Below are 269,722 nucleotides of genomic sequence, written 5' to 3' on the forward strand. Positions count from 1 at the left end.
GTACCCTTATGGAACTATTTAAAAATTGATAAACAATTCATCTTTATTTCACCATTTCTTTCTCAGTCCTCAGTCCTGCAATCTAAAGTTATAGTTAACTTTGACTCCTGATGCACATTTTGCTCTTATGATGGATACATGGTATAAAATGCACTATACTACACTGATTCATTCTGCAGTTGTTGCAAGGGGGCCTGACACAGTGTGTTTGCTGTAGATGATGATAGCAACTGTGTTGGTCGGTCTGCCAGACCCATAGAGACAATCCCACAGTCTGTAGGATTTTTAAAGCAATTGTACTTCTTTTTCTGAGTCCTCTCCTCCTGCGCATCACCAGAAACCTGCAAGGTTTCAGAGGAATCCAAAAAGATCTGGACTCCTATAACATGCTGTGACATATCTAAAAGCAACCTATCAACTTTTTTTAAGGAATGTTGCGAGATGTGGATCGCCCTTTAGTGAGCTCATGAATAAATAACTGCTTTACGCTTAGCTTTGTGATAAAGCATCTTTTTTAAGTCAAATGATCGATCCACCCTCAGACAGAGGCCACTATCAATTACCGATCAATAACACTTAAACCCACAGCTCCAGGAATGTGAGTCGCGTTTGTGATTTAATTAGAATTCATAAAGAAAGCCAGTTACAGTAAGTCCCAAGAGCTCTGAAAGTCAGCTACATACAATTGCATTTGGCATGCAATACTGATTTTTACAGAAATACTCATTTTTAAGTAATTTGGACACACGAGAGATGGGTGTGTTTTGATGCATCTGATTCTATTTAGCAAATACTCCCCAGAAAACTGGTAACACTCAAGAATCAATAGAATTTTACTGTCTTGTACAATTTTATTGTAGCTCACTGCACTAGGTCCTGTCATCGATATCAAAGCTGGACTGGACATTGCAAAGTGAGTGAATGCTGCTTAAAAAGAAGAAGAAATCAGGTTCCAGTGAAGACACTTGTTTGGGATGTGTCGCGGGAGACTCCTGTGTCGTGCGTAGTAAAGACCCCGGAGAAGGACAACAGGGAAGACACAGCTGGAACGGGACGGGATGACAGACGGGGGGGGGGGGGGGGGGCGGTGACAGCAGGGATCCGGTGCTCGGGGGGGCGTGGAGAAGGTGAACGAGTCCGAAACAGTCCAAAGGCAAAATCAGGACGCGGTCCAAAATCCGAGGCCGGGAGGTCCATCCGAGACAAAGACGAGGAACAGGGGACTTGGAACCAGGAACACAGAAGATAAAACCATAACAGGGCCAGGCACTGTGAGCCCCGGCCTCAGGCGGTCCGGACGCCGGGGTGAAGCCTATGCCTCCGGGTCTCTCCTGGAACCACTGGTAGGCGGGCTTCCAGGCGTCCGTCTTCCCACGCTGGCCCCCCAGCTTCGGAGGCACGGGGTTTAAATAATACAGGGGAAACCAGGGCCAGGGGTGCGCAACAAAGCTAAAATAGAAAAGGGTGGGAGCGCCCTCTAGAGGAGGGATGACGACCGTGACAGGATGCAGACTGACAGCGGCAATGTCGTCTGTGCCCTGTGATAAGCTGACCGGATTTTCCCAGGGGGCAGTGCTCAGGTGGCCGAGCGCCCCCAGAATTAGTGATACACCACACTCCCCGGAGGGCTGCCAGGAGCCCAGGAACTGACGGTGCTCTCAGTGTCAGCTGCACCGGCCACAGGCCCCTGTGGGCTCTCCTCTCGGCGCAGTGCAAGTCCTGCTGTGGAACTGACCTGACGGTACAAAAACGGCAGCTCTCACTGGTCACCCGCACTGCCATGATTCCTCCCACGAGGCAACGCTGGAATGGGTCAGTCCCACACGGTGATTCCAGCAGACGGGAACAAACCAAGGAATTCAGATGACAAACAAAGACGAAATGGACAAATTTCCATGAGCAGCAGTACCAGCAGTCAACAAAAGCTTATCTTGATCTTGATTTAAAAGCAGCATTGGTACAATTAGTTTGGTTGAGTTCTGGGGGATGGCTCAGGTGGCCAGAGCATGCTCTCTGTGCTTGGTTAGGGTTTTCTGCATGCTGCCATTGTTTGGCATGTTTTCCTATATTTTGCTCCTCTGCGCCAATGATAATCTCATCAGGCTGCTTGTTTTCCCAGGGCCTGTGGTTCTGTTTGAGCAGTTCAGATGCATGGCTGGAGCGAAGCCAGTTGCTCCCGTTGGTGTGTGTGTGAGAAGCAAAGATTTGGAGTGTGAAGGTGAGCCTCAGCAGAAAGGAAATGAAGCAGATGTGAAAAGATATGGTGTGCAGTGTGAGAGATTTATAGGCGTATTATCCACAAAGCAAATCTTCTCTCCAGTGTTTATCAGCTCTGATGACCCAGCAGTGGAAAAAAAAAGAAGAGAGAGAAACACTCTATCTGGGAAACGTATATTGACCACAGGGGAAAACGGAGTCAATATTTATTCAATCAATCATTTTGAAGTTAGAATTACTCAGTCAGATTTTGCAAAGGAAAGACAGTTATTTACTTAAGTGTGCCCAAGAAATTGCTTTTACATTAGCACAAAACTCTCTCCTTTTCAAAAATTATTCCTGGCACATGGCTGATGGCATAATACTTCTCTGAAACAAAGAGCAATTAAATTACTGTTTAAGAGATGCAAACTTGACTCTGCTTCTCCTGCAACAAATGTGTGTCCTGGTAATTCCTGGTAAAGCTGGTAATTCATTCAGGCTTTATTTCTTCGAAGAGAGGAAGAGGAGTGTGTTTTTATGTATTATTACTTCAGAAGGATTCAGCAGTAAAGGCAGAAGCACTGTTATTATAGGACTGTTGACGAGCAGCTAAGAGAAACACAAGAACGAGATTCACAAACCACAAAGAGCTTGGTAAGAAGAAACACCAGGTTTTGCCTGTTGAGCCTTCTTCAGGTGTGAGGCAATTGTGACAACGCAGTGGTGAAACACACGCACACATGACCTTGAGCCCTGCTGGAGACCAGTCATATATCCACAGGGGTTTGTTTTTATTTCTTTATGGCCTGCGACATTATACGGCATAAAAGAGGGAGACGTCAGCATGTCTACCATCAGCATGTATATTAAATACAGGACCTCTCCTTTTGATTCAATCGAGGAATGAACTGCTCCAATGGCACAAGAGAAACATACTGTACTATTTTTGTACTTGTGAATTGCAAATATCTTTGCTACCTTTCTGTCGTTTTGTTATGAGAGTCCCTGTTACCTCTATGTGAAGAGGTCCATGTTGATCGCCAAACTTAAGATGACTGGTCTGTCCATTCATTAAGGACCCCGAGAAGTTACGTATCCAAATAGATTTTGCCACCTGGTGGCCTGGACTGCTGTCTCTGGTTCCATGCAAACTTAAAAACAACCGCTCTACCCAGAATTCCTCTCTGGCCTTCAGTTCAGCTGCAGCCCACATCTACGCTTCTCACTGAAAGTCTAGTGGCACATTATAGTGTCACCTGTCCTATTGGGCCATCAGACTGAGGGTGAAGGGCAAGGAGTTTAGATACCTCTTCTTCCCAGGTGTGGAAAACAGGTGTTTTAATTAACAGATGTTCGGGAAGAGGCCGAATTTCTAATCTCGCCGATGCCAGCTATCCTGTGCATAAATATCTGACTGGCTGAGCCCCCATCCCCTCCCCTCGGTGCTTCTTTCTCTCATTCCTCCCTCCATCCCATCTTCACCCTTGTAGCAGCTCCCTGGCTCATTCCCCATGAAGAGAAGGTGTCACGCCCTCTGCAGCCAGAGGGCGCTCCTTCTCTGTCCTGTCCCTAGTTTCCGGTCTGCTGTCCTTCCTGTCCCTCTCTTTCCCTTGGGCTATATATTTCCGGGTCTTGCACTCTGTCCTGGCTCAGCAGTGACGTTCGGATGTCCTGAGACCCGCCTAGCACCAGGGCGCCCCACGTCCTCTCCCTGAGGGCATAGGTTTCTATACGGCATTCCTGAACTCTTTGCACTAATGAGCCCGGGCCTTTTTCCCGTCTCGCCGCTACGCATATGGGTCTTTTCTGCTCTCCTGCTCCCCACGGTTAGTCCCTTTGGACGTCCGTGACAGAAGGGGAGTCCTGTCAGCCTCGTCGTAACAGGCACCCGGCCAGCCAAGTGAAGCAAAATTAACTCCAGTACATTCAATCCTCAATACATATCTTCTCTGCTTCTCATTAGGGTAGCTGGAAGCAATGAATCGAGAATTTGTGCGCATCCACTTCTCTACAAGACATTCACGCTAATGTCGACACATCATGAAGGAAACCCAGTTTGACATGGCTTTCTTCCTCTTACAACCCCTACATCTCTCAGCAGATTATAATGGTTTTCCCCAACTATATTTATGTGCATTTCACCGTCAGTGCCGAGAATCTGTCTAGCTCTGGGTTTTTCTGGTTTTATTTGAAAGTGTCATTCTCAGCAGGTACAGTACACATCCCTGATTTATGGCTTCTGCCTGGGCCACACAATAAAATATTCCAAGCACGAGAGACAGATCATAACCGTGAAGACCCTGGTGTTGCCGATGTGTGTGACACCGAATCATTAGAGATCTGCTTCTTCTCAGGCTGCGCTCCCAGATCCCTGCTGGGCTGCGTAGTGGAAGCGACCTTTAATTAAGTTTGTTTTGTTTAAAGCAGGTTGTCAATAAAGCCCTAATGTGGACCATCGAGGCTCTAACGTGTGACTCAGTGAGAACATTTAAATCCCTCCACTGTGTGCCTGACATCTGTTACAACATCCTGAGACAACACAAGCTCTCCCTCCGTCTCCTTCAGTTCCCAGCTTCTCTGTCTTTTTCTGCAAATACACGTGGAAATTCTGGATGGCGGATTCCTCTGCCAGACAGACCCTGCAGATCACAGATTTTTCTTTCATCCAGGTTTTGTTTATTTTTCTGTAGACAACAAGGTTCTCCTGCTAAATGTTTTAATCACGGTGAACACTGATCTGCAGTAAATTATTTGTCACACTTTTCCAAGTGCAGGTCACACCACTTGTTTTTCACTTTTATCAGATCCATGACACAGGTCCTAGTGGCTTGTAAAATACTTACACAGCTATACGAGACATGTTGCTCTGTTCTGATCTTTACACTCTGTAGTTCCTTCTTTCCACAGAAATGCAGTTTTATGGTGATCTTGACTGCAATTGTAGCCATTTTGTTTCAGTTCATCGTGACCGACATGTCGTAGCACAAAAAAAGGTTGACTTTTAGCTTTATGGATGTGCAGCGAGGAGCAAATGAGATTAACGATGAGGAACACCTGGCAACGAGCTGGTCACACCTGATGAACACGATTGATTGGTTGCTACCACAGCCCTTCGTTTTGGCCGCTCATTGAAGATTCTGATCAATGTAAATTAAGATTTGCTAAAAGACAAGCTTGGCTTCCTCTCAGCAAAAACTAAGCGGCATTAATAACAAAGTTCTTTTAAGAGTAGGAAACACTCATAGGGTTTTGAAGAAACTGAAAATGCAAACTTCCCTATACTGCAACTCCTGATTATGTCTAAGTTACCTGACTTTGGCCTAGTAGTGTGCAAGTACAGAGAGATAATGTTATCATTGTATAATAAGAAATTACTTTTATAAAATGTTGTGTATTTCTTTGCAGCCTGTAGTATTTTCTGGTTCTCATAAAACAAACTGAAAACATATGATAAAAATATATATATCATATATCAGTATGCCCTTATGCTTGTTCAGAAATATGCTTTAAATACTGCTTTAACAGGTATTAATACACTGTCCAAAGTTCAGATAGTTACCTGGCCTGTTGCTTAGCTGCATGAACCAGTTTAAGCTCATTCTGACTTGTAATCAATAGGAGAGACAGATAAAATGGGACAGAGGCTGCTTCTTTTCATCAGCACTGTTAACCGTGGATCAATCATTTTGACTGGTGGTTACATAAATGCATACAACAGCTTCTTCATTTCAGATCTGGACAGCTCAGATTGGGCATTGCTGGAAAGACAGAAAATAGAACTACTAGATAAATATATTACTCTATGTCATGAGTCCCAGGCATATACTGTACGACACAATACGATACAATCATCCTTTATTGTCCGACTGCTCTGAAATTTCTCAAAGCAGCCATGTTTTACACAAACGGAAACTTAAAAAACCTGCAATCAGTACAAGTAAATGTTAGATTACTAATAACCATTACATAACAGACATATACCCATTCCCAATCGCGTCACAACACCCTTACAGCAATCCCCACCACTGCGCCAGAACCCTGTAAATCTATTCCCCTGCAGTCACACTGAGTCCATATAAGCACACATCACCCACTGAGAGCACTTGCCCATGAACCAGCACTCATCTGTTGGTTGAGCAGTTCGATTGAATATGGGATCAAATAATTCCTCGTTTGGTTGAGTCTGCACGGAGGGAGTCTAAAACGTCTGTTTGAAGGGCACGAGCTGATATTCTTCCTGCAGAGCGTGAGAGGGATCACGAGGAGATACTAACAGCTCGTCTCCACACGTTCTCAATGAAAGCAGGGTGAAAGCTCTGCTCGAGTGGCTGCCCCACTGTCTCAGGAGGCTGGACAGCTTAGCCTTTTGCTGCAGAGAAACACTGTTATAGCAGACAGCTATACCATACTGCAAGACAGCCCATACCACAGGACTGATCAACATGGACAGTCTCACAGCTGGCACCAAAAACCCATTACCTGAGAAGAAAGGACATTTTCTGTAGTACTTTATTACAAATAAAGTCAACAGGTGCCTCTCAAGTCAGAGTGGCATCAATGTACCCCAGATGTTTAATGGGCTCATGATGAATGGTGACTGGGGAAGGTCATTCATCAGATTCAAGACCAAGGACAATTTCTCCTGTTTTTCTAGTACCTGAAACCAAGGATTGTGGTCACATCACACTGCCTGCACTATAATCTGATAAAGGTCAGGGTTATCATTATCATTCACCAGAGAAGCTACAGTCGAATCGTTTCAAAATGTGTTTGGATTGCTTCCCTGTAATAAAAACGTAAGGAAAATGATGTATTTGGAATTGAGTCTATATATACACACGGGTGTGAAAGAACTCCTGTTATTTAGCTGAATAAGTGATTTCCCCGACACTGAATTATACGGACTCACTGCAGTTAATGCCAAGCGATATTTCTTTGGCTCTGCCTTAGTATTTTGCACTTTCGCAACTTGAGAAAATAGCTTGTTCTTTCTATACAGGAATCCTAGTTCTACGCCGTATGCCGACTTTGACATTTCTGTTGAAACGACTAATTTAAGGAGCTCGTTTTTTAGAGCAAGAGAGAGGCTCTCCAGCACGGACTGATTCTGACCCCTTCACAACTGGATAACCGGATAAACTCGCAGCGCTGCGAGAAGACGGGGGCGAGGTGTACCCGTGACGCCAGATCTACCTGAGTGAAGGAGCAGAGCGCATCTTAGAGATCACAGGTGAGCAAGAGGCGAGGGTTCCGATCTAATACAGCATTGTGGAGAACCCAATACTTCACTTGTTTCTCGGTATTTGGAGAGCACGATCGGATAGTTTCACACGTTTTCCCACCCGATCCGAGATGCAGGCTGGTAAGTTTCACTCGTGCTAAGGTTTTCAGATTTTTAAAAGTATTTGTCCCGTTATCCTTGAAGAAAATTAAAATCACGATCAATCGTAATGGATTTTCGTTTTAAGGGTGCTTGAAACTGCTGTTAAAAAAACAATATTTTAAAACATTTAATTGAACGTTTAATTATTTAATTTTACCGGGCTAATCTTTGTTCATATGTAGAGTAATTCTGATTAATTTATTGATCGGACAAACGAAAAAGGACATCCGAAGCTGGACTTTCCAAGTCCTCTTGATCGAATGCATGCGCTAGATGTTATTCTGAAGGCGACATTCAAAGGCTGTGTTGAGAAAATAAAATCACCTTCTAGATACTCAAAACCCTGAATGATTTACAGTAAACGACAAGTACTCGTTTTCGAATATATGTATATAAACGGATGTCATTACCAACAACTGATGATCCGTTTATTTTGTATAACAAAGACAAAACACACACACTGAAACCATGCGCAGAGAATCTGTATGACCCGCGAAGTTTCTATTGTTAAAAACGAGAAACGAGAAACCAGGAATCCAGCTGTGACTTCTTGGATTAAAGGTTGTCTCATAAACGTATTATTTACGGATAGAAGCATTTTGCGACGGCAATGTTATCTTCTGGAGTTATTATCTAGCCGCAGATTGTCATAAGTAATTACGAGGGAATGATTAACGAACTTATCTTTTATTATTAAAATCGCTTCTGTGCCCGAATCGCTTCAGTATAATTTTTATAGAGCATTATTCTTCACGCAGAGAGGTTACTCTAAAGAGGAACTTTGCTCCACAGGTGACAGCGCTTTTAATGAAAGAGCGTTTGGGAACATTTGTTTTCATCCGAGATGTTTTAACAACACGGGTCTTCATCACGCCTATATGGAGTACAGCTATGCTAAGAAGCGGAAGAGTTTCTCAGACAGGTGGAAGGGAACGTTCATTATACTCTATTGAAGCAGGGTACAGAAAGTTTAACTTAAAAATGTTTTAACTCGATCGAATAAATCACTTGAAATAGTCCCAATTCCAATGACAAGAAACGAGATGTTATCCGAAAAAATAAACGCTGCTTTTTTTTTTCCTATTTGAGACCGAAGATGGAGATGATGAGGACGTCTATAATGCAGCCGTCGTCCTGTAAAGTCCTGTTATGTTGCTGGGTACTGAGCACCGTCTTCATCCTTCGCTCAGGTAAGGAAGTTTCGACCAATGTGATTTTATCCTGGAGATGATTTCAAGAATTAAGTGTTCATTCCTTAACGCAAATTAAAGATGGTAAAACCAGTTCATCGGAGGGTGTCTGATTTAAATATATATATATAACTGCGGTATGAGAAAGTTTAACCACCTTCTTCTGACCGTTTGTGACTGTAAGGTGCGCCCAGTCTCCGAGGGCAGAAGGTGGTCCTTTTCGGCCGGCAATGCAGCTACTGGGAGCTGAGAGGGAGCGTTTCTTTGCCGGCCTTAGACGTCTGCGTGGACTTGTGTCGCAAAATCAACACTAGGCAGTGGACCGCCTTCACGTACAATCGCCCACCCCAGCGCCTCTCGGAGGGCGCCCCGGAGCTGGGGCTGGCCGGGCACGGGCAGGCGCTGAGGCTGTGGCTGTTCGGCCGGGCCCTGGACGCGCCGGTCGACCTGCGCCCGTTCGCTTGGCACTCGGTTTGCCTCGCCTGGTCCGGCGTCGAGCAGAAGGTGTGGCTGTACGTCAACGGGAGCGGCGTGTTCAGCGCCGCCGTGCCCGACCGCCGCTCCCTGGCACCCCACGGCAGCCTGACCCTGGGGGTGGCCCACGGCCTCATCGGCGGCGAGATCGTCACGGAGGACGGCAACAACCTCATCGGGGAAATCTACTTTTTCCGCATGTGGGACAAACAGCGGAGCGCCCAGCAGGTCTCCAGCCAGATCTGCGCCGAGGGCAACGTGATTCGCTGGACATCCGAGTACTGGCACAATCACAGCTGCTCCCCTGTCCCAGATCTCAGTCTCCCGTGCGGTGAGGCCCGTGGCTCAGAGCCCCAGTCGCTGTGTCCCGCTGTTGTGTTCGTGGACAGACTCTTGCCCCAGTGTGCTGGAAGCTGCATGGATGTCAGTTTCGTGCTCCTCTTCTTTACTCCTCCCTCCCCCGGTGTCTCTGATCGTGCCACGCGAACCGTCATTAGGGAACTGGTGTCTGATTAATGCGTTATCGGCTTCGCTCATTTTCCACCGTAATTAACAACTGCCCTTCTTCTCTTCCTAAATCAGCGTCGGAAACGAATCCCTCACCCCCGCGGCAAACCACCGTCGGAGGTGCAGGTAAGACTTCAGACATTTCATTTCTTGCTACACCTCCCCTCCCAGTATGGTGACAATTCAAAAAGTCACTGGTGTCCAACTACACGCGCCCGTGGTTCTCGCGTTTTCTCATTTTAGCACTAAGCGTTTCTACGTTTTGGTTTAATGACTCGATTTTTCCCCCGTGTTCGTTTATTACAGCTAGCTCTTTCTATAGCATTAATATGAGTATTTACATCATGAGACGAGATGGTCAGTCTGCGGATGAAACAATCGCTAAGGACCTTGTATGTCTCTGGGTAAGAAGGTGTATTATTATTATTATTATTATTATTATTATTATTATTATTATTATTATAATCATACTCAGGCTCATACCTGAAGAAGGCTCCATGGCCGAAACGTTGTGTTTTCTTTCTTCTTTTTTTCAGCATGGAATAAACCTATTACCTATTAAACCTATTACTTGTTCCTTTGCAGCCTATGCATGCTGACGCAGCTACTCACCTGAATTATTATTATTATTGTTATTATTATTATTATTATTATTAATAATACTGTTATTTGTAAAATAATGTGTGAAATTGTCATACTTTCCACAGCTCACCACGTATTTTCCTGTCAACATAACTGTGCTGGCCATTTCAGTGTTTTCCCTGCAGCAAGGGTAAGGGAAGAAGTGCCATGCGTTCTCAACAACTTGCATTCTTTAACACAAGTTTCATTTTCGCCTGCATGACGTTCTGGCTCTAGTTGTTCGATTCCTCGTACATGATTTGACATTGATGGTATTTTATGCCATTTCGTGCCCGAGACGGTTGCGTATACATCCAAGCGAATGGGGTGAAGACATTGGCAACAATGCTGAGCCCCTGGGTTATGAGACAGAGCCATTTTTGCACCTTCATACAGACGACCATTCCCAGAGTGGTTACAGATGTATAGTTTCATGGCTACTTGTATTCACAGCTGAATCAGAAATTCTATAATATATATTTTTTTCCTCTTTGCATTCCCATTCTATTGAAGATTGACACCTCCAGTGACAGTTATTCAGGAGAAGGAAGGCAGAGAGGCCACCATGGTGAGTTCCTAGCAGAGACCTGATGCTACTCGTCACATTAGTGGTGTGAGCATGATGCGGTTCCGCGCGGGCTCGTGCCCCCTCCTCTTCGTCCCGCAACACCTGGGGCGCGAACCCGGGTCTCCGGTGTAACGCCACAGGGAACCAGCCGAGTGAGCTGAAGGGAGACCTCCCCCAGCCCAGGCGGCTGAGGTCCCTGCTACGCGCAGGGGGGGCGATGACGTCACCGTGCCCAAACTAGCTCCGCTACAGTGGCCGTTATAAAGATGTCTGTCCTGCTTTACCTCCCTTGCTACCGGCTAAGACAGACCAAGAGCTGGGTGGCTGGAGGCTTCTTCTCCTGCCTACTTATCAGTCAAGACTTCTTAGCACTGGAGCAACATTTATCACTGGTTTTCAACCAAACAAGGCTTCACTTTTGGCACGGTAATGTCATGGCTGTTGTAGTGCCTTTACCTTTTACCACGGCTATTTTGTTGGGTGGCTGTAGTTGAGCCTTTAGAGCCAGGCAATAGCTCAAAACACCCTGCAAAATAAGCTCTTGGAGAAAAAAGCACAAGCTGACTGTATGTCTTGCTCTGCTAAAACACAATCCACTGGAATAAACCGATGCAACATTGAAAAACAAATTTAAGCACTTTCTTTTTTTTCAGGCCAGAGAGATTAGGACTACTTCCCCAATAAAAGTAAGGTAAGATCCTTGAACTTCAGTCTCAACTGAAGTGATGTGCTTTCCTTTTCTATCTGGCAGTGTTATTCCTCATTTTATTTTTGTGTATCAGATACAGAAGGATTAAATTAGCTGATTACATTTAGTATAAATGAGCCATTATCCTTGTGTGCCAAAGAATATATTTACTCTTTAATGTAAGGCACATCATCAACCAGAGCTGCTAACATTTGTGGGGAGAAACCAAAGGTGGGAGGGATTGGTTTTGGAGGTTCAAGGACACCCAGAGGCACTCAGCATTCCTGGGTGGCCTACAGTTGGGAGATCACTTTTCCTAAGATGCAAAGAAAGAACCAGATGGGATAATCTAACTGAATGACCACTGTAAATGACCTTTTATTCATTTGTCATTACTGCCCCTGCTAGTTACGGTTGCTTCGTCTCTGTGAAGGTGATCCCCAGCTCTGAGGTGCTTCTAACTAAGGAGGAGGTTACACGGCTGCTCAGATATAACTTCACCCACAACGGTATCACTGTTGGGGCAGAGAGTGCCAACATCAGTGTCAAGTCTTCCGGTATGTGCAGCTGATCTGTTCCACCCCACTCACTTCCAGAAATGCGGAAATGAAGACGATTGCTATCTAATGTAACACACAACAGCTGACAGCTCTTTCCTTGTTCCCCGCAGACGAGAGTTCCCGTGTTACAGAAGCTTCTCCTATTGTATGCAGACTTGGAGCTACAACTGTTCCTCCAACAGTACATGCTACCGGAGGCACTGTGACATCAGGTTAACATCCATCCATTGTCTAACTGCTTCATCCAAAAGCAACAGGCACATGGCCATGAGGGAAATAAGCCTGGGTCACCAGTTATTCAAATTGGTTGACCTTTGGTTCTGGTTGGTGAGCTGTAGCTCATCCAGCTATGGTTTCTTACTGACCAGCCCTTCACTGTAGCAGCTCCTGATGCAGCTCCTGGTGCACAATCATCTAACTTGTGTGCTCTTTTTGTCATTATGTTTGGGTGTCATAGTGGTGTTTTATAGTTTATCGGGGAAAATAAATCTCGAGTCATCAGGTGCCTCTGATGACAGTTCAGTACTGGTTGAGTAATCGCCTTGGAAGATCACTGTCCACTCTGTAAAATATAGGGATGTAGGAGTTAAACATTAAGCAGAATGAATGGAAGAAAAATAGTAAAATGTGTTATACCAACCTTCTTTAGAGGAAGTGTAGCACATGTTGCTGACTCGTGTTGTGTTGTGCTGCCTTTGCACTTGTTATTGTGCTCTTGTGTCCTGACAGCCTCTAGACCTTCCACACCTACAACACAAGACGCCACCATGTCAGTTTCCACTGCTGTGATGAGCACCTCAACCCCAGGAAAGAACAGCGCCCCCACAGGTGAGGATGAGAAATGGGCAGGAGGGAAATCAGCCTGTGTTCGGGACAGTAATTCAGCTTTGTTGCTCTTTGGTTCTGCCGGATGAGCTGTTGGTGATCCAACAGCGGTTTCTTATTGACCAGCCCACTGCAGCAGCCCCTGGTGTGCAATCATCTAACTTGTGTGCTCTTTTTGTCGTTGCTTTTGAGTATCATAGTGGTGTTTTATAGTTTATCGGGGAAAATAAATCACGAGTCATCAGGTGCCTCTGATGACAGTTCAGTACTGGTTGAGTAATTGCCTTGGAAGATCACTGTCCACTCTGTAAAATATAGGGATGTAGGAGTTAAACATTAAGCAGAATGAATGGAAGAAAAATAGTAAAACGTGTTATACCAACCTTCTTTAGAGGAAGTGTAGCACATGTTGCTGACTCGTGTTGTGTTGTGCTGCCTTTGCACTTGTTATTGTGCTCGTGTGTCCTGACAGCCTCTAGACCTTCCACACCTACAACGCAAGACACCACCATGTCAGTTTCCACTGCTGTGATGAGCACCTCAACCCCAGGAAAGAACAGCGCCCCCACAGGTGAGGATGAGAAATGGGCAGGGGGGAAATCAGCCTGTGTCCAGGACATTCACATATTAATCACGTGGGATAAAAACACAGTATGTGTTACACAGTAAGTGTGAGCAACTGACGGCAGGTGATTTTTTTCTTGAAAACTGGTTGGATAACAACATCTTAAAAAATGGATCCACAACCATCTGAATTTGGGTGGTCTTTTTGCCATGGCTTTTGCAAACGGTACTTTATGGTTTAAACACAGCTAGAGAATCCTCTGTAAAGTGTCTGTAAGAAAAATCAATGTCAGCTGTAACGAGCACAGTTTATTGCTGTTACAATTGTTTTAGTAATCATATTAAGAGGACATGAAAGTAAAATGATATAACTTTATTATGTGGCCTATATTCAAACATCTAACACAGGAACGGGGGCACTAAGTGTCTTTATAGCTGGGCAGCTTTTTCAACATGTTCCTTTTACAGAAGCTACAGTAGAGACGTCCACTGCAATCCTGTCCACTTCACCTACCCCAGTCACAAGCCAGGCAGTATCCAGCCCCTGGGTACCTACTGACACAACCCCACTCCATTCACACAGGCCCGTCCCTAATGTTCAAGGTACGAGCAGCTGCTGATCAGCCCTCTGTCTCTCAGTGGGCTGCTCTGTACTTCACTGGCCCAGAGCAAGGGGCTCTGCCTCCTTAACTCAAAATCCCCCGCTTCTGCAGAATAGCCAGCTGTCCTTAGTCTGCGGTGCTCGGAAATGGACTTCGGTGTGTGTGAAAGTGGAAAATACAAAACAATCTGAAGCCAAAGCCTCACATTTCACTGCAGAAGCAAAGGTGTAAAAGGGTTTTAAGCGTCATGCATACCTTCTCATTTTGAAACCATGGAACTTGATTGTTATCCTCAGAGGAGCAGCGACTTCAGAAGCCAGCTGCTGTTTTATGGCAATGGCCTGCAGGGCGAGAAGAGGAGAGTGCATTGGCAGAGTGAAATGGATGTTCGGCATTCTTGGAAGATTTGTCGGCCCCAAGTCAGTCATATTTCACCGCTGCCGTCTGCAGGAACTCGTGCAATTTATTCTTTGTTGAGTTTTACTTTGGAAACGTGGTCCATAGACTGAGCACCGCTGTAGTTCTTTCAGTTCCAGAATAAATCGATTTCCTGTTGGAAACGCAATATGATCAAATTCAAGGCTCTCCCTGGGGTAGACGAAGCTCTGAGAACGAGAAACCGAGCTTCAGACTAAAGAGAAGGATGTTAAAGTGTTACTTTGTGACTTGTGTCCATTTATTGCAGTGACCTTCTATACAGTCAGCTTGAATGCCACGCTGAAAGACTCATCAGATAACCCAGAACCATTCATTTACGAATGGGTAAGGAGCAGAAATTAACCTCCCGCCAGTTAAGTAACAGCTTCATTTTACGACAGCTTAATTGCACTTGAAATGAATTGTTTCTTACAGCTTCTTAAAATCTTGCCGGGGGACGAAATGACAGCTTTCAATCTCAACGCTTCGCTCGCCCCCGTGAGGTAAGGCCAGTTGCATGAGTGATACTCACCGCACGGCTTCTCTCTGACTGGCCTGGGGCAGCTGCTCGGGGATGGAATTGCATGTTGCACACTGCTGTGCAAGAGGACATGAGGGGGGCGCAGGTCTGAAACCGTTTGATATGGGTGTGCAGAGTGCTGATAAGAATGTCGTCTGTGTAGCCGCCTCCACAGGTGAAACACAGACGGTTGTCTGGAGCTGATTTAAAGACATTGAAGTGAATTAGCCTTTATCGCCCCAAGGGAATTTGTCTTGCACATCAGAAACACACAGCATATATGACAATAACACAATACAACAGCAGTACAACACAATAGTACAAAACCACATTCAACAGCATGGCTCAATCAGAGCTCTTCCAATACCATGAGATTAAAAACAGCTAGCTGAAAATGTGTGTAAAACAACAACAACAACAACAACAACAACAACAACAACAACAACAACAACAACAACAACAACAATAATAATAAGATCCCTAACTCCAGAGAATCTTTCCATTGTTCAATAGCTGAATGCTTTGAGGTATGAAGAAAGTAAACGCTTTCTTATTCTATATGCAGGGGATCTGGTACCTTCTCCCAAAGGGTAGGAGAATGTGTTCTAAAAAGAGTGGATGAGGGAGGTCATCTAAGATTGTAAATGCAAGATTGATAATATGTCGCTCCGTTAGACATGTTATTGTGTCTAAGGATGCAGCAGTCATCTTGCCATCTTGTTCAACTTGCTTTTGTTTGCCTCTTAAAGCGTTTTTTCTTGTATTGAAACAGCGCTCAAACTGGGGCACTAGAAACACCGCATGAGACATGCAGAGGGTGTAAAGGAGTTTAGGAAAAAAAAAGTTTTCTTAAGAGCCGTTAACAGTGTTTCTTAAACGTAATGTGTTTTCCAGAATGTCACCTACTAACGCAGCCAGAGGAAAGAATTCTGTTGGCACGGTGAGTAGCATGGCCTTCAGTGTACCATGGGTAATCTGACAATGACAGTATGAAGCAGATTCTGGGAACAGTGGCCCTTCCCACAGGGAAAAAAACCCAGGAGCATCAGCTAAGAAACCTGAAGTATAAAATATGATGTATAAGAAGGTGGATATACACTAAGCAGCAATAAATACAAAGCCATTATTTTAAAAATCAGCTAAACCAAGTTACAGCGATGAAGTTAAAAATAATTAAACCTCTTAGATAGTGCTAGAATTATTGATGTTGCCTCCTACAAAATAAGAAATTCTAGTGTTCAAATTGTACAGTTTCTGGAGAGACATTCACATGCATGTTTAAATCTTACACATCCTGCAGTCTTCGGGGTGCAGAGGAGATTGCTCATTTTCTCTTTTGTTTGTCCTGCAGGTTGCTCTGCCCAGACAAACCAGGTATTGAATATAGAGTTCTGTGTTGAAGCTTGTGAGTGTGATCACGGAATTTAATGTACAGCTGTTTCAGTAACGCAGGCTACTTCAGTACAGCAGAGAAATAGTTAAAATTTCAGACAGTCAAATAAAACAAATATTACACCGATTCCTAAATCCCGGCTGATCTAAAGATATATTTATAAAAAAATCTCAGATACATCAGCATTAACAGCTTCAGGAAGCAGTGGGAAGGTGTGAGTAAGGGATGAACATAAGTCGTTATACAATTTGCTTGTCACTTTTACAGAATGTTTGACACCGATCGCAGTGGTTTGTGAAATATATACATTGCACTGTTCTGTTTTTTCACTCAGTGTAGTTCCTTTTTTCCCCAGAAATGCAGTCCTATGGCCAATATTGTACTGGAATCTGAGCCATTTTGTTTTAAGCTAGTTAGCCTTCATAGACCTGTCTGAAGTTGACTCTTAGCTTATGGATGCCAACCTTACGATGGCACAGAGGTTATCATTGCTGCCTTGCAGCACTAAGGCCCCAGGTACAATTGCTGGGGCGCTATCTGCATGGAGTTTGCATGTTGTGCTTGTGTATGTGTGTGAGTCTCTGCTTGGTGCTCCAGTTTCCTCCCACAGTCCAAAGACATACTGGTAGGTTCAATGGGAATAATGGTCGTGGTATGAGTGTGTGTGTGCACCCTATGGAAGACTGGCATCCCATCACGGATGTACCCTGCCATGTGCCTACTGCATGCTGGGATAGGCAGCAACTCTCTCTCGACCCTGAACTGGAGACAGCAGTCAGAAGATGAATGGATGTGTTGAGAAGAACAAATAATGATAATGATGAGGAACACCTAACAGTGACTCATTTACATAGTCATTGACTGATATGTCAGTGTGATAAGGTGGTGGATTAGCTACTGCAACACTTCATATTTGCTGTTCATGTGTAGTTTACCTTGAGCTGTTGTGATAGGCTGTCCGTTTTTGAGCAATGTCAATTAAATCATGCCTAATGTAAAGCTCGGTCTCTTCACATAGAGACTAAACTATAAAACATTGGTGAAGACTTTCAGCTACAGTAATTGTTGATGCACCTAACATCCATGTGTCACAATTCATGACTGAGATACAGAAATAATCCCGTCAGTATTGCGAGACCTTGCATCTTTCTTCTATACGCTTGTATTTTACTGCACATTGTGTCCACTCAACAGCTGTGCCTGCAGGTTCCAGCTGCAGGTGAACTCCACAGCAAATGTGAATGACACCAAGACACAGATTGAGCATCTGCTGCAAAAAAACTACACCAATGGTACTGGATCTGTGGAACCCGAGCCCAACAGCATCAATGTCTACCCCATTGGTATGTTACAGCACTCCCCCGTACTCACTCTCAGCACATTCTCCGGCTCTGTCAGTCTGGGCCTGGTGACAGTGTTTCTCTTGTTCTAGAACCTGGAAGATGCCCAGAACAGACCCAGCTGATGCACCAGGGGCAATTCCTATGGCCCGAGACCCAGGCCCGCTTCACAGCCAAACTGCAGTGTGAAAGGGACCCTGAAAATCAAGCCACGAGGAACTGGTGAGCGCTGCAATACTGGGTGTGTGGGTGGGGCCCGTGAGCCCCTCCCACCAGGGAGCCCCTCCCCCAATAAGCCCCACCCCAATTTCTTCACCTGCTCCTCCCCTCCACTTGTCCTACATTCATTTGTCTCCACTCTTAAAAGAGCTCCATTGCTGTTTTATGTGCAGCATCTGCGGCTTGGTTCACAGGCTCTAACTTGCAAGCACACCTCTGAATTCCTGAATTCCTACACTCAGCTCCGATAAGTGCCAAACTCACATTCCCCCAAAGCATGGCCTTCTGTCGTGGGACGTTCGAATGCTCTTGACAGGCCCTGGGGAAATGGCATCCCTATGACTCTGAGATCCTGAACCTCTAAGATCTTGACCCTCACACCCTGAATATCTGGCTGCTAAACCCACCACACCAAAGCCCTGCCCCCTGCTGAAGGGACTTTCATTCGCCATAATATTCACTGTCATCATCTAAATCATAAAAGTCTTGACAGATGCAGTTTAAACAAAGATTTAGTGTGCTTAGCTTTGATCCTGCATGTGTAGTGCTTAACGTGTGTGTGACTGATGCGTACCTGGCTCGGCACCAGCTGGAGATTTGCTGAGAGACGCAGAAGTGATCAGATGGCAATTAAGTGAGACCTGTTGCTCTGTACACAGTACTTTAATAACAACAGAGAGCTTAATTTATGACTTGTGCCTATTAATAGTAGGTAATTATTCCTTAATAAATGCTTTGTTTGGACAAGGGTCCCATATTTTATGTGAGATCTACCAATAAAAATATTACATGTAATGCAATTAGAGATAAAATTGAAATCTAGTAAACAAGTGATAAGACAATCAGTTTCCTTACAGTTTCATTAAAATAACACAAAGCAATTTATTGCTCTTCTAGTGATTTTGGTTTATGTAGCTTGTTTTTTTTTCTTGATTTACTCAACCGACCATAAACTGCCCTTCAAATTAAAATCTTTACTGGAGGTTAATGAATGAAAACGGCACATGTTTGGTGATTTCTAACACCAACAATTTTAGGTAAAAAATCTGTAATCCAATTTATCTGTTAGACAAATTAAATTTGAAATATTAACCTTTCATTGATTTGATTACTATAAAACAAAATGTGAAATACTTAATATGGAAGAAATGAACCAGCACCAGAGACTGGCATCAAGACGGGTTCTAGGTGGGACACTGGATGGGACACTGGTCCATTTCATGGCATGCACACATTGGAACATTGAGGAGATGCCAATTAAACTGGACAGCATGTGTTTGGACTGTGGCAGGAAAATCCTGCACAATCCCAAGTGGCCATAGGGAGAACATGCAAACTCCATGCAGAAAGCTCCTCTGTCTGAAATCAAACCCAGGACCCTAGAGCTATGAGGCAGCGGCTCTACCTGCCTTGTCCTCATGCTGTACTCATTCCCCAGCAGTGTGAAAGAGTGACAACATGGGCACTAGGGGAATCCAGTGATCAATCCTATGGCAGAATGGTATCAGACATCCGGTTTCCCAAGAACAGTTTTAGAGGTCATTCAGTAAACCATACCACCATAGTCCTTGATCGGGACACGTGAAGTTGTGTGTGCCTTGATGAATGTGTGAATTAGGATTCATTATGGTAAAGGAAACCAAGCAAAGACTTCACTTTTCTGCTTGCAAATTATCAGTAGGAATTTGGAAAACTAAAGTGCTACCCATTCAGATGCCTAGATATTTATCAACCGTGACTTGCTTTAACTTTCTTTCACTTAAACAGAAAGCCTGATGAATGTTATTGAAATTGAGCAGCATAATCAGTCATCACAGATATTAAAATAGGTGATGTCAGTATAGAGGAGGATATGAGTGTTGCTTATTGGCTTATTATCATTATATGGGTAATACTGATGGAGAAAAATAGGACCAGAATCTTAAAGGACTGCCTTAGTAAAAATCACTAATATTCATAAGATCAATGGAAAAAAAAACGATACTTCAAAATTAATAAATGGTGGCTCACACACAGCACACTTCAGTCTATTTCTCTCTGTTTTTCCTCTGTGTTCCATGAAGGGATTACAGTGTTGGTTGTGTGTTTCTCTGCAGTATGGTGAATGCTTTGACAAACCGTGCCCAGTGGGACAAGCCAGACCTGATGTCCTGTCCGACGCTGCATAAAACCATTGCTGACCTCAGCAATATCACCGTCACTGCCAGTGAGTACCTCTGCACAATTACGAGTGGGCGTTCCGGGGCTCCGCATGTGTGCCGGGGGAGTGTGAGGAGGTGGATCAAGCGACGTCTGGCAGAAGAAGGAAGGGCAGATCATGTTAAAAATGTGCGGTGCTCCATACTCAACCTCCATCTCTAAGCCCTCATTCAGAGATGATCTGGAATGGAGGCATCCATAACTGGTCCTCCAGAGCCACAGCAACTAATTCTTCTGTTCTAGCTGATTGCCCATCCCTGATCTAACTCTGTTGACTTTGCTAGAGTATCATTCATCTTAATCAGCACCACCCTGTGGATTCTTTCTGTGAAGATCTGTGATGGTGTTACTTAGGATATAATGGCTTGTGCACCAGTTGATTGCCATGGTCTGTGCACCTGCAATGCAATGCAAAATGCAGCACACAACCCTAACACAAGGTTTGCTTGCAGGAGATAGCTGGCCTTATCTGCAATACTGATAAAAACAACTGACTTACAATGGATTTGTAAGGTATCACTTTGCAGCCCCTAAACTGAAGTGTGACTGGGATGTTGGGGACCTCCATCCTGTTTTTCTGTGAGATAAGAGTTTTAACATGCTCATCCACCACGAGGACTAAACCTTCAAAGCCTAAAGATGTTCAGATTAAGGTATGTTAAAACATCTATGCATGTGTTTCCCCAGACAACTCTGAGGATCTGGCAGAACTGATCAAAAACCTGACCAGCGACCAGCTGTTTTTAAGCCACAACGAGCTGATCATTGTGTTTTCCAAGATGGCAGAGATCCTGGATGCTGGCAGTGTGACTCCACCCCTCGGGCAGACTATCATCGACATCCTCAACAAACTCCTGGGAACTGAGAGCAACCTGCAGCCCTTCACCAACGAGTGAGTGGGTCCGGCCTGGGAGACAGTGCATTCCCTCCCACTGAGACAGAGCTGTGCTTTGCGTTTCCACCATTCTTTGTGCAGTTCCTCCTCATTTTTATCCATCCATAATTTGAAAGGTGCTCATTCCAATGTGAGGTTGTGCCAACTTGGAACCTGTCCTGGAAGTACGACACGCTGGTGCATTACAGAGTACACACACACGCACGCACAAGCTCTCACACGCACTCACACACACGTACGCACTCTCACAGTCTCTCACAAGCACACAGGAACAATTTGAGGTGCGATTAACCCACCCTGCATGTCTTTGGAAGGTGAGCAGAATCTGGAGAGCCCGGAGAAATCCCCAACATAAGGACACTGTGAGGACATGCAAGCATGCAAAGGTTTTTTTTAAGAGTATTTTCAGTCTGTCTCGGAACACACCGCCTGTGAAGTGTGTGTTCTGCAGAGGCGTGCGGAAGTGAGTGAGCAGCAGGAGAGACTAGCGCGAGAGCTGAGCCGCAGGGGCCAGAACTCTTTAACCAGCCCTGTGTTTCCATCTCCCACTACGCCACAGCATCCTGAATGTCATGGAGAGTCTCGGGAACAGAATAGCCTTCCCAGGGAATCTCTTCAGCCTGACGTCCCCAAACCTGGCGCTCTCCGTCGTCGGCGTGGACCCCCGCAACTTCTCTGGCCTCGCATTTGGGGTGTCCTCCTTCTCGCAGGGCGTTAACCCACAGGTAACCTCACTCACAAGGGGAGAATACCAGGATCCCCCCCAAGTCTTGTCACCAACAGACAAATAAAAGCTGAATTCCTCGGGTCCAGTTTAACTACCGTGATGATCAATGTTATCTGGAAGTTAGGTGGATGCTGCACATTGGTGGTGGTGGAGGGGAGACCCCATTACCTGTAAAGCGCTTTGAGTGGAGTGTCCAGAAAAGCGCTATATAAGTGTAAGCAATTATTATTATTATTATTAATTATGTTCCACATGAGGGCACTGTACTGTGCATTGCTGTAATGTGGTGCATCTGCATCACTTAATGAGTTGTGTGTTTGCTTTTTGCTTCTAAGTGTCATAGAACCGAAAATGTACTTCTTCAGCCATGCAAGGTGTTGTGCAGTACACCATGTAGAATAAGATCCTGTTTAAATAAAACAGCAAATTAATAATATGTGACTAAAAAAGGGCAGTGACTAGAATCTCCAGTATTGAACTGGCACTTTGTGATGTGGAAATAGCTTTGCAGCTCCAGGGAACCCTGGACAATGACAGCATCCTGGAGAATGCAACAAGGCATCCTTTTTTTTAAATGGGAGTTGAACGGGTTGGAATTTTTAAAGGCTGGGGTGTTGCTTGCTCTGTGTGGGCAGATTGAGAGCTCCTGAGCGCCCCCCGCTGTTGCAGGCCTCCGCATGAGGACGTTGGACTGGGGTGATTATAAAGCCAGAGTGTTTTACACTCCCTAACAAGATGCCCATCGCTGCCAGCCACGCCTTTTCTTTCTGTGTGTGTCAACATCGGTGTGTGTGTTTTATTTGTTTGGTTGTTCTTGCAGGTTTTCATAAACCAGGGGCCTTCCAGCCATACTATAGCTTTCATCTCTCTGCCCTCCTCTCTGGAAAACCACTTCCCCCAGCACACAGAGCTCGCCAGATCCCGGGTGCAGTTCCAGTTCTATGGGAAAACCGAACTTTTCCAGGTACAGCCAGGGGGCAGTGCCCCCCCGCTCGCTCACTCTTGATAGGTTGCTTTGGTCAATTTTCCATAGTATATTTGCATTTTTACCGTAGTTTTGCTGTGGCATCCCATGGTATGAAGAAGCACAGTGAAGATATGTTAACACCACAGGAAGTGCAACTGTAGTTTCACAGTGTGACTGTAGGTACCGGGTTTTTCCCTTACTCTGCAGCGCCCCCTGGCAGTGAGGAGCACAGAGGAGCAGAGGACCTGGGGCTCAACTTGCACATTAGAGCACCAGGTCCCAGTTTCACAAACACAGTGACATCTGTCCAGGAAAGCTTTTGCTAACCGAGATTTCAGCAGTTCAGTGAGATCCTAATAAACGCGACAGAGAGATGAAATATCTATAAAGTGTTTCGAGCGACTGTCCTGGCTGAGGGAATGGCAGTCTAGTCGAGAGGCAGGGCTACTGCGAGCGGTGGGCTGGGGAGTTTGGGTGTAGACGAGGTGGGGGGATGTCTGAGAGGCACGCGGAGGGAAGTCCCGGGTGCGAGACTGATGTACTTAGGTCGAGCACAAATGTGAGAACTTAGGATCTAACCTTCCTCTCCAGTCCCTGCTATGAACTCACAAAAAAGTGCCAAATCCTACTTGCAGACCTCTCAGAGAACAGAAGAGAGAAGATCTCCTTGTCTTTCAGGACTCCATGAAGGAAAAGTCCCTGCTCACCTATGTGATATCCGGCAGCGTGACCAACGCCACCATCAGGAACCTGAGGGACCCAGTCACTGTGACGCTACACCATCTCAAACCCAACCGGGTGCGGCCCTCGTCTCCTCCAGGGAGTTCTGTCTGAACGGGTTGTTGAGTTAGAGCCGAGGCGCCGGCGTTTACCTGCGTTTTGTCTCTTTTCCTCCCCTCCACAGCTCGGCCAGCAGGTGCAGTGCGTCTTCTGGGATCTGCAGAAGAACGGTGAGCCCTGCAGTCTGCCCCACGGCCTGTCGTCTCCGGGTTGGCAGAACGGGTTGGCAGCTGCCTCCTCAAAGCCAAAGCGCGTACCTAAAGATCCCGCCATTGAATTGGAAGGGTTATTTGTCCAGACCAATGCGTTTTCTGCCTCGTTTGTGCGTGTTTGCTGGTTGAGGTGGGTTGCCAGTCCAGCCCTGTGAAGCCGCATGAGGGTGAGGCCTGGCAGAGGTTTCCTCCTGCTGACGAGCCTCTGTAAAGGGTGCTGCTGTGTGTTCCAGGTGGACAGGGAGGGTGGAGTCCTGAGGGTTGTGAGGTATATGGCACCAGTGTGAACCACACCACCTGTGTCTGCGACCACCTCACGCACTTCGGGGTGCTTCTGGTAAGACGCCTCCTTTTACAGCAGGGCAGCTCAAGAGCCCTGGGAGTCTTCTGTTTTTTTTTCCGTGGCGAACTACTGTATTCAACCGGTGGCTGAAATGGAGAAGCTGCTGCTTACGAGGATGAGTTGGAATCTGGAGGAAAGGGTTCCGCACTGCTGCGCAGTCTTGTGTGTGCATGCCGTAACGTGAAATTAAATGTCTACCACAGGCAAAGTGAACAGGAAAGGTGATTCAGGTGTTGCGATAGTTGGTCTTTCATTCTGCACTGGTGGTGGGAGCTGTGAAGAAGCCCATGTCTGACCTCAAGAAAAAGAAGTGGACTTGACTGACTTGCTCTTCAGTGGTGGGCTGTGATGTTTTCTCTGATGCAGGTCCCCTCCAGGTCCCCTGTGAATTCTGTGGATAACCGGATCCTCACCCTCATCACCTACGTGGGCTGTGGACTGTCTGCCTTGTTTCTGGGGATCAGCTTACTCACCTACACAGCCTTCGAGTGAGTATCCGGCTTAGAGGAGAACATTGCTTGTTTCATTGTCGTCATGGTTCTCATAAGAGTTACAATTCATTTGGCTTATAAGGTTCTGGACAATAGCGCACCTTTGCATACATAACAGAAGTGAAAAAATAGATAAAGCAGTATTGCACATTGAACGCTGCAGTGCAAAGATTGATCTAAGGATTTTGACAGTCACAGTGTCTCTAATAGATTAAGCTGTGTGCACACCTCATGGTCCTGTCACCCAGTGTATGGAATCCGGTCTGAACTGGGAGGTCTCTGGACTGCACTTGTGCGATAAATCCTTCTGGTGATCTGGATATGCTTTACATGTGCCAAGGAGAACCACTCCAAAACCAATTCTACAGGGAGACAGTGCAAATTACAAAGTTATACACTCATGCAGAGTTGTTTTAGGTGGCACACAAACTGATTGCTACCTTGATATTAAACTCATTTTAATATCAATTAAATTAGAGTTAACAATTACAATTAAAGTTTAAGTAGACACCCCAGTATGTAGAACATTGGAGTGGACTAATCTTGATGGAATAAAGTCGAGTATCAGTGCTTCTGCACAAGATGGACAGATTCCAGAGCTGGTTCGGTTGTGCCCCATATGTGGCTTGATTTTCCAGGACATTGAATTTCATCTGAGCCTCCAACCAAAGGAACTCCAGTGGAACTAATTGCAGAGATTAGAGGAGACATACAAGTAATCAATCCCTATTATTCCCTCAGCCTTGCTGCTAAACTCCTTCTTCTCTCTGTCCTCTCTCTGTTAGAAAACTGCGCAGGGACTATCCGTCGAAGATCCTGATGAATCTCTCTGCCGCCCTGCTGGGCTTGAACCTGGTGTTTTTGGTGGACTCCTGGCTGGCCTCCTTCAATCGCCGTGGCCTGTGCATCTCCGTGGCTGTCATCCTGCACTACTTCCTGTTGGCCTCCTTCACCTGGATGGGCCTGGAGGCTGTGCACATGTACTTCGCCCTGGTCAAGGTCTTCAACATCTATGTTCCCTGCTACATCCTCAAGTTCTGCTCTGCTGGGTGGGGTAAGCTAAGGAAAAACAGCAATAACACTAACAATGATAAAACATTTCCATAATCCAAACACCACAATCACCATTATTGCTATCAGTGTGATGTTCATCATCGAGATCGCTCTCACGATCACCTTCAAAGTGCTTCCCTGTTGTAAAGTAGATGCAATATTAGCTTTTGTCATATCAGGCTCAAAGGGTAGAGGCATGGCTCTCTTGACTTAGTGTAACACAGAGGTGGGCAGTCCTGGTCCCCAGAGGGCTAGGTTTTTATTCCAGCTCTGCTATTCACCTTCAATCAACTCATTATTAGCTTAATGGGGCCAATCTGATCATCTTCAGAAGGTACTTTGAGAGACCTAGAAGACCTGCAGACTTATCAGGCCTTTGGGAGCGGGATGGCCCAGCCCTGGTCTGAGGTGCTATAGAGATCACTGTGAGAGGCGCTGCTGCAACATTTCAGGACCAGACACTAAATCAGGACTGCACCATCACTGCCTTCCATGTAACAGATCAGCAGGTCTTTATCATAATTAAAGTATCCAGGATAAGGATCTGAATAAAGTCAAGCAACTGCTGCAGTGCAAACAGATTTTCAGGATGCATGCATGAGTTTTTAACTAGTGTATATTATATGAAAATGGTGCATCGTGAATTTTTACAAAAAAAATGTATATTCAAACAGCATATATATAAATGTGCTTTTCTGCCCTAGGGATTCCACTGCTGGTCATTGCCCTTGTATTGGCAATTAATAAAGACGCCTATGGCAGTGGACTCTATGCCAAGTCTCTCAGTCCATCGGAAGACTCCGAGGAATTGTTGTAAGTGATACGGATGCGCTGACAGATGTGAAGCCTGCGACAGTTTGTCACATTACCTTGCTCTCTGTTTAGAATCGGTTTGAAGTAAACAGGTCTGCTGTGAACTGCAGTCTTTTTTCATTTGAAGCAGGGCATAGCAGTGCCAAGGTTACGAGCTCCTACAAAACTAGATGTAATAAAGATTATGAAAACATAAGATGGAAAATTAAAAAGCTTCATTATGTACTCGGGACTTACAAGGAGTTTGGAACAATATTATTTTTTGGCAGACCTCCAAACAGTTTCAGATTTCAGCTGTAAATAGTGTTAGTGGGCCAGTGGGTGGTGCCTTTCCCTCTGGGCCAGAATTTCCAGTATGGCAACTGAGGACACTGTGCTGTAGGAGATCCTGGCCTTTGAATGAGACGTTAAACTGAAGTTCTGTAATGTAATGTTTCTTTATTAGCCCTGTACAATTTTTTGCATTAGGAATTCGTCTTTTCGCATACCCCAGCTTTTCTCCATGGAGACACAGACAGGGAGAGAAGCTGGGGGTCAGAGCACAGGGTCTGCCATTGTACAGTGCCCCTGGAGCAGGGTTAGGGTTAAGGGCCTTGCTCAGAGGCCCAACAGAATAGGATTCCTCTGCCGGCCGCGGGATTTGAACCGGCAACCTTCCAGTCACAGGTGCAGATCCTGAGCCACAGAGCCACCGCTCTGCCCCGTAAGTTCAGAGCGGCGCATCTGAGTCTTTGTTTAGCCCTGACTGCCTAGTAACTAAAGATCCCATGGCCCTGGAAGCAGGGGTATTCGCTCCACCAAAACGTCATTCTGCTCAAGAGTGCGTGTGTCCGTCCGGTCTGAGGGGTGGTGGCTTCTCCCGTTGTGCCTGGGAGCTCATTGCCCTGCGCTGGCGTGCCTCTCAGCTGCTGGGTGCAGAGCGACGTGGCGTTCTACGTGTCGGTGGTGGCCTTCTTCCTGCTGGTCCTGCTGTGCAACGTGGCCGTGTTCGTCGTGGTGCTGCTCCAGATCCGCAACGTGAAGGCCAAGCAGCCGGCGGGCTGCCGCGGCGGCCTCCTGCACGACCTCAAGAGCGTGGCCAGCATCACCTTCCTGCTGGGCCTCACCTGGGCCTTGGCCTTCCTGGCCTGGGGGCCGGCCAGGGTGCCCCTGCTCTACCTCTTCTCCATCTTCAACAGCCTGCAAGGTGAGAGCGCACCCCCCCCCCCGCGGGAGGACACCCCGCTCGTCCACAAAATATGCAACGAGTTTCCTTTCTGAAAAAAGCTGAAGATTACAAAGCGTCTTTCTGAGATGGTGCGCAGGCTTTCCTATCCATCTGTGTGGCTTCGTTCACGTCCTTTCAGCCCTCAAGAGAAACACTGATTCCTTCAGATCAGCTGGCAGAAGATGGCGTGTCGTCTGCTACCCCATCTGAGGCTCATTAGTCTGGTATCTGTTTGGTGCTGCAGTCACACTCTCTGGTGGCACGTCCGAGTCTTTGTCTCGGTTTCAATCCTGCTTTATCTTTTAATTGCCAGTACAGCCTTTGCTCAGCTCCTTTAATAATAATAATGATTGCTTACACTTATGTGGCGCTTTTTCTGGACACTCCACTCAAAGCGCTTTACAGGTCATGGGGATCCCCTCCACCACCAGTGTGCAGCCCCACCTGGATGATGCGACAGCAGCCATAGTGCGCCAGATTGCTCACCACACACCAGCTCTCAGTGGGGAGGAGAGCAGAGTAATGAAGCCGGTTCAGAGATGGGGATTATTGTTGACTTTATTGGCTATACTGTGCTGTGCAGTGCGCTCTCTTGCTCTGCCTGCAGTGACGTGTCTGTCCGCCTGCAGGGTTCTTCATCTTCGTCTTCCACTGCCTGATGAAGGACAGCGTGCGGAAGCAGTGGAGGATCCACCTGTGCTGTGGTCGATTCCGACTCGCCAGCACCTCAGGTATGGCGGGCTCAGGGGCGGGTTTCTGCCTTGGTGGAGCATGTGACGTCTGTGGCAGGCTGTTACCCAGCGCTGATAACACTTCTGCTCAGGTTTTCCAGCCCATGTTTTTACCGCCCTTTCCTTGCTCTTATTCTTCAAATTCTGGCTCACCACGCAGATCCCCTGGCAGTATGGAGAGAAACAGAATTACACCTAGTGAGTTATAATTTATATCCCACAAGCGTTTCAGCTCAGTGCCATCGCTGTGTCTGAAAGATGAGCGAACAACCAATGGCAGCAAAGACATCTCTTCCCGTTTTTAGTAAAATCGTCAGTTTTCCTTTCCTCCTCTTTTGTGTATCTGGTGATAAGGTTCTCTTAAGAGAATTGCATGAGCAGATCCACACAAACTGACATCCTGCCAGTGACTGCACTCGTACCCATCAAGCCCACCATCCTCGTTTGGTTCTGTTTTCCAGAGTGGAGCCAGTCGGGCACAAAGTCGAGAGAGAAACAGCTCGCCCATTCTCCTTCTGTCAAGTCGGCCAAGTCGGACAAATCCAACTCCACCAGCAGCACCTCCAACGAGTCGGACTTGGGGGGGAGGCTGGTCTCCACTCCAGGTAAGTGCACTGGCTCAGGAGCAGCACGTCACTGCCCTCTGCTCCAGTCTGTCTGTACCAGCGGGCCCCCAGAGACACGGGGAACACTTTCGTGTGCAGTCTAGTGTTGCAGAAATCAGCCCTCTAACACAGGGGCCAGTGGCCATGGGTCCTTCCTTCAGACTCATTGCGAGACTTTGCTCAAGCGCTTTCTTTAGGAATCTCAGTTATATGAGACAGTCAGTACTTGCGTTATCGTACATTAGTTCTGTGTGTGCCTTTGGCTTTCTGTTTAAACTGGAGGAGGTTGTTGACAGTGATGCATTGAAAAGAGACTCTCCTGTGTCAGGAAGAGCTGAGAAACGCTTGTGTGCTGCATGGTCATTTTCACCCACACGGCTCTGGAACTAGCTCGGACAGAATTCTTTCAGTGCTGTGTGGGTGGGCGAGGCACGTCACAGTATGTGCTGTGCAAAGAATCTAGACTTTGGAATAAAGTGACACAAATTGCTTCCTTCTCTGCTCTTTGTTTTCTCTGCTCCACCTGTAGACCTGGTGTACGAGAACACCCTGACGGTGCCCCAGGCTCACGGCCCTTCCTTTCACGACGTGCTGCGGGTGGGGCCCAGGGAGATGGAGGGGACCTACCAGGTGTGCTCCTGGCTGCCCAGAGAGAGGTCCTACTGAGGGCTCTCCGACTGGCAGCACACCTCCCAGATCCCAGGGCCTAGGTTTGCTTCCCACTCGGGACTCAACATTTCAAGCGGACGGGGTGCAGAGTCGATCCATGCAGTCAGGTCTCCAAGGGCCTGAATCTCAGGCTCTCAGGCGCTCCACTGTTTCTCCCACAATGATGCAAATTTCCCTCAACTGGGTAAAGGCCACCTGATGGACAAGGCTTGATTAGCAGGCAAGGCTCTCAGAAAACCCCCTAGGACGAGCTAGTGTACGAACTGACGAAGTGTGGTGCAGCAGGGAGGAGCCAGGCTTTTGATCGTGTGACTGTAGCGGTGCTTGACATCCGGGGCTCAGTTTTCACATTTTTGATCTTACAGAATGCAGAGTAAGTAATTCATCAGTTCCCTGCTCCCTTGCACTGCCATTGATACGTTTCTAGAAGTAATTATAAGGTGCAGCACTAACATTGAAGCCTCTGAGCAATGGGAGATGTTAGACGTTATGAATCTAAATTCTATAATGATAATTGCTTGTGACAATATAGAGCTTTCCATCCCTAAGGTTCCTGAGGTGATTTATGTAGCAAAGTACCAACTTTCTTCACCACTGGCATTCAGCGCCCACCAGGGAGAGATTCATGAGCCTCACTGCACAACAGTGAGAAATCACTTCGCCCATTGAATAACGGAGAACACTTCGGTATGCCTGAATGTGCAGGTGACACCTGTATCAACTCCCCTGTTCTTACAAAATATACCACAAGATCTTTAATGACCGGATCTTCTGGATCTCGGTATAACATGTTGCCTAAACGAAAGCACCTCCTGCCGCACAGCGCCCCCTAGTGACCATTCTGGAGCTTTGCTTTGGAAATGCTGATTTAGGGGGAAAAGCACCACCTACTGGTCCACCAACACCCCTTACAACAACAATCAGATTTTCCTTAGAGAGCTCCCCTCCCAGTTCTGATCAGGCCTAATCCTGCTTAACTTCTTAGATCTGACGAAATTAGGTTACAACATGGTAGGTACACATGCCACTTCCTGTCCCTCTTTTCTAGGGAGCAAATCCTGCACTGGCTTTTCCACCAGAGCAGTACTGGTACTAGACAAGCAAACACAGACATCAGAATAGACTAAAAATTAAAATAAAATAAGTACAGCAATACAAAATAAAATATATAGAGTTAGGTGTGTGCAAAATATGCTCATAGTCACGTTAAAACAATAAAATATGTGCAAAATACGCATAGGTATATACAGATTGAAAGTACCAGTGTATAAAAAGTACAATAGTGCAATATGCTGTCCATAGATAAGCAGATGAAGGGCTAACAGTCCTAGCCTAGGGTAGTGTTATGCACCCTGACAGCCGCCAGGAGGAAGGACCTGCAGAAATGTTCCCTTGAACACCATAACTCGAGCAGTCTGTTACTAAATTGAATGTGAGGTGTGGACAACCATGCCTGCACTGTCTACTCTTCGTTTTCATTCTCTCCCTGTCCGGTGAAACACGTACTCTTCCACAGTGCAGTCAGAAAAAACTTGGAGGAAGCATGACAAAAATGCATTTATTTTTTGCACAGCCCCAGCTGTCAAGCCCTGATGTGCACAGTTTGAAAAAAACGAAATCCACTTTCATTTTTAAATACCTTTCAAAGAAGATCACGATGTAAATCCTCAATGTTTTGTGAAATGAAGGCTGAAAATTACAAGCACAAAATAAAGAGAACCTTAGATCATTAGCTCATTTCACAGCCGGTAAAATGGAACAGTTTCCTCAACTACAGTAGACAAAAAAATCTGCATTGTTTGTATCCATATTGAAAATCGCTAGCGCTTGTTGTCTGTTGAGGTATACTACAATGGATCTGTACCACAAAATCTTGCTATGCATTCAGTAAATCCTATTAAATTCTAAAGAGTGATTTATTTTGGCAGTTATTTAGTAAAGGTTCTACTGCATGCTGCCCTGTGACATTTGTATAATAAAACCAAATATAATTATTAACGAGTTTTTTTCCCTATATGAATTTGTAATCTAATCATATTCCTTCAGAGTAACACCACAGCAGATAATACATCATAAAGACATTTCTTGAGGAATTGGAACCAGAATAAATTTGAAAAGACATGGTGGAGGACTGGAATGCTTCCTTTATGAAATGGCAGCAGTACAGTGGAATAGGGTGTTTTCTTCATAGTACAGTCAGAAGTTTCTCAAAGCAAAAGAAGCAGGTTTAATCTGATGAAAGATAACCTTTAAAGGGTCAAACAGCAGGATGTCACCTGGGACTTGAACCCAGAATCTTCCAGGCAGGAGGCCTGGATCCTAATCCCTCTCTACCTCCAGTCTTTACTGATGGCTTCTGTGCTGGAGGCTGTGATAGACCAGCGCACAATCCCAGTCCCAGATTTTATACTCTCTGACCCTGGTCCATTGAGCTGTTCTTCAACACAGAGTGTAAGATTATGATACAGCACAGTTTTAAGGGGCTTTGGAATGGAATCTTGAAGCTGGAATGACTTTGGAATGTTGAGTTAAAATCTGCTCTTTGCTGGAAGTGATTTCAGAGTCGTTCAAGCAGGGAGCTGTGTCAGCATATGGAGGCTGCAAAGGAACAGGGTTTATTCCCTGCTGAAAAGAGCCGAAAATATATGCAACGTTTCAGCTGCGGAGCCTTCTTCGGGTGTCAAGTAAATCCTCCTGCTACACAGGACGAATAACACTTTTGCCCTGAAAGTAAACTCTTTCTTTTGCATCACAAAATGCCAAACTGCTCACAAACCCTGGCGAAAACAGAACAACTGACTCCTCACTGGAAAAGGCAGCCTTCACCACTCTCAGAAATGTGGCGTGCATCGGCGTTGTTGTCAGCGATTGTCTTGATCAAATGTAGAACTAATTTAATAATACAATAATTAGAATGACATCTGCCCATAACTACAATCTCTCTCTGGGGGAGTGGGATATTTCGTGTTTGTGATATTATATATCGTGTGTTCGAAATATTTTGTGTTCATGTTTTGGTCAACCCATCTGCAGTGTACAGGTGTCGGGTCCCAGTCAGCTGCTCCTGCGTTGGAATGTGAAGTTTATGAGAAGAATGAAAAATGTCCACATGCAGCACATTGCGCCAGAGTGGAGAAATTCAGCACCATATGGCTGGCAGAAGGCAAATACATTACACAGTGTTCACAAAGCAAGAAGTTTCATGACGCTGGAAAGAAAATCACTTTCACTGATTTGTTCAGAGGATAGGAAGCAGAGGCTAAGTTAAATAAAAAGCACAGTTAATACTCTTGTGAGCTCAGCAAGTTGGCTGATTTTACAACTCTTTAATACAACTAGATCCTCCAGGCTGTGTGTGGAAACAGCGTTTTTGAGCCTGGGGCTACTTGTTTAATATAATTTAGAGCTCTTGAGCTGCCTCAAGAAGAAATCAAATCTGTAGTCAATTGTTCGGCAACTGGCGGACTGTATCTGTCTCACAGGGCACCGTGTAATGAAGGGAGTCTGTATAAGGAGTGTTGGGTTAAAAAGCCAGTTGTTTTTTGGATGGCACATGTGTTAAGATTCAATTTCTTAGCACTGCTGGGAATAACAAATGTCACTGTCTAAAAGCGATCTGAGTTAAATATCGGCTCACTGGGCCGGAGAAGTGGGCGTAGTTCAGTAAAGTGAAGGCATCTGAGCATGAAAGCCCCATTCTGATTGATTTTATTGTTTAGAATTCAGAGCCCGTCTGGAAGATGTCTGCTGAACATTGAAACAGACGGCAAAGCTTCGTCTGTGCCACCAAATGCTAATGGTGCTTTCACAATGAAAATGCCAGCTTCTCAACTAATGAACAAAGACTGATGAGATACGATGGCAGCTTAGTGGGTAGTGGGAGCTGTGTCAAGTTGTTTGCTCTTTTTCACTGCTTTGTCACTCAGTCAGACAAATGGGTTCCTCCTCTCCTTGATTATCTGTAGACGTGGATAAGTTGATGAGTTCCTTTCTGGCTATGAATGCTAAACTGCATGGTTCAGATTTCATTATGCTTCATTATGCTGTCTAATTAATTTAGTTTCCTATTATATGTGTTCCCTGTGGGCCATTATTTTTGCATATTTATACTGTAAGCTGTCATGTTAACAAACTACTAACATTAACTTTGCAAAACTATTGTCTGAAAATCTATTGTCTAAAAAAATAATTGGTGAATGCTGGAAGTCCACTGAGACACACCACAGTCATTCTGTAAATGAAAGATTGCCTCACTGTTTGAATCAAAGAGAATCTTTAAGGAAGTCAGATCCTGCAAGTCCAGAGTGTAATCTAGACAGGATACCAGGGTTAACACAAGTGTCGTGGGACATTAATACCCAAGAGCTCACACCTGGTATGGTGGCCCAGTGGTTAACACAGCTTCCTGGTAGTGCTGGGGCCCTGGTGGCCAAAACTGGGTTTAACATCTCCTCAGAACAACAGCGCTCCCTACAGGACATCACTCCCTACCCAGTCACCATATGGAGGGGGGCTGTAATTCTGGTCCTGACAGAAAAACGCAACCTACTGGCCCCCCAACACTCTGAGGACTCCAATCCAGGTACCTGACCAAGTCAGCCTTGTTTAGCTACTGTAATCTGATGAGCACTGCACGTCAGGTAACGTTGAGCTCTCTGGGGCTGTGCGTTTAGACGGTGTCATGTAAGGCAGGGGCTCACAAGCTGCGGTCGCCCCAGTGGGATAAACTTTTATGAGAAACGGACTCTTGTGTTTAGTGGCTGTGTGTTTTTCTAAACTCCTGCCTACAGCAGTAATTAAACAGCTGCCAGACCCTCCCCACCTACAGTACATGCTGTCCTGGGAGTGCCTGATATTTCATCACCTGAGATATATCTCTCCTGGCCTCAGCTTATCGATTCAAGGCGTTTCGGTGCCCCTGAGCGTAAATCGTTTCCTGTTGGCAGAGAACGCGCTTACAGATCAATGCGCTGTAAATCCTTCATTTTGTTCTACCTGCTCCTGCAACATCTCCTCTGGACCCTGCCGCTCTGATTCTATTTTGCCAGATCAATTCTTTTAAAAACCTGTCAGAAGATGGGGCTAATCGTGAAGTCCGCTTGCGGTACTTCTCGGGCGTTCCTTGGCATGTTCGCCCCTTCCCTGCGAGTACGAATGCGATTATAAAATCTAATTAGACATATTTAGAATGAGAGGGACTTCACTTTCAGGCCTTGCGTTAGTCATTAAGATTGATTTTCCGTCCCGTCGGTTCCTCCGGGCCGGCACGGAGGATTAATTGCTGTCACTCGACAGCCCCACGCATCTTGTACACTTAATAGCTCCCAATGAAGACTGGACAATATGCAGACTGTAAATCGAAAGATTACAACAGGAACCGAGGGAAGCACTCCATCAATTAAGACAATGACAATTTTAAAAAATGACACAGTACAGCCAGTCGGATTTATGCACTATGAAGCGCTTTCCCGCAACAGAACAACATCCCGTCTAGCGGCAGCTGGTAATCGGTTGATGAGCAAAGCACCACGATCGGGACAGGTACAGCACATGCAGATTGCAAGCGCTTCCTCTATAGACCCCTTCCCCATCTCCTTTAAAATGAACGATTCATACACAAGGTTCCCCAGGTGTCCTTAATTTAGGTCATTTCAGATCATCTCATTCATTTACAATCTTTATTTCCCGTCTGTTTTAATCTTGTCAGAAATACTCAACATCCGAGTTAGCGTATACAGTATGGGAAAGGGATGTACTATCTACATAAAAACAGCACAAGATGACCCAGTCCATGATCAGAAATTAATAAACTCGGTGGGTAGTTGAGTGCACAATTAGCGCTCGGCTTTTCGGCTCCTGAAGTGTGTGGTTCTGTGGAGCACATACTGAGATTCCTGGGATACCGGCAAAATCCAAGCCTGACTTCAGATTTGCTGGTGCACCAGCGCCAATCAGCTGTTAGCCCAGCTCTGTTTTACACTCTGTTCGCCACATGAAACACAGGACTGGAGGTGTTGTTAATTGCTCTGCATCTCGCACTCCGAATTCCGGCGCCGCAGTTTCTGCTCGGAGAGATGTACTGTGCTCCTCGCACCAGGTCAAACAAGGCACGGCGCGTCAGCTACAGCCTCTTTTAAGATGCGTTTCATGAATTCGTTGTCCTAAATTATGTTCAATCACCCTCATGGATTATTTCAACTTGACTTCGCTGATGGCCGGCAGCACAGCGCCCACTGTCCGCACCCCGGACAGAGACTCCGCGGATGAGGCACATCTGGGTCCGGCGGTGTTAATCCCCGTGCTGGCTGTGCACGGCGCGATTATCGCGATCGGCGTCGTGGGAAACGCCATTCTGATCAAAGTGTTTTTCACAGTCCGGACCATGCAGACGGTGCCCAACATCTTCATCGCCAGTCTGGCCGTGGGAGACCTGCTGCTGCTCGTGACCTGTGTGCCCGTGGACGCCACGCGCTATGTCGCCGATACCTGGCTGTTCGGCGAGGCCGGCTGCAAGGTCATCTCTTTCGTCCAGCTAACATCGGTCGGCGTGTCCGTATTTACACTGACCGTCCTCAGCGCAGACAGGTAAGGACTTCGCTCGCCTTATACGTCAAATATAGACCGTTGACAATTAACTAAAAGTATCTGTGCGAAGCCCATTGCCATTTTTTTTTCCTTTTTCCATTTAAAAAAGATATTCTACAACACATTCACATCCGTGAATGTTATTATTATTATTATTATTATTATTATTATTATCATCTGATGGATTTCGTGTAAAGAAGAGGAGTAAAAATGTGTTGAATCCCTCAGATAAAAAGGTAAAGACTAAAAATTCCCAGTTGTGTTTTAGCTTAGAATTCTACACACTTTTAAACGCCCTGACAAAAACACAAACAAGAAAAAATGGTCCGAACCCCTCAGTGTAGTTCATTGCATTCACAGCACTGTCTTTACTCAACTTTTCTACCCTTGTTCGCGGAGAAAACATCTTCACACTTCCTCGCTCTGCTCGACCTCTTCACCGAAATGAGGCAGAGCGGCGCCCCTTTCCATCTCTCCGCTTCCGCGATAATCACAGAAATAACAGACACCAGCAGACAGGCAGTAACTGGCGCTCATCTCAGCCGTCACCCCCGTCGGTTAGATCAAACTGTCATCCATCCACTTAATAACCTTTCAGCCCGACACGGCTCTACGGCTATAAACGATCATATCAGAAGTGTCATATTTCTCGTAGTATCACCAGAGAAACGCAATGGAGAGAAACGCGTGTATTCCTTTAACCTAAAGTATAAGAGAGAGGGGCACCATAGCCACGTTTCCCAGTAGCAATAAAAGAAGCCGGGTTCTGTACCCTGACATTGGAGGGATCAAATACCTGACCGTGGTTGTATTAGCAATATGCTCAAGTCACCAGACCCGCCCAGTTCATCCTCGTCAGAAGTACTGGACCCCTTCGTCATATTTACTGTGCAGCACCTTAAACGCATTTTTTACTTTACCTGCATATCTGCAGATCTGATGGCAGTCATTTCCCTGGAAAGTCCTCACTGCTCAAGGGCAATGCCCTCAGACTCAGAGGTTCGTCTCTCCTTTCCCCTCCACTGGCCTCTGCTGTACCGAATCAGTAGAACTGTCCATTGCACACATACACCTCGGTGACGCTCTGAATCCCAGACCTTCGGGACGGCTCAGAGTGAGCCAGAGAGGTCTGTGCAGAAACGTCGGGGTGAGATTTTCCAGGAGGACGCTCGTCTGGGGAAACTGGACTTCAGAATATATTTGATCCGGAATGGATGGTACTGTATATCCTCATATACTGACAGGAATATTGAACGATTGAAGTTTCTTTTTCCCTTGTGAAATCACACTCTGCCACTCTGCTCTGTGTTCTCCGTCGCTGCCTTCTCCCCGTGTGTCACAGATACCGGGCGATTGTCAGGCCCATGGACCTGCAGTGCTCCAACGCCGTGACGAGAACGTGTGCCAAGGCCGCCTGTATCTGGGGGGTCTCCATGCTGCTCGCCGTGCCCGAGGCCGTTTTCTCCGATCTGTACTCCTTCTCCGTGCCGGGAAGCAACGAGACCTTCGAGACCTGCGCGCCGTACCCCCTGTCGGAGAGGCCTCTGCAGGAGGCTCACTCGCTGCTCTGCTTCCTGGTTTTCTACCTGATCCCGCTGTGTGTCACCTCTGTCTATTACTGCCTGATCGCCAGGACGCTGCTGCGGAGCGCGGGCAACATGCCGGGCGAGGAGCACGAGCACATCCGCAAAAAGGTACGCGAGACGACGGCGGCGACAGACAGCTCACAGAGGGTCAGGAAGGGGTCAAATTCGGCAGCATCCATCCATCCATCCATCCATCCATCCATCCATTTTCCAACAGCCTCACCCAATTCAGGTTTGCAGGGGAGCTGGAGCCCATCCCAGCAAGCAACAGGTACAAGGCAGGGTACACCCTGGACGGGACGCCAGTCCATCACAGGGCACACACACACACCCAGACACTCACACCAGGGCCAATTTTCCCAGAAGCCAATTCATGCACCAGCGTGTCTTTGGACTGTGGGAGGAAACAGGAGCACCCACAGGAAACACGTGCAAACATGGAGAGGACATACGAACTCCATGCAGACAGCACCCCAGGAACTGACCCCAGGGCTCCAATGCTCACCACTACACCACTTTCCTGCACCACTGCTGCAGACCCTTGCAGTGATTTCTGAGGGAGGCTACGAGTAACTGAGCACTTCAAACTTAAAACAAAACACAGCACTGTGGGTTACCTTGATAAGATAAGATCACGTTATTGGCCATATACAATTTCTTGTCTTTTCACATACCCCAACTTGCTCTCCATGAGACACACAGACAGGGAGAGAAGCTGGGGGTCAGAGCGCAGGGTCAGACATTGTACAGCACCCCTGGAGCAGTTGGGGTCGAGGGCCTTGCTCAGGGGCCCAATGGAGTAGGATTCCTCTGCCGGCTGCGGGATACAAACCGGCGAACCTTCCAGCCACAGGCGCAGATCCTGTACCCTGAGCCACAGCGCCACCACAGCGCCACCACACCGCCCTATAAGCTGAAGGACTTGTGATTTTGGTCCTAGTAAAGTAACCTGCTCTTAGGTTTTTACAAAATTCTGAAAACACAAGAATAGATCAACTCGTAACAGATGCACACAAAAAAACCCACCAACCACAGATGGCAATACACAAGGAAGGAAAAAACATAAGCCAAGTGCAGTTTCAGGGTGTGTTAGTTTTCTGGCTGTAAGTAGATCTGCCAGCAAAAGATGTCAGGCAAGATTGGTAGTTCATTTGGAAACCATCACTGAGCAGGAGAAGTCGAGAGGTCATTGGCACAGTCACACCAGAAAGCACATCAATCGCCCAGAAGCACTGCATCACTGGGCACTCCTCAGACACATGAAGGCACAGGTACTGGTGACACCCTGTGCACCTGTGAAAAGGAGAGGGCTGGGAGCAGTCTATGGTGTTGCTTACACCTTATGTGCAAGTTTAGATTTGATTAGCTGGTGCGAAAAATTCCTAGAGGATGAGAAAGTTTCATCACAAACTGCTCTCCGGACATTGCAACCATCCAGTTTTTGGCTAGTTCGCTAAACCATAGATGAGAGAAGACTAGGTCCCCTGAAGTGGCTGTTGAAACAAGTAGATCAGCCACTGGATGGGAGCGAGAACAGTGTCCCATTGCACAAGAGCCGGCTACAGTCTTGACATACAGTACTTAGAACAGGAAACCCAGCAAGCGAGTAAGTTTTCCTGCAATCCTGAAATATCCATAGTCTTCAAATGATGTAAAAAGTAGTCACAATTAGTCGATATTTGGTAGTTAAGAGTGAACAGGTAAAGGGATGAGAACCAATCAGTATGAGGAAATAGTTTCAGGTTGGTGAAAGCTTATGACGTCTGGGGTTTCCTTGATCTCGGCTTCGGAGTCAAAACTCGGGAGCAGGGCAGGTCCCATCTGAAATGTTGCAGATCGAGGCACACTGGACTTTTCCATTCCTCTCCACTGCAAGTCTGTTTCACGACTAAACCTGTAGCTGTGGCAGCAGGGCCAAGAGGTTCATTTAGGCTCAAGTGAAGTTCAAGGTCCCAAAACAAAAGGCCAGGGCTGCACACCCAGACGTACTCAAATGCCTGTAAAACAGAAACACGAGTGCCTCCTTCAAACATCTTTTATCTCCCCAACACCCAGAGCTGTCTTCCTTGGGAATATTGATGAATTCTGGTTGTTGAGGCAGGAAGGAGGAAGGAAAGTAGAGAATGTCTTTTGTGTCAGCTCCGTGGGTGACGGACGTGTGGTGTTACAGATCGAGTCTCGGAGGCGCTTGGCCAAGACGGTTCTGGTGTTTGTGCTGCTGTTTGCCCTCTGCTGGCTCCCCAATCACATCCTGTACCTGTACCGCTCCTTCACCTACCACGCCAAAGTGGACACGTCCGCTGGCCACCTGCTGGCCACCTTCCTGTCGCGCGCTCTGGCCTTCAGCTCCTCCTGTGTCAACCCCTTCGCCCTCTACTGGCTCAGCCACTCCTTCCGGGAGCGCTTCAACCGACAGCTGTGCTGCCTCTGCCAGCGCCCTCTCAGCCCGCAGCGCTGCAGCCTGGGGCACAGCACCACCACGGCCACCAGGGGCTCTCTGCCCCACAGTGAGATTAGCTGCCAGCCGGGAAATGAAGTGGAGCAAGGCAGCGTGGGTACTAGCCGAGGCTCAGTTAGCCTCGTTTAGGTTTATATGTCGAGATGCATTGGACACCAGAACTCCCCAGTCACACACCCAGAAACGCACAGGAAGCAGTGTGATTAGGAGCTGACCTTGCGTAAAAGTCACAGCAGTATTGTTCATGCAGTTTCTCGAAATGCTTTACTGTTTTCGTGCAGTTTCAGAATACGTGTTCGCACAATACTGCTTCGGGTCCTGGAAGTGGCCATCGAGGAGTCTCAAGAGTCTAGGGACAATAGTCAGACATCGAGCTATCGGGTCAACATTTGCAGTTCTCCGGAGCTTCGTAGCAAAAAAGGAAATGCAGCGTTTGCTGAGTGGAAGGGGGTCCGAGACACATTGATCAGAGGAATCCCGTGGTTTACCCTGGTTAATGGAGGTCTTATTAAACGATTAAGGGTATTCAACGGTTGAGGAAAAGAGGATAAAAAAGGCAGACAGAGAGAGATGAGAGAGAGAAAAGGAGGTGGGAAAGACAGGCGTCCCAAGTCTCCCGGAAGTTCCGGGAGTGTCCCTGAAATCCATAATCCATAATCTCCTGGAAATCGCCCCCCCGCTCCCAAATGTTTCTGTTGGCGACACCCCTGATCTGAAAAATCATCAGCGAATCATCTGATTATATAATGTTTGAGCCATCTGAGAATCAGCTCAAAAACTGGTAAACGAGCCGCGTCCCTGCACAACGAAAGTTGGCAAAGAAAGTGAAATTCTTCAACTGGGCTGGAGAGTTATAGTATCTATAGTGTATTGCATATATATTATAGTCCCTATCAGTGAATTATTTAATTATATAGCTGTGAGTTTTGTTTCAAGGGGAGCTCCCCTGGTCTGCAAATATTCACGGGGGGGCAACCCCCCCATAGTTTTTCAGGGTTGGGATGTCTGGCCAGACACAGAGAGGAGAAGAGACATTGCCAGGTGGGAGGTTCTTGTATTTGAACTTTGTTAAGAGCTCTTGCCATTCTGTTGTTTTTAGGAAACTCTGATTTCCAGTATGGAGAACCCCTAGGTTAAAAACTGTCTCTCCTGATTACTGGATGCATTTTTAGAACAGGGAGATAGGATTCCATTCCTTTTCTAGCATTTTGTTTGGAGTAGATGGTAGTTTACCTCTTTTTTTGGCCTGTTAGGTGATATATAGGATTTAGGGTTTTCCGATTGGTCAGGATGTAGGCCTCTGATATGTTTGTAAATAGAGTGACTAGCATGTTGTATGTTTAGAGTGTATTGTCATTATTAATAAATTTATTTAACCCAGTGTGCCTGAATTATTACACTTGTCATCATAGCTGTGCCTGAGAACAAAGGTGCCTCTAATTATACCAACTGCTCTGGTATATTCTTGGCAAAATCTTTACATTTTTTGGGTTATGATTATTTATTTTAATGACTGATTAAAGGGCGGGCTCTATTTCTGTATTGCTCTATTTTCATAATCCTCCTTTTGTAACCATAACAAATAGGGTGATCTGAACTTTAAGTACTACACATACAAATATACACAGCACAAGCCTTTTGAATAATGTTTCAAAACAAGCATAAAAAAGCACAAATATTAATACTGCAAAGAGAAAATAACAATACAAATAACGGACCAAATGGCATCTCTAATTTATTTCTTAATGTACAATTGATATTTCTTCATTGTCGAAGGGCAGAATTAATAATACATTACTGTTATCACCATTATTTGAGGTATAGCTTTAGTCAAATGAAAGTTAAAAAAATGCCTTTCCTCCTGCCTGCCTCACTAATGTGCCTCAACAGTCTCTTGTCTTGGAGCATGCATTCCTCGTGTGATGTTTTTTCACTTGCAAAACAAATACCCCCCAACTACCAACGGCTTATATGTGTATTATATGCTGAATAAACAACTCATCAGAGCCAAACCGATCACAGTGCAAAAAAAATCTAGATCACCCTCTCTGAGAAAAGCTGCACCGCAACGGAATTGATCTTTTGCACATAAAACCCAGAATGTATGTCTCCGGACTCTGTTACGCAGGCCGGTCTTTGATGAAGTGTTTTGCGGCAGGAACCGCTTATTAGACACTGCAGCGCCCCCTGGCGGAATAATGGTGCAACTCGCAGCTGAAATACCTCCTCTGTGCTTCAAGGAAATTAAAAGGACAGCTTTTGAAATGCGAAGGCATTACTTTCCTCTTCTGCTGTTTTAAGCCTTATAGAACATACCGTGCAGCGATGAAAAAGAACAATATCTCACATCAACAATGAATTGTTATCCGAAAAATACGTCTTTAATAAAAATATTAATACTCGGACTAACATGAATTTGAACAATTTTATGTAAACGTATCTTACTTTGGAAGCATGACAGCAGTTTTTTTCATACACGGACGGAGATCGTTAGCATTCAGCGGTTCTACAAGTGAGGGAGACTAATATTTAAAAAAAATGAACTGATGACGTTTATTTAGAATATTAAAAATATACCTGAATAAGAACGCGTCACAGTGAGCACGTTGGACGATTTTTTTGTTAGTTTTAAAGCACTGTTCACTACGACATGACATTAACAGTTCTGTCTTCTACACCTGCATAACTGCGTCTTACTCGGAAACAGCTTTCTTAAGCTTTGCTTTCCTTCCTGTAAGGTCGACTGTAAACAGATACAAACTGAATTTGATATAAATGTAATTATAAATTATTCTTCACCTCCGATTAATTTAAACGACTGCAAAAGTACAAAATCAAGTAAAAGCTGTCCCAATGTACAAGATCTAGTGAATCTCACTTAACACGTACATTGTATATAGATCGACGAAGCCAACCAATGAGATATGCCTCATCTTCGACCTTAATAAAATACGTTTTTAATGCTTTGGCTAAAAGGCAAAGCTTTTTGTTACAGAATCTATTGAAAAACATCCTCAACTCTAACATGAACAAAGACATACAGTCTTTTTAGACGGCTCTCACTGTAGACATTAATTTCACGAGATGCTAAATACCAACGTCCCATGAGGATCTGAACTACTGACCCCCGTGCTACTCAATGCACTTTCTACAACGTTTCTGAACTGCACTACGGCATATTGAGAAAATAGGCAAACTGCACACACATTGTTAAGGCTAGCTTGTACTAAATATATTTTGTTAGCTTTCCTGACTAAAACTTCGCGTTACTAAATTTTAAATATCGATGGTGTTTTCCCGGAAGCGCTTCTCTTACCCCGGAAGTGCTTTCGGGAGGAGCGTGCCGTCTGGAGTAGATGTTGGCTAAGTGAGCGGTACTCAAGGTAAATAAGTACAATTCACATTTTTGTTGTTTTACCAGCAACGATTTCTTAATGTGAAAAGGCTTTATGAATGCCTTTAGGGATCAAAGAACCATACGACGCATTTTAAATAGTTTTCAGTTTGTGAGTTCGGATGTGAGATACTCAACGGAGTGCTCGATCAGAAAGTGGATTAGCCTAATGTTGTTACTATATTTATTTTTTCCCCCGCAGCAATAAAAATATCGATATGTTGAAACGCATTTCAGATATCCAAATTCTATTTTTTATACGATTAATTAGATATCGGTTGCGTTTTACACAGATAGCAATAACCTCCTCTTTTAATGATCACAGTTCCAGTATTCATTGTTAACAACATGCAGTCTTACTGTCACACGGTGCATGCAGAAGTACATATCGGTTGTGATCCACAGCGTTTTGGTTTGTAATGTGCAGTGTTCACCAAAAAAGGACGAGTTGCAAATGCGTTTGTGGGTCTTCGGAATTTCTGTCTACAATCCCCCTCGTGTCCACAGACATCGGCGTCGATGTCTTTTAAGTTCCTTTTGTCCTGAATTGGCGCACAGCGCAGCCACGACCTCAGGATATAAAACGAGCAGCCGCATCGCCCCTGTCGACGCGAGAATAGCCTTAGCCTGCTGTGGTCACGGCGTGCGGGTTCTGTGTCGCAGATGAGCGGGGAGTCCGGCGGGAACGAGGAGTTCCTGGAGCAGCTCCGGCTGCAGCAGCTGTACGGCCAGAGCCGCGAGGCCGGGAACGGAGACGACCCGTACACGTTCGTGGACCCCGAGGACGGGACCGTGTACGACTGGGATCAGGAGAAGAAGGCGTGGTTTCCCAAGGTGCGGCCCGGAGCCACACTGCACTAAGGAGCGCTGGGAGGGGTGAATCCTGCAGCGTTAGCAGTGCATAATGTGCTGTGGCCAGCCTGAAGCAGGCAGCCGGGTCTCTTGCTTGTGAACCCCACAGCCCTCCAACCTTGTAGCAAAGAAAATGGTGTACAACACGTGATGCAGACTCCGTATATGTGAAAAACTAAGGCTGCTGCTGGAAGAGGTGTGAGTGGGGCCAGCAGGGGGCGCTCATCCTGCAGTCTGTGTGGGTCCTAATGCCCCAGGATAGTGACGGGGACACTATACTGTAAACAGGCGCCGTCCTTCGGATGAGACCTAAAACCGAGGTCCTGACTCTCTGTGGTCATAAAAAATCCCAGGGCGTTTCTCGAAAAGAGTAGGGGTGTAACCCCGGCGTCCTGGCCAAATTCCCCATTGGCCCTTACCAATCATGGCCTCCTAATAATCCCCATCTATGAATTGGCTTCATTACTCTGCTCTCCTCCCCACTGATATCTGATGTGTGGTGAGTGTTTTGGTGCACTATGGCTGCCGTCACATCATCCAGGTGGGGCTGCACACTGGTGGTGGTGGAGGGGATCCCCATTACCTGTAAAGCGCTTTGAGGGGAGTGTCCAGAAAAGCGCTATATAAGTGTAAGCAATTATTACTATTATTATTATATTGTTCAGGCCTGTTGCGTTCTTTATTTCTTACATGCTACTCTAGCCCTGTTGTTAGATGATACATTGGGTTGTGATGGGGGGCAGCTTGTGTTACATTAACTGGCATTTGTTAACGTCGGCGTTTCGGGGAGTGATCTACACACTCTGACCTAGAAACCTGATTCCTCCCCGTCTGAACACTCTCGAACCGCTGCACATGTGATGTTTGCGTGCAGCTCACTCTGGTCTTCTTCCCCTGACCCCCCCCCCCCCCCCAACTGCCGTGCCCAGATAACCGAGGACTTCCTGGCGGCGTATCATGCCAACTACGGCTTTAACGAAGAAGGGACAGGCAAACCGTCGGTCTCGGAGGCGCCCGCAGCAGACCCTGTGGCCCAGAAGAGTGCTCCCCAGAAACCACAGGCGGAGGGCGCCGAGGTCACCCAGCCCAAGGAGGGCAAGCAGAAGGAGAAGCGCAAGGCAGACCCAGGTGAAGAGACGGGCTCGCTGATTTCACGTGTGTGCCGCCCCGTTAGAGCAGGGTTGGGCAGTCCTGGTCCTGGGAGGCCATGTGAGTCTGTAGCAAGTCTAGGTCTGTTTAAAAGAGCAGCACCTGAAGAGCCGGTAGCTGTTGTTCTGTTGGTCCCGCTAAATCCTCACAAACTGATTTAGGTCAGTAAGAGCTGAGTTGGTATCAAAGGCAGCGGACACCATGCCTCCAGGACTAAAACCATATTTTTATATATATCATTTCTTTGCAGGTTGGTTTAACATAGATCAAGAAAAGAACACCAATATTTACGTGTCGGGTAAGTGGTTTCTCATCGCAACAAGCTGTTGGTTAATTAATTGTTTAATATTGGTATACTAACAAACTGTTTCCAGACAGTGGTGATAGATTGTGAAATGGGTTTCTGGGTTAGCTGTCGCACAGCTATCCAGACTGATTTGCAGAGATTTATTTTAGCTACATCTTCCAAAATAGCAGGAAAGCACCTACAGTATATCCGTCTCAGACACATCAATGTCTTCTTAAACTGCCCTGTTTTCTGTTACATTCTTGTGCCTGAATTAATTCTGTCGGATTAATTGTTTTTAGAGCTGCAGTCACAGGAAGCTGTGCTGTAGTCTGTGTTTGTCTTTCCAGCAAAACCAGTACCTGTCGTTTCCTTTGTCTGCCTTCCACTGTGAGGATATTACTTAATTGCTTTGCGCTCTTTGGCTGTTTTGCTTTGGCCGAGGGATTGAAAAACGCTCAAGCGGGATAAACCGGTCTATTAGCCCAGCTGGAAGAAGAACATAATACAACAACAGTCGGTTCAGTCTTTTGCTCTGCAGTCATTTGTGTTGAAGACAGAGCAAGGCAGCCCCTTTCTGCTTGCCTGGCTCGCAGCGCTGCTTTTGTCTGTAATGACCTGCAGGCAGCAGGGCCCCCCAGAGGCAGTCCGGAGGCGGCGCCGTAATGTCCCCAGCTGATTTCAGATCTCTCCCAGTAATTGAGCCACAACTCCGGGCTGCCTCTCTCCTGCTCTATTAATGCCACGTTCTTTTTCCATTAAGCTATTTAAATACCTGAAGTCCATTCAGTTGGAAGAAAAAGTGCAGAACGTCTTTGATTCCTCGCTCGATTATGCTTGCATTTTGAAAGAAAGCACTGCTTGTGTAACAGCTCTGATTTTTCTGGTCCGTGCACGTCTGTATATAAGAAAAATATGCAATCCTGGTTTTGAATAAGGATTTAGGATTGAAGGATATATAAACACCATGTATTTAGTCTGTATATTTGTGTGTTTTAATGAAACATTCATTGTTTTATCATTTCTTATTTATTTGACTGACACCAGTATCGTAAATGACTTAAATTAGTACTTCTTGATAAAGCTGGGCATATTACTAGAGTGATCTCGCCTACCATGTGCAACCTTGCTTAACGGTACAACAGCTGTGTCTCTGCCTGGATTCGAACCCATAACCTTCTGGTTATGACATCGGAGACATCACCACTGCTCCACACTGCTGCTCTTTCTATTTGTGCCTTTCTATTAGTATTTTTGGTATACTAATTAAGGGGTGCTTGTTTGTTAGGTTTGCCTCTGGATATAACCCCAGAAGAGTTTGTGGGCATCATGTCCAAGTGTGGCATCATCATGCGGGACCCAGTGACTGAAGAATATAAAATCAAGCTGTATAAAGACAACAAGGGAAATCTGAAGGGGGACGGACTCTGCTGTTATCTAAAGGTCTGTAACTGGAGCCGAAATGTATAAACAGTATGCTCCTGTCATTTTGTGATTGTCCCCATTTAAATGTTAAGTCAACCTGAAATATGTTTTTTTATTGAAGACCTTAGATCAAATGGTTGTTCGATGCAGTTGAAATAATTGTGGTAATGCAGTGTTTAGCCGACAGAGGACACTACAATCACATTTTGTTGATAAAAAAAGGTGAACGCCATTTTTTTTTTTGCACAAGTTCTTTGAGAATTGCATGTTTTCTGGTATGTAGTACCTGTCTGGGCAGCTCAGCTGTCATGTCTTGTACTGTGCAAATGGGGAAGTAAGATCATATAAGTCTTCCAGTATCACCTGCCTTAAAACTAGGCTCTTCAAGGGTCTTTCCCACACTCCTTTTTGCTCTTGACCTGTCCTTGGGAACATCCTCATGTTCTTCTCCAAGCCCTTTGAAATGATTGAATATCAAGCATCCGTTCCATTAGCACTGTCTTCTATTTTAAATCTCTTCAGTCAGGGAGCCTGCATGCTGGGAATGGATCTGAACCGGGCTAGTTGGCGTCGCTAGTTGAGTCATGAGAGGCAGATAGAAGCTCAGGCCCTGTCAGCTAGCTCACAGCGTGCAAGCCCTGTGTGGAGACAGTGAGCGCAGCAGGACTAGTGCTTGGTGTCCGTGTGCTTCTGTGCAGAAGGAGTCTGTGGCCCTGGCAGAGAGGCTGATAGACGACTCCGAGATCCGGGGGTACAGGCTGCACGTGGAGGCCGCCCGCTTCGAGCTGAAGGGGGAGTACGACGCCAGCAAGAAGAGGAAGAAGGCGAAAGACTACCGCAAGAAACTGCAGCGACAGCAGAAGTACGCCCCCCATCGGCAGCGTGCTGCAGTACCAGCTGTGCATGCACACGCATATACAGTGGATATAGAACCTGCTCAGTAGCTCCTTGTCGCTTGTAGCAGTGTAAAGAAAACACGAGCGCTGCCGGTTGTTTTCTTTTCTGTCTGTTTGCATTGGTAATGTGGCCAGCTGAAAAAAAAAGTTCTGTGCACGTGTTCAGTTTGAAGAAAGTCACCTAGTTGATCGAGGAGTAAATATTCTAACTGAGTGGAGGGGTATAAAGCCCTCAATATAAACCGCTCAAGTAAATTAAATGAGCTTTTTATCTCAAGACAGAGAAGAAGAAATAATGTTTTTAGAGCTTGTGGAGGTTTTATAAATCTGGCTTCCTGCCACTTCGTTACAGTGCATAAGCCTTTCCCTTTAACTGATATTCTGCAAACAAATTCTCTCTCAGTACTGGTTTAGCTAGACTCGCATGTGTCAGTATAGGATTTACTTCTGGTCATCTTTCCAGCACCTCTCTACCCTATGTGAAGGGCCTAAGCTGGACCATTTCCAGATCTGATATTGCTTTTATTTACATTAGATAAAAGATTACACAAAAGGTTATTGGGAAATAAAGATTGATGCAGTTTTACTCATACACACTTCATACAGGCCAGTAACTTAATGCTTGTTGTGTTGTGAATTGGCTCTTGCAGGCAGCTGGACTGGCGGCCAGAGAAGAAAGCAGGCTCTGTCCGCAAGAGAAATGAGCGGGTGCTCATCATCCAGAACATGTTCCACCCCAGCGATTTTGAGGTGAGCTGGGTGTGCCCCTAGAGGGAAGGTGGGGCTTCGCAGAATAGTTTGCAGAACAGTGGCGTTCCTGATCGAAGGAAGTCAACAGCAAGGATATGACTGTGCAAAACCACACACGACAAAACCCTCATAAGAGAAAACGTTTCTAGTTTGTTTCCTCGTTTATTCAAAAGGAAAGAGAGGGGAGTGATTTGTAGAATGTTGAAGAAATGCTTTAAAACCTGCACTTGAGTTGTTCCAGGTTGTACGGTCGGTCATGAATGGGACCGCCTGCAGCTCTGTGTGCCGTTGCCTGATGGGTGCTGTGTGCATCCCAAAGTGCAGCTTAATGAGTGCCTTTGTACAGTATCCAGCCTAGCAGGCTCATTGGCAAGAACATGAAGATCCTGGCCCATGGAAATGTCGATTCCTGAGTCCATCGATAAGTTATTCAGATGGTGTCGGTACCAGTTTCAGTAATGAACTTAAAAATCCTAGCAACTGTTCTCTTGAGGGGTTTTGCGAATGTAGTTTATTGTGAGAGTTCCTTTTTGTTTTGCCTTATGCCTTTAACATGATAATTCATTTTAACATCTGATGTGTCCCTCTCAGTCACATGACTAGTGAGCACCTTTATATAAATATATTATGTAACCCGTGTAGACAGCATCTTGCTGAACTGGCTGTCCCTGTAAGTGCTGTGACTGCCTGGAATTTAGGTGTGGCAGCATTTGCTCAGATTTACTCCTATGAGTCTGGCTTTCAGGAATCAGGTACTTAACAGGTAATCGGGAATTTTCTTTGTCACTGAAATACAAATGCCTTGTTTTTGGCTCCACAAGAGTTTTCCTGTTTGAGATACTACTTTACTAACACCCTTAAAACAGAATCTACAATATCCAGCCTACAGTCCTCATTACAATCCAGGCCACCATCATTCATCTCATTACCTAGATATGATAAATACTAAATACTTAACTTGATTTTTGTTGGTTTTCTCAAGTCTCAATAACTTGAACACTTGCAGTTCGCCAGTGAGGCTGCTGTGCTCTATGCGTTTGACGTCAGTCTCATTCCTTTGTAATTGCCAAGTGTAGCCACACATTCAGGGCTACAGAATAAAGTGCACAAACCTGCCAGCACTACCCTCACTGCTCCTTCATATCATCAGCGTAAACAGAGGAAAGAAGGAGATACGGTGTTTCTACACCACGTTTTCCATATTAAATAATATTATTTATTTTAAGAAGGCTCTAAGGGCAGGCTCACTTCACGATATTCATCTCAATCAGCAAGAGTCCTTGAAGGCTGTTTTCATTTGGGATCTGTTTGATCTGGTTTACCATCTGAGGTTTTCATACATTACAAGGCCACTTGTTCTTCAAGGAGATAAAAGAACTAGCCTGAGTGTGAAATCGTTATGTGAGAGCAGAAGACAGGAGCTTTAAAGGCTATTGAATGCAGCAGAGTTGTATTGAAGCTTTGAAGCTTCAAATGCACATTCATTGTGAAACTGATTGGCTTGGCATCTTTACCTTGCCCCCTGTGCCTGCCATGGTTGGGTTATAAATGATATCTTACTGATTTAATATTTCAGTGCTGGAGAGAACTTTGTTCTATAAGTAAACAGTCAAAGCTGGACCTTGTTCAGTCAATATTAAGTGGGTTTTTTCACACTGGTTTCATTTAAAGAAGACATAGAGTTTAATTCCACACTGGAGGATAAGAAGAAGGGGGAAAATCAGATGCAGATCCTTCTTTAAAGCAGAAGTGTGCTGCAGAAGATAAGTAAATGATTGAATGATTGATGTGCAGAGCCTTCTTCTGAAAAGGTCTTGTCATGTGTGAACTGCAAGACTGCCAGGCAGAGAATGCTTCGTTGCATGCGGAAATGTTTATTTAAAAAAAGTACGAATTTACTGGTGTTTTAATAGTTTTGACAGTCGTCTCCTTTTTTGTATGATTTTTAAGCAATCTGAAAAAGCAGGTCAATGAGACCGGTGGGTGAACCTTTGTCTTGGCTTTGTCATAAACCATTCAGTGTATTTCCTGTATTGGGAGTGCAGAATAATTAAACAGAAGTAAGTAATGTCTCTACAGGGAATGAGTTAGTATTTTCCTTTACTCCGGTCAGTGCCCATTCTTCAATCCAGTAGTCCTTTTCCAGGTAGTACTGTGGTTTGTATTCTCTCTAACCATGTGCTCTAAACATGGTTGCACGTTGGTGGAGGGTGAAAGGTGAAGATGTGAGTGTAGAACCCTTTCTGGAAGTGTGGATTTTTGGATGGTTTCAGTGGGAAGCAGGGTTTGTGTAGTTTCAGGGAGACGGAGCAAGACTGCTGACCTTTCTTTTGCGGCCTCTGTCTGAACACACACAGGAGGACCCCCTGGTGCTGAATGAGATCCGCGAGGACCTGAGGACAGAGTGCGAGAAGTTCGGTCAGGTCAAGAAAGTCATCATTTTCGACGTGAGTGCAGTTCTGACAGCGGGGGGTTACGGCTCCTGTTATTTTTTCTCACTAGCAATGTAACTGTGCTCTCCATAAACAGTGTCATGATTTTATAGTAAAACAGACAACAACCGTCAACAGCTCAAGGTCTTACAAAGATCTCTTTGTCAGCACTTGGGTAGGTTGTGTGCAAATGCCTTGTCATTTTTACCATGATTTTTTTTTTACCATTGAGGATCGTGGTAAGTTTTAATTCAAGGGCTCTCTCAGCACTCTGGGGTGTGTTCTGTAAAAGCTCCCTGTGAAACACTGAATCTTCTCCGAAGATAGATCAACCACAGTGGGCCTTCCAGAAGCTGTGGGAGGAATGTATGGAGGGCACCTCCGGAATCTTTTACCTAAGACTTTGAGAAAATCAAGGCTGAAATTAGAACAAAAATCCGTGCTGGCTTGGCGGTTTGTGCTCTGCACTGTTGGATTTGCATGTGACAGCACTCAAGCCAGAACGTCACAAAGCGCGCTTGGCTGTGCCCCTCAGAGACACCCGGACGGAGTGGCATCCGTGGCGTTTAAGGAGCCGGAAGAGGCAGACGTGTGCCAGCTGGCTCTGGACGGGCGCTGGTTTGGCGGGAGGAAGCTGTCCGTACAGCACTGGGATGGCACCACCGACTACCAGGTAAGGCCACAGCCGTAGTGAGGTCTTCCCCGTTTATTTCTTTAATAGGATCGGCGGCTCATCTTCCTGGGAGCGTGCCTTCGTGGCACTCGTGTGCACTGGGGGTGGCAGTTGAACCAGCCGTCGCCAGGCTAATTTGCTGTTGGGACCAAAATTTGAGCACCTCTTAGGAATGTGTCCACACCCTCATAAGCCGGAAAAAGATTTTCTAATTTTGTCGGGCATTCGGAACTAGGAGCTCGGCCATTTCCTGTGACGTTACTGCGGCGGCGTTGCTCTTTCGTGTGGGCTGCAGTGTCCTAATTTGTGGTTTGCCGGGACCCCCGCGAGAGTCGAACTCCGGGGTTGCGACTGTACCCCGTCTGTAACTGACTGTACACGGCGCCCGTGTCTCTGCGCAGGTGGAGGAGACGAACAGGGAGCGCGAGGAGAGGCTGAAGGGCTGGGCTTCCTTCCTGGGGGAAAAGGACTCGGGCAAGGCGGGGGGAGAGGCCCTCAAAGACAGTGCCGGTCAAGCCGAGAAGGGGGCTCCTCAGGACCCCAAAAGCAGCACGGAGGAGCCCCCCAGCAAGCTGGAAGGGCCAGGCACAGAGCACCCCGAGCCTGGAGGAGCCAAGGAGGAGGCCGAAGGCAGTGGGGCCGGAGTGTCGGAGGAGGCTGTTGCAGATTCCACAGACAGCAGCCTAGCTGGGAGTGAGGAGGAGGAGGAGAGTGAGGGGGCCTAGGCGTCTCACGCCGTGTCTCGGAGATCTCTGACTCACTGGAGTCCACCTCTGCTGTGTACATGACTAGTTAATAATCATTTTAATGGTGACCCTCCCCAGAATTAAGAGATTCCACTAGCTTTACAATCTTCCAGCGCCTCCCTGTGTGGCATAAAGTTGCTTTGTTTTCCTTTGTTAGAAATGCTTGTCATAGGAAAACTTTAATGGCTGGTTTTGTGATGATGGAAATAAACTGTGTGATTTTTGTATTTTTTACTGTTATTAAATCGGCTTCGCCACCAGGAATTGGTGTCTTGTTAAGACTTCCTCCTGTTCTGCGTGAGTTACAGTGAGCCGGCTTCAGCTCCTGTGAGCCGGAGCCCTGCATGTTTTAGGAACTTCTTTATGGAATTGTTGGGAGACCTGGCAGTGGCCAGCGGATCCTTCTGAGAATTTGTAATAAACGGCTTGGCTGAAACAGAAACCTGTATACTTGTCCTTTGCCCTTGAAGGATTCAGGTTGGCCCTAACTGGTTTAACTGGGATTACCAGCCATTGAGAGTCTACAGAGAGACACATTAAAGATAACGCTCAGCCATTGTTTCTGGGAATCCACTACTGAGATGCTTTATAAAAACTGTAAAATAACCTTTGGATTCAATTTGAGTCTAGTATAATGTTTCTTTATTAGCCCTATACAATTTCTTGCATTAGGAATTCCTCTTTCCGCATACCCCAGCTTTTCTCCATGGAGACACAGACAGGGAGAAGCTTGGGGTCAGAGCGCAGGGTCTGCCATTATACAGCACCCCCGGAGCAGTTGGGGTTAAGGGCCTTGCTCAGGGGCCCAACGGAGTAGGATTCCTCTGCCGGCCGCGGGATTTGAACCGGCAACCTTCCAGTCACAGGCGCAGATCCTTAGCCACAGGGCCACTGCTCCACCCACTGTGGACTAGTTTAGTGTGAAAAATTTGGACTTTTGGCTACTCGGCTTTTCTTTTTTTTTCATTATTTAACGGATAGAGGCAAGAAATGTGTGTTTATTAATTATAATGTCTAAATATTTAACCTTTATTTACAACATCCAAGTATACACTGCATTTATTTCTGTATCTCTGCTGATATTGTGCATAACATATTTATTTATATATCAGACCTGATTCACCGAAGTGTTTTTTCATATAGAGGTGTAAAAACATTGTGAGTAATAGTGTTAACTAGGAACAAAATAAGAATGAAACCTAAACTAATACATCTAAAAGTAACAGAGTGCTAAAATACTAATAGACCCACACACCTACCCTTTTGTTAAAATCGTCAGTATGTAGTTAGTAAGTTTGTTAGCACCTAGACTGTGAAGTACTGCTGCCACTAAATTTTCAGGGCTTACTAAATGGTTGGGGGGGAATGAGAAGAAAGGTAGACGACAATGGAGAATTAACTTCAGCACAAAAAGGTTTTTGTGTGTTTTGTTGCATTTTTCTACTCTTGAAATGTTGATTCGGGACACTCGGGCATCTCCCAACTTAAAACAGATAAGACAGTTTTGGCCTTCGCCTGATCACGCTGGATGATTGTAAATCTATTGCCAAGGCTGGGACAGTATGGCCCGCGTGTTGGTTACACTAAAACGCTGCGATGGAGCGGACTGGAACGGCCGCAGCTTGTGAACCCCTGCCTTACAAGACACAGTCTAGACGCACAGCCCCAGAGAGCTCAAAGTTACCTGACGTGCAGTGCGCACACCTGGGCCAGCCCCCTCGGTTCTCCAGCGGGACGCTGGGACATCCTCCCTGGGGAGGACTGCGAGGCAGTGCTTGGCTAAAACAGACCGCAGCTTCCGACTCTGTGACGTCAAGGTGCTGTACCTGGTTCTGTACCTCGCGGGGGCATGGTTGGTGCTGCTCGGGCTGCCTATAGCCTGGTCTCTGCAGCCCTCGGAGGCCAGGCGTCGCTGGATCTGGTCTGTATCATGGTGGGCAAACCCAGTTGCCCCAGTAAGCGGGTTTTGCGCTGTTGCTTGTGAGTTCGGACCAGAACCTGCAGTCCAGTGCTCCAGTATGACCGTGGACACTGCTGTAGGAAGGGACATCCTTCTGATGAGAGGCCAACCTGAGGTCCTGACTGTTAGAGCAGTAGAGGTTTCATGGCCCTGTACGAGTTGGGGTATTAACCCAGCTGTCCTGACTGAGGAATCTCCCTGAAGCTATCTGTTAATTCAGCTGCTGAGCCAGTTTGTCGCTTCTCCACCTGGTCTGCTGTGCACTGGGGCTGCTGGTGCAGAATGGCAGCTTTGTCCCACCCCTTTGGGGGCCTTTGAGATGAAAAGCCCTCTGCTAGCTGAGGCGATTTTTTGTTAAAATCATTTCTGAAAGGACGACTTGCTCGATTAAGAATCGCCATCAGCAGCAGGACTGGGGTGAACAATGAAGCTGGACCCGTTCAGTCTTTGAATCTGCACATGGGCGGACGTGAAATGATCTCTATATCCAATTGGATCCCCTGCTAGATCCGAGACTCTCTGTGGTCCTTCGGGGTGCCCTTCAAACGCGAGGATTGATTTTTTTATTTGGAGCAACATGTAGAGCTTTGTTCTTACGCGCGTCCACGCTGCCCCCTGTTGTTCGGCTTGTACCTCAGATTTTGGGTGCCTTCGTTTCGCCCTGCGCGAATCGCACTCGGTGCGCCGGGAAGAGAAGACGAGAAGCGCTCTAGACTGAACCTTGCTGTGGGAAAAGGTCCGGTAATAGCGGCATTATCCCGTTTAATTAATATCACTCTTTCTTTCAGTTTGTCCGTGTCATCAATTTGCCTTTTGTGTTCCTGGTCCATTTTCATTCATTACCGAGATGAGGGGACATTCTCGGCGTGTTTTTTTCTTTCTTTCAGTATTCTCTTTTACCTAAGCAAGGGCCATTTTCACCACTTACAGGTACACCTGCAATTTTTATAATGCGCATAATTGCTTCACCCCACCGGCTATAGAATATTTAAAACCTGATTTAAAACTTTTGCTAGCAAGTGACGTGGAGTCCAGAGTCATGTCTGTCAACTGGGGCAATGCGTAACAGTCGGTTTTATATGGATTGTTTAGATTTTCATGCACGCATCTCTCTCATGCATACGGAGAGAAACCGTGAATTAAAATAGCACGATTAACATTAACAAACCCACAAACATTCCGTCATCACGTTACACCATCATCCTTTAGACTACAATAAAGCACCACTTGATGCTTTCTTGCATCAGATGACTTCTGGCATCGAAGGCCTGACCGATTCCTGTTATATCAGGGAGTTTATTTTTCCAGGAAAGTGGCTATAATCCTGTAGGACGGGGATTGTCGGTCGTTTATCCAGTGTTTAAGCACACTTGGGTTGTTTTCCCCCCCACCTGTCCACTAAACGCGCGGTACGCTTTCAGAAACGAAAGCACCTTCACTGAAGTCGGAGCTGTGCGGAGTGGGGGGCGGGCAGGCAGCCGGGCAGCCGGGCGCGGAGCGCGGGGGGCGGACGGGCGGACTCGCCTGGGCGCATTCCGCTCATACCTGTCCCGAGCGGGAGGAACGCCCACGCGGCGCCCAGGTCTCTGCGCGGAGAACCGCAGGTGGGAGTGGGAGGGGGGCGTGGCTGGCGGCACACGTCGCCAATCAGCGCACAGCTCTCAGGCCGACCTCATTATATCTGGAGGAACTCGAAATTCCGCGTGAGAAGCGCGGTAGAGATGTGGGTTTAGCGTATTCTCCGGACTGGGTTTTAAATTTATTTATTTTTTACAGTTCAACTTTTACAACTATTTAAAAAAAAAAAAGCGACTACCGGATTAGTATGCCCGGAATAAGATCGCGCTGGACCGCCGCATAGACTAAAAACCATCACCGCACAATTACAGGCAAGTAGTATCATCTCACAGCACGGCAATATTGCACTTGATGTTCCTTAGAATTTAGTTTCGCATTGGCCAGGCGCGTTTTCAATTATAGGACGGTACTGTTTTCATTTTTTTTTAATTAAAAATGAAGTGAGACTTATTTTTCTCAACATTTGTAATTCTCCGTGTGGGTTCTATAGCATCGCAGCAAGCGATTTAGTTTTTTTTTTAATTATTCAGCATTAGAATAAGATTAACTTAATAACACAAAAATCGCGTTATTGTATAAGGCTAGACCAAATAAAACACGGGTTGAAAAGTTTCCGCTCAACAGGAAAACAAGTGTATCATTACATATGTGAAACAATAATTGGATTTAATAGGTGTTTCTCTGTATTTGAAACATCCAGTACAGGAAAACAATTCGTGACCTGATATCTTCACATAACAGCAAGGAAAGGGATTATATTTTAGGATTCTTTAACTTGTTAAAAAAATGTTTTTATTCACTGAAAAGCAGAGCCTGTCATTACGTTTAAGCTTCCAGATGAGCGAGAAGCTTCTCTCAGTGGTTCTGAGAGAAGATATACTTCAGTGATATATATTGGTGGTGGTGGAGGGGAGACCCCATTACCTGTAAAGCGCTTTGAGTGGAGTGTCCAGAAAAGCGCTATATAAGTGTAAGCAATTATAATTATTATTATTATATATTATACCTCACAGTAAAAACGACCCTAGAAATAGCTTAAGAGACGTTTCCTTGAATATGCCCTGAGTGAAAATGTTTTGTTAACATTGTACAATGGGGTTCAAAAGAAGAATAACCTGATAAATAAGTTTTGTGGAACGTATTTGTGTATGTTTTTCCCCTTGGAAGGGCTTATTCTAGAGCGTCAACATATAGTCAGTGTAACTCCTGCGCCCCCTGTCCAGACACAATTCAGGTAGTTTTACGGCAAATCATTAACTACCCTAACAAGGGCAGTTTCAGTGCTGTGTCTTTGTCTAAACTGGAAAGTTTCACAGAACTCATACAATGCAAGATGAGGTTGTAATTGGGCTGGGTAAGAAACAGGTAGGCTGTAGTTAAGGGTACAATCCCGGTTATTTTTTAACACAGGGGGGATAACAGCAGACCTCAGTCCACCAGGCAGAAGGTGGTATTTCTGGGGTACACTGATGGGCTTTCATCTTAGCTGCAAAGGAACAAGGTTTATTCCATGCTGAAAAAAAGTAGAAAGAAAACGCAACGTTTCGGCCGTGAAGCCTTCTTCTACCTACTCTGTCACATAGGCAACATCAAGTCAAACCTGTGGAAGCAGGAAAGGGTGTGATCGCCATGACGACAGGAAGTGCGTTCAGCACCTGATTGTTATGCAGTGTGTTGCGAAAGAAGGAACACAAAATGTCTCGCGTGGTTTGGCGGCGAGAGGACACGCGGACGTCTCGGCTGTTTGGGGAATTTTATTGACAGCGGCGAAAAGGCCTAAGTGATCTCTGCAGCCCCTCTGGGGAAGACAGCAGGAGAAGGCAATGGCTGTAGGCCTGCTGGAGCCGTTCACAGGCCTGCGGATGAGCCGGCAGCCCAGGCTACTCCCGCCAGCGCTCCAGGCGCTGTCCCGCTGCCCTCGAAGAGCGCATTTCGTGTGTGGGTCCTGGGGGGGGGAGGAACGGGCAAACGGGACACAATGGGTTAATCCTAGGAGCTGGACTCTCAATAACGTGTGCTAGGGTGTAAAGAGCGACAGAATCCTCAAGCACCACAGACAGGGCTACACGCAGCAGAGCCGTGGGGTCAGAGGGCAGAGGGCAGAGGTCAGATGCCCATTCGGACTCTTGGACGTTGGAAACGCCCCAAACCACAAGAGCTACTGCTTCACCGCACTTACATGTTGGGAGGCTGACAGGCTCAGTAAAGCCAGAACATTCCACACTGGCGTAGAGCTCAGCAGTGAGGAGACTGAGCACCTAGAAGAATCCACACATATACTGAAACCACTAAGAAGTGAAGTACTTGACGTATCAGATTTAGAAGCTCTGGTGGAAACAGAAAATAAGAAGTAAAACTTTGCTTTGGGAATATATTCAGATGAGCATTCTAAGCAATGAATAACCATCATCGATCTTAGCCAATATCCCAGCAAGAGAATTTCCAATACTCATTCAACAGCAAGCTGTAATTCTGTGGGTAATTTAGACAAAATAAATCCACTGTTCACACTGTTGGTATCTGCGATGGCCTGTATTTTGCATCACTGCACTGAGCCCAGACTGTTAGCTGGCACTGATGTCGCCTCCCTGCGACTCATGGCCCAGTCCGATCTGCTGTAGCTCGGGAACATGTTACATGTTAAGCAATGACCTGCTTTGCCCTAACTTGCAACTAACGTGCACAAACGACCTCTTCCTCAATATCCATCTGCCAGGAACGGAGGGTATTGTGCAATGGAGGAGAAGCTCAGCCTTGATCCCGCCGGAAAGCAGGAGGAGCAGTCCAATTGTGTGCTCTTCACGTACTTCCAGGGAGACATCAGCAGCATGGTGGACGAGCACTTCTCCAGGGCTCTCAACAAGGCCAACAAGCCCAAGGACCTCAGTACGAAGAGCAAGAGCAAATCCAAAGCCGGTGAGCCCCAGCCTGCTTCCCTGGTCCCGCTCGGTTCCCCCTGTCCCAGCTTTGTGCCGCCCTCTCCACGCCCTGATGCCAAATCCCATGGTTTTAAATGCCGAAGTAAAGCAAAAGGGAAATAAAAAGATACACTTCCTGTATTCTATTTAAAGTATGTCCAGTGCTTCGCCGGTGCAGATCCCCAACTGAGTGGCTAATTTAAGCACCTTAAATGTTTTGGAATCAGTGCAGCGCACCAGGGCGGGCGTCTTAAATTCCCACCCGCATGTGCTGCATTGAGTAGGAATCCACAGGTGGGCCGTGGTGCCGTAGTGATTGCTGGTGTCTTTCAGTTTCAGCTGAGACCTCCTTCTCGGGACAGTGGAGCTTCCCCTCTCCAGCCTGGCCTGGGGGTGCTATCTCTCCAAACCCCAGCCGCATTCAGTTTGCCGCGTCAGAGAACCCCCATCCTTCCTCGGGGGTGTTAAGTGGCCCCCACAGCCAAACGCCACACATCTGGACCTTTCCTCCGAAACCTGGCTCGGGCTTTGGGCTCTCCCCTATTGCGTACCCTCAGCCCGTGTCCCAAGAGCGCCCCAGAATCCCGACGGACCGCCAGTACCCCACCTCCTTCCTAAACCTTCTGCAGAATGAGCAGCAGGGGGGGGTGAGCGTCCCGATCTCGGCCTCAAAGCCCGAGCTGGCCCCTGGCTGGTCCGGGACCCCACCAGCTGCCTTCAGGGAGACCATGGGGGCTGGGCTGGGCTTTGACTCAGGTGAGGTACACCTTCCTTCCTTCCTCGAGTGGGAGCAGCAGGGCGGAGGGATTCACACTCACACCATGCATGATCCTGCAGTAAATAGTTGTGCATTAGGTACGAATGATGTGTTAGACCTACGGTGTGCCTGCGGTATGAAAACATTTGACACATTCAAACTATGGAAAAGTAAAGCATTTAAAGTACTTTTAATGTGTCAATGTGGGAAAATATCCCCACTTCTCAGATTCAGCTTCTCAATTTTTATTTTTTGGGAGGCTGTCTTTAGTTATTTGCACGCCTGTTGGTACAGACCTCCGTGGAAGAATGTCAGTGTGAGGGAGAAAAGACCTCATAACTCGCTAAAATCCATAGGCTTTCCCAGTTTTCCATTACTGTTACTGTACACATTCCGAGCTGCTGTGGAGAGAGCTTGGTAGGTGAGGGGGAGTGGGAATCTGGACAAGGACTGAATGCTGTACTTGCTCAGTTTCAAAGCAAAGTGAGAAGCTTGGTCCCCAAGCCTAGCATGCCTTCTGTGCTCTAACTGGGCCTCATCTCAGGAGCAACGCTGCCTGTGATGGAAGGAGTTGTGTTTAACGCTCCACCTCTGAAACCTGCAGACCAGAGCCTCTTCCTATAAGACTCCTCTCTGTGATGAAGATGTCGACATTACAGAACAGAATCCTTCACACACGTATGAACGGCTGGAGTTTATGGGCCAACCGTAGTGCACCAAGGAGGCTAGAACATGTCACATTGTAATATTACAGATACAATCCTTCCGTACTAAAGATGAAGAAAATCGGTGTGTAAAAATGAGATTTCACTTTCTCATGTCACGTCTCATTGTTTCCTGACTTGTGTTTTAGGGATCCCGACTCCGGAGAAGAAGGATTTGTACTGGTATTAGAAGGTGTAGGAGCAGCCATGATAGACTATCGTAACTACCCACTAACTGGCACAGGTCTGCAACGTGTGTTGGGCATTGCGGTCACATGGCTCGCTTCTGAGCACAGTGACAAATCACGTCCAGAGACCACAGCCTGTGGAGAGACCGCCTGGGACACAGAGGCAAACAGCAGCTCGGCGACAGCGGCTCTCCATTTTCCCCACACATCTTTACACCCCGGGAACCCACAGGCTCACAAGCACATGACTCGAGACACGCAAACCAGAGCGAACTGGAAATCCAGTCGAACGTGCTGACAAGCCCCAACCACCCTCCTGCAGCAGGGCGGCGGAACCTGTTTCCTGCCTTGCGGCACATCCACGGAAGTTGAAACGCTGAGGGGGGGTTAAAACAAATCAGGAACAGAGAGTCAGAAGGACAAAGCTGCTGGGCTGCTTTTCCAGGGAAGTTCACGGCGCATTTTACACCCACTTCTGGACTCTGAAAATCGATGTTGTGTTTCACAGCTGCTAGGTATGGATACTAAAACAAATAGGTGTGTTTTAGTTTTGAAATGCATGTCATATATTGGATATTAGACACAGATTTGTCCACCCGAGACTCACTTCCGACAGACAAAGTCTGCGATTCGGCCGTCAGTCTGATTAGCCTTCATGCCAGTCCGCGGTTTATAAGCTGTCGCCAGACATAATAAACTTTATTTTATACAGCGCCTTTAAAGGTGGCTTCTCAAAGCGCTTTACAGAATGACAACAACAATAAATGAAAAGAATACATAAGATAAAACACAATGACAATAATAAGACATGCTGACTTTCTGACTTATAGCTGTGCAATGATGATGCTGTACATTGGGACTTGTCACCTCTACCTTAAAGGACTTTTTTTCTTTTATTGCAGGATACTTGCAAGTTCCTTGTGTAATCCTGTAGTAAACTGGGTCTGCAGAAGCTTAGCCCGGATGCACAGCCATCCCAAACTAATTAAAAAAATGCTGATTAGTCGCTGGAGGTAAAAGCTTCAGTCAAATAACACCAACAGAAATAATTGCAACATTATAGCATCTTTAAGTTCCTGATGAAACCAATTCCTCTGAATAGTTTGGAAGGAATTTGTCACATTTTAAGAAATACATTCATTTATTTCCTCAGAATTCAAAAAAAGTCCAGTGTGTACCTGTGTCGGCGTGCTGTAGTGCTCACAATTCTAGGCTTGTGGTTTCAAATACCAGGCGATGCACAGCAGCTACACACTTGAGTACGGTACTGCACTCCAGTACAATGGGCCCCTATGTAAATACGTATAAAACTTTGTTGCTTTGAATTAAAGTATCGGCCAAATAAGTTATTCATGATTACTAGCAGGGTTACAGATAAACACAAGTGTATATGTGTGTAGATTCCCATCTGTCTTCATTCTTGCAACAGTGGCTTTACAGTCAGTTTCAACGGTTGTGACTGACTGATACCCACCCAACAACATCTTCCTATAAAAATAGTTGGACTAAGAATTAAAATAAAAACTCATGGGACACTTGTAATGATAAATAAGCGTTTATTATTAGATTATTAGATGAATGGTGAATAAAAGCCTTGTCTAATTCATAGAAGCGTTCCTGAAAATTTATGTATTTTAACCATTTTAAATGATATTTAAAATATCCATATTATGAGATGGTTACCTGAAAGTTAAAATGTTTTTTTTTTTTTCATCTATATGTGAATTTTAAGAAGGTGACCATCAGGTGCCACAGGCACCAAAACACCTCAAAACTGCAGAAAATTAAAGTTGCTGCAAAAAACAACAGCGGATAAGTAAAGTGTCACTGTCACACTTTAGCTAACTACCATGCCCGGTATGATAATACTATTTTGTTTTTCATTAAAAGAAATAGATTTTTTTTCAGTGAACAACATGAGCAAGTTTCTGCTTTTCTTCTGATTGCACGTGGATTATATAACTGGCGCTTCTAGGTCAGGTCAGTGTTACTGCTGTTCTCTTGTTTGCTCTTGGCAATGAAGCCCCAGTAAAACGTGTGACACAATTTTAAGATACAGATTGCAGGTTTTTGCAGATTCAGTGCATGATCAGCTTTAAAATTCTGCACAGGTGATTTTGGGGTTTTATGGTCACCCTAATTTAACTGATTGCTGCTCTTATGAAAAGAACAAAGTTTATGTGGCTGTGGTGGAGTTATGAAGTAATGTGTGTCCTAAAAATATAATTGTAAGTGAAGTAAATGTATTTTTTGCTACAAATACAGCCATGCATTTTTCTGAGTGTATATTAAATGTCATAAAAAGCTTTATTCTGTTAAAAACACTTCATAGTGTTACGTTTTGATTATCTTAATGCTTTAATGATTTAATTTAATATTTTGAAATGTGTTAAAATGACCCCTGAAGTAGAAGCTCCCAGTTATTCATTCTTTGGGTTGAGTTATCTGCTTCTTTACAGAAACTGTATTGCTTACTGCTCTTCAAGGGAATCAAGCATTTACTATTGTCTTGTAGTTTAGTTTCTTCCTTGTTTCACTTGATTTTCTAGTTACCAGATGCTCCAGGGGATTTGCACAGATAATAGGAAGATCGCCCAGGCAGATAAAAACGTCTTTGGGTACAAGGCGTTTTGCTGCAGGTTTGGTCTGGGGCGTGAGTGGTGCTCCCTCTTGTGGTTCAAAATGAAAATGAGTGGCCAGTGGAACTGATTACTATACAGCAGATACACGACATTAATTTAAAAATGTATTGAAGCAGAAGATTCTGAAAACAGGAACAGCTCAACACCTTTCTGTTGTCTTAACCAACAGGGGGTTGCACATGCACGTCAGCGAAAGGAGGCATCTGGATCATCAATCTGATCAAAGAAATCTGAGAATTAACGCCGAAGGGTTTATCACAATACGCGAGTCTTCAAATCGCCTTTGAATGATGTTTAACTGTGATGATTACGTGGCACAAGTGAACAAATGCCTCAGTATTTCAAGCACTTCGTTCACGACCGTTACTGATCACGGAGAAGGACGCTGCCCGGCCCGAAACACAACTGTTCGAAAGTCGCTCCAGTCCTGTGAATGGGGACACTTGCTGAACTGCGATTGATCCACTGTGATTGATGAAGAGCAGACTCCACTTCCGGCAAAGGGAAGGACACGTTTAGCTCAGTGATCGGGAAAGCCCAGGTGACCAGCAAACAGGCCACCCAGGTGACTGAAAAGGTCAGAGCTTAAAAGAAAAATAAAACCCCTTCGTGGAGTCTGTCTTTTAACTTTCAAATGAATTTATTGGACAAACGTTGTGAGATGTCTAATTAATTCAGAAACGGACAAATGGCATAAATGTGACCCTTTTAATCATTCCATAGTTAAAATGGCTAATGGAGGAAAAGAGAGCTATATTGTACTGAAACGCAGTACTTTAAAAAAATTGCCCATATACCCAATTTGTTAATTAAATATTTTTATTTACACATTTTTCACGTGTCTTCGGACACCATTGCACGGCTTGTGACTTTGATGTGATTTTGGATTAGGAACTCCAAACTCTTATTTCAGGTAAACTCCTAGTAACCTTGGAGACTGTCAGTCAGGTCGCCTCAGGCTGCTAAACTGAGGCCATCGCAGAGGTGGTTGCCATGGGAGACAGGACAGGCCAGCACAATACTCTTCCGTGATCCGGCCAGGATGTGGCACAGTGAGATTCGGCAAAGTCTCCACAGGGCGGCGATATTCTCCTTCCCGTGAGTCAGGCATCACACTAGCACATGGTGCGGTGTTATTAGTCCTGTTTGGAGGATCCCTTAAGGTAAGGAAGTTTGGCCCAAGCGATGGAAACTTCAGAAGTCCTTGGGCACCCTTTCAAAAGAACAGCAGGTGCTCTAACACTGAGGCTCTTTGGCACGGCTTCAGGTGAAATCAACAGCAAATGTAGCTTGCAGAGATTTCACACACACAGATGTATAGAACATCCCAGTTTGGCTTTGTCCGAAGATGTTTCAAAGCAAGATCATGCTTTTTTTTTAATTTAAAAAAAAAAGGCTGAGAACAGATAAAATAATTTAAATTAAAGAAGACTTCTGTTTTTTTGATGAAAGTTTCAGTTGAACAGGAATCTGTGGACTGCTCCCTTGAAGATTCCCAGGGACAGCGGGCTGAGCTACTGTACCATGTGTCAGGAATGGGAGATATTCGGATTCTGCCCAAAATGGTTACACATGAGAGGGGGGAATTCAGTCCTCACGGATCAGAGATTCTCATTTAGCTGTTTCTTGACAGAAGCCAGGAGATTGGCTGCCTGGGTAGCTTGTTCCATACTCCCACAACCCTCTGTGTAAAGTATTGCCTCCTATCCGTGGTATTAAATGCACTTCTGCATAGTTTACACTTGTATCCTGTGGTGGGTATTCCACTGAACGTTTTGACAAAATCTGTTGGGTTGACTTTGCCAGTGCCTTTGAGAATTTTGTACCAGGTCCCCTCGTAGTCTCCTCTGTTCAGGACTAACAAGGTTCAGTTTTTTCAGCCTGCCAGTGCAGTAGAACATTCCCTTAAGCCCTGGAACATACCTGATACCTCTTTTTTGAACTGATCCCAGAGCAGCAACATCTATTCTAGAATGTGGTGACCAGAATTGTAAGCAATATTTGAAATTAATTAAAAATAATGCACAGTGTGTCCACAATGCCCCAGCAGATGAAAAGGAGCACTGGTATGATGTGTAGAGCAAAGGGCAGGCATTTGAGCTGGTTGAGCAAAGGTGAAAAAGCTTTGATCATTAAATATCTCATGTGCCTGACAGAGGAAGCGATGGTTTCAGTATGTGCGCAGATAGTTTGATAGCAAGCCCCACCAGGGGGATAAATTAGGTAATAAAGACAGGTACCTACCAGAGATTTCTTCTGTCTGTGATATTCACAGTGCTCAGTGTGGTTATACTGAAGCTCAATTGTCTCCTCTTTCAGAGCTATATTGTATATCTGAGCTTCTCTGGGCATAGGATTTTGACATGTTCACCAGATGAAAAAGAATGAATGAGAAACAAAGAAGACCACTGATAGAAGCACTTGCATTTGACTGAGATTCAATAATGCGAGGTTACAACTTTTGATCGACCGACTCAGTTTTGGGATACAGTTGCTGCCCAGTGCACCATGACACCCAGGCCCCTGGGAGTTTCTGAAAAAAAAAAATTCAGAAAAGAGGTAAAAACCACTCGTCCTAAACCTGATTTAGGACCCTTAATCCAGCCCTGAGGTTATAAATTGTCTAAGTAGTGTGTGAATGCTAACCCTAACTCTACCTGGGGTATCAAATGAGCATTTCCTCTTTATACAGTATGAGATATTTAATCATATATTAGCTGTCTGAGACTTGCACCCTGGTGGTGGTGGAGGGGATCCCCATTACCTGTGAAGTGCTTTGAGTGGAGTGTCCAGAAAAGCTCTCCACATAGGTGTAAGGATTATTATATATTATTATTAGAAATACCTTAATTTTTAAATGTCTTTAAGGTCTGGCAATCGATTTCCAAATTTGAGACACGCTCGATGTTTTCCCCCTCGGATTTAAAACGAGTTGGAGGAACATCTCATTGGCAGTGAAAAGTGAACTGACCTCCAGTCCGCTCCTGCCGTTTGGACAACGTGCAACAGACTCTCACGCTGCTGTTGTTTGCTTACTTTCCTATCCAGCTGAGGGGTTTAAAGCTCACAGGCATGAGGCTCTGGCAGGGGTAAGTAAGTTTGCCATTTTTGAGCAGTTCCAGTCAGAAGCCACGCTCATCAGGAAGTCAAACTCACCTAACCTGCTCTTCTTCTGCGCAGTTCTTATCTCTTTGTATCTAGCCAGGGCCGTCTGTTGAGTTTACAGATTCCCTGTGGAGGCACACAATTTGCTATTGCCACAGCAGAGAAAGCTGCTGCAAAAGCCTCGTATGGGGGTTATTTTACCTGATTCCAGATCTGTTTTTTTTGTGTGGCTGGCCAGAATGATCCGATTTGCAAATAAATGTTCAATATTAAAGTGGAAAACGAACAGTACATAAATACAGTACATTTGCATTGCAAGCTTTTGCTGTGTGATTTACTCTCCAAGTGTTCCATAAAAACTACAGGTGGAATAATGAAGAGATAATTGCAGTTTGTAATCTTCCATTTAACGCCTGTACTTACTTCACTTACCCCAGCTGTATGTGTTCAAATGCATCTCTCCGCCGACTTGGGTTCAAACAGATTTATGAGTGCATTCACACCTGTTGGACAAGGTGAGACTCGCTAATCACACCAACTACATGAGAACACAAGAAGGGTGTCATGAGGCCAACTCATTCCCCCTGATCACAGGTAACTAATTGATCGGAGAGCAGAGTATCGATGTCAGCAGCCTGCTCAGCAGGCTGCAGGTCTCTCACTCAGCCACACTCACCTGTACGCCATCTTCTCAGTCCTCGAAGGGGAGGGTTTCGAGGTGGAGTGGTTAAGATGAACAGTGGTTGAACAGGTGCAATTGCCTGAGCTGACTGGATGGTAAGTGATGGAGCCACCAAGATGTGAAGGGGTCAGTTTATTAAAAACTGGTTTGCAAATGCGTCTTGAGCCCATGTCTGTCTCCTAATTAAGATCATTGTAGAGGAAGAGAGTAACAGCAATGTCGATGTACTGTAACATGCTGTTTTGTTTACTAGTATTGACTAGATCTTATACTGGTAGTATTGTCTTGGAATAAGCTCCATGGCAAACAGGGTGGGATTCAGTGTAACAGATCATTATTAAAAGTCTAACTGGATGGTTTCCCCACATATTTTTCTTGATTACCTATTTCATGCTAAATTTAAACAGTAATATACTGGAAAAATGAAGTCTGATAAGAAAATTAAATCTTACATAACATATTCTACAGATTACCACAACAATTGTAGCCTTTTAAGGATATATATATATATTTCCTCTTTTACATATTTATGCCTATAATTTAATAATTTTAATCAAGGATTTTACTTTTAAAAATTTAGGCACTCGGTTTAATAAATATCTATAGCTTGGTGCATATTGTGTAAACTAATGAATTTGTTTTTCTTTTGTAAACTGAGTATGTGCTAGAAAATAATTTGAACAGCCCATTTCAGGAGACACAAGGGATGAGAGAGAGGAGAGTCAGAAATCGGTTATGAAACTTGACTGTAGAGCTACATTTCTTACATAGAAGAAATATGTAAAGGCTGATTTTCCAGTGTAGAGTATGTTAGCTATTCACATACCACTCAAGCACACAGATAGGCTATCTCAGTTGTCTACAGCCCTGATCCTGGAGTGCTCCAATCTGGTTAGTGTTACAGGTCACCTGTTTTTAAAGACTGGCAGCAACTGTGAGCTGCTGATGAATCCAGCAAGTAATCTGATCAATTAATATAATCTTGGTGCTCAAGGGCTGAGGAGTACTTACAGTAGTAGTTGTGTCCTAAATGATCTCTAAATTACTTAATTTAACAAGTCACCTGTTTATTTGACAGTGGAATTGTTCCAGATCTTTACAAAATGGTGAATTAATGGTGACCTACAGAACATGGTGAATGGAGCTCCCCATGATAAAGGCTGGGGTTCCCTAGAAAATATGAAATAATGACAACATATGTGGATTTCAATCAAGTGTATTGATAGCTCAGAGGTCTTTATTATAATAGTTTTTTATATGAGTACAGCCGTGAGCCATGTCTCAGTTTGTAATTTAAAGCTGAGCCCACAGAAAGCAGCAGAATATAGCAATAGGATAACTTTGCAACTTGAAGATCAAATTAGAGGTCCAACAGCCAATTAGACACACAACCTAATAGTAATTAATGACCATGACTGCAGGCTTCAGTGAATTGTAAGGTTTTACAGAAGGAGGCACGCTGATAATACGGCTGAGTGACAGTGAAAAATGGAAGATGGAAATAGAAGTACATTCCAGAAAACCACATCTCCAAACAGGTCGAAAAGTCTTTTTTTTTTTACTGTTGTTTCCATTTTCTTCTCCTCCTCTCCACCACATGAAGGGGAAGTACATTTAAAAAACAGGATGCACGTCTTTACGTAAAGGGTGGTAGGAGTCTGGAACAACCTATCCAGCCATGTTTTTGAACCTCAGTGGCTCCCAGTCCTGGTCCTGGTGTCCCACACCCCTGTTGGTTTTTTGCTTAAGATGAGCCGCAGTGTTTCACATTGCCCACGTATCGCCTGTGCATCTCCATGCCGGTCCTTGTCCTCACTGCGTGCTTGCCGATGGGCTCTTCACTCCCTGCGAAAGGATTTGCATGACGAAGATGAGCCCTGTCCACTCAGTTTGTTGCAGGTGCACAGTGGGCTGCGCGCGTGAGCCTCATCAGAACACCCCCTCCCTCCCACTCCCATCACCTCCGAAAAAGGTCAACCGACAGCATGTTCACAAGGGGAATTCCTCACGCGCAGTGATGCCATCGGTTGTGTGCCACAAAGGAACTGCTCCATCGTGTCTCCCACCACCAACATGTGCTCTTCTTCCTGGCCAGGAAATGCCAGCCTGCTTTCTACACTCAAGCTCCTGCGAACAATAGACAATGGAGCCACATGGGGCAACACTGAATAAAAACTCCCTTCCGTTTGTGGGGTGTTGACTGAATGTGTTTAAAAAAGCTATTGCTGCTGCACATGAACTCCCCCACAACGCATGAAAAATGGTATTTGATGAATTCAGTAATAAACACTCAGTCTATTTCCTGGGAGAAAGGAGCGGTCTGACAGCCTAGTACTTGTGTATTATTATTTTTCCCTGAATAATTCATATTTCTAATAAACTGGGATTTCAGTGGCTGACTTCATTTCAAGGTTCAAGGAGATGAAATCATGACCGCAGAATGACCGGTTGGATAAGCTCTGGATTTCAAGGAAAGGTTGAATTTAAGAATGGGAAATGAATGAGGAAACACACAGAACAAGCCACTACCACCTGAAATTCGTGCAACTAAAAGCTACATGGCAGTTTTTGATCAAATTGGTATGTTGTAGACTCAAACAGCAGACACAGAGGGACATTGCCACTGAAGCTTTTTAAAACATATCCTAATCAAGCACTTCTGGTCTGGTGGAAAAGCCCAAAAGGCAGGTTTTGGGGGCACACAATTGTACATTCACAAAAGGCACTCCCTTAGGGTGCAGAATGAGCCCTAGAGGCACACGGGTGGCCCCTGGTGGTGAAAGATGGCTGGGTCCGAGGTGGTCAGCACAGCGACTTGCCTGGCAACAGTAATACCTGGGTCTTGCAGTCTCATCAGTGAAAGTGTGCAGGGAAATCAGGAAGCATTTTCTAAAGAATCCATTCTCTCAATTTCCCCATTCCCTGTCACTCTTATGAGTTTTTTTTAATTTTTCCCCACACAGATAAAAAAACTTAATCTTTTTTAAATCGCTTGTCCAAAATGCAGTAGCCAGTGACAAGGGATACAAACAGGTTTGTCACAAACCCTGAACACTTTCTTAAAGGTATCACTTACAGTTGGTATTGTTTGACCGTAAAGTGCTAATCTGCTGAAAGAGACAGGTTTGCTTTTGCTTTATTTTTTGTATTTTCAGTTCAGTTCCAGTGCCTGTTAAATTGTCATATTTTTACTAATTTGCATGCAAATTGCCTGCATGCATGGGATTGCACGCACTAACAGTGCATAAAATGTTCATTAATATTAGAAGTACAGCGTTAATTAATTTTATACAGTGGAGTCATGACATCAACGTGCTTTGTAATAATGAATAAGTAATTCCCTATAGAGAATAATGACACTCCATGGCCAAGTTTTCTAAGTTGCCCATTGGTGACATGCTTTGTCTCTCTCAGTCTCTCTATATCTCCCAGCCTCCATGGGGAGTCCTCCTTATTAAAGTTCTCTGCCTCCTTGGTGTTCTGCTCTTTAAACACCCTACAGATGGAAGAACAGCGATCTCGACATTGTGCCCATGGATTATTCATGCTGCTGTGCTAAAATTATCTCCCTCCATCTGCTCCCGTGTGAATCCCCCTCCAAAAAAAAAAGCCCTTCAGACAACTTTTCCTTCATTTTGAAGTGATCTCTGTCATGTCTTCTGCCCAGGGGGAGCACGCTGCTGTAATTAAGTCTGCAAGAAGGTCCCCTTTCTGCACCCCTCTGTCTGCCCGGCTCAGTGCTCTCCTGCAGACCCAGGTGCGATCTAAGCTGGCAAACCTACTCGGATCCTGTTTTCATTCACAGCCCCCTGGCGAGCCAGTCACTGACCGTTCTGCACAACACAGTGACAGTGCTCGCTGTGTTTGCATTCAGTGCTTCATAACGCACAGGGTCTTTCAAGAACACATCAGCCCCTGTGTCTTATTTCAGGCAGTGATGAGAAAGCATCACATTTAGCTGATATAAAATGATTCGATGTCATTGGTTTGATTGGTGCAGCCAGGTGTTTTTAGTGGCGGGGTGGGTAGTGCTGTTGCTTTAGAGCTCCAGGGTTTGTGACTGGTTTTTATTTTACACTCATCCACAAGAGCATAAGAACAAATGGCCATTCAGCTCATCTCAGATGTTTGTTCGTTAGTCATTCATTGATCCTGTTGATCTCATCCAGCCATTACTTTAAAGAAGCCAGGGTGGACATGAGCCTCAGCAACAGGGCTGGAGAGTTTCACACTCCCACAAACTTTTGTGTTAAATACTATAAATAAGCCCTGCTCCCCATTTTAAATGCATTACTCTTTAGTTTCCATTTGTGTTGTTGGTGTTTCACTATTCTGAAAATTCAGGGTTTTGGCAGTATGCCTGATCTAAATCATGCCAACAAAGCACTTTTTGGGATTTTTTTAAATGCAGCTTCATTCCTCCACTCTTCTCAGTACAAGATTGAATGCCTGTACAAGCAGTCATCCTTGAAAACCTGTCTTTGTCGGAAAATAAAACAAGGATCTTTTCTGCAGGGGGAGAATGGATGTGTCTTAAGAAGAGAGTTTCAAAGGCTGAGGATGACAGTTTATAATGAATTTCAGTTACTGTGTGTAAGAACAATAAAAAATATCAATGTGAATGATAGGAAATCTGCAAGATAAGTACCTGTGACCCATGTCACAGCATGAGCAAGACAATGCCTAAAGAGAATTTTAATTTTGCTTTAAGTGGTTTTACCTCTGTCATGTTTTGTCAAGATAAAAAAAGTGCACGTGACTGTTTCACTCTGATCAGAGTTCATCAGTGTGTGCCTTGACTGAAGAAACAGGCTTCAGGTGAGAAGCGCTCTGAAGGGTCAGGCTGTCTAAGAACAAACGAAAAATACATCAATATTAATTCTGGGAATCATTCTGTCTGTGGCGGCTTGCTTTGACGTTCATATGAGATTGTTTTGGCCGAAATATAAAGATGGATTTCCAGGCAACGAAGCTACAGGCCCCCGCTGGTTTGACCCCGCTGACCCCCAGCACACTTCCCACAATGACAAACAAAGCAAACATCTCTGAAACATTCAAAACCTCCAGTATTACCAGCGAACTGTGCAGGGTCTTGTGAAGCGTGCAGACTGACTCACGCAGCTCACACACAGATTCACCCTGTCTTATTGTAAGCAAGAGCACTTCCCAGCTCCCTTTGTCAGGAGTAATTAAGGGTGGAGGGGGATGCAGCCAAGGGCCGAGCTTTGCTGAATGCTTGTCTTTTATCACTTTATTGCTGGTTTTAATTCAGATGTTACGGGTGATTTTTAAAAATTCACGGCACTGTCGTGTCTACGCCTGACCAGCCTGAAATCAAACAGATCAAGCTGACTGGCTGAGGCATTCAGATGGGAGGCAGAAGAAAAAGGACTCTATAGACATAAAGACATAAAGAATGGATTCTTGCTTTAAAACACTACAGTGTAAAACCAATGCACACACGTGCTTTTTTATTATAACTATTACTACTTTCACCATAGAGTGTTCGTATTGTACTTCCTGTCTAAAACTATGGGATTTCCTAAAGAAGGCTGGCTACTGTAGGCAGCTGGAGATGGCATGACATGCTGTGGCCATGCCTGCAGTTTTTGGTATCTCTGCCCCTGGGTAATCACCAGTCTAATCTCCGACATTCAGCTGGGACTGAAAATTGAGCGTGCTACAGCAATGCCTGGCAGGACGGGATTTGAGCTGGGATGACACTGACTGATGGAAAGAATATTAGTCTCACAAACAGGATGCTGAAGCTCACAAGGCTTGTTTTCTAGAGCCAGGATTGGTGATTGCTGTATGAATTGGTCTGGCTCTCCTTGCTGTGAAACACACTGTCACAGTAGATCAATGAAAGGTTTTGGTCCTCTTCTAGCTAAAGGACGCTTGGCCCAGCACGAGAAACATTGACCTTGTCCCTTCAACATGTGCTTCTTTACTTTGCACTCCCCACCAAAATATACAGTAAGACAGCAAATGTGTTCTCTGATTAAGACTCTGATGCTCATTTCCATCAGTAGGGTCCAGGTTGCTGCAGCCCCCTACCAGGCATAACCGGCTTCCTCATAATGGACAGATGATTTGATTTCAGTTAGATTACGTAGCAAGAAACATGATTTTCCATTCCAATTTCCGAAACTGATGCTTACTGGACCACTTGAATTCAGCACTGGCCAGGGCAGGTGTGCTTTGCAGTTTGAGTCCTTCTCCTCCCTTCTGCACTTGATCACCTGTTCCTTGGGAACCCCTGCGGCTGACCAGAGAGACAAAACACTTTCTGAGACACAGGAGCTCTTTCATTTTTTGTCATTTTGTTGTTGTTATTTGGTTCTTCTAATATTTTTGAAAGGCTACCGACAAAAGATTGAGATAGTTGAGAAATTATTCATGAATTCTTTATTGTTCTACGGATGTCTGTTAGCAAAGGGGATTTCAATAGGGAGAGCACACATCTGAGGATTGAATGCTTGTGAATGCTTGAGAATACTTGGTGAGAAACGTTTGGCTCAAACCGCTTGGTGAATGGGCAGCCTCCTGTCCACAGGACAAGGATGCTCCAGTCCCATTCAGACTGAGGGACCAAGGGGCAGCTGCAAGGTGGAGATGGGCGGAGAAATGCTGGAGACGAATGCGAAAGAAGGCGTTTGAGTTTAGTTTATGTACAGTAGCTAGCTGGGGGGTGATCGTGATTAGGAGCAGCTGTGTGAGATTGACTCTTCGTTGACATCCCTCCCAAGCTTTAGTTAATAACTTCCATTAAATACAATGATCGCACAGATTCTCTCCTCTAATAAATGTTTTGAATCCTTCCCTAATTGTTACAAGTCATGGCAATGTTACCGTGCCACAAGCAACAATGTTTCAAGTCGTCAGTATTTCAGTAGTAGCCATGGTATTTCTGAGCAGCGTCCTCTGTTGTGTGTTGGAGAGCACAGAGTGTCAGAGGGTCCTGTCCTCCAGGCAGTTTTGTTTTACATGTGGTGATAAGACATGTGTCTGTGTGTATCCAGGAGTCGTTAACAGTCTAATTCTAGTTAGACAGGTAGAGCAAGTTTTTACATTGTATTGTTTCCCTATTACTGCATATCCCTCAATATAATACAGTATATTTAGGTTTTTGTAACACTTCATTTTTGAGAAATTAAAAGATTAGCTAATGTTTGTCAATGTCTAGGTATGTGCACCAGCCTATTTGAAGGTACAGTTACCTAGGTAAGTGGAATGTGCCTCAACAAAGTTCCATTATTTTAAACAGTTTTCAATTATTAATCAATTTGCTTTCTACCTTGTAATCCTCTGTATTTTATTACACTTATTAACTTATGTACGTAACTGACAATAATATACAGTACATGTAATTCACAGAAAGTATTTCTTTAATAAATGGTAAATCAGCATCTTCACTGATCCAGTTCTGCAAAACTGGGAACTTTTACAAGCAATTATTTTTTTGCTGATCACACAGGTATTAAAATACACAAAATGAACGCATGGTGAAATATATAATTCATATAAAGCAGAGCACAATAAAAGAAAGGGTATTCCTGTTTTACAGCACATGCAGTGGATCTGGCTTTTGCTTCGTTTTTAGTGGTGTAGAATGGCTGCAAGAAAAAAATTGTAAACTGGAAGGAGGTGCTGGTCCATTGTTCCCTTAGAGACAGGAGCTTGTCACCTCCATGACCACTCTCACAGGGCGCATTCACACTTCTGTAAGGCCAGAAAATCACAGTGGACACTCACACAATGAAGGTTTGAAATGAATTCTACTATGAAGAAGTGCAGTAGGTGCTCAATGAACCAGAATCTGATTTTGGTTTTCGGTTCTAAAAAGGGCCGGCTGCTCACATCTACCACCTCAGAACTTCCACGTGGGCCAGAAGTATGAGCTTCAAAAATACAGAAAATCATCGCAGTTTGGAGCTGATGGTTGAAATTAAACTTAATTTCAGATGGAGACCTCTGATGGTCTTGCAAGGTCAGTTGCACATTGCTGGAAAATAATATCTTCCTAATTTGTTCCACTGCTGTGGGAAAAGTCACATTTAGTCAAAAAAATTGTCCTACAAATAAATATGAATAAAACAGCAAATGAACCTTTCCTAAAGGTTTAATCGCAATTAGCTGGGACTTCTGGTACTGAGAAAATTACTTCCAATATTACGTCGGTTTTGGCTGAATCGTCTGGATCATGTGCTCATTTGAACTGTTTATAAACACTCTACCCTGGCTTTCAGAAGAGCACAAAAGCAGATCCATGAACCCGACACACCTGTAACCCTTCAGAGCTGAAGCGCACGCTGGTCCACAGCACCGAGCCTCCAGCAGAAAAAAAAGTAGCTAGGCATGAGAATAGGACATCTAGCTGAATTTTCATACACGCTCACCTCTTGACATCTTCACACATTTCTATAGCATGAAAAATGAAATCCAGGAGTCACGACAAGGCACTTGACATTAATAGGATATGTATTACAATTCAAGATTGCCTTGAGAGAAGGTTGTAGATGCAGCAGAGTTCACCAGACAGTGATTTAAAATAAAATTCTCTCAATAGTGTGCTATTACACCCAGGCAAGTTTTACAATTACCTTAAGTGTGTGTGGGGGGAGGATACATTAATGACTAATTTCACTGTTGAATAATAACGTTTTTGTAAAGGTCTACCCATTAATAAAAGTGGCAGTAACAGGGCCTGCATTTCGGTAGGTGGCCTGCCTTTAATTCATGAGCTCCATCAAAGGGAGCAGTGTATTGCTGGATCAATGTAAATCCTGTGCACCAGTTCTGGCTAGTCTGCTTGGAAGTTTGTGGTGTAAATAAATGTGCAGTACAGCAAAGGCCTTTTGCTTTTGCTGTGGTTTCTAAAGTAATGCTGTGATGTTTAAGAGTGGATCAACAGGGCAAGGTTCTATCTTGGAGCACCAATTGAGCCCCATAGCCCGGACACTTTAAATTAATTTTGGGCTATATACTTAACCAACTAGGAATCGATAATCCCTAGTGTGAATGTAAAACTAACTAAACACAACAAAAGGTCAGGAGCACAGCTTTTAGTGTTGTCAGCTGAAAGAGGCATCACTCTTCCAACTGATGTTTTCTTATGAGGCATTCTGTGTCTCACGGGGAGTTAAGCTGCACACTGCCCCAAACGGTGTACACTGAGAAAGACAGCATGGCATCATTCTTCCCTTGGCATTGGAACAGCAGCGGCTGTAAGGCCACGTTAAGGACAGAAGACCAGTCAGAAACAAGAGTAAACCATGTGGCCCCTCTGTCCCGTTTGATAGTTAGTAGCTAATGATCCAAGGATGTCATTCAGTTGTTCCTTGAAAGAAAGGAGAATATCAGTTTCAGCATCGCGGCAGGGAAGCCTTTTCAGATTCCCACCACCCTGTGGCATTCAAATTGACTGACCACCGTCAATTCCACATTGCAAAGACATCATGAGAAAAAATGTACATTCATGTGTTAAGAGGTGCGCAGGGCCATGAGTCGAAGTTTTTCCCGTCTGGGCTCAGTAGCAGTAACAGTGATTTGAGGAGATCCACAATAGGTGAGGACAATTAGGAATGAAACAGTCACCAACGAAAATGATGAATGGTAACAGAAGTATGAAGAATTCTTTATTTGCTAAACCCATATTTCGCTGAATGATACATCAGTTAAAATAATGGAGTTACTTTCGTTTTCTGTGTTTTTGTCCAGGGCCTTCAGTGAACTGAAATGCAGCATGTACTGTTTAACAAAGAACCTGAACGCAATGCTCTTGGAGTTAAATTCAATACAATTAAAAGGCCAAAACCCAGGATGCACTGGCAGAGACTAATATATTTCATCCACAGGAGTCTGGGAGAGAAAGGGCTCCAAGGCTATTTAATTCAAAATACATTAATAATTATTTTTAATTTACCCACTAGGTTTCCAGGACAGTTCAGTTCTTTTTCAGTTTAGTTCACTCAGCTGTAAGGATCTTCTTCTGATTTCTGAGGAAAGAGGCCGACATCGGTGACATACCTGTATACAGATGCTATGGTAAATCGGTCTCACATAGAAAAACAAATCATTACAACTGTACATTTGCATTCCAAGTTCAGCACTTCAGTTCAGCACCGGTTTTATGTTGAACCCAAAGTAAAAAATAAATTAAATTAATTAAAAAAGTAATTTAAATTCTGTTGAATTGGCTGAATGGTTTCTTTTTTTTATCTGGGTAGCTAACTTAGCCCCAAGGAAAAAAAACTAAAATGTTCATATTCGCTTGTCTCCCACTGCAACTCGTCGGCTTATATGTTTTTATTAATTACAAGGAGAAATATTTACCTAAATGACTGCAGACAACCAAAAAAACACAAATAAAAAGCAAATTCAGAACTGAAGTGGCAGGAGCACCAGGAATTAAGTACATTGAATGGACGCAGGAGTGTTTAGTCAAAATTTGGCTTAACCCACTGGGCTGGGGGCTGACCTCCTGACCAGGGGACGAGGAGGCTGGGACCCCCCTGCGGAGTGGGGGGTGACCAAAGGGCACCTGTGGAGGTGAAGAGGGGGCAGAGGTGGGATGAAAGAAGACGTTTGCGAGGGAGAGAAGGCGATCACGCACAGCGTTTGGTCTTTCAGGAGAGGAAATGACGTCAGGGCTGATGGCGGATTACTAACGGTTGAGTCCGATTGGACATGGTTGTCGTCATCCCTCCCCGACTTTCATTCTAAACTCCATTTCGAGGATCTCAGCTGCACATTGCATCGAAGTGCCTTATATAAGTGTAATAACTCTGAATTCTATAGGAGGGGAGTCAGCCCACCCACTACTGCGGTGCAGCCCCCACCTGTGTGATGTGAGACAGCTGTTCTGCGCCAGCAGCTTCCCACCACAGCAGAGCAGGTGGAGAAGGAAGAAACAGCTTCCCTGACTGGATTTCAGGAGGACGTTTAGTTACACCGAACCAACCAGGCATGCAGTGGAACGTACGTAGGACGCCCTTATTCGCAGAGTCCACAATAAGAGATGAAGGCATCGCCTGAACAAGGTGTGATCAACTCCACCCCATTGCAAATGTCTGTGATCCCATCGTGGTGCTCTGTACTCCCGATCCTCAAAGCGAGGCGGGGCTACTGCATGAGGAGCTGGTGGAACAGTAGTTGGCGATCACACCTCTGGACCAGAATGTCCAATCAAGTGCTTCAGTATGGTGATAGGGGACACTAGGCTGGGGGAGGTGCTGCAATGTTAAACGGGGGCCCTTAATAGTTCATGTCATCAAATGTCCCTTGACACTTTTTGAAAGAGTAGTTAATGTCTAGTCTGGGCTTGTACAATCTGACCTCCCTGAAGATCCCCCTGAATTCAAATGGTGACGGAATTTCAAACTTCTCCCCCTGATCTGTTGTGCAGAACGACTGCTACAGTATGTGACAGTATACGGTATGAGGTGCTACACTGTGCTGGTGGACAGGGGGGCCCTCTTGTATTTGTAACATGCATTCAGATTCTGTGAGATAAGAAAGTTCTATATAAATGCAATCATTTCATGAAGTAGTTGAATGTCCAGTCCACATAGAGTCTGTGCAAGAGTTATGGATGGTTACAAGTTCATCAGAATTTTGTCTGTGCTTCTGGTTAGGCAAAAAGTAGTGGTCTTCACTTTGCAATAGACATCTTGGTTTATATGTCTTTTCTGTGGTTAGAAAAGCTCTCTGAGGCTGAACGTAAACTGGTTCAAACGAGAAAAGCGCAAAAAAAACAGACTTTATAACATCTGTCTGGGCAGCACCGTGTGTTAGAACAGATTGCTGATGTCTAGATTTCGTTACGCATCTTTTGTTACATGCATTGTTAAAAAGCTACACCTCTGCTTCTCTCTCGATCATTTCCACAAATCTGCGCATTCGTAATCTGTCACGCTCAAAATCCTTTTAGGAGCACGAAAACAACAAGCTACTGTACCTGATCATACTCGCCATTAAACCATTTCCCTGGTTCCCCTAGATCTTTAGACCTTGACGAGTTCGGTGATGAACATGAACATCACTTTCATCATACAGTATGCTCAGTTTTTCATTTGTAACTTTATTATATTTAAAATCCAATGGCAATGCGAAATAGTTTGATGACAATTCGGAAAACAGCACCGCATTGAACATTTAACTGAACTGCAACCTTAAAAATCCTTCACCGGCATTCTGCTGGCGCTCTTATCTCATACATACAGGTACTATTTAATGCATTTTATGCTAAAGATATATTGAAAGTCTCCTGAAACTCCCCTTTGTCGTTGAGAAACACAAGTTCTTCTTTGCTCAGGGCTTCTAACCGTATCAAACAAGGGGCTCCCACACTCCTGACGCAATCTGCCCGTATCCGGCGGCTTATTGTAATCAACCATCTAAATAAACGCCGAAGTGAGAGAATGGGCTTGAGCTCTCTTTCATTAGCAGGCATTCGCTAACCCACCCGCGTTACGTGCAGGTGTTTTTTTTAGCAGCATGAGAGAAACTAACTCCAGGAGTTGGAAGAGAAGCAGAGAATGAGCGAGTGGGCTGCAGAGCACACGCGCACCAGCCGGAGCGCCTCCGTGCACACGCGTGTGTAATTGTGTGTGTGTGTACGAGCGTCTCCCTTTCCTTCCCCCAGCCCCGTTGCCCGCCCGGCTCTCGCGAACCGCAGCTGACATGGTCGTCCCGCGGGGGGCTCTGAACTTCAGCACCAGTGACAGCCCCGTGCTCATCCTGACCGCCAACACCAGCTCGCGGGCCGGCCTGGCGCCCGAGGAGCCGCCGACCCTGAGCCGGGCTGGCCACACGGTGGTGGCCGTCTTCCTGGGACTGATTTTCGTGCTGGGGTTCCTGAACAACCTGCTGGTCCTCGTCATCTTCGCCAAGTTTGAGGCGGTCCGGACTCCGATCAACCTGATTCTGCTGAACATCAGCGCCAGCGACATGCTGGTGTGCGTGTTCGGGACCCCCTTCAGCTTCGCCGCCAGCCTCCGCGGCAGGTGGCTCATTGGGCACCAGGGCTGCAAGTGGTACGGGTTCGCCAATTCACTCTTCGGTAAGCTCACTTTAATTCGCTGACGGGTTGTGCCCGCGCAGCCCGTTTGCATTTAAAAAAAAATCAACGGTTTCGTGTGTAAGAGGTTACCACTGCGCTGGCAGAACGGGGCAGAAAGTTTCGGGCAGACTTGCAGACTTGGCCGAAGTGCAACGCGATGAATATTACCAGCCAATTAGTTCCAACGCTGCGGAGGCTCTGAAAAGTCCGTGCGTAAAGAGAGGTAACACTTTGTGTACTTTAATTACTAGATTATGACCCTTTTTTCCTTTAAAAAAATCTTAAATTGTTCTATCTTTATAAAGATACATATATTGGCAAATCCTCGCTCCTGCCCTGATGGGGTTTGTTCTTGATTGAGGGTTCGCATGAGTCAGACCTCAGTCCGACAGATTAAGCGACCCCGCCAGTTCGTTTCGCCCGACTCTCTGCGGGGAAATGCGCTTCAGGTGAAGACAAAAATAAGTGCTACAAAATTAGCTACTGCAGATGAAGTTCGGGAGATACTGCACCGTGCCTGCGATTTCCTCGATCGAGGCTTTGCGATCGTATCCCGCGCTCACGCCGAGTTTAATTAACTTTCAGGAGAGCTGGGTTTATCCTCTCACCCGAGGAGTTACGGGCGGGCGACGCAAGTGAGCGGTGCGTTATAGTCCCCATCTGCGGGGTCTCATGTTTGTTTGTTTTTTATCCTGATGCTTCTGGCAAAACAAAAAAAGAGTAAATATTTACCACGTACAGTAAATCACTTCAAATCACTCAATCTGGATAGCGCTCTCACGCTACTCTGGTGAAGAGAATTACATCTGACTCCCGCCAGACATCAGAGTCTGTCTCCACGGGGGTCCCGAAATCTCTGAGCTGCGAAGATTTTTTTTTTGAATTCTGAAGCGCCTTGTCCCCTTGAGGCGCGCGCTCACCCCGGGCTTCAGTTCCCAGCTCGTGCACGGCCGAGCGCCCTGCTGCACCTGAGACCCCAACTCCACCACCACCCCCCAGTCCCCAAGGCGTTTTTTTTCCCCTCAAACTCTCACCACTGGTCCTTTCCAACTTGGCGATTTGCGCTCGAAATCAGGAGGCAGCTGAAAGCAGGCTGTCAGCCTGAAGATCAGACACGGCGGGGAGAGGAGAGGTGGCAGCGAGGGCAAGGCAGACCGGCCATCAGAAAGCCACTTCTTCCTGGTAAGGGACGAGGCAGCTGACGGTGTGTTTTTGGCTGGACAGCATGCCAGGCCACTGCAAGGCGCACACGCACAATTCAGTGACCACAGACACACGCACAAAACCGAACTGCCTATTACACCCAATGCTGGGGAGAAAAAACAACAATAAGAAAGAATGACATGCAAGCTCCACGCAGAAGGTTCACCGTGCCAGGCGCTAAGAGCTCTGAAAAGGGGGCGGGACTGAGCTTGCTGAGATATTTAAATCGTGGGAAGTGACAATTGACAGAAAGAAATGCAAAGATAATCCGCACAGTGCATAGAGGGAGGAAAGAATGACAGTTTTGGCATTTAGGGTGCAGACTCGTCAAGTCTAGACTAGACAGCACTGGACTGTCTGCTAAATACACGCAATAGAATGAACAGTGCAGGGGCCGGCGCTGACAGGGACAGCCGAACCTGCGTGGCAAGCAGGCAGGACTCACCCTGTAGCCCGACCACTACTCCCAGTACCTCCTGTTCCTCTGATGGAGCGCCCCATTGCTACCGTAGTATACTGTGGAAAAGGACAGTGAGATCAGCAGAGCAGGGGGGGCTTGGTCGATCTGGATGAACACAGGCAGAGACCTTGTGCTGTACAAAAACAGGTGAAGCTCAGGAAAAGAGGAAAATTTACAGGGAGGGGAGCGATATCTATGGAGCAGCCTGTCAGTCGGAGCGAGCACGAGGTTCCCTTTGTCTTTCCAGCTGAAGGAGCCCAAAATGATGGCTCCCCGCTAATGATGCAGAGCTGAGAGCCAGGGCGCCCCGCTTTGTACCCTGTGAGTCCTGCGTGTGCGTCTGCAGCGGGGGGGGGGGGAGATGGGGGCCAGGTTGAGCCAGGCAGCACAACACGAAAGCAGAAACAACATGTGGCAATCCGGAGTGTAAAAAGTCAGGAAACTGACAGAAATGACAGGATCTGTAGCGCTGAGATTACAACATCAAGCATCTCACACAGAGGGAGAGAGATGAGAGAGAGAGTGCATGAAATAGTGCCTCAGCAGCGCTATGCAAAAAAGGGTGATTCTTTAGGTTTTTGCTTCATCTAGGCAATCTCAAATTGTACTAAAGGTCCGTTTCTTTATAATCCTGAGACGTGAGATGCAGGCTTTCCTGAGGCAGCTGTGTATCTTAATAAGGCTGCCTTTAGCAGGAGAGAATCTCCACCACTACAAGCCAGTCATGTGGAAGAGGGTTCTGTGGACTATTTTGTAGCCATTGTTAATTAAGAAGCGACTTTTTTGCTTATTAAAAAACAGGATGTAAGACCCAGAGCTCACCTTTGGAAAATATGAAATATCAAGAAGCACACCAACCTCCAGATATACAAACCTTCAGTTAATTGAATTTAATGTAATTTACTGGATTCTATGTATGTATTATTAATGAGAGTCAGGCTGCTGACCAAGACGTTGGACATTCTACTGTGTTTTGAAAAATAAAGTTAGACTGCTTTTATATTCTGAGAGAATGCTTCACACTCCTTTCTTTTTATAATTCCTGGTCCTACGAATCCAGAGCAGAGAGTGTGTTTCGTACATCTGTGGATTTTTATGTTGTTTTTTTTTGTTTTTGGTATCATTTTAAATATTGTGATTTTTGTGAACAATTTCTAATTCTCCAAAAACCATCAAAAGAATGGAACTGAAGACGGAATGCCAAAAATAGCCCAGTTTATCTTAGAGATATGTGTGTGAATTATGTGAGATATCCAGCTAAGTTTTGCCATTACTGTATTATACATCCCACCAGACACATAGCCTATTAGCTTTTCTTAGGAGTTTATTACAAGACTTTTAATTGTCTAGTAAAGCAATTCTTGCTCAATATTAATTAAGACACAAAATATTTCTCAAACATTGTCCAAACATGCAAACTACATTTTCCATAATGTTTACCCTGACTAAGAGGGGGTGAGTGTACTTGAAAATTAATTTGAAATGTCAAGATGTCCATGAATGTTTTGTTTTACTAAGCTCATTGAAGAAGAATGCGAGATGTAATCCCAATTCTTATAAGGGACTTCTTGCTAAATCTTTAAACCAGTGATAGCTGGCACATCACAGTAGCCAGTTATCACTAGCTCTTGGAAAGAATGATCATTCAGTGCTAAGAGCTGTTCTGGAGGATTTGATCAAGAGTGGGTGGTTGCAACATGCACCAGATAATCACCTACATTGATTATCACATGGGACAGCGTAGACAGAAAATACTTCTGCCTTCCCTCTTCTCAGTCTTTTCAATGCTCGGAAAAATAAAACACATTTTTTCTTATTTCTCAAAAAGGAATCAGATTGCACTGTTGAGCAGAATGTCTGTTGATTACAGCTCATGCTGGTTTTAGTTTGCAGCAACAGTGATTAATGCATTTTGTTTTAAACATAGAACGTAAATATTTCCACATGTGGGATATCACAGATCATGTTTTCTGAAAAAAATGTAAATGGACAATTTTCTGTGATGACAAATATGCCATGTATTTATTACCTATATAGTAACTCCATTACACAGCATTCATTAACTCCCTTGGTGTAAATTCTGAACCCCAGCTAGGTCTTAATTTCCACTCTGGTAGAGGGTAGAGAAATAAACAGGAAATGCGGAATATGCATTTTTCCCAAGCCCACATGTCAACAGAAGCCGTTTGTTCACCGTTTTGAGTAGCGCAGCAGCAAAGCTATTTTACTAATGAGTGCAAATGTCTCTGCAGAACCAGAATTAAACAATGAGCTGTAGCCCTGTTAATTACAGTATATACTGGACATTACTAACCACACACATACTGTATACAAGTATACATCCATGTGTTATCGGTGGAATCTTACAACTTCGTATTAAGAGTCTGTCAAACTAATTTCTCTGTAGTGATTAGAATGCAGAAGCTGTTATTTACAGTGGGGTTTCCTAGCTAGATACTGCTTCAGGCTGCCGAGTGTCCTTGTCTTTTTCCTGTTTGCAGGCTGGAACAAAGCACCTACAATATCACAGCATGACTGCTGTTCAAGAGGATTGTGTCTAGAGGAAAGGAAAAAAATAACACCCAGTTTTGTTAATTTAATTAACTGATATTTCCTCTGTGGACTGTTCAAATGTTCTGAGCTCTAGAAAGTGGCAGGATGCAGAGTGAGATTAAATTATCTGACTAGGTGTTTGCATGGCACAGTGCTCAGAACGTCCTGAACCTGCTTGTGAACAAGTGTTAATAACCGAATGAAGAACATGATCTCTGGCAAACATCACTGTATCATTTGCAAAAGCGTCTTTTATACTCATTGTGCTGAACCTGAGTGAAGGAAAGGGGTTTAATGAGCATATTGCAATCAGCATTTATTTCCTGATCTCGTGAGTTCATGGTGGGCGTTGGTCACTTCATTTGTAAATGTGTAGTCTGCACTGGGCTTTAGCGACACCAGTCAGGGTTCAGGTGTTGTAAAAAAAAAGTTGTTAAAAAAGAGCACTTCAATCCTGTCTTCTGTAGAGACCGAATGAAGATCTGAAACCCATCTTCTGACTATGCGATGAGGAGTGACAGTTTCCAATGTGGTCAAAAATAACATCTGTTTTGACCATCTCTACTTCACAGCATGGACAGAAAATAGTTGTGTTCTTTCTATTGCAAGTCTGCAAAACTGTAACAATTTGTTTTAAGGCCAAAATAATGACTTACGTACAGTTAACTCGCAGAATACTGGGCTTTCGTGAGCTGCTGGATCTGAAGCAGATATTCTGAACAGTTCTGCTGAAATGTCCTTATTTTCTGTGAAACTACATTAGATCTATTGCATTGTTTTGTAGCTTTATTTTTTTCACATCATAACGTATTCACCTGCCTGCTTTCAATGTTGTTAAGGCTCTGTGTTGCGACAGTACTGTTTGCTGAAGTGCAGTAATTGCTTCAAGTGGAAACTGGAGCAGTCAAGGGCATCTCTTGAATTTCCTCGCTGTGGCATCTCAGGGATTAATTGAAGGAGAGCTGACATTCCTAGCAGAGCAAAAGGCTGCAAAGGGATGGAAGTGAAACAGGCTTATGAAGGCATCCTTTTACACGTTCCATGGCAATGTCCTGCTTTTCTGAAGCCCATTACAACACACACTCAGAAACAAATGCTACCTAGAGCATAGCAAAACAGGCATTACACTACACTGGGGTTTGCTGAAGAGAGCTGCAGCCGATTCCTGTGACTTTGAACAACATCGGCTGTGGATTTGTAATGGAAAGACTTGTGCTAGAAAGGAAATCGCCCTTGAACTGAGGGATGAAGAACTAACAGACTCTTAAGTAAATGAAAGCCAAAAGAAAAATAGAAAAGGTAAACCCAGGGAATCCAGCTTTGTGTTAGCTAATTTTAAAACGGCACGGATTTTCCACACATTCGTCATCGGGAATCCTGGTAGGAGTTGCAGCAATTTAGAATATATTCCGGCAGTAAAGGGCTTCAGACGGGACGCCAGTCCATTGCAGGGCACACACACGCACAGGCAATTTAAACCAACAACGAAACCAACTAATCTAGCCACCAGATCTTTCAGACGTCTGGGGAAACTGGAGCCCCCCCAAGAAAACCCACATGGACCCGGGCAGAACATGCAGGGTCCCCACAGAAGTCTCCCCAGTCCATAACTAACTCAAAGGCAGTATCACTCGCTACCACTCCACTGTGCTGGATAGGAGGATGTTTGCTGAGTCTGGGTCACTGTTTTCCAAAGTGTTTCCACTGTTTTTCTTCACCTCTCATTCCAAATGTTTCCTCCCAGGAGGCACAGCTGTGGTCAGGGATGTCTAAACGGAGAAAGACCCTTCTCTGCTGGCCTCTGGTGCTGGTTCTCATTCAGAAACGTACTGTATGTGTGATTTCCTGGTGGGTCTCTACCCTTTTGTAGAGGACACACGTTTTAGATGGGGTGTAAATATATCAAAAGAACACACAAGAACATACAATAAGTATAATGTCAATGAATTTATTTTGTTACTTAGTGTTAATAACTGGTCAGAGGAATTTGGGACTGCAGTTTCCCTTTAAAAATTCAGCTGAAGATAATATTCATTGATATACAGAACATGCAGGCACAAATATTTGACAGCCTTGATTTTAAAGCAGATAGGTAAAGCCAGGTGACAGTACTGAATAATATATTTTCATTTTCCTTCTCTTTTGCCAGTACTACGTTTTGGATGTTGTTGATGATCAGTGTTTAAATTAGTGGTCTCTCACCTTCCTCCTGGAGAGCATTAATTGGCCAATTTCTAAATGTGGAACAGTTTCAATGTGATCACTTAAGCATGTGATTAGTGAAATAAGTAGAGATCATTTGGGACTAAAATTGAAATACACTTCGGCCCTCAAGGACAGGAGGCTCCTAATTTGAACAGATAACTTGCTTAACTCATCAATAATTTACAATTTTACAAACAGGTGATAAGACTGATTTTTCCAGGTCCAAGGTTAGACACCCCTGGCGCACAGTCCTGACACTTACTACCTATTAAAGATTAGATGTAAGCATGCTTAATGGAAAAAATAATAAAGTGAAGAAAATAATAAGCAGCTTACAGGGAGGCCACAGAAAATAATAAATTATTTTCTTTAAAGGAGTAGTGCACAATTCTGGAGAGCCACAGGGATTTCTTCTGGTTTTCTTCTCACCTAAACCCTTAATTGACTAATTGGACTCATTAGTGACTAAACTGGACAAGCTGAAGCCTCTCCTTGTTCCTGCGAAGACTTTAGATTAGAACAGACCTGTAAACCCTGCTGGACAGCAGCCCTGAGGACCAGAGCTGGGTTCCTCTGCTTCAGAAAGAGACCCTCAGGGACACAGCTTCTCACTACAAGGATCAGCCCGCCAGGTGAGAGCACTGTGAAAAGGTCATAAAAAACCATCCTTCAGTGAGTGGCTCAAACTGCCAGCCGGGCTGATGTCTGACTCTGAGGCGCTGTTTCTGAAGATGCCTCACAGCGCCTTACGATTCTCAAACTCAAAAGGGGACAAAAACAGGGGCATGAATCTTTAATAAAGACAGCAACCTAATTATCTATCATATGGAGCAGCTAATGAAAGACATAGTTAAAAGAGAGCTTAAAAGCGAAATTATACAACGACCTAAATGAAACAAACCGCTTTCATGAAACAAAGCCAGAATCAGAACAGGCAGTGAATTCCAATGAAACCAGAGGCTTTCGTAGTCCTGGCACCAAAGGGCCAGCAGCAAATGTAAAATCTGGTGAAGACTGATAAAGAGAATTTCTGAATAGATAGCACACTGTCTAGCACACTGAACTGAGGTCCACTTTGAGCTTACGATCTCCAGTGATTGAGAGCAGCTACGTTGTGATATTAAAATGAAAAATGCATTAAATATAATGAAAGTTGCAGATGGGAAAGTTCTACTCTGCATGTCCTCCTCCTGCCCCCGTGTCTCACCCCCGTTCCTTCCCTCACTGTGTGGACATCGACAGGGGGACGTGTGCGAGGACGTGTCGTCTGGACCGCGGACAGGGCCTGTGTTCCTCACATGCTGCCCCCTCTGTCCCCTCCCCTGCACAGGAATCGTGTCTCTGGTGTCTCTGTCCCTCCTGTCCTACGAGCGCTATGTCACTGTGCTGCGCTCCACCAAGGCTGACGTGAGAGACTACCGGAAGGCCTGGCTCTGCATCGCTGGCTCCTGGCTCTACTCCCTGGTCTGGACCCTCCCCCCCTTCCTGGGCTGGAGCAGCTACGGGCCGGAGGGTCCCGGGACCACCTGCTCGGTGCAGTGGCACCTTCGCTCCCTCAGCAACGTGTCCTACGTGGTCTGCCTGTTCGTCTTCTGCCTGCTGCTGCCCCTGATGCTCATGGTGTTCTGCTACAGCAAGATCCTCATTGCCATCCGAGGGGTAAGCTTGGCGGGTTTCCAGCCCCTGCAGTGCGTGACACATGAGCAGCGCGCGACCAGCTGATTCAGCACACTGAGGTCAGGTTCCCTGCAACGCAGTGCACATGCGAGCATGCGAGTGCTCGCCACTACCGCTGCAACAGTGAGAAATGAGAGATGATTCTGTTAAAGAAGTATGCTGTCAGACACTGGACGTATAGATAGGCTTGTGCAACATGCCTTTCAAGCTTTCCTTATAACTGCAGCTCTCTCCTTCCATTCTGCCGCAGGCAGTTCTTTCGAGGAAGAGATCCGCTTTGTCTCCCCAGTTTCAAAGCTGTCTTTCATGCCCCTTGCAGTATCCTTTTTAGCCATTAATGACTAATGGTATAGGGTGTTGAGGTTTTTCAATCAAATCTAATCTCGTAGTGGCTCCTTCCCAGCAAATATTTACAAACAAACATGTCAATAACAAATTGCTGTAGGGCACGGTGTGGGTTATTTGCACAATTTGTGGATCCGGTTTTACAAAAGGCTTGACTGGTAGATGTAATGTTGTACGCATTCATAATCTCCATGCACTGGTTCTCCAGTCAGATCAATCACAAGCTCATTTCATCGAAAAGCTGAATGAAGACTTTCTGATGATGCAGCAATGGGCATTTAGCAGCTATTCAAAATTCTCTGTGGGCAGCTCATTTTGAATGAGTAATCTTTTGGCTTGCCTAGCAGACTGGAATGTGTGTATCTGTTTTCTGTTTTCACAGAAGATTGTTTTGGAAATATGAAACATAACGGCTCCGGTTTTTGAAATTCAGACTCAGTTGGAAAAGGCAATAAGCCGAATACATATTCTGCCCAGGCTCTGCATATGGAGCAGAAATTACCCACGTCTCAAACCAAGGAGCTCCGGAGTAACCCACAGCTGTATGCAAATGCCAAGGTAGTTAGGGAAGGAACAAAAAAAACATCAACAACAAAAAGAAAGGAGAGACACTTTAAAAAATATTCTCTTTGCATCATGTCACACTTGATCTGACTCTAGACTTGCAGCTTATTTTTTTAACTTTTCTGTTAATCAAGCGCTATGAGCACACCCCTCAATGCCACATGAGATAGGCCTGCTGCCGATTCGATTGTGCTACAGCAGTGATGGAGACCCTCTGTGTTTATTTGTGGACATGGTAAACAGGAGAGCCTTCTGCATTCCCATGATCCCCTGGCTGTTTGTATCAATTTCATACCTGTATGCTTGCGAGATCAGAGCCCAGCACACTCCTGCTTACTGTGTCCAGATATAAACACCGTGGGGGTTCGAAGACTGCTAGCGATATATTGCACTTGAAGTGCAGCGAGTCCTTCACCCCTGCTGTTCTTGCACATTAAAGAGGATTTTAGATAGAGCTGCCAACACAGCTGCAGCATAATAATCTATAAAAACCTATTAGGCACCACTTCCCTAAACAATGCTGATCAGCTATACACTTGGGATCAGCATTCTCTGAGAGCCATCCACAGACACACACTTAGTCTCTCTGGAGTTCAGGCATGCATTCATAGCTTCCCAGCACAGTGTATGTTCCTGAAGTGTTTGCCTGTCTTGGTGGGTTGAAGATAATAGAAAAGCCCCTATCTTGCCCAACAAGGACATGGAAAGAATTTGTTTAAGAATCTTGTTTTCTAAACCACAACACCTTTTCGCCAGCTAATTTCCCTGGAGATTATGTAGCTCTGTTCGCTACAGCTTGCAGACTGATTTGCTGGTCCTGCTGAGATTTTGACATCTGCCTCTCTTCCAGCAGCTCCTATCTGGAATATGGCATTCTTGTTCCTTCATTTCTCTCCCTGGCAAATCCCTGATATAGCCTTGTCAGCAGGAAAGAAACGGGCAACAAAAATTGGGAAAATAGAAGCTTGAAAACATTGACCTACCCATAATACATTTTTGTAAATATTCTGAAGTTTTCATATGCATTTATTGTTAGGCACATGAAAGTTATGGATCATTTAGGGCAATGGATCCCAAGGCTCTTTAAATAATTAAAAAGATGTCTTCACTCATTTTTCACATATAATGCAATGTTGGCAATATTCTACCAGTGTGCAACAAAATTAATAAAACATACAAATGCTGTTCTATATTTTTGCTTGTCAGCAGTATTTAGGGAGCTATCCCAATACTGATTTGCAAGTTTAATAAAACAGTTTTGGTTCTTTTTCTGTTGATTTAAAATAAAAGAAAGCTCTTCAATAAAATGTTCCCAGCTGGTTTAAAAAAAAAAAACACCGCTGAGATACAATCTGCCAGCTGTGTGTAAATCAAAAACGAAATTATTTTTAAAGAATGGAAGTTCACTTGCAAACCCGACCTGCCTGTGACCACCTCCCATCTCTGAAGAAGAGAGGTGGCTGCCAGGGTGCCCCACGACGTAAACGAATTGAGATTAAATCTAGCGGAGAGCACCCTGAGGGTCAGGTGGAACAGTGCGCGTTGAGCCTTTTAAAGAACCGCATTAACATTAACATCTATAAGCCTGAATTCAAACTGATGACAAGACAACAGCAGCTTTGTGGTGGAGGAAGCCTCATGTTTGTTTTCACTGCTCCAGGGCCCTCTGACCAGCAGAAGACAACCAACCCCCCCAAAAATTGGTGTGTTCTGTGTTTAAGGACAGGGGCGCCCTGTCCTGGGCCTGGAGGCCCACTCACCTGCTGATGTTTGTTTCAGCCCAGCTTAATTATGGAATTGAACCCTTAATTGAACTCTTGAAAACCTGACAATAAGTCAATTAGATGTAGTAAACGCGATGGATTCTCACATACAGTCTAGTCTACCTTGAGTCACTGTGATCACATTTTTGAATATTCCGACCAATGTGACTTAAAGATTGCAAAATCACAAGATTGATCTCTTCTTGCCCAAGCGAACCTCTATTAATGTATTAATATCTAATTCATACATTTAATAAATAATTCATCAAATGAATCAATTAATAAAGTTGATGGAATACTTGGAAATACTAGTGGAGCTAGTATTAGTGCTAGCTAGGTACAGTAACACGTACATACATCATTGTCCCTCGACGTGCCTAAGTCTACTGCACAGCACTGTATGTTTATATAAACTCTGACAGCACCACATATGCACCCATATGCATCACATTTACTCTCTCCAGGCGTTTAATTACACCTAATGGTAGCACAGGAAACTGGCTACTGTCATAAGGAATCCAGTCTTTTCCAGTCATTTACCTGTGGGGTTCAAAGTGAAAGCAGGTGGGGGCTGCCTTCCCAAAATGCTATTAGTGCAAAAAATGGCAGTCTCATGTGCCCAAATGAGCCATTAAACATGGATTTCAAGACATTCAAAAGACTCTAGCATGAAACTCCTGCATGACATTTTGCTGGATGGCTTTTCTGGGTATCATAATTAAGCTTATCCAGCAGATACTATCAAATATGATACCACAGCAGCATGCAAGCACATGGACAAAATAACTAAACCGCTCCAACATTTAGTTAACTTTTGCGATGGAAATAATGACGCTCTTGAAATCAACAACAACAACAAAAAAAGAAACCTCTGTCTCTTTTTTGCACTTTTATCTTCTTTTTCTGCCAATGGTGTGACAATAACTCATCAAGAGTTACCCTCCAGCTGGTAGAGAAAGCCTCGTTGCAGGGACAAAAAAACATTTTATCCCCGGTTTTCGTTTTATTTAAAGACAACAGAAAGAGCCTTTAAGTTGAAAATGAGAGTGACAGCAGGAGACCAGCAAAGTCTATATTTACTTCTTCCTTCCACTGGTCTCTCTCTGTGGAAATAAAACAGGAATCCGTTCCAGGGAGGCAGGTTAAATGTTCAGCAGGTTAGTAACCCTCTCAGATTCGTGACTCATCTTCGCCTGTGAAAGATTACATAACGTGAGCAAAATGAAAGAATATTTAATTAGAATCCCAATCTGTGGCCAGGCAGCGTTCATTTCTTGCCCTGTTTCATGAATGAATCATTGGAGTATTTTTAGAATCTGGAACGTGTCTGTTACTATTGGTGACTGTTACTGTTGTGTAAGCGTCTCATTTCCTACAGGAGGTTTTCAGCTCATCCGAGGGAAAGGTCTAATACAACTGCTTTCGTTCTAAGCAAGCAGCCCAGCTGCTGGCTGGTCTCTAAAGGTTTTTTTCTACGCAGGCGTTAATTTGTGCTTTATTTTAAAACTGATGAAATTCACACCTGAAGTGGATGTTAGAAAAATAAATTCAATGGATGCTATATTTTCATTAAATGCTAAATAACAAATTTAACAAAATTTAACAAAATAAATTAACAAACAAAATTAAATAACTATTTTTTTTCACTCTGTACTGCCACTGTAGCCTCTGCACACAATTAAATATCAGACAGCAAATATAAACAATTCTCTTCCCGAAGGAAAAAAAAACAAATCTTTTCTCTTTCAAGTTTAGGGTCCAGAAAATCTTTGCTTCACTTTTTTAAGGGATACTCCCTGTTAAAACATCCTGAGCCTTATATTAACTCTGTAATATCCATTCTAACTTATTGAGATTTGAGTGTGGTACTGCATCAGTGTGAGCTGGCACAAAGGAACAGGTAAAGGTTAACTCAATGCTGAAAAGCAGATAGAAAGAAATAACACACAGTTTGGGCTTTTTAGCCTTCTTATACTCTAATAAAGCCTGCCTATTTATCGTTGTTTGTATTTAACAAGCGCTAACAGCTCTAAATTTATCTAATTTTGTCTAAGATTCCACACATGAGTTATTCGTACTGTTTTTGAACTCTCAACTTTTTGAAAATGCACTTTGTAGAAAAGCATGTTTAAATGTCATGCGTCAGTCCATGGCTCTTTGATCTCAGCATGTCAAGGTTTCTGGTGTATCAACACTTCCTTCCTGCTTCCATAGATGAGGCTGCACACTGCTAAGCAGGTTTAACTGTGGAGTCCTGTGTTTCCATAGGAAGAAGCTATAGATGGTTTGAGCTTTGCGGAAACAAACCTGAACAGGACACTTGTTGATCTGTAATGTCCCCACACAAAGACATTCAGACAAAAGCCAAGAAAGACTAACTGTCTGAGACAGTGGCTGAGATGCACCCAGGCAAGTCAGACTCACTGGGTTGATTTTGCCTCAAGAACCCTCGCTGTTCATCAAGGACATCAGACACTAGAAGAGAGACATTATACATAATCATATCATTCAGAGATCCATGTTAACACTGAATTATTATGTGTCTTCACATGCAGCAAAACACTCTTTTTGCTTGCTGCCACATTCTTTGTGTCCCAATCTGGTGAAGTCTGATGACAGCTCTGTGCATCAGGGCTGCAAGCTGCAAATTTATTTTTAGTCACAAGGTACTGAAAATGCCATTATGAAATTTTTATGAAAATCGAATGGCTTTTTTTATTACCTTCGATCACATACTGCTGTTCTTCATGACTTTCTGTTTTCATGTCGGAAATGAAAAGGCAGATCAGACTGAAAGGAAGGAGCTGAGCCAAACTCAGAAAAGTAGGGCTGCAGCAGCAGGGTGTGCGCTGTGTTTCTGCTGTTGGGAAACAACGAATAAACAAATCGCTAGGTAAAAAAAAAAGAACAATGAAGTACTTTAGTATTCACAAGATGAGAGGTGCTACAAGCACCCAGCTCTCCCAGGAACCATGGGAAAAGCTCACCAGCAGAGCCATTTCACCAGCTGAAACACAGCAGACTCCACAGGGCCAAACAGGAGAGCTAGCCCTGACTGGAGGAACAATGTGCCGCTCACTGACCTCACTGCTACTTGAACTCTCTCGCACCTCTGACTCATTTCCTTGCTATGCTTGGGGAGTATTTTTATACACACTGTCTTTTCCCATGCTAGTGTACCCAGCCTATTAAGTCCTCAAGTGCTGACTGATTATTCCTCTAACAAAACAGGTTCTTTTTTCAAAGAAATAAAAAGGCATCTTTACGAACACCTCCCACACCACCTTCCTTCTCCCTCTGTCTCTCCAGCCCTACTCCAGCTGCTTCATGACAATTCTCCTGCTTACCGTTCCTTAATTCATTAGCCTGTGCTTGAAGCTGCCAGAATAAGGTATAAAAATAGTCATCTTAGGTTTCTTTGTGAAATTCTCTGTCTATTGTTTGTCAGCTTTTAAACGTGGCTTTTACTTATTTTCATTCCATTATTGCTTGTCCCTCACTGGAAATAGAAAGCAAATTTAAAATGGTCCTTTACATGCACAGGTGCTTGTGTAACAGGACACCTGTATTACCTACAAGTACATTACTAAGACAGCAGGCAAATGCCACATTACGCTACTTTAACAGTGTAAAATCATCTGTTACGTGAGCAATAATCTGAGGATTGCAAACTGATGCCTGTACATCAGTGATAAACTTTCCTGACCTGACACTCAGCCCTGAGCTCTCTCTTTGACTAGCACGATCATGCTAGTTTTTTCATCCTCTTCGAGTCTCAATCCTGAAATGAACACTCACACTTGCCTTACAGAATAATCACATTGTCTGCTGAAAATGCAGTCTTATATATATATATGCATTTTTAAATGCATATATCATTCATTCTTGCAGTTATTATCTTGCACCTTGGTTCTCGGTGCTTTCGTCTCGCAGATTCTATACACACGTATTCTGTGGAGAACCTTAGAACCTGATTCAGGGCGCTGGAGTTAAATCACACTCTGGAATATCTGGGGCACACGTCAGTTTAGGTACTGTAGAATTACATTCTATAAAAGGATAATAAATTGTCTTTTAAAATATTTCTAAAGCATTATGGAAGAAAGAAACTTCTTTTTATGAATAACCCTATTGTAAGGGTTAAGGGTGTGAGTCTTTGTTTCTTCCATAATGCTTTAGAAATTTTTAAAAAATATGATTTATTATCCTTTCCTATAGTGTAATTCTAGGGTTAGAGATCACACGCCATTTTACTGCAGAAGAGATTGGTTATAATCACATTCAGGCCCCTGTGTTAATACCTGAAAGACATAAAACATTTCTAAACGGCGTTTGTAACCCCTGATTTGAAGTGTTACTAAATACCAGTCACACAAGGAAAATATCCATCCCTGGAAGAACAATATGAAAGAGACATCAATAAGGCTGTACATATAGTAGCATGACTCAAAAAGGTCAGGCAGAAGCAAAGAGCAGAGTATACAATGACATTATATATTTTATTGGCTCATCTCCCTGCTGTTGCTTTGAAGGGGCTCACAGGGCATGCCCCCTGCTGTGACCCTTTCCCCAGAGGTATCACACACTTTCCCAGCTACCTTCCCCCCACTAGCAGAACCCCTGTCCACGGGCAGAACCGAGCACTAGTCACATTTTCCTATTACTCCACTTCAAAGTAAGCATTTCCATAAACCTTATCCCTACAACACAGGCAGGAACACATCCTCCCACGCCAGATGCAGACCCACCAGGCCCGCAGATGGAAATCACAAGACGATTGCAGGTTCAGCATCTAAATGAGTTTGGATAGTGAATCCCCCAAACACCAGAAATACCAATACCTGGCCAACAAAACATTCCTGCATTGCTTTTTAATGGAACGTTTGGATTTTTTAGGTCAACCATGGATTTCTGATTACAATAATAAACTGCAATAATAATAATAAAATACAATAATAATAATAATAATAATAATAATAATAATAATAATAATAATAATAATAATAATAATAAATAAATTAAAAATAGGAGTTCTCTGGTAGTCTTAATGATCACCTATGTTGCTTTATATATCACACTAATTGTGTGCCTAATTGGAAACAATTTTGTATACGGAAAACTAACACAGGAAAAACCTAAAAGAAATTCCTGCATTGGTGACAAGGGGACAGTGCGGGGGAAATATAGCAGCCCTGATTGTAGTTTAAACACCAAGACCTCTCGAACGGTCTCAAAGGAGAGAGGCTAATTGATAGGGAGCTTCAGTAACTAATTGACCTGAGGATCTCATCCAGCTGTTTCTTGAAGGGAGCAGTGGTCTAGGCTTGGGGAACATAGTTGGGCAGCTTGTTCAAGGCTCCCACCACTCTTTGCATACAGCACTGCCCTATTTTCTCATTTTTAAATACATACAGCAGTTTCTGCTAGTGGCCCCTAATTCCTGTTTTACTGCCGATTCGGAAGGCATCCACTGGGATGCTTCTGTCACCGTCTTTGAGGACAATAAAAACATGATTCAGGTGCCCTTGTACTTTTTCTTTCAAGACTAAACAGGTTTCATTCTTGCAGCCGATCACTGCAGACTATGTCTTAATGAGTCCATGGATGTGCAGTATTTTACAGTACAGCTGCTCCACTCTGCACTCTTGATTCCAGGGCAGCAATATCTTTTTCTGTGTCTTGGTGTCCGAAACTAAATACAGTATCGAATACAGACTCCCAGATGAGGTCTTACTAGTGCCTTGGACAGTTGAAACAGAACAGTACATTCTGTTTGCCTTTTTATTGCTTCCCTCACAGCATCTCAAAGAGGAAAATGAGATGTCTACACAAACACTTAAACCCCTCTCATAACACACGAAGATATGTCTGAATGAGAGACAATTCCTGATAGACCATCCACCTAATAGGAAAAACAAAAAAACAAAAGAGCCACAGGAAGCAATGAGCCACTCTTTGACCTGATGATGTCAGAGGTGAACGTCTGGGGGGAAGATAAGGTCAGGTGGTCGGGTCAGCACCACTGGACACAGTATTCAAATGCTAATCCACAGCCGGTCAGATTTGAGACCTACTCCAGTGGGAAACCAAAGCACATCATGCTGTACCTACAAGACGTTCTGTTACACAGCCTTCCATTTATTTTTAAAATCGAATCCTTAGATGAATGGAGATTTAAATAACTAGAGGTTGGGTGTAACATCAAACTGAAAAACACATCTCGGGGTTCGTTCCAGTGTGAAGCCCCAGTTTTCATCTCAGGATGCACAAAATGACATTATTGAAAGATTGCTATTAAGACTATTTAATTCTTTGAAATTGAATGAAATGGAAAGAGACCTCAGCTGCTATTGCCATGGTAAAAACGCCAGCTCACCCTCTGCTTCAATGTGCTCTTTAGCTCCTTCAGCACAGTGTAAATGTAATTCACTCTAAGATTGAAAGCCACGGTACTGTCCTGAGTTATCAATCACCTTAACTTTAACGAAATCTGCCAAAAGCTGATGACCCTGTAGATACCGAATACAAATTGGACTCCAGAAGGATAAAAAAGTCACTGCAGGCTCCCAGACCGGGATGAAATTGATGTCATTATTCAAACACAGTTGAAATCAGGCTTTAAAGTTAACTCCCATACTCAACACATCACTTTTAAAAAAAAGCAGACTGACCTTAATACTGCAAAAGGCTAATCAATTACCCTTTGATTTTGTTTGACACGTGAAATGTATATCATTTTGCACCAGAAAGTCTTCAGTCAATGAAGCTTTTAATTATGCAACAAGCAATTTACCAAAACAGAACACATTTAGTCTCTGCTACTATCTGTACTTTCAGATAACCATGTCTGGCAATCCTCTCACGTAAGTTTAAGAATTCCAAAGAGCTTGCTTATAAAACTCATTTTATTATAGAAAGTGCAAGCCCATCTGCACAGTTCCATTTTCCCTGTAATTAATAATAAATGACAGACACAATTGGACTTTTTAGTGATCTCTAATTAACGACTCTTTTACAGAAATGGTAAGACCTGAGGGCAGTCTCGCAGTGCTGGGGTCCTGGGTTCAATTCCAGACCTGGTGTGCTCTCTGTGTGGAGTCTGTGTATTCTCCCTGTGTTCTTATGGTCTCCTCCAGGTGCTCTGGTGTCCTTCCGCAGTCCAAAAGTATACTGACAGGATAACTAGCTTAACTCTACTGATTCACCATTAAGTTAGTTTGGCAAATTTATATTATCTCTTCAAATACCAAACACTGAGCATCTGAACATCTTTATTTCAGTGTTTTGTTATCCCCATATACAGTACAGTACAAGAAGATGTCACACTGTAAAATCGGAGTAAAAAGGTTAGGAATTGAAGGAGAGAATGGGAATGTCGCTGTCGAGAGAGGCGAAATGCAAAAAGGGTGGATTTCAAAGGGAGAAGGCAGTAGGAAAGCAAGCCAGGCTGATGGCAACTGTAATCTATGGACCCGAGACATCAGCATGTGCTGTGTTCTCACCCTGCAGTAATTCACCGAGCTGAAACGAGCAGTGATTTGTCATCTGTCTGCAGAAAGGCGTGAGGGCACCAGAAAAAAACATCTGAACCATCCGAGTGACATTGAAGGACCATTGAGAATTAGTTGATCCACAGAAACCATCTAGCGTATTGTGCGTAACAAAGAATGCCCTGGTTTTCCTCCTGTACCTGCAATACTGTTCATGTTTAAATGTCTTCAATGTATCAGGTGGAGATGTGCTTTAAACGAGCTGTTTTTTTCTAACTTGTGTGTTCTGCCCCATGCCCCTCTTACTGACAGCCCTGTCTCCCCGCGCTGCTGCAGGTGGCCAAGATTAACCTGACAACAGCGCAGCGGCGTGAGAACCACATCCTGGTCATGGTGGTGTCCATGGTCTCCTGCTACCTGCTGTGTTGGATGCCCTACGGGATCATGGCGCTCATCGCCACCTTTGGCAGGGCCAACCTTGTCACGCCCACAGCCAGCATCGTCCCCTCCATCCTGGCCAAGAGCAGCACTGTGTTCAACCCCATCATCTACATCCTCATGAACAACCAGGTGAGTCCCAGAGGGCACACCCCCAGTATCCCAGCAGCCCCTGCTGCTGACCATGACTTCGCTGCGGCAGATCTCTACGGTAGACCTGCAGTTTTAACCTGGATGGTTCCGTTTCCAATTTTACTCAGCTTTACCACGACTTTTACGGGTTGTTTCTAGTTGTTAAAAAACACACTCAGCTTCAAAGGAGTTTGATAACCCACAACCTCTGAAACTATATAGGTTGTGTGTGCTTACTTTTTAGGTTTGTTCTATGTTGTCTTTAAGCTTTATCATACAATTCCATTTTTCCATTAATTCACTGTGCCGTACTTTTACCTTGGTGCTGTGCAGAAATCATGAGTGAAAAAGGAAACAGCAGGAAAATGATTGAAATGAACAAAACACACAGACCAATGTGTCCCTAGCTCTGCATGCATCTGGAGGTACAGTCAATGTTTTTTCAGCGTCACACTGCTGGTTAGTGTTCTTAATCAGCAATACAAACACCACATACAGGCAAATGGGCCCTAGAGATTAGCTCTTTGAGGACAGGGACTGGGACTCACTGTATTTTGGCAATTAGAAACAGTTTTGGATGAGTCTGTCTAGGACTTCAGCGTGTCACAGTAGGCTTGGAGTCAATTATTAATGTAGCAGGAGTGACACCTGCACAGCACAATTTCATAGCTAATTTCAGTTCCATTATCACACAGGCAACCTGGAGGTGGGCAGCAGTCAAAATATAAATTACTAAAGCATAACACAAAGCCATCTTCTCCCCATCATCGTGGTGCTTCGCATCGATGTAATTATTTCTGTTTTGAAAATAGACAAAAGGCAAGCCTGGATGCAGCCCTCAGCTGTCTGTAGCACATGCAGGCCTTGTTGTGTAGATAATTAGACATGCCTCCTACTGGAGTGCAGCTGAAGTGCAGGTTGTTTTGACTCACTCTGCGTTATTGTTTCTGAATCCACATGCGCTCGTGCAAATGTGAATGTTAGAGAGGGGAGCCGTGTTTGAGGTTTACAAAGGAAGAAGTAAAGAAAGCTCCATGTTAAAGGGTAAAAAGACTTCATTTGTTATCTCAGAAGTCCTTGCAGGGTGAAATTAAAGATCACATACAGTATATAAACGATACACAGAGGTTTTTTGTTCCTTATTCATTAAAAAAAAAACGTAAGCCTTTGATAATTTATCTTCCTCTCACCTTTATTCTCACAAGACAAATGACATCTTAGCCGCGGTTACAGCCAATCAGCCTTTTGTTGAGACAGCTCATTAGAGGATTATATGCGTTAATATGTGGCCCCTGCAGAGAAGACCAAGCTGCTGGCTGTGAAGGCAGAAGCAAAAAGAAAGTGCTGTGAGCGCTCATTCTGAGATGAGAGTGTGAGAGAGAGCCGGGCTGCGAATCGATCACTTGCTGCTCGGCATTATGCACCGATTAAAAGGTTCAGAAATTTTTACTAATGTCATCAATCAAAAACAGGGTGGAGTTGTGCCAGTTGAGATAACAAGAAAGTGTATAACAACTGTCTACATGCATCTGCTGTGTTTGCTTTACTTGTGCCAAAGCTTTGTTTTGTTAAATGGGCTTCCTTCCTGCTATTGACATCTCCCCAGTCTCCCGGCACAATTCCTATAGTTGCAGCCAAAAAAAGGACATAATGCAGATAAAGGTATCAGCTTTGCCTACAGAGCCTAAGGCTGCAGGTTTGATTAAGGAGGACAGAACAACCATTTGTAAGCTTTCAGAAAGTTGGAACTGCATTATAAACCGAGCTGTAGAAACTGTTTGAGGGATTTGGTGCAGCTGTTGAAACTGAGCCAATGCTTTGATTGATTGGAAGGCCTATGATACGCAAAGGCATCCCCAGGGCTAATGAAAAAGCTTATCACAGGGCATAAGTGATTATATAAATTAATAAGAAAGGATCTGTGTTAGGCACAATGGCTATTTTTTAAGTCTAGCTAGCTTTCAGATGCTGACCACAGTTAAAACCACAGTTAAAACCAGAAGAGATATAAATAGTGTGTATACAGTGCTGAGAAAAAGTCTGTGAACACTCTAGTAGGTATTCTCACATATTTTACACCAAAGATGTAATTAGATATAAGTGAACATCTTAATAAAAGAGGAAAACACCCTCATTAAACATATAACACAAAAACATAACATTTAACTGGATTATTTAACAAAATGATCCAACAGTAAAAATCCTCATGTGAATAGGTATATGAACCCTAGATTCAGTAACTGGTCGCAGCTCCTTGAGCATCAAAGACTTCAACTGTATGTCTCCTGAAGCTGTTTCTCAGTCTCTTGCATCGGCTTTTGGGAAACTTGCTACATTCTTCCTCACAGAACCGCCTCAGGGTGGTGACATTGGAGGGCTTCCTTGCAGGAAGACATGACATTCCTGTGGGGTTCAGGTCTGGACTTTGACTCGGCCGATCGGGCTCAACGCCAGGAGGGCTGCCCGTGTGTTCAGGGTCGCTGTCCTGCTGCACGAGCCACTTAAAGCGCAGCTTCAGCTGACGGATGGATGGCCGGAAGTCTTCCTCTGGAATTTACTCCATTCGTGTTTCTGTCAACGGTGGGCGGCCGTCCAGTTCCTGCGACCTTAAGGCCACCCCAATCCGTGACACCCCACCGCTGTGCTGGACGGTTGGGAGCTGTGCTGGACGGTTGGCTTTTTCCCCTCACAACGCCTTTCTCATTATGGCCAATGGGAACTCTCCTCCAGGAGTCTTGTGCATTGTCCATTTGAGACGGATGGCAATGTCCCCTTTAGCCTGGATTGGCTTCTTCCTGGCTACCCTCCAATGAAAACCATTCCTGTTCAGTCTTTCCCCACGGCAGGCATGAACACTGGCATTAGCTGTAGATCAATCCAGCTGGCAGCTCCTACTCTATGGCCCTTGTGACGTCCTGTGTGGCTCTCCCCAAGAGGTCCTGTCCTGGGCGGAACCACCATGGGCTTGGATATTCTCCATTTCCCCCCTGTCTGTCTGACTGTGGACAGACGGGGTCTCTGATGTTTAGAAATGGTTTTCAAACCCTCTACAGACTGATGAGCATAAACTAGTCTTTTTCTGAGGTCCTCCGATATCTCCTTTGAGTGCGACATGGCAGGTTTCCACTAACCTGTCCTGAGCTGTATACAGGGTCGGGACAAGATATTGCAATTCATGTAAATATAAAGGGGGTTCACTGACCTTTATTTTGGCACTGTATGCAGTAGCACTCGAAACCACAGTACTTACATGGGCTCAGGAGAAAGAGGATGCAGGATCTGTACTCTGAAATGAAAAGGCTCTTTATTTGCACTCACCAGCTCAGCTCACAGCTCTACAAGTAGGCACAACAAGAAGATGCTGTACCAGATCCTCAAACTTCTCCAAGGTGACAGAGGGAGAAGCAAAACTAAAAAACGATAAGTCACCTTAGTGGAATAACTGAACCTAACTAACTAGTGAGCCAGATTCTGTTAGCCATTTTCAGATTTAGCTGTAACCCCTTCAGAAAGACAGACCCTGTGCCGCTGGCAGCTTGATTAACATCCCCGTGTCTCATCAGTTCTACAGGTGCTTCATTGCCTTTGTGAAGTGTGGCTCCGAGCCTCAGCCCGCCCACACCTGCACCGCCTCGCACCCCAGCGACGATCACCACGGCAACAGCATCCCCTTGTCCCTGCTGCCCCCCCGCCTGCCCTGCGGCCGTCTCAAGCCCCCCCCGACCGAGCTGTCCACCCTGCACCGGGACGGACGCCCCCTGGTTCTGTGGGCGCACTACTCCCCCTGACCCCCCGGAGGAACTGGCTCGGAGCGGATCTCGGCCAGAGCTGCGGACAGGCTGTCTCGGCATCCACAGGTCAGCTTGCAGGAAGCACCATGCTGCAGTCGGCCCAGACAGCCCCCTACACCTCCGCAGGAAGGCACTGTAGTGAACAGCTTGCAAAAGGGAAGACTGTGCATCACGTCCATCAAGTACTGGCGTGAGGTCTGACTGGTGGAACAGACTTTCATGTATCGTAAGACCATTGTAAGCTGCTAATTGTCATCAACATTTCCTAAAATTTCTATATTTCTACATTTTTTCAAACAAAAACCCGTGGCCGAAAGTCACACGTCGGCTGTGCGTTTTGATTTCAGGTTCATGTCCCAGCTGGACCACACAGCTGGGCTGACTGGGAAGTGTCAGTGAAATCCTGCCAGCAGAGCTATTTTTAATCATACAGAACCGCTGCAGCCATTATTAAAGTAAGCAGAAGGAAAGACAGAGATGAGGGTGACATTTTGGGCGAAACGGGACTAACCCGTGATTATACAAAGGGAAGCACATGAGAGAGAGGCACAGGCAGAGGTCAGCATTTCTGCCTCGTGGTGATGGGGCCCCCAGTTCGATTCCTGACCTGGGGTGCTGTCTGTGTGGAGTTTGCATGTTCTCCCCAGCTTCATGTGGGTTTCCTCCGGGTGCTCCGATTTCCTCCCACAATCCGAAGATATGCGGGCAGATTAATTGGCTTCTGGGGAAAACTAGCCCTGGTGTGAGTGTGTGTGGTGTGTGTCTGTGTTTGTGTCATGTCTAGGGGATATCCTGGCTTGCTCACGTTGCTTGCTGGGATAGGTTCCGACTGCCTTGTGATCCTGTACTGGATAAGGCGGTAGGAAAACGGACGGATCCCTCATCTCAGCGGGAATCTTGCAGAGGGGCTTCAGATGAAGTGGCGCCCTGCCGCCTGTTTTTAAGGTCACTGTCACTGGGCTCTAGTTTCCTGCAGTGCTGTGCTCAGCACCACCGCTCATGAAACAGCAACCCTTACTCCTTACGGCACCTGCAGCTCAAGGGCTCAAGGAGAACCTGTTTCCTTTCAGGTAGGACCACAGCCAGGTCACCTGGGTCATGAGCACCAAACTGGAACAAAGCTGGTCAGGTAGGACATCAAAACACCCCCCTCACCCACCACCACCCCCGTTTCCTTCATTTTAATGTCTCAGTCTTCTTCCGAGAGTGGATGCAGAGGACAAACCCACCCTGGTTTCACCACTTCTCTCTCTATGGGAACTACTAGAGTTCCCATAGTTCCCACGAAGTGCAGGTAGTAGCCTTGCTGAACACCCACATCCTTCGGCGCCTGAACCCAGTGTAAAAGTACTGCTGGAGGAATTCATCTCAGATGAACGGAGTATGAGCATCATGAGCTACAATTCCATCCGCTTTTACTAAAACGTGAAAGCAGCTGTTTTCTGAGGTGCTAATTAATAGCCCTCAGCTCCCAGCTTCCTTAATTATGTAATACACATGTATCCAGTACAGGAATGTGCTTGCACTGAGACGTTCTGCTGAGTAACTTCAGAACAAAATGACATACAGTTGCATTTCTTAACGCACACAGACGATGGCGCCGTTTCGCTATTTGCGGGACACGGCTCTCAACTTCCTTCACACAAGAAAAGTTTAGCGCTTCCCTAATGGATGCCGAAAACACATCCCGAAAGGAAGCACCTCTCATGGGAGAGCACGGCTGAGCTTATGACCCTGTGGCTTTACGAGTGACTCGATACCACCCGATTTCTCCAGAGCAAGACGACTCTCATAAAAGCAGTAACCAGCTCGGAAAGTCTCCAAGTATTCCTATAAAGCATCCTTAATCTCCCACAAGAGCGGTCACACGGGTAGCCCAGACAACTGCTGGTATTGTTCTTCGGACAAACAGCCCAGAAAACACGCAGGGCTCATTTGTTGCGGGCGCGAAGTCTAGTAATGACTCTGTGCAGGCGGCCGTGTGCTATTCCTTGGAGTTTATTTCCCGCTGCCGAGGAAGGATAAGATCTGTTTGCTGTACAACACAGAGACACCCCTCTAACCTTCACATACCTGCAGGATGTCGGTTCTTTCAAAACATAGAATTCCACGCAAATGAGGCGGGCGCTTTTCCTGCGGCGTTTTTGAAATGAACGCCTTTCAAGGCGCAAAATAGAACAAGGTTTGTTACAGCGAGTTTACCTCCCTGTTTTAATTTGTGGCAAAACACGGATAATACCAATTTAACATGTTGATCAGTCTGAGTTACCATTCTTGTTATCTCGCGCACCTTCTGTAAAAGCGCACGTGAAGGTTTTCCGACTCTTTCCGTCCTAATGTATATGTACAGTACATTTCTTCTGAACGTTTAGGTCTAGGTAAAGCTTTAGGGTAAAGACGAGAAAGGGGAACAGAGACAAGACGGAGCTCCCTCCTGCCATCAGAGATCCACTCTTAACGTGCTGCTGAAAGGCCGTGGGTATTTTACCTGCAGTCCAGCGGCGGGTGAAAGACTGTCTCCAGTTACCCGCAACGTGGGATATTCAAGTCAAACGTGGCAGAGGAAATAATAAGAGCTACTGCCAAGAATGACCTCTTTTCAGGTGTTTCCCCACGGGACGTCCACCGTGACAAAAACACGAGTGCCTCCATAATAACGAAACGCGTAGTTCAAAATTGCCGGTTCAATCGCAAGGAGCTTGCGGATTTAGTACAGAGCTGCAAGCTGATCTTGCCCCCAACATTAAAAAATGCGAGGGATATAAGAGAGTCGTGGCTTGATAAAGCGGGTATGAAAAGAAATCTCTGCAAATTGTCACTGATGCTCAGTGGCGCCACAATCCCCACTGGATTAACAACAACAGAAACATTTCCTAGCGAACTTCCCCTGCTGTGCAGAACAAGCGGAATATATAGTTAATGCGTACAAAGAGAGCTACTTAACAATAAAATGTCCCTTCCAATCCAGAGTAATCCATCGGTGCATTCTGAGAGACTTGTTTTATACAGAGCACAGCTGACGGCTCTGGCACAGAACCTTGCAAAGAGCTGCTCTTTCCCATTTTGTCGAAACGCTACAGCTAAATCAATTCTGTAGTACATAGAATTGACCACACAGGGGCAGTAGTCTGATTCTTAAGGACACGTTTTATAATGCCAAATCTCGCCTGAATGTGTGCCTCTTTGGTATTGACTTTTTAAATTATATATATATATTCTGCTGTCATTAAGATAAGAATTATCTACATCATATTATTCTGCACAAATTGTTTGTGGAAAACCACGCTGTGAAATACACTCATAGAAAACCAACTTTTGAAGGAGAACCGGACACAACCAAAGACGTAATTTGCAATATTCCCGAGCGCCAGCAAAGCTCCTCAGCCTGTTCTGATAAGCGAATGCCAGTTCTCCGCTGTTCCCAGCAGTTACGCGTTTTCCTCTTCCCCGGTTCCGGTTGCGGATCCGATACCGAACCCCGTGCCCCGCTGTGCTGGCTTTGTCAGAGCACATAAAGAGCTTGTGTTGTCCCGTCTTCTGAGCAGTGATTCCTCACTGTGGCACTGAACCAGTGCCTTCTTTTTTTCACTCCAGCGCAGTTCCTCAACACAGGATAATGGATTTCAGTTTTATATTTGAGGCAGGATACATTTGATATTTAATTTGATATAACCCAGTTTCAGAGCTGGCCTCATCTAGATGTGTATCCTGAAATGCAACCAACAAGACCTCTGCAGAAGGAAGTAAAAACTCGTTGGCTGTTAACAGTTGCTTAGACAGGAGTGCAGCTGCACATTCTTAATTAAAAAAACAAAACCAGGAGAAACTTAAGCCGAAGCTAGTTGGAATAACACACTGCACATGGTTCATTTTGCAAACCAAGGCATGAGGGGGAAAACAGATCAGCAAGAGTCTACACACGCTAGCAGATGAATGAGAGACATCAGTGATCACCAGCTCCACACACACAGCCCCTGGTCTGTGGCTCCTAACCACTGCTTGCTAAACAGCAGACGAGGAAAGCCCATGTCACCTGTGCACCACGCTTTAACGGGGCCACATGGGCCCACTGTGAGCATGCCTGCACGAACGATGATCACCAGGCGACACCAGGGACAGACACAGCTGTGGCGCTGAGCCTGGAGTCTGGATTCGTCCGAATGTACAGTATGTGCTCCCTGTGTTTAATCGCTCCTCGCTGCATGCTTTGCACCCACCAGGACTTTAAGCAGGACATTTAAAGGAGTAAAAAAAGAAGAAACTTTAAAAAAAAAGAACTTTTCAGAAAGCTGCCCCTTCTTTCTCAGTTTCCAAAAGGAAACTACTTTGTGAGAAACGAACTGTTGCACAAAACGTTGCACAAAAGTTCATGCTCGTTCACAGGCTCTTCCACGCTGTTCCGTGGAGGCTGCCCAGCCAGATGTCCTCCCACTGAGTCTGCCCCCCGGACTGTTCCAAGACAGGCTCTCCTCAGGTCACAGCTGAACACAAGCGGCCTCTGTTTCCACCAGTTACATCCCTGCACACGTAGGCAGACGTGCACCTTTACGTGTCTCTCTCTATTCCGCACGGAGATCTCTCAGCTTGATAAAGAGCTTTATAATCTTCAGTGGCTGCTCACACCTTTACTGTCTGACCTGCTGTTTACTGCAGTGCGTCCCAGGGACTGTGGACTGGGAACAAGGCCTGTTCTGGGAGCTGTGAGGATGGTAGGATCAACTGGAGACAAGAATGCCAGGCCAGGACCGAAGTCTGACCTGCTGGTACGCTTCTGGACATCGAGCAGCTGGTCAGATTCTCTCACGCAGATGGACTAAAAGACTGAGGACGTTTTTGAGCTGTGGAACCTGCGTCATCTGATCATGCCTATTCTTAACATCGTTATAGATTGGTAGACTGAAAGAATGTGGGTAGATATAATGTACAGCAAGTACTGATGGTATCTGAAACTTTGCTTTAATTATTTAAACATTTTTCCATTGAGTGGTAAAGATACTGTATACTGTCTTGGTGCTGAGCTCAGCGTGTTTCTGTGAAACTGGTAATTATTCCCTTATCACCACAAAAAAGAAAGGAATAAACAGATATCCTCGATTAGTATCTTTGCACTTCTGGTTTACAATTCATTGTACAAAGTAACGAGAAAGCTCTCCACGTAAGTCACAAATTCAGGTCACTTGTGCAGTGCAGGGGGAAGTTACGCCAACCTTTTCAATTCAATTGCCTTTTAATTTTATATCAGAAGCACGCTTCAGCAGTGGCTGCCTATGCAATCTCAGTCTGAGCACATCTGGATCACAACTGGATGACATGTTGGTACAAGGAATTAGAGAAACAGAGGTTGTCTGGGACAGTCGGGGAGGGGCATAAAACTTCCCCTCTTAATCTGAAACCGCACAGCCCACGCAGGCCAGTTCAGAAGCTTCTTCTGCAAGAGGGATTTCAATTCCACATTTCAGCAGAATTTCATGAAAATCAAAAAGGAATTGAAAAAAGGCTTTGGTATTCCTTTTACAGGCAGACCCTGTAATTAACCAGAAACCCATCTAAGGTTTCCATTCCTCCAGTGTTCAGAGAACATTCTTCTGCCCTTGCCCAGGCTCTCCACACAAGAGCTGGAAGCTGAAGTGAGTTCAAGCCTTCTGGCTGTGATGTCAGCAGGGTGAGGACTCGGCCTTGCTTTCATCAGTCAAGAAGGGGCCAGCAAGCACTGAAGGCAGCCTGATGACTTCAAACAAGGATCTTGTGCTGTAGTACAGTTTGTATGATCTAAAGCTGTACTACCTGAAACAGTGTTCTTTTTTTTAATCATTCTTACCTTTAAAAGGCAAAAATCCTCATTGTATGAGTCTTGTGCTAATGGGTACATAAAAAATCACTTGTACTTGTGTTATGAAGAAAATATTTTAGGGAAGCCTTCTAGCTTGCCTTAGGTATACGCCATAACCCATTTTGATAAAATACAGAAAACAGGGACTAAACACATTTCAACTCAATTTTCAACGTGCTCAATACATTTTCTCACTAAATTGCAGTTTTGCTCATTACAGTAAGTGCTGACTATGTTCAGCTGAGAAAGGAATTCACAGTAAGTTACTTATGTATGACTAACCATCAAAATAATGGGGTGCTTTTGCCTTATTAAGACTCCAGTAATAATGTCTTTGAACTATTTTTAGTGCCGACCATTTTGTTCATGTAATGAATGCGGTACGGGAGATGTTCATTGTGCATGTTTGTACACTGTTCAACAGAGGGGTGGTTGACTCAAGATTTACTGAACCACACATCTCACTGCTTTACAAAATGTTTGTTTGCTGCGATAGGAAGCCAGCAGACGCTACGGAGCAGGAAAGCCACATTACCACACAGAGATGACAAATGTCAGACTTTGATCAATATTGACCAGTTCAGCTGTTTTTTTTTGTTATTGTGTAGTCACACATACAACGAATCTGATGTCTGTATCTGATTGCAAACTATACCCTACACACTATACTCTGAGTAGATCAAAAGTGACCTACAGTTGTGTCACATACATTCACAAATACATACAACCCCAAATTCACCTTGTATCACTGTCATCTTTAATAGGTATAGTTAAAGCATCAGAGTGCCTTGGCTATTGCAATACTATATTTCTAGCAGCGCTAGATTTTTAATGCTCACTTGACATGAAATAGGGATTATTCCTTGTGAACCCACAACCCAGACATGCTCATAAAAAGCATTTTTATGAATTTCTTTTGGGCAAGAGGAAAGGTTTGAAGGTGCACACCTAGCAAAGAATGGGAGAAGCATGGGGTGAAAGTCAATTGATTGCTTTTGTTTTTTCTTTCCCACTTAATTTTGGAAAATCAGCCAGAAAAAAACCCTTTGTGAGTCACATGGAATTTGTGTAGAAATGTGGAATTTGTGACACAAAACTCCATGAGATGAGATAGAACACATAAGTAATAACAACGTTGCAACAGATAATATAAAATACAATGTGTATATAATGTACCTGGGAAAATCTCTAGACTGATGGAGTTTGTAACATTTGAGCGTAACTCACTGAAATGTCTCTGTAGGTGTAATTATATTCATGACATTATTCTGAACACACGTGCTTTTAACACATTAGTTTGGTTAAAATGAATTGTGCCCTTCTGAAACATGATCATTGTGACATGGAGTTTTGAAACAAACTATGTAATGAAAAGGCAAGCAAACAACAACTAAAAAAAAAACGTTTTTCTAGATTTAAACTAAAAGAAAACTCAATCTGAACACACTGAGCGTTTCACACCCTTGTTCCACCCCCGGGTTTACTCAGGGGTGTGAAGGTGGTTGAAGAAAGGTATTTCCCACCAGAGTGTGCAGGTGTGGGGAGGCACAGTCATAGTGCTCTCCTTTCTGAAGCGTTTAAAAAAAGACCTGCTCTCAGCCAGGGAAACGGAGCACACATCTGCAGGCTGTGAAGAAGACACCTTGTCTGAGCATTTCCGTTAAGTGTCTCAGCTTGACACCCCGAAGCTTTGCGCTCAGCAAACGTGGGTTTGTGGAAAGTTTGAGGGGAGCAGAAATTTCAACCTTGCCAGCAAGAAATCCCTTTCGAAACACCAGGGCTGCGTCACGAAAAGGAAAGACCTGGTAAAAATGCAAAATGAAGAGAAGGTCGGTCTTCTTACATCATTATCTTTTGTCAGAGTTCTTCCATTCCCGGTTGAAAATAATCAAGAGAGCCTGAAAAGACGTTTGGGACTGCTGTACCACATCACATTTTCTGTTCACCGCGGGTGACCTCAGCCACTCCTTGCCTCAGTCAAGCGGAATGCAAATTCAGACTTGCTGTCATGATTTCACTACGCTGGAAGGCTTCGGCTCACTGTTTCCCCTTAACGCATCCAAAAGTCCACTACGGAACATACCGCTTTTCATGCATGTGGTGATTCAGTGAATGAATTCAGTTTAATTCAGTGAAATTCAAAAGTTAAGCATCAGGCACAGCCACCCCCCTTAAAAAATAGATGTCTAAGGCATTTTACTGCCTTGGTGCAGAATGGAAGTACTATCTGGGCAACACAGTGTGAAATTAAGTTCAGAATGACAGTGGTAATCACAGTGAGTGCATAAAAAAACTTTTTTTGTGCCTTTAGTCACAAATCAGGCCTCTGAGTGCTGAGTTTGTGATTATTCCTTCATCCTTCATGAACAGAAACCCCACGTCTTGTCTCGTGGCGCGGACCTCTGGCAGAATCGATGTTCGCACATTGAAGGGGGTTTTGTCAATTCAAGGGGATTTAGGTTAGGTTGACAAAGATAGTAGTGATAAATGCAAAGCAATACAGACAACAGGAAGCCGCAAGTGAATCATTTTCACGGTCCTGGCAGGGGAACTGCTGAGTTTGCAGGCTGTGTTGGGTTTGCGGGACACTATCGCCTCCCGTTCCCCACCCGCTCCTCTCCAGAGTGCAGGGCTTGTTCCCCTCACCCCTGGGTCTTGAGCAGCCCCATGCAAACACATGTTGCCTTTTCTCCGCAACGCCCATTACGTGCTCGCCGCTCTCTCACCGTGCTGAAGGAAGGATTGTGGGCTGGAGTTCACACCTCGATTTCTGCTGAATTCCGGGCTCAGGTTTCACAGGCACAGTGACTGTGACGAGTAGGATGAGACATCTCCTTTGCTGTAGTGCTGTATCTAATCTAAATCTATAGGGTTTTAGCTCTGTGTGAGCGCAGTATTACCCCCTCGCTGTATGTGTCATATCATAGGAGTAGTCAGGGAGAGTCAGGCCATGGAAAGTGAGTTGTAAGCATGTGTGGTGAGGTACAGCTAACCGTGGCAGGGCAGTGAAACCACGTGGTGTAAGCCTGCCAGGTTTCACCAGGGACCGTGAGCAGCTCACGAGGAACAAGTCTGTGACCTAACTTAGCTCCTGGGAGGTGCTCAGTCTTTTAGGACATATATGAAGGTTTGCTGGACAGCAGGACCCCTAAGTCACCGCTCCGCTCTCCAGTGTAAGGAATAGCTCTTCCCCTCACCACAGGGAGGGTAGGTTAGTGCAGGGCGGGAGTGATTCTGCCAGTTGCCCCGGGACTCGGCTTCAGGAATTTAGTTTACGCTAAACAACAACACAATCATTGCTGGATCTTTATAACAGTAATGTGCCAGGGCTGGACAAGAAGACAGCCAGTGCTTTAACAATGCAGCCCTTGGTTCTGGACAGGTCACACTGCCACCTAGACCTGCGTGTTTGAGTACATTTTACTCTACTGTTATTCTTCACCCAGAAATTAAACTCTAACAGTACATAACGTTCAAGTACATTTGGACAGGGGTTCCCAGTCCTGCCCTGGAGAGACACCCACCAGCTAGAGGCATTGCTGCACAGCTTCGTTACCTAGTTCAAGCCGTAATTCAAAGTTGCTCATTGAGAAACATCTGCAAGTTTTGTTTTTCCCAACACAAGATTTTGGGGATTTTTTTGTCACGTGTGAAATGCAATAGTTAAAAGGCAGCATCCAACACGTTTATGAGCTGAAAACATTCAAAGAACTCGGCATAATTCTCCTGTTAAGTCAATGAAGGGTGAAATTGTGCAACCAAGAGCTCGACTGGAATGAGGACCAGCAGGCGTGGGGGTCCCAGAACCAGGATCCCCTGCCCTACTACACAGAACTGGTTCCTGCAATATGACCTCCTGATACAACTGATTCCAAATAGGTTCATATTTGTTAACAATAATAATTCCTTACAATTTATTAGCACTTTTCTGGACACTCCACTCAAAGCTCTTCACAGGTAATGGGGCTCCCCTCCACCACCACCAGTGTGCAGCCACACCTGGATGATGCGAGGGCAGCCAGAGAGCACCAGTACACTCCCCACACACCAGAACAGAGAACAGAGTGATGAAGCCAGTTCAGAGATGGGGATTATTAGGAGTCCATGACTGGTTAAAGCCAGGGTTGGCCAGGGAAATTTGGCCAGGACACCAGGGTTGCACCCCTACTCTTTTCGAGAAGCTCCCTGGGATTTTTAATGACCACAGAGAGTCAGGACCTCAGTTTTATGTCTCATCCGAAGGACAGTGCCTTTTTACAGTGTAGTGTCCCCGTCACTATACTGGGGCATTAGGACCCACACAGACCACAGGGTGAGCGCCCCCTGCTGGCCTCACTAACACCTCTTCCAGCAGCAGCCTTAGTTTTTTCCAGGAGGTCTCCCATCCAGGTACTGATCAGGGTCACACCTGCTGAGCTTCAGTGGGCTGCCAGCTGTGAGTTGCAGGGTGATATGGCTGCTGGCTAATATTGGTTCATTAACAGAGCTCCCAGGCAGAGCAGACAGGTGTGATACAGATACAAGGTTACCTTTATTGCTAGAAAATGACCTGTTCAAAAATGATGTGGTGCCTACACTGCACTTTGATTCTATTGATCTGCCTGACAGACCTGAGTGTGTCTGACCACAGACCGCGACCAGCTGCACACCTCATTTGTGGATAAGTATGAATGGGGAGTAGATACCTTCGTACTGTGACCCACCTTCCTCTCTGGCTGGCGGCGAGAACGCAGACCAGGCGTGTGAACAGACAGGGGGATTTGTCATTCGCACTGTAACCACAAAAGTCGCACATTTATACAGCACCTCAAGAAAACAGACCCTCACAATCTTGCATTGAGAGTCAAGATGTCTGACTAGCAAGAGCTTCACAACAGGACTGGAGAGACTTAATGTCAATGTTGCCCTCTTCCCACGCACTTTAAAACATTGAAGGGTATTTTAAAAACAATAATGGAAATAATCGTTCACGATGTACTCATAATAATCGAGGGCTTTGGGAGCAGCTGGACAAAGGAAATGAAGAATTTAAAATGGGAATCGGGATCCAATTTTATATAGCCCCAGGACACACAGCAAAGTTTGAATGAGGACACCGTGATTAGACATGTGGTGGAAGATAATTCACTAGGAGCTAATTTACAAATAAATCTCACTGTTTACAAATACGGTTTCCTCCAGGGGCCTCTTAAATAGAAGAGGGAGACATTTTAATTTGTGTTTTTCCTTGCCAGAAGTTTGTGCAGTTGGCACTGTCCTCGAATGAAAGCTTAAACGTAGAAGCTGAGCCACTGAGGAGAAGGACAGGAGAGAAGCCACACAGGGCACAGAGTCAGGGTGCCAGGAGTGTTAATGCAATGCTTATCCTGTACAGTCATAACCTGAAAGTTGTTACACGGTTCAGTTAGGCTTGCGCTTGCTAAATGACTGCATCTGTAAGAAGCACTTAGATTGTGTACAAGAACATCTCTTTACCATTTTTGAACTGATTTACAGAAATACGTATCAGAGGGAATAACACCAGTAGGTGGCATAATCATGTTTGAAAAAGCTCCTGAAGCTCTTCTTCACAGGAGTAACCATAGCAAGTCCTCACACTATGTTAATGAAGCAGACTGTGGGAGCTTAGCTGCAGCCTGAGGCACCTTATCATTCTTACTGTACCCAAGGCTCTGCAGGGACAGGCCAGCCCAGTGCTCATGGAAAGGTATTGTGTGATGTAAATTGTCTTCTATCTGCCTGCAAAGCAAATTTCCCATGTGGGACAATACAAGTGTGAGACTTCCAAGTGCTGCTGATTGTATGGACTTTATAACGACCGTTCGGGAGGGATGACAACAAACAAGTTCAATGAGACTCACCCGTCAGTAATTGGCAATCGCTCCCGACGTCCTTTGCTCTCCTAAAACACTATAAATTCCCACGTGATCCCCATCTCTCACCCGCATACGTCTTTTGCATCCCACCTCCACCCCATCTCCCCCTCTGCAGCTGCCCCTTGGTCACCCTGCATGGGGGTCCTGGCCTCCTTGCCCTCTGGCGGGGAGGTCAGCCCTCAGCCAGGCATGTTAAGACAGATTTTCACTCCATAATCCTTTCATGACGCTTTATTCTGCTGTTATTCCTAGTGAATACTTATTATTTAATTTGAGTGTTTAATGAATGCCGTGATCCACATAACTTCCCAACCCTTCCATGACACACAGACGCAAACTGTTCCACAAGAGATTCCACAGCCAGATCTGTTTCCTGCTCTAGTCTGTAGTTTGCATCTGCATGTGGACGTCCAGGAAGCAGTGATCTGTCCCTGTAACTAGCACGTTATGGATTCAAGGCCCAGGTGGGGCATTGGAAGGTACTTGATCTAAATGGGTGTAGCAAAATGCACAGCTGAATAAATGGGTACCAGTGTCAGCTGCTTTGGATAAATGCATAAAATAAATATATTGTAGCGCTCTTGGGTTCAGATGGGTATGTGCCCTCGCCGCTGCTGCCTCAGGTTGCCCCCCCACTGTTGGGGACTCAAACCCGGACCTCCAGTGTCACTCAACAGGGACCCAGCCAGTTGAGCTAAAGGGAGATCTCCCCTCAGCCCGGCGCCTGCGGCCCCTGCTATTCACAGTGAAGGGCGGTGACGTCACTGCGCTGGTAAGCCAGCTCGAATAACCTGCATGGCGGCCGTGTGCATTATAATATTTTTGCTTAGTTTGCTTTGGGTTTTTAAGTGTGTGTTCAGTGTATTGTTACGGAACGTTTTTATTTAGTAACAGCAACAACAGCAGTGCTAATAGTTAGCATGCAGTTATACCACAGGAACCACATACAGCACACATAAACGTTGTCCCAGAGTGACCTATGCTTTTCACAGATATTACACATATTACAATATTTTTTCTAAATGTCCTGTTTTTGTGTGTTAAATGAATTACTAATACAGCAATCAAATACAGAGTGTTTATCTCCGAAGTGAATTGAGCTTCAGAAGAAGACAACAATGAGTGTAACAATGAGGTGTGACAGGTGTATGCCTCTAAAAGACAGAAGGAAGACAGTTAAAGAGGCCCGGCAGTCTCTGACATTATCTGTGGTTGTTTCAAACTTTGTTTACGCTTTTTTACATCACAGCGCAATTTACTCCCCACCCCCAGTTGTGAAATAATTTTTCAATTGCTAAAAGCTTTGCAGTGCACAGGAAGCAATTTTATTTTAGGCTTGCTGAGAACATCACACAACTCAGCGTGTGATAAACTAAGCACCTAAAGTAAACCTTCCTAAACTCGGCGCCTCTATTAGCAACTGTCAGAAACTGTGTTCTGTCATGGAGCAACTCTTCTGCTTCATATTTCCAGCAGAGATATTTAAGCAGAGGGCTCTCATGTTGCTGTTGCACTGTACTTCTAGCCTGATTGGGATTGAGATGTTAATTATTTGATGTAAAATTGCTTTTTTATCTTTTCATCTACGGTCACTTTAGATTCTCCCAGGTGTTGGCATTCACAAACATTTGAATTTGCGGCACCACAACAAAAGGGAGCTTGCTGGATCTTCTAGATCTGCTCAGGAGTGGAAGGTGAATCACCACTTGGTCTGTGGTGTCTCAGGAACTGTCATGACAGGAGGTGGAAAAATCCACGGAAAGAAGCGCCAAGTGTGAGCGGCGTGGTCTGGCGTGAGACGACAGCACAAGACACCTGAGGCACTTGAAAGTCAAGAGCAACCAGGAAGTGGCATTTATCTTCCACCCTCTCGAGAGGAGTTCCTCAGAACTGCATGGGTCTTTGAAGCAGGCACTTCTCCTCAGCTCCGTCTCGTCTCCTCTGCGTCGCCCCGGGGCCGCCATGATCAACACCTACAACACCACCCTGCCGCCACCACTGCCGCCCCGCCAGATGGCCCGCGTCTCCTCCGGCTCCCCGACCCGGCCGGTCATCTGGTTCCTGTCCGCGGTGATCCTGGTCCACATGGTCGTGTCGGTCATCATGTTCATGTACCTGTTCCGCAAGGTTGAAGAGGTAAGAGAACTTTTCTGCTCTAGCCGGCTCTTGGCCACAGTGGTGGATCGGCTGGGGGGATAGCCCACCATCACAGCCAGGGCCACTCCGCAACCACAGTCTGACAGGTTAGGGGACTATCAGCACCGAAACCTGATCAAGAAAGCCCTCTCCCAGAGCTGTGTCGTGAAGCAGGTGCAACTCTAAATTAAGCCTGTGACATCAGAATTTCTACAGCTTTTGTTAATCTTCCCTAAGGAATAAAATGACTTTTATCGGACGTCTGACTGATGAGTCTCTGGAAGAAAGGGATTGAATGAAATTCTCTGAAAGTCCTGGGTGACCAGAGCCACCCCATTCATTCTCTGACATTTACCTGCTTCAGAAGCGTTGGCCATTCTAATGAAAAAGCACATGTTTACTTCAAGTTGGTATTTCTGATGGGGATCTGCATAAGATCCTAGGTTCCTGAACTGTACTTGAGGATTGTGAATCCTACATGAATTAATCAACGAAATGTAAAAGCAATTAAGGAACTTAACAACAAACTGAAAAAAAATATTTATATAATGTTTATATGTACATTCAAAATTAGTGCTACACAACTTAGGTGTCTTTACAATTCGGAGTCTTTACAGTTAAAAGAATGAGTCCGAAGTGATGCACCTGAGTGGTCTGTCTCTGTGCGGTCCATGTGCTTTCTCCTGGCTCGTGCATTAACTGATGTGAGAGATTGTTCACAAGCAGTTTCACTTCTGAACTATGGCTGGTTTTCAAGAAAATAAAAGAAGGAACAGTGTTAGGGATTTTCACTAGACCACACAGACTAGTGAGAGTTGCCAGAACTCAGACAGGGAATTTGGTGAAAAGCCTTGTTATGCCTGGGGTACATAGTTGCAAAAATCCCCTAAAACATGTCTTTAGGGGAAACATCGCGTTTGTTTAAGGAAAGTGAAAAATGCAGCAATATAGTTATTCCGAGGCTAGATTTAAAACCGCTCATCTGTTTTTCATTGAAGAGCATAGTACAACATGTTCTCACTTTCTTTCTGTTACTGACACCAAAATATGTGACCATCAAAACAGAACATTTTATCTCCCAGCACTGATAATTCTTAATTTGAAAATTCTTTCATTTTGTGAATAGGGGTCACTAGTGAATGCTTCTTATAATCTTTACTACCTACAGCTGGGTGAAAGGCTGGTCCTGTAGCTTTGCCCTGCTTCTGTGCACCTGTTTCAACTGCTTAAGAGCGCCTGTCTCCAGCTGTTTTCAGTGAACCTGTCTCCAGCAGTTTTCAGTGCACTTGTATCCAGCTGTTTTCAGTGTGCTTGTTTCCAGCTGTTTTCAGTACTCCTGTATCCAGCTGCTTTCAGTGCAGTTCTATCCAGCTGTTTTCAGTGTGCTTGTATCCAGCTGTTTTCAATGTGCTTGTTTCCAGCTGTTTTCAGTGCACCTGTCTCCAGCAGTATTCAGTACGCTTGTCTCCAACTGTTTTCAGTGCTCCTGTATACAGCTGTTTTCAGTATGCCTTTCTCCAGCTGTTTTCAGTGCTCCTGTCTCCAGCTGTTCTCAGTACTCCTGTAGCCATCTGTTTTCAGTGTGCTTGTTTCCAGCTGTTTTCAGTGCACCTGTCTCCAGCTGTTTTCAGTGCACCTGTCTCCAGCTGTTTTCAGTGCGCCTGTCTCCAGTTGTTTTTGATGCACATGTCCCCAGCTGGTGAGCCAGGCTCATGCTCCCTGTGCCCCTGCAGTTGCTGGCTTGCCTGGGGCTCCTCTGGTGAACGGGTGTGTTGGAATTAGGGATAAGATTGATGATTTTAGGGAAGAATGTTTGTCTGTTTGAATGTAATTATTGCAGTACTGCAGAAAGTGCACCCCTCGACCCTGCTTCTTCCTGTTAGGCTGTTAGGGATCTCCCTTCTGTCCAGTAATGAATAGACACAATCTGTGACCCCAGGATGCGGTGGGCTGCAAGATAGGCTTGAGTCGCTTGATGAACCCCCTGATGACTAACAGCTCACAAAAACCCACTGGACTGAGAGGACCGGTAGCCCACATCTCTGAGTCTTTATCAGACTTGTATGTGGTCGGATGTCGAGTGGGACGTGTTGTTTATCTGAGGGCAAACCACAGTCTATGTGTTTCTTAATAACTCTCAATTAATTTTAATGAAAATTAGTCAGAGCTATTCTAGGTCCAAGAGAATCCTCAGCATGAAACAAATTGTCTATCTGATATGGTTGCATTCCAGCAGGGATCCGAGTTTTCAGTTGTTGCAATTTTTGTGTAAGGGAATCGATTGAATTTTTTTTCCTTCCTCAGTTATTGAATGTTTCAGCTCTGACACACATAGTCTTTTTTGAGATATCCCTGTGAGTGAAGTCTCCTTTAGCTGTTGTTAACACACTGCACCCAGGAAGATGCAGTTGTGTGTGTGCTTCTCTGAACCTGCACTGCCGTGCAACAATTAAAAACATTTCTTTAAGCGCAGGAAGTATAATGTCAATTTTACAAGAGATGAGTATCAACTTTTCTACATGCTGGGGGATGGGAAGAGATTAACAGATTAGGGCTGAGAGCTCACAGCCATACTGCCTACAGAGAGCTGAAAGACTGCCTTCATTTTTGTCCAACACATTGCAGGCCCGATAAGCAGGTCTGATGAATTCTGCACTGCAGTCAAAAAGCTCTTTTTCTTAAATATCTGTGATTTATATTCTGAAAGGCAAGTCATTACATCTATCATGTGTTTAAAAATATGTGCACATAAAGTCAGAACTCAATTTTTTTTTTTCTTGTGTTAAAGCGCCTTCAGCTGAATTTACATCCACTCTGCCTGTAAGCTTTCTTCTCAATTCTTAAGAGCTTGTTTATAACAAATAACATTTCTGTACTCTTGACATGCCTCATTCGGGTTTTTCACCTACAGCACAGGGGACGAGACGGGGGATTACTGCATTCACTGTACTGTGCGTCTCTGTTTCCTCACAGTTCCAGACCCTGGTGAGCAACCATGATGACCTTATACTGCTGAGACGACTGCATCAGTGTGAAGCTCAGACTCAGGACAAATCCTCACTGCTGGACTGCGCCAAGGTCGTATCGAAATTCCAGAGCTTACTTTCAAAGGTACGCTGACCTTGTTTTAGGCCCTGTTTGCTTTATACACTTTTGCTGCAAAACCGAACAGCAGTTGGCAAGAATACATGGTATCTTGGTGTCACCTGATCCAAAACTAAAAAGCTTGCAGAGAGGAGATCTGGCTCTGACAGATGTGAGAAGAAAATTGACCAAGACAGCCTATGGTTTACAAACCAGACTGGAGATCTTATTAAGCCATAAGAATCGATTATCGTTTTTTCCAGAGACGAACAGCGCAGCTTACAATTAACATGTTTTAACTTTAATGATGTGGCCACAATAATTGCTGAATTGAAGAGCGGTTTCTGTAAAATTGTAAAAGTAAAAAGGTAAATAAACTATGTGAGTTATTTTCTATACTATGTGTTGACTTTCTCCTGATTCTTAGTGTTATTGACTTTCTGATGGTGTTATTTCACAAATAACAGAGGCAATAATAATACAGTTAATTTTAATTTGACTTTTAATTCTCCTTTTCAGGCTTCCACAATGCAAGAAAGCCTGCAAGCTGGCCTGAAAGGTACCTTCATTGTTATTGCTATTATTGATGCTGGCAGTTCTTGTTCTGGATGACAGACAGCCATGCTTCCTCATCGCAGCCATACTGTTTATAGCTGATATTTTTATTTTAAATACCGATCTGCGACCTGGAGCAGCTGGTACTGAATTTCTCTCATGTCTCTGGTGCTTGTCTTGCAGGTGATAGACCTACTACAGCAGTGGCACACCTGAGAGTGAAAAAAAACCCTGGTTCCCCCACAGGTAAGAACCAGTCCTGACTTACCTGTGCAGCTGGCTTCTGGCCACTATCTGAGTCCACAGCCTAGGATGGGTAGCAGAATGGCAAAAAATAAAATGTCTGCTCCCCCGTGCTGTTAAAGCCTAAAAACTTCTGTTCTAAAACTAGCAAACGTCTGACGACACAGAGAACCAAATTAATTGTATAATAGCATTGTTCTTATTTACTTCCTGTTCCTGTGTTATTTACTTCCTGTTACTGTGCATTCAGCTTGATTCAGCTCATAGGGATGTCATTTACTGCAGCTCAGTATTTCCCGCCAAGTTAAGCTGAGTTTTAAACAGAGGTATGGTCTCTGGACATCACACAGATGCCCCGTTTGAATAATGGGCCACATAAAGCTGCAAGGAACACATTTAGATTTGATAAAAGCTGGTATCTGCTGTATACGGTTGCTGTGAATAGCAAATTCCCAACATATGTAGGCGCAGAAAACACATGGGTTTCCCTATCAAGCCGGCTTTCATTCCACAAAGAGTATAATTCACAGCACTGTGCTGGAGTGAAGGAGTAAAGTGCACTTTACAGCATGACTGTGATTGTGTGGTGTGGAAATGCTGTACGCTTAACGTAAAAATATTCTCCCTGTTCTGTCCAGGCAATAAAATCACCCAATGGTCTGAGGACCACTCGCTCCTGAAAAACGTGGATTTCGACTCCTTCCGCAGCATGATAAGGATAACGACACCTGGAATCTACTACATCTACTCTCAAGTAACCTTCTCTAAAACTCAAGACAAGGCCCCTGTCGTCCAAAACGTTATGAAGGAATGGAAAGGACAGGAATCCACATTGCTGACTGCCTCCAGCAGCCTGAGCAATAGCAGAGACCCATCACTGTACACAATATACCAAGGAGGAGTTTTTGAACTTAAAAAGGATGAATATCTCTACGTCAAAGTGACCAACCTAAGCCTGGTGAACTTCAATGAGAATTCAACCATGTTTGGATTATTCATGGTATGAGACACATCCCTGATGACGTCACCTGGGCTTGTGTGGGCCAAACTAAATCAGCAGAGGGAAAAAAAAAAACTGTTCCTCTCCCTTTCCTTCTCCACCTGCACAAGGACAGCGGTCTGGTTTCCCTTGTCAAGGCCATGCATGTGTAAAGCTATGAATGAAGAATGAAGATACGGACAAACGCCCACTTGCCCAAGGAAAGGATACTTCCTAAGGTGCCCTCTGGTACGTGCGAGGTCGAAACATTCCACAGCAGGTTGGCACATTGAGAGCGTGGCAGTAAGATGGAGGTTCTGGCTCAGCTGTAGCGCAGAGCTGCCCTCACTCTCAGGAGCAACATGGCAGCCCTGGAGAGCTGAGGCACTGTGGGTAACTTCGGGATCCGGTTGTTGAAAATCTGCTCTCACCACTTCGGCGCGGACCTCTGTTTTTTACTTTTTTCTCTTTTCATATTTAAGTCTCTGCGTGAGTGTTTTTGTTGTTTTTGGTCTCACTCTATCACTACAGCCCAGATTGTCTTCTGCTCCTCCACTTGTGGATACTCTCTGTGCCTTTTCCTCGGAGATGTTCAATGAACGTTAATAAATTATTTATTGCTATATCATAAAATCGAAATGCATGTGTGTCGTCCCCTCCTTGTGTCACCCCAATGTGCCGAATGTAAAAGACAATCCGAAGAGGATCGGGTCAATGGTTCTCTCCACACCTTGTTAGAAGTAGGAGCCAGACTATTTCTGGAGCTGGTTGAATAACTCCCAAGCCTCCAGACCCAGGGGACTGGGACTCCCAGCTGCAAGTGTAGTCAAATGGAAGCAGTGGAAAATAGACACAGTTCATCACCCTCATGGGCAGGATGCTGCAGTAACTCAAGAGAGGATGCAGGGTTCTAATGAGCATCGGAACATCAGGTGGGAATGAGGCCGACCTCAATGTACTTGTTACATCCACAAAAACCATGTATGTTGAGCTGCATTGGCGCTCTGGACAGGTCACACAGAGAAAAGACTAAAGACTAAGTTTTGGCCAGCAAAAGCCGCAAAGGAGAATTCCATTGCTTTCAGGTGGTGAAAGGTTGTCTGCCAATGCATATGGAGGTTTTCTTATCCAAAAATATTTGAAGAATCAGTGCAGAATCTTAACTGTAGGAAGAGCACTGCATATGATCTTCCTGGAGGACACATGCTTGATTTGGACTTTCACAGTTCCTGTAGTTTCTGGATATGCTTTAACCAAAAGGCACAACATCTCCTGTTACCAGACCCTCGGACGTCTACTGAATGTGTGAGAAGTGATTATGGAATTAACGTACTCTTGATTTTTAGCACTGTGCTTCAATTGAAAGAATTCATTCACATACTGTACAATCATTTGACATCCTCAACAAAGAGACTGCATATCTGGATACAGCTCAGGATCAACTGCAACTTGAGATACAAGTTTCTAAAAGAGATTAAGCCTTGATTTACCTAAAAATGTCCAGACGAAATGGTGCCAAAATTAATTTAAACTTTGTTTTTGTAAAAGATACAGTGTATATACTGTACCATACTAGAAGGCATTAAAAATGCCATGTAAGAGTAACCGGATGTTAATGCCTCTCCTACATATGTTTAAACATATGTAACAATTTATTTTTTCCCCTTTACAGATTCAGGACACTGAGTGGTAAACAAAAGCTTGTTAATTAACAATATAAGTGTGTACAAACACACAAAACATGAATATACAGACCTGGATGGTAACTGACCAACTGTAGAAAACCGAATTCAACATTTTTTACATCAAGAGATCCTAAACTGAAAATTGATACTCGATAAGGTTATTGCTTATGATATGCAAATCCTCGTTTTCACTTATGTTCTTGCTGTTTTGTGCATTTTTTTTGTTGCTCCCCTGTTGTCACCAAAACCAGATTACACACTTCTCTGGCCTGAATGGAGAATTGCACTTTGACCAGATTGTCTTTAAATATAGACCAACCATCACAAATCTGCTGGCACAGCAAACTAGAGTCTCACTCTGTAACACTGAGGACTGAAACCTGGTGACCTTTGTACTCTGAAAATACCCAGATATTCAGATGTAAAAGCCTGGATTTCCCCTCGTTTAATTTATTCCATCGAAATATTTTTTTTAAAAAGATACTCAAGCTTCACAGATATTAAAAAAATATAGGCTACAGCCATCTCTCCAATACATGTAAAATGTCTGCCTTTGTGCACTTCGATGTAACAGGTATAAGAAAAGTAATTTATTTCTTTTTCAGTAATAATAGAATGGTATGGGAACTATTGACTGAAAAACTTATTTATGGAACTGACGTTGTTGATTTTCTATGTATTTCAATCTGTTAAAATGTATTTATATTTCATAGAAAAAAAATCTGAGATAAAGTTTTCTGTGATTTTTTAACCTCCTGTGTCCTCTCCTCTTATGCAATGGTAGTTTATTGTGACACAAAAGGGGGGATAGTTTTGCCTCAAGACAAGTGCATCAGGGAAATGGGACAGGTGGTAGAGTCTGTGTACTGCAGGCTGTTTGTATGGACAAACACAGTAAACCACCTGAAGGACACCTGCAATTAAGCTTCTGACAGTAGAAGCCTAATAAGCTGCTGAGACTGAAACAGCTGTATTTCTCATAGTTGTTTTTCTAATCAGAAGGGCTTGGTGTCCAGCCCAGCCACGTTTTCCACAGGGAATTCCAGGATAAAACATGTGTGTAACCTGTGATTTGACAGAGGGTCAGAGATTGGAGGTCAGGTCCTCCTTCATATTTCCTGGAAAAGTTTGAATATTAAGAAATCATGCCCACATGTGTAGGTCAGAAATCCAACGGGTGACCATGCAAACTGGGTCTGGCCTCTAGACCCTGCAGCTCAGAGATCAGTGGCTCTAATAGTAATATAACAATGGTCTTGGTTTTGAAAAAGATATTTAAGAAGTATGCACAGCATACATAACAGCTAAAACGATGTTCATCGTTGAAGAAGTGGACAGTGCTGTTAGGCAAGATTTTTATGGCATGCTTTGAGCACTTGTAGGTGATCAGATGAGCATTTAGCATAAAAAGTACTTTCCTGACCTAAACCAATAGTAGCCACTCAGTCATACTGTGACAATCAAATTTCCCAACTCTTAATCCTTTGAAGTGTTTTTCTAGATTTGCTTATTTTACCACCTTTAGTCATCGTATCTCCTCTGTATGCAATAAGATGTGAAGCATTCGACAGGAAGAGAGGAGGGGAGTGATTTGTCATTAATATTACTCCATGGTTACCATTACAGTGGGCTGAATGACTCAAGTTTCATGTCTAAGTTGGGAGCTTCTCAAGTCACACAGCCCAAAGCCTTCATTCACTCTGAATCAGCCAGAGAACTTGTTTCTCCCACTAGAATTTCCAGTGTCTTCTCCAATTATAGCCCCACTGACAGCTCCCTCACTATGACTGTCCCCATATAGGGCTGCAGGCATCCTTCCAGTAAGAACGCAGGTGGCTGTACCAAGCTGAAAAAGGAAGGGCATAACCTGTAACGAGCTCTTACCTGTAAACGAGCTCTTTTTGTGCAAGAAAATAAAGCTGAAGCAGGCACATTCCACAGTCCATGGTAATCGTAAGGTGCTATAGAAACTGGAGCAGCCCTCGGGATAGAGAGTTTGTCTTTGCTCACCAAAGGTCAGGCATTGCCAGTATGGGCACGATGCTGCAGGGGTAAGATCAGTGTCTGGACTGCACCTGGCTTGACTGGACTCCCACAGTGAGACGCAGTGTGCCCTCCTGCCTCGCGCTGGCTTACCAAGAGCAAGGATTCCAAAGATAAGCAAGGAGAGAGTCCCGTCCTTATCCTTCTGACCCTGCGGTGTACAGAAACAGGTAATATTTATATCGATGGCGAACACCCCAGCACACCTTCTCGGGCACTGATTTAGACCACACCTGGTTTCTTTTTTGGAAGAGCCTGTCTGAGCTGCCCACAGCTCGATGCTCTCATGTCTGGGATATCAGCCAAAGCCAGAGTCCTATATAGGACTATATAGGACTTTGGCTCTGGCTGACATCCCAGACATGAGAGCATCGAGCTGTGGACTTTGGAGTCATATATAGGACTTCAAAGATATTTTGCAGTGAATTACTCAAAACATTTTCTCCATTTATGTGGAGGTCTCCTACAAAATACCCCAAAGCCTAGCTAAAAGTTACAAAGCACTGAGCAAACTGAGAGCTCAGCTTTTGTGGAACAAAAACCAGAGCTCTATACCCTTCAGGAACTGAACTTTGTCAATTCTCAGTTGACCCCATTCTAAACTTCATGTGGCTTCGCTTCATTTCAAAAGGTGTGGCTATTTCAAGGCCGGGTCAGCGCACAGAGAGTGAAAGTGGGTTACTTTGGTATTCCAGCGAAGACAACAAACGCACCCTTCCCCATCACAGACAGGAAACCGAGCAGGTGCTTCTCTGACGTCTTTAGAAATTCTTCGTTATCGGAAATGTAAGGAAGCCTCGTTGCACACTTCTTACTGGAGGTGGTGGGACGCCCTTAGTAATAACGAAAACGGTAGGACCGTCTTCGCTTCTTGAACCGCTCTCTAGCCCCTCCGGCCTTCTCGTAAATACCAGCGTCCAAACTCCGCTGCGCGCCGTACCGCAGTGCGCCAAACGTCATTGGGCACCGACTCTAATGCAGACCATCGCCGCTTATTCTCTCTCGCCACAATAAAGCGAGGCCGCCTGCACCACAAACATAACAACAAACAGGGCTGGTTGCTGGCTCCGAGTCTCATTCTGTGAAAACGGCCAGGCTGAGCTTCCGAGCTTTTGAGAGCCAGCCCGCTGTGAATTCTGCACCGCTGAACTTTTCTCCGAATTTCAGATAGCAAGGGCAGTGCAGTGATCTTACGCTTTTGGAAAAGAAAGTCACGAAAGAAAAAGATTGTTGTTGTTTTTTTAAAAAAACAACAACACATATCTATCATGGAACGTTTCCCAAAGTGATTAGAACAGTATAAAATACTAGCCACGACTCCCACACTGCTGTATAAAACCAGCTGGACTGACCAGTAACATTTACTTCAGAAGGATGGCTTGTATCCTGAGTTAGAACGAATGTGTCACCTTCAGCGATCGTGTTAGATTAAACTCCTTTTTTTCTCAAGAAATGCAAAACTTCAGAGAATCAAATTCAGTGGCAGCAAGATACCTCGCCCTACACTCTGAGCTCTCTGCACCTCTCCTCCGCACTCCACTGCCTGTGGTATCATTTCTGAAAGCTGTTAAAATTAGCACGATTTCGCTGCGCTACGTATGCAGATTATGATCTTTGCAGCTTTTGTTTGTGAGTGTGTATTGTTTAACCTTTACAGACGACTCAGCGCTTATTTGTACAAATACCCGAAGATGACTGAAATGTGAAAGACAAGATTCTTGCTCATACACTTAAACATTGCTGTCTCGGGCTGCAGAAATTAATCCGCTGGAGATGGAAGGGCTGAGCTGTGTTTGAAAAGCCTGCGGCTGAGAGTTAAATGAATGCAAAAGACGGCGCCGCGTCTCGTTAATTTATTTTCACGCCAGTATCGCCACCAGTGCTCCCTGAATTCCACTGCCTGCGACTGGAGTTCATGTGGGGTCATTACACACATGTGCTCGCCCTGCCTCGCACGCGCGCGGCGCCCCCTTCTGTAACACGTGCGCAGCCCGGAACAGTCCAGCTCCCTCCTGCGCAATCAAAGCAGCACCTTAAAAACGTCAAACATCATCCGTGAAAATGGAAGGACAGCGGGACTATAATACTAAATATGTTTAGAATTCCAATATGCTAGATTTAAAAAAAAACGCATTACCTATTTCCTTAATACACAAATGACGTGGATATGAGGTCCCTGTGCGTGGATGTTCCAGGTCAGAGTAATCGGCTAAATGAAACAGCACCCTTGACCCGGCACTGACGTGCCCGTAGCGTGCTCCCTTAGCTTGAGGGGAGCTACTGTGAGCACCCCCTGCGTGGACATCAAGTGTCACACTTCGAAATCACGCTGCATGTTATGCGCGATTCACCGGAGGCATACTGTACCATATTAATTGTATGTCTAGCACATAATTTTAAATTGGTCTTTTTTTCTATTCTTCCAGCAAGGAAAGTGAGCACACAGAAACACATTCTGACTAAGAAAGAAACTTATTCATACCGCAGAACACAGACTGACAGTAAATGATTTATTAGCAGACAGTAAAATGCATAGTTGAGGAATCTAACGCATTGCTCCTGCAAACAGCCTGAATCTCAATGGAGGCGTGTTATTAGTAATGTCTCCAGCATTGCAGTTCAGTGTCCTTTGCAGTTGTCTTGATTTTGTACAAAACACCTTTCAGCCAACACGCGCTTGATCTTTGATGTGCGCAAACACAGGTTAGGAAACACGCACGTTAGTTGTGTAAACTAACACAACTTCACCGTCACAGTGTGCCTTGGCCATGAATGATCGTCGTGGGAACGCCCTACAGCTGTTCCGTGAAAGCACACTCCTTGTAGGCACGAAGAACAGAAAAGATTAAATATCCAATGCTTGGGAGTGGTTATCAGCTGGGCATGCAGATAGGGTCAGGTGAACTACGAAACCCAGTGCCAGACTTTCCTAATCCCAGTTCATGACCTCATTATTACACCAGCAGTCGTATTCTCTCGGTATTGCTCAGATACAACCCGTCAGTAACAATTGCTCCTACTAAATTCATTTGCGTGTGGCAAAGCCGAATGTGAGCATCTGAGACACCTTCCTTGCCGTTTGAAATGCTTGTTGTAAAGCCTGAAAATGGCCATTTCAGCTCTCCGCACCCCTCCAAGCTAGCACACCCTTCCCCGTTCTGCTGATCCCCTGACCGCTGCCGTGAGAGAGGGCCCCAGACCGCCACTTCTTCGACAAACTCAGCGTCTCACCAGTGCTGTCAGTGCTGTGCAGCTGCACGGGAAGACTGGCAGAGGGTCCTACAGCAGCCTGGCCATGGTCTGATCAGGAGTGTGCATCGGTGCTCGTATCACCAGGATGGCCGAGTGGTTAAGGCGTTGGACTTAAGATCCAATGGACATGTGTCCACGTGGGTTCGAACCCCACTCCTGGTAGCTCCTTTCTTGAGACCTGGAGCACGGCAACTGGTTCAATTTATACTTTGAAGAGTGGATAGCGAATTTATACCCAACAACAGGCAAATACTGGCATCACCGCTATTCACGGAGATCACATCTCAAACGTTGTGTTGTTTGCTTTTTGGCAGCGAGTCTGGTTTTAGGCTGCGCATTTTGCATTGCTCTTAAGACGGTTTTTTTGTGTGTGTTGTTTTATGGTTCTCAAAAACAGAAAAATGTAAACTATTTGACTAAATCCTGTCGGAACAGAGTGTTGTGTTTGTTGCATGAATCAGAAACGATGACATAAAACAAACTGTATGTGAGGTGAGGTGGGTTGGCGATAAATTAAAAAAAAAATCCATTCGCTTTTTGTTTTCTTGTCCCCCCCTACAGATTCGGATTAATTTTTTTTTTTTCTTGTCGCTGCGACTCCCACTAGTGGGGGGTTTCCTGTCTAAAAGCTCCGACCACCCCTCCCACCCGTGTGGAAATTCCCGGGAGCCAGGTTCGCTGCCCATTCCGTGGACTCGCTGCCTGAGACCCCCGCAGCTAACAAAAAGCGAAACTGAAGCGTTTGGTGGGTGTTCGCAGAGGCTGGAGAAGCCAAGGGCAGCTGCAGAAACCGAGTCGCGCTTCAGACAGGTGTGTAAATTGACTCACAGCGCCCTTAAAGAGAGATGGACTCCTAATGCTCCTAATCCGGCTTGTCTGGGTGGTTCCCTTTTAGCGCTACCGTTCAAGACTTCCACTGCAGAGGCGCAAGCGCCGCCGAACATAGCAATTCAGATTCTGTAAATAAAAACAAAATGTTTCGAACAGGTAGCGCGACACTGCGGCGTCCGACCAGCAGATTCCCACTGGGTCCAGTCCTTGGTTTCTTAAGCCAGATCATAGTTCGCTCTGCACGGGGAAGGCGGAGAGCTGGCGTTCAGTGCGGCCAGCGAGCCGCCGCAAGGACCGAAGCCCATGCGGTACATCTTATAGCGAGAGATTATTAAAGTCTTGCACCGTTTCGCTTATTATACAATACACAGCGGTAGGAAAGACACAGGTGTCTTCTGGACAGCAAACATAATTGTGGAAAAAATACTGTGAGAAAGGACGGTGAGATTGCAGGTACAATCCACTGACCTTATTAAAATGAAACCTTACAACCGACTGTTCCCTGCCCGATTTGTGGAAAATTGAACACGGCTGCTTGAGTTTTCACAACGGTGAAGCAGGCCGCGCGATTATCTGTGTAACAATAGCACGCCGGGTGTTATTTACAGAATTTTCCTTAATAGTTCAGGTGGGTAGCTGCGTCAGCATGCGTAGGCTGCAAAGGAACAAGTAATAGGTTTATTCCATGCTGAAAAAAAGAAGAAAGAGAACACAACGTTTCGGCCGTGGAGCCTTCTTCAGGTGTCAACGTTTCGGCCGTGGAGCCTTCTTCAGGTGACAGAAGGCTCCACGGCCGAAACGTTGTGTTCTCTTCTTTTTTTTCCAGCATGGAATAAACCTATTACTTGTTACTATTTTCCTTAATATCTATCTTTGGTCGACAGAGCTCAGCGCTCTGACACGCGTGTTTCCAAGCACGGGCAGGTTTAGAACAGTCATAGGAACCGAAGAGCGCGCTCATCCCCGGGCATGTAGTGACGGCTCCACAGCACCCTGGCCTCCCACACGGAAACACTTACTGTGCACCGTGGCCATTTCTAAGCCGCACCGAGCCCTGCTGACAGGATATGTTTATCACAATACATTCTTTCCTGTCAAAACTTTTGTGTGTGTGTGTGCAACTCTGCGAAAAAAAAAAAACACGCATCCTCTGCTTCCATTCGGCGACTTTGTCAAGTGAAAGTATTTTTTTTTGTAGACGTTCGAACAATTTGCCTAAGGAACGTGTAAACGTGTTTTCAGTTGGGTTTGCAAATTCTGGACTTTGGGCCAAACTCGGTTTTTACTTTGTGGAGGTGTTTAACACAGGATGTGTGAAGGTTAGCTACAAGACATCCACCGCGTTATAAACATTCCCCCCTCAAAAATGTGTTGACGTTCTTCTCAACCTGAAGAGTAACGTTAAACTAACAGTTTTTGGTGTAAACTGAGCGATTGACGCGCACATCAAACGGTTTTCTGCACGGCGAAAAGCTTCCGGATATTAAATTAAAGCATTACCAAAAGTTACAATAAAACCGAGCTGGAATGCAGAAAAGTCAGATTTGTTTTTTCCTGCTGCATTCGTTGTCGTAAATGACTCATGGATTTCCTGCACTTTGACTTCAGCTCAGCAGGACCGTCGCGACTCGAGTGACAGTTGAATCAGGAGTCCGCTTTCGTCTTTTCGGTAATGAGCGGTCTAATGGCTCAGGCCTCCGGGGTCTTCTACTGTCGCTCTGGAAGAAACGGCGAGCTAGTCTCGCCCCAGGCCTAGCAAGCACCTGTGCGCAGGAAACCGGAAATCATTATTAGCCAGCGAGACTGCGAATGAAGCGATGGAAAAACCATCACAACTTTGCAGAGGGTAATGAACGACAACTAAAGATGTGCTGGCAGCCGAGAAACATACTGTAAATAACGACTGAGTAATATTCCACTACAAGACACAAAATGCTAAGAGCTCCAGACCCAGTGCCCTTTTGACCTCTCAATGAAGTGCATGAATGCATAGTGCACAGTACTATGTATCAAAATGTTATTTACTGCGAGTCGAGTCTTAGTGAGATGTATCCACTCATTCCACTCAAGGCACAAAACACACAAACCGAAATCCAGACATGACCTTTTTAAACATTTTTTTATTAAAAGGAATATCTTACTCAAGTGTAGGAACAGGTGTTAGAAAAACAATATTTATAATAATTGCATAGAATAACTTCGCATACAATACACAATAGTAGCACTGCAGAGGAGCACAATCCCTGTATGAGCACATTATAGCCCAGACGCCCTCCTCCCTCCATCACCAACACACACGAAGCACAGAGCTGTGCTATGGAGAGGAACAGACCCTACTGAAGACCAGACAAACTCAATGCGTTTGCACACTTCCATGCTGTCATCTGGACAGTGGTGGAGACACTGCAGTAAATTCAAACGGGGCAGTTTGGAATTCAAACCTAGTTAATTCACAACCTCAAAGGATTACAATACTCTAGAATGGGGGACCCACAACCCTTGTCCTGGAGAGCCCCCAACCCAGTTATTCTTAGAGATCACACATTTCTTTTTAAAGACTAAGAAAAACTTGTATAAGCAAACGATCAAGCAAGTTTCAATGAGGAGAACTCTGGTCTCCCTAAATTACGTCATTGAACACAGCATCTCTAACTATATAATATAAAACCTGCAGGAATGGGGCTCTCCAGTACCAGGGTTTGAGATCTCCGGTCAACAGCAGAAGGAAACCTGTCTCGGAGGGAGAGGAACTATTTATTTCAAAGACTAGCAGCAATGTAGCTATAAAGGTGGGACCATGCATAATTGCAATTTGCAAGCCTTTCCAACCAGATTGCCATTTTAAATGATTCTGATTAGGTCTAGATGGCATGATACAGTAAAGAAGTAAACAATGTATGGACTGAGAAGCTTCCTTATGCAGAGCAGAGGTACGAGTCTTACAATTTACAGTAAGTTGCGGTCAACCTCAACAGAAGATTCACAGTGTAACAGTAAATTATTGCATCCGCGTCAAAGATGGTGCTCAGAAAAAGCAAACTCCCAGAGCAATTTCTGTGTGCATGTGCACTGAACAGCACTCCCCAGATCTTCCCATGGACTTCAAATGCAAGGGCCCAAGATTATGGAGACTTGCCACTGAATGTCTGGAATGACACCCGTCACTGAGGCACAGTAACCCCAACTAGAGACGTGTGCTATCATTTACACAACATTTTTTGAACCTGCATAAAACACGTATTTGTGTACAATAGTACACAAAACGGTTTCCTCCTAATCTGGAATGCCAGATGCCACACTTTTACAACCCACACCTGAATGAGGAGCAATCTATAAGCTTCAACCTTATGCCAAGTCTACCCTGTAGACACACCCCCAGTCTAATTACTGGGTGTTGTAAGGGTGACAGAATCATTCTGTTCTGGGCTTGGCTTAGTCTTAGCGGTGCAGCTTCTCAGCAGACAGGTGAAGCAAAGAATATTCGAAACTACAGGATGCATGTTTTCACACAAAGCCCTCACTCTGACTAGGAATCAGACCAGCATCCTCCCCGACACTCACAAGATGATGCTTTCTGCGTATACCAGCGAAGGCAAAAGACTTCAAAGCATAGCTTATAAAAGAATGATCACCTACTGCATAGCAATGGTGCCTTTCCACGTTTGAATATTGATGCCCGGCGGGAGATCAAAATTATAACATCACAGCAAACCTAAACAAGTCTTAAGTCTCTAATTTTTGTTTTTCATTCTTCTTTTTGGCCATGTTATCACAGTGTTTGTCGAGCGTATTCCGAACTAAAATTTGCCACCAGTCTGTGGCACTGCCCCGGGCAGACACACCTGCCTCTACGCGTCACAGACATCCCAGTAGATCCCCACTTTTGAAAACAGAGCTGTCCACCACCAAAATATCAGCCCTGGGGTATTTTAATCTTATGTGCTGCCCTAGCAAAACGTTGGCGTGCTCTGTCCTGTCCGCAGAAGTGACAAGGGCTCAGCACACCTGAGGGCTCCAAAGTAGTAGCAGACCAAGCCAATTCCTCCACGTGCTGCGCTATAGGAAAAGAGGGCTGATGTACTGTAAGTGACCTCACAGGAAGCGCGATGACCGATGCATGTGCTTCTGGCGCAAAGCTGAAGCCAACGGCTTTCAATGGTTGCCAAATGTGTGCCCGAAAAAAAAAACCACCACCAGCAGGAAGTGCAAATCGATAAGCTACTGAACTGCTACCCACATCTCCTGCGGATCTGTGCTGGCTGATAAGGCTCCTGGAACTGGTGCCCCAGGATGCTGTATCTGAAACTCTCTGAGGTGTCATCACAGTCACATGCTGGTAGGCTGTGTGTTTTAAGCGTTCTAGTCCCACAGCTAAAACATAAGAGAAGGCATCAGGGAAAAAAATATCTTATTCTTATTGAACGGATAGGCAAGAAAAGTGGCAACTCAACAAAATCCAAATTTCCGGTTAGCTGAATTTGTGATGAAATAAATCAATTTAGAGAAATACCCGAAAATGCCCATAAGCTGAAAGCAGGTCCTATGGAGACCGTCTAAATTCCTCCTCCATACACGTTGTCTTTACTTGCACGAAAGGCACGATCATTACTGCCGATGTCCACAGAGCCGAACGTGAAACAATGAAGTTTGTGGATTTTCCAATCTGGCAACTACGCCCGTTTTTGATATTAAGGGGGGGAAAAGCATCCTGCTAAATGATGTCAATTAATCTGTGCTGTGATTAAAAGGTCTTTTAAAAGAGTTTGTTGAAGGCAGAAAACCCACAAAATTAAAAACAACCCCAAACCAGTGGGCTTCCCAGAGTACCAAATATATTGTATTTGTAAATACTTTGATAATTCTAATAAAAATAAATAAGCAATATATTCTCTTATCTTGGAACAAAACTGAAAAGGAATATTAGTTATTATTGCATAGAAAATAAACATACCTGCTAGTCATGTTTTAATGACTTTATACATTTATATGTGAATGACTAATATCCCTGATGACTTTTGGTGCTAAGAGGAAATGCAAAAATATTTCAGATGTCTTACTTTCATCACAAAACTATTACTCTAAAAATACTGTACAGATACATGCAGAGCTGACAACTTTTTATACTGTTAGGAAAAAAAAAAATAAGTGAAGATCTATTAGTAAAACAATCTTACAGAACACAGTTGGAAAGGTGGGACACTGTACTGTTATTTGACAGGAAGAGCTTCAAGAGGCTGTACTTACAGTACTTTGATTGGGGATCTTTTAAATTGATTGACTGACCCCTTAGGCAGCAATAATGCCAACTCCACGAACTGCTCAATAAACTTCTGCCTCAATATACATCAACATATACTCTCCACTGTTTTCTCTACATGCCTGTCCAGTCCACACTGAAGGATGTCACTGTCAAAATCCACAATAAATTAGAACAAAAGGGTGACTTTCATGAGACGCAGAATGCACGATGTAAACTGCATGGCTAACTTCAAACTAACGGTCTCCTGTTGAAACAGACTGCATGCACGGAGAGGAGATTTAGATGGCTTTTTTTAAAGTGGCCTTTTAATACGTGTCCTCTAGTGAGGTCAGCTGTCCATTGGGATGGAGGTCAGTTTCAGAGGGACCACCTCAAATGACAGGGGGCTCCACGTGCCCTGACCCTCTCTCTCGGGTGCAGGGCTGCTCAGGGGCACCGCCAAACGATTACAGAGGTAAACAAGGCAGGAAAGGTTTCCAAAATATCCACTTTCTGGAAGACGAACGAAGAAGCGTAAGGCTAGATTTCCAGCACAGCCCAGTGAGGTATCCTGGTAGGCATGTCCGAGTAAGATTCCCAGACCTCCTCCTTTTTTCCCCCCCCCTAAAAGGCATGGCAATCCTGTTTTCAGCATTTTTTTAACAAAAAAACTTAACTTTCCTTATTCGTATCATTACGGCCACCTACGTCCCCCCCCCCTCCCCCCAACAGCCCAAAACAAAAATGAAGAAAGGAAAAAAACAGAAACAAAAAAACACGAGGTGCTTTAATGCAGAGACCACATCCAGCAGAAAGCCGTCTTCCCCTCCAGTCTGACTTCGCTGAAATGCTCGTCTGGGAGTCACAACTCCATGGAAACGGCCAGCAGCCTTCAGGAGCCAAGCAGACGGAGAGAGTGGGGGGGTGCGGGGGTCAGTCAATGGCTGGTGTCCTCCCAGGTGCAGTCGTTCTTCTGCTTCACCAGTTTCCACACAAGCCTCTCCAGCTCTTTCCGGGACTTCTGTTCCTCTTCCAGACTCTGCTTCATCCGCTTATTCTCCTGCCGAAACACCGGCCCACAGGAAGAGGGGTCTTTACTCTTGAAACGTCCCGCATCAGGCTAGTACAATAATCCTGTTTACAGATACAGCGCCCAGGACCTTTTTCTGTGACCCAGTGATCTACTTTTAATGAAGAATTGCTGTCTTCCAACATGCCCTCATTAAGAATGCGATTTTGCTGGTTTTTTTCTTTTAAATATACAGCCTACGTATATGCCTGCCTAAAAGGTTGTATTTTGTAAAGAATTCTCTCTTTAACGTTTACGTGTGAACAGACTGGGGAGGACTGAAAGTCACGACCCTTAATGGTATCGAATCCACAGTTAATGAAGACAGATACATAAAAAGGACTTTGAGTGCATCTGTAAAGTCCTCAGCAGCTCTGCATGAAAAGTGATCAGACAGCAGGTCTTCTTACAATTATCCAGTAAACTCCTAGATTTTAACCAAGAACAGTGGTTACAAAATCACTTTACCTTCTTCAATTCATGGACCTCGTCCTTGAGAGCATACACAGCATCGACAAGACTTCTACAAAAGAGAAAAAAAAAGGTCAGATTGCCCCCCCGAAAGCCCCCCGGAGCATGCAGCCAAGATAGAGGTGACCCCCAGCGGAATGAATACATGCAAAAAAAGCTGGTCTGCCTGTCCTCTGACAGACACTAACGTGCCTCCATCCCTAACTGGAGTGTGAAAACAGTAACAGATTATTATCCATTGCAATCCATTAATCAGCTGTCCTTACCAAGAGGAGCTGAAGATTCTGAGCTTCAGACAAAACTAAAACAACCTATTTATGAACGCCGGCTTTTACAAAAAAATAAAGCACACAGGTTTTTAGATATTGATTAAATGTTTCATTTTAAGTAATTGATCATCCATGACTGTGATGCACTGGAATGACCGTGACTGTTGCATATGCAGAGTGCGAGGAGGCGATCAGCCTGGGTGAAAATCGAGAAAAAAACCCAAAGGAGGGGATATGCCCTGGTTACGCAGAGAACACCACTTCCATGGGACCAGCATGTCTGTGCTCACCATCTGGGCTGTTCACAGCCAGGAATTTCTGACCTGACAAGAGATTGCAGACAAATCGCAGTCTGTCACCTGTCTGGGAGCCACAGCACCTCACCACGACTGATGGGGAGGTCCAAGTGTGATGGTCTGGGTAGGAAAGTCTTAAACACCTTACTGAAGCCTTGACCGATCTAACAAGTTGTGGGACTGAAATATTTGCTAGTGATTTTTCTTCCATTCAATAGTTTGGGGTTTTATTTTATTTTGCATGCGCATGAGCTAGAAGGAAACATCCAACATGTTGAAAACTCAAAAATCTTATTACGAGGTCAGTGAAGGCTTCGGTTGTGCGAGGTGGAAAAACTGATGGAGAGCCTGCACAGTGTTACACTGATCTAGAACTGGGATACTGCTGTTCTTCTTGTCGGCTCATCCCGATGTGACAATATTCCAGCAGGACAACATATATAGTCCCTGCGACAAAAACAAAGGTTGACCCTATAACAACTTTGCGAGTGTGTTTGCTGTTGGGATAAAGTTGCTTAGAACAAATGACATACCTGAGGGAGTTTTATTTGGTCTCCACGGACCCTTAGCATTTTGCCAAAACTCGTTTTTACCATTCAGGAAGGACCAGCAAGTGACACGCCACAACAAGAGCTGGGTGTAAAGAACTCCTCTGCCCACTCTGCCACGTGAATGAGTCTCATTGCTTCCCACCGATTAGTCAGTACAGATTCTTACGAGTGCTCTATACTTTTAAGGGTGTCTCCCCTCAGCCTCCATCATTTAAAACTCCTGGGAAAACCAGTTTTAATAGTCCACTAGCCATTCCCCACAGCTGTAAAAATAAGCAACTTGGAAGACTGCCAAGCTATGGGAGTAACTACTGCGACCAGAAGCGTGGAAGAGGAATAATTTGCGAGGCCAAACTGGAAAAACACAAATTAACAAGACCGGCCTCCTTACTTTTCCTCGATGACAGTCTGCCCATTGCTCTTGGTCTCTTCAACGATTATTTTCTCCTCCTCTGGCAGGAGGACCTGCGGAACAGATTCTTTCCGAGAAACTGTGAATAAAGAGGATTCGTGAGTGGGCGTTATTTATGCGTCACTATTCTGAAAAGTTATTTTTTTCTCATTTCTGTTTACTTAGAAACGCTCCTTTCAGGTGCTAGGGCTTTCTTTGCTGCAGAGTCAAGCCTTTCCACAGGAATAAATAAGATCAGGTGGTTAGATGATGGTACACCATTATTGCACTAATGATACTCTCATCTGTAAAAGCAGTATCAAAGTCTGCGTTTGTGTACTAAAGAGCATCCGGCCAGAATTACAACATATGCATTTCCTTTTTTAAATGCAGACATTCCCCCCCCTCTACAGCTCCTTTTCTTTCATGTGGTAAAGCACAATGCAATAGAATAATGATACAAGGACCCTGTAATGTAGGTACAGGTCTAGGAAGTGAGTAGCACATGCCCTAGTTTTAAATTGTATGCAGAATACCACAATAACCGCATTGTTGCCAGTATCGGCTTGAGTCACACTCTAAACAGAGAGCGAAGGTATGAGCCCCTGGATTGAAAACTCAGCCGCACCACCGGTAATCAGTGTCCCGATACAGCATGCAGAACAGTTTCCACACGCACTCCTAGTGAACTACGTGCACAGGCACATGTGCAGCCCGCGATCCACGCTTGGGGGGTGGGGTCTTACACGAGCCGCTGCCTTGGTGAAAGCTGGCCCCCGTGCAGTACGCCTCGATGACCTTCAGGATCTGAGCATCCTCCTCCAGGGCCGCCGTACCTGGCAAGGGAAGAAAAGGCAGTGAAGGGATGGGGCGATCACCTCTGATCCTGTCCCGGAGACTAGAGGACAGCACTGGGACATGCCACCAAAACGCAGCCTTGGCTTTCTGTCCGTCTCCGTCCACGTTGTGTTTTTCTGGTTTGGTCTGGCACTTCCCAGAAATGATCACATTTCACTTTCCTTTCTGGAGTACCAGCAGCCAGATTTCATACATCGGTCCTTCTAACAGACGAAAACCACAAGCTTGACGGGTAAAAAGGTTCGTGGGCCAGGCTGCACAACGACTAACCCTCTCCGATGCGACAAAGCTTTGGGACTCAAAGTGATCAGGAAGGACAATGCATACACGCATACAATACATACAGAGTGCTGCCCTTAACTGACTCCTTCACATAGAAATAAACAGAGTGGAACGAATAAGAGTAACCAGATTAACAAAAAATATACACAGAATCCTTAACGTGATTGTGTGCACAGCTTCTACAATCAGACTTCAAAAGTAAAACTGAACTAACGTGCCAATATACCAGAACAGGAAAAAAGGCTTTGCTTTAGGCATTCCTTTCCAGTACTGAAATGCAAGAGGGAAAATGAAAAGATACACATCCTCGTGCAGAGTCTGAATTTGCAATAAAATATCAAGGAGAAATCAATTATTCACAAACAGCAAGGCAATCTGCTACTTTTCTAACAGTAAAAACCAAACACCTTAAATGCAGAGAACACAACACAATGACTTCATTCTCTGGCAATCTACATGCAAGGTCCACACAGAAAACGAACCACCCTGCAGCTCTTCACGAGCAAGCACGGCGAGTTTGAAACGTACTTTTCCGCAGCAGAAACTCCTCATCGGAAGCCTTCCTTTCCGTTTTCCGCTTCGGGAGAAACTTCTTGACGTTTCTGGGGCTTTTGCTGGAGTCCTGAGCGGGAACAGCGGTTTGTGAGGCAGGTGAGAACGAAGGGCGATGCAGAGCGACTGTGTTATCGAACAACGAGACACGGACACGGACACAGCCCCTGGCACGGCTCGGTTGGACGGCACAGTTAATGAGCGACACTCAACAGACGAGGCAGGCAGGCTCTGAAGTTCTCCCACACAAGTCCCGACAAACCTTTATATGATGGGTTCCGTTGTACTCAGCATTTGCTCCTGTGGACCTGTTTGACACTGCTCTCTGAGGTTTTTTTTTTTGGAATTCTTCAATAGGAATTACTCTATTAAAGCATTCATCGTGCAGAGCCCTGCAGCATCAAATATTTCATAAACGCATAATGCCCAATCAGTGATCAGCTGCAGATTGCTGTTTGGGTTTAGGAAATTCAGTAACTACAATTTCACCAGTTCAATTACAAGGCAAAGAGAGCATGCACATATTCTCTTTGTTCTACGATGATCTCTGCACGAACTTGTATCTGTTCACATAACTAGGAAGTGCTGTGAAGCACAGAACTGAATGAAGTGGATTCCTGTTTTACACAACTTATAAAAGAGCAGTGGACATAACCATTATAGCTCCACGTTAGCAAACACTGCCCACATTTCTTTCACACTCACCGGTCAAAAAACACCTGTTAGCACGTCACTGCCCCACTACCGATCCTGACTAACAAGTCAAGATCAGATGGCTTCTGAGCTGCAGGACATGCTTAGAGAATTCTAAGACATCTTGATGCCCTGTCCTGGCAGGCAACACTCAAAACACTTCAGAACCCCTCTGAACACAACCCATCAGGTGTTTTGGGGACCACAAAAATCAAAAATTGTAGCTTGCAGAGACCGATCTTCCGGGCACGAAGCAATCCGTACAATAACAGAGGACAACGGCGCATAAGGAAGGGAGGAGAAATGTGCTATTCAAGGGAAAATTTTCACCGGGCCTGGAGAGCAGCTGGTTAATTGCTTTATTCACGACACACAAGACTCTGCAGGTCGGGAGGGACAGCACAATTAATATATAGCACTGTCAATTTAGCAGGAGATCTATAATGGCAAAAACCATCATCTCCAAATTCCGTTTTTCTTGATTGTGCTAAGAAGAAACTAGCAAGCTGCTCACTGTTACCTGAAATTATTCTTTGATTCAGACCATTAAAGTAAATTCTTTATGTAAAACATAATTCCCATTCAACACATTTCAACATCCCGGTACTTATGAACCAGCTCACAGGGCACCACAAGAGCAAGCTGTGGACATTAGCCTTGCAGGATGCTTACACCGTTATCGTACACAGACACAAACCAAAGTACAAGGAGAAACGGGGAGACGTCACACATCCAGATTGCTGAGGACTGGGGTAACAGGCAGGTATGCGAACATCTACTGGAAGCAGCAGTTACGCGCTGCTCAGACAGACGGCTTGATAAAAACAAAGCACGGGCCCCTGCAAGCGACTTCGGGAAGTGACAGCTGCACTCTGAACAACGTAAAGAAAAAAAGCATTCTGGCAAAACCTTCAGAGCCTTACGAGGGCACAGTAAATCTACAGAACTACACCTTACATTTTATGGGTTAACTCTTTTAACCAAAATTTGAAAAGTCAAAAATGATGATTTAACTAATGACTGAAGAAGTCCACGTAACGGTGGGTCTTCTCGCTTTGAGAAAGGGCCTTGTGTCACTGTGTGCAATGGAAGGGCACAGGGGTTACCCTGGAGGGACTCACTGGGCCATGTCATGCTCACATATGCAGACTCCTGCCAGCAAACCTCCCCTTTGGCTTCTCCTTTCTTTTGGAATCGCCGGTTCCAAATGACAACCATCACCCGCTTTTCCCTCAAAGTCTGGAAGCAGCCGGGGTCTGAGAACCACTACAATCACCTTTCTAGGACACCACTATCCTTCGGTATGAGTAACACGGCACCATCTGACAAGTTTCATACCGCAGGTTCGGCAGCGCCAAGGGAGAGTTAAGAAGAAGAGCACAGGTGACTGGAAAGCGCACCAGTCACGCTCTATTGATACTGCTGTTGATACCAACACCGGCCATATCATGACAGCAGGGCTCAGTGTGTGCTGTGAACGAGTGCCTCTACTGGCATTTACTCGATAATATCATCTCAGATCCATGGGGGGAACAAAAACACCATCTCTCCAGGATCCTTATGAGCACAAAAATAGCTTGCAAAAAAAGAAAAAGACCAAATGTTTCACAGTGACCTATCCTATGTTGAGCAATTCAAAGGGCACAACTGATGCAAAATCATTACTTTAGACTCTTACAGAATGTTAGAAACCTGGCCCCCACTATGTGCGCAGACAGTAAGCAGAAATACTTAACACAAAAGCCAGAAAACAGACAAACAAGATAAAATCTTTAAGCTTCTAATGCACTCATATACTTTTACTGGACTTTTAGTCTAAACTGGATTTTTATTACATGTATTTTTTTTATTAAATATTACTGTTCAGTACAATTAAGGGGCAGTTCAGGGCGATGCTCAGAACGTGCTGAGATGGGCCTGTTCTCGTGTGAAAGAAAGGAGACAACAGTGACAAGGAGGAAGAAACAGGAAAGGAAGTGGCTTAAAGAAGAGAAAAACAGCAGGCAGAGCAGCAGTCACACACCCTTCGGCACGATAAGCGCACACATACAGATCCAGCCTTACCTTGGGGTTAAAAGACATCCTCTATAGTAACCAAGATGGAGAGAAAGAGAAGAGGTGTGAGAGAAAAAAAGGCTGGTGAATTAAAACAGCATCATCATCGTGACACCCCGATCCCCCACCACCCCGCTGGCGCCCAGCGCCACCAGCACCGTCCGCGGCCACCGATCGCTGCCGACCCAGTCGCGTCCTTTTCCAGGGCGAAAGGGAGCCGTGAACGCCCCACAGATCCCTAATGCAGGCCCGCGGCCCCCGCTCATCCCGCCCCGACAGGGAGGGAGAGACGGAGACGGATGGGAATCTGATGAGCACAAAGGAAGCCGACCGCTGCGCAGCTTCATCGCCGCCCTGGCCCGGACTCCTCTCCTTCGGCTCGGGCGGAAAAGCAGGGAACACAGCGCCACGGCCTGCTGCACGTTCATTACGGACTGATAACATCTGCAACTGCAGAAGGTGTGCAGCCGCTGGGGGTGTGAAGTAATAAGTTCCCCTGTTTTTTTCTTGAGCGCCCTGCCGGTCCTGCCCACGCCGGCAGCTGGAGCGAGCCGCGTCACACGGGGCCGTCGGCACGAGCGCAGCTGAACACGCTCGAACGTGCGCCAGAGGAAAATACTTTAAAAAAAAAAGAAGGAAGAAAAGCATGGCTACGGAGCGGAAGGGGCCAGGCTGCTCGCTCTTTAAGAGGGCCAAGCCCCAGGGGAGACCCCCCCCACCAGCTCTGGCCGCCTGACGGGGGTGGGGGGCGGCCGTCCGGCGGCACAGGAGGAGCAGGGACCCGCCCGTGGAAGCTCGACGCAGGTTTTAACACAACCGTGACCACGAAAGGAATGCGAACAGGCGACTGACTGCACTCCCACAAAGCGCAAGCGTGGGCTTTCAGATTGCGGCTGTCTGATTTGGGCTGGGACCACTGAAGTTCAACAGCAAAGGTCTGTGCGATTCTACCCACGCTAAGCACTTTAAAAACAAGGCAGTTGTTTTTTTCCCCACACACATTACAAAAGAAAACAGCCGAGGCCCTGGAAAACACCTACCTCCTTATAGCCCAGGGCAGCAGAGGGCTTGAGAGGGGGCGCAGGCCGCAGGCAGCTCAGAGACCAGGGCTTGGGGATTTTGGGGGGTTCCAGGGGTCCTCGGCTTGGGGCAGAAGCACTGAACCCCTGGGACAAGGTCTGGTGGGAAGGTGTACCAAGAGCAGGGCCGGATTTGCCCTCTGGGTTCTTCTAAAACAAGAAAATGTTCAAAATTGAAAACGTCATCTGGAAGCAAACATGCATCACTACACCAGCAATTCAGTGAGACCTATTGGACAAGGCCTGTGCAAGACCAGCACTCTTTAATAGCCAATACCTTTCAATTTAATACACACAAACTACACAGCCAGTGGTCTGGTTCTCAGCTCCAGGCTGGTGCAAATGAACAAGGGAAGCTCTAGAAATAGTACATGTCATATGCATACAGATGCTAGAGAAGACCACTACTTCATGTCAATTTGATTTTTTGAGGATTAAGTTATCTTATAGATTTAATTCAAAGTATCAGGTGGCCTGGTAAATAGCACTAACACCCTGATCCTGGGTTCAGTGTCCATGTGGTTTCCCTGTGTTCACATGCTCGTCAGGTGCTCTAGTTCGCAAACACAAGCAAGTTTTCTTCTTCAAAATTGTCCCATTACGGTCTGACCTGGGGTCCCTTTGAACCAACTTAATATTACATGATACAATACACATCCCTTCACACTTATAATAGTAACAATAACAGAGAACAGCAGCAATAAAGAAAAGACACTCATGTTGGCACTCTTGTGGACTGTCAGTAACAGGCTGTGTGCTCCTACCTTTGCAATAGTCCCCACGGGGCTCCCTCCCTTTGTGAAGCTGTGCAAATGCTCCAGCCACTCCTGCAGCTCTGACTGGTTGGCGCAATATACTGTAATGCGCTCGATCATGCTCCCTGAAAGCACAAGGACAGAGAGACGTGTGTCAACACAACACCCAGGGCATGCGTGACTCCACTGGCTGGTCCAAGAAACAGGCGATGCCGTCAGACAGTGCCGCCTCTTCCCTCACAGTGCAGTTTATCAATCAGAAAGGAAAACATCAAGAGGGGATTCCAACTGGGGAAAAAAAAAAAAAATCACCTGTGATTTCAAAAGCATGGTGCCCTGCATCGCCGGCTTCCTCCGTCAGCTTGGCCACTGTCAATCCGGTCAACGGCAACCTTCCCTGGAGGGGCATTGGGAGAAAAGACACCTTACAGCACAGATCCAGGAGTGCAGTTCATGGAATAAAACACAGCAAAGCCTGGGAGACTGACGCACGCTTCAAACGGCGTCTTCGACAGCTACCTCCCCGAGTGTGCACCCCGGGGCACACTAAGAGCCCTCTGTCTGTGCGCAGCCTTTGCACCGGCCTGGCCCGTTCAGGGGCCAAACGCTGGAGCCCGTAGGACCCGCCCCTCACCTGGTAGATGAATCCGCTCATGCGAGGGCTGGCCAACAGCATCACGATCACCCCGGGAAACAGCATGAAGTACCTCTCCTCCTTGTCCTGCGCGAGAGAACCGCAGGCGGTCAGAGGCACCTTTTACAGGCCCCCAGAGCCCGGCTGCCCAAGACCCCCACCTCCCGCCTGAACACGCGGCTTTCGCCACCGTCCACCTCCAGCCACGTCCGGCTAGCGCTCTCAAATGGGGCTCGCCCGCCCGGCCCTTCATCTGAACATGCCGCAGGTGAGACCGGAGTGGAAACAAACAGCAAGACGTTCACCAATTTCTTCAGTGTGAAAGGGAGCAAAAAGCACTTTACATCAGTTACAGACACGCAGCTATATACAGCACCCCTTGCAATAGGAGCACTTGATTTATGCACTGCATCAAGGGCACTTCTCTTTGTGGGGGCTTTCTTCTTGAATCTTGCATTTATTATTAAACATCCTCCTTTCTTGTAATATCATGTTGGTAAAAAATGTAGCCTGTGCTTGGGGTGGGACACTGCGACACTAGCTATTGCACAGCGACACCGGCACTCCTTCTCCGAGGCCCCGCGGAAGCCACTAATTATTCCTTAAGCTCTTCTTGTTTACGGGTGAGCCTGCGGAGTTCAGGAAGTGGGCGCCCACACTTGTGTGAGCAAGTCCATTAAAACAGGCAGCACATATTAAACTGAAAGAGCAACACTATTTCCATTGACAGGCGCCATCGTCTGCCGCTGCATTTTCAACAAAAACACAAGCATAGCTATGCCAAATTTTCCTAGGCGTTCTTATCCCCCCCCGATCGGTGCAAGGGTGGGCAAGAGCCACATTCCCCCATGCCCACCTGACGGGGCTTATTCTTCCTCTGACACCCCCTTGGTAGGGGCGGCGTGTGCTTAAGAAAGTTAAATGAAACTGGTGGGACGGAGTTTTTCCAGTCTATTTTCACAGTTTCCCCTCTTTTAACGAGAGGGTGTGAAAGGCTGTCTTACATTGTGGTCCCGATAATTAAATAACCACATTATTACCAAAACATTTATTTTGGTTCAAGTAACTGAAACTTTGCTGCCCACAGCAATGAAATCTGTAAAGCAGGGGTGTCAGACTTATTAGTTATGGTAGGCCAGATTTAATTCCATTATTATGATTTAAACGATTGTAAGTGGGCCACACACAGTATAATTACTTAAACACTAGACGCAACTATTACAGATTTTTTGTAGACGTTTTAGGTGTTAGGATATACTGCCCTTTACAATGCAATTAGCAGTCACTATATTCACTGTCTTTTGCATTAATTAGCAAAACTAACTCATTATTTTATTTGAGAGTTGACAGTTGTGATTACTGTATGTATGTTCAAAACTACATAAATCTCTGCTCTGCTGAAAATAACACTGTCAGGACATTTTGTTCAGCACAGGGTGAAAATGAACACGCAGGTTTGTACACCCACCCCTCGCTTTGCATCCCGTTAAATTATGCATTTTCACAGCATCAAAGGCTCCTCTCTGTAAAGGTGCTTCCCTGTTGATCTTGTTTACATGGTGATTGTTATTCTTGAACAATCTCCTGCTTTCGAACATGAGTTCGGGCAGAACGGGCTGCCAGTGCTTCCAGCTGTGACAAGACAGGACGCAAACTGAGTCCTGGCGGCTGACTGGCTCTGAACAGAACTGCCACATGGGCTGAACAAGCAGGCCTGATGGGGTGTGTTTAACTCCCCCTGCTGTAAATGCTGTAGCAAGGCGTGAGGGGGCATTCTGACCGACCATATAACTCAGCTTTCTGAACCTGTCGACAAACACACAAAGTTAAAACTATCAGATTGTTGTATGTAAACAACAACCAAAGATGCAAATAAATAATCCCAAACATAAACTCTGGTTGACATGAAATTCCCTGAAGCTGAACAGTGACAAAACAAAAACTCTACTGGCTGGCAGCAAGACTCAGCTGGGTAAACTCAAGGGTTTCGCAGGAATGGCTGATGGCTTCCCCAGTCACGCGCCAGAAATAGCCAGCAGTCTGGGAGTCACACTTGTCTTTTCAGCCCATGTGAAAAATTCGATCAAGACATCTTTCTCTCACCTTAGAAATATTGCTCACATTAGGCGATTTCTATCCTTGTCCGATGCCGAGTGCCTGATCCGTGTATTTATTTACACCATCGAGGCTTGATTTCTCCAACTCTTTACTCTATGGGCTCCCCAACTCTCTCCTCAGCAAGGTGCAATATGTTCAGAACTCTGCAGCTTGTCTACTTCCTCACGCCAGCCCCTGGCAGCACATCACTGCTGCACTTCGGTCGCCACACTGGCTGCCTAAAAAGCCACGTATTCGAGACGAGATCTTGATGCTGACTTTCAAGACTCGAAACAACCTGGCCCATCAATCTCTGAGCTCCTCCATGTCCACACTGCCCCTGTGGGCTCCGTCCAGCTGAGGCCGGTCCTCTCCTCACTGTCCCCAGGACTAAATCAGGGACATCTGGTGCCCTCTCTGTCACCGCTCCAGTGCTGTGGAGTGACCTTCCTCAGACTTTACGAAAGACAGCTTCCGTGGCTCTCTTCAAACCAAAACTTAAAACTGACCTTTTTACCAAGATCTACGTCTGGTTGCCTATAGTCAATTTGTAAAAACCTGTATGCTTTGGGTTTTTTTTCCCCCCTTTTATTCTTATTGTACTTTTCTTGACTTTTTCTTTATTAAAGATGTACACTGTCTTTGGGTTTGGAAAGGCGCTTTATGAATAAGTTAATACTAATATTATCATTCACATGGAAAAAATCTTTGGGCACCTAACTCTGGGTGACCAAAGCTGACCGCTGTGACGTAAGGACACAGCTCAGGCCAGAACCATCCCCGTCTGGACTTCAGGGCCCGGTGCTGTGCTAGGAAGGGACCACCCCACTCGGGAGCCCCTGTGAAGGTTATATCTGGGGTTGGTGCTTTACCTCGCTGGATCCGCTCTGTACCATGACCTGGGAGGTGTAGGTCACCGGACCCAGCGCCTTCATGGTGTCTCCCTCCCAGCCCCGCACCGGCTCCGACAGGATCTGCAGCTCCAGGTTCTTCCGCCTGCGCAGGTCCTGGCACTGCGTCTGCGCGGAGAGAGCAGGCCAGCTGGTCAGACCCCCGCAAGCAAAGCGAAGTCAGGGAGGGGGGGATCGGATTCAGAGAAGAAATCGTCCCCCTGAAAAAATACACCGGTCACCGGGGCACCGCCTGCACATACAGAATGCTAATTTCAGATTCTCTATATTGTACAAACTCAATTTTAATAACCGCCAAATGAGATTAAGGACAATGAATGACTTGAAAACCAAAGAATCGTGCATGACAATTAAATACTATCATGCACGTGAAATTTATATGCAAAAAAAGCAGTATACAGCAGTGCAGCAAAATATTAACACTCTGTGAACAAACTCTGTGATACTGCACCCTGGAGTCGCTATCCCAAGCAGGCAAGTGACTTATATGCTGTTTCAAAGCCAGGAACATCATTAAGCCGCTGTGAGGGCGGCACTTAAAATGCATTCAGTTTCCGAACGGCCGACAGCAGGCCGAGTGAAATTCTGGATTGCTGCATGAGTGGTCTGCGACAGCTGGAAGGCCAGGCTGTCCCAGAGGCTTAGAGCTGAAAGCCGAAGGGCGGGCCCGTGCCACTCTGGGCTACCGAGGCAGAGAGAGCAGCCAGCGGGCATCAGGACAAGCCGAGGCTCTGCTGATCACCCAGGACGAACCGGCAAGACCAACAACTCCCAAGGAGAACCTCTTTATCGCACGACGCGGCTACCATTCAAATGCTGTAGCTTGTACACAGTCCACAATTGCCTCTGCACACAGCCAACCTCGAGGTGATTAGTCATCAGCCGCTGAGGCTCCCACAGAGAACCAAGAGGTTCAGAGATAAAAGGGGAAGGGGGGATTCCCTGTGCCATTGTTTCTACAAACCTTCGAACAGTGGCGAGGTCTGACAGAGCAACTGCATCCTTCCACTCAAGGCTGCAGACTAAATGTATGCAAATCCAGTACAAACAGCATGTGCAAGCTAACCTTTGGGAAGAGACACCCACTCTTTCGACACCAATGAAAGCAACCTCCTTAAGAGCTCTGACTCAGTCTTCCCTTTGTGATCTTATGAAAATGTTATGTGTGCACTCTTTTTGGAAACTCACTGCAAATGTAGTAGGTTTTTTTTTTTAAGAAGAAGAAGGTTAGGGTCACATCCACTCACTTCTTATGTACCTTTTCCATGTGGGAAATTATTTAAGTCAACATTCCTCTGCTAGCATTCAAACTGTACTCTACTGAGCAGAATGAACTCCCCTGTAAAATAACGTTTACAAAACAGGTCTAAATTCATCTCCACTTTCCACTCAAATGACTCAAAAAACATTTATTTAAAAAAAAAGTTATTTTTAAAAACCTAGCGAGAAGCTATTTTAGGCATAGGCTGCTAGATGTGAATTTGAATAAAACAAATCCTGGGCGTTGCAGAAATGAAGGTGTGGAGACATGTAAACCACAACGGATGGCAAAACACGAAACACTTCACCACACTGGCATTTGCAGCAGTGAAGAGCTGGCCTTACCACAAGGCTTTTAAAGGCCAGCATCGCTTTCAGGATGTCACTGTAGTCAGGATGGGACTCCTACAAGAGATGAGAAACAAACCACAGGGTTACATTAACATGAAAATGATACATCTGCGTTGCTGAACTGGACCCAATCAGAAGCAGAAGGGCACAGTTTAAGGAAAGGACTGGGCACACTGTAGCCTTAAACCCTATGCTGGTCGAAGTATCAGGATACTTGAGTGTTGAGTGTTGAGTAATACGCGGGAATGTCAAGCCCACTGTAGTTCTGCTCTGGGGCTCTGCCCTCGCCCCCGGCCAGCCCGAAGGGCTCACCTCCACGTGTCTCTCCAGCTCCTGCAGCAGGGTGGGGTACTTCTCCAGCCGCATGAAGGGCTTGCTCAGGCTGGTCGTCAGGGTGAGGATCCCTGGGCTGCTGGCTCCCTGGCCTTCCATGAACTTGTCCAGCTCCTCCCTGAGAGCAAGGACACGGGACGGTCAGGAGGAGAGCCAACTGGATCACATCCACTAAAGTGCAAATCATCCATTTCCCAGCCGGTTCTTTCAATTCAGGGGTGCAGGGGGGATGGAGCCTATCCTGGCAAGACACGGGTACACCCTCTCCACCGCAGAGCACACACAGACGCACACTCTCACACCAGGGCCAGTTTTCCCTGCCCGGAAAATCGGAGGAAACCCACATTAACACAGGGAGAACATGCAAACTCCACACAGACAGCACCCAGGGAATTGAACGCGGAGCTTGAGCGCTGCACGACAGCAATGCCAATCACTGCCCCACTGTGCTGCCATACAATTTAAAAATGCTTCCTAATTGATAGGAAAGCAATCCTCTGCGTTACCTTCTACTGACAATGAAATTCCCCTTCATTCACTACAGCCAAAAATGCATTCCTCTGCCCAGTAATATAATCCCCAACTACTGCACCTTTCCTGCCAAAAGTGGAGAGCTACTTTTCCCCCCATTTTCCCCCAACCTGGAAGGGACACCTGCCCATGTTGTTTGCCTTCAACAAATTGTACTCTGCTTCCAGGAACCTCTTCCCAGTACTGACTCAAGTCGCTGACTCATTGCTTCTCATGCGATGCACTTGTTTTCATGACCTTAATGATTTGTTTCTGGGTCTCGGCTTCCCAAGTTGAGTACCGGTAATTTTCTGCCGAAAGTGAAGCTAAAAGGTATCAATTTCCTTTTACCTCACTGAAACTGATCAAATGGGGCATTTTCGAATTCTGAAGAACAGGGGAGGCTCAGCGTGTTGTTCCGAAACGGCCTCGTTACATTCCCCGTGACGGGGACAGGGCAAGCCAGCACAACTTGCAACGAAGTTAACAAGCAGCGTTTTTTTGCGTCTCGCCGAAACCCCCAGAGGAGCATGCGTTATATCCGGAGAAAAACCGCTCGCTGCTGACTCCTTCCGGAAACAGCCTCATCTCATCCCCCCGCAAAAGGGGAACGCTGCCACCATGAACCACGTTACCTGGTCAGCCGAGCTGCCCTCTCTTGCGCTACAAGACTCGATCGACTGTGCGGGCCTCGATTTTCATCTGCACAGTAGGACATTTGTGCTCAGTTGCAGGCACTTGCATAATCACTTGTAATGTCAACTGAAATGGTGTTTCAGTTTCACTGATAAAGCAAAAGTGAAGATAAGACTGGGCTACTTAAATCTGTCACTGCTTTTGTCTCTACTCAGCATGTGGCCTTTAACATGCGAGATTCCAGATCTCCGCACTGTTCCTCTGTCTTCTGCACAATAACAGCATGGGAATCTCAAAATCTGCAAAGTGCTGAAGTTAGAAAACACTTCCAATGTGTTTGTGAATCTCCTTTGGCTCCGTGTTCACTAGATAAAGTTAAGACACACAGAAGTGACTGTCAAAAGGACAATGTTTTTTTGCGGTTTTAAATTTGACCTGCCTTTTAACATTTTTTTCCTGTCCGAAAGACAGGTATTGGTGTAGAAGTATTTTCAACTCCCCTGTGAAAAGGGCAAAGTTGTGCAATTACACACAAAGAAGCTTGTACGCTTCCTTCAGCATAATTTCATTTGAAAAGATGACCTTACTGCATTATCAGTTTAACCACAACAAAACCATCCTGTTCACTAAGGAACAGCTTCCTGTGCTATTTTCTCTGTATTCTCTTCACTTGAAACGCTACACACTCTCAAACACTGATTCATGATAACATGAAGAGGTAGCTTTTGATGAGCGAATGACAGCTTTGAAAAAAAAACCCTACATACACAGGAAGACAGGAAGCCCTTGGCAAAGCGTAATCGATGATCTTTCAGGTGAACGGATACCGACCACCCTGAAGGGGGAGCTTTGACAGAAATAGAGCACATTTCTCATCAGCGTGAGGCAGGGGAGCTCTCAGAAACAAGCCACATGCCTGAACCTTGAGCACAGCACCCTTTCCACTCTCTGAGGCACTAACCAATAAGAGCTTCAAGAGCGACATCTAGCGGGCTTTTCTGGCAACGAGCAACTTCCAAAAACCTCAGGTGTCTTCAGGCAGTGGCCTCACTCTCAGATCTCGCCAGATACAGAGGAAATATTTTTGGGAACACAAGAAATAAAGCATACATCTGGAAACTGAAAAACAGGTCTGTCATACCCAGCTGAAATTAAAGACTGGCAAGAATGGGGTCATAGCTGATACAGGTGGTTTTTATAATTGGATCCATCTGGTTTGGGGAGAAGCGAAAATGTTTTATGCTGGTTTACTTAGCAAACCAGTTCTGACCACCCTCTTTAAAGCACTTAATTGTGGCGATAGAGTAATGTTCAAAAATCTTACATGCTGTTCCCAAAGGTGCAGATAATTACAATAAGGAGCCATTTCCATTCTATAAAAGTAGCTGAAATAATATTTCTAAATTCATTCTAATATAGTTCAATCACATAATTAGGAAGCCTGCTGTAATGAAGCCCTGCATTGCACTCATGTAGAAAGCCCACTTCCCGGAAAGCCCCGTTTTAGTGCTGTCTTGTGAGAGTTTGTGGGGTCAGAGCAGGCTCACCCATGGTCGGTGAGCACGCAGACAGCAGACGGGTGGTTGGAGCAGTAGGTTAGATACAGAGTCTTGATCTGACACATGAGGTTCAGGTAACAGGCCCCCAGCCTCTGCTGACCCTCCGGCAACCTACCACAGATAAGAGAGAACAGCAGGAGAACACGAGTGAAGATCAGAGCAACGGCGAAGAATGTTGCTGAGTAAACAATGAACCTGCTTCACAGCCATTCATTTAAAAATTCGTTCGTATCTAGGAAGAAGAGGTGCAGCAACAGGGCATGGTTTATCACGTTAACTAGATTCTTATTTTTGGCATCTGTATGCTGAAGATATTGTTTTTCCGTTATCTTGTTGTATGCCCCACCCCCTCAAAAAAACATGATATTACTGGCATGAGAATATATTGCTAAATAAGTTAATTTGGGGTGGTTGCGTCTTTTAACCACAAGGTGGCGCTGCTTGAATTTTTGGACTATTAATGAACTCTTGCACATTTTACAGCTTCTTAAACAACAATAATGAAATCTGTAGAATATAAGAAGAAACAACAGGAGGCACTTGGCCCATCGAGTTGAATCTTATTAAATGAAGCCATTTTGATACACCTCCCTTCTCCCATTTAGGGGTTGTAAGCTTTCCAGTTAAGATAAAAATAGGCACACGACCGTCTCTTCCGAAACACTTACTTTGTGCATTCCTCCAAAGCAACACAAAGACCATGCTGAAAGGCAAGGATCTCCTCCAGGTTTCCCAGCAGGCAAGAGCTATCCGCAGGGGCCAGCCTTCAAAGAGAAGCACAACGCTTGTCATCAGCCTACAGCGCGAGGAGAAAGTGTAGGAGTCTTCAGGAAGTTCCTCTCAAACGGCCCTCCAGCCCCCTCCAGGCTCACGGCTTTCACACCACCATCTCCCCTATCATTCTCCAAACCATCGGTTTATATACCGGCTGTTTCATCGTCTTTTGACTCTGCACTGTCACGCACAACTATCTTGGGAGGCGAAAGACAGCCCTGCAAGCAACAGGAACTACACATAAAAATCATGAGCTGGAAATGAAAAGCAACAGTATGATACAAGCAGACACTCTGATGCCGGTTAAACTTCTCCCACTTGAGCCTTTCCAATACAGGTGAGCGCTAGTCTGCCCCCCCTGCCCCCCAGTCTGCACTGCTTACTTGTCACTGGACTGCAAGGGCCGAAGGTAGCAGCTCAGGAGCGTCTGCAGCTCTTTAGAAAATTCCCGTTCATTGTCAAGTATGTCCTGCACTACCTGAAAGGGAGAGAAAAGAATAAGAGGACTTTTGCTCAGTTTCTCCGATTTCCACAATTAGAGCCGTTTGTTACAGGGGGCTGCAGGAGACTTACCACACTGTAATAGTTCTTGGTCAGCTGTGGCACTTCAAAGCCCTTCACAGCTTTGGGAGACAGAGGTTTATCTAGATGGAAGGAAGACAGTAACATGAGGACTTGAACGCAGCACACAACTGACAACAGTGCGCACCACTCTTTGGCTTATCGGCAATAGGACACATTTCTGGTGATGGCAAACTGATACGGTTAAATACAACCAAAGGGCTTCAAAGCTGGGGTTCAGGGTTTCAACTTTGAAGAATTCTGAAAAAACAAACCCACTTAAACCCATTAAAGAACTGTGTAAATCAGCAGTCCCTAGTCCTGGTCATAGAGGGCCTGCAGCGCGTCTGCGTGTTTTCTTTGCAGCTCGGACCTTAATGACCCGAATCTGACCTGACCTGGACCCGACTGGATTTACTAACTCCTCTCACCCCTCTGGGTGCTGCTGTTTTCAAGAGACCTAGAAAACCCCCCAGAGACACACGGCCTCCAGGAACTGGGACTGGACAGCCCTCGTGGCCTGTGCGCGCCATGTTCTTTTTTTCCTCTCACGTCTCCCCTTTCTTCTTCCCATCTGTAACAATATTAAGTCATGGACAGAAATATGCGAAAACCCTCCCGGGGGAACGGTCCAACGGCCAAAGCAGATCGTTAGACGATTCCAGAAAGTCAGGAGACTTTCCGACAATACTAATTCCGATCCTCAAGGGCCACTTGTCCAGCAGGCTTTAAACCTCTGATTTTTCAAGAACAGAAGGGGGCGTCTGCTTCGCCAATTAAGTCAATAATGATTTCAATTAGGAAATTAAGTGCTCAGGTGGGTGGTGAGTCATTTTCTGGCCCTCCAGTACTGGAGCTGGGCATCCCCTCGTGTTTCCTATAGCTACCACAGCTACTCAGTTACCCTGATTCCCAGAATGCATCTGCCTTGACCAGCTTGCGAGAAATCAAGGGTTTCTCTCTGACCGACGCTCTCTGGAGAGCAGCGCCGCAGGTGAACTCCGGGACTAGCCCCAGGGGCCGGCGCAGGGCAGACGGCCGCTGCTCACCTGAGGGCTTGACCTCCCGGACGTAGTTGCTGGGGAACCAGCCCGTCTTGCCGTTGAGCGTGCCCTCCCACCAGCCGCCCTCCTCCATGCGCGTCACGCAGATGACGTCGCCCTTGCTGAAGGACAGCTCGTCCTCGTTGTTCTGCTTGAAGTTGAAGCGCGCCTTCACCACCACCACCTGCTGGCCCCCGTTCTCCGTCATCTCCTGAGGAAGGAGGGAGGGAACCGGAGATTTCAGACGGGAGAAAGAGCTGAGCTCCCCCCCCCCACGTAAAAATCAGTTTTTATCATTTATTCATAAAAAGACAACCCACCACCCTGGCTACCAAGTAAGACTGACACACCAAATAAGCATGCACAAAGTATATCCCAGTATTCCCTGCTTTACTTGACCACCTCTGCCCCAGCTACTTGGGTAATTACATCTAGTGGAGTTGGGGGGAGTTCCAAAGCCCCTGGCTCCCTGTCCAGCCCACAGACATCAAGACATTACAATCCAAACCAGCAATCACAAAGCACTGCAAGATTACAGGGTTCCCTGCAGTTGCAGACCTCAGACGTTTCCATGCACTGGGGAATAAAAAAAGCATATGGCTTTCCTAATCCCTGCATGCCTTTGCAAAAAAAAAAACACCGCAACCCAAGACCCCAGAAGAGGCAGCGTCTCCTTACCACGTTCTTGGATTGCCTGCGCAGGGCCCTGGTCGTTCTGGAAGAGGAGGCACTCAGTGAGCTCGCAGACTGGCTAGGTGCTGGATAGCCGGGCTGCTGGCATGACCTCTCTACAACTCGGTCTGTTGGGGTGGGAGCAATTCGGTTATCGATGCACTTTAAAAAAAAAAAAAAGACTACCTGCCACTTCTCGGGCTGTGGCTGCAGCGCCGCCCTGGTGGAAGAGGGTGGCGAACTGCGCCTGGGCAGCGTTTCTGCACAGTCTCCGAGGCGCTTGGCCGCCCTCACTGAGAGGACGTCCCGCTTCCGGCAGGCAGATCGGAAAGCAAGAAGTGTTTGAAATTTGGGCAGCAGTCAGAATTCTTTCTTTTTTGGGGGGGGTTGGCTCAGAGATGCTCTTCCCTTTTTCCCCTCTGCAGGCAACACCGACATCTTTAATTCAGCCAGCTTCGAGTCCTTCGTAGGGAAATTAATACTTTACCAGAAAAAAAAATCAGCTCATCTAGTCTCACATCGCACAACTGCAGGACACTTGAACAGGGCCCTCCACTATTTGTTAATGCTCAGAAATAGTTTCAGCAGTATTCATCAATACACAAAAGAGAAACCAAAATCACTCCTATAATGTCGAGTTCATTAAAAACAAACAGCACTCGGTTTGTGTTCCTCTACTACGCTCTTTCCTTTCTTCAGCGTGGAGCAGTGATGAGGGCTCTGAAGTAAATGCCCTGCTGTATACAGGGGGCTCAAGGGCATTATCATTACTGAGAATTCGTTCGCAGTTGACTTACCTGGTAAAATGGGAAAGTAAAATAAATACGTAAATTGCTTTGGAAGAAAGCTGCAAAAAGGCCAGTATTTCATAACCGCCATGAGCACCACCACTCCAGGCTGCACGCATCCTGTTTCGGCCCAGGATGGCTCATTTCAATCCTTTGAATCACAGCAGCGATTAAAAAAAAAAAAAAATCCTCCTTTACTAATGCGCAGCCGTTGCACAGCTAATCTGTGTCAACATCTATCACTGGGGGACACTCCTTAAAAACCGTCGACAGGCAAGAAGAACGACTGTAAATAACAAGCACATCGTATGCAGGCCAGGGAGCAGCAGGAGAAGGCGTGACAGACCAACCGTGATTACTGTAAAGGTATGAGCGCCGTTTCTCAGACCCCCGTCTGGCATTTCTGCACACAGAGCTCTTGTTAAATGACTGCCTGCTCCCTAGCCTGTCTCCAATCCCTGCCAACAGGATTTTAAAACATTTTTGAGGTATTCGACAATCTAGTGCATGTTGGAAAAAGACTGGCACCAAGTCACTGTAATAGTCATATCTAAGGGTCTTAGTATACAAGATTTTAAAGTCTTTTTTTATTCATTGGGTTGCATATATCTGTATCTAATTGCACTTTGAGACTGATTTATTAATCACCTTTGAGATTGAGTTATAAATAATAATATGTTAAATATACAACTTTGAATAGTGCAGCCTATTCAGGTAACCTAAAATCTTATTGCGGATTAGCAATTTTAGGACTACAGGAAAATGTGAAAGCTACCTTTGGAAAAAAAGGGAAGCTCCTACTCAAACATGTAACCATTTATAATGTGCCAACAAGAACAGACTGGAGGCTAAACGGAGAAAACAACTGTTGAAACAACTGAACTTGGTAATGCTGCAATAGCACAGTCGCTACTACATGAAAGCTTTGCACCGATTAAGTGCTTTCCTTCACTAGAAGTCTCTTACCTAGAAGCAGACAAACACAGAACATGAAATGCGTGGCGCATGTGGACTGCCGAAAGAAAAGAGCTCCACCATACCTGCATCAGACCTCCTGCTGCTCAGACCAATCCTACACTAGACTGCTCTAACCCTTCACACGAGAGATTAACTCAACAGAATTGTGCCCTTGAGGGAAAACCCCCGAAACTGCACAGCAGGGCGCTGAACGAGCTGCAAGTGTCTGCGTACATGTGCCGGCCTGTTCTGGCTCTGAGTCTTTACCTGTTCCAGGATCTTGTGACCTGAAAATCACCGTCGATACCACACTAAGGTACTGGCAATCTCCTGCTGCTCATTTTTAAAAACAATCATTGCCACCAGTTAAAACCTGAAGACCCCAATGCAGACAACACACTGCAAATCAGCAACACTCAGCTCTGGTTTTAGAGGATTGCAGTCATGCAGGAGTTTGCGGGTAGCTTGATGTCCGCCGTAGTAAAATACCCAGAAACACTGGTAATTTAGTCCATTTAAGTCTGTAATTAAGTGAAAAACTGGTTCAGCTGAATCATTAAGGAGCTGGGTACAATGATAGCAGGGGAGCCCCGGAGCTCTCCTGAGCCAGGAATCAATACTGCTGTTGAAAACTGTTCAGTGTGACAAATGAAGTCAGTTTGCACTGCAACACGACAAGGGTAACTCCCAATGTAGGGCCCATCCATAAAAAGTGTGAAAAACCTGAACCATGTAATCAAGACCAATAAATCTTCCTTCTATTACCTCATTTAGAGTACAGCGTTCAATATTTGTTTTACAATAAAGACATTGCTGCTCTGGAATCAGTGCAGAGAACAACAACCCAAGGGTTGTGGGAACCTGTTGAAGCTGACACCCTGCCTTCTTGCAAGAAACGTCTGGATCAGGCCCTTGCATCACTCAGCTACTCGCAACTACGTGAGCCAGGCAGACGAACAGGCTTCCTCTCATTTGTAACCTTTCTTACGGTCTCAACAATAAGCCTCCCAGCATGTGTGATGCTGCATAATGTGGGAAAATCAGACAGCTGAGCTGCTGTGCTCAGCGTGGTATGAAATGACTAAGAAAATGACACAATCAGTATTGCAGCTTTTAAAAGTCAAATCATCTCCGGGCTTTCAGGAAATAAAAGCAGAGGAGCTCAAGAGTACACCAGGAAAAAAATTCCCCGAGCTACTACGGAAGGTGCCGTCTGCATTCTTTAAAGGTCATTCATATAACTTTAAAATGTCTGTAGCAAAAAAATGAATCTTTCTAAGGGGGAGAAACACAGTAACACAATAAAGGGTCAGACAGGGTGTGACTCGATGCAAACATCCCTGTATTTTATTCACTGCTGTAATGTAGCCAGCTGTCACTTCATTACTAGATATAAACTCCAGGGCTACACCTTTCCTCAGCTGGTAGACCAGAGGCAGCTGTGGGAGGCAAGGCCTGTGCTATTTATAAAGATTCTGATAAAGACCATGTGTGCAGCTGGACTGGCTCGGAGTCCTGTTAACGAGTGGGACCAGGGCAGAGGCAACAGAGCTCTGGCAAAGCAATTGCAACAGGGGCCAGCCATCAAGCAACCCCCCCCAAGGCCTGGAACAGCACACAGACTGGGGGACACGCCGAGGAGGACAGAGGAGCCATCTGCAGAACTCAGCACTCCAGGGGTCGCTGCTTCCTGGTCATTCCTGTGCAGGGGTGAAGCGCAGGCTTACTGCCCTCTCTCCATGTGACCAGCCTGATGCGGATGCTCAGATCTGCAGTGCTGGCCCGAAAAAAGGAGGCACTGTACCCAAAGGGTGGCAGGAGTATGGAACAAGCTTCACAGACATGTGGCTCAAGCTGAAGCCCTGGCTTCGTTCAAGACCCTGTGGATTCATTAACCACTAACTATAAAATGAGCTAGATTGGCTGGAGGGCCTTGTCTCCTTTTTAACATTCCTGACATCCTTATGCAGAAAAATGAAGAAATAGAAGGAAAACACAGAAATCGGAATACGCAGCTTGGCCCAGTTTTTAGTTTTTGAGACACAGGTAATAAATGTGAGGTGGCACATGAGTAAAACGTTTCATCTGTGAGCAGTAATGTTATTCTCTGGCCATATATAGGCCAAACCCCGAGATCCTGTGTTGTTTTAACTCTGCATCACTTTCCCAGAAGCAATCAAATGGCTCTGCCTGATGTTACAATGCAGCTTTCCTGGAGCATGTGTACAGACATGTACAGACACTGAATGAAGCCACAGTCAGCTGAGGTTAAGCTTAAGCTTTTTAAAGGGCTTGAACGTTGCTAATATGAAAGAAATGACATTGTGTCTATAGAAAATTCCATTCTTTTAACACGTGTACTACAACTATGACTTTATTCTATACAATGTATCCATTGACTCCGTCCTAAATTCACTGAAGTAGCCTGGTTTGGCAACGTTGATACAGTACATGCAATAAAAAAAACTGACTGAGCAGGACTGTGAAGGCAGCCAGCAAATTTATTGGCTTTTAGACATCAAATAGTGCAGAAGCAGTGCCAATTCAAACTCTGACAGTCATGACCGCCCCCTGCACAGTGAATCTGAGATTTTTCCATCTGGGCATTGATTTAGACTGCCTAGATTGAAATAGAGCTGAACTAAGTTATCTTTTATTCTCACAGTTATCACCTTGCTTAATATTGACAACTGATTCTATATTTTACTCCATTCATATAAGTATTTTCTTTCTCATCATACATGTCACTTATTTGTTAATGGGTTTGTGTTGTGTTAAAGGTATTGTGCATGGTGTTATGTCCTTTACTTGCCTGAGGAGTTAATTTCCTATCTGGCTCTGTGGCTCAGGATCTGCGCCTGTGACTGGAAGGTTGCCGGTTCAAATCCCGCGGCCAGCAGAGGAATCCTACTCCGTTGGGCCCCTGAGCAAGGCCCTTAACCCCAACTGCTCCAGGGGCGCCGTACAATGGCTGACCCTGCGCTCTGACCCCCGGCTTCTCTCCCTGTCTGTGTGTCTGTGTCTCCTTGGAGAAAAGCTGGGGTATGCGAAAAGACGAATTCCTAATGCAAGAAATTGTATAGGGCTAATAAAGAAACATTATTATTATTATTATTATTATTATTATTATTAAGTAAGTATCAAGGGTACGTATGATGCAGAAAACCATTTGAGACAAAACCCAATTAAGGGTTTAACCTTCAATGCTTTAAGGGTTAAGGCTCATCACACAGCAGGTTTCACCTCCCACCTCCTGCGGCGAAGCGGCCAGTGGAAAGAGCACTCCAGCACAGCTGCTGCTGCTGCTGCTGCTTGAACACTTGCTGTCCTCATCTCCGAGGCTTGCAGCTTTACAGCAGTCAGAGCCAGCTATTCCTCACCACCAGTGGACAACACAAGTCTCGCAATAAAAGCTTCCGAGCGGAAGATGTCCATGTCATTTAATTCCCCATTTACCTTTCCATTCCAAGGTCGCCTTGACGGTAACGTCTAAACCACCACTACCAATACAGAAAACATCAAGAACTCTGACCACACACTTGGCATCACTCACTACCACTGCTAAATTATTTATCTGATAATGTTATCCAAAAGCACCCTACTTATGTACCCATGTATAAAGCTGGGTATCCTGCTGGAGCATTCCTGAGGCTCCATCGGCAGCACCTCGCCTGCGACTTGAACCCACATCCCCCACCAGCTAGAGGTCCAGAACCCTGACCACTTCGCCGCACTTCTGCCCTGAACTGCTAATTGTTCAGCAGCTCATCCTTGTCCTCCGGCCTTCGGACCCGTACACCAGGGATAAGGGTCTCCAGTGATGTTTCCACGCTGCAGATTCCCCTCTGCACTGACCGGAGGAGCGAGGCAGCTCTTGCTGCAGTTCCACACGCATTCAGGACGCGTCAGGGGTCACGTGTGTGCACACCAGGCTGAGGGCGCCACTGTGCCACTCAAGCCCAACCAAGCCCACCAGTGATTATCCGACTATGAAGCTTTACTTGGGAAATCCTGGTCAAATCCAATTGTTTTGGCACGGAAAACACACAATGCGTTGATCTGCAGCAGAGCAATTTCTTCTACGTCCTCTGAACGATATGTGGACTATTGGATGAAATGTGACTTACAATCAAAATCTTTTACACAGGAGAATTCAATCTGTGCCCAACAGGTTGTGCTAAACCTGTTACTTGGATCGTGGCTCTTGGACCACGCGGATTACAAAGTGTGCTCCCCTTTGCCTCTTTGAATGTTTTATGACAAAATATTTCCCCTGGCTGCACCTGACTGTGCCCCACACAAAAAGAAAAAGTGTGAACTGTGCTATATGAGCCATGCTTCCCTAACAGAGGAAACTCTACAAACACATGCAAAGAATACAGAACAGATTTGGTTTTCACTTAGAATCTGAATTTGGCTTTTTTTTTTAAACTGGCAGGCAGCCTTAAACTGGCAGAGGCTGCTTTGAACAAGCAGCCTATAAAGGACACCTTTGTGATTCATGAAAGCTCTGGGACAAATCCAGCTAAAATCGCATTGCATTCGAGCCTCGCAGAAACTAGATTGTGGCTATTTTTAAGCCATGAGGCTGATGTCTGCAGAGCACTAGGATACAGCCCAAACAAGCACTTTCCAGACACTTAAGTTACGCAGACTGCAGAATTAAAGAAGCAGTTTCATGGGCCATGTTAGTCAGTAAGGGCAGCTGGAGAGGAAACAAAAGAGTTTTGCACACAATAGTTTGACGTTACTGATATTACTGGCTAAACTATTCTTGCCCAGAATTCTTCAGAGACCCCAGTTGCAGAGTAAATGGCAGCTGTACTACAACAGAAAAATCAAAGCGCACTGTCACGAGGACAGGAGAAGGACATCTCTGGAGAAGGTCTTGCCTTACCTTGGGTGGCAATGTTGACCGCCAGCAGCACATTCAGCACCTTGCCAAAGTTCTCTCCCGCATACAGGCTTTCTGGTTCGAAACCCTAACAACGAAAAGAGTCAGGGTTGAGAATTCACTGGGGGGAAAAGAATGTATGTGCTATGCGTTAAAGTGTTTCTCTTAAAACAAACAAGTGGATTGGGGTGGGACTACGATGACTAGAAGGATAAGGATCAGGATCAGAATGGGACGTTCGTCACTCAAATGCACAAAACTGGAGCCTCGAAGAATCAAGGTCAACGATTGTTCACTGTGCGTGGAATAAATCTCTATTATAAATTATTATAAATATATTTATAAATAAATAGTGCTTGGAATAAATCTCTTTAGCGCGCAATGTAATAGAGTCCAGTGTGTGGCTGCACAGAACACTAATGTATTGGGTTACATGTCACAGGTAGAGTTTCACATTTTACAGTACATGCCTGCTTCCCAAGGGACCTCCATATCTGCAGCAGCACATGGCAAATGGCCCCTAATATTACCGTTATAATTAATTCATTCGGCCGATCCATTCAAAACTATTACTAAGCTGTAAAGACATCCATTGCGCAAACAAAAGGGAGCATAAAATAATGATTGAAACAACAGACGATGTGGCAACTGCAGGTGTCAGTCGCAGGTCCTGTGGGTCTGTGTGAACTTCACAACAAGACTGATTCAAGACGTGAGCCCACAGGAAAGGCTGGGGAGCAAGGACCCCATCAGTCCTTTACACAGAGGGTTGTGGGAGTATGGAACTGCCTACCCAGCCACAAGGTTGAAGCTGAAACCCTGTCTTCTTTCAAGAAACAGCTGGATGAGCCCATCTGAAACAGCCCCGTCTCCCAGCATCCCTGCAGCAGGCGTTCCAACTGCTGCCGGCCCACCAAGAGCTTGTCATAAGGGCTTGTCTTTCTGAACTTTCTTTCGTTCCCTTCGCCAGCCAAACAGGCCGAGGTCTGCTCTCTGATCTCCATGCCTCCCCCCCCGGGCTCCTCAACAGGTTTAGCAGGAACCCCAGCGCAAAAAAAAGGGAAAAGCTTGTGCTGCTCCCTCCCGTTAAAACCATAAAAAGTCATAAAAAGTCTTTCGAATCTCTTTTTCTCCTTGCGGGGGCCATTTCTTTTCGATCCTGCAGCTCAAGCAAACACGAGCTTGCTGAGGACGCACTCTGCAGATGGGCCCTGCGGTTCCCATACTCGGCTCCTTCCTCTTTTCTCAACTTCCCTGCAGAAGTGAAAGCTAAACAGCTACCCTGGCTGCTCACAAAATAAGCCAGCATGCCTTGCTCCTTTAGATTAAGTTAAATATAGGTCCATATAAACTGTAGAGACCAGAGGAAAGCACGGGATTGGTCATGTTTATAAAAGACACGGAGCCCACACACATGCGGTGCAGCACTAAATGCACTAATTATTCCAAAATTAACCCAGCAACAATTTCTTTCGCAAAATTAAAGGTGTTCCAAAAATATACACACCATGATTTAAATCTTCGGATAAAGGGAGTTGCTGAGGGAAAGAACACATCACTCCCCTGATGAAGACATCAAGCAGAGCTCTTTCATTGCTTTCACGGTTTCCAACGGATCTCGGTTGGCGGCTGATTTTGAGGAGACGTGATTTTGCAGCAAAAAGGGTGTTTTGTTTTTCTGGCTACAATCACCGTGAATGCCTGCTCTTATGCAAGCCCTCATTAGAAAAGCAAATGTCTCCCTTTGATCCCCTTCCAAAAAGAGAAAGATGACTCCGATATTGCAAACAAAAAAACCTGTGGCAAAACGCAATCTGAAAAGCATGTTTATGGACCCCATATCCCAAAAGTCTTTGCTCTGGTCATTGAGCACATTGACATTGCTCACATTATAGGCGGGGGCCCAGGGCAGACACCAGACTCCAGGTGTTTGTGCTGGGTTACAGCGTGTTTCTGGACAGCACTTCATGAGTCACATGTGGGGCGATAAGAAAAACAAGTAGAAACCTTAACACACCAGGGCTGGGACAAGTGAATTCACCAGCTCTTCATCGCCACAAGGTGTGTCCCACTACAGCTAAATAGTTCAACAACCTCCTGCTAGTAACTGTATCTTGGGACACAGACAGTCCCAACTCTGACACGAAATACAGAACAAAATGATATCCCAATAGCACGACACCCTTGGGGAAGATCTAAAAGAGCAGATCAGAGATTGATTAGCAAGGTCACTGAGCTCCGATGCAATGGAAACATCCATCGACACAGCAGAGCTTCCAAATCTCCCAGCCCTCGGCTGACAAGAGAATGAAGATGTGGCGCGCTGAGAGATAACAAACAATCCTTTTGTTTCTCAGATGGACTTCTTTTTCCCCCCCGTCCTTAACAAGACGACAAGAAACTAGGCCATGGGGCTGGCAAACATCTCTTGCAGATCAAAGGACGAGTTCAGAGCCGCCCTGGGGTGACTGCAGAACTTTCATGGAATTTCAAGAGCACACTGAGTGTGTGCTGTTTTGTAAGATTTTGAAAAGAAAAACATTTGTCCTTGTACGGCATCAAAGCAGTACAGCTCTAATGCTTAGATCCCACTAGCAGAGAAACCCTTATTATAAATAAATCACACGTACCCATGACGGACACTCAAGGGCCTGCTGGGAAAATGTGCCCTCAGTCCTAGCTAACGCCTTTTCTATTTTCCTCACCACTGAGGAGTACTAAGGCTAAGATGTTTCACTGGCATGGTTTACTTTGTTTTATTTTTTATTTAAAAAAAAAAACTTAGTTTTATTTTGTGTATGACAGAGACTGTCATTATGCAGTCTTAAATTACAGATATACAAAAGCCTTCCAAAGGGCAGCACTGATGTCAGAGCACAGGGTGGAGGAGAAAACCCTAAATGTCCACTGCTCTCTAAACAATGAATTCTGCACAGAAATTGTTAGCCCCCCCACAGGTGATCCAGTCACCAGTCACAGTAAGTTTTTCCTCTCAGACAATAATGTTACTTCCAGGGCTTGCTTTCAGCAAAAAAATGGGGTTTCTATCTGATCAAAAACACTGCACCTGTTGAGTATGCAAATAGCACCGGACAAAATACCATGTTCCCCACCGACACGAAAAAGCAAACCGAGTTGCACCCATTCAGCAAGAAGAATAAACCCTTTTGGGGGAAAAAAGCACAACTGAGAACTCAAATGAAGGTTCTCAAATTGCTATAAATATACCAATCGGAGCTATTTCTGAGCTTGAATTTAATCACCGTGGCACATAAAAACACAAGGAAGAAACGAGAAGGCGATAACAGTCACTTCCATTCCGGCGTTGCCGTAGCTGTTTTTTTTAACTGCAGCAGGACTTAATGCAGTTGTACGGAGTTATTCAAATAACGTGATGCCGATCTTTCCGAGCAACACTACTTGCCAGATACCCTCGGGGGGGTTCGCATGCAATTAGTGTCTCATGAATTAAACAGCATTAAAGAGACCTTACAAAATGTACGCTTAGTATCCCCCCCAGAAAAAGAAACGGCACACGCCACCTCTGACTTGCAACGTCGCGGTAGCGTTTAACTATTCGCCCAGTTCGGGAAATGCCACCTGAACTTAACTCGGATACTGTCCAAAAATTGTAAACACGACAAGGGTGAAACGCAGAGTGTGTGTGTGTGTTATGGGGGGCAGGGATCGCGTCATTTTGGGTTAACCATTTCACACACCTACAAACAACAGTTACACTGCAGCCTCCACAAAACACGAAAAACACCTAAAGGTAGCTGAGCGGGTTTATGAAGAGATACTCAGCTCAGCCGGGTCATGCATTACAGTGTACACGCTTAGACACCCCCCTCTGCTCCCCACGTACCTCAATCTTCAGCGAGGCACATCCCTTTAAGAACTCTCTGATGTTGGCCAGGCAGTCCGCTTCAGTCCTCGGCTCCTGGCAGTACTAAAAAACGGCAATTGCGAAAAAATAAACCATTAGCCGACCCGTATAGTCAGTGAGAGGTCACTGGCAAGGCCCCCGGCAGCCGGTCGCGACAGCACGACGGCAGGAGGCAAGAGTCCATTACACCGCAGCCGGACGGAGGCGTGTTAAGTTTCCGCACAGTTGGGGCAAGCGAGCGCCGATCGATCCCCCTCTGCCTGCCTCCCTCACACTGGGGAGCTGTCACCAGGAAGACAGCCGTAAAGAGGAAGTGACGACACAAGCCCTCAGCCGGCTCGCGCTGCCACTCGCTCGCGGGGCGCAGTTTGCGCTGGGTCGCCACTGTGTACAAAACACCGAGGTGCGCTGGGAAAGGGACCCACAGCTGAGCAGTTTAAAACAGACGTAAGGGAATCTCTCCGACCTATTTCGAAACCTCAGAATCTGAAAGGTGTGCCTTTGTGCAGTTGTTACCTCTATTTACCTCATCTGACCTTTTTGTTTTTGTAAGATGCAGCTGTTGATGTTTGTTGATGTACTCTAGTGTGTTTATATATTACCGTTCTTGCCATATAAAGGAAAAAGACACAAGGTGCAGTTTCACGACGAGGAACGATTTTCTGTTATCGCTGTACAAACCTATACATAATTATTTAGGCTTTAAAGATTCGACGTCACAGAAAGCAAGACATTTAAAGGCAACATTTACACATTTCTTAAAGCATTAGTAAGTTTCATAAGTGTTTATGACCGCAGACACTTAACACAGGTACTATTCAAACTGTACAAAGGCCCATTGCTCTTATCAAGTCCCTAAATAGAGAAGAACAAAGAACCATGTAGTTTTCTTTCTAATGATACCTTGAATAAACAGGTTCACTGACTGGCCAGTGAAAATGTGATCTGGTGACTCATATCAGCCCCGTAATGTGCAATTATGATAATAAACAACAGTTACAGCTCAGTTGTCTATACCCCTGTTAGTCTTTTGTTGTTTACCACGGTAAAACCGTGTTCACAGTAAAAGCAGAGAGAGGTGGTGTTATTATTATTCATTCGATTCGTCTGTAGCCTGTGACGAACCACTGTATAAAATCAAGGAGAAATTTAATCAAGTTAGCGATGACTGGTGTAATTGTGATAAAGCCCTAGAAAACTGGAGAAATATCACATTCCAGTTTACTTGGGGTTTACAATGGCAAACCTTAACGACATAAGGCCATTGGCCTCCTGTGGCCTGTTATAGTCAGTAGCTAAATGATCCCATTTCTGTTCCAGCTGTGTTTTGAAAGCAGGCAGGGAGGGTGGAACCAGCTGTCCCGGTTGCGATGCTGAGGCCGACACCATCGCATGTTTTAAGGAACTGCTGATTCAGGCTCTTGGATCAATTAGCCACGAGTAAGAAAAGGAGCTAGTTCTCGTTCTGCACACTTTCTTCTGCTTTGCTGAGGTCCCCGATGCCGCTCCTGGGCCCGCACGCGGCCCTGAACTCGGGTCAGGTCGCCCCGCGCTAATCTAAGTGTCCAGCCGGCAGCTCGGGCCGTATCTCCTCAACAGAACTGCTTTGCAGGCCAGGACGCCTCAGCGAGAACAACAAGGCTCTCTTCTCCTGCTCCAGGCTGCACTGAGAGCTCGCCCTCCTCATCGCCTCCCTCTGCTGGACTCGGCAGAGCTGCTGCCCTGTGGTCCACAGACTGTGATTCGCCAGCTGTGACCAGGATATTCCATTAGGTGGCACAAGACTGGCAGTGTCTGAGGGGGACACTCTGATGGGCAGGACGGCCTGGCATTAGTCGGCCTGAGTCTTCTGGTCCTGTGACCTGTCTGGCGCTGACAGGGACTGGTATGCTCCTCAGATCAGCGCTGACTCCTCCGTAAGGCACCACGGAGGTGGGTGCGTTCGGAGGGGGCGCGTCTGCGAGCCGGCCTGCTTCTTGTGCGGGACAGGAGTTGTAGCCTTTAGCCGAGTCTTCAACAGCTGCTGAATCTGACTTGTGTAGTTATACAACAACAACAACAACAACAACAAAAAATCATTGGTGGTTATGAATCTGGAGATGGAGATTCCCTGTGTCCTGTGGCTTCGGAAGAATGCAAGGTCCGTGAGTCCCAAGATGGGCAGTTTCTGGCTCCTGCAACAAGGTTCACATGCAGGTCTCCAGTGATCGGCACATGGCTTCGAACCCCTGTCCAGAACCTGTGCATCTGTGGTCCACATTGGCCGGTTGTGCCTTCAGCTTCCCCAGGTATTTCCATTGTCTCTGAGGGGCTGCAAAAGCACGTGGCCGACGTCCGTTCACCCAGCCCATTCCTGTCGGAGAGGCCGGCCTCTCCCCCACACCCAGCTGCCTTCCACAGAGATCCACAGCTTCCTTCTTTCAGGGAAGGTAATGTTGTCTTGCCATTTGCTGTTTGACCATCAGAACGCCTTGGTACCCCCTCATGGCGGTACAACACTGATTTGGGGACTGATTCTCCTGGATGAGGGGCAACTCCAAGCTGAAAAACTAACTTTCAACTCCCATAGCAAAAAGACATCAGAAACGAAAATTGTCCAGAAACGTGGTTCACACCTTCCCCCTTCTCTCAATGACAGACTTTTTTTTTCGTGTAATCTTCTCTATGCACAGGCAGGTACTGACACCTCTCTCCATTTTGCACCGCCTGAGTGCCCTCTCTGCCTCCGTTCTCTTTCACCATGGAATAAACCTATCACTTGTTCCTTTGCAGCCTATGCATGCTGATCCAGCTGCCCACCTGAACTACTCTAACTGAAAACTTTGTATATATATATCCCTGTCACCCTGAAGTGTCACTTCTTCTTTGAGACAGTGTCAAGGTAGAGAATTGTAAATAAAGTGGCTCCAAAAAAAAAAACACAGGAGCACAATATATCAATCCATGGGCTATTAAGATCGCTGTTTCAATCTGTGTGCTAGTTTCGTGTCCTAAAAGTTTTTGTCATAGTTTTTCAATCTTTTTTTAAAAAAAAATCTACAGTTGCAGCAGCGCAAACGAGTGAAACCCGTTCTGTCGTCTCCACACGGAGCGCTGGCCTTGTACGCGCCAGCGACGCTTTCTCGATAAGCGTGAACTGGGAACAGAGAAGGCTTGTTGATCTGCACCGAATTACAGCCAGTATTTTACAACAAAGGATGGTTTATTTTAAAAGGAATTCACAAGATGAATGCCATATGCACTAGGAATAGCCGCCGAGGAGAAATACAAAGTCTAGGAGTGCAGATATCGGGCTGCGGAGAGGCACGTGTATTTAAAACATGTCAGGACTTTTTATATCAGAGATGCGACTGAGCGGTGATATTTTATATTATATCTAGTTGTAGAAAACAGAACTGTAGGCGCAGAATTCAACCGCAAGATGCTATAGTTCATTCTGAATGCGGAAAATCCGTCGACTAGTTACAGGAAGTAGGGAAACTGAAGCTTCGGATTTTTTTTTTAGCTGCACGATAGAACAACGTTATCATTATACACATTAACACTATATATTAAAGCGCAATGAAAAGATTTGTTGAGCTCAAGAGCCCTATATATATATATTTATTTATCATTGTCAAAAAGCGCGATGATGCTTTGACACGGCTTGCCTGGCAAACTTCCTGCCATGATGCGCACCTCTGTCTTCGTACTTTTAACATGTTTTTTTTTGGGGGGGTTAACCTGCGACCAGCGAAACGGCCGTGCAAGAATTGAAGCCAGGATGCGCAATGCACTCCTCGGGCGTGCGGATGATCCCGCCATCCCGCCGTGCGAGCGAGGAGGGCAATCGTGACGCGCTCGCCGCTGGGTTTATTATTACCTTCTGCACAGAGCCCGGCAGGAGCCTCTCCATGAGCCTGCAGAGAACCGCCCCATCTCTCAACGACGCCTTCAGAAATTCCTCCGGGTCCGCGATGTTCTTCTTCGGCGAATTCAGCACCCCCAAAGAGATGAGCCAGGTCACCGTCTGCTCTTCTGGGTTCATCGCCACGCCAGGGCTGGATGTGCAGTCGCCCCGCAGTCTGTATCGAGAGCGGCCCCTGCTTGTTCTCAAGATATAACCCACATCCGCGATATCATCATCCACTTCTGCTTTTGTCGTCTTGAAATCGCAGCGCCGAGCGCACTACCGCTGCATTGTAGCCATCGCTCGTCCCCCCGTTATGTCTGGGCTCTGGGAGGGAAATCCGTCGCCAGGAAATTATTTTTCCTACGGGAACTTAACTTCCCTTGTTTCTTTACAGACGCCTCGCAGCGTTTGCGAGCGTGCCACTTCCCGAGCCTATCACGTTTCTGCAAACGATGCAGTGGTTTCACTCTGTGCAATCCTTGCACATTCAATTCATCACATCGCTACTTGAAAGTCGATTTTTTTTTGCTTCCTTTGGCAAAGGGAAAATCGGGAGCAACATCCGCTTCTTAGCCTAAAAATAACCCGATGCGATCTGGGAACGACCGTAAAAGGGCTCTGTGAATCCAAGCTCCTCAAACGCTCAGCAAGTAGACTAAAGTTACGTGCCAAGATAGAAAAAAATGGAAAGGCAAGAAAAAGCAAACCCTTAAAATAAAGCTGTAATCATTTAACTTAACTAAATCACGCAATGCAACATGAATAAACAAATGTGGTTGATTATGCACTGTATCTGTGTGACAGTAGGTGGGGGGGGTGGATCATGCCATCATAAAAAGGCTGTGCAAGAAAAAAAGGATGATTTAAAAAAACTGCCTTTAATCAACATGAAAATAGGCTGAACTTTATTTGTTGCATAAGTAATGTAAGGTTGCCTTACATAAGGCCACCTTATTTGCCTTCAGCCAAGTCCACCATTAAGTAACTACTGCAAGAGCATTATACCTGGGCCTTGAAGTTGAGAAACCATGGCACCATTTGCACAAGTAGGGGTATAAGACATGGTGCCCCAATGAAATCCCAGTTTGCACCTCCCTAAAGTTCCTCCTTCACTGGTGAAGGATGTTTTTCCACTCGACATGATCTGCTGTGCAGTGCAACTAGTGACATGATGCAGGTGTTTGTGTGCTGCATTTCAGTTGCTCACTTCCTGTATGTGAAGCATTCTGGGATGAAAAGCATTTAAAATACCAGCTTAACAGACTCCCTTCCATTTATCCCATTGTGAGAAGATCCTGCATTCTAACCCTTTACCAAAAGACATTCTTGTAATTTAATCTCTAATCAAGAAACCCTTTAGTTCCATTGTAAATTTAGTCATTGAGGCAAACAAGTCAATTTCAGTGAATTTTTATTGAAATACAGTCCCAGATTTAAACCCCACCCCATCACATAAGAGCCAGACTGCCCTCTTATCCAAAACTCAAGTACTCCTCTTCAACTTCTGAGGATGCTGCCCAAGGCCAGTCCCATTACCACAACAGAGGTCTGGTAATCAACCAACAGTCACCTGTAAATTTCAAGCAAAGATTAGAAATCAGAATTAAAACGAGTTACATGGAGTTGTTGCATACAATTTTCTGAAGTCTATTAAAGTAAATGGTTAAAAACAGTACACAAACACCAATTAAGAAAATGATTGTGAAAACTAACCTTTCAACTCTTGAGATCATTGCTGACCAACACCCAACTCATGAATGAAATCCATGACTTAATTTTCCACTTAATTCACAAACCGCAATTTTCATCCTGTAATGAAAAGACAACATTAATACGACAGCATAACATTAAGTAGGGCAAATTTAAAAAAAAATGAAAAAAAAAGGCTCAAGTCCTCATCTTCTGAGCAGTTTTAGGCTACGATCCAATTTGTTTTTGATCCATCATTTCCAGTTTTGTTCCAAGTAAGGATATTCCATCAGAGGTTTCATTTCCTTTTTTCCCCAAAATGGATATTTCTGTATTTATAAGCACGAAGACTTGCAGAAACTACAAAAACTAATGACTCCTTTACATTATACAAAGGCCTCAAATCCTTTGAGCTTTTCTGGGCTTTAGGGTTTAATGCAAATTCCAAAAGATGAAAATACAGTTAAAAATTTCATATGGTGCTCTGCAATGACCATTTTCAAGGACTAGTCTTTAAATTAAAAAGACTTGGGGTATCGGGGCTTGCCGTTCTGCAGCATTTTTTCCTACAAAGGTTTGAGTTGAGCTGAGGCGATACTTTCAATAGTGATGTTGCAGTTTACAGCACCAACCTTTGCGGAGATGGCTACTCACGTGAATGAACTGAACCCTTCATTTAGACGAGGGGGGAAAGAAAAAGTTTGCTTTGCTTACCATCTGTTGTCACAGGCAACTTGTTTAAATCTGTTGAGTGTTGAAAAGATTCGGTTGCGTTTTGGTTGTCAGGCTCTTTGGTAAGGTCGTAGTAAGCCACCATTGTTTATTCATTATGGTGAAGGATCCTTTTCAAACTGAGGAAAACTACACCGATAAAGAGTTTGGAACAGTAACATTTGCCTTTTTTTTTTTTGCAATGAGACCACAGGGCCACTAATGAAACTGCAGGAGCAAAATTCTAGATAACAGCATTCGCTAATATGTAAAAAGGTCCAATAGTTCTTATTTTGGTCAGTATTTTGGGTTTCGGACTGTTGGAATTTCTTTAACAGAAGTAAAGCTTTGAAAGGCAAATGCAGAGTTGTGCATACACTTAATCGATCTTTGGAACATCCACGAGCTTCGCTCACAATTGTCGATATAAAAACTTTATTAGTAAATGAAAAGGCATGTTATTCCAGGGAATTGCAGCAAGTTTTAACAGCACTAGTGTACAAAAACCAAAAACAGAACACTTATCACTTTTAAAATGGCTTGCACTATCAAGGGGAGAGGGGCGGGTGGGGGGGGGGGGAAAATAAAATAAAACTCATTTAAACATTTCACTTTACTCTTCTCAAACGGAACAGTTATGGTAGTGAAGGGGAGAGGAGAAAAAAAGCTCAACAATAAATAAACGTTATTGTTGTCCACCAAAGTTCAAATCGCCATTTTTGATTTTTCTTTTTCCTCTCCGAGAGCAAAGCGGTAGGCCTGTACAAGCAAGTCATTCATGTGGTCCGTTTTAGTATCGGCTTCGGGCAATTCCTCTATCGGAACGGCTCCCCCCCCGGCCGCCGCCCCTGGGCGCTCCGCGGCTCGAGCTGCTGTACGTCTCCCGAGGAGGGTAGCCTCTCTCAATCGGGGGCGCGGGCCCCCTCTCCTGCCTGCCAAGTCGCTCTCCGCGGCTGGCGGAGTACGGGTCGCTTCTGCTGCTGGGGTAACTGTCGCGATTCCCATATCCATCCCTGGAACTGCTGCCATAGTCATCGTAACGACTGCTTCCGCCACTTCCACCGTAGGAGGGTGGGGGCCCCCTTGAGGGCGGGGCGCTGCGCGAGTTACCTGCAGGGTCAATGGGTCAGGTAATTGGCAAGTTTATCACTTAAACATTTTCTGCAAGTTTTTTTTTTGTCTTGTTTTTTTTTTTTTTGGTTGTGGGGTTTTTTTTTTTGTGTGTGTGTTTTCTCCTTCCTAACACCTCCATTCTGGACCAAGTTGATTTTAACTTGTTTTTTTCCTTTTAAAAACGGACCTTTCGTTTAACGTGAAAGGAATGTGTACTTCTCAAAACTTTAAACACTTGTCTCTCCCCCAGGTAAAGCTATAGCTTTGTTTTGACTTGCAAATAAGACTTTGGACTGGGACAGGTGGATGGGGGCACAGATTGCCTATACTGTATCCAAGATACCCAAATTAGGGATTTTCGGGGTGGGGGGGAACTGCAACAATGACGAAACCCCTGCAACATGCCAGTGTACTTTTTTTTTTCCTTGAGCAGCGGCTTGGGATTTCCTCTGATGAACTCCAGCTTTAATTTAGCGTAGGAGACTGACAACTTTTTTTTGGCTTTATTTCTTGAGGTTGCTTTTTTTTTTGGACCGGGCGCTTTATAAATTACATTTCCAGAAATCGGTCACCGTGCAAGGTTCCTTGTAGAAGTGGGCATTTGCTGAGGCTCTCTTTATTGAGCTCTGTTCGGGTCTGCAATTCATTCTGCACTGGTTTTCCCCTTGGAGGAGTTTGAGACATCAGACGCATTGTCTCCAGGCCAACAAGAACCTTAAACGTGCACAACAGGCGTCTTCCCTACTAGGACAGCGTACCCAGACACCACAAAGTACATAGTCTTACCGTAACCATCATAAGGATCTCTGTAGGAACCAGCACTTGGGCGATCTAGGTAACCCCTGGGTTCACGTCCTCCACCATAGCTGTCACGGTCACTTTAAAATACAGAGACTGGTCAGTTCAAAGTGCACTTGTCTATCTGAAAGCCAGAAACCTTAGCACATACGAAATCTTGACAACCTCGCTGAAGCAACAATACCTGTAGCCACGTGACATCGACCCATACTCATCACGGGAGCTGGAGTGTGGATATTCCCGATACGCATAATCCCTTGGGGGCGGAGCATAATCTCTCGTATCCCTGGAACTAATGTAATCCCGACTGGAATAGCTAGAGGGAAAAGAGCACACAACGTTAGTAAAAGCCAGCCACAAAATTGAGCTCATACACAAACAATCGAGAGTAATTTAGGCATCTTCTAGCTTTACCTGTCTTTAGTGCTGTAATGATCATCCCTTGGAGAAGGATAATCATCTCTCCTGGAAAGCATGGCATCTCTGCGAGGTGGTGGTGGGCCATAGGGGTCTCTTTCCCGAGACATGGGAGCTGAAGGGAAAAAAAGATTACACCAATCGGTAATGATCCAAGGGGTCAGAGATTACATAAACCCCAGCACGGCCTGCCCTTTGCCACAAATACCGACTACACCTGGAACAAGGCTTCCCAAGATCAATGCTGTTTTCACGTCTTGCACGCGCCGTCACTTTAGGAAGAAGTAGCGTTCCGACACGCACACGGCCAAGCACGCGCAACCCACCGGATCCTGTCAAAAGCAGCGGACCAGTTCAAGACCCCGTATGACCCTCCATCACAAAAACAAACTCACACCAACCCATTGGTCCCGACGGCGCGGATCTCTTCGGTGGGGGTCCCCCGTTGCGCAGGGGGGGTCCTCTCTTCATCGGCGGCGGGCCTCTGGATGAAATCCCCTTAAAAAAGGGATCTAAAAACTCTTAGTTCTTTCAGTTAAGGCGACACCCCCAAAACCACATCCTGCCCCCCCCGCCACCATGCCCTGTAAGCTCAGAACTTCTTAGAGGACAAACAAGTTGTTTCAGCTCATTTGATCAAAGTCAATTGTTCCATCACAGCCTACACAAGAACTTAAATGCAGCCCCCCCTCCCCACCCCCAAACCAAGGGGCGCAAGGTACCTCGAGTTGGTGGGCCTCGCATTCCGCTGGGGCCGCCCCTGGATCCCCTGGGGCCCCTGGGCGGGCCGCGGCTCCTAGGGTGGAGGGACGGGGGGCCGCGCCGGCCCCCGGACTCAAAGGACGGTTTGGTGGCTTGCTCTACTTTAATCGGCTTGCCATCAAGGGACTGTGGGTGGAAGACAAGGGTCACTTTAACACTGCTCGGAAGAGAAGTGCAATCACAAACCGGGTTAGGCCAGGGGAGACCAGCATCAGCCCCTCCAGTAGATACCATCTAACAGATCCCGGGATGTCATTAAGCTGTTCCCTTGACATCATCCAGGGCATCCGTTTAAACCCGATTATACAAGAAAATAAAACTTTAGTCCACCCGAATGGGTGGAAACTACAAAATAAATGCAAAACAGCCCTTGACCTGTAACAATACATTACACACATCTCAGTCCGACCATATTACACTGCCATGACACATAAGCCAACAGCTTCGCCCAGGAAACGGGTATGTTAAATGCATAAATAAGTTCTGCACAGAGAACCAAGGATTTCATGGTAGACACTCTTAACTACAGGCATCTCTAAAACACCTCCCTGAAAGTAGCAGTTGGAAACTGGAATGAAGTGGGTGGAAGGGGTTATCAACAATAAGCTCAGCTTTGAGGTCAACCAATTTTGCTAGCTATATGAAGAATGTCATCCCCTCTCAACCCCTGGGATAAAATACTCCCCACCCTAAGTGCTAAAGCTGCATTCATAACAACTTAATAAAGGGAAAACACCAGACTGTCTGGCGTTATTACTCAGGATGGCCAGTCTCTGGCAGGTTACCTTTCCATTCATTTCCCTCGCAGCATCCTTCGCATCCGCCGGGCTCTCAAACGTCACAAACGCAAATCCCCTCGATTTGTTTGTTTCACGATCCTTCATCAAGAGCACTTCAGTGACAGGGGGGAAAAAAAGCAGTTTACCACCCTGCCCGCTACAAGGGGCTCCTAGGCCAAGACATCCCCACGCAAGCAAGCTCAGAACTTCTTAGAGGACAAGTTTTTTTCAGCGTTATTCAAAAACTCAGGATTCATCATTGCTTGCAACTCGAAACCTCTGAAAATGACCAAAAAGCAGCTTTGTCTAGCTTTTAAACCAATCATGCCATGTGACTAACTTCGACATCTTTACAGTTTGAAGACCATCCATTCCCCCAACTGCTAAAAAACCGATATCTATACCTAAAATAATCCTTCAACGTAAATCATACTGAAGAATTCAAGTCAAATACATATATATTCAGGTACACCTGGCAGAATTACCTTCCACAATTCGGCCGTATTTGCTGAAGTACTGTTCAAGGGCTTTCTCGTTGGTCTCGGTATTCAGGCCACCGATGAAGAGCTTCCCTGGACGGTCCGCCTCAGCCATATTTGCGTCTGGTTGTAGTCTCCAGAAAAAAAAATAATAAAAAAACACGTGCGTATGACTGGGCTGATGTGAAATTTGAGGGAGAAGCACGGCAGGATAACACCACAACACCACGCACGTACAGCCCGGACAGGTACGCCAAACCAACTACTCTCCTCGCTCGGGGAGAGTAAAGGTGAGCGGCTCAGTGCAAAGTAAATAATTTCGCGTATATTTCCCTCCATCAAAGTACGAATAACATCTAAATAATGCTATTCTTAATCAAAGGGTCATAGCACCACAGCCCGGTTCACCCTCGTAGACGGGGCCTACAAGTCTGGCAAAACAAAATGGCGGATTTAAAATGAATGACCAACCGAACCGGATTGAACCGCTCAACACGCTGGACACAAGCTAACGTAGCTCTGCATGTGTTGCTAACGCTTAAAACGACAGGGTTTCAAAAACCGCGCATCGACTTCTGTCATGCGAAACTGTACCTTAACAAGCGAACAACGCTTAGAACTGAATAAAATGGCGTCTCGGCGCCTCATTTGCCCGGGGACGCATACCTGCGTTGAAAAAGCGGCCATCATACGTGTATATAAAAAGTACAGTAAATATCTAGTGTGAGGGGAAAATACAAAACACGATACGCTCTGTCGTACATGAACTGCAAGTAACCAAAAAGAATGACATTAATACAGTAGCAAAAAGCACTCCACCTACCTATAACGCACAATGCCCAATGAAAATGAGAGACCCAAACAAAGGCGCCTCCGGTCTTTATAGTGATCACGTGTTCATGATCACAACGAGGCTACATGCCCCGGATATTACGTAATCAATTTTTAAAGCAAAGGCGCTCTATCCCATAATGTTCTAGATTTCCCTTGTCCCAACAGGAAAACCGGAAACAAGGCGGCCATGTTGTTGCGGTCGAATTGTGTATAATATCATCAAACATTCATAGATTTGAGTCCACAGTAAAGCCTACTACATGTAACCACTTAGATTAATCGAAAAATGGTTATGGGGTTTGTGAGCATGTAAGTTTACCTCTGAGCATGCAATTCTCCGCCTTTAACTTTTTATTGGTAAGCAATAAAGCAAACGTTTAGCAATAGGGATTCAAAACTTTCATATTTGTGTATTTAAAATAATATTGCATAAAGTATTATTTTAAATGTATAAAACAGATTAATTTGGTTCAAAGAATCAGTATGTGATTTCTCAAAAATATATCTGTAGTTCTTTCAGGGGCTAGATGACATCACTACCACAGATATTAATGCATTGTGTCTAAGAAAAGAAAGCAGCAAAAATTAATGCATTGTAATTGTTTGTATAGAGGTCAAACTCATGGTGCTCTCCACACCTCAGGTCAAAAAAGGATGGAAATAACATCTTTGGATTTTTATTGTTAAGTGGTATTTCCTATTACAGTAGTGTTTTTTTTATTTTAAATGGAAGATTTAAATGTTATTTGCACATTTAGGTTAGATCTGGAGTTTCGGCACAGTTAGGGTTAGGAAAACTGCAATGCTTTGATTAAAATGTGTCAGAGTGTGTGTTACATACAAATCAAAATCAAATCAAATCAAAGTTTATTTATCAAACGCACAACAATACGGCGTGCAGCAGTAGTTGCTGGCAAGAACACCATCATCCAGGTGGGGCTGCACATTGGTGGTGGTGGAGGGGATCCCCATTACCTGTAAAGCGCTTTGAGTGGAGTGTCCAGAAAAGGGCTATATAAGTGTAAGCAATTATTATTATAAGAAATGTATTTTCTGCGAGCTCACAAAAATCACAATATACCTAACTTAGCAGGAAGAGATGTGTAGATTGATCATTGATCACAAAGTTAAAATGTGTGTACTCTTTTCCGGGAGATATTCTGTTTTTTTTATTTCGGGTTCGCCTGTTCCAATATAAAAACAAGACCACGCTGCGATGCAGATTCTGTTGCGCGGCTAATTTGAAAGTTGCGCCGTTGCGCATTTTAGTACCTATGCAGCAGGTGGCACTTCATACGCCTGCACGATAGGTGGCAGTAATACTCCGAATGGGCGAGTGAGTGCGCGAACGGCCAACCTAGACATTCCTGCTGTCTATGGTGGGCTACCCAGCGGGCTGTGCGTGTGACAGCCTTTCCTCCAACGTCAGCTCCCATAGCAAACCACAGTCCTACAGCACCACTGGCTCCCGTCTGGACCCATCTCCCCTGCTCTCCGGCTGCTGCTGAAAACCGATATCAACACTTCAGAAGGACGGAAACAGCCACAAGCGCGCACCGCCAGTTTCGCCTTACCTCAGACCCAGCAGGAGAATGAAGGTCTCGGCATTTCTGATTGCACTGACGTTGATAGCCCTGCAGTCCTGCTACAGTTTTTATCTTCCTGGTTTAGCGCCAGTAAGTTTCTGCCAGACCGAGGACAAGACCCAAGACTGCAAGGTAATTATTAGTTGATTTGTGTGTGTGTGTAGTAGTGGGGGGGGGGTTCTGTCCCTCGCAAGCGCTTGCGGTAATTTGTGGTCTGTGTGTAGGAGCAGTCTTTTTAAATGAAAACATTCACTTTGTCGATACCGGTGGTTCATTCGGTTAAACCTGCTAGTTTAATACTTTAGGATTTAATGGTGTATTCCCTATAATTGGGCACAGCGGTCTCCAGGCCCGCCTCTCTCCCAGGCTTTGCCGTACTTTGACTGGACGGACTAGTGAAACAGGCTCATCTGGCTTTTTCCTGGATAGCTTAAGTCGCAATGCTTCGCTCGTCTTTAATCGAGAAAAAAAAACCCCGGCAAGAGTTTTTTTTTAACCAACTGGGTGTGAGCGGATCCTGTATCCTCTGAGAGAAGTTGTTTTGAGCTGTGGTGGCATATCGTTTGCTTTACTCGCTTCTCGGCGACGGTCGTTCGAGTGGTCTAACGAGTTTATGACGACGTTGTTTGCGATGTGTCGCAATGACAGCCTCGCTAAACACCTGCTTTATAAAATCATAGCTTCCCCTCCGCCGGGTGGGGAGCCAGCAAAGTCAGGCTTCACTTTCAGTCGGACTGCTTGGCAGCCGCTGATTTTCATGTGGGGTTTTAAAACAATATCCATATGTAAATCTCATGATGAACGTGTGATGGGCACTGTAGATGTATTTATGAATGAGCATAGGTCATCTCAAACTCGTCGCACTATTGCGCTCTTCCGTTTGTGCTTAACGCTGACTGACCCTTCATTAAAAGTCACCCGGACTTCACGATGTGTAAGAAATACACATTACGGGCTAATTATGTAGCACGTAGTCTTACACTGGGCCCTCTTTTTTCTCTGGATTCCTTCTCCTAAAAGGCTCCACCATTAGATTGGTTGCGTTTCTGTCGTGGTCATATAGGGTCATAAACCACGTGTTGCAGTCTTGCACCAATACTGATCACAACTCCCGTGTGTGCAGTTCTTAATTTGGGCAGAACCCATACCTACAGGTGTGAGCTGCAGGTATCTTTGGTCCTTGCAGTGTGTGTGTGTGTTCAAGCTCTGTGTAGGTTTCTGGTGGTCCAACCACTATCTCTCAGGTCCAGGGTCCCGGGTTCGATGGCAGCTTGGGGTGCCTACCTGTGTGGAGTTTGCACGTTCTCCCTGTTTTCATGTTTTGGTTCGTTTCGGTCAGTGTTCTTTCTTGCCAGGCGGTGCCGTCTTTGGGATGGTGGAAAAGTTGAGCCAGTTGACCCAGCTGGGCTGAAAGTCTGTTCAGACTTCCAGTAAAGCTATCTTTCGTGTTTTTAATTCTAGTCTGAAGTTCAGCTCTTTGTGAATCGGCTGGACTCCGTCGAATCGGTACTGCCTTATGAGTACGATGCGTAAGTATGCGTAGTTTTCCTTTTTTTGGGGAAAATTCTGCCCCACCTTTTACATTCAAAGAGCATTTTTGTTTTTTTAACACTGGATGAAGATCATAAGTTGTGTGCATATTAGATCATTACATGGGCCTTGAAATGGATGGTTGTCATTTAACCATTTAACACAGTACAAGATCTAATAGTTCAAGTACGTGGCTGCGTCAGCCTGCATAGGCTGCAAATGAACAAGTAAAGGTTTATTCCACGCTGAAAAGAGAAGAGAAGAAAGGCAACGTTTCGGCTGTGGTGCCTTCTCCGAGTGTCACAATATTAATTTTGTATTCCCTTTCTTTTATTTTTTTTTCCTCCCCAATATTTTCCTCAAGTTTTGATTTCTGCCAAGATGCTGACGAAAAGCGTCCCTCTGAAAATCTCGGCCAGGTGCTGTTTGGAGAGAGAATCGAGTCATCACCTTACAAGGTAACAGTAATGTCAGATAAACCTTAGCGATCTAACAGAATATTTCCTGTGTTTAAATAAGATCTCTGTTGATTTTTTTGCTGATAAGCACTCAGTATAGAATCTACAGATTTAGTTTTACTAAGTCGTTAAATGCAGTCACTGACATTATTTGACCTCTAAGAAGCCAATGTGTTGTCAGGCTCATGGAGTTTTACATTCTTTTGCATGCAGGATGCCAAGCCCTTTAATGCATCACATTGTTCAGTTCAGCTAACATATTTGCCAAAGGTGGGACTTTGAGTAGGACACCAGAGACAATCCAGCTCGTAGCAAGTTTGGTCAGACCTGTCTGGCCACACAGTGATGTGCTTATCTTTGAACCTGCACGCGTGCTTAAAAACCTCTTTTTAAGCTTTTTAAAAACCTCTTTTAAAGAAAACCGACTGCTGTCTGTCTGAAGTTTAAGAATGTTGTGATTCTTTCAACTGCAGTTCACAGTCATGAAAAACGAGAAATGCAAGAAGGTGTGCGCAAAGTCCTATGATCCAAGTAAAGCAGACGACAAGATGAGGCTGGCGTTCCTCAAGAAGGGAATCCAGCTGAACTACCAGCACCACTGGTGAGTAGCTTTTAAACGATATACTGTAGACTGGTGTTTCTTCCTGCTTCTGGAGTATCCCTGTGCCTTTGGGGCTTGATATCTTGATATCCACCTCCTCTTAGACAGTCGGGCAGGTTACAGATTAGCATTAGCAGAGTCCTGTAATGGCTGGATGGCAAAACTCCTCATACGTTTGTTTCATTAACATAAACGAATTTAAAAAAATGGTCACTTTCCACCCTGAGAAAGAGTCGTAATGTTTAACAGAGATTCATTCCTATCCGTGCATGTATATCACTAGTGGACAGCCAGATAGAAATCATGGGGAAAACTAGGGGGAAACAACTTTAACTCACGTTGATTGTGCTCTGCCTCGAATTGGAGCCTCTGATTAAAAATCGGAACTCATTCGACTTTGATTTACAGTTGTAATCCCATAGTTTCACTTAAAGGAGAACATGTCTGCAACTAAAACCTAATAGTCGCAGTGGTTAGCATTGCTGTGATGCGGTACTGGGGCTCTCATGTCAATTCCGGACCCAGGGTGCCGTGTGCATCGAGTTTGTAAGTTCTCCCTGTGTTCACATGGGATCCATCGGGGTGCTCCAGTTTCCTCCAGCTGTCCAAAGACGTGCCGGTTGGTTAACTGGATTAACCGGGAAAATTGGCTCTGGTCAGAGCGTGTGCGTGTTTGTGTCTGACTGTGCCCTGCGATTAACTGGCGTCCCATACAGGGTGTACCCTGCCTTGTGCCCATTGCTTGCTGGGATAGGCCCTGGCTCTCCCACAACCCCGTACTGTTAGAAGATGGACGGATAAAGCCAGTCATTTGGCTCATCTTACTCATCATCCAGCCATTCATTGAAGGCGTTTTAGCTCTGAAACGACTGCTGGAGTACGCTTTATGTAAAGAATCACCTCCTGTTCTCAGTTATAAATACACCTTCCCATTGTGCTGGGGATACTTCTAAATCCATCTTGACTAACCCACAGAATCCTGTTGCCATTCAGAAGAGCCTCCAGCCCGAATTTATTTGTTTTCCTCTAACCTTTCCCATGCTGTTTTTCGGTTTGGTGGTGTTGGCTGCTTTATGGGTGTTGTAGTACCCATCCTGTGCCCGTGAAGTCAGTGGGCATGACCCATGGCAATGGGAGTGATCAGAAGAGTTGTGTTAGCTGGTAAAAAATATTCAATTAATTCTTCCACCACTTCCCTTTCCTTGTCTAGAAGTCTGCCCTTTGGATCTCTGGAGACGCTCGGTCTTGTTTATTGCCCTCTTTTTCCTTGTTTGCCGAAACGTTGCGTCGTGTGGTCCTAAAGCCGGTTGTGTTTATTTCAGGATCATTGACAACATGCCTGTGACCTGGTGTTATGATGTCGAGGATGGTCATAAGTACTGCAATCCCGGCTTCCCCATTGGTTGCTTTGTCACGGCTAATGGTCGAGCTAAGGACGCCTGCGTAATCAATGTGAGTTTTTCTGACTTCTGTGGGTCCAAAGTACTGGACGTCTGTCCGCTGTGAGTTTAGTTTAATATCACGTCAAAGAAATTCTCTCGCCGCTTCTCTATCATCTCTGGGGCTCTTCTTCAGTCTTTCCGTTGCTCTTGATTAGTTCGGCCGGAGGCAATCGCTCGGGGGCCACACTAGTCAGGCTGTTGCGCGATACAGGTGCTGATCGATCAGATGCCGCCCCTTTAATTCCCCTCTTACAAACCGCCGGAAACTGAAGTGTAGCAAACTCCCGCCGTCGTGGCGAGGAAGTCTGTGCCCGTTAGGAATGTGGGTGCCTTGAAAACTACCTAGTAATCTTTGCTGCCCCGCGTGGGGTATTTGTAAAGATTTTGGGATTGGATATTATTTTGCGGGTAGGTTTCCATCATGAAAATTAAAGTGACTCTCAGACCTGCGGTGTTGTTTAGGGAATACGTCGAGCTTTATCTCGAGAGGAAGGCGGCCCCTGAAAGGCCTTCAGACCCGTTTCCTGCTACTGCCTCTGACCCTTCCCGCGTTTGCGTTTTGCCTTGTGTGCCTTTGCAGTCCAAGTTCAATAAGAAGAATACTTTCTACCTCTTCAACCACGTGGACATTACCATCACGTACCACAGCGGGGAGAACGAGGGCTGGAAGGGAGCGAGGCTGGTGGGGGCCAAGCTGGAGCCCATGAGGTATTTCACCCCAGCAGGGGCTGACAGCCGAGATTGTCGTCTTTCCACCCCCCTTGAGTTTTAAATAAGGCCCAAGGAGGAACAGCAAATGCATGTGTGTTTTCAAACAGGACAAGTAGAGCCTTCAAGCGTTATTTCATATTTCACCAGCAGAGGGCATAAGTCACACATCTCGCAGAGCCCCCCTTTCTGGTTGGAATGAAGGGCTGTTTCATTTTTGCTAATATTACGGCAGCCGATTATGAAGTTGTTGTTTTTCCAATCATGCATGCTGGGTTATATTTCTTTTTTTTTTTTTTTTTAAATGAAGGCAAAATCGGTAAGAGTATTTCTATTCTCCTTCTCAGTTACACGCACCCCAATGAAAACGAGCCGGACTGTAACAGTCAGCCTATGGAGATACCTGGGGACTTCAACAGCAAGCTGAACCTAGTCTACACTTACTCTGTCACTTTTGTTGTAAGTAAATACCTTCTTAACCATGACAAAATGAACCCACCAAGTATCCAGATATTGTAGTGCATGTGGGTGTCTGTGTATTCCCAGAGTAAGCTGAATTGACCCTTTTTTTATTCCTAACTATAGAAAGATAACAGTATCAAATGGGCATCCCGGTGGGACTACATTTTGGTGTCCATGCCTCACACCAATATTCAGTGGTTCAGGTAGGTTCTGTCATCAGCTCCAGTACTGTAGCACACAATCACTCTGTATGTGCCGATTTTTCTGACTGGTATCTTATATACTTGGGATCTGATTATCCACTGCGCACAATCTGTAGGCAGACAGCAGGTCTAATTCGTTTATTGTACTGCAGGACCACTCATAAAATAACTTATATTCTCCAACTGAGAATTAAATATCAATCTGTCATTACCACATGGACTTGGTGAATGAGCAGAAACAGGGCTCCTAACATTTGGAATATGTTTTTTTTTTGTACTTTACTCTTTGATAGGGCACTCGTTTTGAACATGGAATATGTTGTGGTAAGGAACAGTGGGAATATAAAAGACATTCACTGTAAGCATTTTTCATCCTGTGTAATTGCAGGAAATGTAAAGAGACAAGGGTGAACACGTTCTATTTAACGTTTCTTTCCTGTGACCTCTTCTCCAGCCAGTAATGATACAGTGAATAACGCGTTTGATTTTTTTTTTTCTTCCCCCCTTCCCAATCATTTTCTCAATCTGCCTGCAGCATCATGAATTCTCTGGTTATTGTCCTCTTCCTCTCTGGCATGGTGGCGATGATCATGCTGCGTACCCTTCATAAGGACATTGCCAGATACAACCAGGTTGACCAGGTACAGCCAGTTTGCATTAGCTGTCAGCCCCAGCTGTCAGACAGGGCGATTTGCTAATCCTAGGTCTGTGCAGGAAGTGATTGCACTGTCTGCCTGCAGGAGGAGGCACAGGAGGAGTCTGGGTGGAAGCAGGTGCACGGGGACGTCTTCAGGCCCCCCAGGAAGGGCATGCTGCTGTCCGTCTTCCTCGGCCAAGGGACGCAGATCTTCATCATGACTTTCATCACGCTCTGTGAGTCAGCTGGCTGCGGAGCCACAGATCCCTGCACGCCAGTGCGGCACCTGTTACACAACAGCAGCCAGTCGCAGAAAATCCCTCAGGTGTTCAGCATAGTCAGCATTGCCCCAGGCTGTGACTTTGAAGTGTTCAGTTTGCACTTAGGAGATCTCCGTTTTTCAGGCAGCTACCTGCTGCGCTCTCTTAACCTTCTAGGGTCATCACATGTCATTTTGGCAAATTATTTTACAGTTGCAGTGAAGGTACAGCCTCTGAGCATCAGCGAAATAATAGTGCGTAAAACCCGGCGTTTCAATGAAAGAAAACGGCACTGCACTGCTCGTCCGTGTTTGGAAGTGTCCAGCGGCCGTAGGTTTACAGTGTTACACTGAAAAAGTGTGAGGCTTCTGCGAAAGAGCAGTGACGCTTGATTGAAGCAGTACAGATGTTTTGCCCTGCAAGCACTTTGTTTCTCCAGGAAACATAAGGGGGGGCAAAGAACAGCTACTGAGCTCTTAGTAGAAATCGAGCTTGACGGGTTTGAGAACATCCGTCCTCCGGATGAGACGTAAAACCGAGGTCCTGACTCTCTGTGGTCCTTAAAAATCCCAGGGCGTTTCTCGAAAAGAGTAGGGGGTGTAACCCCGGCGTCCTGGCCAAATTTCCCATTGGCCCTTACCGATCATGGCCTCCTAATAATCACCCTCTATGAATTGGCTACATTACTCTGCTCTCCTCTCCACTGAGAGCTGATGTGTGATGAGTGTTCTGGCGCACTATGGCTGCCGTCACATCATCCAGGTGGGGCTGCACACTGGTGGTGGAGGGGAGTCCCCATTACCTGTAAAGAGCTTTGAGGGGAGTGTCCAGAAAAGCGCTATGTAAGTGTAAGCTATTATTATTATTATTATTTTATTATTATTATCTGGAGAGAAGCGTGTTTGTCTGTTCTGCGCAGACAGTCAAGTAGATGTAATCTGGTCTGCCTGGGTAACCGTCCATATCCAGAAGATATGCATCAGGGGGAATCCCAGTAATCAGTAATTAATGGAGAAACTTGTTTTGAGCTTCAGATGTATTGTGTTCGTTAGCTGTTTCTGACGCGCTTCTAAATACGGTATATACAAAGAGCTATCCCTCTGCCTCCCACCTTTCTATATGATGAATTAATTTCTCTTGTTTCCCCGGCTGCAGAGTTTGCATTTGAAAGACAGTTAATTCCCTTATCAGCAGAGTCTAAAATTAAGCTTCTCTTTTTCTTTTGATAGCCCAGCGGGCATCCTGCTGTGAGGTTATAAGCCTGCGTGCCTAGCAGTCCCAGTTGGTTTTGTGTATCTGATGTTTCCATCACATGTAAAGTTGTTCATTAACAGCTTCATTTTAGATTCCTTAGCTGGCACAGTATATTTAGTGCTCAGATCTTTTTTTACCCTTTTGTCTGAAATTTTATTCTCCTGCAACCCGTCCTTTCCACAAAAGTGTTAACTTGCAGTTGGCCGCCTCTCCAAAAATCGATTTCAAACGCATGATAGTTCAGAATCTTTTAAATTATTTATGAAGCTGGAATTACTTTTTTTGCATTTGCCGATGAATGAAAAATCAATGCAGTCGCTACTGAATTAAGTGTGCCGTAACAATGTGCTCTTTTTTTGTCTCTTTTGTATAAAAAAAGGCAATTTTTCTGGTGAAGTTATTATTACCATATTCATATCATATCAACATATCTCAGTGTGCTGAAAATCTTTTTAGAGATGAAAAGTTGCACACTTCTTTTTGCACCAATAATAATAATAATAATAATAATAATTCCTTGCACATACATAGCACTTTTCTGGACACGCCACTCAAAGCGCTTTACAGGTAATGGAGACTCCCCTGCACCAGTGTGCAGCCCCACCTGGATGATGCGACGGCGGCCATAGTGCGCCAGAACGCTCCCCACACACCAGCTCTCGGTGGGGTGGAGAGCAGAGTGATGAAGCCAATTCAGAGATGGGGATTATTAGGAGGCCATAAGTGGTAAAGGCCAATGGATCTTTAAATTTAAAACATAACCCTTTCCCCTGTTCTTTATTTCTGCCCACAGTTTTGGCGTGTTTGGGCTTCCTGTCCCCTGCTAATCGGGGAGCTCTGATGACTTGTGCTGTGGTCCTGTGGGTGCTTCTGGGAACGCCAGCAGGCTATGTGTCTGCCCGCATGTATAAAAGTAAGTGCTCATCGGCTAGGATCCCAGCTTCATAACTGCACATCTGCACCATTTTAAGCCCAGTTCAGATAGTTGGAAATGTCTATCAAGTGTTAACTGGACGGATATGGTATCTTGTCGTTCTAATATTAAGCTGTCTCGTTGTAGTAAATCTCGGTTTCATTGTGATTTCTGTGACCGCTTCTTCTTTAAACGACGGTTCGGCAAAACACGGTTCTCAGGTTGTCTTAAGTGAAAACCACAAGAAGCACGTTGGCGGCATCGAACTCGATAATAAACGCCTTTCTGTAATCGATCTTGGAAAATGGGAATAGTTTTGGAATTTAGACAGATTGTGCGTCTTCTTTTCACCAGCGTTTGGAGGCGAGAAGTGGAAGACCAACGTGCTGCTGACGGCGCTCCTGTGTCCTGGGTAGGCTGCTGTTCTTCTGCCACTTCCACACTGACCCTTCTGAGCTGCTCTGTTGCTATGGAAATGACCCCTGTTCCAAGCACGACCTTCAAGAACAGATTATTTTATTTTTTTAGAGAAAGATAGACCCATATTACATTCACATGACAAAAATATTTAACACAGGCTACATTTGCACAGAACAGTATTAGAAAATGATTACATTTGGACATACGGATTGTTTCTTATCTGTTTCCTCTTTATGTTTTACAACTATTTTTGCAGGTTTCTTAATTAAAAAAAAACCAATGTTCACTCAAAAACAAGGAAGATGAGGTGGTTATTAATGTTTTGTTACTGGGGGGAGAAGTGGGTGAATAAAGAAATGCCCGTGACCTGTTGCCATTGTCAGGCCTCTGTCAGCATGGTGACCTCACCACTTCCTGTTTGTTTAGGATTGTGTTTGCCGATTTCTTCATCATGAATTTGATTCTGTGGGTGGAAGGGTCATCGGCTGCGATTCCTTTCGGCACTCTGGTGGCTATTTTGGCCATGTGGTTTGGGATTTCTGTGCCTCTGACCTTCATAGGGGCCTACTTTGGATTTAAAAAGAGGGTAAGTTCCACCCTTCTGGATTGACTGGTTTAATTTTTGTGTCTCTATATTTCTTTTGTTTCATCTTTTACCGAGTGTTTACGACAAAGAAACAATACTTTCTGAGCAGGTGCAACATTTTGTTTGAATTGGGAAACTGAACCGTTTGATACGTTTGTGTGAATTCATTTTTGAGACCGAAAACTGGAATTAAAATACATTGACCTTAATAATTTGCAAAGCTGAACAAGAGAAGAGTGCAATTTTATGCAGAATTCTGTAAATGATATACTGTAGTGAATGGTGAGCAATGCACGTTACCATTTCCATATTGATGTACAGTAGCTCATTCAAAGAACATGGTTAAAAAATCCCCCATTTTGGAACTTGAATTAGTTGAGTACTTCTCAGCCTAATTTAATTTTACCACTGACAATTAAATAGAATTAATTAATTTCCACAGTTTTGTCATTTCCATTGACTTCAGTATGGTACGTTATTTTCTGACAAAATGGTACTACAGCAGTAACGTAACAATAATTCAATTATTACCTTTTCTGTCCTTTTTGTCCTGTATTTAATTTTCAGGCTATTGAGCATCCAGTGCGTACAAACCAGATTCCTCGCCAGATTCCAGAACAGTCATTTTTCACCAAACCGCTGCCGGGCATCGTCATGGGTGGAATCCTGCCTTTCGGCTGTATTTTCATTCAGCTGTTCTTCATCCTGAACAGCATCTGGTGACTAGTTTTACAGTTTTCAGCTCTTGTTCTGCATTTTCTCCGTGGTAGGGTGGAGTGGGATTTATGATTATGTGTGCTGTGATCGTGGAGTTAAAGCCCTCTTCTTGTCTTCCGGTCTGCAGGTCCCACCAGATGTACTACATGTTTGGGTTCCTCTTCCTGGTCTTCATCATACTTCTCATCACCTGCTCTGAGGCCACCATCCTGCTGTGCTACTTCCATCTGTGCGCAGAGGTAGGAGCGTGGCGCTGGGGTCCCTGTGCTGGGGAGGGGCTGATGACGTCATGAGCCCGCGTTTAGTGTTGCGTTGCTTCGCTTCAGCGTCTGGCTTGGAGGATTCCTGCTAAAGAATTAGTGCCCTTTTAACGAGGGCTGAATTAATATTGTTCGAACATCCCTTCTGTTGGTCATGCTGGGTCACGCTAACGCCCGTATCTCTTGCTGAAAACTCACGAAGGTGAGCAATGGTGCTGTTGAACTGGCGTTCTGCTCCATTTTCTCCAAAACCGCTAAAATATCTTGAAGGCCTGATGAACTCGCTAGTTTCCTCCAGGGTTAATATTCTAATCTTCTTTTTATTCTTCCCTCTTCTTTAGGACTACCACTGGTGGTGGCGGTCATTCCTGACCTCTGGCTTCACGGCAGTGTACCTGTTTGTCTATGCGGTCCATTACTTCTTCTCCAAACTGCAGATCACGGGAGCAGCCAGCACCATCCTCTACTTCGGCTACACCATGATCATGGTGCTCATATTCTTTCTCTTCACAGGTGAGCACGCCTGCCTGGGCAGGCTCCCCCTCCCTCCTGTTTCACTGCTGACCTCTGTGCTAATTAAAGAGTCGGCAAGACTTAAGCGATCGGAGATAGTGGTTGTCCCGCAACATCCAAGCTTGTGTATTCTCGCAACAGGAAGTGGCATAGGGCAGAATCTGACAGTGAAGGGCCTTGTTTGGCCACACTAACCCTGTGACACAATACAGTGCGAACGCTTGTCAAGGCAGTTATTAACTCCTCCATTTTTCTTTTGCGCAAAGCTGCCATTGGCATCGCGTGTAATTGCTATTGCTGTCCCTGCGCTTTTGTTCAGGCACTGATTGTTGTTTGCTTACTTTTTATATCCAAGACTCGTCTTGTTAGATAATTGGTGGAATGTGACCGGACACACAGACTTTGGTTGTTTCCCTGGGCTGTGTTGGGCGTGTTCCAAAGCTGCAGTTCTCAGGGCACCCATGTAGATAAAGAAAACAACAAAAGAATACAAGTAAACAGGCCAGACGGGCCAAACAAATGCCTGAACGCCGACAAAATGTACAAAAGAATCCATATTGAAATACTGTTCTGTAGTAATACACTACAGGAGCATTTGCCAGCCAGTGATACATGATCACATTAATCTCAAGTCTCATACATTTGGACCGAATCTCAGTCTCACGTCTTGGTCTGCAAATGATCTAATGAATGCAAAATTTAAAAATCATTATGGAGTCTCACGATTCCATTAATTAACCAGTGTGTTAAACTGTACATGAATAAAATAACCCATCAGTACAAGCGGTATTGTAGTTTTCGGTGAAAAATATCGTGCATGGGGGTTGTGGATCCCTGAGAGCTATGTTCATAATCAACAAAAAGTGCTGGGTTTCCTCACAGCTGAATGAGTACTGTAGTGTACAGTATTACAATAATAACATAGCTAGTTAGCTCACAAGGTAGTACAGTAATCTAGTTGTTAGCTAGGTAGGGAGGGAGAGGACCAACTGGCATAAACTTTTTCCTGAAGGAAACCCTGGGACGGATGTGATGAAAATAATATTAATGCCTCCTTCCTTTAGCTATCTCATGCTATCACTTTCAGCTCTGTGGCTGAAACAAATCAAGGCTTATCAGTGGTTCTGGTGCTAAGGTAACCTTGCACTGAGTGGAAAGAGAAAGATAGTTTATCTTTCTCTTCCCACAAGTTGTACCATTAAAAGCCAGCTTTATGCCACCTTTAATCAGCCACTGTTATTATTTTGTTTCTGACGGATTATGGTAAAATCCCCTGGAGTATTTGGCTCTGATTTTCTATAGGGGGATTTGAGTTTAGGGGAAATTGGCAGTGCTTCACACAGTTGCATCATTTTTTAAAATGATTCTGGATCTCCTGCTATTATGACCTTCCTGAGCAATGAGTTTCCTCGTGTGAAGTTATACAACTATCTTTGCTCAAATACACAGTCCAAATGCTAATCTCTAGATGTGTAGGATTTCTCATTAGTGTATATCCTGGATAATTTTATTGAGAATATCCTGGTAAACATTCTCTTCCAATTGCAAACCTTCTGATATTTTTGTAAGAGCACTATTGGAATTACAGAAGAGACCAGAGTTGCAGGTGTCTGTTGGTGCTGGGTTGCAGCCATGAGAGTCATCAGTAGTTCTGTGTGTAGGGTTCAGATATGAACCTGTCAGAATTTGCATTTTGTTGGTTATATGCAACATTAGCTTATTTGATGGAGCTTGAGAAGCCTGTGTTTTATGTCAAAAGCTAACCGTTTCCTTATTGTTCCTTTGTTGTTTTTACTGGACAGTATATCCTGTTAACTATTGCCTTAGACTGCCAGCTCAATTCAGCTCCAGCAGATGCTGGCTGTATTCTGATGTGCTGTAATTCAGCTGACTGACGTATCATAACAGGAAAATCCACACACCAGTGAAGGCAACATTTTGTGTGATTGTTGTAGTGCGGGTTTTTTATTGTATTAATCAGGACATGTTGGCAACACTGAACCAGACCTAACACAATTAAATGATTAAAATGAATCAGTCAGTCTTGTAACATTTCCAAATGGTAAATTCTGTTGTAGCAGTCTGTCACTTGGCTGTATTGCTGTATGTCTGTTCTGTGTTCCATACGATTCATAAGAATTTAAGAAAGGTTATCAACGAAAGAAGGCTTTTTTGCCCACGCAGGGTGTTTGATTAGTGGTAGCTATTTGGTTTGAGCATCTCTTCCAGCTGTAACAACAGCCAAGGTATCAACTTTCAACAAAATAAGTCGGTAGCTTGCTCCAGATCCCTCCACAACTGTTCTGTGTAAAAAAAGTGCTTTTTTGTTATTAGTTTAAAATGTCCCTCCATCTTAATAATGTTTCTTTATTAGCCCTATACAATTTCTTGCATTAGGAATGCGTCTTTTCGCATACCCCAGCTTTTCTCCAGGGAGACACAGACACAGAGACAGGGAGAGAAGCTGGGGGTCAGAGCGCAGGGTCTGCCATTGCACGGCGCCCCTGGAGCAGTTGGGGTTAAGGGCCTTGCTCAGGGGCCCACGGAGTAGGATTCCTCTGCCGGCCGCGGGATTTGAACCGGCAACCTTCCGGTCACAGGCGCAGATCCTTAGCCACAGAGCCACTGCTCCGCCCATGTTTTTTACATTTGGTAGATTAAGGCTGTCAGTGGTTTACGCTATTTCAGACAAGATAGGTGGAATTTTACCCCATTTTGTATTTTGCATGTGCAAAACTGAACTTTCTTCACTTTCTTCAGCAGGCATGTACAGTTCAAAGGGAATATCGGAGTTTTAGCAAACATGTGAGGACCTCACAGAGAAATGTAGGGATTTTGTCTGTTGTCAGGTATTTTCAGATGTTGTTTTTATCAAGCTAAGGGCACATACGAACTGCGGTTCCCATTGGGGGAGAAAAAGGCAGCTTGTGTGTCCACCTTCTTTCAGTATATCTGCTCTGGAAACTCTGCTTCACTTTTTACCCCATTCTGCACAGCACCCCAGTGCCAAGGGAGCTAGTTTTGTCAACTCCTTTGAGACCAGACCTTACCTTTTTGTTCATTTTAATGGAACCTATTTTTCAGGACAAGCTAGTCTGTTTTTTTTTTTGCATTGAATAGAGATTTTATTGTTTGGCATAATATAAAATCAGATTACAGAGTAAATGAACAATAGTAATAAGACCCTGAATGCAGTCTAGTCGTTATGGGTCTCTAACTCAGCAATGTGATTATAAGTGCCCCGTGGTGGTTTTGTGTTGCTGATGTGCACTGCTGCGCTCGTTAATCATCTTCATTATAATAGTTTGTCTGTTAAATCAGGGTTTTCCTGTTCAGCATATCTAGCCTCCCTAAGGCTATTTTACTTAACCTGTGAGACGCAGGTGAGATTGTACCTGGCGTTGCAGGCTCAGGGCTGTTCACGCTTGTATGCAAAGCTTTTTACGGAAGTTACATTTCCCTGTTTGTTTTACATATACATTTGACCAGCACTGATACGGCTGTGCTGGAGTGGTCTTGCTCAAGGGCATGGCAGTGTGTCTCTGCGTAGGATCTGTACCCAGGAGTCCAGAGATCTCACCACCTTACCACCATCGCCATTGTAATGACATGCTAACTGCCTGTTCCTGGTAATGCACAAGAGTTTAAGCTGTGTTTTTGCCTTACTTTTTTAAGCTGGTTGTTTGCTACAGCTTGACATTTTTTTTTAAATTAAAATAGCTCGTATTCATCTTATTAATCAATCTGTCAAATGTTAATTTGGTTGTAGAGGTTTGAGTAGAGAGCTTTTAGTGTCTGTGACCTTTGAAGAAACACAGAGGTTACTTCCCTGCTGCAAAGTAAAAAGAAAAAATCCGTTTTTGGCTTGGACCCTTCTCTGACACACTTGAAGGACTATATGGGAGCGTCCTGTTTTTATTTCAGTTGTCCCTAAATGGCTTGCGTGAATGTCTGTTACATGCCCACTGTGATCTAAACAAAGAAGAAGAAAAAACTGTGGATACTAATTTTAAATCATTTATGCACAAAACCTTTTATGCAGCTCACGCACGTAAAAGCTTTTTTTTAAAGACGCCTGCTCCTTTTACATATGAATTCCTGCATCCAAATGGTATAGTTGGTTGTCATGTGTGATGCAAAACTCAGAAGCAGTTTTAATTATCTGCAAAGCAAAAATAATTGTGGACAAGTCTGTATTTTTAGAAGCAGTTGAATGTGTTGCTGGTGATCGTGAGTCACCGCAGCTGTGTGCAGACTCTCAGACAAGACTGGAGGTTCATGTGGATTTGTCTTCAGTGAGAAGTGAAGAGGACCGTGGCCTCCCAGTGGCACTTTTTAATTCTCCTGGCACCTCAGCCAAGAATTTGAAAATGCTCTTTAGTCGGAAGACGTCGCATCTTTCCTAGAGTATTGCATTCTTACATGATGTTAAACCAATGTGTGCTATGGCTGTTAAAGTTAAAGGCTGCCTGAGTGTCTGTGCTTTCAAATTTGAACATCCTGAAGCTTTGTTCTCCCACATTTAACCGATTGGTCCTCCTTTCCTTGTCCTAACTAATTCTACCTCTGAGCCCCAAGACCCTGCTGATCACAAACAGGAAACGAATGAAGAAGCTGCTGTATGTAAACAGAACTATTTCAGGAAAAACAAGATATTCAGTCAGAGGTTTAGAGGTAATCTGTTTTTTTTTCCTTTGCACATGAACTTCAAAGGAGGTGCTAATATAAGACCACTTGAAAAGGTTTGATTCAGCTCCCAAGCTTCTGCTTCTCCAGCTTCAAAAACCATTTCAGGAAGCACTACTTTTTGTTGCCACGGGTTATAATGGATTCATCTGGAGCCCTGAATACCGCTGTTATGGCAACTTCTCTGTGCTGGCACTTGAAATATAAAGATGTGAGCCAGTGAATGGTTCAGGTTGTTCACTGAGGCTGAAATTGATGAGCAGTGTGGCGCCTTTTCCCTTTGGGGAAAAAAAATAGTTTTATTTATGGCCGCAAAAAATTAAATTGAGCAAACATGCGCAAACTATTTTTCCTGTGATCTGTATAGAAAATAAAGTATCCCCTTTCTATCCGTCACCTAATGCTTGTGAAAACAGGATTTTGAATGGCCCGTTAGGAGCATATCACAGAGGAAATGCCGTAGAGTATTTTCAGTGAGACAGCCTGCGGGAGTGTGTCACTGACCAGTGACAGTATTCACTTTCACTGCTCTGTTCTGCTCGAACCCCGGGTTTTGAACCGATATGGACATCTGCTCGGCAGAACTTTATTAGAACAGAACTCCGGGGACCAATGGCTGTGTTCCAGTAGATAAAAAGGCACAAATGTTAATATTTATTCTGTAAGTCCTAAGGGGACAAAAAGGGATTCAGAGGTTAAATGATTTGAATTTATGCTTTAGTCAGCCATCACATTGATGACTCTAATTTAGGAACAGGTGCACTTTGTTAAGAATGAAAGCACAAAGTGCATTTGAATGGCAGGACCACTATGGCAATTCTGTCCCATTGTATTGAAACCCCTTGCTGGGATAAATAGAGCAGGGGATGCAGGCCCCCATTGTGGATAGGTATTATATATTTTTTAATATGATGCTTTTTTTTCAGGAATATCTTGATGTGTGCATTGCTTTTTTTGCGAGCTACAAAAGCAAAGAAAATGGCAAATTGTCACGCTGCAATCTTTCCATAAATTAGCCGATGTTGAATTAAAAAATATATATATAACAGCTGTTATTACGTTGGTGCCAAATATTTTTTTTTATATTTCTTTTTCCTTTCTGGTTTGTGAATTCGTACCCACTTCGTGCATTTGGTCTGCATCGTGCATCTGATGGCTTCCATAGAGCAACAGATGTTCCACGACAAAATTTCGTTATTTTTGATATTTGCATCATTCTGTTCAGTTTCATAAAGACGTATATTTGTTAGAATGATGATGCAAATTGTCTTTTGCAGTGCATTCTGAATTACCGAGCTATTCTGAATCTCTCTTTCACTGGTGTATGATAGCATGTAAAAAATATTTTGTTTTCCCCCTCTTCTTTGATCCAAACGGCCTGTTGTGTGGCTGGGTGAAACTCTTAAGACGATGCATTCATTTCTAAACTGTTCCTTTACTGTAAAGATGGTAATCTACATTATTCCACATTAGCATGTTTATCTAGGTTCTAGAATAGCATTGTGAAATGCATAGAAAAGTGCAGTATGAAGCGGTAAGGAAAAATCTGCCTTCTTTCGTCATTTAATTTTGTAGAAGACCAAAATCACCTCGAAGCTGTCGCTTAAAACATACCATGCTATTCCAAAGAGCTGCTTCTCAGTTTTGCAGTTATGATGATGCCGGTGTCCACCCTTTTAACACATAACCATACACCACATCATAGCTTTCTCGCTCCTCTGTGCTTAAGGCTCCTTGAAAATTATTAAATTAATTCAAAGGTCCTTCCTGGGTGTAATGTTCAGGTATATCCCAAAGCAACATTTGAGCTTTTCCAAAGAAAATGGCTTTGTAACGATAGCGAATGCCGCTTCTTCATAAACCAGATAGCTTCATCTTTAAGATCTAAAAGTGCCCCCCCCCCGAAGTCAAGTTTTAATTTTGGTGGAACAGAGAATAATAAGTGATAGAACAGGATCGATAGCAGGTCCTCAGAAGCATAGAACCACAACGGTGAAGTTTCAGCATCTTTCTTATCGAGCAAGTGACGGGCTTAGTCCCCACAAAGGTAGTAACTTATGGGAGACGCTGCAGCGATGTTCCTCCTGCTCTGCAAATGATTACAAAAATTACGAGTGACCCTTTGTTTCAAATTGGAAAGAACCCGAGCTGTACGTTTTGGGGTTTGATACCGCCCCCTGTGGAATCTCATTTAGGCAGGGCTGAGAATAATACATTGAAGAGGAATGAGAGTCAGTGGCAGGTCCTCACAAGTACAGAAATACAAACGCAGAAATACTCCGGTTCAGGGTGTATTGTGCTTGCCGCCTTGTTCTGACTAAGCTTGTCTGGATGTGAAGGTGGAGGATGACTTTGCCTGTCGCTCAGCTTGCACTGCTTCATGTTGTAATTCCCGAAACGGATCAAAGTGCTCCGCACTGGGATTCCTGTCGGACTTCCAGTGGGGTTCCCTGGGGCAGTGAGACCACACGCTCCCCTTGGGTGGAAGAATGAGTGCTTTTCTCCCCCGCTTTTCACCAGTTACATTTATTTCTCTTCTCCGTATAGTTAACGTGTATTATTTTGTGTCGGCGTGTAGTGTGTTAAATGAGGACAGCTGGGGGTGTCTGCGTCGACGGTTCCTGCCAGCCCTGAATTAGCCCGTAGCTCGTGTTTTTTGTGACTGAATTAAACTCGCGGTCTCGGCCTGTATTGTTCTGCCGTTCCTTTTTATTTTGTTGGAAGGCTTGACCGTTCGTGGTTTTAGGAGCGCGAGACCGACGATTGTTTTTATCTGGAAGTCCCTAAAGCAGAGGGCCATGAAAGTGTAGAGGAAGACCGGGAACAGTGCCCCCGAAGAGACGCAAGAGAATAAGAAGAGGGCAGCAGTTTTTCAGCGCTGTGTGGACACGTGCATCCAGCGTCCCTCAGCCGTTCCGAGGGGAACGTGGGCGAATCCGGTTTCTCCAAAGCCGTTTTCCAGCCCGCGTGTAATCCTTGTCCTTTTTTTTTCCTTCTCAGGTACCATCGGCTTTTTCGCCTGTTTCTGGTTTGTGAATAAGATCTACAGCGTGGTGAAGGTGGACTGAAGGGTCTGAGCCTCTGCCTCTGCCTCTGCCTGTCGCTGGGAGGCCGGGAGGAGGCCAGCGCACTCTCTTCCAGGAGCAAAATGTCTGTATAGCACCTCGTGGAGTCCGTCTGAAAACATCCTGTATTTAAGATACTTCTGTAAAGAAGTCTGTTGACTTGTTTGTTGAAAAATGTAAATTTTTTTTTATCTTCATATTAATATTTTTATTTTCGATTGTCTGTCTTGCACCTTAAACTGGTGTTGCCTGCTCATGTTGACTCCAAAGATGACATAAGGGGAAGAGACTCCTTGTTTTGCAAGATGCTTTGAGTGGAAGTACATATTTGTACAGTGCGTTTAGGACCATGCGTTCTTCAACTTATTTTATCAGAAGCCCTGAAAATCTTTAAGCTACTATTATAATTATTGCACCTACTGTAGTTGACTTGCAAAAAAAAAAAATCTTTCCTTGGATTCATACACAAAGAATGTCTGCGTACTCGGGTATTGTCAATTAAAATGTGATTTTTTTTTTCCAGTGTCTTTTCTGTCTTCTGTCGGGAGTGAGAGGAGTAGCATTGAATACCTGTACATAGTGCCCTGTATAATTTTTTAATATCTTCTTTTCTTTACTATGCCAGTGCCCAGTCTCATATCTGTTTGATTTTTCTCGTTATTTTTATTGAATTTTTATTGCTGTCCTTCGGTTAATATTAAATAAATGGCACAACCTTGATTACAAAGACATATCCTTTTTGTGGCATGGTGCTGTCGTTAACCGTTTGCTTGTGCTCTTTAAGCATTTGTTTGACTCCCCAGGAAAGTACTAAACCTTGGGGCCCTGCCGAGAGACTCCTCCAGTAAAGGGCTCCGGTCCGAGCCTGGGGCATGTCACATCCCTAGGGATGACCAGGATTCCCCAGGCAGGTGGGATTCGTCAAGCAGCGCTCTCCTGGTGAAGCAGCCACCCCTGAAAAGACGAAGAGATATTCTCACGACAGCTGTTCTGTGGCAACCTGGCGTGATCACTTAGAGATTGCTTTCTGGCCTGTTATACAGCCGAGCAGCTGAACTGGGAGGTTGTCTTTTGCCATTTCCTGTATTCTTGTCCTCCTAACGATAGAGACAGCCAAATAACCTATATTCAGCGTTGCCTGTTGCTTTATCTAGCAGTATCAGACCTAACCAGCCGCAGGCTCTGTAATGAGCGGTCGAACCTTGTTTGCAATGTCGGAATGAAAAATGTTAAGCCCAGGATGGGTCAGAGTAGTCCAGCAAATTTTGCTCGGGGTTGATCGTCCTCCTGTTTTGTCCTTCCTCTCGTTTTGTCGAGACCCGAGTTGTTTCTACAGCACAGCTGTGGCCGATTTTGGTGTTTGACTGCAAGGACCAGACCCACACACGCACCCTGGTGCAGGTTTACTAGCGGTTGTCTTGGCACATAAGATGGGGTTTTTTTTTTGGCCTTCCTCATTTTTTTATTTTTAATGTGCTTTAATGTTTAGAGGGTACCACAGATCTGTACTTTTTAAACATTTAATGTTGTATTGAATTTATTGTTGTCTCCTCTGGGTGCTGTTGGAACAATAAGAGTTTTAAGAACTTCACGTGTTTTTATTCCATAATACAAAATGTACAGAAGTAGTTTGAAACCATTCTGAAAATGATCAAATGAAAAATCCACAATATAAATTTTACATAAACCTCTAGATAATAAATAGCATATAAAACATACTAGTCATTACTTTTCTCTTTGTTACTCTATATATATAAGTATGAACCATCTGTTACAGCACAGGTAGAGAATTGTACTATTACTACTTATCCTTTACTTTTCCCTAAACTGGTCATTTTGATTGTCTACACTGTTTTCACAACTGAAACAAAGCCCTTTGCCTGGTATGATATGGCAAAGTAAAAACCCATTTCATGCACATCATAACCTCTTCCGGGGTTTTGAGGTTTTAACATCTGATTTGCTGTGTCTGGTTAGTATGTATATACAGGGTGTGTATTAATACACTAATTGTCAAATCACATGCCGGAAGATTTTCTTAATATGTTCAGACTGTAAACGGTGCAGAGCGTAACTATTCAAACACTTCATATCCAAACAACTACAATTAACAGTCTAAGGTTTCTTTTATCAACCAGACTTGGATCCATGAAAAGGGTCACTGCTTGGACTTTTTTCCCTTTCTCTGGTAAACAACACTGAGAGATGGGCTGATGTATTCAGCTCACTCTTCTGCAAGAACATATCCTATGAATATGAAAGTGCAGCTGAAGTAATGACATTAGCTGTCAAAAACAGGGGTTTCTTTCCTTCTGTTTGGTTTTGGTTCCTGTTCACATTTAGAACAGCATTACGTGCAGCACTTGTGCTAAGAGGAGTGGGAGATATAACAGTCCAAGGCAGATGCAGGAATTGCGAAGTCATTCACGTGATGTTATGATTTTCACCTTTCTGGAGACTAGACTAGAGAGAAAATGCCAACTCTTAATAACTGGGCTGCGCACAGTTTTGCATGTATGCAGAACACGATGGATCTGTCTCGGCGAAGCTTGCGAAAACCTTTCCACAATTTAACTAGGATCCCAATGGTTCTTTCGATTCTTATTTTATTTATACAATCAAAGCTGGCAGTTTCCATCCGATTTTTTTTCTGTTGCAATTTCCTCATCAGTTACAGACATCTTAGAAAATACAGATGATACAATCTTTAACAGTTGTGCCGTTTTCATTGTAGAGCATGGAGGTTTCCAAAGAGCCTGAATTATCAGAAATACAAAGTGCTTTTCAGGGGTATGAAGAGAATTACCTTAAACTGAGGAAAGGCCTTTTAATACCCATTAAACAGTGACTTGTTTTCAGGGTGCGCTGAGATTCAGATGAGAATGTAGTTCTTTTCTCAGAGCACAGTAAAGTGTCTTGGCAGAGTTTATGGGTCTGAACCCCCTTACTGTAAGAAGCACTCTCGCTTCAGGTGGGTATGTTATTGAGTCCTTGGCTGTCAACGTTGGGGGCAAGCAAGACAATATTGCACTTCTGTAGCAGTGAACATCACCTAGGCCAATGTGATATAGGGCAGTCAAACACCACAAGGCATCTTCATGTGGAAGGATCGCACTGGATTAGGGGCCATCAGCATCTCATTCTCAGTCATTTTAAATCCTAAAAAATGAATCGGGATTGCAGTTTTGTCTACATGAAACGGGGGCGGGGGGGGACAAATACTTGCCAGAAACACCCGGCAATCTGCAGTCTAGAAACCAAGAAAGAAGAATGCGACTCATGTATGAGGAAGTCTAAAAACTAAACGCTGGTTTCAGTTACCAGACACATGTGTCACTGTTTACTTCGCAGCTCAGTCTAAGCTTTAACAGGCTCAGTGCTTTCGGGCTCTGTGCCCGTGCCATCGCTGTGAGCAATTTTCTTCGGCAGCAGCAATGCAGAGAACATACTGGGGAAAGCGGTGTCCTTCTCACATCGTCATCGTTGCCTCTGACCTACCTGGAAACACAATGCAGAGCACAGACGCCGAGCCTGTTGTGACTTACTGATGCTCTTTCACACTTCTGGCTCAAAGCCCTCACACTGAAAAATCTTAGAGCTAAATTCAAACTGCAGACGGTGATTAGATGCATTTGGCCTTCCTATTATTTTAAAAGTCAGATGTTGAACCCAAGACTTTATTTATTAACCTATAAACCTATACCTATACACATGCACACTGGGCTTAAGGTGGCCCTACTCTCTTTCTGAAATCCTTGAAAAAGAGCACTTAATGAGATTTCTTTGTTAAGTAAAGCACCATGTCTGTGTGGACCTTAGAGAGACCAGATTGGCCTTTTCTTGAAAAAAGTTAAAAAAAAAAAACCTGAACATAGACTATTGACAGATTAAACTAAAAAGCATCTGAGTGAGAAAAAATGTGTAATAATCCCAGCCTAAATACTGTGAATAAGTAGGGTTCTCTGACCAGGCTTCGTGGTACATTGTACATTGTGCATTCTGATGAAGGTACTGTATGCAGGGTGGAACGCATCTCTTTTCTCCTGCCAGTAATAGATAGGACATGTTTTGAAGACTGAGCAATTTGGACACAAACCTGAATTTGTCAAGAAAATCAGACACCCAAGCAACCCAGGTGTCTACCAGTCCTCTTGGTTGCAGAAACGTGTCTCTCTCTATGTACACCAGTTAAAGCTGCAGCTCCACCAGCACGTGGGCTGGACCCCACACAGGGCCGTGCTACAGCGTAGCGTACAGCTGTAGTTCGGCTCACTTGGCCAGGACGTTGAGCTCCTTCTCGGAGCTGAGGCTGACGGAGGTGGTCTCCCGGCGGCTGTCCTTGGACCTCCTCTCCGTCGGGGAGGAGGACGTGGTGCCCTCCTCCCAGGTGCGCAGGGGGCAGACCCGGGCCGCCATGCCCGGGAAGTGGGAGTGCGCGGGCCGGCCGTCGGTCACGGTGAAGCAGCTGCCCGCGGCCGAGCCCCGCGGCTGGCCTGTCCTGCAGAGGGAGCCGCAGAGCAGCGCCAGGAACTCCTTGCGCACGCTGCGGTGCATGTAGCCGTAGATGTAGGGGTGAATGCAGCACTGCAAGAAGAACAGGATGAGGGCCAGGGAGCTGAGCCAGGGGGGCACGGAATTGCTGGGGTTGATGGAGATGGTGCCGAGGATACTGTAGGGCCCCATGCTGAAGATGTATGAGGACACGATGACGAAGACGACCTTAGCTGCCTTGCAGTGGTAGTGGAACTTCCTGTGCCGCGTCTTTGTGGGGTACCCCGCCGAGTACCCCAGGGGCTGCTGCTGCTCCGGGCCCGGGGTGCCGTGGCTGGCGGCCTGCGTGGGGTGGACCAGGGCGTTTTGCCTCCTGGCCGCCCGGAACACCATCCAGTAGCAGCCCAGCATGATGCAGACGGGCACCCAGAAGGAGGAGGTGGAGACCAAGGAGGAGTAGGAGTAACTGGAGGACCACACCACCGTGCAGAGGCTGTGGCGCCGGTCGAAGGCGATGGCCCCCCAGCCATACAGGGGAGGCGTGCTCTGCAGGACGCTCAGCAGCCAGGTGAGGGCGATCAGGTTGGTCCCCAGGTGAGGCGTCATCCGGGTGGGGTAGGAGAGAGGGTGGATGATGGCCAGGTACCTGTCCACGGACACCACGATGATGGTGTTGACCCCGGCGAAGGCGAACAGGTGCATGAGCACCACCAGGGCCTGGCACAGGCGGGCGTCCAGCGGCCAGACGCCGGGGACGGCGGCGGCGATGGCGAACGGCATCACCAGCACGGTCTGCAGCAGGTCGGCCAGCAGCAGGTTGAGGACGAAGCGGTTGGCCACGTGCAGCAGCTGGGGCTTGCGGTGGAACACCAGGAGCACCAGCACGTTCCCGAACAGGGAGGCGCAGAGGATGGCGAGGATCAGGGCGATCTTCAGCGCGCTGTGGGCCGGAGAGGAGGCCCAGGGCGCGGCGCTGGAGTTGCCGCCCAGGCTGGGGGCCGGGAGGCTGGGCATGGCGCTGGTGAGCGTGCAGGTGGGCGGAGGAGCAGGGGGATCGCCCGGCCCTGCATGTGTGGCCCTCAGCAGGTTGGCTCTTCCTGCTGCTGGGCTCCGGCGACCATCCAGCAACCTGGCGTGCACACAGGCAAATCTGCTCACACCTGACCCTCAGAAAACACACCCTCTACAGTCCTTATTTTGCCATCAAAAGTGAAGAAGCTGAGAACATTTCTTTTCCCGAAACTCGTTTGTGTGTTTTTGCCGTGATGAATTCATCGCGCTACATTTTCTCTCGGCGAACTGACCTTGTGTTCAGATCTCCTTTACAAGGCTTTTCTCTGCTCCAGCGATCAGCCATTCCGCTCAGGCTGAAGATGGACGCACGTGCAGTTCTCAGATTTACATATTGAAGAACATTTCTGGATATATCCCAGGTAATATCGCGTTTTAATGATGCGTGTTTTCATACCAGGCAATCAAGTGCATTTCCTAAGCGCAATGTCGTCGGTTCGTTCACTCAAACGCGACAGTAATAAAATGGAAATACGAAGAAAACAGTTTTGAATGAGCAAATCTATATATATACACACACAAAACGACCGCTGAATACCGGAAAACACTGAATGGCATTAAAAAAGAGAATACCAGTCTCCTCTAGAGAACACAAATGCCAAAACCATACTTATTGTAAATGTCATTGTTCGTGTTAATAATAAATAACCAGATTCTACCTTCAGCTGGCCGGGTGCTTGCACGGAACATCCTCTGTGGGCGACTTGGATGCCGTGGGCGCCGTCTCTGTGTGCTACTCCTTCACCCTGCGGGTCTTGCTAGGTTGCAGACGGACGAGCCGCGGCTGTGACGAGCGGCGCCGGGCTCCCATTTTTGTCAGCGCTGTGCTGTCGGCGGCGGACCCCTGCGCCTTCGCCACTTCCCGGAGGCCGCCGGCCAGGAGAGAGGCTCATTCGCGTCCGCACCTGCACCGTTTCTACCGCCTCTCCTAACGTCTGGATGTCCTAAAATCAGATTTCCCCCACCTGCCGCCGCGACAGGTTCGGCTCGCTGGCAGATCCCCCTGCAAAAAAAAAACGGCAGCTTCCCGCTGACTGCTGTCGCTGTGGATAGCCGGTTTTATTGGTATTTTCGGTTTTTTATTTCCGCCGATAAAACAGCAGCATCTGCTTCTCAGAACAGCGGGATCATACCATTAGAGACCCCCCGCCGGATGCGGTGCAGCTCCCGGGTGCTGCTATTTTGAGACCAGACTTCGAGGAACAGGGTCCTCCTGCCCGAATTGGTAACTCGCGTCGCTTTTCCATACCTGCGCCGCGAAAACGAGATGTGCGTTTCATCCCTGTGACTAGGGCAGCCCGGTTTCAGGATACCCTTCGGTCCTCGGCCTCTCCGCTTCTTGTCGTTTGGCGTCCTAGCGGTATAATAACCGCGCGACGACGGCACGTCTTATTGTGTGACACCACGCCATCAATATCAGATGGCCTGTTACAAGGACACTGGTCTTCCCAGCTCAATTGACTGAATATCACAGCCTTTCCCGGTCTCGTCTCTGGGGTTTTGTCCTGAAACGAGGTGGCTGTAGTACCTGGCTGAACGGATTTATAATGCAGTAAAGGCTCTTATATATATATATCTCAGTTCATGTTCGGAGGGATTCAACTAAGTCTAGGTTTGCACAGCTGTGTGTTCAAGAACAACGAAGAACTGACTAACAGACTCATGCCATTTAGAGACATTTGCCCTTTGGATCAATTATAATTTCCTTGTTTTTTTTTCTCTGTGACGTTTGTAGGAGCACAGAGCTCCCAGACTGTTAAATACTTGTGGTGCTTTGACAGGAGCAGCCTGACTGACAGGCTTCTGTGCGGCAGAATTGGAGGCTCTGCGTTCCGATCTTATCGGTGCTATTACACAGGACGACCACGAGGTGGAGACAAAGGCCTTACAATGATGCAGGTCGGCTTTCTTCTCGCGACCTAACAATTTAGGGTGAAACAGCTGACACTAAGAAGTCCCACGTGTTTACAAAGACATAGACCCCCGTCTTTTAACAAAAGATCCTCAAAAAGGTCAAATGTTATGAATTCTAGCCATTATGTTTTAAGAACATGGGTAAGAGTAGGTGGTACCGTAGAGTGTCAGCTCTTGGTCCCGGGTTCGATTTTGGTCTGTGTTCTGTGTAGAGTTTGTAAGTTACGCTAGGGTTTCCACTCACAGCTCAAAGACATGCTGCTTAGGTTAAGTGGGGTCTGGGAACACCCATAGGTGTGTCTGAGCCCCAGTGTCCTGTCCAGGGTGTTGTGTCGGACAGGCTGGGCTCAGGCTCAAACGTGGGTGGATTGATAAAGTAAGGTCAGGCAAAGGAAATTACAAAAATGGTCATTTTCCAGCACCCTGGTTTTCATTACTTTGCAATTGTTACAACTGCGACAACAGTATTTTATTGTCTGACTTCTCAGAAATAGGTGTGGCATCGAAGAAGCTATGTTTCACACACACAAAAACTAACAAGACATGTGACAGTACAAATAAACATGTCTATTACATAAGATAAGGTCATTGTATTGGCCATATACATTTTCTTGCATTAGGAATTCGTCTTTTCACAGACCCCAGCTTGCTCTCCATTAGACACACAGATAAGGAGAGAAGCTTGGGGTCAGAGCGCAGGGTCAGCCATTGTACAGCACCCCTGGAGCAGTTGGGGTTAAGGGCCTTGCTCAGGGGGCCAACAGAGTAGGATTCCTCTGCCAGCCACGGAATGTGAACCAGCAACCTTCCAACCACAGGTGCAATGCCACTGCTCTGCCCCATAATGGAGATACTCATGTCACAACACCCTTACAGCAATCCCCACCACTGCGCCAGAAACCTGTCAATCTACTCCCCCCCTGCAGTCACACTGAGCCCATATAAGCACACATCACCCACTGAGAGCACTTGCCCATGAACCAGCACTCATTTGGCCGAAACGTTTGTGTTTTCTTTCTTCTCTTGTGAGCATGGAATGAACCTGTCACTTGTTCCTTAACCTCCTAGTACTCCCCGTCTATGAACTGGCTTCATCACACTGAGAGCTGGTGTGTGATGAGCGCTCTGGCGCACTCTGGCTGCTGTCACATCATCCAGGTGGCACTGAACACTGGTGGGGGTGGAGGGGATCCCCATGACCTGTAAAGGGCATTGAGTGGAGTGTCCAGAAAAGCGCTATAGAAGTGTAAGCAATTATTATTATTATCCAGCAGAGACAGTTGTTCACACTGTACCTACAAATCCCGTGTTTCCTGTCTGGATTTACTCATTCATTTGAATTCCTTGCAGTTGTTTAGTGTTTCTCATTGCGAAGGCCCCCCCTGCACTTCACACTGGGGGACCCACTTCAGCCCCCGCTGCCCAGCAGACCCGGTGGAGATTTGGAAAATTAGGGAGTTGGGGATGCCATGTTTTCTGGGAATTCATGCCTCTTTCCCCTAGGTGGCACATTATAGTTAAAGGTGTAATAACGGACCAAAATGCAATTCACCAGGACTAAAGGGAGCTGGTATAAATGAAATCCCGAAGTCCCAAGACACAGGGGTATCACAGTCACTCAAAGCAGACAGCGAACGCAGAACAAAGAAGCAGAAATATAATTCCAGTCTGGAACAGCTCGGGTCCCACGGATCTCGAACCCCGCCAAATAGAGAATGAGACACACTGTTGCTACCCCTTTCCACCATCTATCCTCATATCCTCCGTTACTGGGGGAGAAAGAGAAATCAACAATAAAATGGCACCGAAGTGGATCATGGCACATAAAGAACAGTGTATCTCAATACCAGAGTATGTGATGTGTTTTATCAGCAGCACAATCAGAGGCAGCCCAGCTTTCTTCATGGCAAGATATAACAGCAGTAACAAGCTGGACCACTTCATCTTGCACAGCGGCAGAGCAGTGAAGTCTGGCCGTCTGGTTGCAGGTAGCTCATCGATCTCTGGATCCCATCCTTTGGAGAGCTCGACACAGGGACCCTGAGCCCCTGATCTCAGCCTGGACGAGCAGCTTCTGCTGCTTCACTGTGAGACTGTGACTGTGACTGTGACTGTGACTGTGACTGTGAGACTGTGACTGTGACTGTGACTGTGACTGTGACTGTGACTGTGACTGTGACTGTGACTGTGAGACTGTGAGACTGTGACTGTGACTGTGACTGTGACTGTGAGACTGTGAGACTGTGACTGTGACTGTGACTGTGACTATGACTATGACTTTGACTGTGAGACTGTGACTGTGACTGTGAGACTGTCACTGTGAGACTGTGACTGTGACTGTGAGACTGTGACTGTGAGATTGTGACTGTGACTGTGAGATTGTGACTGTGACTGTGACTGAGACTGTGAGACTGTGAGATTGTGACTGTGACTGTGACTATGACTGTGACTGTGACTGTGAGACTGTGACTGTGACTGTGACTGTGAGACTGTGACTATGACTGTGAGACTGACTGTGACTGTGAGACTGTGACTATGACTGTGAGAGCACATCCCTCCACTTCAGCTCGTCCAACATTTCCGGCTCCTTCTTCGCTGGGGAGATGAAGGCCGAAGAGACAGGCCTCGTGAGCAGCCTATGTAGTGCCAGGGCCATCAGAGAGGTGGAGATGGAAGGGGCAACAAACAAGAAACCGGGCAGAGAGTAGCAAAAACTACCAGCTGGCATCCCATGACCCCTATGTGGTCTTTATTAGGAATGATTTCTAATAAAAAAAAAACATTTTTATTTCAATCTTTTTTAATGAATAGTGTTTACAGGGAACACAACAGCTTAATTACTGTAACTTGCATTGTGATGGTTTTAGCAAGCAGGAAGGAACTTTAAGAATACAAGGTGTGGCGTTTTGTATACTAAAATGTTTTCATGCCACAGTGTAGTTGCCATTAAACCTAAGGAACAGTGCTTAATATGCAAATTTATGCACAACCCGAAATGCAGAAGATAAATATTCCTCCTCTTGTAACAAAGAGGGCCTGCAGGGCTAAAGAGAAGACTTCCATGTGTTTCTTTTGGCTCATCTGTGGAATTCTGCTGGAGAATGATAGTGTTTGAGCAAACCGCGGTAATGACAGAAGGAAGACAACCAGAGGCATCTCAGTACGAGTGATTTGCAAAGTGTTCCTCCCGTTTAATTTCTGCTGCTCTGCTTTGAGGACAGGAGAGGAAACGAACAGACTTCTTCAGCTGTCAGCGATCAGTAATCCTTCGCACTGTAACATTTACAGTGAGTCAAAGACAACTGTCGTCGTTCTCCGTGGCCCCTGTCCAGGTTAAATAAAGCGTAGAGGAAAGTTGCAAAATGCAACACAGATGCTTTCTGCTAATTGCCCAGTCACATCTTGTTTAAATAAAAGCACGATTTTTTGCACGTGTTCGTGCTTCGTCACACACCCTCTCACAGAGGCGGCGGGACCAGCGATGCTAGTGAACGAGCCCTGACTCTGCAAGGGTACGGCCTGCCCCCCCCCCCGCCTCGCAGGCAGCACGCAGTTTCCTTCTTGCTCAGACTCTGATAATTGGATCGATCTGCCGGCGCCAGATGTTCTTGCAGAGTCCTGCCGTTCTGCCAGTGTCTGCCCTGGGCACTGCCGCGTCCTGGAGCCGTGACAATGAATTCATGCCACCTGCAACCCCCACTCCAGACGGCACGACACCTCAGCCACCAGGTTGTGCTCATCAGCGCAGGAAGCTGCCGAAGGAGAGAACCGTTCTGCTCACAGGCAGCTCAACGACACAACCGCTCCGAGTTTGGAGAATCAGCCCTGCCGTCGCTTAGTCAGACGGGCGAGTTTGCTTCTGTTCTTAAAAGGGCAAGCTGCACCACGTGGCCTTTCAAGAGGACGGTGTTCACCTCTGTGGACCGTTGCCATTTCTTTTCTCTTGCGCGGAATTACCTCTTAGGACAGGCGAAGAAAGGTTAAGCATGGCTGGCCATTGCTGGAATGACAGCGAGGCGTAGCTTACAAACAAACGAGCACTTTCTCAAAAAGTGAATCCGGCTGGAGCTTCACGAGGAGTAATGCCATCCAAGAGTCAGAATCTTTGTGAATGCTGTATAATAAGTTCTGGGTGAACCGGCTCGGTGAAGAGGCAGCCTCCTGGCCCCAGGATGAGGAGGCTCGACCTCCTTCAGGAGAGGAGTGGGCGCGGGGTGGAGGCAGGACGAACGTGAAAAAATGTGGGAGGTGGTGTCCACAGATATCGAAAGTCAGGAATGATAGCAATGCTAAACAGCTGGAGGAGACTGGCCTGTCTGTCAATATCCCCCCTGAACATCGGTGATGAATTCCCATTTAAAGTGTGAATGAAAGGGTCCTTATAAACACTTTTTTTCCTCTCCCAATCTTAGGTCTTTGAAAGATGCTATATCATTTTTGTGGCAGGCAACAACACAGTTATTTCAGTACACCGTTTCTCACAAGTAAGTCGGTGTAGAAAAAGTGCCTTCACACCATTGTATCTCAGATCGAATTATTTACAGAACCCAGTGTTTTCTGATGAATTAGAGAGCACATGACCAAAGAAGGCTGCAATCTGTGTAATGGGCAGGAGAGACGATGTCAAGCTGCAGGACTCTTGAACTGCTCGATTTGAGAGACCCAGCACAGGAAAGCAAGGCTGATTTGGAGGCAGTGTTGCTCTCAAGCCCGAGGACGGGCAATTGGATAGTCAAGGTGTTTCCTAGATTTACTTTCAGCTGAATGATACATGTGGATCAATCAGCTGCTTAATTAGTTGCTCGTTGCAGTTGCTGCCCGTTCCGTTCAGAATGCTCAGCAAGACTGGGCCTGGTCAGTACTGGGACAGGAGTGTAAAGCAGCGATTCCCAACCCTGCGCCTGGGAAACACTGTGCCTGTTGGCGCTTGTTCTGCCTGGCTTCTAAATTGAACTTGAACTTAATTGCCATATGTAAAGGGTACATGTACATGTACAATGGAATTCTTACTGACAGAAAGTCCCTCGATTGTTAAAAAAAAGTGTAAAACACAAAGTGCAGACAGTGCATCAAGACAATAGACAAACAAACAGCAGACAATGTACGAGTAAACAAGCTCTTGCATCGCAAGTGCTAATTCATGACTCTCATTGATCCGTTTGCCTGTTGAGACTCTTGGCTAACGTTTGTTTGAGCACTCAGACCTTAGTTTTGAAAATGACACCACTTACTGTATCCACAACTTTAGCAGAAAGAACTTTACACAGCCTCTCCTCGTTTAGCCTGTCCTTATTTCTCACTGAGCAGTACTTAACGGGTGATTGGGGTACGAAGAACAGACACAGAGAGACACTCCCACTCTTGGCTCTTTGTCTTCTGCAAAGGTCCCCAGAGTTATATTTCAAGCAGCACACCTGAATATAGGCAATTCTGAACTCAGAGGTTGGTACAGAGCAGATACCAATTCCAAATTCCATTTAACCTTTCAAAAATATGCTTCTTTTTTTTTAGAAAACTGAAATTCATTAGCCTGTGATCAAGAACTCGGCTGGAGCAAACTTCCAAAGGCTTCCTCCAAGTCTTCTTTCGGGAAGTGGCGCTGGTGGACCAGTAGGTGGAGCTCTTCCCTGTGGTATTGGGGGACACTGTGCTGTAGGAGAGACTGTGCATCAGATGAGATATAAAAATGAGGTCCTGACTACTAGGCTATTAAAGATCCTAGGTCACTTAAGACTCATGGTGTTAATCCCTGTGTCCTGACTAAATTCTGCTCTGGATTTGTGCAATCTGCCATTCCCCAAGCTCATCCTTAAGTCAACAGGTGAAGGAATCACTCACTTCCCCTGAGAGTAAATGTCTGGGTGAGACAATGCAGAAATGGAGCAGTTTAATGGTTGGTCTCATCTAACTTGTGACTCGTGGTGTTTATACATTCTTGTGTGTTTGAGGCTACACTTTATTTTAAAACACAGCTGGCAATTGTGTAGCTTTTTTAACTTACCATTACAAAGCTAGTATAGATAATAATGCAAGAAAAATTGTGTTTAAAAAAACAGTAACAAAGATGGGCTTGTCCCATCAGCATTTTAAAAGTATTTTGTTATTCCGGTGTTGTCAAACAGTTGTCCTTATCTACACCCTTATCTATATTAATCTATGGATTACTAAAAACCTATAAAGCCTGATTCAGTGTAGCCAGACCTCAATGTATAATGTGTGCTGCTCTCATATTTGCTGAGGGTCTGCCCCAATGTTAAAGCTGTGCTGCACTTATACATGGATCACAGTGCTAATGTTTTTTTAAACTATTTTAACTCTGTGTTTGACAAGCTATTAGAATTTAGTTGTTTACAGTGTTTGAGAGAGAATGTGTTTCTTACATTCAAGAAGCTGAAAATACAAGATTATACAAGATACAAGAAATGAATTCAAGGCGCAGACCTCAGGCAGCATTGTGCTTCAACAGCATGACCTCTGGTGGCACAAAATTACATCTTTCTGAAAGGCAAACAAGCGAAGGGCTGTTATTTTTGGAAGGCAATTTTTTAAAACAGATTTATGTTAAAGAATCTCTATATATGCGAATAAACAAAACTCAAGAGACAAGGAGTCCCTAATGAGGATGAATCTGCCTGGTGTTTCTGCCCTATTTTTTCAGTTCACAGGAGAAAAAAATCTACTTGACTCACAGGAAAAATCACAGGGATTTCTGGAGAAGCTACACTTGCTCGTAGGACCTAATTAAGGATTATCAAGTGTGACTTGGAGAGGTTACAGTCATTCTGTTGTTGCAGTACGCCATCCGTAATGTAAATCTGCTCTCGACATGCCTCATTCTTCCAGCCCTGCCACCATTCCGGTGCTCATTCCAAGCGTACATTAAAAACACATCTTAAGGATCTCAGCATTTTGCTGGCTAACAAAACCAGACTTGGAATTAGAAAACCAGTCTATTACTCAGCTGAGGAACACAGGACAGCAGCTTGCACTGGGGAAATCTTCACCGATTTGCCCTGTTTCATGTGTGGCCTCAGTGGAAATAGAGTAGAACAGCCTTTGCGTTCGGGGGACGCAGGAAATAAGCCCAGTGCTTGTTCGTGGTGAATGTATTCCTCAAGCTTTCAATATGTATACTGTATATATACGCCCCACCCAAGGATTGTTTGGATCAGGGTCATTGTATGCTCAGTAAAATGAAGCAGCATGAAACCGCTAATTCTATTTACCATTTAACCATTTAACTATTAGGCAGTGATTGTTGTGTGTGTGAGTGATTTCTAAAGCCCTGTACGCGATTGATATTACTAAGACCCACAAGCCAATGAAGAGAGTGCTTCTACTTTGGGGGTGGGTGCAGTAGTACCGTACTACAGCTTGCGTTTCCTGGCCTGCTCGTGTCTCGTCTTGCCGCACAAGAAACAGACTATGTTTTCCTTGACACTAATGAGAGGGACAAACTGCAATTAGCGCAGCCTGTTTAAAGGGAAGACAGCGCCTAATTATTCCTCATCATCGGGTTCAGATTGTGGGGGCAGAGACAGGCGCGCCACGCTGCCTGGCACACACTGGAGAGAGGGAGCCGCGGCGGGCATCCGAGAAACCACAGCCTTTCAAAGTGGGCGTGCTGCCGCGCCGCTCTGAAGCAAGGACACTCACTTGACCTTTAATAGTAAACGGGGTGTTAATTTTACTTTGTCACCTTCTAATTGCTTCCTTTGTCTTACTCTTCAACCAGTTAATTGCTAAGCTGGATGAAAAGAATGCTTTTTTTGTTTTAGTTGGGGTTTTTTTTGGAGAGGCGGAAGTGTCATATCATCGGGACGGGGGAGTGAGACGGAGCACGAGATTTGCAGGAAGAGGTTGAGGGGCGAGGCACGCGTGTGAGTGTGTTTTGCGTGGGGGGGCGCTGGGGGACCTGCCTCGTCTCTGCGCGCAGACATCGAGAGGCTGCCAGGGTGTCACGGGAAAGCAATCACAGCTGCTCACGTCCAGCGTCCATCCTTCCCGGTGGGATTTGAGATTTCATCGTCTTAGTAACCAGCTCCAGTCCTTGAGGGCCAGTGTTTCTGAGAGTTTTTCATTCCAACTGAGCTCTTAATGACCTAAATCAGCTCATTATGGGCTTAATTGGACCAATTTATCAACTCCTCCCTGCTCTTCAGGGGCTGCCGCAGTGAAAGATAACGTGTGCGTTCAGGACCAGAGTGGGGCCCTTCTGTTCTAGGGCTGTTGGGAACTTTAGCTCCCTATGACACTGTACCCCAGGGGGTCTCAAAATCCACTCCTGAGTTTTAAACCTATCCTGCAGGTTAAACTGGGAATCATTAAATCAACAGTTTCTAAAGGCTACTATTTCATAATCTAAATATAATTATTAAAATGATACTTGTTACCAAGTACCTTTGATTTTTACAAATATCAAGTAAAATACTTGCTAAATTAAGTAATTTAGATATCATACACCCGTTCTCTAACTGCTCCTTCCAATCCTGCATCACAGGGGAGCCAGAGCCTATCCCAGCAAGCAACGGTACAAGGCAGGGTACACCCTGGATGGGACAACAGTCCACTGCAGCGCAGATACACACTCACACTCACCCCACGGCCAGTTTTCCCAGAAGCCACTTAACCTACTAGTATGTGTTTGGAATGTGGGAGGAAACCAGAGCACCTGGAGGAAACTCATGCGGACACGGGAAAACATGCAAATCCAAGCAGATAGCACCCCAGGTCTGGACTCGAACCCAGGGTCCCAGCAATGCTAGCCACTGTGTCGCCCAATTAAACATCAATTAGAAGAAAATCATGAAGACACTCTATCCTTAAGGACCAGAATTCCCTCCGTCGACCAATTTCTTGCTCAACTGATCTATTGATGTGCTTCCAAGTCTTTCTGATCTTTAAAAATGAGTGATATAGGGTGACCCCTAGAACGGACTGAACTGGGTCACGGATTGGAGTCCTTAAAGATTCTACTTTTTAGAACCGAAACAGGAAAAAACGTTTTTTTTTTTGTCATTCAAGGTGAAAAAATGGGATTTATGGCACGCATTTTCAGATGTGAAATGCTTTCACAGATGTCAGCCTACAGCATATATTGTATATGGGGCTGTCCAGTCTCACAGCAGCACCCGAAGAGCTCGAAGAAGAGGCTGTCAAATTGGTCTAATTAAGCTGATTATGAGCTGATTTAAGTCGTTAACAGCTGAGTTGGAATGTAAACCTGCAGACACACCAGCCCAGGACATGACAGAGCGTTCTGACAGGGGTATTGGAGTAAGAAATAACTGAGCTCTAAGATGCACGAGTGTGTAACGTGTAGCAAAGCTCTTTTAGACCCCTCCCTGGCGGACAAGCCCCAGGAGCGCTGGTTGTAAGGTGCTGGTTGTAAGGTGTTTTGTCTGACGGGCAGCTGCAGCACTAATGGCAGCAGACAGAGAGCTGTGCAGCAGTGCCACTGTTCCCCCAGCTCCTCCTGTTGGGGATTAGTGCTGCACGACTGTAAATATTTGTGTCGAGGTTCACGGGTGAGAAGTGATGAATCCATATCCAATTAACTCATTTGCAAGGCTGTTGCATGAAGACTACTACTACTAAATGAAATGGCTCTGACTGCTTCTGTTTTGATTCTTAACGTTGCAAGCAGCAAAGGACGGATTCTTCCTTGTTCGGTACTGATCAGCCGGTGATGTAAATGTGTGAGTCAAGAGCTGCTGTCTTGCACAGCCTCAGTTAGAAACCATCAAAGCAGCCCCTTAGTGTGTCTTCCCGCACAGGACAGGACGAAGCCAATCAGACAGAGTGTGAGCACTACAAGATGTTCACCAGCGATGTGCTGAACTGCCCCAACTCTGGTAGCTGTTTATGAAATAGCATAACAGCCACTTGTCTGAAATAATTACTAGAGAGGGAGTGACCTCGCATTCACCACGGAAATGTTATGTACGTGCTTGTGTCTGATTATCAGATGAGATGTGGGAGGAAGGAACAAACCAGCCCCCAAGTGAGATGTTCAGTTGCTTTACAGAGGCAGCGAAGCATCCTCTGTTCACGCCCGAAAGAGAGGCCGGACCCTTGACCTCCTGCTCTCAGGAGGTCAGCCCTGCCCTCCGCCGTGGTTCTCAAGTGCCCTCCCCAGGCACAGAGACAGAGCCCCCCGCCCTTGAGCGCTGGTCAGCAGCACAGACACTTCCCACCGGCCTTTTCACTGTAAGCAGTCAAAGGCCGACTTTGACTCTGCAGCGCTCGTATTTACTGTTTTCTCCGAGAAAAAGCGAGGGGGCTCACGTTTGCCAGCACGCAAGGGAGAAGTGAATCTGCTGCCGGTGTTTTGAAAAGGCCTCTTCTCTTCTGCCGCTCGCACAATAGCGTTTGTTTCAGATGCCCAAACAGTTTATAAGTAATTACTTCTGTTTCTCCTTTAGGCCCGGGACGTGATTACTTCTGGTACACTTGGCACCCATTGTCACTGTCTGTGCTTAACATTCACAGAAGTGGTCTGCTCTGTCAAAGGAGAGAAGTGCCAATTGATGACGGCTCTCAATCAGGAACAGAGAATTTAAAAGTGCTTGTATAGAGCCCTTTCAGGAGATTAACTTGGTAGAAGGGCTACCTGCCATGGACACATTTGTTGTATTCATGGATGCTGCACAAAGACTTTTTAGTTGAAGTACAGCTGCATGAAAGCACGTCCTGAATAGGATAATAGGCACAAAAGACAACAAACCTCAAGAGTAGAAAAATAAAGTGTCTTCTTAGATGTAAGCCCTCATTCAGAGGAAGATGATTCCCCCATTGACCGGCGACGATCCTTAGAGCTGTGACCAAAGCACCAGAGTCTAATTAATTTCAGACGTATAGCATGAGGGACAGACAGCAAAGAGAAGGCGTCACAATAGAACAAAGTGCACTTTAATTAAATCTTTCTAGCTGACAAACTTCCCTGAAAATACACATCATAAGACCAAATCAAACAACTGCTCCTGGCCTGCTAGGTGGCCCCAGGCTGATTGTAAACCTTGCTCAGGGACATGTTGTGGTGTCTCATCCGCCACCGGCACACAGGCTGAGTGCCGGCCTGTCACCCGCCTGGACTCCTGGGCAGGGGGCCGAGGTGCAGCCCTGCCAGACGAGGGACTTTTCGCCCCTCCCTCCTACCTGCGCCCCTGGAGTCCCAGCGCCCCTCTGCACACTCTAGTGTCCGTGGCCTGTGGATGTTCTGTCCCTTCCGGACTGAAATAAGCCTCTCGCCTCCTGGAGTCCACCAGTTCATTCTTCGCATCTCTTCTGCTAACCGATCGGTCTCGGCGTTAGTTTTTCCCCACTAGTGAGTGGCCTCACAGCGGGATGGTCTGTGCAGTGCTGGGGGCGAGGGTCACACAGTGAGAGCAGCAGTACTGTTCAAAGTCCAAAAGATATATGCTGTCTATAGAACACAGAATACTGCCTCTGCTTCTGAGTCGCTTAGCTAGGCCAGGCTGACCACTTGGTCACTGAAGAAACCCCCAGCCACCCCTCCCCCCCCAGCGCGACCCCGGATTGTGCAGCAGGCAGGCTGGGGTATGAGACCCCCGTCAGCTCCTGCTGGAGGTAGGGCTGGGGGCTCCTGCCCTGGGCCGCCATGCTGCGGATGAAAGAGAGGGGTCAGCTGTGAGGCGGGGGGGCCGCGGGCCGCCCTGAGCAGGAGCGCCGCAGAGAGCAGGACCACTTCCCCTGAGCGCCGCAGGAGAGGGAGGACGCTCTCCTCTGCCCCCCTGGTCTGCCTGCGGCTCACACCTGCCTTCCACTGACCCGGGACAAACTCGGGCCCCGCCCCCCTGTGCCCCTGAGGCCCTCCATGCCTGCACTTTCGTCCGCGTCTTACACTTTGCGCTTGCCTTATACCGCGGTATCTGCGTTTTTCCTGCGCCTCATGTGATCGGCTGGATCGTTCCACGCATTTGATTTGCGTACCTGACGAGAATCCATGCCGCCGTTTCAACCGGAGTCCACTGAGAAAATGCACCGTGATCGAAACCGCGTTCCGCTTAATGAATGTGACGAAAAGGTCATCTGAAAGCATTAGTAGGAACCACCTCCCGCAGACCCACAGGCAATTAGGACCCCTATTCTAACTGGGGGCTTTTATCTTAGTAAACAAGATAAAAGCAAACCTCTTGTCGTGGAGCTCTACCTCACACTCTCATTAGACCAGGCGCGTCCCCCCAGGAACCCGCGATCGGACCAGACACCAGTCCCGAGCTTTCACCTGGAGCAGAACAAGAAGGACAGGACCCTGTCCTGAACCCACGGGCGTCTGCAATGGCGCAACCACAAAGCAAGGGGAGACAAGGAAGAAATATTTTGCCGTGTGAACAGTTATGCTCTCGGTGAAGTCTGCCATGTTTTGTCGTGGACACCCCTGTTTTGTTGCGCTCGAGACCGGGGCAGGCTTCACCCCTCAACACGCCAGCAGTGTCGTTCACATCTCATCACGGGCCACCCTTGAACGAGACTTCACGGGCCTGACGGAGTCACACTGAGGGAACCTAGTGGAGCACAAGACAGGCGCAGCTGGAATGAAGAGTCCGGCACTGCCTTGTAGCTACTGGCTGAAAACAGGAAACATGCTTTGCTGAACTGGCGGAGACCCCATTTTCTTTCGATGCCCTCTGTTTCCTGAAATCTTCCAGGTGATGCGCCTCTGCCCAACCTGCGGGAGGGTCGTGCCTTCGCCTCTCCGCCGAGCTGCAGCTCGTTTTCTGAATGAGGGCGTGAGGAGCAAGACATGGAGCTGTCAGCTCTTCCTGTTCCTGTTCAAAGCCATTCTTTCTCACCCCTGTTCAGAACTCAGCTGGGAGCCATTCAAGTCAGATGCACAAATCTAAAAGCAACGGCACGCTGAGGAACGCCCAGATTGCCCACAGAAAGACTATTTGAACACACATTCTTCGGCAGCTTTTAGCAAGGTGAGTGTGTGTGTGCATGCGATTTCCAAGATGGCATTCTGTGTGCAATAATTAGGGTTACAGCAGGTTAGACGGGGAAGAGAATGGGCCATCAGTTTCCGTGAAATCCGTAGCCAGAGGATCTGGACTCATTTGTCTTGCCCGGAGAGTGGAAACTCACTAACAGGTGTGCCATTGTGCGTCTGTGACCCTGTTGCGCTGTGCATGAGCTGCCTCTGTGTCCTGCCATGTGTCTGTCACATGGGAAGTACCTTGCTAGCTGAGGGCCCATAAAGAGCCTCTCCTGCCGGCTGCTCTTTATCCCCAGCCCTCTCGTCACACTCCGCTGAGCTCCCTGCCTGCCCCTAATGAGCTGGGCTGGAGCTGCAAACCACAGGAGGAGTGCTGAGCGGTCTGCGCTTCCCACAGGCTGCCTGTGCCAGGATTGGGCACAAAAAGTTGGAAAACCAAACCAGCTTCTCCAGCTAGGTATTTTTTTTTGCCTTATTTGTCATGACTTATTGCAGAACATGCCAAACAAACGTCAAAACAACTGTTTGTTTGTTTGTTTTTTTAGCACTGAGAGGAACTGTAACGTTCTAGCAGAGAAGAACACCACTTTTGAAGTCATGTCCGAATGATTGTTTGATGCAACTCAGATCGCTTTCTTTATTGATCTTGTTCTGAAGCAAAGTTGTATTGGTAACTGTGATCGTTTTGTTGTCTTGTGCTGAACAGATTGGCTCGAGCAGCCAGTGATCCTGTAAAGCACACGGGGTGCAGGGGGCTCTGTCCTGGCTCTGTCCCGGGACTGCGGATGACTCTACCGTCACCCGGCCTCAACCCACAGCTCCGGGGGCTGCCCGCATCACCCAGCAGACCGCGCCACAGTGAGTGTCAATTCTGTCCTTCCGGCTGACAGGAGCAGAAAGGAGCCAATTAGCGATCATTTCCTTTCATTCGCACGACACCTGGGCTGCCACACCGGGCACAGTGCGGTTTGACCAGCCCGAGCAAGGGAACGCCGCAGGTGGAGGAATATAGAGTGTGGTTGTGTACACAACAATACTGCGATGTCTCTTGCATTTTTTTTTTGTAAAGACAAAACTTCAGAATAAAAGGCAGCACGCATACAGACCACCGTAAAACGCTGGTAAATGTCATATTCTGACCGCGGTGACCACAGCTTCAGAACCGTATTTTTACTCCACGTCTGTTCTTGATATCTTGTGACAGGTATTATATATAGTAGATAATAATGTTCGCAGTTCAAAAGCATGTCAAATTAGAAAGAACGGAGCCGTGTGCGACGAGGTTTGAGGTTCTTTATATGTCAATAATCACGGCCCGCGGTGTGCGGCGCGCACGCTGCGCTCCCAGCCACAGGCGCGGTCCCCGCACCCGCCACCAGATGGCAGAGTTTGCCGCCTTTTCACGAGTGGGAGCCTCGCCGCTCCTGTGGGAGCAGCGCACGCCGGAGCGGAGTGACAGCTTCCCCAGGAAGCTAGGGTGACATTTGCTTCACTTAATGACACCAGCTAATTAATCATTAGCGATCCCAGAGGTATGCCAGTTAGAAAAGCTTTGCTGTGCCTGTTCGCACCGGGGAGGCTTGGCCCTGACACGGTTATATACACATATGTTTAAGTGCCTTATATCACGCTAAAATGTCTAAACGTGCTCAGGTTCTTTTTTTTTTTACATTCCCCATCGCCCTGTGAAGTAAAACATTTTTTTCCCCCTCAACATGAATTCTTTACCGGTAAAGAGTGAGAAAATTTACCGAGGTAAAGAGATCTAAGGGAGGGAGCGAGTCTTTATTTTTTTTGTCATCTCTTCTAATTAAAAAAAAAAAAGTCGCCGCGGCTGACAGGCCCGTACTGGGAGAGACATCTGTGCCTCCGAAGAGCCAGAGCTGCTAGACGGAGCGACTTTCAGCGCTTCCCGAGCCGGAGGTCCGCACCTGAACACTGCCGCCCGTTCAGACTCGGCTCGCTTGCACGGCGATTTCTCCCGGGTCAGACACGGGCAGGCTCTCGGGCGGCTAGGCTGCGCTCGCCGACAAAAATCACCCTCCTCCCTTCCCCACCAAACAAAATGCACTAGCGGGCCAGCTGTCTAGGAACGTGCAGGGGGTGATCTGTCGCTGTGAAGTAAAAATAAGATAACAAAGTAAAAAAACAACAACAACATTACAACTGTAATGTTTCTTTATTAGCCCTATACAATTTCTTGCATTAGGAATTCGTCTTTTCGCAGACCCCAGCTTTTCTCCATGAGACACAGACACGGAGAGAAGCTTAGGGTCTGAGCGCAGGGTCAGCAATTGTACGGCGCCCCTGGAGCAGTTGGGGTTAAGGGCCTTGCTCAGGGGCCCAACGGAGTAGGATTCCTCTGCCGCCCGCGGGATTTGAACCGGCAACCAGTGATAGGCGCAGATCCACCGCATAGCGCCTAGCCTGCTTAGCGCTACCTAACTGCATAGCGCCTAGCCTGCTTCTGGCGTGTGGGAGTCGACAGCTAACGAGGCACCTGCCCGCTCCAGCGTGGACGCGCCTGGAGAAGCCGAGCTCAGCCGCTTGCAAGCCCAGCTGGCTCTGGGGTGGCGCACCCTGTGCCGGACCAGGCAGGCGCAGGCCGGCCAGGGACACACAGGTGAATCCTGTACTCGGCCTGTAGGGTTCTAGCTGATATTCACGGGGTTTGAAAAGCCCCCGCTGAACGGGACGCCCCCGTCTGCGCCAGGCCGTCGGCCGTCGGGTCGCGGCGAGGTCACGAGGTCTCCTCCCGGGGCGGGTTGTAGACGGGGCGCGGCCGGGCTAGTGGTCGGTAGAAGGGGAAACTAGCGAGCTAGATATCCTACCCAAGCACCGTAACCACCTTACCTCGCAGCACATGCAGGGGGGGGGGCTCCCTGGCTGACCTGTGTGGGCCAGATATTTTTCATAATCCACCGCACCCCCCACGGCTTTGGATATTTACATAAGTGGTTCACAGCCCCATCGCCCCGTTTCAGCAATCGGAGGCCGCGCTCTACTGCCCTCTAGTGTTTCAGGGCGGCAACGACGTCCCCGTCTGCCGTGCGCTGCAAGACGGTGGTGAAGGTGCTCTGCTTACTTCGATGACTTGGCGTGGCGTGAAGCAGGGAAAAGCTCTGATGTAATCAGAACATTTTCCAAAAGTAACGAAGATGGAGATGGACACGCTTCTCCTCGGTGTAAGACTGCTTTCTCAGCCCATTATCCTTAAATTAATTAAGAATACGTCATTGATAAGTGGCTAAAAAAATTCAGAGATCAGAGAGAAAAACGAGGACAGTTGAGAATAGACAGGTCTTTGGACTGCAATGTGCAGCGTGAGTGGTGCATTTCAGAAAAAAAGGTATTTTTTTCTTTGGATTAAGTAAACCAATGTTCCTTGACTACTGCCACTGACTATAAGACCCTCTCTCAACTACATACCTAAGTACCCTAACCTCAGGTAAGCGGACTGCTGGTTCGAGTCGGTGTCTCTCTGGTCAGTAACACGGGCCGACTGGGCTCAAGTCACGCGTCAGCTTTAGGATGTTCTTACCGCAAAGGTTTCACCTGAGCTTCACTGAGTGTTTGCAGCACGTCTGTCCAGAATTCACCTTGTTCTGGTGTGAGGTCCAAAAGCCCGAGGCGGACTGTACGGGGAAGGTTTCTTTCTTTTTGGAAATCTGGGGCTGTTTTTTTCTCTGCCCAGCCGCCACTCGCTTTTATTTTGTTTCTTTACAATACTCTTCCTTTCTCTCTCTTTTAAAACATGAAAATCACAGAGCATACAAAAACAACCGACGAAGGTACCATAGTCATAAGAACAAATAAGTGTCTTTCTCTGCCGCTGCCTTTTAAATCATCCAGTTTGTGTTCCAGCATACAAAAAGTACACTGGAAGTGTTTGATTTACTAATGTACTCTCTGTAACCTTGACAACATTGGATATATTGTATGGATAAAAAAAATCCAAACTTCAATGCATTTCATACAACTATGAGGCAAGAAGCTGGAGTTTTGGGGCCAGGGCACACAGAGCTGGTGTTTTGGGGTGAGTCCCACAGAGCTGGTGTTTTGGGGTGATGGCACACAGAGCCTGGTGTTTTGGGGTGAGGGCACACAGAGCTGGTGTTTTGGGGTGAGTCCCACAGAGCTGGTGTTTTGGGGTGATGGCACACAGAGCCTGGTGTTTTGGGGTGAGGGCACACAGAGCTGGTGTTTTGGGGTGAGTCCCACAGAGCTGGTGTTTTGGGGTGAGGGCACACAGAGCTGGTGTTTTGGGGTGAGGGCACACAGAGCCTGGTGTTTTGGGGTGAGGGCACACAGAGCTGGTGTTTTGGGGTGAGGGCACACAGAGCTGATGTTTTGGGGTGAGGGCACACAGAGCCTGGTGTTTTGGGGTGAGGGCACACAGAGCTGGTGTTTTGGGGTGAGGGCACACAGAGCTGGTGTTTTGGGGTGAGGGCGCACAGAGCTGGTGTTTTGGGGTGAGGGCGCACAGAGCTGGTGTTTTGGGTGTTTGGGGATTTGGGGGTGATTTGGGGGTTTGGGTGATTTTTGTATGATTTCTATGATTTTATTTGCTGGTGTGCCAAAGCGGTGCCAGATTAGCCCCTTAATCGGCGGTTCCAGACTCCTGATATTACGGCCCTGCTGCACCGCCGTGTGGCCTAGAGTGTCACATGCTTTAACTCCGCGTGGGCCTGGGCTTTATTGAGGAATATTTTTTTTTAATTGGGTGACAACTACTGCTGGCTACTACTGGGGTGGGAGACCTTTAAAGACCAGTGTTTCGCTGCTGTGATTGGTGATGATGGGGCAGTAGGAGGAGCTCCTCTCCTCTGGACAGCAGTGTGCACTCCGGTGCCCCAGTGTGGTCAGTGCTCGCGAGGGTGCTGTCCCTCAGAGGAGACTTTAGACCCAGACCTGGAGAACCTCGCTCAGAGAGAGTCCGGGCTGCTCTGTGTCTTCCTGGCACCCTGCCCTGCAGTGGGGGCAGCAGAGAGACCCCCCCTGTGTGTCAGACACTTAGAGATAAACTCTTGCAAGCAATTATTTGGATTTTTATTAACACAAAAGCAAAATCGAAGTCACATTTTAGTTTACCATCGGGTTTGCTTATCTTCCTAAAAATATTCTCCAGACTCACAGCATCTTCTTCAGTGTCTCTGCACTGCGTCACTGTCTCTCCACCTCTCTGTCCTGCTCTCTCACTCCCTGTCTCTCTCTCTGCCTCTCTGTCCTGCTCTCTCACTCCCTGTCTCTCTCTCCGCCTCTCTGTCCTGCTCTTTCACTCCCTCTCTCTCTCTCCCCCTCTCCGTCCTGCTCTCTCACTCCCTGTCTCTTTCCCCCTCTCTGTCCTGCTCTCCAAATCTCTGGATCCCCACGCTGCAGGTCGGTTCAGCTATGTAGACCAGAAAAAGCGGACTTTTCACAGGCTGATAGCTGAGACATCCCCCCTGCTCCCTCTGCCGAAACAGATGGTGTTTTATGCCGAACACAATCAGTACTATTCACTGTCAGTGCAGACTAACCTTCTGCACCTGCGCAGAACCTGATCAGGGCCCTAATGAACACATTGGGAGCTGTCTGGACCAAATTAATCCCAGTACGAGCTGCCCCACAGGTACGCAGCCGACATGAAACCTTTCCACTTGCGCTTAATTAAATCAAGATTCCGATCTCCCAAAGTCAGCATTCCTCCAGAAAAAAAAGGGAAACATCAAGAATATAGTTTTACATGCATGGTGCATCACCAGTCTGGATTTTGTTGGTTTTCTCTGCCCTTCAATCTTTGACTTTTTTTTTGTTGTTTTTCGCTGGAGTTTAAAACCAATTTGAGGTAACAATTTCAGCCCACAGCCGCAGTTTCAGGACCTTGAAAGGAAAATAATAGATATCACACACGGGGGAAGTGCTGTTGTGTGGACTCCCATCTGTTTTGCTCTGCTTGCATCACCTCACAGTGTGTCTGATCAGACGGATCTGCTCCTTGGCAATCATCATGTCTGAGGCTCTTTTTAAATAATTTTCACTTTTTTATGAGTCTACTGGGTTGTTTAGAAGAGCAAGCCAGCATACTTATTTTAACGGGCTTTAAAGGGGAAAATCGTTCATGTAAATTCCTTTTTCTCTGTCCATCCTTTACTCTCCTCTCCTTCAGCAGACTGTCCGACACACGCAGAGTTATCAAGGCAGAATGAGCCCGGTGTTGTGATTCATGCAGTCGTACTGAGATGGATACCTTGGATGAAAGAGGTTATTAATTTTCCAGGCTCATTCTTTCTAAGCAGCGCAGAGACTGAAAGGCTGAGTCTTCAGCTGTTGGCTGTTGTACTAACCACTTTGTCTCTTTGGAAAAAAAGTCTTGCAAAAACAAACAGCCCACGAAAAGCTGACTCTACCTGGTTTTTAATACTGCTGAAACCCTCACTAGTGACGTTAACAACAGTGAATGACCGGTTCTGGACAAGGAAAGGGATTTTCTTTTATCTTTCTGGAGCATGCCAGTTTGTAGAGGTCAACTCTTTGAAGACAAAATCTCTAAGAAAAGGGACAGATCCTCTCTGTTTTTTAAAGTGAGGATTTCAAGCAATGGTCCTTTTGAGGTGTTTTCTGGACTGAACACAGCACCACAGCATACTGTATATGGGCTGAGCCTGGGCTCTTTGGCTCAGGATCTGTGCCTGTGGCTAGAAGGTTGCCGGTTCGTATCCCGCAGCCGGCAAAGGAATTTTACTCCACTGAGCAAGGCCCTTAACCCCAGCTGCTCCAGGGGTGCTGTATAAATAGCTGACCCTGCGCTCTGACCCCAAGCTTCTCTCCCTGTCTGTGTGTCTCATAGAGAGCAAGCTCATTTCAATACAAGAAATTGTATGTGGCCAATAAAGTGATCTGATCTTATTTAATTACCTTGGTATCTCATTAGTGGGTGTTCTCGGCGTGCTCCTCCCTCTGTCCAAAGCCGTGCTGTCCAGGTTAATTTGATTTGTGTGTTAGTTAATGTGTGTAGATAGACTGGCACCATGTCCTGGGCATAACCACCCTTTGCCCCCTGTGCCTCTCTCCTGCACCTCACCATCCTTTATTTAGGGACAAAACTTGAGAAAGCTTCTCTCCTTCAATAAGACGTGGTCGAACTGCTTTATAGACCTTTGTGGGTATGACATGCCTAGATTTGTGTAGGTTAGAAAGAGCCCTGATGCATGAGCAAACTGGAGCAGAAAAATATTACAAGTAAGAGGAGGCTATTCAGCTCTTCTGGCTTGCTTGGTTGCTAGCAGCTAATCGATCTAGTTATCTTGTACAGCCATGTCTTGAACTAAGTCAGAGTGTTGGGTTGCACAGCACGGCTGAGTAGCTTGTTCCCAACTCCCACAACCATTTGTGTAAAGACGTCCCTCCTGTTCTCAGATGCGCTTGCACTGGCCTGCACATTCCGCGTTTCCCCTGGTTAATGTTTCATTTGATTCTGGACTCCATAGATTTTGAAGCTGTCAGTGTTTTCAAGGATTCGGAATAGTGGTAGACGTCTTTGCTCAAGACTAAGAATTGCATTCTTTTATCCTACCAGTGTAAGGCCTTCCTGTGAGCCCAGGAAAGTACCTGGCCATTCTTCTCTGGACCAGTTCCAGAGCAGCAATATCTTTGTGTGACCATAATTGTACACAGTATTCTAACTGAGGTCCTACTTGTGCATTTCATGTATAATTGAGAAATAATATCCCTTGATTTGAAATCTACATATTTAACTACCGTCCTGTTTTTGCATTTTATTGCTTTCCCATGTTGCCCAGGCAATGAATATGATGTCATGTCTCCACGATATGTGAATGTGTCAACATAGACACTCAAGTCTACGCAATCCCCTGTAGACAACAAGTGGAATGCCTTATAGTGTGTCTAGTACTGTACTTTGCAAAACACCAAAGAGAGAAAAAAACACTTAAGAAAGTAACATTGAGTAGAAAACTTAACTTTGGTCATCAAGTCAGACAAAATGACAGACAAATCTAACGCATAACTCACACAGATACACAGCCCTTTTGCTATCCCCCAGTGTGCTCTGTGTTCAATCAATCCAGTGGCCATTGAAGGTCTATGACAAATTCCATCATCATCCATCTTCACTTTGACAAGAAGGAAACCTAATTTGATTTACAAGTCAATCAGCAGAATATGCTTTCTTCTACTTGTGTGCAAACACATGGACCATTGCTAAGACCAGTCTGCATGTCAAAACCAAGAACACAGAGGAAGTGCAAATACCCTCTAATAGCCCTGAGCCAGATTGATGCATCCTCAACAACAGACCTGTCTTTTACTTGGGTAATGGAAAGGCCAGCCTTGTAAAGCAGAGTTAAGCATGCAAATAGGAGCCATTCACATGTTAAAGAGCAGTTAGAGTTGTATGATAATGAAATCAGGTCAATTTCAAGCTAGAACATTGTTTTTCTCTCCCCTAAAGAAGTCTTTGCTATTAAAATCAGGCCTGTTTGAAAACAATCTTTGGCTTCAATAGTCATCTTTTTTGCCTATTTACTTTAAACACTCAAGGGAAATTATCTAAGAGGGCTTAGCAAGGTCATATATCTGCATCTATCAGCAGTGCACTGTAGTGGCTAGGGATCTGAACTCATAACCAGAAACATGTGGTTTCAAATCCTGCGTGGACACCGCATGATGTACTTTTAAGCGAGGTATGTCAATCAGATCACTCCTGTAAAGTGTAAAAATATAAGTAACTTCGGACCATTAGATGTAATAGTAATAATAATAATAAGAAGAAATCTGACTGTGAATTGTCGTTGCAGTGGCATAGTTTAACTTTCTAAAGAAGGGATCTGTTTCAAGACTGTGAGCACGTCGCTCTCAGGCGCCCCTCTCGGATGAAGAGCGCTTGTCAGAAGTGAACCAGCGCTGTGGGCTTCACCACAGCTCCAGTTCTTCCTTGGTGAGGGGAGCAGTGACAAGCCATGCCTCCCGAGCTGGGCCTGGTGATCTCTGCTCCGTGTCCAGAGGGACAGAGACCCCTCAGGGGCAGCCTGGGCCTAGCTCAGCGCACAGCTCACACCTTGCCAGAAGACCAGGTCTAGAGTGGGGTGTTGTCACCCCTGGGAGAGGCTCAGTGCATGAGCCCGGCTACATGCTCCGACACTGAAGGTCCCGCGAGTAAAACTGTGCACCGAGAGTCGTGTTGCCCTTGTGCCAAGATAAAAATAGCCCAATACCTAGCTTACCAAATTACATTGTGGCAACATCAGAAAGACGTTACAACTGCCTAGAGAAATGCTGCTGCAATGTGAATTTGTAGACTCCGGGGGATGTTGTACAAGCATTTCTAATGTTCTCAAAACCAAAATAAAACTATTTTAAATTGCTGTAATGTTCCCATTAGCCTGGGAGTTTCTAACATATCTTAATGATGTGTGTGAAACATCAGACATAATATGTACTTGTAAAACATGCACACAATGTTACTTTCTTAAGTGTTTGTAATTTGTCTGAATGTCTCCCTTAACCAGAACCATAACTATAAACACCTTGCTAAAATCGCGTGTCTAACATAACCAAGCCACAAACATCCAGCAACATTCAGGAATGGTGTTTGCAATGTTTAGTGTGATCAGTGCCCTGTGCTCTTCTTCTGGTGCCCCTATCATCCATGCCATTCTGTCCCGCCTCTATTGCTGTTTCCCAGAAGACTTTTGCCTGAAACAGCTCTTGTATAAAAAGGTCAGTTTCTGGTTCTGTTGGAACCTCATGCAACTACCCCCTAATCCTGCAGAGCCAACAGGGGTTTATCGCCACGGTGCCTGTGTCTCTCGGTTTTCTGCAGCAGCCGCTGTGATGCCAGTCACACTGATTCTTTCAGCTGAGTTGGTGTGGACAATCACCAAGTTTCCGAGGAGCTTCACCTGGGTAGTGGAATCATCGCCGAAACGGCACCACCAATGATCAATTGTACAGTATTTTTGTGCAGTATTTTTTAATATTAATATATTAAGTCCCTTTGTTGGCTGATGACCAAAGGTGCCCATTTCTCATATTTTTCTGAAAAAAAAAATCTTCTTTAAGGCCTGACTTCCTTAAAGTCTGGGAAGCACAGAGCGCTTCTCAGCGAGGGGACCTCTCCCAAGAGCAGACGGAGCAGCGGTCAACAGCAACCCAGGCGCGTCACAGTGCGCTGCACATCTGCCCAAGAGGCCAGGTCTGGGGCAGGCTGTGCCAACGCTGCTACTGTATCCCCAGAGCTTTCATCTTCATTCAAACGAGCTGCAGCCCAAACAAGGGCTGCATGGCCACATAAAGTTTTATGTTTCCTTTTAAATGGTGCCAATCTACAGCCAAAGACACAGCAGAGAGGAAAATGAATTACAAAGCGCTACTCCAGCAGTTTGAGGCATGCCCCCGGCATTAACAAGACTTTTAACAACGGAGGTCGTACATGTAATTAAGCTAATGCTGTACCGTAAAATAGAAAAAGAATATTAGGGAAGCAATTTACAAAAGCAAATTTTACTTTGAACAGTGGAAAATTCAAGCTGTCCAGCCTCACGGTGTTGTTTTGACATCATTCCAAGTTTAACGGGTTTTCCACAGCGAGTCAAATTGAAAATAAAATCTAAATAGTTCCTATAAAAGTGTTGTTTTTTGCCTTGTTAAGAAAAGGAGGTTGAAATCTTTAAGTAGTACCATAAGATTCGCTAATGGGAGGTCCTACTTTTTTCTTGATAAGTTCTAAGGGGACAATTCATGAAGAGCAAAATTAATCCCCTGATTTAAAACCTAGATTTTCTCCTTATAATCAACCAATGCACAAAATTCATGGAGAAAATGTATTATCATCATCGCACTGTTGCATTATCAACATCATCGATAACAGCCTTACTAATCTGCTGCACGTCAAAGCTCGGCAAACCCCAAGAGTCTTCCTCAGACCTTTCTGCTTCGGGAGATTTTCCTCTTTGCCGTTTCTGTCTTGGGACAGACCCCAGCAGTGTCTTTGCCCAGTGAAGCTGAGCAGAGAGTCACTTTAGTCTCTTCTCTCTTACAGTGGTGTCACACACCCTGTCTCTGATCTGGCCTGTTCTCTTCTCCTCCTCTGTCTTTTGCATCCTTTATTTAGTGCTTCTTGGGTTGCCCAGAGTTTTTGTGTCATTTTCATATTCAGGACCATAATTTTGCATCCTCTGTTTTGAAGCTTTGTCCGTATATATCCTTTATTTTATATAATACATATTGAAAATTGAGACAAAGTTTTCAAAAGGCTTGTTTCTCTGCAAAATAAATTGTGTGGATAACAACATTAGTTCTCTGGGAATGGGTCTCCCAGATTTAGCAAAAATAAGTGAACCAGCCCGAAATGCCATTCTTTGTTTGGAACTCAAAATCCAGTCCTCTTTGTGCTGTTGTTGGAAGGACAGACAGGTCGGTCAGCTTGCAGCTTTCTTACATGAAGGCGTGTCTGTGGCGGCTGGCCTGTATTTAGTAGGGCAGCGAACAACCTGAATGATGGATTGGGCTCTCTTCCGTTTCCTGAGTGTGTATACGAAGATGTGTGTTGCATTACATCAGCACGTAGTTAAACTTCCCTGTGCTTCGCTGGTAATGAGGGAATGTCTTTGATCAGAGAAGAGGTCATTAAAACAACAGACAAGTGATTATCCCTTCAGTGTGTTTACTAGGCTGTCTGCCTCCATGCTTCAGTGAAGGAAGAGGCCTAGTCCTGCAGCCCTACTGGAACACTCTCTCCCTCCTTCTCATGTCTGTCTTCCTCCGTCTGTAACTGTGAGCCTGTACTCTATGTACAGTAGGAATGTGTACATGGATCTATCAGTCTGTCTGTCTATTTTAAAATTACAGGCATCAGAGCAATAGGAAGGACTTCTCCCAAGCTCTTTCCTGCACCAGAAAGCTCGATGTCGCCGTAATGATACCTGCTTGTCATTGCTGTTTTTCTGAAGGCTGAAAATGCTGTCCTTGTGTTTATTTTCTAGAGCAGGAGAGTAAGACAATCAGCAGCCTAGACAATGACACCTCCCTGCTTGCTTCCTCTTCAGCCTTTTCCATTTGACTGCCTTACTGATTGCACACGTATGGGGTCTCTTCATGTCAGTTCTTCAGTGCTGATGCTCTGCAGCTGGAGAGTCTGGCTGCATGCAGGATGCTTATTTCTCCAGCTTGCTCCCTCCAGTGGACATGGGATCCCTCTGAAACACCCACCCGTATCCCACCCTATGTGTCAAGACCATTAATAACGAAGCATGAGCATGCAAAAGTCTCGGTTAAGGGATTCCCTGATTTTTTATGAATCCCCTCGCAGGCAAACAGGCCCTGTTGCTTTTGCCTCTGTTGTTGCTAAACCCTGCTTTAGGGTATCTGTCGCAGTCTGAGCTCTCCCCCAGCCCAGCCCCCACCTCGTCTCCCCTCCTGCTCGGATCAATCCTCTTCCAACAAGTCTGGAATTCTCGGATAATCTGTGCCAGGATTGGATAGGGCTGATCCAGAAAAGACAGAGTGAAATTTCTGGCTGAATGCTCCCAGTCAGATTTTTTTTTATTTTGCTCCAGACGGTTTCAGACCATCTCTGGCTGTTTAACACTACTAGGTGAGGTTGACATAAAAGAATCAACCTTTTTGTCTCCATTTGTCCCTCTCCCCTCTGTTCTGGGGGAGCGACAGTTTTAAAGCTGTTGACTCCAAAGCACCAGGAGCACCATTTGTTAGGAAAAGGAGCATGCAAAATATTCATATGGGTTACAGAGCACAGAGCCAGCATCTGATTTGTATGAAGGCCTCTTGTGCATTTTCAACATATCCATTGAGAGTCTATTACAGTAGCAATTATTTCAACAATAATTTTAGAACAAAAACAACAGTAATATCACATTACCTGTCTTTTTGTCTATCTTGTATGTCTGCAAAACTGGAGACAGAGATTTATAGTGCTAATCTATTGCTAATCTGTTGCTTTATAAATTAACCCCTTATAGCAAATATCAGAGCAGAGACTCCTTTCTTAATGTGTGTGCATACAGTATATGTGTGTAGGTGGCACTGCATTCCTGGTATACTGTTTGCAGAGGAACTTGAACTAAAGTCAATCTGGCTCCCAGTTTGTATCTTTTATATCCAGTAGGCTGCACTTCCTACAGGCCTCACAGCAAGCTAGGGAGCTAGCAGAATCGGTTCCCACTCATCACTCTATCATCATGTTTGCTAACCTTGTGCCTTTGGGACCTACTGTATTCTAGAATGCCTGTATTAACTGAGCAGGGCCAAAACAGTAGTCATACTGTATGTACAGAACATGTGAATGCTTATGTATATCACTTACATTTATTTACACAGGGCATGTGTAATCGTTTATGCTTAAAGACTAAAATCCATAAATAGAGCTGGCTTAGAAAACAGTATAGTACTCATCTTATGTTTCAAAACAATGAAATAATCTTAGATGTGTGTTTCAGTCTGCATGCACTCCCCATGTCTGCGTGGGTTGTTTCTGTGTGCTCCAGCTTCCTCCCACCTCCCAGAGACATGCTGGCTGGGTTAATTGGTGTCTCTAAATTATCCCTGTGTGTGTACCTAGTGATGGATTGGCATCCTATCCAGGGCGTCCTTACCAGGAAGAAATGGCTTTCTGATGGATGTCTGGGTGCTTCTGAGTTTTGCACAAATCGCTTTTTTCTCAAGATTGTCGCATATGTCACATATTGCATTTATCCAGGAGAAACTAAAGCAGCGTGTTGAAATGCATACTCTCTCTCCCTGTTTCAAAACAACGTGCAGTGTTTTGAGGTCTTATCAGTAGAGACTGCAAGGGCCAGATCCCTGCTAGCTTTAGTAGCGGTGATGTTGAAGGGTTAACTCATTAAAGATAAATTAACAAGCATTTATGATAGTGCTTTAATATATTTATAATTCAATAAAAAGCTGATGTAATTAGTAAAAGCAGTTATACGGTGGAATATTGGTAAGGGCTCTGGACTCCCAGCCAGAGCCATGTGTGCTTATCTCTGCTGCTGTTACACCTATGAGTAAGGTACCACACTCAGATTACTCCCAGCTAACTGCAGGAAACCAGTGCAAATAAAAGCAAAATAAATTAATAATAAAACTGATGGATGGGGAAAGAAATATCAGAGTAAATCACACATGATTTAGTAATAAAATATTTCAGTTCTTATTCAACTTATTGGTTAATATAAAAGGATAGATCTATAGGACAGAAGGCCTTTTATCAGTACAGCAATATATCAAGTTATTTAACATATAACAGCTAAGAATGTGACTATTCCATTTTCCTGCTTGTATGTTTTTTTTTGTGTAGCACAAGGAGACAACATAAGAAATAATGGTGCAACAATACCAATCTGTATTGAGATGGTTAGAGAAACGATATTGCTGCTGTAGAATCTGTCTAGCAGAGAGACCAGGTACATTCTCAGACCTCTTACTTTTACAAAGACCAGGCTGTGGAGCCCACTGCAAAAACCCAGAGTAGACTTTATCTTGCTTAAACTGTCTTTTCACGAACGATTTCACTAGATATGTTTTCCTAGGCCAATGTGCCGTTTGCTTTTTCTCTCTTCCTGATTTTGCTTCTGTCAGGTGATGTGTGTTACACATGTGCTGTGGTTTCTTGAAACGTGCTCGTAAACAATATTGCATTGTTATATTACATGAGTACCGAGCGAATGTCCTGCTCTGCCAGAAGAGAAGAACTGAAAGCAAGTGTAGACTCCTGGGAAGTACATTTAAGTGTTAGAATGGGAGGTACAACTTTACACAAAGGTTTGTGGGAGAATGGGACGAGCTGCCGAGTCACACTGTGGACTTCGTGAGATCTACTGACTGCCCAGTGAGCAAGATGGGTCAAAAGGCCTCCTCTCTTATGTCACCTTTTTTATGACGCAGTGATGTATTACAAGTTGTTTATTTAAACTTGTCGCCCTGCGTATATATCTGACTATCCGACCCGGGTATTTCTTCGCTAGCACAGACCAGAATAGCCTGAACCGTGCGCAACAAGGAAGAAGTATCGCTCTCTGTTTGGACGGCTTGCTGACAGCTTCTGTAGCCAGTGCTGGAATGTGTTCAGCTGAGTGTTCAGATTTTGGTTCAAATCAACGGCTGACGGGATCATGGAACTGTGGGCACCATACTGTGCCTATGAACTCTGGTCAACCTTTGAAATACCTCAACCCAGGCAGGAAATTGAAATATTGCGCTGTATTGGCAAGTCAATGGCCATTTATCATCCACACTGTGAGTGGATTGTGTAAATGGAGCTCTCTGAAGCTCGCAGATGGACTGCAATGCCCAGTTCAAAGGTAAAGAAGAATGTATGTGGGCAGGAAAGGGGATATGGCTCCTCGCAGGGGTCTGATCACAGCAACAATCGACTGTTTACCTTCCACATGAGCCAGCCTGGCTGTCGGCTTCCAGCACACCGACGCTGGAGATTGGCGTCTCCCAGGAGCCACGAGGTAAAAAGTACTCGCCGCGTTGGGGCTTTCGGTTTGACTTTGCTGTAGGAGGTTTTCTTTTTCCTTCACAGGATTCATTTTTTTTCCACTTGGGCAAGGATGACCTTGCTGAATTCAAATCCAGCTCTGTCCTGAAAAAAAAAATGACCCGGCAAGAAACCTCTCCCTTTAAATGGAAGAGAGAGAGAGAAACGTTTTTACAGCTCGGGCAAGAAAAAAGCCTGAATGTGCGACTGAACCGTGTAGCACGATGACATCACATTGCATTTTATAGCCTTTTTGTTAATAAAGTAGGAAATTATCCTGAAATCGAAAATGCCTGCTTTGTCGGTATTATCCCAAATAATTTAAGGAATTAATGAAAATGAGGATGGGATGTACAATTACTGCACATGACTTCTCTGTGAATTCAGTGGGAAGGATAGCTTTTATAGTTTATTCACTAACACCTTTAATTACATTTTACCAGAGCTCATTGAAAGAAATTGAAATATTCAGGTTTCAGCTGGCCGCCGTGGAGACTGAGATCTGGAGATCTTGAGCGCTCCTAGTGGTAGAACTGGCCAGGAGCAGCTCTGCATGCACAACAAATCATGCTACTGCTTTGGGGAATTCCTTATCAGAAATACAGGGGGCCACAATTTAAGGGATTAGTTGCCCTTGGAGGCACTACACACAGGTTGCGCTCATGCACATAGGAGCGAGTTACTTTTCACAGATACCTTTCACAATTGCAAAGTTGCATATGCAACAACTGAGCAATAGGACCAATAGCATTTATTGCTTTCAATGCATCTAGATACAGTACTGTATATGGTTAGGATAGTCATCCTGTTATCATATCATTTGGCTACTGCGGCGCTCTCATTATGAATTCAACAAAGGTCCAGAAAAACTAAATGAATCAAACAAATTACCTAGCTGTTAACTCCATCTTCCTCAGACATATGCGGATTTCTAGACTGTAAATAACTTCAGACAGAAAGGAGACAGAAGAGAAGGCAGAGATGCCATTTGGTATTATCTTAGAAATGAAGCAGGGGTCTTTTTGAAGGTTCGGGCTTGATTCCAATAAATAAACAACCAACCAAACAAAAAAAAAAGAAATGAAGAGCGATGGCATGCTTTTTTCACAGTGAGAGTAGAACTGAAGCCAGCTCTGGCTGTCTTTCTGGCTTAGCGTTGGTGTTAAACGGGCAGCTGAATGTGATTATGAGAGGGAAAACAGAAAGACTAATGGCTGAAGAGAACATACTGGCTTTAGTTACATTCCTCTTGCCATGCAACATGTTTTAATTTTCAGTTTGCAAATTATCCTAAAAGAATAATTGTTTCTCATTGCAGAGAGTCGATAATGTTCTCTCTTACGTTCCTAACTTTCTGTGAAAGTGAGACTGACTGGATTGTTGTCACATCTGGAAAGACCAAAATGCAGACTGTTTTTTTTTAAAGAAAGGAAAGAAATTTTAGCAAAGCAGCTTGCACTTCGAATTTGAACTCACCAGCAAGTGGTCTTAAAGTAGTGCTGGAATTCAGAGTGATTACGCCGGGAATTTCCCAGTCCTGCACCTCCAGGCTTGATCATCTTTCTTTGTTCCAGTTGAGCTATCAATTAAGGTCTTAATGGAAACAACAATTGGCTTAATTAGACTTTTAACATCCTTTTCGGCTCTTGAACTGTTGGAGTTGCTGTAGAATGACAGGCTCTTCAAAGGTGTCGGTGATGGAAACAGAGGGAAAAGGTCTAATGATGAAATGAGTAATTCAATTAAGGGATCAATTAAACCACTGAGAGCTCAGTCAGAATGGAAAGCAGAAGTCAATGAGCTCTTCACCCATCACGATCAGAAAGTCCCAGATGCGACAAATGATCTGTTTGCAGTTCTGCAATGCACTGCTGGGATCTGTCTTGAAAAAAAAGCAAAAATGGTCTATTTTATCATTGCAACACAACTGCAAGCCAGCTGGCCACAGGAACTGGCTCACCTGGCTGTGTGTGATGGAGGCACCTCCTCAGTATGCTATTGGTTTTGTAATCTGCTAGCAGTAGGTTTTGCTGATTGCTGTTTTGATTATCTGGTCATTAGTTTGTCCTACTCACTCACTTATTAATTTTAAGTTGACCTTTTGGTTTCCCTTCTGTTATGGAGCATCCTCTCATGATGTGGTTTTCAATCTGCAGCTCCTCTGCAGTGTTCCTCTACAGGGCTCTGCTATGACCAGATCCTGCATCGTTTAACTGATCATGATCAGGATCAATATACCTATTAAGGGGCTGATAATATGGAGCAGACTGGAAGGACTGATGGCTGAACAAGTCTGCACTAGAGGCAATGGGATCTTTTCTCACCAAGATGTAGACGACTTAACCTACCAAGAGCAGCTAGCGAGTTGCAGATGTCAAACACTGGAATCATTTGCTGGGGACACTGAAACTATAAACTTTTGCATCTAAGAATGCTTTCAGTTTTCGGGTTAAATCAGGTGTGTCCGATACTGGTCCTGACCTGGTAAGCCCAATATGAGCTGATTAAGGTTAACAGCTGAGCTAGAAAGAAACTCTGTAGACGTGCAGGCCCTTCAGGGCCAGGACTGCCCTGGGTTCAATCATTTCTGGAGCGTGTTTCATCTTACCATGCCCTGTTACACTTTCTACAAGACACGGATCATTCTGTTCTTTCTTTCACTGCTTTCTTTGCGGTGCATTAATGGTGTGAGTCTGTTGGTCAGCTTGTCCCTGTCAAGTTTATTTGCTATTGGCTTTTTCGAAAATGCATTGCAAACTACTAAAACTTTATAAACTGATATGCTTGGAACATATTATTCAAGACAATATTATTTGAATTAATTGAAAATGCTGTAAATTGATGAATCACCAATGATCGTGAACTACCCACTTATTTATGGCAAATCCAGAACCTGTTATTTTCCTCTTATACATAGAGCAATTATTGTACCAATATGTTATTCATTTCTTTTAAACTAAGTGGTTTACATGCTGCATCTAGGAATGCATTTTGTCAAACCTAGATGTTCTGCTGATCATAATCTAGGGTTTGAGTCTACTTTTAGTTTTTGACTTCAAATTCGTATTGCCATCCCAAACAGTCATAAAAAAAACTAGTCTCAATGTCTCTACTAGTGAAAAAATAAGTCTGTGTGACCGTAACCTGACACAGTAGTAAAAGTGGTCATGATGGGAGGGGCGGTGGTGTTCTAATATAATTCATTAACGCGATATTTTATAAATATTGTCATTTCTATATATAATAAATTGCATTTATTCCGTATCATTTCTGATACATCCTTCTATTCGGTGCTCAAGGCTAGAATAGATGTGCAGTGGCTGTTATGAAGTAGCACATTTTTCGACACATTTTTATTATATTCGGAGACCCAGAGACAGGAAGTGACATCACGGGTCAATACTAAAAATATGTCGCGGTAGTGGGAGTCAGAATTGACTTTCACCTGGATTGGAAGATGGAGTCTGCAGATGAGAGCGGTGATTCAGGGGAGTCTCTCAGTGTAAGTAAAGAGCACAGTGAACAGAGAGAGAGAGAGACACACACACACACATTGTGTGAGCCGAGCTTTACCACGGCTTTCCCAGCACGTTCAGGACACGAAATAAAACGTTGCTAACGTGAAGACGGACGAGATAGGAGACTATGAAAAAGGGACTTTTCGTATACAGATTGAATTTGTAAAGAAAACGCGCTTTTGAAGGGCTAACTTGTACCGAAAAGAATGACGTCGGATTCCCCCCAGGCCGTCCGTGACGTGCAGGTGCCAAGCAGCAGCGAGGAGAAACAAGCTATCAGATGAAGTGGCTACTAAGTTCCCCTCGTATTGGAAGTGGTGATGTTTGTTGGGTGTGATTAGCTGCTGCTGATAATCTACTGTTCAGGATTCAGGCGCTTTAAGAAAAGGAGAGTTGTTTATGTCTTGAGTCAGGTGACAGCTGGGAAAACGCAGAGGGCTAAAGGTGACGGTTTATCCTAAGCTTCAAAAGCTGGCTTTCCCGGTAGAGAAGAAAGCTCAGTGTGAAACTCGCCACGTTTTACTACAACAAGGCAGAAAACAAATGTTTCGTGCTCGTGGGGGAAAATCGGGGATACTGAAAGTGGGGGCTGTCTGGTAGTTAAACTTTGGTCCTTAAAACTGAAACAAATTCTCCATCGAATTTTATGCAGGATTAATCATAAAATTGGTCAGTTTACCTGCAACAGGATAGTGCTTCCAAATAAGCACTGATACTTCTTAGATTTTCTCCTTAGCGGGAATAGCATTGAATAATTTATTAATGCTCTTTTTCAGTAACCACTGTCTTCCATTTCCCTCATTAATCCACTTGGTCTCCACTGCATTGGGAATGTCCAGGTCTAGAAGGTGCAGGGATGAAGTATTCTTCAAGAGCTTTTAATATTGGGAACACCAATCCTAGCTCAGTTATACTTGGTGGGGGGGTACAAATTATAAATTCGTTCAATCCCCTTTCTTTACCTTTCAGAGGGGGGAAAAATCTTGATTCGGTCATGTAAAAACAGAAATCCCTCTTAATCACACCGTTCATGAAAAACCCCTCTTGTTCTTTTCTTATTCTCTTTCATATTCATAAAATTTAATAGAAAAGCTTGTAAGTTTCTCATTACCTGCAATGGCCTGGTGTCTCATCCAGACTGTGTTTTCTATTGTGTTCCAGGCTCCAGGTGGTCTTGAACTTTACAAGGAATCATGAGTAACATTTATAAGGATTTTATCTTATATGAGTGAAAATTGAGAGCTCTGCAAAGGGCCTTGCATTGAATACAATTGCAGAAACAAATAAAAACTAATTGGCTTTATTTTTTTGTCAATAACTGATGGGCATAAAGAGATTCGGTCTCAACCCTTACCTTGTTTGAAAAATAATTTCTGGGAAGTCTAAAAAGTCTGAGTAATTCTGAACTGGAAGAAGCTGCATTGAAGTACTGGCCCGTGTCGTGGATGCAGTGCTGGAGCAGGAGGAAAACTGAGTCTGTCGCCTGTGAAACAGGTCTAGCCCCGTCTCTACCTGCTGCTGGGGTATTTCTAAGCTATAAGCCTGTGAATACTATGTGTGGAAGATTTGTGCTTGTCTTGTTCAGCCCGCCTGTGGCTCCGAAAGCGATATAACATTAGCAGAAAGGAAAGAAGATGAACACATGATAAATTGTTTATTTTAAATTTTAACTTTTAACAGTTAGGTTAATTGGTACTCTCCAATTAACCTAACGTTTCATCAGCAGTACTGTGTGACTTGTACATTGGAGCATGCGAAAATGCTACCCTTCTTAGTGCATGCTTGTGTGTTCTTTAGACAAGGGGATAATGCGCTCCAGACCAGGTACTTTTATCCAGCAGCAGTTGCAAGTTTCAGAGAAGGTCAACTGGCCCCCGATTGCCTGAATTGTATGAGCGAGCGAAGTTGCATTAACGAGAGGCGCCAGGCTGTGCCACTGTGCAGCCCAGCAGTAATTAGTTAAGCACAGTATTCAGCATTACCGTATATTCACCCTGCTGAAAGGTCCCCGGAGGGGTCCTATTGATGACTGACAGGTGCATGGGAGGAAGGTGTCAGGCGAGAGAGAGAGGCGAAACCAGAGACCAGCGACAGCCTCTGGCTCCGGGTTATCCTGTTCCCGGGGTCAAACACCAAAGCAAGTTCAACACCCTTCTGCAGAAACGGAGCTGTGCCCCACCAGTGATCACTGGATTCTCCCCACTGGGCTGTGTCGGAAAGCAGCGCGCTCGTCCAGGACTGGGCCGTCTGAAGAATCTGTGCGTCTTCTGCCGGACGAGAGTTATTTTGAGGGATTCTTTGTTCTTTAAGCTCCAGAGATTTGCTGCAGGGCTTTCTCGCAGCGTTAGTCAGTGTTATCGCTGAAAAAGATTGTGTTGGTTTTGTTGAGAGAGATGATGGAAGTCCAGCAGTTTGCCTTAGTTGTGCCTTTGTACAACTGTAGAGGAACAGTACTGACCAGCTACTGCAAACAGCTTTTGACTGTGTTTTAGGCACGCAGACACAATGTGGCTCTTGATCTCAAAGAAGTCCAAATGAATACATCTGTTCTACGCCGTTACTAGTTATTTTTGACTTCAGTTCCAATCAGTTCCAATTTGAGCCTTTGCCACCCCTGTCTTAATTCACAACTCGCAGAATTAGAAACACTGTGTAAGTTTGGTTTCATTTAACATTCCTGGGGGTTTTATGAGCGGATGTGTAGAATTATGGGTAGGATACTAAAGGCAAAGCCAGTTAGTTACATTCTGTGCGACAAAGAAAAAAAAAACAGCAAGTGTGTAGTTTTCTCTCCAGCGAGCTCAGGTTCTTGTGTAATGTGGGCTGCAGGCGGACCGAAACTTCTGACCTGCAATTATCCCATCTTAATAGGGGAGCAGAGCTCCCCACAAATCAAGGTGCACAATTCTGTCTGCTGCACCAGGCTGGACAGGCTTATTGCTCCCAGCTGCAAAATGGATGTCAAGTGCCAGCCAAAGAAGACATGTGAAAGCCTAGATAAAGCAGAAACCCTAAAAAAGCATGAAACTACTGAAATAAGCGTGGTAACGACTTGGTCTGCTTTTACCTTGAGCACCAAGCCGCAGATGTGCGCTGCCTTCTTCTATAATCCAGGATTTGGAGATTCCCAGAGACACTTTAAATGGTAGCAGGCTAGCAATCAGGTCAGTGTGACCACTCAGACACCTCCTAGCAGATACGAAGAACCTGTGTCAAGTTTGCTTATTAGGAGTGAAGCTCTGGCGATAAGTATAGCAGAACACCGTATAGACTATCTGACTCTGAGGTTTACTGGCAGTTTAGCTGTAGTCGTGTTCAAGTGATTAAGCACTCTCTTAAGATTTCCTTGTTTTAATCTCTGTGATGGTGTTTCCTTGCGTCAGGATCTTGCTTATCGAGTATGAGTTTTTAGGCAGTACTTTTCTTCTCTGACGGTAGAACTCTAAGGTTAATATTAATTATCAAAAGGAAACATATTTAGCTAATAAGAACGTTTTGAAAGTTAGCAAGTCATAAACACCCCTTTGCTTGTGGAGTTTAATTGTTCTTGCGGTAGAAAATAAATACTGTTGCAAGTGGTTGCTTCTGAAGAAATTAAACAATTCCCACAAGTATAGAAAAACACTATTTCTTTTCCTGGCCTTGGTTTTATAACCTGAAAGCCTCAGTGTGTAATTTGAATGAGATAGGAATTATACCAACTTTATATTGGAGAGCCATGACAAAATGATTCCAGTTATTAACTCATATGCTGTGTTTCAAGATGATTTTCCATTTTATTCTCCAAATTTTATCAGACAAAAAAAATACTTATGGTTGTTTGTGCGCAATGGAATTCGGCCTCTCATCCCATAAGCGTAGAGTCTTTTCTTTAAATGTAATATCTTTTTTTTAAATAACATCTTTTGTTAAAAATGTAAACACATAATTTTTAAAAAATATAATCTTAAGTAATGCTGGTTGTTTAGACAGTGGACGCCTCATATTCCCAAATCATTGCTGTCCAGCTCGATCCGCTGCACCCATTGTTCCAGATCCCAGAGAAATGTTGCTCTTGACTTATGGATAAATAGAGGGACCCCCATTCCCATCAGGAGCAATCCATCACCTTCCACCAGAGCACAGCCAGAGAGGGGAAAATATGATTGAGAGAAATCGCTGTTTGGGGCTGATTCCTACAGAAAAATGTCAGTCAGGATTTTGAGGAAACGTGCAGTGAGCAGCTAAATGTGGGTTTTAAAGTACACTGCATGTGAAATGACTGACGTTACTTTCTCGCGATAACAGCTCAAGGTAACTAAAACCAGCAGATGCACTTGGTGACATTTGCTGTCACTTCTGCAGTAATAATTCATTAGCCATAACATTTTTAATGTCAAACAGTATTCTGTGTGTTTATGCACCCCCCTCGTGAAGCTCCCCTATCGGGAAGACCAGCAATTATCACCTTGGAGGAATCTGGGATCCCTGTGCTAAATTCCCTTTGACCTCTACAAAAGGTCAAGAGATGCCTGTCTCACCAGGATGCCGATAGAAGCCTTGCACTGCGCCTTCAGTAGTTAGATTACTGGGAAACTGTTAGCCAGCCAGCAGGCAGTAAAACCTGGTTCCAAAGCTAAACAGGATTTTGCATGGATATTTACAATGCAAATGGCGTTTTTCTTAATTTGATTTACAGATACTCCCCAGGCCTCACACCTTGAAGACAGACGAGAGCCTGCTACTGTATATAGGCAGGCTCTTCACTCTGTATGAAATATGCTATTATTTTTCAAGGAGGTGTGTAAAGTTTTTTTTTCATTCTTTATTAGTTTTTCTATGCCACAAAATAGTCGCTAATATCTGTAACTTGGAAAATGTGAGCAAACAGCTTCATTTAGCGTGCTGCTTGGTCAATACCCATTGGGCTGATTTTAAGGGAGTTCCTAGAATTCAGTTTTGGGGATGTGAAGCATGGAACCAAATGAAAATATATATTTAATAATAATATAATATTTTATATTATTAAAACATTAAGGTCCCTAATACTATGACTGGGCTACTACCAATAATAAAAACAGGTTTTCTTGGTTTCTTGTTAAATAGAACATTATATTTTTATTTGGTTAAGGGAACCACATTTAAGAAAACTTAAAAAAAATAAATGGGACCAGAGTACTTGCACTGAAAGCAGACTTGACTGGCGCAGTGAGCTGAAGTGCTCCAGTCAGTGTTGTGTGATTGCACGACGTAATGTGAATCACTGGGGTGCCATGCAGATACAGAGCGTTATGCATCTGTCACCAGCCTGAGCAATGATAAGTTACAAGATCGCATGGAGTCATAGGAGGCCTGGCTGTGTGTTAATTACCAGCAAATGTTTTGAGAAACTGCGTGGAGGGACTGACTTGCGCTCAGAGTTTGGAAAGCTTTTTGTGTTTCTGCAGTGGATGTCCACTCTCATGAAAGCAGCCACTCAGAAGCGCTTTGAACTATCCCAGTCAAAGTCTCTATCTAGACAGGGAAAAAAAAATGCTAAAGGTAAGAGATTTAGTCTGCAGAAACATCAAAGCCAGGCCCGCAAGTATGGAGAACAGGAAGGCAGCCCGAGAGCCCTGCTGCTTTGGAGTAATCTCGCTGGGGTACCACCGCTGAGGATAAGTCAAACCTCGGGACGCGACTTCAGTTAAATTAGAAATAAAATAATAATAATAAAGAATAAAGAAAGCAGGAGTTCAAATGGAGCCACTCCGTGCTTTAAACATCCCCAGATCTCCCCATTGTTATTTGCTTTAATCTGAGCGTGAAGTGAGCAGCACATACAGTGGTTACTTGAAAAAGAAAGTATGTCAACTTTGGAGAATGATGTATTGCTGGAGCTTGAAGAACTGTGGGTTGACACGGGAAGCGGTGGGGCTACCGGTGGTTTAGCTCCCGACCAGCTGTGCTTGAAAATGATCCCGCACCACGCAGGCCACAGGGCCTCTGCTGTCCCTGTCTTCAGCACAAAATCCTGCTTGTTTTTGTCGAAGGGGAAAATGAAAATGCAATGACTCAAGCATCTACTGTATGTCAACCAACTACAACTCTAAACACACCTTAGGTGATAATTGGTGGATAATTGGGGCCTTTGTCTCGAGGTGCTGTACGCATTTCTTCCTTGAGCAGTTTCATTTCGCCAGCGCACAGTGTCGTTATTCTGAGAGACGTAGAGTTACGCTGTTGTGACATTTAACAAATGGAGAATGGGATAATATTGATGTGGTTCTTCAGTGATGTTTAAAGACTAGGACAAGGGAAGAATGCTTCTGCTGCTGCCAGGTTTGGTTCTTAGTCTATGGCTGGGCTACACAGCTGATGTACTTGTGGCAACATGGCTATTGCATTACAGTTACCACAAAGCTTGACAGCAGAATAATGATTTTCTGTTTTTTTTTTCCAGGAATTAAAACCCCATGCTGCACTGCACCAGTAAGAATCATTCAGTTCGGAAAGTGATGGGAGAGTCTTAATCAAGGTAAGAGCATATGACCTGAATTAAGTCCCCTTTGGCACTTTTTGCAACATATATTTTTGTTCTGCTGTTCTTGGTTATTGACTTTGGATTTTCATACTTTCACATATTGCATGTTGTCACCCCTATCTGTGTCCCATCAAAAATGGATTCACTTTGTCCCCAGCCTACCCCGGATATGAGCTGTATCAATCCTTTTTCAGGTCCACGTGGACCTTGTTAGTCTGAGGTTGTACTGCTTAAGCAGAACCTGTGGGTGATGACCCAGTGAGTTCAAACCATCGGATGTGCTCCATGGGGAGAGCCGAAAGAGCTGTCTTCAGTGAGGGGAGCTGCAGTTGCCTCCAAACATAGTCGCTTCCATCTCTTCATTAATGCTGTTTGCAGTGGAACGGGCACAAACTCTCCCGATCTCCATAGTTCTGGAATTGAAGTAAAATGCACCGGTCCCTCTCTCCCATTCCTAATTTAGCAGTTTGTTTCATCCTGAGTGTTTTGCAAACGATCGTTTAACAATGTGCAGTAAGTGTGTGCCGTTCCTGTTTCCTTTCACTGCTGTCGTTTGACTTGTCAGAGGCGGCGTTTTGCTCACATTAACTTCTACCTCACCTCCTGCTATAATGACCTCATCTTGGAGTGGCCCAGACACGCAGTTTGGTTTCTTATGAGTTTGCAGCTGATTAATACTGCACAGTAATTAACTCTGCTATGAATGCAGTCACCCTTGAAGAGGATGGCTTTATATATTTTGACAAACTGAAGAACCGCTAGAGTGTTATTAGATCACTGCACCGTGTTCGCTTAGTGCACGATGACAATTACTTTTTTTCCTCCGAATCGGTGGAAAGACCTCTACTGTGGACTCTTAAGTCTGAAACGGGAGTTTTTGTCTCAGTCTTATCTCGTCTTTATCTCATAACATTTTTCAATAAACTGCATATCTCTGCTTTGTTACTGTTCTCAGATTAACAGGGCTCTCCAGTGTATTGTTCTGTGGTGATCACCATTATTCTCAAGAACACTTGAACTTAATCATCGCCATGGTAACTGGAGCTCCAGCCAGGCCTTGTGCACTTGATCGGAAATGTAATTATGGTTGGCAGTGTTGACTATTTGGGATTTTTTAAGTGAAAGACCATGAAGCTTCTTTAATTGATGTGTCACTTGAAAGGTCAAATCTTTAGTCTCAGTTCTTCACTGTTTTCCGTATTGGATACAGAGGCAAACGTGAAAGTCATGAATGAGGTTCAAACCCAGACATCTTCAGAGTGTTTGGATCTCTTCCTCAGTTTCTTTGTTTGGTTAGTTGAAGGAGATTTTTCACTTACATGCAGCCATACAAGAATAAATCACGACGTGGCTTTTTTAGCATGGGATCTGAATGTTTCCTTTTTTTAATTGCTCTCTGCGATTTTGAAACGAGGTCAATAAAAGACATTTAAGGAGTGGTAACTCCAAACTGCTTTGGCACGAGTGCAGTTATTTTAGGATATCATGATACGATACAGATTTACTGACAGGGGAAAGTTATTTTTTTCCGGTTTGGGGACTGATTTTAAATCCTAACATGTTGTCCTCACGTGAGGGTGACCTCAGCAGGCTGTGGTAAACACCGGATCACCATGAGCTGCAGTTCTTGGCAAAAGTGACATTTCTAGATTTCTTACAGTAGGTGGAATGAAGAGAAATGTTGCTACAGTTGCCACAGACTTCAGTCCCATTTCGTATCTGTTAGTAACTTGGATGTTATATGTAAACGTTGGACCACTTTGTACTTAATAACATTTTTTTCTGCCTCTAACAATTAAAATTTGCATGAAGTCATAGTTCGTTATACAGAGTCGCACTTCCTTCCTTGGACACACCACGATAAAGACCTGGAGAGGAAAGTGCAGAGCTCGGAGAGCCTTGTGGAATGTGCTGGCCGTGCATCTTGGTGCTGATATTCCAAATAAAACCCCCCTTGCTTGCATTCGTCTGCTGCGTTCAAACGAAATCGTTCTCCATTGTAGGCCTGCATAAGGGGAGAACAGGGAGGGGGGGAAGGGCTGGGAGAAAAAAAAAGATTCCTGCTTCATTATTTCAAATCTATAATCATCCCCTCGAGCCTCCATCTGTCAGCCCGGTAGGGTTAAATTTGGTTGGCCTTGACATGCTATAGAGGCGCACCGTTCAAATGCTTACAAGGACAAGGTCACCATTCCCAATGTTTGAGCATTCTCACACATTCCACTGCTGTTGGGCTATTTGCCTGGCTAGATGGTCTGCTAGCTTAGCACAAAAGATGGACCACATTTCCTTGCCTTTGTACCCGAGTGAATAGAGACCTTAGGAAACCCAAGCTCAATAAGGCATTTGAAAATTTGTTAATTACAAGCTAAACACACTCTGTGCTCCAGCCAAGTGCGGTTTCTTGGTGAGGGAGCCTCCGTGCAGTATTTCCTACGATTTCATATAGTGATGTTATGAATAGAAATCAGGGAAGAAGAGGTATATGGTGATCTAGCATGAAAATAAATCTTGGCGAATAAGTGCAGATGAAATGTCCTAAAGGAGGTTTTTGTAACATGGTGTGAAGAACTTCTTGACATACTGATTTTAAAATTTAGGTTGCAGCGGATTATTTTGTTAGTGGAAAATAAAAACCTCCACGTGATGACTGTGGGTTTTTTACTGTGACATATCCTAAGATCCATGAGAAGTGCTTTTTTTGAGTAGTGTAATCTCCCATTTTGTATTTAGATGTTTTCTGTTGCTCTTCTGACAAGGCTCTAGACTGACACCGAAGAAGCCGATCTAATAGAAAAGTAGATTATCTAGATTTCAGAACGACCTTAGAGCATCTTGGCTTTTAATTTGTTCATGCTCGTTTACAATCGTCAGGATGCAGGAACGTGGGAATTGGACCATGTTTTTGTGGCTTATAAAGTAATTGATTTGGAATCACAATTCAGTGCAGAGAGAGATGCAGTGTGAAAGAAAAGTGTGAAGATAAATGCATTTTATAACCAAGAATACGTTTAGCCTTGCTGTGTAAAGAAAAACAAACAAACATGCCCGAAAAAGCCTTGTGAGTTCCCTGGCCCTTCTTTAAAGAAGGGTAGAGTCTACCCTTTGTGGGCATTGTTCCTTTAGAGACCTCTTCAATGATTGTTTGTGTGGGCGCGCGTGTGAACTTGTGAATGAGCTCGTGTTTCCAATAGGAGGGATGCACTCAGAGCCGCGCGCATCTCGCGATCTGTCAATGGTGCTCCCCAAACTGGGACATGGGCGGGCTGGTGGGGGGGGTGGCGGCGCTGGGGGGGTCCTTGGAAAAACACTGTCTCATCAGAACTTGCCCCCCTCCTCCCCTACAGCCAGAAGAAAGGACACGTCTGTGACAGGTCTGGGGAGGCTGGCTGAGGCCTGCAAGGCAAAGCTTGTTTCCTGCCCCAGCGAGAACACAATCAGTGCTAGCAGCTCATCTCAAGGGCAGCGTCTCATTTCAGTGACATGTGAAATTATGTTGAATCTCTCAAGTCAGTATCGTGCACCACGATGCTCCACGTGGCGATCAAACCTCCAGTACCGGGAGAAAGGCGGAGAGAGAGCTTGTTCTGGACGTTATCCTTACAGGTGCTGGGAAAGCTGTGTGTGCGTGGGCTAGCTGTAACACTGTTGAGCCTCTGATCCTTGGATACGATTACCTTACCGATTTTAAAATACTAATTTATGTTTTGTGTATTGAGACAGGACAGCTAGGCAAAGCTTGTTTCAGACTCTCACCACCCTTTTCTTAAAGAAGTAATTCCTGTTCTCGTTTCTAAATGCGCTTTCATGTAGTTCCCTCTTGTGATACTCGGGTTGATGTTACACTGTTGATTCTGAAGAGGTTCAGTTGACATTATCAGTGTCTTGGAGTGCTGTGAAAACGTGGATCAAGTCTCCTCATAGTCCTCTCTGTTCAAGGCTAAGAAGGTTCGGTTCTTGTAGCCTATCAGTGCAAGACTCTCTTTTAAATCACAACGTGTATGTGGTTGCTCTTCTCTGGACTGATTCTGAAGCAGCAATATCTTTCTTGTAACATGGTGGCCAAAATTGCACATGATCTTCAAAATGGAGCCTTGCTAATTCATTGCACACCATTGTGCACCATTAACATAACGCCTCTCGATCTAAATCCTGTGAATATATGTCTTTACATTTTGTTTGTTTTCTCATTGCTTCTCCACCTGGCCTGGAAGATGGAAATGTCAACTTAGCACTTAAATCTTTATTTCTTTACTTTTAGCCATTTAAGCTCAGAATGTCCCATGTTTTCTAATTTATCTGTGCTACCTGCACATAATACTTTCCACATGTCTACATTATTACATATCCTATATACAAACGCCAGTCTTGAATTTCCTCTGTTTTTTTGCATTACATTTGCTGCTTCTACAGTGTCTGCTAATCCTCCTACAGTATTTTGGAATCATCTCCGTATTTGAGTAGTCGCTGTCGGAGCTCCACACTGCTTTACAGCAGAGTCTGTTCTGAGTGGAGGTGATAGCCTGCCAACTCAGAGGTCACTGCTGAGCAGCAGGCAGAGTGTGCCCATGCTGGATCCAGCCCTCCCAACCTCAGCAATGCAGGGCTAATTATATTCCACTTCTTGGGGAGTTGCCGCAACAGTTGGCTAATGACATAGTGCAGACTTTTAGCTTGCAGTGGATGACAAGATTTGAGCTCCAGGGACCTCTGCTGGTTTAAACACTTAGAAGCCCCTATTCACAGCTCCGCAACAGGATGTGCCATAAATTAATTTCACCTAATCCAGCCTGGCTAGAGTCTGGCACTCATGCCAGCCTTCGGACACGTTGCTTGAGTGCAGCTATTAATCTCCGATTTCCACCACAAAAAAAAATTCAGAAAATGTCATTTTTTTCCAAAAACAAGGTAGTAAAAGATGATTCTCTGTCATATAGGTTGCAGAAGAAATTGTAAAAATTTTTTTTTTTAAATAACCTAATTTAAAAGGTAGACCATCCATTTTGTTTCTTAAACGTTAGAACTATTGGGATCTAAAGTCATTTTTACTGCATGGTGATGAACAAAATAGCGGTAATTGTTTCAAATCAAATATTATGAATATGGTGCGGTGTCCTTCGTGGTTTTTTCTTCAAGATAGAGGGTCTTTCTTTTGTAGTTCGTCATTCTGGGTTGTGTGATGGGAGGGTCTGTTGAGTCCAGTCTTTTCCAGTGAAGCAGTGTGCGCTGTTCTGCAGGTGTGCGCCACTGGGTCTGGACATGTCTTGGAACAGGGCTGGTAAGATGTTCTAAAGTGCAGTGCAGGTCAGGTTCATGGCGACGGGCTGCTGATGTGTTTCTTGAATGGCAGAATGCGTGTGCCTGCTCCAGCAGCGATTCACTGATGGGCGTCCTCTATCTGTCAGCAATGACCTTTCGACAGGCACCGCAGTCAAATGGCTTCCAAGTGAGTGGGTATATTCACTGCTCCGCCCCACCCTCTGTCTGTGCAGCGGCTGGAATTGAGAATGATCGACACTGTGGCTTTCCACTCAAACAGGAACTGGCTCATACCCTGATGCCCATTGGTGCTGTACTCTCCATGTGCTTAGGTGGTGACATGCACGAGTGAGGAGGGTGCTGGGACACACCCATTTCTGGCTGGCTGGAAGCTTGCCATTGGGGTTGGATTAGTCCATTAGATCTGTCTGTGCAGGGGGGGTCGGCAGGAACAGTGGGGGGGGGGTCTTTGCTGCTTTGGGGAAGTGATGGGGAATAATCAATACGACAGGCTGGAGGGAATCTGCGTGGCAGAATGCCCCGTCTCCTCCTACCCGGTGCACGTGCAGAGCGGAACAAGAGGGAGGCACTTTGCTGACTGATTAATGCCGTGTAATATACATGTTGGGATAATGCATCCAATTTTAGAATTTTAAATTGGAAGGGATTTCAGCAGCAGGTCTTGGTAATTGACTGCTACAGTTGACTAAAGCAAGAACACAATAACCAGCCCTGGTATTGAGGTCGTGTGCATCTTAGCTGAGCTTCGTGAATAATTATACATTTTCCTTGTACTACTCCTTAGTGTTAGGCTTACTGTTGTGGTTCCAGTGGTCTAGTTCTCTTTGTAATTCTAATTCTGTTCCGGCTGCCCTTGCAGCGATTATCTTAAGTGCTTTTGTGTTCTTGTTTTTAATTAAAGGCACTACCACATCCACAAAGGAAAAAAAAATCATCAATGTTTTTGTTTCGTCAGAACTTGTAGAAATGTAAAAGTTTAAGTTCGAACAAGATTTGGGGGGGGGGGCAGAGGATCTCTGTGGAGGTGTGGTAACATTTTTCAGAAAAAAATAATAATGATGGTGATGCCTCCTATGCAGAGTTATTAGCTGAAGCACTGGTAGGCTGCCCACTGAGAGCTGCTGGGCTGGGATCTGGAGAATGGAGGATGGGGGCTGGGGGGGCATGGGACTCAATTCTTGTGATTCTGCTCTGTGCTTCAAATGACTCCCACTCTGGCACTTTGCTCTGACAACTGACTGCTTAACTGAGAGCAAAAATAGGTAGCTTGCTGGTCTCCATGACAGGCTATACATAATCACCATAGAGGTATATAATTACAGCTGTCAACCTCATCCTCTGTAATTGATGCAATAGCTCACAACATCAGTGGTGGATTAAGCTTACTGTGCACATGGATGAGAAATAATGTCTCAGTTGCATGAAGACTGGCTAAACATTTTCTTGGCATCTTAATCATCTTTTTCCATAATGCGTGTATCAGCAAGTTTGCCCTGTGCTCCCCCAACCACCCCCCCTTAGGAACGAGAGAGTGCAGTGTTCCAGCATCTAGGAATAAGCAGTGCATGAGGACAGAGCTTTACAACTGCGTTTTTCTCCTCTTTGTTTTGTATTTAGCTTTATGGGCGCTCATCGGTACACCTAGATGATTGCAGATTTCCCATAGCAATTTAGCCGTGTGACGTGAGTTTGCTGCTGCAGAATGCTTTATGAGAGTCTGCTGGTTTTCGTATCATTTCTGTTTCATTGAGTTCATTGCGTTTTAGAAGTCGGAGGGCTGTTGTCCATTGTCATTGAGCTTCCAAGCTAACCTGATCATCTCTTGCAGAAGGCAGCTGTGCAGGATTACATCAAGCTCACAGTTCAGCTTGTGACGTTGCAGTGGAGCTGCTGGGTCTTGTACCTTTTCTTTCTGCCATAGAAGCCACCAGCAGCACCAACCCATCAGCTGTCCAAGGCATGCTCTCCTGTCACAAGGGGCTGCTGCTGTTTCCAAGACAGCCCATAGTCCTGTGCTCTTTCTCTCTCTCTCTCCTGCTCTAATTATTTCTCAGCCAATAAAGCTGCCATGTGCTGCTGTCCAGAAGCCACTATTTTGACTTCCCTTACTATATTTCCATCATGTGACAAAGTTTAATATTCTGTTGCTGTAATTATTTGGTATTTTTCATAACCCAGTTTGGTAAAACTCATATGCCAAGGTCATAATTATCAAAGAAGCAGCTAATTTGACCATTTACCACAAATATTACATCTTAAAAATGTACCCCTTCATCAAAAGTGGCCATCATGCATAGTTACACTGTTTGTTGCTGTTCAGTTTGGTCCTATGCACAAGTGCAATGAAATGCTTATTTGCATGAATGCTCCAATTCAAAGACATGAAAGAAAAACATAAACAGAGAAGAGCAGCAGCAACAACAGCAAAGTTAAACAACATGCAACTTAAATCAAGCTCAGCACAAGCAGTGTGCAAGCAGAAAACATCCGCATGAGTCCGTGGAAGAGGCAGAATTCAGTTCTGTCGTGTGTGGTGGGAGGCCAGGAGGACTTCACGGAGGATGCGAATGCGTACAGTAAGACCATCGGAAAATGGCCCCCTCTCATGTATAACCTTTCAGCCCTTCAGTAGTTAGAAGCTGATTGATCCGAGAATCTCATCCACTCGTTTCTTCTTGAAAGAAGGAAGATCTTTTGACAACGTGGCCGAGTAGCTTCTCGTGCTCCTGCAGCCCCTTGCGTAGGAAAGTGCTTCCCGCCCCTGTCTGTCGGCGCACTTCCACTTCTGCTCCTGCTCCTGGAGGAGCCCGCTGGGCCTCGGAGCACTGGGAACAGGTCCCCCCGTAGTCTTCTCTGGGCTCGAGGCTGGAGGGAGCGGTCTAGCCTGTCAGTCCAGGACATTTCTCCAGCCCCTGGAATATGTCAGGTTTCTGTTCTATGGACTGGTGCCAGAGCAGCAATATGTTGTTGTTTTTTCACATGGTGGCCAGAATTTGTGCTCAGTGTTCTAAATTGCGATTGTGCTCGTGGAGCACGTGCGGATGGAGGGTTTGATTTCTAGTAGCCGGTCAGTCTTAAATCTTCCTCTTGGGGTTGGACAGGCTGGTTGTTTTTGTTCTACCCCCCTCCCCCAGCCCGGTCCGGAGGAGCCAGCTGTGTGTTTTTCCCCCGTCACCACGCCTCTGGGCCCCCGCAGCAGCGCACAGGTGTGAATTAGGAAGTGTAGCCCTCCCACCTTCCAGCCACTCGCGGTTCAGCGTGTTGTGGGCAAACCAGCCCCCCGCCGTTGGCATCCAGGTCCCACGCCCACTGGAGGAGAGGCGCGCCCCCGCATCGCAAGTCGGCAAGGGGGTGCTGTGAGGTCGGCGGCGCATCCCTGCTTCGGGAACGCGATCCTGCCTCGAACCCGCCAGCGATTGAGCCTCTAGGAGGCTGATCACTCTTAAAACCTCATCCAGCTGTGCCTTATATGTTCCCAGTGAGCCCACTACAGCAAGATGGGTGTGTGGCTTATTTCGGACAGACGTGGACATTACTAATTACTTTATGTACATTTTTTTTTCCTTTCCAATAGTTTAATTCTTTAATTATGAAACAAATTGTTCTAATGCTGCATTTGTATTGGTCAGTCAGTATTCCAGCTGTGCCGGCATCTGTGATATAGTCATGGTTAGGAGTTATGGGGATAAAAAAGGTATTTGCTCATGCAGTGTAATGTTAACCAGGGAGCCATTAGCCTACTGCTAAATAATCTGAAAAAAAATATTTTAAGTGGGCATAGCCCTGCGAAGTTAGTTAACAAGAAATCTTAAGTTACTTTTTTCAATTCCCGTCTTTCTCCTGCACTTAGCAGGCAAAAAAAAAATACGTCCTTGTAATGAAAACCCATTGAGAAGCAGGAGGCTAATGAAATCTATTTTAAAAAAGTGCAAAACAAGGCCGTCTGATTGATTGCAAATTGAAAGTGTGATTGCTTTTAAACTATCCTGTCCCATCAATCCTTTATCCTTCCATATGCTCGCCGCCCCATAAACAAGCAGGAAGCTCTCATCAGACATTCAAATCGCTTTCAATTTGCATTCTTGATTGACACAGAGAGTGGGAGACCAAGGGAGTATGTCGGGCATGCGTTTGTGAATGTAGATTACAGTACACAGTCAAGGCAGCCCCACAAAAGCTGCAGGATGTCAAACTGCAATCAAACAGCTTGTTTTTTTATGATAGGAATAGAAAATAAAAGGTCCTAAGGGTCATTAAGTGGTTAACAAGCATCTTTTCAGTCTGAATTACTTAAACCATTACAAGACCCCATCTGCCGCAAGACTTTTATCTTAAATGTGATGTGGAAAGAGCTTGATTGTAAAAGTAAAAAAGTGGTCGGAATTTTACATAGCAGTGTATATTGTAACTCCAGTGACATTAGAAAAATAAGCAGATTGATTGGTTTATGCTGCTTTTCTCCAGTCCATCTATACATAACTGTTGCTATGGTTTTTTATTTGTCAGTAGTAGTAGTAGTTGTAGTCTTTTTTGTGGTGTATAAAAAGATGGGTTTGTAAAATTGATTGTACTTACTCACTTAATAGAAACATTTATTTTAAATCTTTTATTGGCACCTTGCACCGGTAGTGAGTTTGCCAGAGAAGACAATGCGGATGTCCACTTATTCTGGAATGACTGATGACAGTAATTTAGTTTGTCTTAACAAACCTGGCCTACAGGAAGTTGTCCACCAACTGGATTGTGACTGTGCAAATATATCCATGCGTAAAATCAGCATCCTAGGCCACAATTTTCACTTTCTCTATTCTTTAATACAAGTGGTCCTCCCAGTCTAGCAAAGGTTGTGTATTTCCAGGTGTCAGTGGAGCTTCCAAACTGTCGCAGTGGTGCTGTGGAAACTCACACAAAGTGTTCGTGTTTACACAATGCAGATGTGATCATAGTGGAATTAACGAGAGACTATAAGGAACAAGTCAGTAAGTGACAACTGACAGGCAAAAGAAAAGTGCGAGGTGTGTGGCGTAAGCTCTGGGCACGTGATTCCCGCCAACACCCTTCACCGTGCTGACCGCTGCTGGTGCGCTTTGACGGTTCTGTTTCTGGAAGGGATCGTGTCCGCTGGATGTGGTTGTTCTCCCACTTGGTCTTCCTGCTGTCTTTGAGGACAGGAGCCACCGGAGAAAAGCACCCAGAAAACACCCGCCAGGTGCCATTCCCCTGCTGCCTGGGTCACCCCTTAAACGCAATCCGGATTGCTCGGCAGCAGGAATGCTCTTCTTTAATAAGCACCGACTCGGGAGCGTTGTGGCCTGAAACACCCCTGTGTGGACTGCGCTCATGATGAAAAGCTCCCTTCGTTGCTTGCATTTATCTGAGTTCCTGTTTAGCAACAGAGAGGCTGCAGCAAGGATGAGGGGAGATGGGATAACAGTACTGTGACGGCAACAGGCATTGCTGCCCAGTTAATTGTTGCTTTGAGGTGCTCACTGAGGAATGAGCCATGTGTTGGCCCAAATGACCACTCTCTCTGGGTATGTTTTGCCTTTAAGAAGCCTCACCATATGCTCCTCCTGGAGAACATAAGGACAGACATGAAAGAAAAGCGACAGAGTTTTTTAAGAATTCTGTTCAAGCCCCACCCCCCTCCCCATATCGGTTATCCTTCACCTCTAATCCAAAAAGATAGTCTTATTGTTGAATATATATTTATATTTCAATTTTTCTATCATGTCACAGACCATACTGGGATATCATAGTGTATCGGACATTATAATGGCAGCGAAACCCCTTTGCACATTGCAGTTGAATTGCACATCTCTCAGGTTCAGTCTGTCCACTCACAAGACGCGTACAGCATTGGTTCTTAAATAATGGAGATGAGTACAGTCCCCGGCATTGCTTACCAGCGATTAGTAAAACTTTTCTGTCATGTCCCGGGAATAGAAGGCATAAAAGGTCGAAGCTGAAAATCGGTGCACCTCTGCAGTTTCATCTAGGACTGAGCCAGGCACTGCTCTGTGCCTAGTAGCAATATGTTTTCTAATAGTATGCATTCACATTCGTCAGACCTCCTTGATTTCATGCAGTATTTGCATAATCCACAGCAGTGCTTTCTCCAGCCCATGTCCTTTTTGTTTTTTTAAAAAAGATCCCTCTCTCTAATTAGAGTATTGTGCCGATTGAAGTGAGATCTTATGGCCAGTTTCCATCAGAAATTTTTGTGGGTTCAGATTTTTGGAAACTCTCCTGCACTTTAACGTCATCTCTAATATCAAGTGAGTGAAGCTCCTGACGTTTGCGTGCATACACGCCAAGCAAAGAATAAACCTCTAATGTAAGAGAATTTGTCACCAGCTCACACAAAATTATTTCTTCTGTCTTCTACTTTTTGAATTTTTTTCTGCCTTTTTTGTGCAGTTCTTAGACCCTGGGCAAAAATAAAGCAAATGTTTCAAATTAACTGCAGAATTCTTCAGTGTTATTCAGAGATTCAGAGGGTAAAGAAACATTTCTGTGGATTTTGTTTAGAAAACAAGGATGGGTAATTCCTTCATTCATCTTTGCCATTATAATCTAGACATTAAATACTGTCTAAATCTCTGTATATTACATAGGAAAGGGGCATTTATGGGAACATACATTAAAAATACAAGCTACTTAGTATTTAGTACTTGTTTACCGCATCCAAGCCTTGAACAAAACAAGCCAGTATTCTTCTCTTCAGTGCAGTCTGTGAACAGTTTGCTTTTATTCCAACAGGAAGTTCTTGGCATGTTGCTAAGCAACGTAATGACATCTAGATTCAAAATCAAACGTCTTAAGTTTACTCAGGCAGGAATTAGTTAAGAGGTACTAATAAAATGTAATGCTTTGCTTTTGACTTTTGTAGAATTGATGGATTGAATAAAAGGGCTTATAACCTTTCTGTTCGGGGAAGAGATCTTTATTTTTCAGAGTGAAAACGCAGTCCTACTTGGGTTTGGGGTATTCTGATGAGTTGCAGACACAAACCAGGAATCTGCTGCCACAAAAACCCCTCCAGCACAGCAAGCAGAATTCTGGAGTACTCCTCACAATCCCAACCTTACCTTAAACAAGCTGAAAATTGCTGAGGAAATCTGCCGATGTCAGCCTGTTAATGTAAACTGGAAGAAGACGTTTCTTTCTCTTTACTTCACAACACTCGGGGCACTGCGTGGTAATGACATTTCAGCAGGAGGTTTTAAAGTGAATTACAATGAGCTGGTTCCAGCAGACCCGGGTCCTGTTTTCAGCCACCGGAAAGTGAAGGAGAGAGAACATGGAGTGGGAACTATCTCTGGGATGTGTCCGCCCAGCGTGCTGCATCTGCACTAGGAGCATCGGCTTTCCTGCGTCTGCTCTGCTGCGCAGGTCCTCGTGGTGCGCAGTGTCTCTCCTCTCTGGGCCGTGGAGCAAGGGAAGCAGTTTGGCCTGTATTTAGGAAAGGGGACAGAGAGGGGGGGGGGCGGGGGGATGGGGGATGGTACTCTGGGCTAAGCCACAAACCAGCAGGTGTGCCGGCATCAGAGAGTCTCACAGTTCAGCCCGCTATGCCCAGTAGGACTGGCTGCCTCTCGCCTCAAAAACAGGATTAACAATATGAAGTAACTGGAGTAAGAACAAAAAAAAGCACTTCAGGGTTCGGCAAATTTATTTCACTGGGAATCTTTTAAATCTAAAATAAGACTTAAATTTTACGGGACAAGTAGGTAGCTGTGTCAGCGTGCGTAGGCACACCCGAAGAAGGCTCCACAGCCGAAATGTTGTGTTTCCTTTCTTCTCTTTTCAGCAGGGAATAAACCTTTTTCTTGTTTTCTTTTTTAAGGGACACCTGTGTGGCTCTGACTCACGCTTCATGTAGTTGCTCTGCGAGTTATATTAAAACACTCAGCAGTGCTTAAGAAAGAGTAATGTAAATCAGGGTCAATAATCGGCATGCTCTGTCGCTTTCATTGAGAAAGGGAATTGGCACTAAGGGGACTTCAGAATCCAGTCTCTGAGAACAGTTGCAGACTAGAGGAAGCCATTGGCCCATCTAGTTCATTTGGAAGCTAGTACCTTATTGATCCAAGGATCTCATGCAGCTGCTTCTTAAGAGAAGCCAGGGTGGCGGCTTCAACAGCATGGCAGGGTAGCTTGTTCCACACCCAGACCACTCTTTGTGAAAATGAGGGACTCCTGTTCTCAGTTTTAAATGCACTTCCTGGTAGTTTCCCCTTACGCCCTGTTCTTGTGGCTTTGTAAATACCCTTGAAGTTTTATTTGTTGATTTGCATCAGGTCCCTTTGTAGATTTCTCTGTCTGAAACTAAAAAAATGTCATTTCCTTCTCTTGTCTGTGCCGGATGTTCTGCTATGCCCCTTGTTATTAATATATGAATGATATTCTCTTATGTATCTGTGGACATCTTCCCCCAGATTGTTCCACTCCCATTTGCTGATCTCCAATTTAGATGCCTCTCATGTCATTTTCATTAGTAGGATTTATTTTTTTGGCAAAGGTAAAGCCTATCGCACCTCATGCATTCTTTTTTTTTATCTCCTGTCTCTATGATGACATAGCTCTGCTGCCTGTAAACATTTCACAACGTGAAACGAAAGGTTTCTTATGCCTGCAAAGGGAAGTCTAAACACAGAAGTTTGTTCTCTTCCGAAGGTCTTTTCTTATCGGGGGGAGCTTAAGATGAGTGCTAAACATGTTTGAGTATCTGTGAAAAGAGTCCCTTTAATCCTTTTAAGTTACTTTGCCCCCTCGGACCATTTGTCCTCACACTCGCGCTGAGCCCTCGGTGCCCCCCTCCCTCTCCCTGCCCTCCACATGCGCGCAGGGACCCAGCGCTGAGGGGCAGATAGGAAAGAAAATCATCTGGCAGAGGGGGGCAGTGCTGAGCAAACAATGAGGGGCAGTGGAGGAGAGATTCTGCCGGCTTTCACAGACGTGCGAAGTGGCTGGAGTTGTGGGGTTTAGCAGCTTCCTCCAGGCAGGTGATAAACACAGCCCCGCCGCACGCCAGTGGATCTGGAAGGTGGCGGCGGCGGCGATGATGGAGGTGTGTGGGGGGGGGGGGGGCACACATTTAAGAAATGGCACCTCAACACAGCAGGCCAAAGCGCACAGCCCTTCAAAGGGAAATCAAATCGCCATTTTGACCGGGCTTACAAAATAATGGAAAAAAATGCTCCCCCCATCTCTGTACCCGTTTACCCCCACCCAGCTCTCTCTCACACACACACACACACACACACACACACACACACACACACACCTCCTGCTCACCCCCTAACTCCCGTCAGCCTGTAAAAAAAAAAAAAAAAACCGAGGGGGAGAAATGTGTTGAGACTTCATTTTTCAACTGCTGCCGCACAGTGTTGTCAGAGCGGAGTCCTTGGGAAGTCTTTATTTCTGCAGGGCTGGGCCTCTCTGTGTCTCGTTCCCCCTCTCGGGCCATTCTCATGCCTTTCCCCCCACCTGCTGGGACCTTCATCCCGGACAGAGCAGCCCGTCAGCGGGGGGACAATTACAGAGGAGCTCAGCCTTTGATCATCTGACCACATGGAAGCACAACAGCTGACCACATGTTTCAAAAGAGAAGCGCCCCCCCCACCTCCACACACACACACCCCAAAAAAAAGAAAGAAAGAAAGTGAAAAACCCTCATTCCCAACATTTCGGCTGACTGCCTCATTTTAGCAGCTGCCTGAGGAGTTCTCATAATTGTAGTAATTATATACATGCGTTTTTATTTTTTTATTATATTATTTTTTGGATCAGAGGTGCTTTTTTTTGGGTGGGGGGAGAGGGAAGAGGGAAGCTGGCTGCATCTACTTTTTTTTTTTAATATGTGGCCAACAAAACAGGGAAGCAATTTCAGTCTCTGCTAATAAAACGGTGCTAATTCTGCCGTCATTGTTTGCCAAACTGTCATCATGCCAGTTCAGCTTCCAAATAACCTTCCCTCAGTGGCTATTGGAGGCACTTTTCCAGAAAGTCAAACGTGCCTCTCTGTGGGAAATATAAAATACGATACAGGGCTTAACACCTATACCATGAGCGTTTATGAGGAAAATATTGAGGACCTGATTAGAAAAATCGCCTGTGGTTTTTAAAGACGTTGGAGTTTAAACCTTTAGGCATTTGATTAAGATGTTTTAATATGTATTGATCATGCAGCTTTGTCATTAACAGTAAAATCGGAAGAACTTAACTTTTCTTAGCAACGGAAAGCTTCCTTTAAAATCCCAGAAAAAAAATGGGTGCGCTTGTTTGTACAGCATCTTGCTGTATCAAAGCCGATTAATTTAATTTGTGAACAGAGACTTGAAAATGTGACTGAGAACCACAGCCTGAATCTGGTTCGTTTTGAGTCGAAAACCGCAAACTGGAGCTTGGAGTAGAGGCCCAGCCAAAAATCAAAACAGGACTAAGGAAAAAATGTTACCACAACACTTGCTCTGAATTATTATTTCTTAAACTCATTTTCATTTTATTAGTTTCCACTAAAGTCACAGTAAAATGGTTAATGAATTGCCTAATGTCAAAGTTTCTTGGATAAATGCTGAACGCTTGTCTCTGTTGAAAACTGAATATTTGTTAGAAAAATCAGACGCTTTGCAAAGATTTTATTAGAGTTCTTTTGAGAAACGTCTCTAATGCTTCTCACTATATTTTGGTTTTAAGAGACATCTTGTTCTATCTCCCTCTTGGTTTCCTTTTAAATATTTTCAGCAGTTAGAAAGCATCATCTTCCAAATCAGTTTGGGACAGTGTTTACCTGTAATTAACCTGTGTTCAAACTGTGCATATGTATCACCATTTTTAAACGTCTCGTTTTTGACAGATTTATTCAAATTAATTTAAATGTTTATTTTTTTTTAAATAATACCTGACTTTTCTGCAGTGTTTTCATGCAGATAGGCAAAATTAAAGGTACATTTTGTGACATGTAATGTAACAATCAGTAGCAAACACTTCACTGTAATGTATAAATCATGGTCATCAACCACCCAGGCAAATACATTAACCATTCTGTGATTTATTGAGGTCTGTAAAGTGTGCTTTTCTATGGGCAGTGAACAGTTTTGTCTTTGTATTTAGTGCTGTTATTTTACTAACAAAGTATCCAGGTCATCTGGATAAAATTTGACTGTTTTATTAAGGTGCAGTAAGGATGTTTTTTTTAATATGAAAGGGGTACCGAGGAAGTGGTTCCAAAAGAGAAATAAAATTCGTAGAATGTGTGAACATCCCATTTAAAAAAAATAACGACAATTCAAAATAGAAACGTCTGGGCCACATTAAAACGATTTGAGGCAGTGATGGTGTTTGCAGTGTCTGTTTGCAAAGAAAGGCCTCTCTAAGTGTTTCCTATTGTGTGGTGTATCAGTTTACCACATTAACAGGCTCATGAAAAGGGTCTCTTCACTAGTGCTGTGGCCCTGTCTGAAATAACATTGATTGTTTTGACTGAGTGCCACCTTTATTCTGGCCGAATCACTGACCGTACTCCCTTCAAAAGCCCAGGCTCTCAGTGTGAGAGAGGGCATCTCAAGCTTCGGCAGGCAATCGAGGCTTGAGAAGTGTCTAACAGTCTGTTTTCACGTTCAAAAAATATCTTAAAAAAACAATGTCGGCGTTTTTTTTCCCCCTTTCATTATTAAAAAAAATATTTGCGTGTGCTCACATGTGTCTCTAACAGTCTGCGCGCACTGAGGATTGTGTGGGCGTATCTGTATGTATGTATCTACACAGTGAATTAAGAGGACAAATTATTCCATGATTGTGAGCCTAATTCTTGCATTTCTCCACTTTAAGAAATTTTAAATTTCTTAAGTTGCACAACCAGTATTTCAATATACAGACAACTGCGTTTTAATTTAAATGCATTAATCCAGCCCATTATTTGTGTTGTAAATAACTTAAGACCTGAGTATCTTGTTTTTCACCTGTGTCATAATTGTAAAAAATAATGTATAATTTTATAATAATACATTATTATATGTATAATTCTTTATTATATCATAATTTATTGATGATATTTAAGGTGGTCTGGTAGTGTATTTAAGTGCAAGATGTCTGTAATCCTGATATTACTTTAGTTTATGAGTGAAACGTTATCATGTAAATTACTTGAAATTGTCACTCAAGAAAATCTGTAGGATTAAAGATTAGCATCCCTTATGAAATCAGATGACTGTGAGAATTTATTGATGTCTCCGTTTATTACACTGACTTCATCTGAGCCAAGGTCACTATCAGGTCTCTCGAAGTGATCATTTGTATTGATCAGATCAGTAATCATGGTATACATAGCAAATCTGGAGAAAAATACTTGCATGGAGATCATAAAAAGTCTGTGTTTAATGTATAGCCAATAAACATATGTGTAATTAACTACATCACTTTAGTGTATTTTATTGAATGATTGTTTGACACCACTCTTTAGCAGGTCATTCTGTTCTCTTTATACAGTATGTTGTGCTTGCTGTTTTCCAGTGCACACTACAGCAAATTGAGACTGCTGTTTGATCTTCTACTACACACATAGAGATTTTAACAAACATTTAACGAGCCGTTGAAATATGGGGTGTAAAGACTTGATACGCCACCCTAAATAGTTTTTCATAATAGGTGTCTCTTTAAACGAGCGAGATAAGAGCTCCCTGTTGCCAGAACCCCTTCACCCTCAGGGCATCTGTTGTTGCTGAGTGCTCAGTGAACCCACATCTCCCTGTCTTTCTAAAGCTGAGTCCTGGAGAAAGAGGGGGTGTCTGTGTGAGTGGGGCAATGGTTATGGGGTGATATAGTCTAGGCCCAAAAAAGGAAGCATTTCCCAGTGTCAAGTTGTATTCTTGAAACTGACCTCTCTGTGTATTCTTCCAGTTCATGATCGTTTCTCCTGCAGTAAAAAAGTAACAAGTCTTGTTTTTCTGACAATTATAAGTGTTTGGTTATACAATCAAAGGGGCTCGTGCAAGCATGGTCCCATAATGGTGTCAAAATCCATTTTAAAGTGCTGTAATTCTTGTTTTTTACAAGCCTCCATAAAAAATGCAATGTGCTTTGTAATGAGAAGCATGAATGGAGCCATGGACCGCTGCAGAGCCCCTATGGCAAACCAAACTCGGGACCGACAAAAGCTAGAGAAAGTTTTCCATGTTCCTTGAGCTGTTAACTACTAGACATGTGGCAGACATTGTTCCCAAGCTCCCCGGACCAGAAAAAAGCCTTTTTTTTAAAAGCTACTGGCTTTTTTTTTGTGCACCCAGTTATGAGCTCACTGAGCAACGTAGAGACCTCACATGAATCGGCTTTCTAAGTTACATTTAGGAAGTCTACAGCATAAATATTACCTTTTAGTCTACTTTCCTACTGTCTGAAACAGGTTTCTGGTCCCCTGAGCTATTGTTTCAATTGTTTCAGAATGCAGGAAACTACTGTTTTTTTACATTGTATTATGGAGGAAACAAAGCTAGGAGTAAGATTAGATTAATTAACAATGACCTGTGATGTCATTGCATTTTTTTTCCTCTAGGATAAATCCTATTTATATAGGCAGTGTGTATGTAATTTAAAAGCTTTAATCATCTTAAGCAACAAATGTTTTAAAAACTGAATGCAAATGTTAGCGCTGTATATAAATATTGAATGACATTGCGATGTATGAATTTATCCAATTTTAACATCTTCGTCACAACTTTCGATTAAACGCATTTATAGAAAGCTTTTACAGGACTCAAGGGATTTACAAAATCAAGAGCTTTATAAAACAATTTATTGTTCCCTTTTAATAACAAACACCACAATGCACTTAAAGTTCGGCAGGTTTGGCCAGACAATGCCAGTTAGAAGTCCCTGTCTCTGTTCTACAATCACTAGTACTGACGTTCGGACGTCTGTGTTAAAGTGAACTCTAGCCATGGCTAACCATTGTCATCACTGATGTATCCATTGGGCAGGCCCTGGGAACTCCTGTTCTGCACTAGTAAACACCTGCTCTCTCTCAGGGTGAGAGGGGAAGAGAGGAGGTCACCCCCCCAACATTTAATTAGGATTTCCGTGAAGACTGACACTCTAGGTTGTGGAATACAAAATGCATGAACCAGTCTTTAGAAGAAGACCCTCAAAGTGTGCTCATCAGGATTTCTAGCTGCTTAGACTGTTGCATATTTAAAAAAAAAATTAAGAACAATGACACATTTGCAAAGTATCTTGTTTCCTTAAAAAAAAATGTTTTCGTCCTGCCACTTCTTCTTTATATCCATTTTAAATCTGTCGGTTTATGAACTTGGGGATCCTTCAGACTGAGAAAGCAGGGAGACTCCCAGGCCATCCTAAGGTGAACCTTCGGCCAGTCTCTGCTGGTCAGGAGGTACACTGATGGTCACGTCCAGGCAGAGCCGACAATCAAACCACAGGCCACATAAAATTTAGAACTGCACGGAACACTTACAGTCATGTCAAAAATTATTGGCACTCTCGATAAAGATGAGTAAAAAAGGCAGTGTAATATTAACAACGCAGGTAATTAGGTAATTTTCTGCTCGAACATATGGAAAAATTATGTTTTTCTATTCTAATATAATTGTAGTGATTTCTAATGTAATTCTAACAAATTGCTCACAAAAGGTGTTTGTCAGCAAGTCTTTTTCTAAAAAAAAAAAAGATAGGTATCAAAATGATTGGCACCCCTAAAGAGCATCAATGAAATCAAACAAAAAAAAAATTAAATCTGCCATCATACACACTACTTTTTGTGTTAATCTCCATCTTAAAGAATAACATTCTAGCCTTTCATGGCTTTGTTTTACTGAGGTATAAAAATGAAGTTAATGCATGTAAAACCCCTTTGTCATCCATCATCGTGGGGGGGAGAGACAAAGAACTTGCAAATAATGAGAGAGAAATTATTGTTGACCCTTATAAATTAGGAGATGGGTACGAAAATAAATATGACACTTACCACTATGAGGGAAATAATGAAGAAGTTGAGAAACAGCGGAGCAGTGGTAAACCTGCCTGGTACAGGACCGAGTGCGTCTTGCCTTCACGCACAGTGAGGAGGATGGCCTGGGAGGCAAAGGAAACTTACAGGGCCACAGCTGTAAAATTACAGAGCTTGGGTGCATCTGGGGGTCACCAAGTCTCCAGATTTACAACCAGCTAATGTAAGCTCCTGGAGTTAGGTCAACAGCATTGGCCATTGGACTGGAACGTCCTGCTGCGGTCAGATGATGGACACGCGAACATGGCGCCGGAGAGGGGCGGCGTGTTGCGTGTTGCTCCACGGCTGTCTGTCTAAAATAGACCCCTTTGGCCGGGCACGCCACCCGTGGGTTTGGTGTCGAATTACGACTGTGTATGTAGAAAAGAACATCCGACCAGCTGTAAAATTCGGTGGTGGATCTTTGACGGTGTGGAGCTCTTTTGCTTCTACTGGTCCTGGTGTCCCAGTTAAGATCATCGTCACCGTGAGGAAGTCTACCAAGTACCAGGAGATTTTAGAAAAACAACCCTGGTTGTTAAAAGTTAAACGTGGCCACAAGAGGCTCTTCCAGCAAGGCAATGACCCCAAGCACTCATCATATTCCACAAAGAAATGGTTGATGGAACTCAAATTCAACATTTTACAGTGGCCACTTAAGTCTCCGGTCTTGAGCCTGTTGACAACCTGATGTTGGAATTAAACGGGGTCCACAAGTACAGACTGAAGGATATTGGGGATCTTAAGGATTTCGTATGGTGGAATGGTATAAGATCCCTGCTAATGTGATCTACAGTGTCATAAGACATGATAAAAAAGGGTGGTTGCTGTTACACTGCAAGGGCAGGGTGCACATGGTTTTAAAACCAGGGCTGACAATAATTGTGTTTTTGGAAATAAGTTTATAATTCGAGAAGTGTGTAGTTGTGGTTGATCCATTGAGTAATAAATATATATATATTCCACAGGTTAGAATATAGGTGCTGTTTATTTTATATAGACTTTGCTTATTTTTATCAAAGGTGCCAATAATTTTGGAGGCGAGTATAAATCTGTTATCAGAATCCATGAATATTACTCTTCACCACCAGTTTAGCAGTTTTAAATTTGAATTTGGGCTGCCTGCTCCTAAGCTGCTAAGCATATTCCCTAAAGTCAATAGAAAAATGCAAAAAATATATTATCGCAGTTAAAACTGTGTGTTGTTTTACGGTATATTTGCATCTTTCCCAGTACTTAGTCTTATTCAGGTTATTTTTTGTGGTTCACGTTTGAGGTCAGGCGGATATCAGCTCTTCTTCCTTGTGTTGGACTAGTTACCCCTTCTTGTTTCTGTTGGTTATGCTTGCGACCTTCCTTAGCAGAAGGGGTCAAAAGACAGTTCGTATAGTTCTGCCTGTTGGAGTTATCCCTGCAGCGTGTCTGCGGATCAAAACAAAGTTCAAGAAGTCACGTGGGGAGGAAGCACCTTTCATCGAGTCGCAGTGCGGAGTTTTTTTTATGCTACACTTCTCACGATAAAAATAAGGACCTGTAAAGTACCTCAGGTGGATCCATGCCAGTCACAAGAGTGCATCCCCCTTCTGACTTTTCACGTGCTGTGCTCGTGAGATGCCCTGTCCCTCTGTGCACAGCAGCCCCCCAGCAATACACAGCTCAGTGGAATCGGCACGAACGCCCACTTGATCCTAAAGAAAGATTTCCACATTCACCTACTGACAGGTGATGAATTTAGACATGGATTAAAGGCATCAGATCACTGCAGAGATATCATTGCTGCTGTTGTTCACATTCAGGGCGGCCTGTTGGTAATGCATTGTTCCATAACTACGGTGTTAAGGACAGAAAGGAGAGTCTCTCTTGTTTATCTTGATTGTGTTGCCCTATAACTATGCTAAAGGCAGCTGAATTCTTTTTTTCCCCCCATTTTATTCTGACCAATTTATATCACATACAGTTCAAGTTGCAATGAAACAGATTTTTTTACAATAATCTTAACCACTTAGATGTGCATTATCTGCAAAGTGGATTTTCTTTTAGTGGGCTGCAGTACTAAAAAAACACCATAGCAATTCAAACAATGAGGAGAAGTTCAACCAAATATATTTATGTTCAAATGACAGAAGGTAATTGTAATCCCAGTTTCTGTTCTCAAATTGTTAAGGTAATTCTGTGTACAATGATCTCTGAAAGGACTGTTCTGCAAAATGTTTTTATTCCTTTAGACTTGTGATTGGCTACGGAGTAAGAAGAAGGGACAGTCCTTAATTTATATATAAGAAGAAACACTTAATTAAGGAGATGTGCATTAAAATCTTTTTCAACCATATCCGAAATGGAGAAAGGTTTGTGACCTTTAGCATTTTAAATTGATACGTGATCGGACAGAGTCGGACAAATGCAAGCTGTCCTTGCAGGGTCTGTGGCTATATTCTGTTTGTGTCTCTGCGTCTAAATTTTATTCAAGTGCGGATTATCCATACACTGAATCTGTCTGGTTTTGTATTTTATCCCTGTAAATAAATACCAAAAAAATCCCTTTGTACTGTCAATCTGCAGCACTCAGAAAGCTCTAAATTCATTACTTTAAAAAAAAAATTAAAAGCATGGGTAAAAAGCTTTTCACTTATCAGCCCCTGATTACTTTTAATTGGGCACCATTTTCTGACAAAATAGCGTGAGTGTGACTGTAGAAGTAAAGGAGATGACAGGTCTAATGACTAAGTACGTGGAAACAAACCAAGTTCTTATAGAGCTGTGATCAAGGGCTAGGAAAAGCCATCAGTGTGACAGAAAGTGGCCTTTACTCTGTCCTAATGCAGACACTAGGTTGGAGATCTTGTTCTTGCTGTAGCTGGCTCTCAGGATGTATGTCAATTCCCCCAAGAAACAAAATAAAACATTTCAACCTAGCGTTCGTCTGTCAGATGTCCTAGTAATCTTGCGTCTCTCTGTCCAGAGTGAGGAGAGTTCTTTTTTAAAAAGCCAAATGATAGAAAGATAGTAAGATAAATATAGGGATACAAGATTCAGAAGCATCAGATCTGATCAGAAACCAAGCTGTTTTAAAAAAATCTTCGAGACAAAAAAAGCAATCTTGTTTACCAGTCATTTAGCTGTTTACTCAAGCTGTTAGATGATGAGTGAGTCACCGTTTAATTAACTTTTTTAGAGATGGATCACAAACAGCTTTCCTTCTCATAACGAATGAGTTATATGGGTCATGTGCGAAAGCTGTTTTTTTGCTTCTCAAATTTCCTGAATTTTTCTTTACTTAAGGAATTTAAATGTTTTCCTGCATATTACACTTACTTTTAGTAGTGTGAATCGTGGAGTGGAGTTTGTGTCTCATCTGTGCAATCATATAAAAATTGAAAGTTCTGCATTTTAACACAACCATGCTAAATATAGATTTATCAATGCAGGCGAGTTATGAACCACACAATGTGCTCGTGTACAAAGCTCACACAACAGTTGCAGTATTATACAGTTTTTTTGCACGCTCTTCTGCACAGTTTGACTGACTGGAAGGTGTAAAGCAGTCACGTTTTAAAATACAGTTCTCGCCAGCGAATGTTATTGAAGCTGCAATATTATTTTTCTGTTTTTGCTTTGTGTTGAAAGGGGTTTCTGTGGGTGCCGGTCAGGTTGTGTCTAGTATGGTTGAGACAGACAAAGACTGGCTGGCTGCCCCGGGTTGCTGGTCTTTCCCATTCCTGAATAAGGTGGCTCAGTCAGATCAGTCTCGGGCTATCGGAAGTGTTTTTGTGGTTGAACCCTTTCTAAAAACCGGATCCTCTCGGACAAATCGCTCAATGATAATTCAGCTCGTTTTCAGATTTCCGTGCCTACCAGATGGACGGAGCGTTGGATTATTAATTTTAAACAAAAGCTAAATCTTTTAATCTATTCTCACTATCCGTCTGTCTGTCTGCTGACATTTCTTCTGCACCCTTCGTCAAAACGCTTCACGGATCCCCGGCATTGTGTTTATCTGGCACTTTCCTGGAAACTTCTTGAATAAGAGCAGTAGGGGGGTGGACCTGCAGAGACAAGGCTGCAAGGCCACAACCCGCTCGCTTTTACTCAGGTTGTTTTCTAGAATAATCTCTGTAATCAGAGCCCCCTTTTGTTGTTCGCCGTGATTCTGCAGTACAAACAAATCTCAAATTATGAAGCAGCCATTGGAGTTTTATAACACTCTCCTGTAGGAAATGCTTTCCCTCCACAAATAATAACTTCTCATTCCCTAAGTAAATTGTAGTTATTTGATTCCTGAAAGTCTCTGGGAGAATTTCAGAGGGCCCCTTAACGGCAGAAGAAAACTATTCTGTATCTTCACCAAAAAAAACAACATTTACTGGCGGTGCTAAGGGAAATAAAATCTGCCAGTCAACTTGAGTGTGTTTTTTTTTTCTCCCAAACTTCTAGTTCTGCTCAAAAGGACACTTTGATGTGGATTATTGAATTACAGTAGCCAAAGAATTCTTTTTGTCAGAATCAGTCAGGCTGATGGCGGCAAAGACCACCTCAACTGCAACCCCAGAGCAGCGTGGCTGCTCTCTGGTGGGGTCAGGAAGACCGGCTGAAGGTTGTAGATGCTTCAGAAGAATGTTAAACCTTGAGAGAGTGACCCTGTCGCACATAAACCGTGTGCCATCGTTCTGTTCTTTGGGGTTTTTTGATCCACTCTAGAACAGAAATATCTTAGTTAAAAATAAGAATTTTCAGAATGTTAATTTGTAAGCAAACAATTTTAAAGGTTTTTTTTCCCCTTAAAGGGTAACCTAGAATTAGAATAGCAGTGGTTATAAGAATGAGGAAATAATGACATTACCTAATTAGAAATAGCTGTTACTTCGCACTTGAGATACTGAATTATAAAATCTAAAACAGACTTTTCCTCTTTTGGTGATACATTATGTGCATCAGCTTAGCGTGTATTCAAATCCTATATTTTTTTTGTTTAAATTTAATTCAGGGTTGTAGGATAAAATAGATCAATTCAACAAAAATTAAGAGTTGAGCGATTTGATTTTTTTAAAAATGCACACTGGCTTTGTATATAATCAGGCCTGAACTTATTGGATAGTAAAGGCTGATAGACAAAGGATAATGTGATGAGGACTAGCACTGGAAAGAATTAAAATGTTCATTTAAAATGAAATATCCAGGGCCATCTCCTGTATTGTCTATATTGGACATAGAAGAAGTCAATTCAATGTGCTGGAGACATGTGCCAGAAATGAGAGTAAATCCTTTTTTTCCTCAAGTCAGCAAAAAGTTAACCATTCTCACTTAATCACCCTGTAGTCTGGCAAAGATCCCACAAATCTCTAGGAAATCTAAGTTGGGTTTGACGTAAACATTTTTACGACAGTTCCAACACAAAGAGAAGTTTGTTTGTAATGCGCTGTTTTCAGCTTCCTGGGTAGAATTGCACTGGGGATTTCACTTTCTTCATTAAAAGGTTTAATGTCAAACTGCCCCTCAAAATGTTTACAGATAAACTGTGAAATTTGTTATGTGGGTTGAGCCCTACAACAGGTGTT

The 269,722-nt window shown here is 45.0% G+C and overlaps 10 protein-coding genes, 3 long non-coding RNA genes and 3 other non-coding genes across 24 annotated transcripts; 9 read left to right on the forward strand and 7 right to left on the reverse strand.

The window, feature by feature from the left end:
- Nucleotides 1–8,675: 8,675 nt before the first annotated feature.
- Nucleotides 8,676–31,756, forward strand: LOC102697162 (adhesion G-protein coupled receptor G4-like). The gene is made up of 31 exons (XM_069193853.1): nt 8,676–8,772; nt 9,829–9,879; nt 10,060–10,157; nt 10,461–10,525; nt 10,888–10,942; nt 11,596–11,633; nt 12,039–12,187; nt 12,301–12,402; nt 12,920–13,018; nt 13,488–13,586; nt 14,048–14,182; nt 14,867–14,943; nt 15,034–15,101; nt 16,013–16,058; nt 16,470–16,492; nt 17,706–17,854; nt 17,944–18,073; nt 20,167–20,276; nt 20,957–21,161; nt 21,724–21,889; nt 22,712–22,855; nt 23,537–23,656; nt 23,763–23,808; nt 24,084–24,187; nt 24,560–24,681; nt 25,470–25,738; nt 26,442–26,550; nt 27,456–27,736; nt 28,387–28,488; nt 28,950–29,093; nt 29,623–31,756. The coding sequence occupies exons 1-31, from the start codon at nt 8,679–8,681 to the stop codon at nt 29,757–29,759; spliced, it is 3,537 nt and encodes a 1,178-aa protein (XP_069049954.1). The 5' UTR covers nt 8,676–8,678; the 3' UTR covers nt 29,760–31,756.
- A 3,930-nt stretch (nt 31,757–35,686) lies between these two features.
- LOC102697364 (phe13-bombesin receptor) lies at nt 35,687–41,741 on the forward strand. The gene is made up of 3 exons (XM_006632991.3): nt 35,687–36,347; nt 37,690–38,041; nt 40,104–41,741. The coding sequence occupies exons 1-3, from the start codon at nt 35,947–35,949 to the stop codon at nt 40,518–40,520; spliced, it is 1,170 nt and encodes a 389-aa protein (XP_006633054.2). The 5' UTR covers nt 35,687–35,946; the 3' UTR covers nt 40,521–41,741.
- A 1,946-nt stretch (nt 41,742–43,687) lies between these two features.
- Nucleotides 43,688–53,258, forward strand: htatsf1 (HIV-1 Tat specific factor 1). 2 transcript variants are annotated; one of them, XM_069193711.1, is made up of 10 exons: nt 43,688–43,774; nt 44,449–44,619; nt 45,567–45,765; nt 46,037–46,084; nt 47,361–47,515; nt 48,196–48,359; nt 49,044–49,143; nt 51,501–51,590; nt 52,111–52,248; nt 52,650–53,258. In XM_069193711.1, the coding sequence occupies exons 2-10, from the start codon at nt 44,449–44,451 to the stop codon at nt 52,971–52,973; spliced, it is 1,389 nt and encodes a 462-aa protein (XP_069049812.1). In that variant the 5' UTR covers nt 43,688–43,774; the 3' UTR covers nt 52,974–53,258. The 2 variants fall into 2 exon arrangements, with proteins under 2 accessions (XP_069049812.1, XP_069049813.1); XM_069193712.1 differs by lacking the exon at nt 46,037–46,084.
- Nucleotides 53,259–55,618: 2,360 nt separating this feature from the next.
- Nucleotides 55,619–63,423, forward strand: LOC102697745 (transcription cofactor vestigial-like protein 2). 2 transcript variants are annotated; one of them, XM_069193714.1, is made up of 4 exons: nt 55,619–55,690; nt 59,249–59,448; nt 59,784–60,206; nt 61,061–63,423. In XM_069193714.1, the coding sequence occupies exons 2-4, from the start codon at nt 59,268–59,270 to the stop codon at nt 61,099–61,101; spliced, it is 645 nt and encodes a 214-aa protein (XP_069049815.1). In that variant the 5' UTR covers nt 55,619–55,690; nt 59,249–59,267; the 3' UTR covers nt 61,102–63,423. The 2 variants fall into 2 exon arrangements, with proteins under 2 accessions (XP_069049815.1, XP_006633056.1); XM_006632993.3 differs by lacking the exon at nt 55,619–55,690 and adding an exon at nt 56,676–56,843.
- A 16,482-nt stretch (nt 63,424–79,905) lies between these two features.
- Nucleotides 79,906–103,667, forward strand: tmtops3a (teleost multiple tissue opsin 3a). Its single transcript, XM_069193715.1, has 4 exons — nt 79,906–80,591; nt 88,343–88,671; nt 99,188–99,421; nt 102,985–103,667. Exons 1-4 carry the CDS (start codon nt 80,213–80,215, stop codon nt 103,207–103,209), a joined length of 1,167 nt encoding a protein of 388 aa, XP_069049816.1. The 5' UTR covers nt 79,906–80,212; the 3' UTR covers nt 103,210–103,667.
- Nucleotides 103,668–115,982: 12,315 nt separating this feature from the next.
- Nucleotides 115,983–121,086, reverse strand: LOC138241066 (uncharacterized). The gene is made up of 2 exons (XR_011190281.1): nt 120,962–121,086; nt 115,983–117,033 (listed from the first exon to the last, which is right to left on the reverse strand). It is a non-coding gene; the product is annotated as an uncharacterized lncRNA (long non-coding RNA).
- Nucleotides 116,881–124,351, forward strand: cd40lg (CD40 ligand). The gene is made up of 5 exons (XM_006632995.3): nt 116,881–117,054; nt 120,028–120,165; nt 120,658–120,697; nt 120,877–120,939; nt 121,575–124,351. The coding sequence occupies exons 1-5, from the start codon at nt 116,881–116,883 to the stop codon at nt 121,940–121,942; spliced, it is 783 nt and encodes a 260-aa protein (XP_006633058.1). The 3' UTR covers nt 121,943–124,351.
- Nucleotides 124,352–128,974: 4,623 nt separating this feature from the next.
- trnal-uaa (transfer RNA leucine (anticodon UAA)) lies at nt 128,975–129,057 on the forward strand. Its single transcript has one exon. It is a non-coding gene; the product is annotated as a tRNA-Leu (tRNA).
- Nucleotides 129,058–131,830: 2,773 nt separating this feature from the next.
- On the reverse strand, nt 131,831–170,511 carry arhgef6 (Rac/Cdc42 guanine nucleotide exchange factor (GEF) 6). Of its 4 annotated transcripts, none has more exons than XM_006632883.3 (22): nt 170,015–170,511; nt 166,132–166,215; nt 162,270–162,354; nt 155,634–155,755; nt 154,962–155,166; nt 153,925–153,995; nt 153,735–153,829; nt 153,246–153,341; nt 152,566–152,688; nt 149,852–149,990; nt 149,534–149,593; nt 147,890–148,036; nt 144,921–145,007; nt 144,599–144,683; nt 144,296–144,411; nt 143,493–143,678; nt 142,462–142,482; nt 139,681–139,774; nt 138,759–138,848; nt 138,013–138,112; nt 136,503–136,557; nt 131,831–136,025 (listed from the first exon to the last, which is right to left on the reverse strand). In XM_006632883.3, exons 1-22 carry the CDS (start codon nt 170,177–170,179, stop codon nt 135,903–135,905), a joined length of 2,349 nt encoding a protein of 782 aa, XP_006632946.1. In that variant the 5' UTR covers nt 170,180–170,511; the 3' UTR covers nt 131,831–135,902. The 4 variants fall into 4 exon arrangements, with proteins under 4 accessions (XP_006632946.1, XP_015207146.1, XP_015207147.1 ...); XM_015351660.2 differs by having other exon boundaries at nt 143,493–143,681; nt 170,015–170,505; XM_015351661.2 differs by lacking the exon at nt 142,462–142,482 and having other exon boundaries at nt 143,493–143,681; nt 170,015–170,505.
- LOC107077920 (uncharacterized) lies at nt 166,205–169,094 on the forward strand. Of its 2 annotated transcripts, none has more exons than XR_011190282.1 (2): nt 166,205–166,645; nt 167,473–169,094. It is a non-coding gene; the product is annotated as an uncharacterized lncRNA (long non-coding RNA). The 2 variants fall into 2 exon arrangements; XR_001478896.2 differs by having other exon boundaries at nt 166,205–166,599.
- A 927-nt stretch (nt 170,512–171,438) lies between the features above and the next one.
- On the reverse strand, nt 171,439–177,689 carry rbmx (RNA binding motif protein X-linked). Of its 3 annotated transcripts, none has more exons than XM_015351763.2 (10): nt 177,616–177,689; nt 176,799–176,926; nt 176,320–176,426; nt 175,495–175,660; nt 175,174–175,284; nt 174,770–174,887; nt 174,540–174,671; nt 174,344–174,435; nt 171,758–173,554; nt 171,439–171,614 (listed from the first exon to the last, which is right to left on the reverse strand). In XM_015351763.2, exons 2-9 carry the CDS (start codon nt 176,905–176,907, stop codon nt 173,235–173,237), a joined length of 1,155 nt encoding a protein of 384 aa, XP_015207249.1. In that variant the 5' UTR covers nt 176,908–176,926; nt 177,616–177,689; the 3' UTR covers nt 171,439–171,614; nt 171,758–173,234. The 3 variants fall into 3 exon arrangements, with proteins under 3 accessions (XP_015207249.1, XP_015207250.1, XP_015207248.1); XM_015351764.2 differs by having other exon boundaries at nt 171,758–171,853; nt 175,168–175,284; XM_015351762.2 differs by having other exon boundaries at nt 175,168–175,284.
- On the reverse strand, nt 175,361–175,433 carry LOC138241116 (small nucleolar RNA SNORD61). Its single transcript, XR_011190309.1, has one exon. It is a non-coding gene; the product is annotated as a small nucleolar RNA SNORD61 (small nucleolar RNA).
- LOC138241117 (small nucleolar RNA SNORD61) lies at nt 176,510–176,576 on the reverse strand. The gene has a single exon (XR_011190310.1). It is a non-coding gene; the product is annotated as a small nucleolar RNA SNORD61 (small nucleolar RNA).
- Nucleotides 177,690–179,027: 1,338 nt separating the features above from the next.
- tm9sf5 (transmembrane 9 superfamily protein member 5) lies at nt 179,028–198,658 on the forward strand. The gene is made up of 17 exons (XM_006632996.3): nt 179,028–179,344; nt 180,674–180,741; nt 181,107–181,200; nt 181,674–181,801; nt 183,124–183,253; nt 183,824–183,951; nt 184,299–184,410; nt 184,537–184,616; nt 185,152–185,257; nt 185,357–185,489; nt 187,561–187,680; nt 188,035–188,092; nt 188,527–188,686; nt 189,254–189,405; nt 189,531–189,642; nt 190,005–190,176; nt 197,863–198,658. The coding sequence occupies exons 1-17, from the start codon at nt 179,219–179,221 to the stop codon at nt 197,928–197,930; spliced, it is 1,947 nt and encodes a 648-aa protein (XP_006633059.1). The 5' UTR covers nt 179,028–179,218; the 3' UTR covers nt 197,931–198,658.
- A 921-nt stretch (nt 198,659–199,579) lies between these two features.
- gpr101 (G protein-coupled receptor 101) lies at nt 199,580–205,065 on the reverse strand. Its single transcript, XM_015351589.2, has 2 exons — nt 204,149–205,065; nt 199,580–203,547 (listed from the first exon to the last, which is right to left on the reverse strand). The coding sequence occupies exon 2, from the start codon at nt 203,430–203,432 to the stop codon at nt 202,197–202,199; it is 1,236 nt and encodes a 411-aa protein (XP_015207075.2). The 5' UTR covers nt 203,433–203,547; nt 204,149–205,065; the 3' UTR covers nt 199,580–202,196.
- Nucleotides 205,066–210,807: 5,742 nt separating this feature from the next.
- On the reverse strand, nt 210,808–216,723 carry LOC138240987 (uncharacterized). Its single transcript, XR_011190167.1, has 4 exons — nt 216,561–216,723; nt 216,130–216,220; nt 211,845–211,901; nt 210,808–211,053 (listed from the first exon to the last, which is right to left on the reverse strand). It is a non-coding gene; the product is annotated as an uncharacterized lncRNA (long non-coding RNA).
- Nucleotides 216,724–269,722: the final 52,999 nt, after the last annotated feature.

Source organism: Lepisosteus oculatus, chromosome 8, assembly GCF_040954835.1.
Source record: "Lepisosteus oculatus isolate fLepOcu1 chromosome 8, fLepOcu1.hap2, whole genome shotgun sequence".
NCBI classification, from domain to species: Eukaryota; Metazoa; Chordata; class Actinopteri; order Semionotiformes; family Lepisosteidae; genus Lepisosteus; species Lepisosteus oculatus.

Coding starts and splice junctions, on each gene's coding strand:
- LOC102697364 (XM_006632991.3), top strand. CDS start 35,947: ATGGATTATTTCAACTTGACTTCGCTGATGGCCGGCAGCACAGCGCCC. Junction 36,348..37,689: donor ACCGTCCTCAGCGCAGACAG/GTAAGGACTTCG, acceptor CGTGTGTCACAG/ATACCGGGCGATTGTCAGGC. Junction 38,042..40,103: donor ACGAGCACATCCGCAAAAAG/GTACGCGAGACG, acceptor GTGGTGTTACAG/ATCGAGTCTCGGAGGCGCTT.
- rbmx (XM_015351762.2), bottom strand. CDS start 176,907: ATGGCTGAGGCGGACCGTCCAGGGAAGCTCTTCATCGGTGGCCTGAAT. Junction 176,427..176,798: donor ATACGGCCGAATTGTGGAAG/GTAATTCTGCCA, acceptor CTGTCACTGAAG/TGCTCTTGATGAAGGATCGT. Junction 174,436..174,539: donor TCGATGTCACGTGGCTACAG/GTATTGTTGCTT, acceptor TGTATTTTAAAG/TGACCGTGACAGCTATGGTG.
- gpr101 (XM_015351589.2), bottom strand. CDS start 203,432: ATGCCCAGCCTCCCGGCCCCCAGCCTGGGCGGCAACTCCAGCGCCGCG.
- tmtops3a (XM_069193715.1), top strand. CDS start 80,213: ATGGTCGTCCCGCGGGGGGCTCTGAACTTCAGCACCAGTGACAGCCCC. Junction 88,672..99,187: donor TCCTCATTGCCATCCGAGGG/GTAAGCTTGGCG, acceptor GCGCTGCTGCAG/GTGGCCAAGATTAACCTGAC. Junction 99,422..102,984: donor ACATCCTCATGAACAACCAG/GTGAGTCCCAGA, acceptor GTGTCTCATCAG/TTCTACAGGTGCTTCATTGC.
- htatsf1 (XM_069193711.1), top strand. CDS start 44,449: ATGAGCGGGGAGTCCGGCGGGAACGAGGAGTTCCTGGAGCAGCTCCGG. Junction 44,620..45,566: donor AGAAGGCGTGGTTTCCCAAG/GTGCGGCCCGGA, acceptor TGCCGTGCCCAG/ATAACCGAGGACTTCCTGGC. Junction 52,249..52,649: donor ATGGCACCACCGACTACCAG/GTAAGGCCACAG, acceptor GTCTCTGCGCAG/GTGGAGGAGACGAACAGGGA.
- cd40lg (XM_006632995.3), top strand. CDS start 116,881: ATGATCAACACCTACAACACCACCCTGCCGCCACCACTGCCGCCCCGC. Junction 117,055..120,027: donor TGTTCCGCAAGGTTGAAGAG/GTAAGAGAACTT, acceptor GTTTCCTCACAG/TTCCAGACCCTGGTGAGCAA. Junction 120,940..121,574: donor AAACCCTGGTTCCCCCACAG/GTAAGAACCAGT, acceptor TGTTCTGTCCAG/GCAATAAAATCACCCAATGG.
- tm9sf5 (XM_006632996.3), top strand. CDS start 179,219: ATGAAGGTCTCGGCATTTCTGATTGCACTGACGTTGATAGCCCTGCAG. Junction 181,802..183,123: donor CTGAACTACCAGCACCACTG/GTGAGTAGCTTT, acceptor TGTTTATTTCAG/GATCATTGACAACATGCCTG. Junction 185,490..187,560: donor CATGACTTTCATCACGCTCT/GTGAGTCAGCTG, acceptor TTCTGCCCACAG/TTTTGGCGTGTTTGGGCTTC.
- LOC102697162 (XM_069193853.1), top strand. CDS start 8,679: ATGGAGATGATGAGGACGTCTATAATGCAGCCGTCGTCCTGTAAAGTC. Junction 9,880..10,059: donor AACCACCGTCGGAGGTGCAG/GTAAGACTTCAG, acceptor CGTTTATTACAG/CTAGCTCTTTCTATAGCATT. Junction 10,943..11,595: donor AAGGCAGAGAGGCCACCATG/GTGAGTTCCTAG, acceptor CTTTTTTTTCAG/GCCAGAGAGATTAGGACTAC.
- LOC102697745 (XM_069193714.1), top strand. CDS start 59,268: ATGGAGGAGAAGCTCAGCCTTGATCCCGCCGGAAAGCAGGAGGAGCAG. Junction 59,449..59,783: donor CAAGAGCAAATCCAAAGCCG/GTGAGCCCCAGC, acceptor GGTGTCTTTCAG/TTTCAGCTGAGACCTCCTTC. Junction 60,207..61,060: donor TGGGCTGGGCTTTGACTCAG/GTGAGGTACACC, acceptor CTTGTGTTTTAG/GGATCCCGACTCCGGAGAAG.
- arhgef6 (XM_015351660.2), bottom strand. CDS start 170,179: ATGAACCCAGAAGAGCAGACGGTGACCTGGCTCATCTCTTTGGGGGTG. Junction 155,756..162,269: donor GGTCAACATTGCCACCCAAG/GTAAGGCAAGAC, acceptor CCACCCCAACAG/ACCGAGTTGTAGAGAGGTCA. Junction 145,008..147,889: donor TACAGAGCGGATCCAGCGAG/GTAAAGCACCAA, acceptor TCTCTCGCGCAG/GACAAGGAGGAGAGGTACTT.